Source organism: Orbicella franksi, chromosome 2, assembly GCF_964199315.1.
Source record: "Orbicella franksi chromosome 2, jaOrbFran1.1, whole genome shotgun sequence".
Classification (NCBI taxonomy): Eukaryota; Metazoa; Cnidaria; class Anthozoa; order Scleractinia; family Merulinidae; genus Orbicella; species Orbicella franksi.
Window position 1 is genome coordinate 19,686,304 of NC_138146.1, and position 285,582 is coordinate 19,971,885.

General features: G+C 38.7%; 21 protein-coding genes, 1 long non-coding RNA gene and 2 pseudogenes across 32 annotated transcripts in view; 14 read left to right on the forward strand and 10 right to left on the reverse strand.

The window, feature by feature from the left end:
• Window positions 1–5,131: 5,131 nt before the first annotated feature.
• LOC145478497 (cilia- and flagella-associated protein 46-like) lies at window positions 5,132–45,916 on the forward strand. Its single transcript, XM_081456539.1, has 65 exons — window positions 5,132–5,393; window positions 7,054–7,185; window positions 7,582–7,646; window positions 8,283–8,447; window positions 8,932–9,055; window positions 9,667–9,761; window positions 10,069–10,239; window positions 11,085–11,181; window positions 11,529–11,627; window positions 11,814–11,891; window positions 12,368–12,480; window positions 12,981–13,209; window positions 13,888–14,138; window positions 14,454–14,775; window positions 15,215–15,357; window positions 15,462–15,674; window positions 16,075–16,315; window positions 16,925–17,074; window positions 17,174–17,284; window positions 17,637–17,824; window positions 17,905–18,045; window positions 18,994–19,171; window positions 19,562–19,709; window positions 20,492–20,691; window positions 21,035–21,105; window positions 21,466–21,541; window positions 22,300–22,407; window positions 23,013–23,108; window positions 23,196–23,253; window positions 24,077–24,330; window positions 24,683–24,784; window positions 24,935–25,021; window positions 25,194–25,259; window positions 25,711–25,859; window positions 26,468–26,566; window positions 26,915–27,158; window positions 27,542–27,595; window positions 28,717–28,824; window positions 29,412–29,534; window positions 29,827–29,933; window positions 30,345–30,435; window positions 30,645–30,788; window positions 31,009–31,089; window positions 31,678–31,824; window positions 31,992–32,062; window positions 32,335–32,413; window positions 33,413–33,496; window positions 33,719–33,886; window positions 34,096–34,185; window positions 35,039–35,128; window positions 35,595–35,771; window positions 35,954–36,054; window positions 38,490–38,575; window positions 39,034–39,227; window positions 39,744–39,794; window positions 40,319–40,395; window positions 40,759–40,922; window positions 41,512–41,612; window positions 41,787–41,853; window positions 42,989–43,024; window positions 43,132–43,231; window positions 43,334–43,446; window positions 44,048–44,129; window positions 44,455–44,591; window positions 45,284–45,916. The coding sequence occupies exons 1-65, from the start codon at window positions 5,226–5,228 to the stop codon at window positions 45,571–45,573; spliced, it is 8,445 nt and encodes a 2,814-aa protein (XP_081312665.1). The 5' UTR covers window positions 5,132–5,225; the 3' UTR covers window positions 45,574–45,916.
• Window positions 45,917–45,991: 75 nt separating this feature from the next.
• On the reverse strand, window positions 45,992–49,825 carry LOC145478520 (uncharacterized). The gene is made up of 3 exons (XM_081456571.1): window positions 48,556–49,825; window positions 47,034–47,634; window positions 45,992–46,803 (listed from the first exon to the last, which is right to left on the reverse strand). Exons 1-3 carry the CDS (start codon window positions 48,804–48,806, stop codon window positions 46,573–46,575), a joined length of 1,083 nt encoding a protein of 360 aa, XP_081312697.1. The 5' UTR covers window positions 48,807–49,825; the 3' UTR covers window positions 45,992–46,572.
• A 908-nt stretch (window positions 49,826–50,733) lies between these two features.
• Window positions 50,734–54,767, reverse strand: LOC145478522 (uncharacterized). The gene is made up of 3 exons (XM_081456574.1): window positions 53,817–54,767; window positions 52,173–52,773; window positions 50,734–51,062 (listed from the first exon to the last, which is right to left on the reverse strand). The coding sequence occupies exons 1-3, from the start codon at window positions 53,996–53,998 to the stop codon at window positions 50,832–50,834; spliced, it is 1,014 nt and encodes a 337-aa protein (XP_081312700.1). The 5' UTR covers window positions 53,999–54,767; the 3' UTR covers window positions 50,734–50,831.
• A 73-nt stretch (window positions 54,768–54,840) lies between these two features.
• Window positions 54,841–61,370, reverse strand: LOC145478523 (uncharacterized). Of its 2 annotated transcripts, XM_081456576.1 has the most exons (4): window positions 61,152–61,370; window positions 59,895–60,084; window positions 57,662–58,262; window positions 54,841–56,009 (listed from the first exon to the last, which is right to left on the reverse strand). In XM_081456576.1, the coding sequence occupies exons 2-4, from the start codon at window positions 60,044–60,046 to the stop codon at window positions 55,779–55,781; spliced, it is 984 nt and encodes a 327-aa protein (XP_081312702.1). In that variant the 5' UTR covers window positions 60,047–60,084; window positions 61,152–61,370; the 3' UTR covers window positions 54,841–55,778. The 2 variants fall into 2 exon arrangements, with proteins under 2 accessions (XP_081312702.1, XP_081312701.1); XM_081456575.1 differs by lacking the exon at window positions 61,152–61,370 and having other exon boundaries at window positions 59,895–60,220.
• Window positions 61,371–69,410: 8,040 nt separating this feature from the next.
• LOC145468589 (uncharacterized) lies at window positions 69,411–71,007 on the forward strand. Its single transcript, XM_081452324.1, has one exon. It carries the CDS (start codon window positions 70,261–70,263, stop codon window positions 71,005–71,007), a length of 747 nt encoding a protein of 248 aa, XP_081308450.1. The 5' UTR covers window positions 69,411–70,260.
• Window positions 71,008–72,018: 1,011 nt separating this feature from the next.
• LOC145478517 (BRCA1-A complex subunit Abraxas 1-like) lies at window positions 72,019–82,696 on the forward strand. The gene is made up of 10 exons (XM_081456568.1): window positions 72,019–72,590; window positions 72,666–72,756; window positions 72,850–72,886; window positions 74,675–74,750; window positions 75,259–75,370; window positions 77,851–77,944; window positions 78,975–79,100; window positions 79,253–79,337; window positions 80,422–80,536; window positions 81,602–82,696. The coding sequence occupies exons 1-10, from the start codon at window positions 72,519–72,521 to the stop codon at window positions 82,036–82,038; spliced, it is 1,245 nt and encodes a 414-aa protein (XP_081312694.1). The 5' UTR covers window positions 72,019–72,518; the 3' UTR covers window positions 82,039–82,696.
• Window positions 82,697–84,681: 1,985 nt separating this feature from the next.
• On the reverse strand, window positions 84,682–86,588 carry LOC145478528 (uncharacterized). The gene is made up of 6 exons (XM_081456583.1): window positions 86,370–86,588; window positions 86,165–86,244; window positions 85,683–85,757; window positions 85,319–85,385; window positions 85,052–85,111; window positions 84,682–84,962 (listed from the first exon to the last, which is right to left on the reverse strand). Exons 1-6 carry the CDS (start codon window positions 86,515–86,517, stop codon window positions 84,904–84,906), a joined length of 489 nt encoding a protein of 162 aa, XP_081312709.1. The 5' UTR covers window positions 86,518–86,588; the 3' UTR covers window positions 84,682–84,903.
• A 46-nt stretch (window positions 86,589–86,634) lies between these two features.
• On the forward strand, window positions 86,635–91,399 carry LOC145478525 (ES1 protein homolog, mitochondrial-like). Of its 2 annotated transcripts, XM_081456579.1 has the most exons (8): window positions 86,635–86,781; window positions 87,507–87,559; window positions 87,875–87,988; window positions 88,732–88,851; window positions 89,283–89,375; window positions 90,123–90,156; window positions 90,284–90,404; window positions 90,740–91,399. In XM_081456579.1, the coding sequence occupies exons 1-8, from the start codon at window positions 86,644–86,646 to the stop codon at window positions 90,862–90,864; spliced, it is 798 nt and encodes a 265-aa protein (XP_081312705.1). In that variant the 5' UTR covers window positions 86,635–86,643; the 3' UTR covers window positions 90,865–91,399. The 2 variants fall into 2 exon arrangements, with proteins under 2 accessions (XP_081312705.1, XP_081312704.1); XM_081456578.1 differs by lacking the exon at window positions 90,740–91,399 and having other exon boundaries at window positions 90,284–90,705.
• Window positions 91,400–92,820: 1,421 nt separating this feature from the next.
• Window positions 92,821–170,313, forward strand: LOC145478514 (alpha-L-fucosidase-like). 2 transcript variants are annotated; one of them, XR_014048276.1, is made up of 11 exons: window positions 92,821–93,214; window positions 93,335–93,392; window positions 94,884–95,267; window positions 95,935–96,041; window positions 96,618–96,748; window positions 97,481–97,611; window positions 97,835–97,935; window positions 99,390–99,522; window positions 99,850–100,020; window positions 100,365–101,899; window positions 170,082–170,313. XR_014048276.1 is itself a non-coding variant. In XM_081456564.1 (10 exons), exons 3-10 carry the CDS (start codon window positions 94,930–94,932, stop codon window positions 100,606–100,608), a joined length of 1,356 nt encoding a protein of 451 aa, XP_081312690.1. In that variant the 5' UTR covers window positions 92,821–93,214; window positions 93,335–93,392; window positions 94,884–94,929; the 3' UTR covers window positions 100,609–103,321. The 2 variants fall into 2 exon arrangements, 1 of the variants encoding a protein (XP_081312690.1); XM_081456564.1 differs by lacking the exon at window positions 170,082–170,313 and having other exon boundaries at window positions 100,365–103,321.
• LOC145478515 (alpha-L-fucosidase-like) lies at window positions 103,889–111,256 on the forward strand. The gene is made up of 10 exons (XM_081456565.1): window positions 103,889–103,975; window positions 104,093–104,147; window positions 104,874–105,257; window positions 105,929–106,035; window positions 106,242–106,372; window positions 106,602–106,732; window positions 107,118–107,218; window positions 108,401–108,533; window positions 108,894–109,064; window positions 109,436–111,256. Exons 3-10 carry the CDS (start codon window positions 104,920–104,922, stop codon window positions 109,677–109,679), a joined length of 1,356 nt encoding a protein of 451 aa, XP_081312691.1. The 5' UTR covers window positions 103,889–103,975; window positions 104,093–104,147; window positions 104,874–104,919; the 3' UTR covers window positions 109,680–111,256.
• Window positions 132,680–148,580, reverse strand: LOC145478491 (uncharacterized). Of its 2 annotated transcripts, XR_014048272.1 has the most exons (4): window positions 148,414–148,580; window positions 148,245–148,304; window positions 139,421–139,467; window positions 132,680–138,221 (listed from the first exon to the last, which is right to left on the reverse strand). It is a non-coding gene; the product is annotated as an uncharacterized LOC145478491 (long non-coding RNA). The 2 variants fall into 2 exon arrangements; XR_014048273.1 differs by lacking the exon at window positions 139,421–139,467.
• On the forward strand, window positions 152,992–170,050 carry LOC145478511 (alpha-L-fucosidase-like). 2 transcript variants are annotated; one of them, XM_081456561.1, is made up of 10 exons: window positions 153,044–153,062; window positions 153,137–153,196; window positions 155,294–155,677; window positions 160,922–161,028; window positions 162,109–162,239; window positions 162,820–162,950; window positions 166,682–166,782; window positions 167,833–167,965; window positions 168,550–168,720; window positions 168,889–170,050. In XM_081456561.1, exons 3-10 carry the CDS (start codon window positions 155,340–155,342, stop codon window positions 169,130–169,132), a joined length of 1,356 nt encoding a protein of 451 aa, XP_081312687.1. In that variant the 5' UTR covers window positions 153,044–153,062; window positions 153,137–153,196; window positions 155,294–155,339; the 3' UTR covers window positions 169,133–170,050. The 2 variants fall into 2 exon arrangements, with proteins under 2 accessions (XP_081312686.1, XP_081312687.1); XM_081456560.1 differs by having other exon boundaries at window positions 152,992–153,196.
• Window positions 170,314–172,459: 2,146 nt separating the features above from the next.
• On the forward strand, window positions 172,460–186,997 carry LOC145478512 (alpha-L-fucosidase-like). 2 transcript variants are annotated; one of them, XM_081456563.1, is made up of 10 exons: window positions 172,460–173,185; window positions 173,263–173,362; window positions 174,902–175,285; window positions 175,847–175,953; window positions 181,260–181,390; window positions 182,314–182,444; window positions 182,636–182,736; window positions 183,458–183,590; window positions 183,915–184,085; window positions 184,348–186,997. In XM_081456563.1, the coding sequence occupies exons 3-10, from the start codon at window positions 174,948–174,950 to the stop codon at window positions 184,589–184,591; spliced, it is 1,356 nt and encodes a 451-aa protein (XP_081312689.1). In that variant the 5' UTR covers window positions 172,460–173,185; window positions 173,263–173,362; window positions 174,902–174,947; the 3' UTR covers window positions 184,592–186,997. The 2 variants fall into 2 exon arrangements, with proteins under 2 accessions (XP_081312689.1, XP_081312688.1); XM_081456562.1 differs by having other exon boundaries at window positions 172,460–173,362.
• Window positions 186,998–188,715: 1,718 nt separating this feature from the next.
• LOC145478510 (alpha-L-fucosidase-like) lies at window positions 188,716–207,177 on the forward strand (annotated as a pseudogene). Its single transcript, XR_014048275.1, has 10 exons — window positions 188,716–188,827; window positions 188,919–188,980; window positions 190,114–190,497; window positions 191,579–191,685; window positions 197,371–197,501; window positions 197,747–197,877; window positions 198,077–198,177; window positions 199,231–199,363; window positions 199,689–199,859; window positions 204,682–207,177. The product of XR_014048275.1 is annotated as an alpha-L-fucosidase-like (transcript).
• Window positions 207,178–207,206: 29 nt separating this feature from the next.
• LOC145478509 (putative ATP-dependent RNA helicase DDX56) lies at window positions 207,207–223,211 on the reverse strand. 2 transcript variants are annotated; one of them, XM_081456559.1, is made up of 26 exons: window positions 223,116–223,211; window positions 222,995–223,036; window positions 222,803–222,879; window positions 222,601–222,643; window positions 222,427–222,510; window positions 222,065–222,135; window positions 221,551–221,623; window positions 220,876–220,973; window positions 219,336–219,387; window positions 218,763–218,801; window positions 218,280–218,344; window positions 217,758–217,808; window positions 217,123–217,176; window positions 214,297–214,368; window positions 214,080–214,171; window positions 213,866–213,887; window positions 213,510–213,559; window positions 212,746–212,812; window positions 212,305–212,408; window positions 211,957–212,030; window positions 211,592–211,622; window positions 211,189–211,247; window positions 210,378–210,483; window positions 210,059–210,159; window positions 209,676–209,738; window positions 207,207–209,113 (listed from the first exon to the last, which is right to left on the reverse strand). In XM_081456559.1, exons 1-26 carry the CDS (start codon window positions 223,179–223,181, stop codon window positions 209,087–209,089), a joined length of 1,683 nt encoding a protein of 560 aa, XP_081312685.1. In that variant the 5' UTR covers window positions 223,182–223,211; the 3' UTR covers window positions 207,207–209,086. The 2 variants fall into 2 exon arrangements, with proteins under 2 accessions (XP_081312685.1, XP_081312684.1); XM_081456558.1 differs by having other exon boundaries at window positions 207,207–209,738.
• Window positions 223,212–223,743: 532 nt separating this feature from the next.
• LOC145478494 (uncharacterized) lies at window positions 223,744–230,555 on the forward strand. Of its 2 annotated transcripts, XM_081456532.1 has the most exons (5): window positions 223,744–223,822; window positions 223,961–224,791; window positions 227,584–227,831; window positions 228,486–228,611; window positions 229,056–230,555. In XM_081456532.1, the coding sequence occupies exons 2-5, from the start codon at window positions 224,170–224,172 to the stop codon at window positions 230,541–230,543; spliced, it is 2,484 nt and encodes an 827-aa protein (XP_081312658.1). In that variant the 5' UTR covers window positions 223,744–223,822; window positions 223,961–224,169; the 3' UTR covers window positions 230,544–230,555. The 2 variants fall into 2 exon arrangements, with proteins under 2 accessions (XP_081312658.1, XP_081312659.1); XM_081456533.1 differs by lacking the exon at window positions 223,744–223,822 and having other exon boundaries at window positions 223,849–224,791.
• Window positions 230,556–232,519: 1,964 nt separating this feature from the next.
• Window positions 232,520–238,195, reverse strand: LOC145478493 (uncharacterized). Its single transcript, XM_081456531.1, has 4 exons — window positions 236,936–238,195; window positions 235,970–236,217; window positions 235,213–235,338; window positions 232,520–234,652 (listed from the first exon to the last, which is right to left on the reverse strand). The coding sequence occupies exons 1-4, from the start codon at window positions 237,696–237,698 to the stop codon at window positions 232,523–232,525; spliced, it is 3,267 nt and encodes a 1,088-aa protein (XP_081312657.1). The 5' UTR covers window positions 237,699–238,195; the 3' UTR covers window positions 232,520–232,522.
• Window positions 238,196–242,004: 3,809 nt separating this feature from the next.
• Window positions 242,005–243,620, reverse strand: LOC145478495 (RING finger and CHY zinc finger domain-containing protein 1 pseudogene; annotated as a pseudogene).
• A 191-nt stretch (window positions 243,621–243,811) lies between these two features.
• Window positions 243,812–247,376, reverse strand: LOC145478521 (F-box only protein 22-like). The gene is made up of 2 exons (XM_081456572.1): window positions 246,702–247,376; window positions 243,812–245,545 (listed from the first exon to the last, which is right to left on the reverse strand). The coding sequence occupies exons 1-2, from the start codon at window positions 247,335–247,337 to the stop codon at window positions 245,102–245,104; spliced, it is 1,080 nt and encodes a 359-aa protein (XP_081312698.1). The 5' UTR covers window positions 247,338–247,376; the 3' UTR covers window positions 243,812–245,101.
• An 8-nt stretch (window positions 247,377–247,384) lies between these two features.
• Window positions 247,385–255,964, forward strand: LOC145478508 (RING finger protein 37-like). Its single transcript, XM_081456557.1, has 3 exons — window positions 247,385–248,762; window positions 249,196–249,348; window positions 250,088–255,964. Exons 1-3 carry the CDS (start codon window positions 247,436–247,438, stop codon window positions 250,348–250,350), a joined length of 1,743 nt encoding a protein of 580 aa, XP_081312683.1. The 5' UTR covers window positions 247,385–247,435; the 3' UTR covers window positions 250,351–255,964.
• A 5,049-nt stretch (window positions 255,965–261,013) lies between these two features.
• The window catches only part of LOC145478498 (uncharacterized), a 93,647-nt gene continuing 69,078 nt past the window's right edge, over window positions 261,014–285,582 (forward strand). The window contains exons 1-2 of one of the 2 annotated variants that reach the window (XM_081456540.1): window positions 261,014–263,522; window positions 264,096–270,800. In XM_081456540.1, the coding sequence (XP_081312666.1) occupies window positions 264,180–268,397 (4,218 nt within the window). In that variant the 5' untranslated portion in view covers window positions 261,014–263,522; window positions 264,096–264,179 and the 3' untranslated portion in view covers window positions 268,398–270,800. Of the gene's footprint in view, window positions 270,801–285,582 lie in introns of those variants that run through there. The other variant, XR_014048274.1, reaches the window with a different exon arrangement.
• LOC145478524 (uncharacterized) lies at window positions 274,535–279,672 on the forward strand. The gene is made up of 4 exons (XM_081456577.1): window positions 274,535–274,635; window positions 276,125–276,209; window positions 277,640–277,680; window positions 278,296–279,672. Exons 1-4 carry the CDS (start codon window positions 274,615–274,617, stop codon window positions 279,043–279,045), a joined length of 897 nt encoding a protein of 298 aa, XP_081312703.1. The 5' UTR covers window positions 274,535–274,614; the 3' UTR covers window positions 279,046–279,672.
• On the reverse strand, window positions 279,764–285,165 carry LOC145478516 (uncharacterized). The gene is made up of 2 exons (XM_081456567.1): window positions 285,060–285,165; window positions 279,764–282,517 (listed from the first exon to the last, which is right to left on the reverse strand). The coding sequence occupies exon 2, from the start codon at window positions 282,495–282,497 to the stop codon at window positions 281,190–281,192; it is 1,308 nt and encodes a 435-aa protein (XP_081312693.1). The 5' UTR covers window positions 282,498–282,517; window positions 285,060–285,165; the 3' UTR covers window positions 279,764–281,189.
• Window positions 285,251–285,582, forward strand: part of LOC145478499 (DNA-directed RNA polymerase II subunit RPB2) — an 18,453-nt gene continuing 18,121 nt past the window's right edge. Inside the window, exons 1-2 of the mRNA XM_081456541.1 lie at window positions 285,251–285,408; window positions 285,510–285,582. The exon at window positions 285,510–285,582 is cut by the window's right edge and continues 154 nt beyond it. Of these exons, the coding sequence (XP_081312667.1) occupies window positions 285,390–285,408; window positions 285,510–285,582 (92 nt within the window). The 5' untranslated portion in view covers window positions 285,251–285,389. The remainder of the gene's footprint in view (window positions 285,409–285,509) is intronic.

Here is a 285,582-nt window from a genome sequence, read left to right on the forward strand (position 1 = left end):
CCTTTACAAAATTGTTGATTACTCAGCTATAAATAATTCATTGCAATAACAAAAACAAAATGGTTCCTTTTAAAGTCAATGATACAGAGATGATTTTCTCTTAAATTTCAAATCCATAGCTCTAACATTCAAGCTATACTTGTGAATGATTTCCTTAATTACAGAGCATGTATGGGAATGCTATTACAAAGACTGTATTAGCCTGTTGCACATTATTACTAATTTTCTCAACTAATATCCAACCAAACCTAACAAACACTTGTAAGTCATACAAAAAAAATTCCACTAGATATCAAAGGAAAACTTCTTATATTTGAGCTGTACAAGATATTTAATTAATATTTAGTTTTAGTTACTTCAGATATTGTTTGTGTAATTATTTAGCATAGTAAATATGATATCTGGAGCCACTTCACAATTCATACCATCTGCCTATACAAAGTGGTGCAAACAGTTAGAAGTCAATCTGCTGACAACCCATGAATTTCTTCTCATCATCCAATCATGATGAAGGCCTAAGGTCATTAACATAATTTCCACATACAGTTTAATGCACAGTCAAATGGTTTGTTGAGTCATGTACCGTCATGTACCATTCATACAAATGGTGAAAATGAAATATGATTGAGTCTGAAAGATCAACTACAGGGTGCATATCCCCTTGTGACTAATTATTATTAGTATAAAATCTACAATCTGCTAGCATTCTATCACAAATGCCATTCTCTGATTGGCTATACTACTCACTATCTATTCTGTTGTAGAAAGTGAGTAGTGCAGCAGTGTGCAGTTGTCAACAAGGTGGCTACTTCTTTGCATTAAATGCAAAGTGTCCGTGAAGAGGATTTAGATAAAGTTCTGAACGACTAGGAGATTTATACTAAAACAATTAGATTATTCACTCAGGATACCTATGCATGATAGTTCACTTGGGCTGTGCCCTCGTCAACTATCACACGACAGAAATCTTGAGCTCATAATCTAATTGTTCAATAAGATAATTTGGTTTTTTCAACTGGGTTGATAAAACCAAATTATCTTGTTATACTGACGCAGCACCACAGTTTCTTTAGAAACTTACCCCCTCTATTTAATTGTTGAATAGATTGACTACCATATTCACCTGTGACTTGTATCATTGGTACAAATTAACAAACTGTTTCATCCCTCATTGTCCTGAAATGTAAAACCATATCATAAGTCCCAATAATGAGATGCAGTTTACAGACTGTCATGGGGTTGCTAACTGCATTGACGATTGTTTTATAACAAGCAAATGATAATGAATCGATATCATCAAAGCTATCTGTGACTGTATTGGAGAACCATTGCATGTCTCCCATTAATAGACCAGAAATGGACCCCGGTTTGGCAAAGAGTTACTTATTAATCATTTACTGGTCAATGATCAACGCGTTCAGTAATCATCTTGATTTATGTGCAACATGTAAATTCTCTTGCCATGAGAATGGGACAACAAATAATAAAAAAAAAGAAAGCGAGAAAACAAAGAAACTTCTGAGCCCATAACTGGATCAGGAGCCAATGACCTTTCTCATGGTGATAGGTTGCTCTAACCCCTAGGGGAGGGGACTGCCATAAAAAAGGTCAGGGATGCTCATTGGAAAATTTGAATTAAAGGGGACCAATATGGGTGTGGCTCTAGCTTTAATTGACCCCTAAAAGATACCACAGAGCTATTTATCATCTCTTCAAGGACAACCCTTAAAAGATACCTTGACCACTAAAAATAGTGGTGCTTCATCCTGAACATCCTGAACAGCAGTGAGGCCAGAAGCCTATGATTTACTTCCCTAAGTAAGACAATGAGCATCCCAGGCCTTTTTACATGGTAGTTACCCTTCTCACCTGGGCTCACAGGGAGACTCACGGCAAGCTGGGTCATACATGTATACTAGTTCCAAGGTTTCGTTTCAAACAAGGCAACAAAAAGGTAATGAACCAGGTCACAATCTACCACAAGACTGATTGAGAGAGTGTTTGAAATAATTATACTCAGGGTTTTCCCTTACGTGCAAATGCGCATCTGAGACGCACTTTCAACTCCCAAATCTGGCACATTCACTCCTTTGAATCGACTATTGCAGTGCCACCTTTTGTTTTTCTCGTTCTCAAGCTTGCTCTTGCTGTGAACTCCTCGCAGAGGCTCAAGAACTAATGCACGATTGTGAGGCATTGTGGCACACAATGCAAGATAGCGGATTCGGAATTACAGCCCGCGAAAAACAAGAGGCGTTTCTTTCCAGCTTGGAAGGAAGAATTCATGTGGTTGAAAGAAGAAAACGAAAAAATGTATTGTGATATCTGTAAGATGACAGGTAAGAAAAAAACCCTTTCACAACAACTGGCTGTAACAATTATTAGAAGTCGGCCCTGGAAAAGGCACCAAAATTCGAAAGATCACATTATGAGTATCAGTGACCTCAAGCTCTGAAAAAGCTCTCACGTGACAGTTGCAAATGCAAAGAAGAACATTGAGTATGAAACACAGGAAATCACGAGAAGACACGTTGTCCAGCTTAGAACGGTATATGTTATGATGAAGAACAACATTACTGCTGATAACTTTATTCCAATAATGGAACTTCAGGCTGCTATTGGATGTAGTGATGCTTCTGTTTTTTACAAGAAACCCGAAATTTTTTCAGAGATGGAATCTGTTTTGGCCAAATGTGTTGAAGATAACTTGATAAAAAAATTAAATGATTCTCGCACACCTTTTATTGGACTGATGCTTGATGAAACATGTGACGTCTCCATTGAAAAGAAATTAGGGAATACAGTACAGTACTGTATTTCCCAAACCACTACATACATGTACCAGTCTGTTATTGCCTCGGGAAGAAACTTCACTAAAAGGGGAAGGCCAAAAGATTAGATTGTTCTCCTGGAATTTAAAACTCTAACCGTGGGACCCCCACTTTTTTCTTCTGGACCCTCAACCTTAGGTTGAAGGGGTCCAAGGGACTCCCAAAGGAAAAATTGTAGGGAAAACCCTGTATACTGTACAGACAAATCACTGTAATCACAATTTACTTGGAGATACTGGTGGTTGCAAAACAGTCCTACAATTTTTTAACCTGACACTAGCAAAGAGTTTATTCAAACTATGCAGGGAAAAGGTCTGTCATTTAAAAAATGAAGGTTGTTAGATGCAAGAGGAGCTGGCTATTGGCTGCAACTGAGATCATCTTGCAATTTACTAACAATTATTAAGAATTATTCTTATGTTCCTCTTTGTCATAAATTTTATGTAAGCTCAAGTAGTGGCCTAGTTGTTAGAGAGTTAGAGTCCAGATTGAGTGATCTGGGCTTGGGTTCTGGCAGACCATGTCAGCTAAAGGCATTTGTTGTCAAGCGTCAATAGATTAATGTACCATCAATCAACCCATGATCAACATCTCGATTGACATTCCGATAGATACTTGGTCGACACTCGGTTGACATCTTGATTGACACTCAATCGACACCTGATCAACAATTGGTTGATGGTCAGTGATGACCGATTCACATGTGTCGGTCTTAAATTAGTCAACTCTTCACCAATTATCTACCGAGAAGTCAATAAGGCGTCGATCGACTGTACACAAAGGTTTCAATGAAGTGTCGATCAAGTATCGATTGAGGGTATCAATCAAGGGTATTGATCGCCACTTGACCACAGATGCCTTTAGTACACATGATCCACCCTGGCTAGGGTCATTGTGTTGTGTTATTGGGCAAGACACTTTACTCTCGCAGTGCCTCTCTCCATTCAGGTGAGCAAAGGGGTACTAGTGAATTTACGGCTGGGGAGGAACACTGTGAAAAACTGCCATCCCATCCAAGGGGAGAGTAAAAATACTTCTGGCCAATTCATGTTACAGAAACTAGACATCAGTGCCCACCTGATAGGCCACTAGGCTTGAAGGATCATGCAGTATCTTATGTGAAGCCTTGACAACATATCGACTGATGTATTGGTCAATATGTCGGTCATTACCCCATCAAAACTCGACTGATATTCAACTGATGCTCGACCGACTAGCAATCAGTGTCACAATCACTCCTCGGTTGATATAACAACCGACATATTGACAGACCAGACAGACAGTTGACCGATACACCACTGGTGGTTGACTGATAATTGACCGATAGTTGACCGATAGTTGACCGGTAGTTGACCAATAAGCTACCGATGATGTCAAAGTCAATATATCAGCAGACATCGGTGGACATTCCACCAGTTTATCTTTGGGCTGTTGATCGACTCTTGGTTGATAGCCGACGGATGTATCGGTTGAGTGTTGATCGAGTAATGACCGACATATCAACCGATACATCGGTTGACATGTCAATCCAGGCTCCCCATAAGATACACGATCTGGCTTGAACACAGACTTAACCTACATAAACAACCACCTGATCCATCCCAATGCAAATTTTAATACTTCAGTAACACCGATTTTCACCGGCTGGCATACACTGCTGATAAAGTTGGCGACTTTCGTAATTCATACCCAACACAATGAGGTAATGTCTTCAAAATGGCAATGAGTAACATATCTAATTTAGATGGCCTGAAGCAAAATGGAAACGTTCACCGCCCTTCAAGATCGATCGTAAATGAATGAAGCTCGATCAAAAGTCAACACCCCGGAAAAGGAAAATCGATTGCACAAAGCTGAAAGAGCCAAGAGGTCAACATCTTAACAGAAGTTGCAATAGGACAAAATCTATACCCTGACGGCTATAACTGCGGTGAAGTAAGTTTTAAAAGCCTCTTACCTTGATGTGGGAAGGAAGATCGCCATTGATGCACATCCCAACTTCTTCGATCCACATCGCAAGCATGAGATTCCCACCCTTGGGAATAATTCTGCACAATCATGTCTGGTTTCTCACTATTCAAAATAAAGCCTTGAAGTTTCAGATTCTGAATGCTGCAGGTGTTTCGTAGAGTCGAGACCCTTTCAACTCCACTCCTACACAAACCCCTACCTCCATAAATTGATGTTAGAAAAATTTCCTGGCACTCGTTTGGTTCCAAGCTTCCTCGTCCACTATACATCACGTGATGAAAATCAAAAGTCCCGCGCTTTTCGTTACCATAGTGACTGTGTTAAGAAAATCCAAGATGGTGGACGTGTTTAGTTGACATTTCAGAAAATTCGAAAGGATAGCGTCATATAGTTGTACATATAAAGAAAAACTCTAACACAAAGATGGACAGCAATATCCGGAAGCTTGTTCATGCAGCGGCTCAAGATAATGACCTGCCTTCGTTGTCTGAGGCTTACAAAAAGTTGAAGAAGGAAAGGCAATCTTCTGACGACAAACTTGACGCAGTTTCGTCGGACCTTTTTGTTTTGTGCGCCGAGGCAGCGTTAAAGGTATGTCTTTTGCTGTTTTTTATTTGACTCCTGTCTAAGCGATATGCGTTGTGTTTTACCAAAACTCCCATATAGAAGTCTTTAATTTGTATGATAATCGTTCACTGTGTACTGTAATATATGCATTGATTAAGCTTAATTAATCTTTTAAAAAATATTACTAAGGTATTAATTCACCAGTGTTTCATTTGGTGTGTCCCATTCCTGATGTATCACAAAATTTGAGCAATTCAAGATGTTGAATCAGATGGTACACACGTGTACTGTACACATGTATGAATGTACTTTTACTAGTACAATTCTGTGAAAAGGTGTATTCTATGGACACCCTATGCATGCAAAAGACCCGCCAAGGATTTCAAAATTCTGTGTCAATGGGCGAAGGTCTTTGAAAACTACATAATTTTATGCTGTACGTGTATTTCAAGTGAGGAAGATAGGAAGAATTGTGAAACCTGAAAATTAAATTTGAAATTAATTAAAGATATTAATGAGATTCTCATTGGGCATCTTAGTCAATATTCTCGAAGATCGTACATGTAGTCACAAATCTTGAGGATCTCTGATAAGGGTCCTAAAAATTCTTGCCAGGATCTTCAAAGATCTTGACCAAGATCAATCAGGATTGTCAAAGATTTTGTCCATGGATCTTGACAGGATCTTTGGAGGATCCTCACAAAGATCTTTGCAAGATCATTTATTTAAGGAGTTTTGCTATACATGTACAGTGGAACCCCGCCTTATGACCATCCCGTTAATACTACCACCTCGTTATTACGGCCACTTTATTCTGGCCCCAAAAAAGCTCAGTCAGTCATTTTCTTATTTAAAGAACCCCTTTAATACGACCACCCCGTTAATGCGACCAATTTTCCATGGCCCGAAGGTGGTCGTATTAATGGGGTTCCACTGTATCTTTCAAAGATATTTTGAGGAGCCTTGAAAGATCTAGTTTGGTAGGTGGTTAAGAACTTATAAGATCATCGAAGATCCTGTAATGTGTTTCACCAGGGCAGTGCCATCTCACTGTGTGCATTTCATTCTTCATGCATGCAGTGGCTTTATCTTTGGTGATGCATCTGCTTGATGAATCATAGGCAGAGGTCTGCTGACCATTTGAGTACCGTAACCCTTCATTTCCCCTGTGATGCTTTAAATACTTAAATGCAGGATTATGTGTTATAAAGGTATGATCTACAGTTGAGTGTCGATTGATACCATCGATCAACCCTCAATCAACACTTGATTGACATCTCAATGGACACTTGATCGACATCTCAGTTGATACTTGGCTGACATTTGGTCAACACTTAATCAACATCTTGATTGACACTTGATCGACAGTCGGTCGATGGTCAGCTGAGTGTCGACCGACTCAATGTATCGATCAACACTCAATGGCATGTGTGCAAAAATTAGTTGACTTCCGACTGGCTGTCGACTGAGATGTCAATCAAGTATTGATCAAGTATCAACCAATGTGTTGATTGAGTATTGATCAAGTATTGATCGAGGGCTGATCAAGGGGGTTGATTGAAGATATCGATTGATACTCGACGGTGGAAGCCTTTAGTACACATGATCCTAAATGCTTCATGAATATACACGTACAAATTGGATTGTTTCTGAAAATACAACATACTACTGTATTACTTTATAGCATGGTCAATTAGATGTCATGGATGAATGTATCAAGATGTTTTTCCTGAAGACTCCTCCTTCTAACCAGTTTCTATGTCGGGCTTACTTGTGTCAAGCTCAACTTAATGCTCCAACTTCCTCCAAGAATCCAGTAAGTCATGATTTTAAGTTAGAATGATAGTGATTGTAACCACAGTGGATTTCCATTAATTCAGACCAGAAGAGTTAATTGTTGGCAGTATTACCATTAGGCTAGCCCAACTGGCTAACCATTTGCTTGGGTTAAAATGAAGTGGCCATGGTAATTTGGTAATGATCAGTTGTAGCTAGATACATGTGCAAAATGACAAATTTCATAGGATTGGGAAACATGCTTTCAAAGGCAATGACAGTTGGAGCCTCAGACAGTGTTCAATGATGACTGTTGTATGCAGTTACTGTACATGACAAGAGTAGTGTACACTAGAAAATGTTGTAGCGAAGATTTCCACAATAACCAAAACCTGAAGTTTCTGAGATTTGACCATGACCATTCTTTTTCCTACAGGAACAGCTTGATAAAGCAGCAGAATATTTGTTGAAGGCAATTAATTTTGCTAAAAAGAATACTAGGTAAGGAATGGACTCATTTATTATTACAAGATTGCAACTAAGATCTTAAAAAACAAAAAGCACTCTTCCAGTATTATTTTGCTCAGTATTAATTAATTCATACCTCTTCCTCTCCTATGTTAAGTTAACTTTTTTACCCTAATTATTTTTGTCAATTAAACAAGGGCATCTAATTAGCTTGCTATGTTTTTGCCCTTTTCCATTTCTCCTCTTACTCGTCTACTTTATATTTATCTTTGTAATTTTAGAGTGGAATAAATAAATAAAATGAAAAAAAAAAAATGAAAAATGAAAAAACAAAGTTGGTACCACTCATAGTTAATAGTATAGGAGTATATGGGAGGTTTAAAAAGTTTCATGTATGCTCTATAACCACATGTAAAAAACTGACCAGTTCAATAAGTTGAAAACTTTTTAAGCCCTATTATTAAGCTATAATTAATCTGAACAACATGATACAATTCATGTATGGTGCATCTAAACTTAATTTTACAAAAAAACAAGAGCACTACAAAATGTTGAGATTGGTACAAAGTGCTTACAACTGAGTTTAAGAGGTAATCATGGCTAAATGGCTGTGTTGAAAACCAGGGAGGCCAACTTTTACCTGTTTGAATATGTTTAATTATTTTCCAGATACTACTTCCTGGTATACAATGCTTCAGTGCTCTACTGGCAGTTTTGTCGTCCATTCCTGAAGCCCAACTATCGTCAGTATTTGGCTAAAAGCTTGCATCAGGTGGTAAAAGCTCTGGATGATATTGATGACAAAGATTATGGCTGGAGAGCACAACTAATGATGTGAGACATTTTCTTTTATTTGTTTCCTTCTTCCTTCTTCCCTCCCAACTTTTTCTCTCCCTCTCTCCCTCTCTTCTTTATTTGGTAATTTATAACACTTATTACTAACAGTTGTTTCCTGTAATTGTTTGTTGTATGACCTAACTGTTCAATAGAGTTTCATGCATGAAATCATTTGCAGCAGAGATCTGTACAATGTTTATAAGAAGTAAATACACGCAGCTCCAGGAGTGTTGTATGTAGTAGTCCTGTGAGTGTGTCTGCTAGTGACTGATGTTGTTGCTGTTTGTTATGAACATGTTTTAAAAAGTCTTATACTTTAAGTAACTGTCAGTATTAGCAAGTTATGTGAGAATTTGCATTGTAAGGAGCAAGTACATGTAGTCATGTTGTATTGTAAGTAGTGTAAGTAGTCTTCATTGTGTGAAGTGTTTTTTGTGTGCATGGTGCAAATAACAAAAATGTGTCCGTATTTTCTTAATAGTGCACTTATTGAGTGTCATGTAGATGCAGGGCGCAAAGAAGATGCCACACAAATCAGTATTGCCACCTTGGCTTTCACCAAGAGTAATGTTCCCTCATTATATACAACTGTCCTTGGACTGCAGGTGAGGTCTGAAGCTCTTTTACGTCAAAAGTTCTGTTCATTTAGAAAATTTCAGTGCATATGCTGTACCATACTGTGCCTGAGAGGTCAGTTGGTTTCAATTGATTCTTTCTCTCAAATGTTTGCAATACATTGTACATTGGGCTTTAAATAAAGTGCAGATGGATCGCATATCCATGTCTGACTATAACTCAGATCGTTCCTACAGAGAGAGGGCTCTAGAAATGGCCTTTGATACACCAATCTGAATGTTCAAGGACCATCTCACACTAATGGCAATTTAACCAGTACCAGAAGATATGCTTCTGCCAGTACTGACAGCCTCTCCTCAAATACTAGATCATTAGTTTGCACATAAAATTAACAGATAACATAAACCACACAGTCATACTGTGCTCTTATACTTGTACACTTAGAATCTTGCCCATTATTGCCAACAGTTAGCCATGGTGACTAAACAAAGTTGATTAGTGAGAAGTTAACATTGATGATGATTATGAAGTTCAATTTTCAGAAATCAGCTCAGTCCACAAGTTCATAGAGCTATATGAGTAAGGGCATTGAAAGTAGGTGACTTGTTGTTTTTGGTTTAAATTCCATTTCCACTGGCAGGTTCGTCATCGACTGATTGATCTGTCCAAAGCGTCAAAAGAGGCCAGAGCTTCAAATGAGCTGTACATGTTCTACAAGATTCAGAGACTAAGAACGTGAGTTGTAGTGGTTCTTTTCAGGGAAACTAGACACTATGACATGTAGATTAAGAATTTTGTAAGTTTTGAACTACTGCCTATGTGATTATGTCACTTACAGGTTATGTAGAGAGGTTTTAAAATGTAGGCTAATAGTCTTAAATCAACTATTTTCATTCATTCACAATGATCTTTCTGCTTTCGTGTTGTCATTTTTGTTGGGGTAAATTCAAAACAATGTGACTAAAGAGGAAGTTTTGGTGAACTTAAGTTCAAACTTTTGGTACCACAACAAGTACTTATTAAAAGTGTTTTCTGTCAACAGCTTGATTGAAGCAGATGAAAAAGTTGACATAGAACAGGAGCTGAATAAAATCTACAAATCAATAGTAAAAGGTGTGGATGCCACAGACCGTGCCAGCACAGCCATGTCTACCAGCACCAGCACCAGCACCAGCAAGGCCAGCTCTCCTTATGTTGTTGGTAGCAATGACAGGTGAAATCAATACAGGATAAAACATGAGATTGTTAAAAACAATCAATTATAAAAAAATTGATTCCAAAGAAATCAAACTGACTTTGACGGTAGACACAATCACTGAAGTACAAAATGTATCATGTATGACATGTGCATAGTATAATCAGAATTCAGTTGATACAGTCAAACCTCTCCATAATGGTCACTTTTGGGATGGAGGAAGGTGGCCATTAAATGTGGGTATCAAAGTTTTGGTCAGGTCATAAATAGGGTAGGAATAATCACAGATTTTGGTCTTAAATAGGATAATGGTTTTGGGAAACAGGCCCCACACCCCCAGGGGGTACTCCCTTTTAAGGACTATGTAGGTATGTGTGGCCCCAAAGGGTATAGTTTTTGAGCCGTTTTGGTCATAAATAGGGTATTGATTTGGCCATTTTGGTCTTAAATATGGTATGGTTTTTGTACTCTAGTCTTGAATTGGGTATATTTTTTTGAAGAAGTTACTTTTTCATAGTTATTGATAAGACCATAGACAAAAGCCCTTCAAAAATTATGTCAGCTGCAACCCCAATTTTTGGTTTGGTCGTAAATAGCGTAGGGAAAATCAAAGATTTTGGTCATAAATAGAGTAAGGGTTTTGGGAAGTGGGCCGCACACCTGCACGAAGTTTTTCTGGGAGCACCCTGGGCCCACACCCCACCCAATTTTTCTGGGGATCCCTCTCCAGAAATTGAAGATACTGGTGTAAATGAGTTTAATTTCTATAAATAAGAAATTATATTTACTATTCATTAACAGGCCCAAACTTGGGGAAAGTTGTTATCTGCTCATTTTAATTTGTTTCACTGTTTATACTGCAGGATACCACTGCTCATTGAGTTGGCCAGACTTTGCTTGGAGCAAAGTAAACACGATTTGGCTGCTGACTGTCTTGAAAATGTCAAGGGAGGAGTTAAGGTAACTTTATTATATGGAAAGTGATTTCCAGGGGTCATTGTAGCAGATGCCTTGAATACTAAGATCAGCAAAGGGCCTTAAAATGAATACAAAAGGCTAGTGGTTAATAACTATTGCAGAAAAAAATGTATTATAAAGGATCACAAACAATAAAAGACGTCTATTTCTATACCAAAAATGATAAGATCACAGAATATTTGAATCTGTGTTTTTACTACCTAGTTTCTGACCACATTTTGTGATCTGTGTAGTTTTTGTAACTAGAGCACTACATTATTATTGGTTTTAGAAAAAAAGCCATTAATTGCACCCTTTTTCTCCATGCACTTCTTACAATTGTGTAACAGAATTCTGAGACATTGTTGGAAATTGAGTTCATGAAGTGTGAGTTGATGGTCCAGTCCCTTGGAGAAAAGAAAGAAAATTACAGCAAGTCTGTTGTAGAGGTAAGCACCTGATGTACTTACTACGTGTATTTTTCAGTATTATTTGCCAGTGAAAAGTTTTATTGTCATCATCTTGTGGTCAACGTATTGAGTCAAGTACATGTACCAGCAGGTTAAAAAATTTATTTAATGGTAGTGATCAATGCCAAGCATAATTTCATATCTCAATGTGTTTTTGTTCTTCAGAGACGCATCCAAGCAATTAGAAAACTTGAGCAGTACATAATGACAGCTGTTAGAATGGGAAATCCAAATGTTATCCAGGTTTGCTCTCTTTTCTTCAAAGTAATCTACAATCTACCTGTCCTTAATATTTAACAAAATTTGTTAGATTATGAGCTCAAGATTTCTATTGGGCAGCCTTCATCAATTCTCACACACAGATATTGAGAGCAAATAATCTAATTTTTTTAGTATAAAACTGCTAGTCATTCAAAGCTTTATCTAAATCCTCTTGGCAGACACTTCAAATAAGCAAAGAAGTGGCCACTGTTTTGTTAAAAACTGGACACTGCTAGGCTACTCACAGATGGGAGAGCAAGTATAGTAGCCAATGAGAGGGTGACATTGGTGATTGAATGCCAGCAGATTTATACCAACATTTGTTAGAATAATTGATTATCGAGCAAGTGTTTCCAGATGACCAAAAAACCTTTTTAGTATGACCACCAAGCAGCCAGATGATGTGACCTTATAAGCTTACCCATTTCCACTGTAAATAAGAAATTTTTGGTTTGCAGGCAGGATGTGTGACAATGTGGAATCTTGCTCTACCTCTGCTGCAGTCAAACTTAAGACACCATGTACGTAAACCACTGACTTTTGCTGCACAAGCCTTGGAGGACATTGACAGGTAAATCCAGTTGATTAAGCATTGTCTGGAGATACCTACACTTTTCTATTGCTGGATACAAAAGCTATTGCTGTCATTGTTCAAAACTGCATAGAGCTTAGCAGGCAAAATTTTCCAATTTTGATGTGGGAGGTTCAGTCTGTAGCCTAATGTGTAGTGTAAATTGTACTCCAGATTGAGTAGTCTGAGTTCAAGTACCAGGTAAGATATATGTAGTTGTGATTTATTCTTGGTCAAGACATTGAAGACACTCACATGGTACCTCCTAAGTCCTTCCACCTAGATTTATAGTGGGTAAAATGCAGCGGCAAATTGTTGCAAAGTCCCAAACCTAACCAAAATGTGGGGGGCTTCTTGTGATGGATGGACCATATCCCATTGAGGAAGGTAGCAATAACCCAGTTGTTTCAAGCTATGAAAGCTAGGGTTATTTATTTTTTTTATAAGCACTGCAGTAAGGGAAGTCACAGTCCTTAAACTCACTTCTTTTTCTTTCATAGCCTGTTAGTTTTGCTACGTTGCCAAATGCATGCAGAATTAGCCAAGTGTGAAGAGGCTGAGGATCAGCTGGAGTATGCTGTCACACATCTTAGAAAGGCACTTGAGATGGATGATTCAGGACAGTATGGTGACAGACTGCAGACAGCCCTTACTAGGCTTCAACTGAGGGCAACACTGTATAAGACTCCAGAAAGACCAGAGGATTTGGCTGCCATGATTATTGAACAGGTAACTTATTAAATAACTGGTCAGAGTGAGATTCAGACTAAGGTATCAGTAGGACTTACTCTTATGTGTTATTTGGCAAGATTTTACAATTGCTGAAGTTGGGTACTGTTTGGCTGCCTTGCCCCTTGCCTCTGTTTTAAATCCAAAATTGTGGATGTCCAGGAAAGTGTTGCAAGAAATTTGAAGTTTATTTAACAAATTGAAGTCGGTTTTTCGTGTGTCTGTCCTGTTATTGACAATGAATTTCATCATAACATTGTCAAAGTAGTTGTGGATCCTCTCGGTGATTTGTGATTAGATTCACAACTACTTTGACAATGTTATGACAAAATTCATGATCAATAACTGGACAGATGCATGAAAAACTGACATCAATTCGTTTTTTACAATAACAAGCTGTCAAATTGTCTGCTCTCGCTTGTTCATAGATAATATAAATTAATGTGTCTGTCTGCTTATTGATAATGAAAGTTAGCCAGTGAGCATGTGAGAATTTCTGCTGTTATCTTTAGATAAAAACATTCTTTCAGGTAGCTTGAGACTTCTAAGAATGTGCTCTGCGCTTCGCTACCTGATTTGTGTTGGCTTCCCTGGTTTTGTAACTGTATTATGTTGGTAAGAAAATAGAAGAATAATAATTATCAGTGTTAAGTGAATAAAATATTTTATATCTTTCAGGCAAGAGCCAGTGATGACTCCAGTACAGTTCGTATGAAGCGAGCTTCATTAGTGAAGGCAGGCGAGGCTCTGTCACCTGATGCCTTTATGCTTGTTCTTGATGGCGAAAGTAATACCAAGGATCCATCCACTGGTAAAGGTCCACCTACTGCGTTAGGAAGACTGGCTGGCAGGGCAAAGCAGTTTGAGAAAGGAGTCAGCAAGGCAGCTGGTCATTTGAAGAGGCTGGGAGATGAAAATGACCAGGAAAGGTTAGTGTAAGCGTTGTTAGGGTTATTGTAGCTTCACTGTCATTAAATTTTGTGATTATGATGCATTTGTTGAAATCAGTTAGGGATTCTTCGGTAGTAATTTTCATGAATGATATACTCTTCTTGTCCATTATGAAAAAAAAATGTTACTGCAGTTCTGTGTCTCAGTCAAGTGCTGTCAAACAAAGGGCTAGAAAAAGGTAAATTACAAGTCAGCAGAATTGACTTGATGAAACAAGATTGGTTTAGGCTAAAAGAATGACTAATTTAGCAGTTTAGGTTTCTAAGAAGTAACAGTTCCTTATGTTCCTTTAGAGTTCGCATTTGGGCAGATCTGGCCAAAACTGCTCGTAAACAACAGGTCTGGGATGTGGCACGAGTTGCTGCCAGGTTCTGCCTTCTTTATGATGATAATCGGTGGTCAAAGAAAAATCCTAGTAGCACGTCAGAAAAAAATGGTGATGGTAATGCAGAAAAAGATGAGCCAACAGGGATCAAGTCACCAGTTCCTGCTGAATCAGGCAGCAAGCTGGATGTAACAGGGATGAAACTGTTGTATCCTGAAGGGATGACACCATTTACTGTGGAAAAGGATTTGTTAAGGATACTGGCTGAAGTTCGCTTCATATTTGCTGAGGTATAACAAGCTTTTACAACAATCAATAAATTGGCTTCTGCCAGGTTTTTTTCAAAGAAAGTACATCATAGTCAACCAAAGAAACCTCACACTTGTTTTGTGTTTTTTAGAAATTTCATGATGAAATTATGCTGGTAATCAGTGCAGGTTTTTTTTTATGAAGCATTAAAAAAAAAATTTGCATTAAAAGAATTTTGTGTCTTGGTCAAAGTTTTTTGGCTTTTAATGCCCTTGATGATCATCTGTGCAACAGATTTATGTTGTGTCAGACATGTTGTGTTCGCACTTCGTGTGTCAAAACGTGATTTAGTCAACAGTCATTTACTTCAAATTTCAGTTATTACTGTACTCTCGAAGTACGTTTCTAAACAGATTCTTTGAATGGTGATGATACTGTGATTCTTCATTGTTGGTTATGGCCATGGTTTTCATTTAACAGACTTTGGTCCAGTTATTAAGGACAGAAGGGGTACAGCTGGGAGACAGACCTGTCCCACCTGAGGATACCATCAAATTGCGCCCCAAAAGATATGGTGATCAGCCTGTCAATTTTGACGATATGCCAGAGTGGGTCTCTTATTGGTAAGAGATATCTTGTAGGCTGTCGTATTTAGTTCTGTTACCATACAGGTTGTTGTAAACTTGTATCAAGATTGGTGACATAATTTTTCTTTCTGTTTTGCTAGTGACTGGATCTCATCACTGTCAAATGAAGTTATTCACAGCTTCCAGCGTGCAGCTGAATTTGGAGTGGAACTGAAAGAGCCATGGCTTGTGTGCAATGCTGCTGTGTATTTGTGGAACTATACCACCCACATGCTGTCACAAGGACGACACAAGGCAGTTATTCCCATTTTCTCTCCTGTGTTAGAGGCTATGAAGCTTACAGGTCACGCAGGGTAAGCTACTTGTGACTGCTAGGTGTTGATGATGGCTTGTGATATATTTTGTTACCTTATGATTGCACAGTTTGCATTAACTAACTCCCTCATTTGGTAAGCTCGTTAACCTAGAGCTGAATTTACTAGCTGCAATTGTCCTTGAGTGAATACTAAGATTAAGGATGTTGAAAAAACTAATTGCAAAAGTCTTTGGTGGCAGTAGAAAAATTGGTAACCAGTCCACATGGTGTTCTAAGCCTTAAAACTGTTTCTATTTGGAAACTTTGGGATCAAGTACACGTTTTGCATCGGTGTTGTAAATGGATACTTCTGTCAGTGTGGAGTTGTGATGAGTCCATGCCAAATCTTGGTATCTCATAATTCAACAGAATTTGTGTTTATCTTTCTTTCAAAACAGTGAAACAGTTCTATTGTGCCAGATGTGTAATGCCATTGCCCAAGGATACATGAAGCCATGGATTCCAGCTCTTCCCCCTCCTACTGCACCAGCCACACCCAGCAAGGACAGGGGTGAAAAGACTGAGAAAGCAAAGGGACGGCAGAGTGGGAAAGGAGCAAAGGGAGTTCCATCAAAAGGCTCGCTACAGACAGTTACTGTAGATCCTGAAGCTACACCAGATTTGAAGCAAGCTTTGGATGTAAGAGTGGTTCTCATGTGAAAGTATCATTTAAAGCTCCATAAGGCCTCTGTGTAATAGACGTGTTTTTGCTATCGGTGCATGGACAATTTACCTTGTGCCTCGGTTTCAAAACGAGTCCTTGTACAAAAATAGTTTTGATTTGCATAGAAATGAACCTGTAGAGATAACACTTGTCCATAAGAATGGTTTTGCACAAAGACTTGTTTTTACACAGAGGCAAAAGGGAACTCTGAAATGGCTTATTATCTCCACCTCAGAAGATTTTAATAAACTTTATTGGGAATGTGTATGTACAAATGTATCTAAAGTAGTAAAAAACAAAAAACAAAAACAAAAAGAAAGAAAAGAGATCATTTCCCAAAAGGGAAGGCGCAAAAGGGACAATTGAACCCATGCGAGGCGCTTCTGAGAATGATGTTTACAGCCAATTTCGAGTCTCTTCGAATATCGAGGGATTCTCAGTGTTTGAAGCAAAATGAGAGAGTGACAAGGAATCAGTGACACAATCAATAGAGGAGAAAAACAATTCTAGAATACTACGTTGAGGTCCAGTATCTAATAATCTTAATACCAAGTTTGGCTTTAAATAATCTTTTATTATTGCAGGTGATAGAATATGCACTAAACACAACAAATGGTCAAGAGCCAAAGAATCTAGTGCCAATAAGCACTCGCCACCCTCTAATCACCTCATGGGTGTTCTGTAAACAGCTGTTGAATCAGCAGATGCCAAAGAATCTTGGTCATGATGACGAGGTCAGCTGTCGTTATTGTCTACGGTGAACAGTGTCAATTTTGTATCTAATCAGTCAATCCAAGTTTTATTTTAAATGTTCTGTTGAATTTATGTTTCAGAATCTCCATAGTCAAGGTCCCATGTGCCGTGCTTTGTGTGCTGTTGAAATGCTATCACTGCAGAACAATGGCTTACCGGAGTTTGCTGGAACATGTCCCACACTTCCCGAGGTGAGTCTCTTTGAATATCACGGGATTCCCAGGGTTTGCAGCAACATGAGAGTTCAAATCTAGAATACTACGTCGAGGAGAAAAGGAGAGGATTGACCCTTTTTCTATGACAACAACAAATGGAGCATTGACAGCTTCGTCAGTAAGCAATTAAAAAGGCTATGAAAGGTAACACCGTAGTGCCATTTATCTCTTTTGTCAGACCTCTCCCCTCTATAGTGACTGGTATTTTGAAGACAACGAGCTAAAGCTTAGGCAAAGATGGGTTCTATTACATTTACTTAGTTGCAATGCGGTGACATACACACTGAAACATAATTGAATAACCTTTGTGTTTGTGGCCGTTTTACAGACTGTGAAGTTGGTAGATGGATGCCAATGGAGTGACAACTTGGTGGAGTTACAGATGTGGAGCAGACTGTCCGTGCTGGCTTTTAACGCCGAGAATCATTCACTAGTACTGCACTGTGGTCAGAGGGCTGTAGTCTTTGCTGAGAGTGATATGTGCCTGGCTAAACGACAACCTAAGAAGCCGGACAGGTAAGCTGAATCGATTTAACAGTACTAAAAGCGTGTTTTTCTTTGTAATAAATGTTCACGATTGTTCAATTGAATTTTAGCATTTTCAAGCACAAACTCGTGGTAGAACAAGAGATGCTTTATTACGCTAGTGTTGTTATGGGCCAAAGTCTGATGAAGAACATGCAGGGCAAGAATGAGATCAGGAGAGATGCACTTGTCTGTTTTGTCAATGCTTGCAGGTAACATGAACCGGTTGTCCTATCGTGTAAGTGCTTTCTGTACTGAGTTTTTATCCAGTAAACGCTTCATTATTTTGATAAAAACAGATACTTTAGTCAAGGAGAAGTGTATGGTGTGGCATCCAGTTACTTGCCACGCTAGAAACATTTTGATTGGTTTATTAGGGTACTATTAATGTCAGTAGCTCAACATTGGTTGGTTAGACAAAAATAAATAGCTGGTACTCTGAATTTTTTCAACTGTGACGACTCTGTGAAAATTTCACATACATGTATGAACCACTTGTTATTTGGCAAATAGATGTAAAATGTAAATGTGTTTACACCTGATCCCCTTCACGTGTTAAGACGGAATCCACCACTGTTTTAAATATCTTCTCAAAAAAAATCATTTCTAGCAACACCAAACGTCAAAAACGAATGTTGAACTTCATATGAAACACTTGAAAGTACTGGTGAAATGAAACTGATGATGAAATTTTGCCTGTGTTTGCACAGGTTCTCTGAACTTTGAAATTCATTTTCTCTCGTTCCCATGGGAAATTGTTTTCGGTGTTCTTTCAGGCAATTATTGATGTATTTACCTTTAAGAAAATGTAAAAATGACTGTAAAATACTTAAAATTATTCTGGCACCAGATTTTTATCCACTAAAACCTCACTTAGTCCCAGTGAAACCAAAATTCATATATTAATCTCTTCCTCAATAATACGGACACCTCCATACAAAAGAAACTTTGGTTTTTTCCGTTAGGTTTCCATACTGTCTTTCTAAAGGTGTATGAACCTTCTATAGTGGAGCTAACTAGCGTTCCATGTTCTGTTCAGTTGTTGATACCGTGACCTCACCGCCGCAATCCCTGAATGCCCTTGTCTAGACTCTCAGTACTAAACACTGAACAAGTTTGTTGTCCTTCTGATGCAAAATGTCTCTTTATCACGTTTTAAGATTCGGACAGAAAGCAGGGAATTATGACTTGGTGATCGCAGCTGCTCGTCATTACTGGAATGCTATCAAGCCATTTATTGTAGAGCCAATTGAGCGAGAGTTGCTCAGAGAACCAATGGAAGCTGTGTTGGAGTGTATTGCTGCAGTAGCGGATAATGAAGTAGACAAGGAAGATGAGGTAAGACACGTTATCAATAGGCCATATTCGTATTCCCGGAATTGAACTGGAACTAGCTTGCAATAGAGGCTCATGCGGGGGAATATCATTAAAAAGAGATGAGCGTCATTTGCATTTGAAAAGACTACCCACATTAGCCTCGGTTGCAAGCTAGTTCCAGTCCAACACCGACAATACGAATATGGTCTGTTGGGTGTTGGTTGGTCAAGATGAATCCTTTTGTCATAGTGTTGTCTTCTTTTATTGACTGCTCATTCTTGCTATGATGAACAGGGAGGCTGTCCCTGTCCCTGCTCCTGCTCCTATAACATGTAGTATGAATCTCTTGTGGCCGGCTCTCTTTAATAATTTAGGCATCAGTTAAGTATGTCATTTTGGTCATCCCTTTAGGATGACGACGAGGATACAGAATCATCTCCAGAGAAGAAAGTATCTAAGAAACCTGTAAGTAGCAAGAGTGATAAAGATAAGAAAGCCAAAGACAAAGCAGGGGACAAGAAGAAAGACAAAGAAAAAGAGAAGGAGAAAAGCAAACCAGGTATTTCGAGTCCAAGATAACTTTTAAGACTTTGCTTACAGTAGCAAACAACTTAAAATGCATTATTTTGAACCGGTGATGAATGACCGCCTATTCCTAAGGCCAAACGTTCTGCTCGAGGTGGAAAGGTAACATGAACTCCATCAAGTTAATCAACTTTATTTTCGTAGCCGGGCATTAACCGCAGAGTCTAAGTGTAAGTTCGTTCTTGAGGGCCTTGTTCAAGACAGTTCATGAATTCAATTCTGAACTAATAACACGAATTAGAGCGGTTTTCAGTTGAGTGTCGTAAAACAAAACCAAACCAATTACTTACCAATTACACTGCTCAGCCAACCTCAAACCGTAGTAAAACCGACACCAAAACCAAAGTAATTGCCTGATTACTTTCGACACTCAACTGAAAACCGCTCCGATGCATCTTTGGCTCCAGCTTGTTTGTCTCCAAATCAGTAAAAAATAATTCATGTAAACTTATTTTGCTTTTCAAGATTTGAGAGGGTTTGTGGTCAAATGAGTAGATCGTTAGACTCTGGAGTTGCAGTCCTGCTGGGACCATTGGTATTTCCTTGAGTAAGACACTTTACTCTCACGTTGCTTTTCTCCACCTTGGAGTATAATTGACTACCAGTAAATTGTTAGAGTAAACTGACAAATTGCTTGAGGAGATGAAACCTGCGATGGCGTAAGCATCCCCTTCAGGACGAACAGCAAAATCATGTTGCAATAACCTGGATCAAAGTACCCACGCTGATAGGTTATCTGGCTCCTCTGTTTTACAGGAGACAAAACTGGAGGTAAAGGAGGCAAGACCGAGAAGCAGGACTCAAAAGATAGTAAGGTGGGCGATGACAAAGGTAAAACAGGAAAGCCAGGGGCTGAACAAGAAGACAAACCTCCACCATTACCTAGTGCGTATGACGAGGATCTGATGCTACGTGCCGCCATGTATGGAGTGTTATTTCAGGCTTACGCTGATAAGGCAAGTTATTACCTTAACAAATGCAATGAACGTACGATACTTCTTAACGCAGTTGCTCCTTACTTGTAATTTGAGTAGTATGTGAGCACTACAATATTTTAGAAGGTGTTTTAAAGATGTCTACTTTGTATATATTGCTACAAGAATTAGGCTGCCTTGCCTAAAGAACATAAATTATTTTATACTTTGTATTTGATTCGGCTTTTGTGCCTTAACTGCCTTAAGGCGCATACAACGTTTGAGTGGGATACAGCTAATTGCATTTTATAGATGATGATGGTGATGAGGGGTTACACTTTTTACCATAAGTAAAGAAGTAAACACGGAATTGTTTACTTTTCAGGGTGAATGGGAGCAAGGATTACGTGCTATGGACCAGGCTGTCAAGGACATGCCGAGGACATATCACAGATTGTAAGTTTGTAGGCAAAACGTTGCTGGTCGCCTTTGTGAATACAAAACAGTTCGGTCAAAATACTGTCGCAAGTACTTTTCACCCTAAAAGTTTTTGAAAAACTCTGTTAGGGGAAAATGTACTTGCGACACGTCGGCCTTGATTTCAAACTAACTAGACTATGTGACTTATGTCGTACTTTATGGTCGATGATGAAACGATACCATTCCCCGCTCAAACATGCAATGTTTCAGATTGGATTAGAGAAGGGAACAGATTAAAAAGGTTTTTGGGGGCGAATCAGAATTGTCGGAACTGTGCTGGCTATCAATCTCAATGTCAGGTTATTGAGAAATTAACTTTTCTCTAATCTTCTTTAGGCTGATATTCAAACATCGTGTCATAACTAAAGCCAAGCTTGGACGAAATGTTGTATTTGATATGGGCAAGTTCAAGGTAAAAACTGTTTGTCTTAATTTCTTTGGTAGTTTACTTTAAATCAATGTTCTTAATCCTTAAACTAACAAATGGTATTGGCTCGCCTTGAGGCTTTACTAATATTTTAAATTCAAACTGCTAGTCAGCCCTTCTGAGGAAAACATAAGTTGAAGAGTAAAGTAAACATGGCAGTGATTTCTATAAATACAAGGGCTGAGACACTTAAACAGAGTTTCAGCCATACCTTTAGCGTACACTGTCGGTAGCACTGTTTGCACTGTTCCAGCACTGTTCTCGGTTCTTCTTTGAACGTTTAGCAGTGGTCTGGGTGGTGGACGGGGTAATTGGGAGAGGGGAGGTGTTTGTGTGAGAGAGTACGCTCATTCTAAATTTCACGTTCAAAGAGGGCGCGAAACTGGGGGAGGGCCCTCATAAGGATATACTTAAATGGGCCTTCCAAAATTAAGGCTATTGAGTAAAACTTTTGGACGGAGCATCTTTTTTAAAGGAGGTTGGGGGTTGGGCAATTTTCTGGGACATGACATTTTTTCTCACCTTAAGATTATGCATGCTTTTTTGGTGGGCAAAAGTTTGTCAATGTGTAAGAAATTTTTTTAAAGTCAAACTCAGGACCTGAATAGTAGAGAGCACTTGCTCTATTTTTTCCCCATCGCTACCCTTGTAAGATTGTTTTTTCAACAGTTTTTGCTGTGCAGGAATTTGTTTTTGGAAATTGCCCGCTTTAGTAATGATCGTGATGTTGCTGCTGCTTTCAGAATGAGAAAGAGGATGTTATCGCCGCCATGTGGCGTCATGTGGCACTCAATTCCAAAGCTGCAGAGGATCAGTTAGCTGCTTATCAGAATGCTATTGAAGCTCTTGAGGTATGTTTATGTTAAGCCAATACAGTAAAAAACCCGCGTGTAAGAACGTTTACTTTTTTAATGCTTGACAAAATAGGTTCTTTTTAAAATTTGGATGAAGTGGATATAATTGTTGATTACCACAAAAATAAATAAACCTGGGTGTGGTCCTTCAATATATGGTATTTATTCACAACTCTATTATGATAAGCCTAACACAATTGATTACATAATGCATATATTTGGTGTTGTCTCTATATTGTCGATACGGTATTTTCTTGTAATATAAATTGGCAATCTCAAAGCCACACTCTTTGGTTAAAATGTTTGTCACAATTTAACTGTAACCCTCATATAAGAACCTGCTTGTTGTTGCTTGGCTAAACAGGTTCTTATATTTTTGGGTATTAAATGGCAAATTTCTCCCAGCAGGTTCTTAAACCAGTAGGTTCTTACACGCAGTTTTTCACTATATTATAACCATGGCACGCTACGATTATACCATCTCTATTCAAAATGATCTGTTAAAAGACGGGTCTCTTAAGGCCTTGAATTCTTCCCCTTCCATATGTTTATGAGGTCCCAGTGTCAGGTAATAATTGCGTTGTGTTTTTCCCTTGTTATAGAATCCAGAGAGCGACTGGCAAAAGGTAGACTACCTCATGGAGTTTGGAGAATGGCTGTTTGTTAATGAGTATCCAGTGGCTGACGCGTTGGATCAGGTAGCCTCTCTTTACAAGCCACTGTTTCTTTGTATTTGCTGATATGTTGGTTACCTTCTTTGACAAATATTCAATTTTGTTTTCCAGTTTCTCTGGGCATCTGACATTCTGCTCAACAAGGACCCACACAAAGATGGCAAACAAGGTAGAGTTACAGCGTAAACTCACTCCATATGAAATGTTAACTGTCTTAAATTGTTCCGTATCTCGAACTGAGTGAAAAAGAGTTTCTCAATTAAATTACGCCGGTCACGTTTCTGCTGTTTTATCCGAGAGTTTTTTTACTCTATCGCCCTCTAACTGAGTCCTCGAGAACACTAGTTTCTTTACAATTTTATCTTTCCTACAGTTTTGTTTAGCAAAAGATCAGAATACGTAAGCATGACCAAGTTACGAAGTTTGTTGAATTCCAAGCTTCCTCTCTTGTTCTACAACTGGGCGAGATTTTCTGCCATTGAGATTACAACTAGGAGGGTTAATAATGTAGCGCGCTCTTAAATGAGAGTTTATGGCAAACTGTAGAATGTTCTCTGTAATTTCTAATACAGTAGAAACCCACATATAAGAACCCAGATTCGTCCAACTTGGCCTAAATAGGTTCTTATAGAAATGGTATAAAGTGGGATTTTAGGCTACTTAGGTTCTTTTAAAAATAGTTTCTTAATTTGATAGGGGCACTAGCGATCAGCACAGATAACTACTAATACAATTGCATTGTGTAATCCAGTATTGACAAAGACATGATATGGTTTTCATTTTAGTTCATTCTTTGAATCTTACTGACTGAAACCTAGACTAAATTTTTTTCTGAATTTTGATCTGTGCCTTCATTTTTGTTAAATAAGAACCGATTGAAAATTTTAGGCTAAATAGGTTCCTATGAAAAAGGGGTTTAAAATGAAAATTCTAGCCTAACAGGTTCTTATACGCGGGTTCTTACTGTACGCATTTTGCTGTGAACATTCCAGGTGACAACAATGACGCAAGAAGTGAAAGCGAGAGCGAGGTAGATGCATCTAAGTTTGTGCCAGAGGAACACCGCTCGGTAATAGGCCTACGTCCTTCAGATGTCAACGTTAACCTAGAGGACATCACCGACATCCGACAGCTGGAGACTCTGATGCGTGTTCATGTGATGCTGGCTCAGGTGGCTGGTCACTCGTCTCCACACTCCACGGACTATGTGCTGTTGGCGTATGCTTTCCTTTATAGGATATGGCAGGTGACAAATGCACTTGGCTAGTAGAATCTTCCGTTTATGAATGAAACGTAAATGTGCAAGGGAAATGATCTTTTTTTTTTTTAGTCCAGAAAACTTTGTCATCTTTAGTCCCGAAAAAGTGAAAAGTAAATTTCTAAACGCTAAGGAAGCGTGGCTTAATGTCTCAAAGGTGAGACATTTGAGTTCAAGAAAGTGGTGCATATTTTGTGGGGCAAGAGTTTTCATTACGTTTTGTTGAAACTCTTGCTTCTCCCACACTCCCTCTCTCAAATTTGTGTGCGAATCAATATGCATGATTATCTGCAATCGCACTGTTTACAGTGATTGGGTCATGTGGGTGTTTCTCATGTAGGTATCAATCTCCTCTGCTGAACGCATACAAAAGGAAGGAGGGAAGCCTGGGGAGAGGGCCCCATCGAAGAAAGGCAAAGAGAAAGGCAAGGAAGCTAAGGAGGTTAGTATTACCACTGTTAAAATGAACTTCTTCTTTCGAAGTGTAAATCCACGAACAATAAGAAGGAATTATGAATCTTGAGCCGCAAACGAGGCTCTACACAAACGTATGAAAGACACGAATGTTGACGCTCACTGTTTTTACTTTTAGTCTCAAACAAAAGTGGAAAAATCAAGTGGGAAGACGTTATTTCCAAGCACAATGGAAGGATGGGCCACTTTTGAACTTTCAGAGAAGGTAAAATTGCAACATTTAAATTGCTTGGATTGTCATTTTACTAATCAAAAAATTCTCAGAAAGTTGCATCCCTCTAGCGCCTGCCTTTATGAACTTCATCTGTATCAATAATCGTATTTACAGAATGTGAAATGTTTGTTGTTCGTCACATATTTCCTTATTTCACTCTCAGCTTCAGGAGTACTTCAAGTGTGACATCACCGGAACAATGATAAACAAAGCGACCTTCCAGAAGCCGGTCAGTATACTGGTGACAGAAATGTAGGTTATTGAGTAGACGTGTTCATGGACCGAGACGGAGTCGAGGTCCATGAAAAAAAAAGAGCGAGGCCAATATCCAGCCATCTTGACCAAACAAGCTGGGTCAAAAGAGGATTTATTATACGGAAAAAGAACACTTTTCTTGCGGGACACAGCGGGTAATCCCGATAGCCCCATCTTGCCTGTTCGGGTAGCCAATCACAGCACAGGACTCAGGTCATCTTGCCCGCTCGCGGAACTAACCATATAATAATTAGCTATGATGTTCAATAGGAAAATAAACTAAAACACGAAACACTACAGTTGCACGATGTAGCTCACGGATCAGCTGAAAGAAGTCGACGTTTCTTCCCCTTTTCATTTTTGTGTGTCTGCCATTTGTTGTTCTTAACAGTGTATCTCACAACAGATATTTTTGTGTTCATTAGATGCTGAGCTTGTACTACATCCAAGCCTTGTTTCGTGACCTGCGTGACCTGGGATATCATCAGCTGGCTCTTCCTGTTGTCGCCATGCAGCAGCTCATAGCAGACTTGATATTGGACAACAGTCAACTGAAGAAGCTTGTGCATCTCAGGCACGTACAACTCTCTTACCTAAGCACCCTTCGTTTGTCTTTTCTAACTCCACTACATGCTAATTAGTAATAGTAATTGGACCGAGTGGAGTTCAATTCAGGGAGTAATCGAGGAGTAATTTCTAAACTAGGCGAGCGCGTAGCGCGAGGCCGATTTGAAATTACAAACACGATTGCTCTTAGAATTGTACCACACGGGAACCAATTACTAATTGATTGGATCAATAACAAGAGATTAAAAGATATTAAAAAATGTCTTTTAAGATTTTCTTTCGAGCGAAAAGTCAGTGGTACTTTCCAGTAGTTGTAGAAACAGGTAAATTGTAGGGCACATTAAGAAGGAAGCTATTAAAGCGCAAGTAATGGACGCGCGAATGGCTTAGGTATCCAATCACAAAAAGTTGTAATTGGACACCCACGTTATCGCGCACCGATTAAGTGACAAATAGGCGCCCGGAAAACCAATCACGATTTAGAACTTTGTTATAAATTCGATTATTTCCATTATCGCTTTGATGGAATATTCACGTAACAGAAGTGTAGTTTGTTGTTATTGCTGGTCCAGGTCGGTTCTGTAATGTTCCTTTTCCATTATTTCTCCGGTATAGAGCAATGGAGTTATGTCAGGAGCTGAACTTACCCTCTGGGGTGGCCCATCATGAGAAGTGCGCTGGCCACATGTTACTGACAGAGCAAGAGCAAGCCAAGTAAGGAAACTGATATTAACTATATGGTTTGATTATGGTTGTTGTTTTTTTTAGATTAGTTTTCAATTGTAATATTGTAGTTATTGTGACATATCATGTGAAGAAGAATGGGAAAAACACGAGAATGAAAAAAAACAAAAAAGATTTCTTTTAGCCAGTCGTTGGCTGAGAGAGGGTCTTCGTTTTGATTGATTGGAGTGTTTTCCGCGAGTTGTTTCGATTAAATGAAATTATAATTTACTACAAACTTTTAAAAACATGATTATGGACAAATTCCATGGAGGACGGTGATTTCGTAATATTTTATAACCGTTTGTCTCCTTTGTATTTGTGTTCATTGCCAATTAGATCACGCGAGGAAATCGAGATGTGGAAAGAGAAACAGCGCCAAGTGAAAACCGAGGAAGAAAAAACTAAGAACAGCAAGAGTGTCGTGTTCGATACCAGGACCTCGAACCTGGTACTTAGGCCCCAGGCGCCTGGTGCTGGGGACATCGTGCAAGAGGAATCCTGGAACGAACACAAATGGGTGATAAGTGATGTGTGTTACCGGGAGTTATGGACTGAGCAGGCTGAAATACTTATCCGGCAGGTATAGTCAGCTGGTGTGCATGTGATCTACTATATTGAAAACTGGCTACTGTTTCTGGAATTGTTACACCCATGTATGTCAACGTGATTTGTGAAGCCTTTTCCTTTCTTAGTCACAGCATCATTTTGAGTTATTTTGGCCACGTACGAAATTGCCTTTAAATTGAAGGAAACCTGAAAAGAGTAGTTTACTAAGATCGAAAAACACCAAAGAGATAATGATAAAGCATAAAGGAGCAAGGATGGATAAGGATGGAGAAGATTGACACGGATTACAAACGACGGACTTGAAAAATTTAGGCTAAACTTTTCAAGATGGCAAACCGTGAGGTAGCTCCTTTGAAATTGACCTCATTGATTTGTGTTTAACGTTTCTCTTTCTAGGGTCAGTTTCTACCGGCTCGGCAGCTTCTGAGTGAAGCAAATCTATCAGCAAGGGTGAGTATAATACTTAAATCCTGAGTCTCAGTCGCGTATTTAGGCCTCGTGCAATCTTTACATCTGGAAAAGACTTGTAAGATAAAGTTGACCTCTGGAAAAATCTAACTTGTCTCAGCTGCATATCAAGTTCATAGTTGTTAAGTGAATATGTATCCGCCGGCTCCGTAAAAACGATTAGGAAAAAATTTAGAAAATAGCCCAAGGAAAATACGCGCAGATTGGCTTAAAATCGTGTTTGTATCAGTAACTCGATAGAGACCGAGCTGTTGACGTAATGATGGCGCGAGCAAAGTTGATGATCAAAGTAAAAAGGTTTTCTTTTTTTCGTCGCGGAATTTTCTAAAAAAAAAAAAAACAAAACACATTCTCCCTGTTTCTGTCAAGTTAGAGAAACACGAGTGGAAGTTTGGGAGAACTCGAAAAAGCTGTGGAAACGCTCGCCTGTCTGCTCGTGTTCCCACAGCATATCTCGTTCTCCCAAACTTCCACTCGTGTTTCTATTTAACAATAATTATTAGATTGTGAGCTCGAGATTTCTCAACTATCATTCTTAGAACTCGAGAGCGAATAATCTAATTGTTTTAGTATAAATCTACTAGTGGATCAAACCTTTATCTAAATCCTCTTCTCAGACACCTCGAAAACGCAAAGAAGCGGCTGTCATTTTGTTAACAAGTGCGCACTGCTACGCTACTCACTATCTAATAAACAATTAGATTATGAGCTCGAGATTTCTATCGCGTGAGAGTTGACGAGGGCGCAGCCCGGCCGAGTCAACTATCACGCATAGAAATCGAGAGCGAAGACTTTATCTAAATCCTCTTCTTAGACACTTCGAAAACGCCAAGAGGCGGCCGTCATTTTGTTAACATGGGTATACTTCTACGCTACTCACTGTCTATCATAGAACAGATAGTGAGTAGCGTAGCCAATCAGAGAACGGCATTCGTGATAGAACGCTGGTAGATTTATACTAAAATTCGATAGAAACAAGGTCATGTTTTTTATTTCTTAAATGTAGAAGTGCGATCTTTTCCTACAACAGTGTAAGAACCCTCCCAGTTGTTGCCTCCTTGTCCTTTTCCAGTTGCTGTTAACATGTTTCTCTTTATTTTCAGGCATTTGATGACAAACGAACTCTTTCCAATATTCTGCTCCAGTTAGCTGTGATGGCTTTGGCAGAGTCAAACTGGGGACAAGCTACGTCATTACTGCTTGAAGCTCAGGTATTGGGATATAATCAGAATATAGCCATAAATTGTCTGGTTGAAATCCAAATACGAGGCCGTTGAAGAATGGTGTAGTTTAAAAATAACAAGTACTTTACCATCTGGCCAACCATTGTGGTTCATGTCTCTGGCGTGACTGGATACTTTTCGCACAAGTAATTTTGTCTGGAAGTCGACTCGCCTACATGTTCAAAGAAACTACTAGGTTCACATGGCTAGGGAGAGGCTACCATTTTAACTACAGTCTTTATGATTAAACAATGATTCGAGAAACGGTTTGGTCAGTGTTAATTTATAGATTTTGGTAACATCTCATCGACTTCGGCGATTTGACTTATGGGCAAAGTAGCGCTGTGGAACGTTTTACGTTCTCCCAGTTCTAGTAGTTTTGCGATGAATGAAGACGATTGTTAACTGTGGTCTATACTGGGACTTTGAACGTATAATAGCTTGACGAAACCTGCTGTTTGTAAGAAAGAACAGCGATAGTGTGCTTCAACGATTTATTATGGAGAAATGATCCATCAGATTTAACTGTTTAGTGGCGTATTTTATTAAGTTACTCGTGCTTGACTTGTTCCTAGAATCTTCATGGAGATCAAAGATTCTGGTTAACAACCACCCTGCTGTTATGTGAAGCGTCTTTCGCAAAGATCGACAAGAATTCTACCATGCTGAACACGCCAGACCCCCTCGCCAAAGACAGGGTAAGTTCATGATTGTTTCAGCTTTACGATGATTAATCCTCCTCCTTTCTGGGGGTTATTTTCTCAGATAAAGTTCACTGAGAGATTTTTAGAGGGTGGCGTTCTTTGTATGCAGGGAAGCAATATTGTTGCATTATGTGGGTTCCTCGTGATTGAAAAAGGTTAAGAACTCAGTGCATACATCAAAAGGAATCAAACAATTTTCAAACGTATATTCGTTGGTGGTTTTGCTACTTACGCATTTCCCATTTAGGAACAAGGATGTGCCTGAAGAATTTTCTTAATTTTGTAGGCACGCAATATTCTGTTACGTGCAAAAAGGGTTTTCAAGGACCTGGCAGAGGAGAACCCCAATAAAGCTAACATGGCGGATTATATCGAGGCCGTCCTGGAAGCCCGGTAAGGATAAGCAATTCATGGGTTCTGTCATTTGGTATTTCAAAGAAACGGCAAGGATCTCTAAGGATCTCTGATGCCTAGTTCACATTAGCGACATAACGACATAAGAAGGACGTTATTTCGTGCTTAAAGTGTGAATATCTTGGCATAATGACATAGTAGCAACATAACAGCATAGACAAAACGACATAACGAAAAAAAATAATTTTTTCCTTATGTTAACATTACCAACTTAAGCGATTATGTCGTTATGTCGTGTGAACTAGGCCTGCCTAAATACAGTTCAAACCTGAGCTCGAGTATACTGTAATCCTCGTCATCTTTAACCGCGCTTACAGTTTCCTTTCAGCAAAATTATTGGGTTGACCACTGTCAAGCAAAGAATCTCGAACTCTACTTGGGTTTTTTCAGGTTGGGTACTCTGCTGTCGGGTCATGTGGTCAATGATCCTCATTTGAGAAAGCAGGAGCAAGCTCACAAGGACCTGATTATCGCCTGCAAGGCATGTATTATGAGTAGACAATTTGTATGTCGGTATCTGGAATGACTAATCATTACTATTTTGTAAATCACGACTCGAGCAAGAAAAAAGTTATTACAATATTTCCATAAGTGAGATTTTATTCCACTCACAAGTCAGTTTCTAGAAATGTATAAGTGCTTGATGATATGGTGGCAATTCTTGGACGGTCATTTTATTCTTGTTCACAGCACCTGTCCCGTGCGACAGCAAAGCTGAGTGAGTTGGGTCACAGACGAGAGGCAGTCAAGATCTTGTTGAAACTTGCTGCCATCAAGAGAACCTTTGCTGAAGACGGTATCACGCCCGAGGAGAGACAAGACAACCTTCTCGAGGTACCTCGCGTGCGCAGGCATGCAACAGACAAAGACACGCACGCACCCGCCTCTTACCTACCTATATGCAAGCACAGAAGTTTTAATACACCTGCATTGCTTTTGAATGTTAGTGCGAACGTTTCTACGCAGGCAAATGAATGCTTAGGAAGCGCACACCATGAGTGTTTGTCGCGTTTTTCTTATAAACTGATATTTAAACCACATTTTCTTTCTACAGGCGTTTGATATCCTGAAAGAAGCTGCGAGTTTATCTGATGCTGTACTGCATGATGTCCAGTCTGTTTCTACTCTCTCAGAGGTGTGTTGTTTGTTTTTATTGACTCCAAAACTCAAATTATCTCGATTTTTTGGGGGGAGTGTAACTTTCCTAAGGCTACACAAAATAAAAGTACCTTAAGACTAGAAATGCATTTGGTTAGGATAAACTAGAGGCGCAGGCGCAGTCCGTCGAATCGGGCAAGATATAATCTCCTACCCAGATCTCACTCTGTTTGACGCTGGGAGAGGTCTGGGTTCTTTTATTTGGCAAGATGGTAAGCAAGACACTTTACTCCGTAGTGCCCCTCTCCAGTCTACCAGCGAATTGTTGAGGAAACTGCCGGGACATGAGCTGCGATGTAGAATGCGATGTAGTTGCATCACATTCAAGGAGAGTAGCAAAACTCATAGCCACTTTATTCTACAAATTAAAGACCGGAGCTAAGCGCTAAGATTTGCGGGCCTCACGATACGTTTCTTGTTTTAAGTCTTTCTGGATAACATAAATAAAAATTGCACGTTTACTCTTCCACTCTAAGTTGATTTTTTTTCTTTTAGCTTCAGTTTCATGTCGTACTTATAGACGAATACTAAGCCCAGCTTGAGGAGATTTCTTATTTTCCTTTAGCTCCGTAACTTGAGTTTGCCTGTTCAACGGGAAGCAGTAGACGCCAAGCTTGTCATTTCTGATCTGATGGTGGACATGTTGAAACAGTTTTCTAACGAAGATCGAGGAAAGCGTGAATTAGAGACTCAGAAGGGAAGCATCCAGAAGGTACTGTCAGTGGCACTCCGAACGAAGGGGTCCGTTACTTTCGAATTAGCAGCTCAGTCTTCATCCTCAATTGTATTACGAGATTTAATTCAGCGTTATATTTCAAGATTTTCTGAAAAGCGCTCACGTCAAGGGAAGATAATGATAGTCGGCATTTCTTTTCCCAGTTGATAGATGATTATGTTGGTGTGGAACCTTCACCAACAGAGAAGCAGAGAAAATGGAGAGAAGTTACAAGGTACAGTCCATAGACTAAAGTGTCTTTTATTGTTTGTTTGTTTGTTTGTTTTTTCTGCTCTTTTCGCTGTTGAGTCTTTCAGACCCATAGCAGGCTTATTTGCAACTGCTTAATCTGCCAATGCAAATGCACCAATCACATTTTCGCTGACTCACTTCATTATGTACAATTCATATATGATTTCATTGAGATATACCCCTTGTCGTGTCTGGGTTTCTCCAGTGTTTCGTGCAATTCTCATTCCTTTACGTATTTTTTCGTTTATCTAAAAGAACTCTTCCCGAGGACACAATGATGCAACTGTCCATGGCGCATGGCCTGACGGGTAATGTGGGATACCTCAAAGCCAAGGTGAGACATTTATAGCATAAATTATAAGATACCACAGTTTCAGCCACCAGTGTTTGAATTGCGATGTCAAAGTAATTCCGCATCATTAATGCCCTGTAAATTAAAGATATCTGACGAAAGCTTATACAATGCGAATTAGAGGCATTTGTAGCTGTGTTGAGAAGCGTGTGGTCTGAGGAACCAAGAAAATCCTAGACTGCGACCATTCTTTCTTTTGCTCGAAAATCTGTGGGGAAGAACGCAGAGAGAAACGCAACACAAGTGAGCGGTCGTAAGTCACGCTTGCCGTCACGCTTGCACATTCATTTGTTTTGCGTCCTTCCCCACGGATTTTCGAGCAAAAGAGAGACTGCTTACAATCTAAGAAAATTCTGTCCACGAGATCTTTTTATCTTGTGAAAAGCAGGTCACCTTATACCAGAAAACGTAACAAAACTACACTGAACCAGATGTTGTTTTGTCGTGCAGTTTCTGCTTTCCCGTTCTCGAAAAAACTTTCGTCATGGGCTGCATAGGTTGAACTCACTGTACTCTGCTCAGGTTTTAATTGCCTTTTAGAGCGGTGTTTCCTTGAGTGACGAATACTAATTGGTTTTGCATTACTACGCTATACGATTGGCTAAAAAAATTCTGCCACTTTTTCACCCAGTCAGAAGTCAAACCATAACCAATCGTGACTCACTTGTACACGTTTTCCCGCGTTTTGCATCAGCCACACGTAATTCGAGTTTTGATTGGTTCATTGGATTTTCTGTGTCCGTTGTGATTGGCTAGAATGATTACTTTGGGTTCTGTTTCACGATTCTCAATAGCCCTTTTCACGGTTAATTTTTCTCATTTGCATTACAATGTAATCCAACGTGGATGCGAGGCAATTTCGGGCTAAAACTACAAAATAGCCCGAAATTGCCTCGCATACATGCTAGATTTTATTGTAATGCAAATGAGCAAAGGTAACCGTGAAAAGGGCTGTTGAAAACCTTTTTTATTGCTATGTAGACCCTTTATGTGCTTGGCCGCTGTCTGGGTGTACTTGCCGCGCATACCGCACCTGATTCAGATACTCAGTGGAAGGAAATAGAGGTGAGATGTTATAACTTTCCTTATAGAGTTTTTTTTTTTTTCGGCTAGGGTAGGGTATTCAGGTTATGTCCGGGGGAAGGGATAAATGTTTTCTGTACATATATCATTACGTAATCAATAATTGTGACGGGGGCTTAGTTTCAAAGGAAGAGATGAACCTTGTCGGGCGTTTTCTTGTCATACTTCTTACCTCATTTCAATTTTTTGTTTTCCTATCAACAGGTATCGAACGAAGAACCGGAAGAGGACAAACGGGCCCCGCCTGCCAACCCGCCCGTTGTAGAACTTGGTGCAGGAAACCAGGGCACTGCTGATGATCCTGAGGCCGAGATTCCCGCTAACCCATCCAGGGAATTCCTTAAATTCGCTAATCAAGCGCTTCAGTTAAATGTAAGCTTTAGTACAATTGTAATGTTTCGCTTTTTTATGAATTAAGTGTTCTATTTTTCCGCCGACAAAGCGCAGCAGTTTACATGGAAACTAATCGTGCTCACACTAAAAGCGTTTAAGCTAGCTAATTTAAGCCACGTACTTGAGTAACTCACCTTGGTATGATAGGCCTTTTTCTCGACTGAGTTAACATGTCCATTGCTTTCCAGGCTGAATTTTCAACTTCCAAGAGATATCTAAGCCAGGCAGTGGAATGTTTGACACAGTGCGTCCAGATAGGACTGAAACAGGGTTTCAAGGTCAGTATGTTCTGTTGTATGACCTCATTTAATCTAAAAGCTCTGTCCTTTCCTCCGAACAGTAATCACAAACACGACGTTTTGTTTGAAATTCGCACCTTTTTATTTCACTTGAGAGCGAAGCCTCTTTTACCCTTAATTCCTTAAGTTGTGTCATTCTTCGTTAGTTTGCCTGTTAAATTCAGTAAACTCAAGCTTGATCACCTGTCGCCTTTCCATGTCATTACATCAACAACAATAATAACAACAATAAACTACAATAATCTTTATTGTCTCGGAAAAGCATTTTACTTTAGAAGTTGATTAATAAGAAAGAAAGAGAGTAATTATTATAACAAAAGAGCCTAGAGGCTAAAAGAACCGTAAGGTTTTCGAATTAGCCCATATTAGCTATTTAAAGTTATTTTTATATCAAAAAGAGAGCACAAGGAAATAAAACCGCCCTCAGAAAATAATGCTTAATAGTGTTGTAATAAATGATAGCATTACTACATTGCGAAGAAACTGGGTGACGAGAATAAAGAATACCATAAACTAGGAGTATACGGTCTTGACATACCAGGGCTGTCATTAAGGTCCGTAACCCGTAACACTTGTTACGGCCGAGTATGCTTGATTTTCCCTTGATGCTGCGGGTCAAATTGCCTGTTGTTGACAGAATTCAACCACAAAGTAACAAGTTTGCTATGGGTGTGGTGAGCAAGGCTACAGGTGACTCAAAACTTAATGACAGCCCTGCATACCATCAAATTCTCAGAGCTAAATGAAAAATATATCGCAGTCGGTTAAGGGGATTATATTTTCTAGGTGTCATAACTACTTCCACTAAAAAGTGTTCTTTGTGTTTGTTCAGGATGTCGTTTGTGACGCGGCTCGCGAACTGGTGGAATCTATAGGTGCACACGATCCACTCACTTCTTCGCAGTACCTGGCGCTCTATCAGGTATCTAAACTTGTATATAGGGTGCGGTTTTGGGATCATGGGTTGCGTGCGGTTTTGGGATCGTGGAGGCTGGATACTTCAGCCGCAGTGAAAAATTCCTTTACTCGATATCACGTGTTCTTGAGAGCCGTTTCGTGTTACGTGGATAAATTAAAAGAAAAATGAATTGCCGTATTCTCGTCAGGATTCACCAGGTCGTTTTTACATGTAAACAGCCAAGTCAGTGACAGAGCGGTCTTCCTGCGACCAAATTTACATATCCCATTCAAGCTGAGGGACTGAGAAGCTGTATCAACTCGACAGGATTCTTTCACCTTTTCTTCGGGTTTCTTTGCAACTGTTTCGGTTGCTACGTTATCTTCGAACATTTATTTTTAATTCCTTGATCTTCAAATGACTAGTGCTTGTCCCTTCTGGGCTTGTCGTATATTAATTAACTAATCCTTTTACCTTTTCTCTCCTCTAGAGTTGTCATCTATCTCAAGTGCTGGAAGGCGTGTTACGGCGAGTCCATCAAGATCCTTCTGTTTCTCGCCAAGCTGCCTTGTTGCACCAGAGAAAACTTCTCACTGAGATGGAGTTCTTGAGTGATAATTCTTCCAGCATTTTGGCATCAAATTCCAGTCATCTTGCCGATTGCGAGGTAAAATCCAGTTTCTAGACATGGATGAAACTGGTGCACAAGTCCAGTTCTGGCCCTCTCGCGAGTGCCTAGCGTTGGGTGATAGAGAGAGGGCCAGAACTGAACTACTGGTACACAAGCTCTTTTACGCTAGTACGTCTTAAATGTCTTACCCTGTTTTTGGTGTTGTCTAACTTTTGTAGGCTTGGAGACGTCTAACGATAGCAAGGAATCATTTGGAACTGACAAGAGAGTTTTCAGCGACGAATACTCAGTTTGTTGTGCTTCAGCATTCTCCTGATAGGTAAGATGTAAAGTTTGTCCTTGGTGAATAATTTCCTCGAGGTTCTAACAGGCATGGGTACGTTAACAGTGCTATAGTTCAGAGAAAAATATGGGAAAATATAATTGACCTACTTTCACACGTACTATTCTCATGACATTTTCTCAGTTGCGGAGTACTAAATTAATCCACTATTGCCTTGCTTCCAGTGGCTTCCTACAATCCAGGACAAAAGAGTTGGGACACGAAGCAAGTTCTCCCCTTCCCCCACTTTCAATGTTGATAATCAGGTGATTTTTTCCCTTTTTGTTGGAGGAAACGCGATATTTTCTAACATTGATTAGGGGGGAAGGGTCATACGTGATACAGCTCAAGTGTCCCAACTATTTTTGGCCGGGATTGTCTGAAAGAGATATGCGAGGAATTTTCCAGTGAAGGTAACGCCAGCGATTGTCATGGCGTCACGATATTTTAGAATTCGATTTCAGCTCAATGACGTACCCTTTGTTTCTGGAAATTGGACAGAACTTTTCTACTTTAATCTAGATTAAGGCTCGGTGCAGATATTCGTGGAATATAACTTGTAACCGCCTGTAGCAAAACGAAATTTGCGACTTGCTTCAAGCAAAATGGCATTTAAGGGAAAGTTAGAACTCGTGTCCATTATTTAAGACATTTTCCAGGATTATCAATTCGCAAAGTAGCAGATCTTTGTGTTGTTTAACGGAATAGTGTTAAACAAATTGACGTAAACCCAATGAAATGCTCATCCGTGTACAGTGATCAGATATATAACCATTACACGCGACGCGACAACTTCCCGGTTCCATGTGTTTTATTAACGCTCGCGAATAACCACAACGGTTAACCATTTGGAAGTCAGCGTTTTGCAACCTAACCTTCCCTGTCCTTCCCAATTGGCAGAAGGTTCAAAAATTTCTCACTTCACATTATTTGAAATGCAGGATGGAAGCAATTTGGTGGTAAAATAGTCGAGTTTAACGCTTGAAATATCGTTAACCGTTTGCCGGAGACAAAAAGTTAACTACGTAACTACCTTTCTATTTCAATTGAACGGTTAACCATATAAACCTTCTCGCAAAGCTCTCTATTGCTAGTTCATAATCCCAGACAATGTTGAATGGTTTTTCGTAATTCCTGTAAAGCGAAAAAAGGTATAATTCGAATGACACGGAGCAGTTTGGAACCAAAATGTTTTACCAGAATGGTTAATCGTAAGGGTTAATCGCGGCGGTTAACCCGATGACACTTCTGAAGCCGAGAACACACCTCGCTTTATACGCATTCCAGTATTAGAGGGGAAAACAAAGAAAGACATGCATAATTTAACCGCGTTTAGGTAGCAGCAACGCTTTATTGCTGTCCACAGATAAACTCCGCGAAACTGGCGAGGACAAGGCGAAAATATCCACTTGCTCGGTACCTACTGTTTCAACCGAATTTGCATCATTTCTGTTTCGCGCGAATCAACCAGCCCTCTAAAGACGTAGACAAGGTCATATTTTTCAGTCCAGGAAATAGAAACACCCTTTTTAAACACAACATCTTGTGCAAAGTTGGATTGTACGGGCACGCAAGTGGGCCGTTTGCCCCTCGAGAGGCAACAGAAGGTCATGCCACGGACTCACCAATCGTCTACCGTAGAAGGTCATTTAGAAAGATGACTTTACGTTTCTTAGTGCCTACCCAGGTAAAACTTGCCATTGTACGCTCTTTTCTTTCTAGTAGCGCTCGTTAGCTGTACCCGCGAGACGGTAGAACTCCCCTATTCTCCAGCCTTTGTTAGAGCGAGTGTTGTAACATTCTTTAAATTCTTCTTTCAGACAATCCCGGACAAAAGAGTTGGGACACGGAGCAAGTTCTCCCCTCCCCCCACTTTCAATGTTGATAATCAGGTGATTTTTTCCCTTTTTGTTGGAAAAAACGCAATATTTTCTAACATTGATTAGGGGGGAAGGGGGATACGTGATACAGCTCAAGTGTCCCAACTACTTTTGGCCAGGTTTGTAGGTCAACAGCAACAACAAGCTTTATTTCCCCTTGGACTAACAGAAACATTTTACAAGGTTGTATATTAATACAGTTAGGGGCCTGGCTACCTGAAATAACTAGAGAGTTAAAAAGGGCAGGCAGGCAGGCAGCCAGCCAGCCAGGCCTACAGATGTATTAATGCAAATTTAGGTCGGTACACACACATACACACGCATGCAACACAGAACACATAGTTAAATTAAAACAGAGGTCAGCTAAATTATTACCAGTATGGCATTACTATTGCAAGGATTAGGGTGGATTCGTATGTTTCTTGGCAAATTCTCTCCTGAATCTAAGTGCAACGAAAACCAGCATCCAGCTAAGCTACACTTGACTATTGCGAAAGTTTACTTTATTTGGTAGTCTGCCAAAAGGCTGATTTAAATTCGTTGATTTTACAGACGATTTCTTTACGGGGCTGTGCTGGACAAGGGTCGTTCTCCTATACCAAGCGGAAAGGCAAACAAACAGTCGTCAACTGTACCAGGTACGTTCCCCTTGTTTCATTGGCTGCATGTTCGTGGACCCCCGTATACCTACATCCCCACATGGCCATCTTATAGGAGTATTCTCACTGCAGTTTGAGTTACTTTGGCCACGAACAAAATCACCTTTAAATTGAATGAAACTCGAAAATAGTAATTTACTAAGATACCAAAACTCCAAAGAGATAATAATAAACCATAAAGGAACAAGGATGGTTAAGGATGGAAAAGATTGACACGCATTGCAAACGACAACGTTGAAAAATTTAGGCTAAACTTTCCAAGATGCGCAAACCTTGAAGTAGCTCCCTTAATCTCAATTTACCCAAAACTCGACAGCAGCGCTAGCTGAAACTAATTCAATCTCATTTTGCTACAAATGTGTTAATGAATACTTTTTCCATATATGCGTCCGTCCATCTTTCTTTCTTACACTGGCAGTTCTTATTTGTTTTCTCAGTTCCTTCAAAGCCCATAATAACCCGTGCAGCTGTGAATGCAGAGGAACTGGAACAGCTCATTGAAGAGTTTTGTCTGTTCAAATCTGACACTGCATCTGAGCTCATGAGACGAAACTATGTGCGACACCAACAGGAGCAAAGGCGGAAGATGTTGGCTAAGCTAGAGGACAACAGTCTACAGGCTGATAGTCAGGTTAGATCTTTATAACAATCATCGATATTACTCAATGAGGCTTGTTTATTTACGGTGACATAGACATAGACAGGTTATTTAACTTGGTCGCACACTTAGCTCTGGTAACGGTGCGTCCAATGGACTTGATAAGCAGAATCTTCAGGGCGTACCAGCTAGTTTGCAGGTGCGCCAAGAAAACAAAATAACAAAGTAAAACTGTACATTTGGGAATGAATATTAAACTATACTAAGGTTAAGATTATATAACTACCATAAAATATCTAAAAAATGTATAAGAATATAAAAAATGCGTATTAATTGTGGAGATAAAACTATGCATAAGTAAGATATGAAAAGGAAAGAAAATGTTAATTAGCACTCATGGATTTACGCTAAACACATAGACAATTAAATAAAGTTCCTTATTAGTTATTGGGTACGGTTTCAAATTTTGCCAGCCTGCCTTTTCTTGTGTATTTGTACAAAAAATTATGTCCGAAATTAACTGATATCGTTTTATTGTTGCTATTGAAGGAGCTGTTGACTGTTGACTCCAGTCTTGCTGAAAAAGAATCCCAACTCGAGGTAGCCCTGAACTTTACACTTCTTAAAGATGAAAATCTGTATTCAGCTATGCCCAAAGTTCAGAGTAGATTTAGATTTTTAAACTACAGTGGAACCCCGCCCTTCAGACACCCACTTATAACGGACAGTTTTCTTTGTTCCGACATCTAAAAGCTCATATATTTTCTCTTAAATTAGCCCGCTTAATGCGGACACCCGGATAATGCGGACACTTCTGCATGTCCCTTTGGTGTCCGTATTAAAGGGACTCCACTATATGCGGAAAGTTTGTTTGTGTTGTACAAGTCAGTTGATCCTGTCTTCTTGGATTGAGTGAGCCCCTCGTGATATCGGTAATGATGTTTTCAGGTAACACAACATAACGTTTGCTGATGACGGCAAGTTCACCTCCAGAATGCTGGTACTATTTCTGATTGGACAATAAAAATCAAAAACGCTTTGGGTACTTTTGAAAGAATTTGTAAAGGTAATTGTTTCTTTGCCTGTCTTAACCTCGCCTGAAAGCCCTTTATTTCTCCCTTTAGTCCCACTTTAGGGATGTTGTAGCAGCGGTTGAAGCTTACTTGGATCCTATCTTGACTAAACTACACCCAGCCTTGAAGTAAGTAAAGCTCTTTACAAATTGGTCGTCAGGTTCTTTTATAACAACTTTTTATTTCATTTTTTATGTTTTATTTTCTGTGCTTTAATAGCACCGGCTAAGTGTTTCTGATTTGCTTTGAGTTGCGATTTGTTCATTATGTTCTTTGCGTTTGTCGCTGACCAAAGTATTTACAGCAGCTTTTTGCAACTGACTCAAGGAAACTGTCCTATTGTCAAGTCAAAATGTAGTAATACGGTGCTAAACCAAAGCCTAAATCTGCTGAAAGCTGTATTAAGTTAGAAAATTGATTTGATAATAAAGGCGTGTTTCAACAGTTTGTGTTGTACTACGAACTGTAACGAACATGTCTGCTACTCTCAGTCCAGAGGCAGTGTCAGAATCCGTAGTTCTGTTGGGTGACGAATGGCTTCTTCAGTTACCGCTGGAGGCGCTCAAGACCTTTGCTGTTCCTCAGATCACGAGCATATCACGTGACTTCTCATTACAGTTCCACTATCACCGCGTTCACCCGGTCGAGCGTTCAGGTAAGAGATATATACACGAGTATATACAAGTCTCGAGCCCTTTTTGAGATCAAGGGGATGTAATTTTTAGAAATGCTATATTGCAAGATTCTTGTACTCATTTATCTAACAATTTACATTTAAAGGAAACTCCTGCTTGTCTTGTGATTTTGTTTTTATCTGATTTATGTATGCCTTGTTTTGTTTCCCTTTGCTTTGTTGTCCTCTGCCTGTTTTTTTTGTTTTGTTTTTATATGATGTTTGCTTTGTTTTGCTTTCCACTGTTTTGTTTGTTTCAGTTTTTCTTGTTTGGTATTGCTCAGGTTTGGTCTCTTTTGCCAAACCATGAAGCACCTGCCAAGTGTTCAATGATGAGTGGAAACACTTCTTCAACCCCCCTTAATATTATCAACTTTCAGGATATTTAGTTTATAGCACCTTGTAGTGAAAGCCATCATCGGGTAAGGGGGAAGACTGGTTTATGGATTTTTATATGCTGTTAATCTTGTTAGGGCATAAACAAGAGCATTAATTCACTTTTGAACGAAGCAATCTCATCATCGAATGTTCACTTATGATTCGCTTACTAATGGACTCTTTATCTTTAAAGAAAGTACAATTAAGGTTGCTGGAAAAGCAGGAAAGAAACAAGACAAAGCCAAATCAGATAAACCATCCACAGCAAAATCAGGACAAAAGAGTGAAAAAAAGGTGAGAATTAAGTACAAAGTAAAAAGAGCAACAACCGGCACTGGGCATGTTAGTTTACTGGTTTGTTTTACTATTTAGCTCTTTTTGTGTGTTTACTTGATGGGTAATTTATTTGTTTGTTTGTGGGCATAGACTATTTGTTTATTTATTAGTTTTTTTGATGCATCACTTCAGGGTGGTAAAGAAATAGGAAGTGGAGTTCCCAAAGAAGGTCCTGTGGTGGACTTCAACGGAATAAGATGTATCCTTTGTTACGAACTGGTCGTCAGTTATTTTTACGTTAAGAATGTGACATGAGTAGCAGTATCACATATCAGCTTCTCCAAGATGAGCAATACCACCTCGACAAACCGACGAGACGTGTCAGAACCAATGCATACATGGAGCGGTTAATAAAAGATGAACATTAAGGCAACCTGATCCTTACGGCAATGGAATTGACTAAACAAGCTTTATCAAATAAAGGAGTACGATATACATAAACTTGTTCGAAATTGTAGTTTTGCAAAATAGACCCTCTAGGGGGCGAGGTGTGTCCACTTTTTGTTGTTACGTTCTCTAATAATTGTTTGTTATGCTTAGGTGACCAAGCATTTTTCAAATTGGACTGCACGTGAAGTAGTGTCATGCGGAATACGTAACAAGACCACGTGCTCGTCAAACAGTTCCTTTGCTTCTGACTGGTTGAAAAAAGACACGGTTTCCGTGATTGTTTACCAGAGCACTGCGCGATTTTTCATTTTTTGTTAACTAAAGGCGACCGCACACTAGCCGTTTTTTTGTCGGCCGATAGAAAGCCTTCACTTGTCGGCTAGTGTGCGGTGAATTCAGAAAAGTCTGCGACAAGATCGGGGCTTGTCGGGCGATATCTGACAGTCCTAGATCTCAAAACGTCTTGTCGGTCCTTGTCGGCTAGTGTGCGATGGACCAAGACAATTTGTCGGGGCTCGCGCGCGCCTCAACCAATTAGGAAATGTCATGAGAGTCACGCCAGTGGAATAGGCGCCATCTTGATTTTGGATGACTCGGCCCTAAGCCTCAACGCGATTAGTCGCGACAAAAAATCGGCTGGTGTGCGGCAAGTTGATGGCCCGACAAATTTTAACTTGATTTGACCCCGACAAAAAATCCGCAGTTCTACGACAAAAAATCGGCTAGTGTGCGGCAGCCTTAATTAGCGAGTTTAGACATACGCTACACAAAAGAAAAGCAACAAAATTACTATTAACATTCAAAAACCACTTACTGTGACAAATGACTTGCATGAAGGTTTAACGTTTGCAGTTAAAAGTTTGTCATAGCAATGTAACTAAGGAAGCCTGTGTGTCGTGTAACAGCACAATGAAAAACAAAAAAAACACTTGACCGCCGTTTAGACATTGTCGACCCTTATGCTGAATGTAGCGAGGAAGGTGAGTCAACTGATGATCTTAGTTTTACTACAATTCATTTGTTTCCTTAAATCCACTATCTGTTGATCTAATTTTAAATGAAGTTCCTGTCCTTTGTCTTATTTCAGGTGATGACAACCCTTATATGGTAATGAATGACGTCATCGCTAAGTACAAGAACTTTACGGCCAAGTGGAATGGAATTATGGGAAACGATCACCTTCCGAGGTTAGTTTAAAACCATTCAGTCATTCGTTTTGCCAGCTCTATTGTCAATTCTAGGATGCTAACGCCTTTTCCTGTTTTTTTTTTTTTTTTTTTTTTTTTAAGTGTCGGTGAATTTCAACATCTCATATCTGAAAGCAGTGGTTTTATCTTTTATGGCACTGAGAGATACCTGGGGTGCCTGCCACCTAATATGCTAGCACCTATGAATGTCACAGGTACACCATATGCTTGTCTAGATTGCATGCATCATTTTACTTTGAAGCTTTTAAAAGACAATTTTCTTTAAATTTGACGTGCATGAACTGGTTTTACAATCGTTGTTTTAACCAGTCAGGACAAAGATGATTTGTTCTTATCCAATGAACGCTCAGAACCGAGCTCGCGTGATATGATGCACACGACTATTCCCACGCTAGCCACCGGTAAAAGCCTGCTCTCAATTCTTCGTTGAAGTGTTCGGGTTTTTTTTATTATTATTATTATTATTTTTTATTTCAGTTAAGAGCCATTATTAAGAGCTAGTGCGTTGGACTCTGGATTGAGAAGCCCGGGTTTTGTGTTGTGTTGCGTTGCGTTGCGTTGCGTTGCGTTGCGTTACGTTGTGTCCTTGGGCAAGACTCTTAACCTTCACAGTGCATCTCTCCACTAAGAGTTTAAATGGGTACCGGCAAATTGTAAGAGGGACCTGACAGAATGCTAGGGCGTGACTAACAACGGAGTAGCCTCCCATCCAGTAGCAATACTTTTGCTGGTAGCTTCACGCTAAATGATATTGTCGTTTAGCTTGGTGACCCGTTTGCTTTATTGATGTTTCAGACTGCCATTTAGTTCTGTTGTTGGACTTGGTTCAGACAAGCCAGAGTTTCCTCCGTCAGGGAAAAGACGATGCCACAAAAGCGTAAGAGCTCAAACTTCTATTTTTGACTGAAATTGCTATGCTGTTTCAGTATGAATGTTCTCTGCGAAATACTGTAATCACAGTCAAATACACTCCTAGTGAAATTGCTAACAAAAATTTGAAAGGTGACGTTTAAAAGCAAGTATTATCAACTTCTCTTTACTTTGGCCGAGGAAGAAATGTAACGAACACCAAGATTGTCACTAAAATTAGTCACTCTAACACACGACTCTTTGGTATTAAATAAACAATGAAGAAGTGGTAAATAATTGAACATATTTAAACAAGGTATCCACAGAGTCACCATTCGTACATTTTCTAACAGTGTTGGTGAGTTATGGCTTGAGCGTCCTCTGGAGACCGCCATGCTGTTATCGTTAGTAGGTGTAGCAGGGGTGGTGTCTAATCAGTGGCACTGTCAGTTGTCTGAGAACAAACACAAGCTCAACACCTGCCTCACTGGTGAGTACTGAACTCCTTTTTAACTAACTGACTCCGATTTCTCGTCTTATCGACAACAACAAAAAGAACTTTTGTACTTATGATGAAAAATAAAATTTCTCAATTAAATGAACTTTGTTTAACGTGGGCAGTTAATAACAGTCGCCAGAATGACAAACCTTTGGTCCCCAAATTCTGATCTAATTGAAATATTGAAATGTTGGTTTGCGGAGAGGGGAAAACCGGAGAACCTGGGAAAAAAGCCCTTAGAGTAAGGGCAAGAACCAACAACAAACTTAACGCACACGCGACAACGCCCATCCAGAACTCAAACCCAGTTCAGAAGAGGTCAGGACGTGTTGTTGACTTTTAGCTGACTTGTCTTTGCTTCATACTTGCCATACTATACGAAAGGAAGAAAGGAATTTGATTTTATCACAGTAGAAAAGAGGGAATGATTGGTTGCCTTTTTTTCATGAATCTTCGTAGACGCACCCGAACAGTCTCCGATTCGTACTGTGCAACGAGAAAATGCGCGAAAATTGTTCGCCAACTTGTCCCTGTCGTCTCAGTGATTTTTTATTTTCGATAAAATTATTTTGCTCTCCGGACTGTGCAAGTCAAAACGTTTGCTGGAAACACTTGCACGTATGGAAATGGTTTCGTTTTTATTCTTATTTAACCTCTAACACTGTCGATGACCTTACTTTCAGGCCTGCTGGAAACGAGCAAAACAGTAGGACAAGCCGTCAGAGGTCTGGTACAGTTTCCTAAAACACCTGATGATGAACCGGAAACTGACGCCGCTTCAGAACGAGGCTCAAAATCTGGGCATCAAATCGAGGTAGAAGTGACTGGTGACGAGCAAACAGTCCCGGACCAGGAGGAAACTGGTGTAAAGGAAGAAGCGACCGAGCCTGCTTCATTCTCGAGACACTGGTTTAACACAGTGCTGTATGGTACACCAACGCTAATGTTGAATCCGCCGAAAGGCTCTAGCTAATAGTCCAGGATGGACATGTGACACTATATTAACATGGCAAACGGCTTCACGATGAAAGTGATCGTTGTCAGGTTCTTTGTGCGGTCGGAATTGTGTAACACAAACACCTTATCAGTGGACCGCACACCAATTAAATTCACAAAAGTACTTTTTGAAACGACATTGTACAAAAAATGCACTTGATGTTAAGAAGAAGCCTTTTCCTTTCTTGGACAAAAGTTTCCCAAACTGACCTCAAAAATGCAAGTATGTTGTTAACTCTTACTTGGGCGTTTGCCGAAAATGGAATATTTATCCATTGACAAAGGTTTTTATACAGTATAAACTTCATTTAACTATCTTGTTCTGTCCATATTGAGTAGCATTGACGTCATTTTGTTTTTGTGAGTGTTTCGACCAATCGCGAGCCACACGCTAGTCCAGAAGCATTTTTGCATTTATGCAACTTTGTTAACTAAGTGTTTTTACGTGTAACAAGCGGGTGGCGCTACTGAAAGATACGAACTTCCATCTGGACATGTCTTCCGTGCAAATGATTACGTCAAGTTTTTCAAGTTCCATGCTGAGAGAATTTTCAGCGGACCCAGCGGCAGCCTGTACATCCAAAACGTCCTCGTAACCCAAAGTTCGAGATTATCACAGTGTAACCACGTTTAAGCAAAATATTAACGAATGATAACCGTTTTATCGTTCCGTTTTGTGGTTGAGTTAAACTTCATTTATGCGTTACTAAGATGACGATGTAAGATTTGTGAACCTTTATTTAGTGGTTAAAAGGTCATACAATTTTTGTCACCATGGAAAGTTTTATCCACCAGGCAGTACTATGTAAGCTTTGAACAATCAATTTTCTAGATTAGAGAAACTTTATTGCCCACCAGTAAGGTTTACTTAGCAGATGTGAGAAAAGACTCTCACAGATTCAGGTAAACAATCTCCATCCTTGTTTTGTCAAAATCTTAGAAACGCTGACCTGGTCATGGTTCTTTCCAAAGATGTTTACAGCTTCAACTTTCGACAGAAACACTGACAAATTGAACAGCCCGGATCACACTCGTAACCCGCGGGACAGCAGTGCTTCCCGTCCCCACACGGGATGGCTTGCGGTATGAGACAACATCCCAGTCCCGTAGGAGAGAACCTGGCGTTACAGCACGTGCTGTTATATGGGCACACTGTCACCACATTGCCAGACGTGTTCTTGCAGGGAACTAGATTTTTGCTTGCTATCTACTGGACAAAATATAAAAATAACCAATTATGATAACTTGAAGGGATGGAAAGTTTCGTGCTCCAAATATTAGTTTGATCCTTTCGTTTAAAGAAACCTCGGCCCGAACGGCAGAGAATGGTATTGTATACCGCTCTCAGGGAAATTGATGTTGGCAGTGGCTAGTTTCACTTCAAAGAGCTCAATACTAGAAACGAGAAGGCTATAGCATAACTAAATAATTCCATACCAGTGAATCTTGTCTCGCCCAAGAGCGAAGATCCTCGTCAATTCCTTGTGCAAGATGCAAAATCAAATCCTTTACCCTCGCACTTAAGTACTTATTTCCTGATGAAGTGTAGTGCGGGCTCGGCTGCTTGTCAGCGATACTGCAGTTGAAATAAGGCGGACCTCCGCAGACCTTGATCACCCAGGTGTACAAGTCAGCGGTAGCTACAGTTGGATAATCCTCCATCACGCCACGTGCTATGTTGTTGTATTGTATGACGCGATCATTCAGCGTAGCATTCCAAGGCACCGGCGTTGTGAGAACGTACCCAACTTTAGCCCCAGTTGATAACAGTATTGATGTTATAGTTTTTAGATTTTTAGCATAATCAACTGGTGTGGTGTATTCCTCTGACCGCTTGCCGCTACATTCCACGTCGTGGAAACCAAAATTGAAAATAATAACATCATATCTTGTTGGTTCTAACATGGTGGTCTGCAGAAACAAGCGTAGGCATCGCAGACCGTATTTAGAGTCCAGGACTCCACCGTCCTCGTGATCCCAAGGAGCATGCTGGACTTGATAGCCACCACCTAACGTTTTGGCGACCCACGGAGTGTAACTAGAATACAACAGCATTTATTACCATTCACGAAACTTGATTTAATTATGTAGTCAGGGAACAACGCGGCGCTAAGAGAGTACTCTGAGATCTTCGCACGATTCTGTACTTCTGTGGAGTGGGTTCAGAGCCACCTCAACGAGTTTTTTTAAACTTTGCAAAAAGTTGCATCTTATCGTGCTTGTCACTAGTCGATAAAAAATGGGGGTCACCGAGCTCGTTTTTGAGTTAAAAGGGCTTAAAGCTAAAGCTAAGGGCGTTTTTAGCAGGTCATATTGTTGCTATGGTAACCGGTTATATAAAAAGCATGACCGCAACTTGTTAACCAATCATTGGACATTTCTGATGCCATTAGTGTAGCATCACTTGTTAAACAATGGTATTATTCATCCTTCAAAGTGTAGCTGTTCGAAAAATGCTGGAAACTTTCGCCAGCCTCCTTAATTGTTCAAGTTTCACATAGAATGGTAAAAGACTTGAGCAAACAAAATGAAGAAAGGAAAAAAATATTGGAACAGTTTTCGAAAGAGTTAAAAGTTGGGTTGGTATAGTCCATCAAAACTGCAATAAGCCTTAGTAAGCCGCCTTAAAATCTCGCTAAGATATGGGCTATGTTTCCACCTACTCGGCTTTTCGGGCAAAATAAAGAAATTTTCGAGATGAAAAAAAGGCACTTCCAATTCAAAGCGTACTCATGTCTTAGAGCAGGTAATAAGCTTAGTAAAGCTTACCCAATACTCACGGAATCACCAATAATAAGAGATACGAGATATTTTAAGGTCTTTTATCCCCAGGACTAAAAGTAACATCACGCAACGGAGATCTTGTTCATGTGGGCGACCGGAATAAGTCAATAATGGCACATCCCCATTCATTGTATAATTAACGGTTCCACGGAATAAGAATCTCAGTAAAACCTACCCAATACTAATGGAATCACCAATAACAAGACAGTTCGTCTTTCCAGTCGTTGCTTTCAATGGCGGGCCTGGTTTGCAGATTCGTTCAGCTGGCATGTCAGCATTGCTCATCACTGGACTGACAGGAACCATGACAATCACACTCACGATGAAGGCGGACGAGAAAAATCCGATAACCCTTATGCTAAAATGGTACCCAGCAGAAAAATTCAAGAGGGGGGGAAACTGCAAAACTCGTTCCTCTTTCTGCATTTTAGGTTGTTAACACATTTTCGATAATTTCTACCGGAAAAGGGATCCATTTGACCTGTCTTGAATATTTTATAGCTGTAAAGAAAATTTCAAAGCAGTCCAACAGATATCGAAACAAAGAGGTAGTAAGCTGCGGTGCAAGGTGGTTGTTTGTTTTTCTGTCAGATTTATTTGCGTAATAACTGCTTAGCATTCCGTCTTGATTCGCTTTTTTACGCTTCCCTTAATTAACCAGAAGGCTAGGGATAATCGACCAGTAGAAAACAAACCTTTGAAGAGCGTCAAGTTGAAAAAATTTAGATCACACCTCAGTTTGTCGTGCAATTCTGTCTATTTAATTATTCACATCCTTTGTTTTCTACACTAAAGAAAATTACGGCAAAGGGTGAGAGAAAAATAACTTAAACTAAATTGACGAGCAAGGGGCTAGGGAATTAGGGTTGATGATTTCATTGTCAAGCGAGTTACAAAAGTTAGGTTCTTGGAAAAAGACGGAAGATTTCTTAACGTTATCTTGGCAATAGGGTAGACTGAAGACCTTTTGGAAGAAATTTTTGTAAAACGTAAATGGAAAAGATGTGTGTTTTCAGTCGCCAATTTTCAGTTGGTAAATACAGCCATATTTGTTTTCCTAAATATCTATATTAAAACAAATAAACAAAACAAATTTGTCAAATTCGCCAACCGAACTTCAGCTAATGACAATGGATAATATTTTTCTACTGGTGATGAAATCATGCGTTAAGGCACCTACCAAGGTCATATACTATGGTAATTGAACTGAGTGGAGTGCAATTTGGTCTGAAATCATACGCGTGATTTCAAAATTGAACGAGCGCGCATTTAGTATGCAAAACTATGTCATGTGACAAAAACTCATACGAGGGTAACAAAGAAACAAGCAGTTCTGAAGTCAGAACGAAAACAGTGTTCTTCATGCATCAAAGTTCAATTATCGTCCCCTGAATCAATGATGGAAGACCTTCCTTTTCTTCTGTGAATGAGGCTGAGACTTCTAGTTGTCTTTGGAGAAGGAATTCAAAGGTGCAGCTAGTGTAATTCTGCGATGGATTACTTTTGAGTTATGAAACTCCCGCGAGTGCACAATGCCCAGTGGATAGTTTTTCTCTTTTAAATACCGTTCAATGGCACTCTGCATGATTTTAAGGGATTCCAGCTCGTAAGTAACTCCGTTTCTTTTTGTGACCTCGGCGTAGAACGTAATACTCAAGACCTTGTCAAGTTCTTTGCGGTGTCGTTTGTTTCAAGATATTTTCAAGATGGCGGGGTACCAGCTTCGGAAGACGTTCGTTCATTCACTGTTTTGTGGAGTGGGGCGTATTTTGACAACGTATGTTTATTCACAGCGACAGAGTTGAGCTCTTGTATTGCTTCGTTTGAAACTACCGGAAACCTGGAAACATCTACCTTCTTGAGATGGCCCTGAATTTGTTGTGTGGTTCTCGTTTGTTTGTGCTTAGTTGGACGGATCTTGAGCAGATGCTAAAGAAAAATCGGCAGAATATTCGTCAAAATGGACACTGAATGTTGGAAACTTCCTGTAAAGTAGGTCTTCAGCCTGAAGGAGCTCATAATCGTCATTCAGAAACTGTAATTAATTAAATTCGTCAAATGTTTTGAAAAACAACCGCAACAACAACAAAGTTTTAGCGATAATAGTTGCAAAATTCGCCACACAATGGCTTTTTGTCTTTCATTTCCTGAAATTTTATTGCTTACTTTAAACTAACCTTGAAATCTGATTGGTTATTTTGTTTTACTATCCTATTCTCATTGGCTGAGAAAAAGATGCGATTTAGAGCAAAAAATAGTGCGATTCGTGAATAAATCGCACTGCTGAAAGCCAATCAGATTGCAAGGATAACCAGTGATTTCAAAATGGATTTAATAAACAAAAGAAGTCTTAAAAAATCGAACTTTTTATTATTTCAATTATGGTAAAAATTATAATCACTTTGTCAAGTCATTCAGCTAAACAAACAACAGCCTTTTCCAATGCGTCTTTCATCGCGCCTTTTGACAGGAACACTCGTATCTTGAACAGGCCGGATCACACTTGTAACCTGCGGGACAGCAGTGCAACTCGTCCCCACACGGGACGGCGTTTGGTGTGAGACAACATCCTTGTCCTGGTACGGAATACCTTTCGTTACAGCACGTGCTGTTATATGGACATACTGTCACCACGTCACCAGACTTGTTCTTGCACTGAACTGGATTTTCTCTCTTTGACCACTGGAAGAAAGAGAAATTCCGGCGAAAAAGTTAGTGTCTCCCCTTGCGATTATGCGCCACACCGCTGTACAACAACAACAGCGAACGCTTCGAAGACGCTTTATAGTTACTCGACCAAATGACGCTGGCTGGGTAAGACTCTGAGAAAGACTTTAACCAGGTGTGCCCTTCGTTGAACACCTCAGACGGGGGGAGTGGGAAGAGGTAATAGTGGGGGGGGGGGGGTGGGGCGGTAAGGCCCAAGATCGGCTAAGACTTTTAAAAGCACAACAAACTGAACTTAGCTACAACTAATTGGAAAGAGTTGCCAAGGACAGGTAAAGGGTTTAAGTCAGTTAGTCACTCGACAACGATATGGAAAAAGAGTGGCATGGGCATTTTGATGCGTTTTGGATGTGATTTGGTTGTTGTTACTAACAAGTTGGAAAAACTAAGACTTGTTATGTTTTATTCAAAGAGTTTCTTACAGTAAGTCTACAGCACTGCCCTTCGCACAATAAGCGTGAATAAGTACCACCCTAGCTGGGATACGCGCGTATCGAAATCGTCGAAAAAATTAATCGCTGGGGTGCCTTCTTTAAATAATAAGGTAATTCGTAATTGCTGAAGCTACACGGGGCTATTTACAAGATTAATAAGAAGATAAGAGAACACTTTCGTGACAAACGAAGAATGTGGAATAAACTGAAGACGGGACTCGGAATTTTCGGATCTTGTCTCCTGTTTATGTAGCTGCTACATTATCTGGGAAGTGATAGACTGTTCACAGAGTCTCTATTTACGTCGGCGAAAGAAAAAACCGAGCGGAGCGAGTGCAAAGTTCGCAGGGGTGGAGGGTGGAGTTTGCGAGCGAAACGAGCATCTCCGTCCTACCCCCTACCCAGTCAAGTCTTCCGCTTTGCGTTGGCGTCCAGTTCTCTCGCGATTCTATCCGCTCGTTCAACGATGGAATAACAATACGAGAAAATAGAGGGCCGTGAACAGTCTAGGGAAGTGACGGCCCTGATACTAACGTAGTACTATAAACGAGAGGGGCTGCAGCGGTAATTTAACCTATCATATGAACATATGTTGTGGTATAAGCCATGAAGCACCCTAAAGAATACTCACAAATAATTCTTGTCTTTTCCAAAAGCGGGCACTCTCATCATGTTCTGGAGTAAGATCTATGATTAGATCTTTTACCCTCTCACTTAAGTACTCATATCCTGAATGCGTGTAATGCGGGCTCGGCTGCTTGCCAGCGATAATGCAGTTGAAATAAGGCGAAACTCCGCAGACTTCGATCACCCAGGTGTACAAGTCAGCGGTAACTACAGTTGGATATTCCTTCATCACGTCACGTGCTATGTTGTTGTACTGTATGACGCGATCATTAAGCGAGGCGTTATACGGCACCGGCGTTGTGAGAACGTACCCTACCTTAGCCCCAGTTGATAACAGTATTGATGTTATGGCTCTTAGATTTTTAGCATACTCAGCTGGTGTGATGTATTCCTCCGAGTGGTTGCCGCTATAGTTTATATCATGCATACCGAAATTGAAGATAATAACATCATATCTTGTTGGTTCTAACATGGCGGTCTGCAGAAACAAGCCCAGGCATTGTAGACCATACGCAGAGTCCTTTGCTCCTCCGTCTGTTCTGTCCCAAGGAGCATGCTGGACTTGATAGTCATCACCTAACATTCTGGCGACCCACGGAGTGTAACTGGAACATGAAGAGCAGAAAACAATTAGTATTCCGTCGCTTTCCTAAAGCATAGGAAACTATGCCTAAACATATAAATCGTATTTTGTAAGTGACCTCCATATTTTGTAAGTGAACGGGCCTTAGTGGATTATAAAAGCAAACTTTCCTCGTATGTTAGATGCATTTAGAGATAGTATGCTCAACGCAATTGAAAATTACTTTCTAAAAGCCTTGGTCCACAGTATATGGCAACCTGATTTAACCCTTTGTTTAGAGGCGCCCATTGTTTTCCCGAGAGTGAGAAAGTGGACACGCGACAGTAGCAACACGCTAAAAGAGGTGTAACCCGCCATGAGGTTTTCTATTTATTGCGGCGTTGAGAGCTACGGTGGCGGAAAGTAGGCCTGATCACAAGCTAGGAGAAATGTTCAATGTAACGTTAACTGCCCTGCGTGACCATCATTTACATCCACCCTCTCTGTCAATGATCCGCGGCAGTTCCCAAGATATTAAATTAGATGGAGAAATCTAAAATCATTTAAACTAGTAAAAAGTCCTATAAAAACTTCAGTGAAAAAAGTTCAAACATGCAAGGAAAATTTAACGAAAATATGACTACTACTGAATATTTTTCTCTCCTTACAAAAAACCTAGCGGTTGCACACTGTTACATGCAGCGATCTCTCTACTGGTTAGATTTTGCATATAGCACGTCTAACCTCGCTGAAGGCCCCAGACTGCGTTTAATACAGACCAGTCTACACCAACGGTATATTTTTTATTTTTTAAGTTTAGTATATTTTTAGCGCGACATGTTCGGCTGCATCGCAGGCGTGAGTCTCCAAGAAGTGAGAACGTGCAATAATCTAACCACAGCTGGGTATTCTGCAAAAATAAAGAAATTACGAGATATTTTAAGGTCTTTTATCCCCAGAACGAAAAATAACATCACGCAACGGAGATCTTGTTCATGTGGGCGACCGGAATAAGTCAATGATGGCACATCCCCATTCATTGTGTAATTAACGGTTCCACGGAATAAGAATCTCAGTGAAACCTACCCAATACTAATGGAATCACCAATAACAAGACAGTTCGTCTTTCCAGTCGCTGCTTTCAATGGCGGCCCTGGTTTGCAGATTCGTTCAGCTGGCATAACCGACCGATAGTCAGCCTTGCTCACCACTGGACTGGCAGGAACCATAAGAAACATATAGAACAACAAGGACAAGAAGAAAGTCATCTTGATATCTTGTAGTGAACCAGTTTCTAGCCTCTATCAGTTACGCTAGCGGACTTAGAGTCAGCCTGATCTTAAAGGAAAGTTGATATATCATTCTCAACAACACGCAACCCGTGATTGTCATGTGATTTCATTAACCCCCACATGACTCCGGTTTCATGTCCGTAGAATGATTTGCACGCAAGCTACCACTTTGCTTTATTTTTTATTAGAGTCGGCCTCAATTCACAACTGACAAGTCCTGTGGAAATACAGAGAGCTCCGATATCTTTTATGTCAATTCTATGAACAAATCAAAGCGGCAAGTTGACTTAAGAAGGGCTGGAAGAGTACGACTCTTTCGTGGATCCGTGGACATCTTTTTTGGATAATGACCCACTTTAGATAATATCCATACTAGGGTAGGCAACAAACTTCCCGAAGGGGGACTCCCAGAAAAATTGGGTGGGGGTGTAAATGCGGCCCGCTTTCCAAAACCCTTACCCCGGGCCCTTACCCTCGTTATGACCAAAATCCGCAATTTTCCCTATACCCTTGTTATGATCTGACACAGTTGCCGTAAACAAAATTAATGAAGGACTTTGTTTACGGTCTTATTGACATGATGAAAAAGTAACTTCTTCTAGAAAACATACCCAATTCAACTTCTACCATCGTTACGGAAACAACGCACACTGGAGACCAAAACACAAATAGACGAATATTGAAATTATAAAATTTACACTTTTCTGATGGTTACGTCTTACAAAACAAACCTTCGGCGATTGCCTCTTTGGCTCGATGTCTACAGTGAGCCGCTGTGTATCCTCTTTACACAGTGCGTTCTGGGTGATGTTCTGGGTAGTCTTTACTCGGTTCTGAGTAAGGTTATCATAGCACTCGCACGGCTGCTTTTTCTCAGTATCGCGATCAACGTGTTCACAGGGCTGCTTGGGTTACCCTGAGACTAAGGTTTACCATACTGAGTTCACACGCGCGCGCTGAGAACGAAAGTAATCTGCGAGCGCTCGAAGGAAAACGTCTGAGTATTTTTCGATTTTTTAGACGTCACCATGAGCACAAAAAGCAAAACTAACAGCGCTCCAAACTAAGAGACTTGTGCTTACCATAAGAGTCTTGGATTCTGATGTAAGGAATGATTTTGTCAGAAGTGAATAAACTAAGTTAATGCCAAAGGCGAAAATCGATTTGCTTAAATTCTGGTTCGCTTAGTTACTTGGTTCACTTGCTAGAAAACTTGGTTCCTCTTGCTGGCTCACTTTGCTCACTTGCTGGTTCACTAGGTTCATCTGCTGGTTCACTTGGTTGAGCAAATGAACCAAGTGAACCAGCAAATGAACCAAGAGAGCCAAGCAGGCAGGTGAGGCAAGCGAACCAGAACGAAGACTAAAGGCACCAGCAGCTGAATGACGTGAACTAACACTTAAATAAAGTTATTATTATAACTAGGAGAAGAAACATGAGAACAAGCACATGCATCAGGTAAACCATGCATACGAAGCAAAATAAACCAAGTGGACCAGTAAGTGAACCACGTGAGCAACGTGAGGCACGTGTTGAACTAGCTGTTGAACCAGGTCAACCAGCAGGTAAAACAAGTAACTAGGGAAGAGAACCACGTGACAACGGCGAACCAGTCGATGAACCAAGTGAACCGACAAACAAACTATAAGAACAAGCAAGTGAACATTTTTATTATTTCAGTTATGTTAAAAATTATGATCATTTTGACAAGTCAGGCAGCAAACTTGACAAACAACAGCCTTTTCCAATGCGTCGTTCATCGCGTCTCTTGACAGGAACACTCGTATCTTGAACAGGCCGGATCACACTTGTAACCTGCGGGACAGCAGTGCAACTCGTCCCCACACGGGACGGCGTTTGGTGTGAGACAACATCCTTGTCCTGTTACGGAATACCTTTCGTTACAGCACGTGCTGTTATATGGACACACTGTCACCACATCGCCAGACTTGTTCTTGCAGGGAACTGGATTTTCTCTCTTTGACCACTGGAAGAAAGAGAGATTCCGGCGAAAAAGTTAGGGTACGGTATTTACTAGAAAACGCGTCCCCCTTGCGATTATGCGCCGCACCGCTGTACAACAACGCAGCCCCTAATAAACCATTTCCGAGTTGCTCTTGGCTCTTTCTTAAAACTATTCTTGGTACACAAAATGATTTCATATGGAAAATGAAATTTTCTTGCTCGTTCATTGTCTTGCAAATCAAACTCATTTCCATATGAAAGGTTGTGCACCAGGACTCGTCTTGAAAAAGAGGTAAAAAGCAACTCGGAAACGGGTTATTAGGCAGCGCCCGCTTTGAAGACGCCTTAATTGTCACTCGACCAAATGGCGCTGGTTTGGTCATACTCTCAGAACGGCTTTTGCCAATGTGACCAAGTATGCCCTTCGTTGAACACCTCAGAGAAAAGGTAACCCAGTCAGGGCCAAGATCGATTGAGGCTGAAGCACACAAACTGGACTGGGCTACAACTAATTGGACAGAGTTGAAGGACAGTAAAGATGGAGTCACTCGACAGCGATATGAAAAAAGAGTGCCGTCGGCATTTTGGTGCGTTTTGGATGCATTTTTTTTTTTTTTTTTGTTCAACTAACAGTTTTGATGAAACTAAGACTTGTTATGCATTAGATCGGTTTTCGTTTCAGTGTAGAGACGTAGTTGATTTTGCACTTACTACGCCCGATAATTGGCTGAAAAAACTCGCGCTACTTTTGCATCCAATCACAAATAAAACCAAAACCAATCATGATACGTTTTCCTGCGCTTCACGTCAGGTAGGCGCAATAACTTCGAGTTTTGATTGGCTCACTGTATTGTCTGTGTCTTTTGTGATTGACTAGAGTGATTACTTTGGTTATGGTTTTACGACGCTTAATTGAAAACCGCTCTATTCGTATACTTTCCCATAATTAGTCTTAAAAAAGCGCAGCCCTTGAATAAGCACCGCATCGGAACTGTCGAAAAATTTAGTAATCGCTGAGGCTCTTTTTTCGAGTTAATAAGGTCCCGGGGGGGTACTTCCAGAAAAGTTGGGTGGGGGTGTGCGGTCCACTTCCCAAACCCCTTAACCTATTTATGACCTGACCAAAAATTCGATAGCCTATTTATGAGCGTTGCAGCTGGCACAGTTGCCCTAAACATAAGTTATGAAGGGCTTTTGTTGACGGTCTTATTGATAATGATGAAAAAGTAGCTTCTTCTAGGAAACATACCCAATTCAAGACTAGAGTGCTAAAACCATACCCTATTTATAACCAAAATGGCCAAAATCGATACCCTATTTATGACCAAAACGGCGGAAAAACCCTACCCTTTGGAGCCGCATATAACTATATAGCCTCTATAAGGTAGTGCCCCTCCCTCCCCGGGGAATAAGGTAATTCGCAATTGCTAAGCTACATAGTGCTATTAACAATTATTAATGAAAAGGTACGAGTATACTCGCGTCACAAACGAGAAATGTGAAATAAAACTGAAGACGGGACTCTGAATTTCCGGATCTGCTGCACAAGCTGGGAAGTGACTGCCCTGATGCTAACTTGGCACTATAAGCGAGAGGAGCTGCAGCGTTAATTTAACCTATTACACGAATACATGCTGTGGTTTTAGCCATGAAGCACCCTGAAAGAATACTCACAAATAATTCTTGTCTTTTCCAAAAGCGAGGACTCTCATCACGTTCTGGAGTAAGATCTTTGATTAGATCTTTTACCCTCTCACTTAAGTACTCATATCCTTGTGCAGTGTAGTGCGGGCTCGGCTGCTTGCCAGCGATAATGCAGTTGAAATAAGGCGGAACTCCGCAGACTTCGATCACCCAGGTGTACAAGTCAGCGGTAGCCACAGTTGGATTATCTTTCATCATACCACGTGTTATGTTGTTGTACTGTATGACGCGATCATTCAGCGTAGCATTCCAAGGCACCGGCGTTGTGAGAACGTACCCTACCTTAGCCCCAGTTGATAACAGTATTGATGTTATAGCTCTTAGATTTTTAGCATACTCAGCTGGTGTGATGTATTCCGCTGACCATTTGCCGCTATAGTTTATATCATGCATGCCGAAATTGAAGATAATAACATCATATCTTGTTGGTTCTAACATGGCGGTCTGCAGAAACAAGCCCAAGCATTGTAGACCATACTTAGAGTCCTTTGCTCCTCCGTCTCGTCTGTCCCAAGGAGCATGCTGGACTTGATAGTCATCACCTAACATTCTGGCGACCCACGGAGTGTAACTGGAACATGATCGAAGATCAGAGCACAATTAGTATTCAGTGGCTTTCCTAAACGTAAATCGTGTTTTGTAAGTGACTGAGCAGGCCTTAGTGGATTATAAAAGCAAACTTTCCTCGTATGTTAGATGCATTTAGAGATGGTATGTTCAGCACAATTGAAAATAACTGTTTTTTTATAAGAATAGTTGTTATAAGAATATCGAGGCTGAAATTTGCCAAATTTTAAGAAATTTTTAAGAATAAACCTTATAACGTTCTTAATGGATAAACATTTTTAGAAAAAATGACAGTAGGTAGTTTTGGTAGTTTTAGTAATTTTAATTATTGTATATTTTATATTTTAGATCTGTGATACTTGTATTTCTTATTTTAGATTTTAATACTTTTTATTTTATAGAGGACCTCCTTGAAAACCACGTATTTACGTGACTGGCGCTTCCTCTTTAAAGATTGTTTTTATTATTTATTATTATTATTATTAAACCTTAGGCTGAGATTTTGAAAAGAATACAATTTTGTGTGTTGAAAATTTGAAATACAAAACAATTACTTATGTCTTTAACTAAGCCGTATAAAATTCTTCTCTTACGTAAACGGCACAACTAGCCAAAAGTCAACCCGTTCGTTCGATGCTTACAATATTTCTGCAAGAAGGTATGTACGTCATATCAGGCTTTGATGCCTACAGGCCGGCTCCAAATTAATTTAAACACCATCCAGCCACCGAATACATTCAAAAACAGACATACGTTATAATCTATGAATATTCTCAAGAATATTTTCAGCCTAAAATCGGCAGAAAAATAAGAATATTCATCCTGGGCAGGGAAAACAATATTCTTATGAAAAAGAGTGTCGACATTATATGGTAACCTGATTTAACCCTGAAGTGAGAAAGTGGACACGCGGCAGTAGTAACCTGCTGAAAGAGGTGTAACCCGCACGCAATCAGGCTTTCTATTTTTTACGGCGCTGAGAGCGATGGTGGCGGAAAGTAGGCCTGATCACAAGTTAAGAGAAATGTTCAATGTAACTTAGACTGTCCTGCGTGACCATCATTTACATCCACCTTTTCAATCATCCGCAACATTTTATTTATTCAACTTCGCCTAACTAAAACACTTATCTACATGAAGGTTTTATTAGGCAGGGAGACCACTACAGCCCAGCCAATTACAGTGGATCCTTCGGTTTCCAGTTGCCTAGCAAATAAATTGGATTCAAGGAAGTCCAAACATGTACGGAAAATTTAACGAGAGTATGATGAATATTGAATGTTTTTCTCTTCTTATTTTGATAGAAAACCTAGCGGTGGCATGCAGCATTTTGTACGACGCGCGTGGTCATAATTCTGACCTCGCGAAAGGCCCTAGACTGCGTCACAGACAATCTACTTCGTCGGTATATTTATTATTATCTTTTAATATTATTTTTGACTACTTTTAGAGCGACATGTCTGCCAGCATCGCAGGACGACTCCGGCCCAGATCAAGGCTCGGTATTCTAGTAAAAAAAGGAAATTTTCAGGGCTAAAAACAACATTACGCAACAGGGATACGTGGGTTCATTTCTATGAAGACTATGAAGGCGACCTTAATGGTTCCACAAAATAAGAATCTCAGTATAACCTACCCATTGCTGATGGAATCACCAATAACAAGACAGTTCGTCTTTCCAATCGTTGCTTTCAATGGCGGCCCTGGTTTGCAGATTCGTTCAGCTGGCATAACCGACCGATAGTCAGCCTTGCTCATCACTGGACTGGCAGGAACCATAAGAAACATATAGAACAACAAGGACAAGAAGGAAGCCACCTTGAGATCTTGTAGAGAGCCAATTAATAGCCTCAGTTAGTTACGCTAACGGATTTAGAGAGCCTGATCTTGGAGGAAAGTTGATACAGTATATCATTCGTGATTGACATGACTTCGGTGTCATGTCCGTGACGTGAAGAGAACATTTGCACGCAAGCAATCTATTAGAGTGAATTCGTGTCACCCGCTTTTTATATGCTAATGAGAATCACTACATGGGAATGAGAAACACAATTACAAAAGCACGCACCAGACTGAAACCAATGGCGCTTTCCATGAAAAATTCTGGTTTGAATTTTCGGAAATTTCCGTTGACGAATGGAACAGCATTTAAAAACACAAGGACAACCTCGCGAGGTATGTCCAAATGTTCTCGGAATTTTCGGTTGAATAGTTCGCTTCGCGGAAATTCAAATATGGTTTGCTTTCCGGAAATTCAAATACGGTTCGCTTTGCGAAAATTCAATACTTTCCGGAGGTTTTGGAGACTTAAGAAAATTTCCCAGGAAATTTCAGTACTATTTTGTCCCCATTTCCAAATTTTCTGAATTTAAGGTTGAATGGAAAATTCCACGAGTGCTTTAAATTCCTAATTTGTGGAAATGAAAAAAGAGATTCCCTATATTTTTTAACTCAATTCTAAGAACAAACCAAAGCGACAAGTTGACTTAGGAAAAGCTTGATTTTTTTGTGGATCCCGGGATCCATGGACCCGCCGATAGGCAGCACACTTCTACGATCCTCAAGAAAACAACGCATAATGCATGGAGACCAAAACACAAAAAGCCAAATAATGAAATTATAGCATTTATAGTTGTCTGACAGTTAGGTTTCAGAAAGATGTAACAAACCGTCAACTATTGGCTCTATGAGGCTTTGTCGACAGTGAACTGCTATATATCCTGTTTACACAGTACGTTCTGGGTAAAGTTATCTTAGCACTAACACGCGGCTGCTTTTTCAATCGACGTGTTTACAGGGCCGCTTGGGTTACCCTGATACTAGGATGAACCATAGTGAGTTCTACGGATGCTAAAACACTGGTAAGAGGCAAAATTTGAACAAAATTTCTCACCAAATCAACGCCTGTAATCATCATTTCTGTTGAGAAACTAAACTGATTTCCCAGTATGTGTTATGTTTTTATCGTGATCATCCATGGCTTTCCAACATTCAGGGTCAGCCCACACGTATCTTGTTTTATTTAAAACTGGGTTATTGGATAATGCAATTCGAGAGTCTTCATTTGGGGCTGAACATACCTATATAGCCCATATAAGGGAGTACCCTCCCCCGTCCCCCCGAGAGCCATATAAAGCAACTCACTTGGAAAAGATATATCGGCGATGTCTTTTCTTTATGGAATATAAACAAAGAGGAAATAAACAAACCATAAAATTCACGGCTGGAATTGCAGATACAGAAATACATTTCCTGGATACATGCGTATACAAGGACGAAAGATTTAAGAAGGAACCTTTCCTTGACGTGCGAACGGACTTCAAACAGACAGAAACTTTCCAATACACACGCTTTACCTCCTGCCACCCTCCAGGCATCAGGAAAGGCTTTGTCAAAGGCGAAGCCCCCTTATAACTTCTGAGAACCAACTCTTCAAAAGCTACATTTGAAGAAAACATTACACAATTCAAAACGCAGTTTGTGCGACAGAGGGTACCCAGATGACCTCTGAGACAATATTCTCTCAGAAATTAAATTTAGCGAAAGAATGTGGGCTCTACAAATTAAACAAAAAATGCGCAAAATAATTTTGCCGTTTGTTACAGAATGTCACCCAGCTGTGCCTAATCTTAATCTAATCTTCGGGCCAGAAAATAAATTTAATTGTGTTATTATTGTTACAAATCAGAATTTTAATTCTGAAAAGTACTAGACGAGCAAAAATAATGTCGTTTCAAGGTTGGCCCACACTCATGATAATAAATCATAAGTCAAGATTTTCAATTTCTTTGCGACTAATTGATAGTACCCATGTCCTTCTTTCTCAACTCTTTTCTCTATCCCGTTCAGCGAGAAGCGAAGAAAGAAAAAAAGAGGGAGAGAAAAGTAACTTAAGTCCTCTCGCTTGTTTGATACTTCTTTGCTCCGCGTCAATTTTAAGAGAAAAGAAGAACTGCTCGCCGCTCCAGCCATCATAAGAAAACCTGACCCAGCTTCATCAAAAATTGCACCGAGGCCAACTGTAATGTGGCCTCTGCGATGTAGACAGGTTTCTGCAGTTTTGTTTCACATGTGGACATGAAACACAGACAAACCGCAAAGCGTTCAGTTTAGCAACAAGACCTTCCCCGCGTTAGAACTAGGGCTTGCCACAAGTTGCCCGAGATTTCCCGAAAAGTTGCCCGAAATTTCTCAAAGAGTTGCTCGAAAAATGCTCCAAAAAAGTCAAAAGTTGCTTTTTGTAACGAAAGTTGCACAAAAGTTGCTAAAAAAAGCAAAAACTTTTTTTTATTTCTCTCTTCTTTTATTTGGTCTGATGCAAAAATATGCAATCTGTACAACAAAAGTAACATTTCTAAGCATTTTTGTGCAATTTTGCATTGTAACCAGCGTCGCTAAATCAATTTGTTCACAATACGTATGAGTTAATACTACGCATCAATATCAAAATTTTTTTAATTTTTTTCTTAAAAGTTGTTAAAAAAATTTTAAAAAAATTAAAAAAATTGGAAAGAAAAAATTAAAAAATGTTAAAAAAAATATTAAAAAATTTAACAAAAATTAAAGAAATTCACAAATTGTCTACTGAAACATTGTAAAATATGCAAGCATGGCTAATTAAAGCACTAAAAGCTGCTCCGATATCTAGAAAACGAGAAATTGCTCAGAATGCAAAAACTTGCTCGAAACAAAAAAAGTTGCTCGAAATACGAAAAGTTGCCAAAAAGTTGCCGAGCAACTTGTGGCAAGGCCTAGTTAGAACAGAGGCAGCAAAGCAAAATAAATTAGCAAAAAACAAATAACAAAAACAAAAATACAAGACTGACGGGTACCTAATTATTCACAGAAAATTGCATTTTCTTCCGATCACCGGCTAATTTGACAGTGCTCTTTCAGCCAAATGACCCCTTAATGTTTGCCATGTAATCAATTAATTTTGATTACCCTGCGAAAGACAGTAAGGCATTTCTTGGTTAAACACACTGACTATTCCAGCATTGAACAGAAGATGCAAATGAGGGTATTCTTCTGGCAGTAAAAGAGAACAAACAATGAACCCTTACTGTCAATACACAACGCGATTCAATATTGTTTAACACACAAGGCTATTAAGTCCGGTTCTTTTCACAATGAAAGCGGTTTCGTTACTTTACATTAGCACGTGTATGACTAGCGCGCTAATGACCGTTTGCCACTCTTGGTTAAGATTTTGTCCCTTTCCAGTAAATAACTTCGCCGTTATTGGAACCGCATTTGATGTCTTAGAAATAGCTTTTGACCACTTTTGAAACGTTTTTCATCGACGGTGAACGTTATCACATATATGGACTTGAAAGCATCCAAAAAAGTGTTTTCTTTCTCTAAGTAAACTCATTGTGAAATCAGAATGAAAACCAAACTCAAGTGGCAGTTGGCTAACTTACAACTTTCACTTATCATAAAGTTTGTACTCGTTGTTTTCAAGTATTTCAGTTAATTTGGCTACGAATCGCTCAGGTTGGCTTATTTTAACAGGAGAAATAAGTTTGTTACAAGTTTACTTGAAAATGCTAGTCTCTTGAAAAGTCCTTGACCTCAATTTAGTACAATGAATGATAATTCGTCGCACGAGTTGATAACAATTAAAGTCTTCCTATTCCTCTCGACCGCAAAAACGGCTTTATTCTGGGTACGCTGCAAAAGCAATTTCTTGCTAATTCTTCAAGACGAGACAGCAATTACACAAGAAAACAACCTTTTTAATCTAATAACAACTTTTCTAATAAGCGCATTTCAGTCTGCTAAGCTGGGAAGCGTGGCGAACAAAACAACTGATCTCTTTCAACAATGAATAAAGGATTTAAGCCTATACTTCCGAAGCCCTGATAATCCTTGTCTTTCGTTGAACTGCGAACACGTCGCAGTATCCTAGGATTTTTTTCTGCTGGTAAAATAAATTGGAATAATGCACCGTTTCAAAGAGGTTGTCTCTGTCATTAAGCAGCTAGAGGTGGAAGGTTAGTATATTTTGTTTAGAGTGGAGCAAGTGCTAACTGACTGGATCGAGAGGCTAACAGACTTGGAATAATCAAAGCCTGTTTGCTGGGTTTCTCATTATAGACCTTTTCTCTGTAAATTCGACAACACATGGCTACGAGACGTCTTTCAAAACTGTTTCAATGAAGTTAAATTGTTGGGCAATTCTATTCATTCTAGCTCAAGCCGTTTCTTGACCAAGGTCACCAGGCGATCTTCAAAATTTAGCTTCAAAGAGATTCCTTTGAGGGTTTACATGTGGTTACATTTTTAGAAAGTCCTCAGTCTAGTATGAAATTGGTGAAATTGGTGTATATGCGAATCTGCCATCCCAAAAAGAACTTGGCGGTTGTGTGAAGCCGGAGGGTTGGGACTCTTCATCTGGCGGAGAGCGCTTGTTTCGCTCCCAAGTCACTGTAGCGCTTCGAGTCTTGCACTTAGTTACCGCGGAAAGTCAGCCCAAGTTTTGAACCACTGTTATAGAGCACGTTACGTCCGACCTGCGGCACTTGATTGTATCAATTAACTCGTAACTCAGTTGTTGTATTTGTAAATTTTCAACAGTTTTATCGCACGTTTGCTTTTTTTTCTTTCATCTCACACTGGTTTTTCATTAGTTAAAAATATCCTTGAGGACAAATTTTATCTTCATAGTCATCAACAAATTGACTCCAGAAGATCAGCTCATGACACAACACGATTTTTTCGCGCGCATCATCTTTGTTTTGTCCATGTTGTTGCGTAAGACTACTTTTCCCTCAGATTTCTCCATAACTAAATGTCGCACACAAAAAACCAAAATAACTGAAATTCTTTTTGAGGACACTTAAAATGTCACAGTGTTTATTACGTTATATATCAGAATACTATAGTAAAATCTTGTAATTCTGAAATGTTAGAACTGCGGGCGCGATGAACGACGATTGAAAAAAGGGTTAACCATTCCCATTTTTGAGTATTTTTTTTATGGGAGGTAAATTTCAAATCGAATAATCTTGTAGCTTGGGAAAACCGGCTCAAGAACATGCAGGCACATAGACTACTCTTTAGGTGTCGTCATTGAAATTCAGGTTTCTGCTGAATTATATGTAAGGTTAAAAGTTTTTGGTTCTTATCGTTTCTAAAAACGGCATTAGTCTTTAGAGGAATAGGGGGAAGTTTCAAGTATTTTCTTTTATATGTGTTCAACTGAGTGTGATAAAGGTCATATAACTTTTTGGACTGCGTCCTTGCCCGCGCGTCGCTCTTTACTCTTAGCCTTCTCGCTGCTCGCTTAATTACTTTGCACTCGCTCCGGACAGATTTGGAAGAAAGGCAGAGGCTCGTTTTAAAAATGGCAGCTTTTGAGAAGCAATCTTAGTTTGTCCCGGGCTTGAAGCTGAGTATGGCGGTATATTTATGTTTGTGTGTCGTTCTATCTGAGACGTGAGCGAGCTGGGTTTGATGTGAATTCTGAATGGGAGCCTTTCTTCAAGTTTTCCTGGTCAGTTACTTCCTGAGAAAAACATACATCAGTGCTGATAAATGAACTAACTGCAATGTTTCTTTCTTTCTTTCTTTCTTTTTTTTTTTGATTTTCAGGTGTCTAATTGAAGTGATGGGCATACTCTACGTGAAGACACTGAAAGGATACAAAGCATGACTACGAAAAAATAAGCAGTAGATGTTTACATGCTTATATCGACAACTATTTTCTCTTTTTTCACGTTTTGTTAAGTGTTTTAAATTTACCGGCTTGAATTTAACCAGCTTAATGCCTAAAAGTATGATCTGTAGATATTAAGGTACCTTGCTTACGACGCACCAAGGTACATGGATAGGTATTGCTTGGATTTGGATGTCTTATTTTATCTCTCTCAACGACTAAATTGAAATGAAAACCACAAACCTTTTAAACCGGGTCATTCATTAAGCACCAAACCAGTAACCGCCTTTTCTCCAACGAATAAGTTTATTTTGTAAAATCTGAGTTAAACAAGGTGCAGCTGGCAGCTCTTCTGGCCTTGCTGACAAACGCAAAAAATAACTTTTCTCCCGGCATTTACAGCTCCATTCTCCCTGCAATTAAAGCAGATCTAACTAGTTTTTGATGAAAGAAAATTTCACTCTACTTCCTATAATTTGAAGTCATCAAATGTTTCACTTGAACTGAGTGATTGCAGTAACATAACGCTTCAAACTCAGGTGGAAACAGAATACCAAACAAACAAACAAACCAAGCACTACATGTTGTTTGAAACGTATTATAACTTGCGGATGTTTACTGCAGATAAAGAAAAAGTATTTGAGGTTGGTGAAGGGACACAGCAAAGTAAAATCACTGACACACAAGCAACAAAAAAAAACATCAAATTTCGCTTATGCCTTGGCAGAGGCCTTCCATAACAATTGGAATTTCCTGCAAGACCCCGGCAAACATTGATTTTGTTTAATGGTAGATTTGATTTCTTCGTGTTGAAAGCACTTTAAAAGTTCAGCCCATGTGTTCATTTTACTGATTGAATTTGGGGCTTTTTTTCTGGAGGTTTGAGGGTAAAACGGACGTGGATAATTTGCTTCACAAAGACTGCCAGGACTTTCTCAATTTGTCCATTTGATTTTTAGACAGGTTTCATTTAGCCTATTCAAATATTAAAATAAGCATAGATATTAGAATTTAGCTATTTACGCTGTAGGAAACGTATACCGCTAACGGAAAAGCTTTGAAAATACATATAAAAAGCTTAAAACAGGACAACCTTATGTTGTAACCAAATGCCATCCACCATGTTTGCTCCGACTCGAGCAGGTGAAAAGGCGACAAATTCTATCAGGACTAACACGTTATCTCTGTTGTCTCGTTCAGACCAAGCTGACACAAATGATAAGTCTTGGCAAAAAAAATCACAAAGCCAATAATAGTTAAGAAAGGGCCAAATCATTGTTTATTTATTTATCGCGAGCCAGAATTCAGTTAAATCGTTGGCGCGTGCTATCTTGGACACGTGTTTGATCATCACGTTTAAACAATATGCTACGTAATTATCACCCGGTTGGCAAAAGTAGCGAGTTTGTTGTGATCACTTCTATCTCGATTTAACGGGCAAGTATCATAAGCTAATGTTCTCGCTACTTGTGGTCTATTGATTAAAAAGTACGGTACATTCTGTTAAAGAAGTTGTTGTTATCATGTTTTTCCTCTGCCACTTGTGTTTAGCAGTGGGACAATGTGTTCGTGTTGTCTTCTTTGTTTGAGTTATCATATCGTGTAAATCACGTCTGAAGTAGGGCAACTGTATGCTAGTCTTATAATTTCTTCAATTCTCAATTCAGAAATCGTACGATTCAACAGGAGATGTCAGGTTACTGAAATCTTTTTTTTTTTTGATGAGGTCAATAAAACTGGTATTCCACCAAGGGAATACCACGCCATGTCGCGTTATTTATCATGACGATTTGTAACAGTTTAATTAACCCCCTTTGAGTTGAAAAGCCTTGTTTTATGAGGGCACAAATCGAAATTTCAGGTCAAACGCATTGTTTCAAGTTGCACTTACTCCACAAAGAGTTGGAAACAAACTGCATGAAGATACGAAAGAAATTAGCATACAGGCTAGCCACTAAAGTGTTTTTTTTTTTCTGGCCGCATGTTAGTTTTCGTCTCACTGGGTATAATACAACAAAAGCTACCGATCGTGGGAGCCGGCCATGTTTCCGTTGAAATCATAAAAATTAGGGCGGCCTCGCTGCCTCTCAGAATGCTGGTCCTTAGATATTTTTATACCTCGCCAAGTGCTGGAACAAGGCGGGTTTAAGAAATGAGCGGTCATGCCCCACCATCAAACATCCAGTATTAGTTTTAAATGTCCATGGCAACACTTCCATTGAAACAAATCAATTGCAATTTGGTTCGAATTAAGAAGGGCCGGAATTTTGTACACTCACTAATTAGTCGGTTAAGGGCATTATCTGTTAATTTCCTTTTATATTATGCACCTCCGAAAGAGGATGTGTTAAATAGCTAAATGACTGTATAATGCCGCTACGGTGCTAGCTCGCTATATATTCCGGTGTAAAGGCTGTTTATTTCAGTCCACTATACCTTCCGCAAGCTCCGTTAAATCTTTTGAGCACGCAGAGTTCCTGGACAAAGTTTGCCCAAGTGTATTGGGGCAAGCGTTCTTCAAGAAGACAGTCAGCGCTGAGACGGTACCAAGATAAAACTGAAGTGAAACTAAGTTTTGGTAAGTGATTCGTTACGGCTGTAAAAGATGGCAGCATGTTGTAGGAGATTGTGTTTTTAGTTCGTTCAAACGGGCCCTAGACCATCTCAAAAGAATTCGGTCTAGCTGTGGCAGTCATGTTACTTTGCAGGTAAAGTAAATTCGCAGTATTTTTCGCTTGAGTTCTGTACAAATCTAGAAACTCGTGATGTTGAAGCTAGAGCGCAATATGTCAGATACATTCAAGTCTTTATCATCTGCTCCTTTGAAAAACCAGGAACAACTGAAAAATGAAGTGTAATGAAACATCAGTGAATATCTTTCGTAGGAAAACCAAATGGTAAAGAGTTTGACGGTTTTCGATGTTGCAATAAATGATTTTATCCCTAACTTTGAGACCAATTCATTTCTAAACAGAATTTTCAAAAATCTCCCAAGATGAGTTCCAAAAGTGAAGAACAAGCGATCACCGCCAAGAATTCCCAGTCGCTCATACAGGAACAGAATCTGGACTCAGAAAGAGGAACAGATCGTCAAACTGCTGTTGGTCCCGTGTTTTCGGTCAACGGAGGGTCAAATTCATCGTAAGTTATCTTTATATTTTTTTCCGATTCCTTTTGAGTTTAGGTAGCATTGAAAAAATGGACAAATCTCGGTCACCAATGCAATAAGGCAGTTTATCACGAAAACGGCAGGAAAAAATATCAGAGACTGAACTTATAATTAGTCTTTTTCACAACCAAAGAGCGAACGCCCATATCCTCCGACTCCGATCAGCTTCGATTTCAGTACGTAGCACGAAGCTAGCGACTAGAAATGTTGCGATCATAAATTTAACCGAGCTCTTATAGGTCCTGCATCACACTCCGCCAGAAGAGAGATTATTCAACACACAGTTTAAAAACAAATTATGAAATATTGAGTGAAGTAATGAGGAGAAGTAAATTGTAATTAGTTCTCAAATGTGATTAGCTTATCCACTCTTTCATCAAAAATGACCTATAACAATTTATTCAGCTTAGTAACTTAACGGCAACCTTCCACTACATAGTGATGGCAGTAGTCACTTTTATATATCGACGAGGTTTTCAAATTCGATCGAGGTAACAAGATTTGATAAGCTGCACTCTAGTTACAACTTTCAAGTACGCGAACCGAGAGTCCTTTTATTCTCTCCTGTGGGAACACAAAGTCATTAAGTGCCTGGACAATCTCTCGTGAAATAACAGACCGGCTTCAGTTGGTTTGAAGTAAATATTTCCTCTCGAAATTCTTGATTTAATCCCGCCAGCGAATGGAAAGGGAGTCAGAATCACATTTTGGCCAAACCTCGACTTGTCACACTGACGCAACAGTACCGAACACTTACGTAACATCGATTCATGTGTTCTTTTCTACGTCACACCATTTCGCACCCTGAAAGAAAGAGTTTTCAAGTGAAATTATTGTATCGCTTTATCACTTTCGTAGTCCTCAGATTATTCTTAAGTTAGTTAATTTACTTGAACTTCAGGACACTGATCTTGTCGACTTCAGCAGAAATCCTTTAAGAGAGGCCGTTAGTTGTACCATTCAATTTTTTTTCCCAGCTACAGGGGAGTTGGGAAAAAATAATAATAAAATGAAATACGTGCATTTCTAATTCTAATTTAATTTTTCAATTCTACCAAGACTATTGACAAGCAGTACGGAGAACTGCTATCTCGAGGTCGGACTACCGCTAAATTGTAAGGGTTAGAGACGTTGAATATAAGGCGTTTGTATATTTGTAATATCCTTGTCGTTATGTCCTTGTGTTTGTTCCTGATCAGGTTTCCACTGATGCATCATTCTACAATGGGGCGGTCTGCCTTTCATCCAGTCCATCACTTGCCCCCAGGCTTCCTCCACTTCAATCACGGCCAAGGCTTGTTCCCACCCAGACCCCTGTCGGCTCCGTATCTGCCTGGAGCTTCGCACACCGGCATGCCCGCGTTCGGACCAGCTCCAGTACTGTATGGTAACGGCCTTCCATATCTACGATCATTTCCTCCCTACATGCACAAGTTTTTAAACCCAGTTGCTATTGGGTCCCCCAGAGTACCTTCCAGGGAATACCTCCGTGATGATGGCCCTAAGAAATGCCCCGTGTGTGGAAAATCGTACGCGAGATTGTCTACCTTGAGGCTTCATCTGCGCACGCACAGTGGTGAAAAGCCTTACCAGTGTCTGGTCTGCCTGAAGTCCTTCTCACAGGCTGCTAATCTCACAGCGCACTTCCGCATCCACTCCGGTGAAAAACCATTCAAGTGTCACATCTGCAGCCGCCAATTTTCCCAGTCTTCGTCCGTCACCACGCATATGCGCACTCACAATGGTGAACGACCTTACCGATGTCGAGTTTGTACCAAGGCCTTCGCGGACAGCTCCACGCTCACCAAACACATGCGCACGCACACTGGTGAGAAACCATACCAGTGCGATATTTGTTATCAGCGGTTCTCGCAATCGGGAAATCTGAACCGCCACAAACGCATCCATATTGACGTGTAACAAGGAAGAAAACTTGCGAACAAAACAAGACGAGTGCTTTTAAGAAAATAATTAAAATTAAATTATAATTTTCAATGGTCACGTTCTCCGCGTGGCAAATTAATGAAGATTTACTATGATGCACAGTTTTATACTTTTTTTAAAACTATTATTATAATTTTTTTAGGGGAGTTTCCTGTACCTAGGGATAACCTCGAAACTCCTTCCTCAAATTTATATGTTTGGTATGAAGGTCAAATTGTTATAGTTTTCTTTATTTGTACATTCCTCAAATCGAGGCATATATATTATATTACGATTGTAAGAAAGATTATTAATCAAAATAAAGTCTCTGACGTGTACAAGTGCTGTAATTGAGAAATGAAATTGCCTGTTAACTCTGTGCAGCGATGTCTAGTCCTGTTTTTAATGTTACTTAAGAAAATATGAGGAAAAGTCGGTACTCCACGCCCCTCACGTTACTGTTATCTGCTAAATAGATTATCTTGAAAAACTTCTTCTTGTCAGAATAAGATAGGCAACTTACCTTATCTTGAATAAAAATATAACACAAACAGCGGTGAAAAACATTTTTGAAAACATGCATTTTATAGACTTGACGTCTCGTATGCTAGTCGATATACATTTTCAAAAGTATAACCATTAAAATGTTTTGAAAAGCTATTTATACTGTATCATTGGGGGTGTGGAACCTAGACAGAAAATATCTGCAGTAAAAAATTAAGACGTTTCAAACGGAAACTGTCTGTGAAGTGACACAATGAAAAAGCTTTCCTCAGTAATATAGTAAAAGCTTTTCACTGCTGACATTGACGTTCAATGCTGGCTGCAACTCCTGAATAAACAAGGTCTCCTTAACCTTATCTTATCAAAGCGATCTCCAATAACCAACTCCTTCTATCCTGCATGTACAGGAAACAAATTGACTAGTTTGCTGTATTTTTTCAGATTGCTTTTAAAAATAAGGTTACAATCTGACTCAATCGGGCTCAGTTAGAGGAGGATTGAAAGTTAACCAACGCCGACGTTTTTAATTGTGTTATTGCTGTTTCAAACTTTGTTTTTGCTCCAGATCTGAACTAGAAATTGTCAAAACAGGAGTCCAAGTTTGAACGTTATCGACAAAGCCAACTGACTGTTGATCATCAATCCAGTTCTAATGCATAATGAAATGAAAAGTTATCTTCACAAGGGAGAACGGTCCTGCTGCCTCCTGCTGTGAGTCTGGGTGTTCTGTGCTTGTGGGGAGAGAAATGGAAGGTCTGCACTTCTCACTTCCCGTACCCTTTATTAAAACCCAACCCCATGTTCATGGACCCCATCTCTTGCTACTTTTTCAATTGTAAAATATTAAGCGCAAACTGCAAATATTGCCCCAGTTTCTCCCTGTCCAGGCACCCTTCCGCCTCTTTTTGAGTCCGTAGAGTTCTTGGGCAGGCCTACCCGAGTTCCCGGCCCCATACTGAGCCCGCGACAAAAAATCGAATACAGCGGATTCATCAAAAATCAAGATGGAGGTTTGCTTATCCGGTTGTGTGTTCTCTTCGTTGATTTACGAACTAGAAAATAGCGAGGGAGACGTGGTAAGTGAATCACTTTTGAATATCTCAATGATTTAATGTGTTGATTTTGACTTATTTTGTACCCTGTTATTTTAGGAGGGGCTTTTATTAGGCCAGATCACAAGCCGTATTGTCAACACTATCACCGATTCGCAGTCAGAAAACTTGACACACGAGCGAGTAGCGAGTAAGTGTTTCGTTTGTTTGCGTTGTTTTCTCTTCTTTCACTTGACGGATCGTGTCCTCTGTTAATGATGAGTTGAATGTTCTTCGTTTACAGCAATTCAAGGTTTCGTTCCCTTTGGAAAAGTGCATAGGTAGGCGAAAGTATGGATACAGGAAGTGACTAATTGCATAAGCTTGCATAGTTTACATTAGTGTGATGTGGTGAAGAGGTCAGTTAAAATTGTTAGCTTTATTAATGATGCTCATCTAAAACCTGGAATGGAACCTAGTATAACAATAAGAAGTTTACCAAATGTTGAAAACTTACGGTTGTGGTACAAGTACCGGTATTCTGCTAAAAAAGATCAACACAAAGCTTGCATACGCACGGGTCTGGGTTTCAAAGAATGAATAACACTATCCATTCGATAAATCGTGCTCCAGTGGACGGTTTAGTTAATTTTGTTATCACTTATCAACTTGATAGCGACCTGTGCCAGGAATTTTAAGCATTGAATGGAAAAATTACACTCAGACGTGCATATAACAAATGTAATACATTCTAAAAGCAAATATAAATACTAATTGTTAAAAAATAAGAAAACAAATCCAAATATTGTTGAAAAAAAATAATAATAAAAAAAACAAACAAATCCAGATCTGTATGCCAATCCATAATCATTCCCTCCCTAAACAACCAAACATAAGTCTTTATAACTCAGAGAGATGGTATAACACCCATACATTTCAGTGCCCCCACGTGTTATTTTGATTGTTATTGTAAGTGAAATACAACAATAAATACAAAAAAAAATGCAAAATCTGGGAAGAGATCAAAATTATTAACTGTTCCTTCCCTTGCTGCAGGTCTTTTCTCATAGCAAGTTGAGTTTCTTACCCAAGAAAACAATGCAATAACTCTAGCTGAGCAGACAGCCATCAGTGTTTGCACATTCAATCATTCCTGTTTTTTAGAGACATCTGAGACTTGACCTGTTGCTCTACTAGCCAAAAATATGTTTCTAAGCATACTAGTTTGATTATTGAGTTGATGTGAAAATTCTAAACTTAGTCAACATCTATCACCAATCAAAGACAATACTCAGATCTTAGTAGAGCAATTTCATTGGAATTGAACTGTTTGTGTTGAATCTGTGACTGAAGTCTCTCAAGCAAGGAAAGAAGACCAAGAGCATCAGGAAATATCTGTTTGCTCAGGCTAAACCAACCCACCTCACGTAGCTGGACCTCACAAACTAGAGTCAAATGCACTAACCATTAGGCTACCATGCACAGTAATTTATTATATTTTATACATACAGTAAAACCCCACTCTACGGACACCCGCTTAATACAGACACCTGCTTCTAATGGACAGTTTTCTTTGTCCCGACAACTAAAAAGCTCATATATTTTCTCTTAAATTAGCCTGCTTAATACGGACACCCGGATAATGCGGACACTTTATCATGTCCCTTTGGTGTCCGTATTAACATGGTTCCACTGTATTAATAATTACATTATTAACAATTAATAATATTATTACATTATTAACAACTTATTAACCGAGAGTGAGGTCTTCACGGGAAAATCTCAGACGAAGACCGAATGTTCGAGGTGAATAAGTTTATTATTATATGGCTTTTTACTTTGGTTTTGCAGGTCCGTAATCGGCTCATGGGCATTAGGGGAGAATAATGCCGTACAATTGGCCAATCAGAGCACATGTTATATTGGCTACAAACACAAGCCATGTAATAAAATAGTTTAATAATTATGTTGATATACAGTGTATCAGCATATTATTAATTAAACCTGAGTTAAACAGTCTACTGTGTTGATCAGTCACCCATCTATTCTTCAAAGGTTTGACTATATCCAGAAAATGTACATGGAATTAGAGTAATTTAATACCTATCTGAATTTGATTTTCTAAACAGTTTCTACACTGGTGTCGGCGATATAGTTGAGGATACTGTTTCAGAGGAACTCAATAACGATAATGAAAAGACTGAAGTAAGTAATAATTATAATATTATGGATTTCTTAGTACTAGATTCTACTTGCACAAATATGCAACCTAATGCTTGGCCATAGCATAAGGCTACTTAGTAAATTGGTATTAAGTTTGTAAATGTTTGGGCTTACATTTCATATACCGGCAGTAGTACTATAATCAGATATCTTGCAGTGTGCTAGGTATGGTTTTAGCAGATTTTTGATGTTTGTAGCCTGGTGCAGTCGTAGTTACTTGTTCAGAGATGGTCCGTATATTTTCAAAGTTGCTAGCAATAAACACAACTAACATACATTCACCTTCTGTAATACTGCAGTCATCCTCCATTAGTAAACAACATTAACATGGCCTCCTGATTAATGCTGTCACATTTTGTTAAACAATCGATGGCAACATTTTTGAGAGTTTAAAGTGATTACATACCTTGTTGTATAGCTTGTGGAACTAACAGTGAAGTCATTTAGTGGACACTGATTTTATTTATCATTTGTATAATTGTATTTGCAGAAAGTCATTGGCTGGTTTAAGTTTCGTCGCAATACCCAAGGCTTGGTTTCAATGAGGGAAAGAATTATCCATCATAATCTTATTAAAAAGTTCAACTTCATCCCTACCAAAGGTGATTTTAAAATTAGCAACATGTCATCATTTTGGTTGTTTTCCTTTCCTTCTTTATTGGTATAATTTTAGTTTGTCTACACTTGTAATGCATGAAACCTTGCTTGATAAGTCATCTGGTAACAGCAAGTTTTTCTATGAATTCCCTGAAGAATTGAACTGTTACCTAAGACCTTCCCCTTCTCAACCCATGCTATGTCTGACTGCTTTAGCAGGGGTTTCATCAAGGGTGGAGCACCGGGCAAATTGACTGGGTGTGAAGTACGCTTTTGGTTGTGCTAACACCTCCTGCTAACATGTGCTGGTTCACAAGTTAGCTCTTCATGTAGCCACCAACAAGCACTTCTGAGTAGGAAAACTTCTTGCTGGTTACAGGAAGTTCCTTTCTTTAAAATCGGTTTGGTAACCCATGTCTTCTACATGGATGCAAATGAGAAAAGACTACATGGTATTCACCACTGAAGTAACCAAAGAAAACTAAAGTAGAAATAAGAAATCTATAGAAATCAAGTGATTTAGTTCTAAAACTATTTGAAATCACTGACTGCAAATCAACAAGATCTCTGCGTTATTTATTTATTTTCTCCTGAAAAGTGGCTGTCCCCAGGATGGACAGAGGGCCACCTGGCTAAAAGCCTGGTGTGAAGACAATTTTGCCTGCCTGGTTTGACCATGTAGAGGAAAGGTCTTCTTATAAAGAAGTTCAGTTCAAAAAATTGTGCCCACTTGTGAAAAACAGTTGCCCTCCTGCTGAAAATAATAAGTAATGAAACCCCTACTTTAGAATTCAATGCATTGTACCCTGATCACTGGAGAAAGGGAAAAAGGGAAAAGGATTCGCTTTCCCAATTCCAAACCCATGGGATGCTGGGACACTGACACCCTTACCCCATACTATAACCAATATCTTTTGGTAAACAAAGCAATTAAATTTATTTAATAACTTTTAATTTTTGTTTTGTTTGGTTTTATTTTACAACTACAAACCCTGCTTGGGTATAATTTAACATTTTTTGTTAAATTCTTGGTAGTTCTTTTCTTTATCTTTTTTGGGCAAAGTTAGGCCTGTTTGAAACGATGGTTTAGCTATATAGAAGGTATGCCATCATCTTGGCATACCTCTCAGTACTGTGTGAGAATATAATACTTACAGTGAAACCTGACTGTATTAAGCGGACACCCTTGGGACATTCACTAGTGTCCTCTTAATACAAGGTGTCCGCTCAAAACAGGTTCTAATATAATGTGCAATAATAGTTTATTATTAACCCTTTTGTAAGAGTGTAACACAGTGTAAGATCAAAGACAGCCCATAGCACAATGTCCAGTCAGTCAATGCATCAATCTGTAATCTACTTAGCTTTAAAAGGACATCACTGAACAACGTTAAAGGAGTCTGAGCTGAGCTTTTAGAAGTAAAAAGCCTTTAAAGTGTCCGCTTATTGCAGGTTTTATGCAACAAAATGGCCTAACATTTGTGACTGCATCCGCTTAACAGAGGTGTCCACTGAATACAGGTTTATTTTACAGTAAATGTGCAAAGAAAATTTTGGGACTCAAGCTGGTATGCACTTAAAGTGGTACTATGATGAAAATCGCATCTTTCCTATCTAAACCATTTTAAAACATAAACAAGTAGTCTGTATGAGAAGAAAAATGCTGTTTACTATTTTCAAATATCTCTTTTCGTTCCAGAGATATTCAAGTTTTTAAAATATGCAAATTAGCCAAATGATGACGTCATACACTCAACCAAATTTTCATGAAATATAATGAAGAAAGATATCTCAGCCAATTTGTATCAGAAATGTTTGATACTTTGCAGTAACATTCTTCTAAATGTGCTTCACAATACGAGCATGACAGTTTTGTTACCATGGCAACATACTGGGTTCCAGACCTCCCCAATATCAATGGCTTTTCTGGCCACCTTTGGTATTGCATTTTGACATTTGCTAATGGTGCCTCATATGCATGATCTAGCAGGCATGTGAATATGTTAGTTCGAGTTCATGGCCTTGTTTAATGTTTTTTGAGCTGAAAATCACTAAAATATTGAAATAAAGTGGGTGGGGACTGGAAAAGAGTGAGTTGCCATGAAAACAGAATTTGTTATGGCTGTAGGTGTGTTGCCTGTAGAACTATTACCTACCAGGTTTCATTGGTCTGTGCTGCAAATTGGCCAAGATAGCTCAATTTATATACTTGATATAATATTGGGTTAAGTATATAACGTCATCAGTTATCTCATTTACATATTTTACACATCTTTCAAACTTAAATATCTCGGGAACTAATGCAGATATTTGCAAACTGTAAACGGCGTTTTTATTCTTTCATGTCATTCTATATGATACACCAAAAAAATCAGGGGTCAAAATTTGATCATAGTACCACTTTAATAGAGGGTGCCTGCTTAATATGGTGTCTGCTTAATACAGATTTCGCTGTAATATCATATGATTTCTTTCTTTCTTCAAGAATTCATCATGGCAATCTTCACAGCACACATGTCCAGAGATATGGCTACTCACAAATTAGACTACAGCTTTTGCCGTTCTGTACACGATGGAGGGTATGTCTGTAGACGTTTTAAAATTAAAAATTAATTTCCATCCGTAGACTGAATCTTTAGTTGATCATTGTCAGTATTGTATTCACTTTCTGTCAGTGGATTATTAAGAATTGATTGGTTGTGACCTTATCATAACCTAGATTTGCTGTTGATATGATTATACTGATCTATTTAAACAGTCTATCATGAATAGTGTTTTCTTTTTGGCTAAGCTACTCACCATCTATTCTGTTGTAGATAGTGGGCAGCCTAGCAGTATGTGGCTGTTAACAAAATGGCTGCTGCTTCTTTGGATTTTTGAAGTGTCTGTGCAAAGGATTTAGATAAAGTTTTTACTGACTGGTAGATTGATACTTAGTGATTATTTGCTCCAGATTTCTATGTGTGATATGTGCCTCAGGCTGCACCTTTGTCAACTATCACAAGATAGAAATCAAGAACAAAAATTAAGATGGATTCTGCTCAAAGTTTGAGCAATAAGTGCAAAAATTACTTGCTAAAAATCTACTCACAGCACAGCAAGTTTTTGAATACTATTTAAAACATGTCACTTTAATTCATTTTTCTAGGTGACCACACAATTAAATCTCCAAGCATTCTCGAGAAATTTAATGTCAAATCTCGTAAGAATGCTTAATGCGTGTGTTGTTGTGTTTTCAACTAATGCGAAATGTCCGTTTTTATTGAAATATGGATAACTTCAAGTTCAGTTTTCTCTTGCGGGGTCAGCTTGAGAGCTAAAGTCTTGATAAGATCTTCTTACCTTAATTCAAAATATTACCATGCTATAAGGTTTTTTTGGTAACTTTGTTTTTGCCATTATTGCTTGAATGTTCAGCGGAAATCATGTTAATAATCTTATTGTTAATTGGGTAGTGAACAGTTTTCTGTTATTTCTGCTTGCAACTCTGTAATCTACTACATCTTTATTTATTTCACATGCTAACTTCCATAACTATGGCTTTTGAAAGCAGATTAACAAAGGGGGCACATGTAATGTTAAATAAATGTGTTCTTAAATTCATGTCAGGCATTTTGAGCCAGTTCAAGTGCAGATTCTAAACCTTGGAGATACATCACATTCCGAGTACAGACTCAATTGCCACTCTGCTCAGGCCACGTCTAGTCTGTTTCATGAAGTAATCGATTCTTACAGGTAATGACCAGTGATATGTGACTTAGAATATTGTGTTGTCTGGATAAATAGAACAATATTTAATATGTGAAAAAAATTCATCAGATTGAGGCGTTTTATGTTTAGTTGTAGTCTATTGATAATAATGACATGTAGTTCATGTTGGCTTGCAGGAATGACTTTGTTGACAACAAAGGATGTATACAACAAGCTTCTAACATGCATGGCATGTATATTACCATGATGAAAAAGCTACAGGTGTGTGTGGCTGATAAGCATCTACTTCTGAAAGTAAACTCTTAATCGCTAGCAGTAATCAAAGATTTAGCCTGTCAGCAGGCTCACATTTGGGGATTAGAGCACGAGTGGCGTGTGAGTGACAAAGCCACGCCCTTTCTTTGTGCCTCTTCACCAGACTCCTTCCCACCGGGCCGCTTCACTTTTGAATTCTCGCTTTGTTGCTCACATGTGTTCCCAAATGTGAGCCTGGTTGTAGGCTATCAAAGATTATGAGGGTGTGTTTGATGCCTGCACTTTAATTTGCACAGACCTTTTGTTCCATTGAAAAGTCCTGCAAAAGTTGCCACATTTGACCAGTTATGTGACCAGAATAGAAAAAACCCTAAAACTTGAAAGACATCTAAATCTGAAAGTTTAAGTCAGTGTCAACAGATTATGAACATCCACATGCTTAATGCTCTGTATGGGTGTTCTAAAACTCACATTATCATAAAAGCTATCAGGTAATAAACACCCTTATTAACAGACATTCTACAGTAGCTTTCCATTTTCCTAAGTGCGAACAGTAATTCCGTTGGTACGATTATAAAGAAGGTAAAGTTGTTTCTGATTCATGAGAAAAATCGGAACTCTTCTTCTCTTCTTCCAAGTTTTAAGGATTTAGAATTTTAATGTGAGGTTTGGGACTGGTACTAGTTATGTACACTAAATCCTAATTATTTTTTCAAAGCAAACATTCCCTTATATAAAATTCCCCATTTAGCACTGCAAAATGCTCCAAAATGGCTTTCCTCTTAATATCACCTTCAGCAATCCAGTAACAACTGCTCCTCATCTGTGGTTAAGAATGACCCCCTCCCTAATTTATACAGCACAAACTAAACACTACATAAATCACACTACACTAACTTATGTTGCTTAATTACAACATGATAACTAACAAAGGACAATCCAATTTAAATACATCATAAAGCAGACAGAATGATGATGATTCAGCCAAACAAAAACAAACTTAAAGTAGTGGATATTCTTCCCATAATTCGTCATTGTTTTAAAACTGATATGCATACTTACAGTAATTGAAATAATTTTGGTCTTTTAGGAACTGGTTGAAGTAGTAAAAAATAGTGAAACAACTGTATCATCGTTAACTGAGGAAGTTGAAAGCAGAAAAAGGCAACTGGAAGAATGTCGACAACAACAAGCCAGCAAAAATGGTGACTAACACAAATTGTTTTTATTAATGATAGGATGTGTAGTGATAATATTTGCAGGGTTTTCCAGTATTGGCTCAAATAATTATCATCGAAACATGATAAAACATGTCTCTTGATTCTGCTGTTCCTTTTGCTTGTGTTTTAACACTTTAAAAAAATAACCCTCAGAACAATACTGTACCACTGCAGTGTAAAAATGACACTGTCTATTGTGGGGTGTGAAGAAGCATAGAGTGGGTATTCTTGGCTCATACCAGGATTTTTTGTCACAGAGAATTGTGGGAAACAATTTCTCACGCCTTCTGATTACAGAACAGCTTCCTCTCTATTATACCCACCCAGGCTCAGGGACTCCCACATGAAAAGGTTGTGGATACTTGTCGGAAAATTTGAATTAGACCCCTAAAGGAGAACAATTGGAGCGTGGTTCAAGCTTTATTTCACCTCTAAAAGATACCACTTAAAACAGGATAGACTCGATTACCAGCTGCTGTTCAAGAAAGGAGTCTGGTCTAGTAGACCGGACTTGAAAGACCAGCGGAAATCAAGCCTAATAAAAGAACTAAAAATTGGATTGTTTGTTTTATTTTTGTTTTTTTCGTTGCACCCTAAAAGATACGTTGAAGGCTAAAATAGTGGCGTTTTGTCATCACCCTAAGTGAGACCAGAATCCTTGATTTAAATCCCTAAGCGAGACGACTAGCATCCCCGACCTTTTCATATGGGAGTTCCCCAGGGTAAACCCACTTCTGTACAGCAGTCAGGATGGTTCACCTCAACCTTGTGTTTATCCATACTGTCTCTTTACTTTCATTGTTCATTTTGGATTTGGGCAGGGAACTGGGCTGACTTTCAAATTTTAATCAATCAATAAACACCACCACATGAAAGATCATCTCGAACGTGGTCATTTGACCAAGTTTGACGCTTTTAGGGTGAACAGAGACCAAGTTGTGGACCTTGGACCTTATTTGAGTCATTCATTCATTCCGATTTTACCTTTGCTTTCAATGCAATAGTTGTGTAGATATTAATCTGGTACATAACTACCTTTTACTATTACAGTGCCATGTGAAGTGGACGAAAAGCGACCTCTACAACCAAATTCTGTATCAAATGAATCCAACCAGGAGACAGAAAATGATAATAAAACTGCGCAGGAAAAAGGATCAAAAATGCCTATCACGGATAACAAAAATACAGATGCAATGACATCCACTGAAAATAAATCAATGGAGACAAATGATCAAGCCATTCTACATGAAAATGATGCTCCAATGGAGGATAAGTCCTCTGTCAACTCTGAGAGTTTTCCTAGAACTTCAAGACGGAAACAGAAGACTCCTGCGAAAGTTTCACATTATCCAAGTCCAGAAAATGATGATGACATAACAGATGATGAAACACAACCATATTCCATAGATGACAATATTAGGGGACCAGACTATGAAGATAAATTTGCTAAGAAACTTGCTATGGAATCATCTTCTCCAGTTTTTTAGCACCGATCAAGACATTTTAAAAAAGGACTGTTTTTCAGATTACTAAGTTTCTCTAGTTCTGTTGTGGAATTGGGCTGGATTCTGTGAAGTTCATCTTGAAACTGAAAGGAATCAAACCCTAATAAATTATACATTTAAGTTTACCATGTTTAGGATTGGGCAACCTCTCAAAAACAAAAATTAGACACTTTGAGATGTTATCTTTGAGCTAGAAACATATGACAGTATATATTAACAAATTATGTAAATTTGAACACCATTTAATGTTGTTAGTACTCATCTGGTGTCATATTATGGATGTAGGATACAATACCTGCAAACGTTTTTCAGATGAAATTTAAAATCTACCTAATTGCAATTTGATGCAAGTGAATGAACCCCATAACAAAGAAGGGTCTGCTGGTTAACCCAAATTTGTGACTAGTAAGTTGTCACTGTGTGGTTATTGAGTAAAATGTCAGCTCAAAACAGCCAGACTGCAAAGGAACTTGTTGGACTTTGCTTGAAAGCATCCAACATAGCCATTATCAGACAGTGCTTCCTAAACTTGATGAACTTTCTAAGCAAAAGGGAAATATATTCATTTGTTTTTTTTTTATTAAACGATTCATTTCCAAATTGAAAGAAAGGCTATGTGTAATTGCTAGCCTCTCAATTGTCCAATCTACTTTGCAATCAAGGACAATTTTAAAGACTTGTACACAGAAGTTTTGTATGTGCCATTTTTCCTGTAAATACAGATTAGTGCAATGTCACTTATTTGCATGTTTTATACAATTTGTGATTGAAGTATTAAAACAAACCCATGTATTATATTATTAACATAACTATCTACTTGTTTTAGTTAAATTTGATTTCTTCTGAGCACATCTTTTCAGTAGTCATTGAAGTTGTTTTGGTGCACATTTTTTTCTCTAATTACTTTTGCATAATTTTGTTGCTTTGGCCACATGGGAATGAGTCATTTGGAGTGGAGATTTCTTTAACTCTCAATAAGCATGAGAATTATGAGAGAAAACGTGGTGATTGTCAAGGAAGATTTGAACAGGTTCAAATTTTATGAGTTGCTACAATCAGGGACAAAAGTGTTGCTCTAAGACATTTCTGCAAGTGGAACATTTCTGAACAGAAATCCACATTTCCCTTGATAGCGAAAACACCTTTTAAGTCAATAGCCACCCCCACCCCCTAATCAATGTTGAAACAGGCTTTGTCAATTTTTGTTCTCTCATGTGGTTACAACACTGGAAAGGGGAAAGGGGATGAAATATGAGGAGTGGAGATAGGATAAATTACACTCTAAGGGGGAAGGTTTGTTTTCTGGTAGTGTCTCGACTACTTTTGTCCTTGATTGTAGGTGTGTATGGGAGTTTTGGGGCAAAAAAAGAGTATTATAGTTTTGATTCTGGTTATTCTTACTTGTTTCTGTTTGGTATAGGCTTTACACATGGTTGGAAATGTTCCTTAGAGTGACCTCATTTCACTGTGCTTTCAAATAATATCACGTGAACTAAACAAAAGTTCACTTCAAAAGGTTCAGAATGTGACTTATGTGGATTGTGATTGGTAGATTTTTATCTGCACATTTTTTTAAAACTAGTTTCATTTCAGGGTCTCTTTTTTGTCGACATAACAAGTAGTTGAAAGCAGGGTAAAAAAAATAGTCTTAAGTTGGGTCATGAAATTAAGAGTGCATTTCATTGAAAAGTGCAGGGAAATGTCAGTACATTGTCTGCAAGGATGATGGCTGACACTTCAGACTAATCAGAACATTGCCAGACATCTAAAAATAGAGGATATTAATAATAAAACACTGATACAAGCCACTTTCCCAATAAAAGCCAAACCTACGTGGTTATAGTTTCGACTTCTGTTGGGAGAACTTGGTTAACCTTTCCATGTTGTTGCTTATTCGCATGGTTCTCATGTTTCTACTGACCTTTACATTTGCCACAATTTATTTCCTCTTGTTCCTTGCATATCGTGTGAAACATTCTCATGTGCCCAAGGATCTTAGCAAGAATTTTACCATCTTAAAAAAGTGCAAGAACAAGTTTGACTGTCTCCTTTATGAAACGTTTTTTATTAATGAACTGAGACTAAGTATCAATGTACAGTCAGACTCAATTAGCTTTTAATCAATTTTAATTATGTTATTCTTGCATGCATTTGATTGTTCTTAACACCCTTTTTTATATTTTCATACTTTACTTACTTTTACTTGTTTTATATTTATACTGACGCAAAATTTTCATCTTCACTTTTAAGCTTGATAATGACTGAAGTTCGGTCGAAACATCGCAGGCTTTTACCGTTAGTTTTTACTTCAAATTGTTTTAAAAACCCTTTACTTATAAGGATCCTTGCTTATCAACAAAACTAATCTTAGATGTCTGCAGGAAGTTTGTCGCATTTGATACTAGTAAGTAAAGTAATTGTATGCCTGCTCTCTGTAGTCTCCTATAGCTCAGTTGTGGAGCAGTTGACCAGGTCATTGGTTTGACTTGTTACAATGAATTCACCTTGTATTTGGGAGGTCAGGTTTGATGTGAAATGAGGCAATAGCTTGTTTTGTCGACTGCCAAGCATGAACCACGTCCAACACAAAAGAGATTGTTAAATGTCAATTTCTGTTCTTGACAACTAATTCAATCTCTCTTTGTGTACCCTTACGACAAGCATCCTTGTCTGATCTCTGTCAGTACTCTGTAGTTAGCCTGTCTCCCATCCCATTGTCAAAAGGGGTAACAAGAAACCTTAAAAAGAAAACTGTATTGCAAGGGATCAATGTTTGATTTTATTTACAAGTTAGAACAGTCAGATGCAAGCTTTTTAAAATTACTCAAAAGCCACTCAAAATTGCTGCTAGAATAGCTTTGGATCTTCATGAAAATCAAGGTACTTCATTGTCACGGGCATGAAACCTGAAAGAAACACACAAAAGAGAAGTAAACAGTTTTGATCTGAGTTTAGGTACTGGAAAAAAAATCAAGAGTGATCAATCAAGTAATACCCATAGCTCTTGCTCTTCTTATGGCTCTTGCTATTTCTTTTTGCTTTTTATCACATAAACCTGCCAAGAAAGAGGTTTGTCAGTACGTAAGCTATTCAATCCCACGTAGATGACGGTTTTCATGTGCTTAGTTGTTCTAAAGTCATCAACAAGCTTATTAGATTAATAACTCCAGTGCATCAGTTTGCAGTCAACAAAGTGATCTTTTGTTCAGGCAAGAGAAAACAAGAGGGAAAATATTATCATTGAGCTAAGATTACCACAGACCAGTCAAAGTACGTCCATATATTCTTCCGGTGTGTGGGGAGACAAACTGGGACAGCAAGCGAACATTCTGCAAGAAATTAATTAAATGGTTTACAGTCTGCAGAGACTCACTCTGTGATAGCTGATTACTGTTCATGATGAGAATTGATGAGAATTGCTGTTCTTCTAAGGAATTGGAATTAGATGTTCATGCTCCAATAGGAAGGATGCTAGTGATGTTTACTTGTTGTTATCACTATGCCAACCAGAGAACTGTTGGCTAGTGAAACAGAGAGTTCTTTTCCTGAAAAATATCTACATAACAAGAACTATGTTTGTAAACAGACATCTTCCTTCTCTATACACTGACCATGGGAAAACTTACTTTGTAGTCAATTTCCACATCACCTCTCATAGGGCATAGTATACAGCCAGTTGGCCGTTGTTCTTCGTCTAATCTCTGATGGAGGTAAACAAAAATAATAATAATAATAATAATAATAATAATAATAATAATAAAATACTAACTCAAAGTCGGGGAAGTTGATGATTTATTATTACCTGGCAACAAACAACCAAAAACATAATTCAAGTCAAGTAAGTAAAAACAGAAATAAGTTTTGTTGTGGTAATCTAGGATGTCCGTCTTGTGTTACATGTAGATAAAAACAGGCATCACGAAACATCATTTACTGGGAGAGGTTGCTGAGATCAACCAAGAAAGTTTTAAATTAATAGTTCTTTATCCCTTGGTCGTAATAATTTCAAACAAATGACATTTCAGATTTTCCTTCCCCATACATATATATAAACAAGTGAATCTGAACAAAACTAATATTTGGGTTATTTCAGGGTTATGATACATACGTCAAGTTTTGCTTTCAACTGGTCTAATTTAAAACGGCGAAGCTTTATCTTTCGCGCGGTGTTATGGTATCTTCCATCAACTGGAAAATAAGAAGACAAAGTTCCACACTATATAACTTGCAAATAACGTCACAACATCATTCTAAGGGCAGAGTTTTGCAGTGAGCGTCTATTAACGAAATTTACAAGGCATTTCTTATGTTACCTGGTGAGCTCAGGTGAATGCTATGACGACCGACTGTTGGAAATGAACTCACAGGCGCTAAAAAGGTACTTCTTGCGGTGGTTATTCCAAGAGAAAGCAATGAAATTCTACCTAAACCAAGAACATTCGAACTTCTCGCGGCCGCCATCTTACTTTTTTAATATAAACTGCTGAAGATTTGCGGGCTCGGTATTTCGTTCATCTTTAAACGAGAGTTTTCATTGGTTTATTACAAAGTAACCAATCAAGACTGCTGAACTATTGCAATTGCAGCATGGAAAGGAACGCCTGTGAGTTCTTGTTCAAGATGGCTGCTTTGGGCTCTGCAGTTCGTCTGCTGAGGAGACGTGGGATTTTCAAGACTTCTCGGGCCTTTAGTTTGGGTTCTACCTCTCATGCTTCAGTTGCTGTGGTTAGTATAATGGCCGATTAATAAAGAAATGTTTTTGCGCAAAATATTTTGGATATGTGAGGCTTTATATTAGTGTTTTGGTTTCTTTTTTAAACCACTTTGAATTTTGCTTCACTTTGTTTGATTTTAAAAGTAGCAGTCCGAAACAAAGGAAAAAGAAATGCAAACTGATCTCAAAGCGAAACCCAGAGCGAAATATAAATAACCACCGGTGCATTTGAAGGATCCTTCCCTCCTTGGGCATACGGGGGAAGGGTTGGGGTGTGTGTGTGGAAGGAGGGGGGGGGGGGGCGGGCGGGGGGAGGAGAGACTAGTCAGGAGTTTGACATCAGTGGTTGTTAACAAGGTGGGGATGGGTAATGTGATGTTGATATATCTGCACACATTGCAAGTAAGAAAAACCCTATTTGGAAATAAAATATTTATTTTTAGCAATAGAAAAGTTATGCTTTACTTGTTTCCTGCATTGTGATTATGCTGTGCATGTGAAGATAGCCACCAAACATGTTGAAACTCTTAAGGAACCCTGCATTCCGACCAGTCATTGGCCACTTTTCTGTTGTTGCAATCTAGAGCTAATCCATATTGCATGCTTTATTAAGGGTTTGGACACAAACCTTATTATGCTATCCTTGGTAACCAGTCAAAGTCCAGATATATTTTGGTAGAACATAAGCTTAAGAAATGTTACTCTTTCTTGATTATTAAAGTAAGTAACTTTTTAGGTATTATCTGGAAATGGAGTTTTTGATGGTGCAGAAGTTCATGAGGCTTCAGCGTAAGTATGTCTTTGGGTATTGGTCCATACATTTGAGAAAATATGTTATTTTCTCCCACAGCATAATTTGTGTGTCATTTCTAACTAGTTAATTCTCTGATGATTTGCAATTTGTCCAATTTGTCCTACATCTCTTTGGTTATCAAGTAAGCAATTTGAAAAGTCATGTTCTAAACAACATGAACGAAAGTATAAAAGAATCTACTTACAAGTATAATATCATAGCATAGGGCCATGTGAACATTTTTCCATGTTATTTCTTGTTTTGTATACCGACATGAATTACAAATCCAGCTGTTTGTGTTTTCACTAAAGGGTGTTGGTTCACTTAAGCCGTGCTGGAGCTGATGTTAGTATTTATGCACCAGATATTCCACAGATGCATGTCTTGAATCATGCTAAAGGAGAAGTTGCTGAGGGTGAGACACGGTAAGATGTGATATCAGTCAGTTATCAATGGATTGTTGACTAATAAAATAGTGCGATTGACCAAGATGATGTGTAATTGGCCAACTTCTTTTATTCTGTCATGATTCCTCTAGGTTCATAAGCATTGTTCAACAGGTGACAATAACAACAAAGACAACAGCTACAATAAGTATAGCAACAACAAACACAATGGCATACAGAAGATTGAACACTATGGACTATCATCTTGACCAAGTCTATTTGTTTGAAATTTTCTTAATGTGGCTTTTTAGATGAAAGGGGAAATAACAGAAGAAGGGGTGTTTTTTGCAAGGTTCCACCTCCCCAAGGGCAGCATCCTCACCCCACCTGGGTAACATAAATTACGTATCGTCCTTGTTTAATACAGCATTCTGCTCAGTAGTGTTAACACAAAACATCCTGACTCAGTATTGCCTTCAAAGCATCAGTTGGGGAGACCACATTTAGCTTCCAAGTCTACACCTTCCACGCTGCCAATACCTGGAATTGTTCTCAGTAGTCCTGTGTTCAACTCCTTGGCCACTGATCTTTGTAATAGTCTCCTACAAGTTCACATACTTTCATGTAAAAAATTTACTATTTAAAGTATTTGTTTCCTCAGTTTGAGTGGTATGCCTGGAAAGTAGCTTTGAGCTAAGTTGATAGATCTATTATATTGTACAAAAACTTACACTTAATAAGCTTTTTTTAACTGACTCAACATGTTTTTAATTAATTGTCAGGAATGTTTTAGCTGAGTCAGCCAGAATAGCTCGGGGAAAGATCTCTTCTCTTGCCAACCTTGATGCAGCTTCTCATGATGCTGCTGTTTTTCCAGGTGGATTTGGAGTTGCAAAGAATCTGTGAGTGTAATATGTCTACAGCTGTACCGTCTTGATTTGTTACCTGTCAGCCTTAGTGGAAAATTATATTTTTTTTCAATTTGCAACATTTCACTGATCAAAATGTATAAACCTGATGATCTTCTTGTTGCAAAAAAATTATTCAATGCAGTATTTATCTATAGAAAAAGGGCCCTTTTCAAGTGGAAGAACCTTATACCATATATTTGTAACATTTTTGGTGTTAAATATAAAACAACACTGTTTAGTCATCAGTCTCTCTCGCAACCGTTTTTTGGGATGCCACGTAATGTTCCCCACAAAGTTTCTTTGCGGGGAGCCTTGCATGACATCCCAAAAAACGGCTGTGAAGGAGACTATTCAGTCATTGGATGTCACCTGACTGTAGTTTCTGGATTTTCACATTTTTTTAAATTTCCATCTGTATGCAGGAGTTCATTTGCCATGGAGGGTGCAGACTGTAAAGTTAATGAAGATGTTGCAAAATCAATCAAGGATTTTCATGCTGCCAAGAAACCTATTGGGTGAGAACACTTCTGAAATACATGTGCCATAATTAATTTTGTTTCACATATCATACAGCACTGTTCTCTATAGAGCAACAGGGTGCATTGATACTCCAAGTGGATGGAATTTTTCGCTTTTTTTTTCACAAACAAAAAGCTCGATGTTATTGCCATTTTGATATGTTCTCCTTAATGTAGTGGGGAAGCTTGCGAGTCTCTGTGGCTCAAAGAGCTAAGTTGGTGGGAGCATAGCTCCCAGAGAGGTCACACATGCTAGAGAGGCTGATGCTGGGTAAAAAGTGGACAAAGTATAGTGTCCTGGTCCTCTTGGTAGGGGGTTATGCATCAGGCTAAAACAATATTATTGCATCAAAGAAAACAATATATGATGCCAGAACTAGTGAGTTTGACCAGCTTTTCGTAAATAAAAATTGCTGACGACTGTGTGCCACTTAGGCATAGATAGGATAAATGAGGATGAAAAGTTTGCTGGTGCCTTTTTATTCTCCAGAGGTCCTGGAAAATTTGAAAAAGTGCCAAAAGTGCCCAGCACAATTGAGATGGGCCTAGCAAAGTTGCTAACCTAACATCTAAGTTCGTCATTCCATTTAAGTACTTGTTTGAAAATTAAACTGAAAATTAAACTACCTTAAAGTTTGAAAAATATGAACCAGTTTGAAAAATTTAAACTGGTTCAAAAAAAATTAAAATGAAAATAAATTTAAACCGTAACATATATATTATTTTTTGTTTTGTCTTACACAGTCTTTGTTGCATTGCTCCAGTGCTGGCAGCCAAGGTCAGTAGGAATGTACATGTATTCCCTTGATTGCAATAATTTATACAAAAATTGTAGGATATGGAAATGCATACATAGATATTCTTATTAATTGCATTTAAATTTAATTTGTAACAATCAATTTCAGCTCATCCCAGGAGTCGAGATAACAGTAGGCCATGACAAGGATGATGGAGGCCGCTGGCCCTATGCTGGCACTGCAGGTGCTGTGGAACAAATGGGAGCTAAGCATGTCAACAAAGATGTCCACATATCCTTTGAAATATCTAACAACCCATTTTCTGCCGATCTTTATGAAACAATCGAAATGGAGCTGTTTACTTTTGCAGGACATTTTCCTATGAAAATTTTGTGGCTAGTGATGAAAATGCTATGATAGAGGTGGTGTTTTTCATTAGAATTCCTCTTGTATCCAGTCCGATCTCTTTGTACCTCTCTTGCCCTCTCTTTTGATTTCTATATTTATTTAGTGGAAAATTTTCAGGAAAATTTGATTAGGGATATATGTTTATTAAAAAGTGTGATACTTGTAAACTGTAGTGGATATTAATGTTGTGGACATTTGTTTTCTTTGACGGTTGAAACGAAATACATGTGGATGAACAGAACAAAGTTGTCACAACTCCTGCGTTTATGTGTGAGACCAAAGTCCATGAGATCCATGATGGCATCGGAAAGATGATAGAAAAGATAATGAAAATGACATAGAGAGCAATCTAAAGAACTACATCTCAGTTCTCTTGGCAGAATTGGTTCCTTCATGAAAATGTGCTGTTAGCAGGTGACATTTCCTTGAACTGTGAATGTTTACGCTGAAGCACTTGTCATTTAAGATACTGTAACATAAAGGTATTACTCATAGTTTCGACGGAAACTGTTGGACTGCAGTGGCAAGTAAGTGAAACACTTAGCTATTGCTCAACTTGAAGGTGATAAAGGTAAATTAACCACTATGGTAGTTTGGGAAGCTGACATTTTCATTAGACGCTCTTCTTCAAAAAATTGTTATCAAAATGGTGGCTTATTAGCCTCAAGTTAATCAATATCGAAGTATCTAAACAAAACAAGCCTTCTTGGCTGGCTGTTTTGTTGGCGTGCAATAGGGAACTATGCAGACCAATCTAAATCATAGGTAGATGTGTTGACTGCTGTAAAGAAGTTAGATAAAAGGAAAGCTGTAACTTGGTATGTAATAATAAAAAGTTCAGGTGTCCCCCTTTTATGGAAAAATATAAAAATCAAACTATTAAATGTGATGAAGAGGAACTACTTGCTGACACTACATTTTTCCAATCCCAAAAACAGGCTTTGTCCTAACCCTAAAAGGGTTTTGTGGATATCAAAACCCATTTTATGTCTAACCTCAAACCAGTTTTTGCTGATCTCTAAACCGGTTTTTCTCCAGCCCAAAACCAGTTTTTGAAAACCGGTTTATGCCAATTCCAAAGCCGGTTTTTTCTGATTTCAAAATGACTTCCTGCCAACCTCAAAACCGGTTTTTACCAATCCCAAAACTGGTTTTTCTCGATCTCAAAACTGGTTTTTCCCTACCTCAAAATGGCTTTCTGTCCAACCCCAAACCGGTTTTTGCAGACCTCAAGATCAGTTTTTTGTCGATCTCAAAACTGGTTTTTATTGATCCTAAAACTGATTTTTGCCGCTCCCAGTACCGGTTTTGTCTACGCTAATGATGTTTGAGCTCGCGTTGGCCTTTTACTTGAGTGTTAAAGTTAAGTAATGGAAACTTTAAGAGCATAGCAGTGAAGCGAGGCTGATTACCCCGGCGGGGGGGGGGGGGGGTACTTTGGGAATTTCTGGGTGGGGATGTGCCGCTGGGACCCTGGAACCCTTAGCCTATACCAGAGCTAGTTCAGCTGAATTTCGCTACCCTATACTAGAGTAAAATCCCCAAATCCCCCCATCTATCGACACTATTGAGGCTGATTTGCATAAATTTAAACTCGCCGATTTGATTTTTTTTATATTTTTGAGTGGCAATTCCTGGTTTCCTTAGTCTAGATAAAATCTTCAACCAACTACTCAGTTGTAGGAAAAATGATACCCTATTCTAGACCCAGACGCTCTGATTTATATACCCTATCCTAGAGTAAACTGCTTGAAAACCATACCCTTAACAGCGGCACATACCTATATAGCCCATATATGGCAGTGCCCCCCCCCCCCCCCGGGCTGATTACTATGTAGAAAGCTAAACAGGACAACGACACAGTAGAGTCCAAACTGAAAGCCAAGAATTGCAACCGTGGACAGCTGTTTTGACCTTGAGTTTCCTCAGCACGGTGTAGCAGCTACGTAGTAATCAGCCTTGCTTCATTGTTATGTTTCTATTTTACTAGTATTCTATTTTTGCTGATCAGATCTTTTACAGATCCTACGCAGACCTCTCCCCTCTTGGTATGATGTGGCTAAGTTTGGTATTTTTATGCACTGGGGACTGTACTCCGCACACACTTGCATCATTGTATTTAAGAGCATGATCCTATTAAGATATTTACATCTGCCTATCACCACATGACAGGATAACGTTTGGCACTTATTTTTGAGGGATGTAAGGTGATGTTAAAGTTATGCAAAAAAGGCAAATTTGGAGACCAAAAAATCATCATTTCGGTCCCTTACATGTCTCGTAATGTAGCCTGCGTGACGAGCCCAAGAACGTAATCGTCGTGGAGAAGGCCCTGGGACGAGGTTGCCGCCAAGAAACATTTCCAACCCTAGCCTTTCCACAAGGATGCATAGATGGCATTCTCACATGAAGTATATACCGTCTACAGACTCTATTTTTGAGTTCGTCGAAATCGCAAGCAAAATATTTAGATATTTATAACCGCGATGGTCATGAATGAGTTAAAACTCAACGGGGTGACGCTGGGGAAACACGGTCAAATTTTCCTTGCGTGAGGCCCCGCTGACACTTGGGACGGGCGGGAGGATAAGATCACGAGAAATCCACGAGAATCGATCACGAGAATATCATCCAAGCTAAGAACCTTGCGCTGCACTGCAGGCTAAGTTGACGGGCACAACAGCAAACGGGGTAGGTTTAGTTTATCTTTATCCTGCAATTTATTCTTAAATAAAAGCTTTCTTGAAGATCTCATTTAGCTAAATCATAGTTAGTACTATGGCTAAATATTGTCTTGTTTTGATCCGCAAGAATCACGGGGAAGTTGTGCAGTGTCATCCACGAAGAATAGACGTTACGTTTACTTGAGGTGAGCAGAATTGTAGTGTTAGCTATACGCTGTACATTCCTAGCCTTTTAGTCAAGTTCTTTATGTTGTTTCAGCTTACTCCTGAGAACGTTCGTGACAAAATCATCTGATCGACTGCTGTTGCACCAGGTTGCACGCATACCTTTGTTTGAGTCTGGTCTATTGATTTGTACGCAATAACTCGGTAAGAATAAACTAGTATCAATCAAGGAAATAGAACGAAAACAATGGAAAACATAAGCCAAAGTTACATACGAGTTACACACCCGGGGAAGATGGAGTCATCAGGTGTTGGGGGGTGGGTGGGGAGGATGGTACCCTTTGAATGTATGGTTGAGGTACTTTGGAGGGTATGGCAATGAATGAAAATCTCACGTACAGCAGACCATGTTCAGGGAGGCTTCATAATTTACATGTATGGGATGGGGGCCGTGTGCACTTGGAGGGGGGTCAGCCATTTTGTTGTGTAATAATTTTGGGGGTGGGCTGGTTACAAAAATAATTTTTGAAGCCTGAGACTTGGGAAGGGGGACCATAAAGAAACATCATCTCACATTGATTTAATAGACGAGAAACTGTGCTGATCTCCATCCACCTCTGGTGCTTGTAGGAATTTTTACTGGTGGATAATGAGTACTGCCAATCTCATTTTTGTCATAATTTACTGTTTTTGTTCCATGTAAAAGCTTTCACCTTCAGACTCACTTCTTGTTTAAAAAAGGATTTCCTGAGATAACTCTCAGAATCTCTGCTATCTGATGGATATTTTTGGGGGAAGAAGCTCTCATTTTTTTTTTTACAAGAAACATAAGAAATGCCTGAGTGCTTGTTATTGTTATCAAAGACACAATATTTATTGGTCATGCATGGAGTGTACTGTTCCTCCTACTGCTGAGATGGAATAGTCTAATATTGGCATAGTAGTAAGTCTGCATACAAGCTGAGTTATCCTGGTTTCTGTAGCATGAAGTGGTTAGGAATATTTGTATTTCCCCCCTTGATGGAATGCTAGTTTATCGCAGGGTTACCCCAGCATTACATTCGCCAGTACCCATATAAACCTAAGTGAAGAAAGGCAGTGTGACGATAAAGTGTCTTGCCCAAGAACACAACACAATGTTCTTGGCCAGGGCTCAAACCTGGATTGCTTGAGCCAGAATGGAGCACACTAACCACAAGGCTACTGCGCCTCTCTAACCAACTTACTTCCCCCTTGGGTGGGATGCTAGTCCATTGCAGGGTTACTCTCAGCATTAAATTTGCCGGTACCCATTTAAAGGTACACCTAAGTGGAGAGAGAGACACTGAGAGTTAAGTGTCTTGGCCAAGAACACAACACAATGTCTCCTTCGGGGCTCGAACCTGGACTAGTATTGCTCGATCCGGAGTCCAGTGTACTTATAACCATGAGGCCACCAAGCCACTCAGAGGATAATATGAAATTTTATTCATGATGTCATAATTTATTTTATTTTTGATTATGTTTTTCAGAATTACTAGGGGATAGCACTTCAGTCCAGGACTTTGTCAGCTGGAAATGAATAGTGTACAATTCATCTTTACCCTTGCCGTTGTTCCCCTGGTGTTGAGTCAGTATAAACCAACATGGGAATCACTGGACTCACGACCTCTCCCCTCTTGGTATGATGAGGCTAAGTTTGGTATTTTTATGCATTGGGGATTGTACTCAGTACCAAGCTTTGAAACCGAATGGTTTTGGTACCGCTGGAAGCATCAACAGAGAGTAGACTTTGTGGAATTCATGAAGGAAAACTATCCACCAGGCTTTGAGTATGCAGACTTTGCTCCAATGTTCAGGGCGGAGTTCTTTGACCCTGATGCATGGGCTGACCTTTTGACAAAGTCTGGTGCAAAGTGAGTTTTAAAAAGGATTTACACTATAACAGTAGTCAGCTCTGATGAAGTGAGTGAGCTCTTGTTTTGTCTCTTATACTGGTAGGGTTAATGAACTGGTCAGTGGTTGGTTTTATTTGATGTGGTGGTTTTGCCCCTTTAGAAAAGACTGAGCTCTCAGCACTCAAGCTTCATTTTCTACCCAAAAGTAGTTGTCTACATTGTAATGATTCATAAGGCTAGTGAAACTCAATAACCCCTAGAGCTGCCATGTGCAGTTTATGCTGGCTGGGACTCTGTTCCCTAGTAAGTTCAACCTTGCTGAATTGTCAAAGGGTAGAGTTCAAACAAAGATTGACCTCCCCCCTGCCCTCCAGAAAGTAGTTTAAACATAGGGCTAATCACCCCATGCATCCTGTAAAGAGCGGCTGATCACGTTAACCTCAAGACCCTATTTCCCAGTTAGGGAATTGGAATGCATGTCATGACGATGACAGAAATTTCCAATATTGAGACAGCAATATCTATAGATGTCTTTATGGCAGGAATTATGTTTTCTTTGGGAGGTAAATAATTGACTCACAAAACTTAAAATTTTGAAGTCCAGTGCTGATCTTTGTAAACAGACATTTCTCACAATTTCACTCTTTAACTTGAATTTTATTGAGACATTTGAATTATCTTTTAGATATTATGTCCTGACCAGTAAACATCATGAAGGATGGACAAATTGGAGATCAAATGTATCATGGAACTGGAACTCTGTTGACAATGGACCTCACAGGGATCTTGTGGGTAAGGACAGTTATTTAACATTTTACTGTGATTATTTACCAGTATGTAACATTTGTACTAGATAAGATTTATCTTCCCTAATACTTAAAACTCTGTTCATTAAATGGCATGATTGTCAAATACAGCATGTACAGTGCTATCTAATTAATGTTCACACCAGTCGTTATCTTACTAAATTTTGCCAGAATTTGCATGAAAGGGAAAATAGGTACCAATCCAAAGAATCCAAGGAGCCAGAATTGACTTATAATTATAATGTTAACTGGAGGTTATGTTGGTCAATGCTATAGACTGAGATATTGGCCGATACTCGGTTGATACATCAGCCAAGTATCGACCTTGTATTGACCAAGTGTTGACCAATACATGGCCAATATCGATGGAATTCTAGTCCATTGCAGGTTCCCCCGGGCTCCCGATATTGTTTGTCCTTATTAATAACAATTTGTTGGTACCTAGACACTGAAGGATAAACTGATTAATAAAAGAGTGGTTGTAATAACCCATCAAAGTATAACTGAGACGTCCATCCAAAAGTGGTGTTTTGCTGTAACCAATGTGTGCTGTAATTTTCAGGGGAGCTAGCAACTGCCATTAGAAGTAAAACCAACATCACTTTTGGATTGTATCATTCCCTCTTTGAATGGTTCCATCCTCTGTATTTGAAGGATCGTAAAAATCACTTTGAAACACAAGACTATGTCAAGGTACACCAAAAGTGTTAAGATATTGAATTATTATATATATATATGTGACTTAATTGTAATGACAGTCATGTAATTTTCCACACTTTTCTCTTTTCCATTCAAGTACAACATGAATTAATATTGAGCAGCAGAGGGTGAAGTTTGCAAGCACATTGTTGCTGACTTGTGCATGTAAAATCCCACTAAACTGGCATGACTCATAGACGAAAGCATTCAAGGCTTTAAAATCTAAATAAATTTATTAATTAATACCAAACTGAGATAGATTGATTACTGTGTCTTAATTAGCTACTGTTAAGACGTGATACTTGATTTGGACATCAGACTGGAGTATACTCTGCAGTTTGCAGTTTCTTGGATTATAATTTCAAACAACTGTGTTTAAAAATAATTATTGTTATCCAAAATGACACTTCAGCTGATATGGCAGTGGTGATACAGTATCGATACTGAGTCAGGGTATTTGTGGTTATCAAAGGAACATACCAAGCATTATATCAAAGTGGCCAGTTCCTGGGAAATGAATATTCACCTAATAGATCCTTGTTGATAATGTCACCCTTAAGATCATGTTTGGTTGTTCATTGAGCGCTAAGATTAACTGACCACCTGGTTAAAATAAGTGCCATTCATGGTTGCCTGCTCATGAATTATATATGATGAGTTTGAGAGTAAAGATACAGCGTTTCTCTCTTGTCATAGTTAAAAAATTTAATACATATTTCATGTTAGGAAGTTCTCATGCCAGAGCTGCATGACCTGATCAACACATACAAGCCTGATTACTTGTGGTCAGATGGTGCACATGGACCTGACACATACTTTGAAAGCAAGGAGTTCCTTGCATGGCTTTATAATGAAAGGTAAATGTAAGACTGGTGATAGGATAAAACTGAAATGCCAATGTTAAAATACCCTGAGCTACTTTAATTTTGAAGTTGATGACAGTGCACTAGCTTTTTCCCAGACAAGAGGAAATGTTTGTGCCACAGTAATTTGAAAGTGTTTCTGTTTTGTTTCAATGAATAACAGTACTAGTGATGTTCTGATTCCTCTCTCACTGATGTTTTCCTGCCTTCTGTTAAGCCCTGTTAAAGACACCATTGTGACAAATGATCGTTGGTGTAGCAGTGGATGTCGTTGTCATCATGGTGGAGTGTACACTTGCAAGGATCGTTACAATCCAGGTGAGTCATAGTGATGTGAGTTTTGGACATGCACCCAACAAGAGGTGATTGACGTTTTGTTGACTTTTTTGACCCATATTCTATAATACAGCTGCATGTATAGCTAGCATACTGTGTGGATATGGATAGCTTCTGAAAACACTCAGGTTTCTAGTTAATCTTGACACTTTAGTTAAACCATTTATCACTTAATCAAAAACAAACATTTCAATTTTTTTGTTGTGTTCATTCCCTCCATGCTTTCACCAAGTAAAATAAAAGGCAAATTTCTGTACATCTAACATCATTCAGCTCAGTTAGTTGAATGACAATAGGCCATTTCCAAATTACCTTTAGCCTCTTTCTCAAAGCGAGTCTTGGTGCCCATCCTTTCATATAAAAATGAGATTTCATTCACATGCGAATTAAACTCATTTTCATATGAATGGTTACCAGGCCTCACTTTGATAGAGAGGCTAAGGTCAACTCAGAAATATATAATTAAATGGGCTATTACATTTAATTGGGACCATTTGCTATAATTGTTACGATTAGAAATGTTGTCTTCAGTTTTATTGGAAGAACTGAGTGTGAGAGATTAGTGAGACTGATGTCACACTTGGGAAGTAAGCATGGGTGACCTTTCAAAATATTCTGAGGAAAGCCAAAGATTTTCCATGGTGTCTTCCTGACTAAAATTTAATGGTCTTAATTGTCATGCTACCACTGTGGGACATCAAGAGACAGCTCTAGACAGACTTGATACTTTTAATTATCCATTCCTACATGTAGGAAAGCCAAATATTTTCCATGGTGTCTTCCTGAGTTAATGGTTTTAATTTTCATGCTTCAGCTGTGGCTCATCAAGAGACAGCTATGGACAGACTTGATACTGTTAACTGTCCAATATATTATTATCACTTACATGTATCAATCTTAAATGTAGTTCGGTTAAGGTTATTTTGGTGGGAGATGTTGTAGCCTAATGATTAGTGTGTTAGTCTCTGGATTAAGTGGTCTGGGTTTCAGCTGTGGCCATGGTTGCAGCACTTTTTTGTGGGCAGGTGCTCTCAGTGCCTCTCTCTACCCAGCTGTATTGAACAATTATTCCACGAGCACACATTGGATATGAGCTGGTAAATAGCCAACGAGGCGTGTAGTACTGAGTTGGCTATAATCATCTCATATCCAACAAGCGTGAGTGGAATAATATTATTGTTTTATTAAAACAAAAGAAAAACAAAAATATAGAAAACTACACTGAAATAAAAATAAAAACGCCTCAAAAATTTGTGCGTATGCTTACCATATTGGTTTTGTAGAGCATGGTGTAATGGCTCATAACCCATGATGGCTAAGCCAATGAAAACTCAAATTGCATTATTGAATGACCCAGTTTTTAATAGAAAATAATATGTATACAGCCATGAACACGAGGAAGACCTAATTGCTTATCTGTTGTTGTTTTACCAAAGGCAAACTTCAGAGTCACAAATGGGAGAATGCAATGACAGTGGACAGGGGTTCATGGGGTTACAGACGTAATGTGGACATAAGCTCGTATTTGACCATCACTGAATTGTTAGATCAACTGGCTTCTACTGTAAGGTGATCTTCATCAGATTTCTCAATAACATTATTTATTAAGCCTAGGCGAGGTGAGAATGAAAACTGACAATAGAAAGCATGTCAATGGATATTAAAAGTAAAGAAAAACTTTCCCTCTGAAGTGCAATGTGGGTGTGATCATGGGTTAATTTGGCAAATAGCTGACAGTGAGAAAGCCAATCAGATTCCTAGATTCACAGCAGGCCATAATGGCTCCAAATAGCCAACTTTTGGTTTCTTTCCAGCTGGGATTTGTAACACATGATGCTTAATGTTGGTCAGGAGTTCTTAAAATGTTGCTCAATACTCTATTACTCTTTTTGTTAGTTGTGGTGGTAATATGTTGTTGAATGTTGGTCCGACGGCAGACGGCCGCATAATACCTGCATTTGAGGAGCGTCTGCTGGAGATGGGAGAGTGGCTGTCTGTGAATGGTGAAGCTATTTACAGCACCAAACCATGGAGAGTTCAGAATGACACTGATGAGAAAGTTGTCTGGTAGGTTGAAAGGAGTACAGTTCAGTTTATTTTGACAGCATAGGAGTTTAAATTCATTTTCAATATTTTTAAACCTTAATTCTCCTTTTTACTGAAATGTTTTGTTGTCCAAAGGGGCACTCACCCTTTAGAATAGTGTTTATGTTTCACATGGTTAAGGGGATCAAGTGAGGTCTTAATGCTCTACACTGACATTTATTCGCATTCCTCTTTGAATGGTAATTTTGTTGTTCCCTGTAATTTTCCCCTCATTCAATCTTTGTCACTCTCCGAATGACTCTTTTTAAAAAATTTACATTATGTATGATCCCAAGAGAATAACTGTGCTTCTCATTTATTTCTAGGTTCACGTCCAAAGCTGGTGCTGTGTATGCCATCATCCTTGAGTGGCCGGCTACAACTAACCTCACTCTTGTTAATCCAATGGCGACCAATCACACTACAGTTACCATGTTGGGTTATGAAGGAAAGTTTGACTGGCAACCAGCAGGTGACAAAGGTGGTATAATTGTCACTTTTCCTGCCATCCCTATAAACAAGCTTCCCTCCAAATGGGCCTGGGTTCTGAAGCTGGAGAACATTAAGTGAAATTATATCAACTGCTGTTAGATTGTAGCCTGGGGACTTTCATATTAACAGGATTGGATGCTCATCAGAAAATTTCAATAATTATTGAGGAAACCAGTCAAGATGACTAGCTCAAGATTTGACTCCTGGAATGATACCATTCTAAAACAGATTGACTAATATATAAGATCAAGCTATTTAAATGAAATGATGGTAACGATGTTGGCATTGAATGCTTTCATCTAGATGCACAAATATAAATAATTTCATACCAGATCATTGTAAACCGCCAACTCAGTTAATGACGGCATGCAACCCTGAAAGATGCAATGATGGGTAAAAGCGTTGTTTTTTTGTTTTGAACACCTTAAGTGATAACAAATGCAAATTTACAACTTGAAGGAGACATTTACAGAGAGGATGAGCATCTACACCCATTTCAGATGGAAGCCCCATACCCCTCCAGGGATTTTACATTGTTCCTGCAAGTTAGAGAGCTTTTAAGTGACAGTTGTGAAACTAAACCAAGGTAATCGCAACTAACCAATCACAGCAAACGCTCCAATGAACCAATCAAAAATTGATGAAAAGCTGTACAACTCATGCTTGCTAAGCGTGGAAAAACATGTATAAGCAAAGGTACGGTTGTCTTGAAGTTTGCTTACATGTTTGCTATGATCGGTTAGCACGTGATTCACGAGGTTTTTTTTAACCTGAAGTATATATAGAGCTTATAGTAATTTTAATTACTATAAGCATTTAATTTTGCATTAAAAAATGCAAAATTATAGCAGGATTACATGTAATTACTTTCAACAGTCAGTTAACAAACTTTTGAGACACCTGTCAGAAATTTATGGCAAATAGTAGAGGTTAGAATAATGTTTTTGTACTTGAATTAGATTTGATCTATTCATGGGCTTAAGTGCTATTACTACAAAGGGAATTGTACTGTGCGGTGAATGTTTATAAATATATATAAAATATATGGCGTTTTTAAATCAGCAAGTCGTGGTCTAAGTGATATGATATTTATCGAACAACAACAAAAACAACACACACACATTTTATTATCTTACATTCTGTATTCAGAATAAGAATGATTGAGCAGGCTAGCTCAGTGTTAAATAACTCTTTGTTAGTTCGAGGGAAGCTTTGTTTCACGGTGTTCCTTTGATGTTATCTGACAAGTTGTACAAAACGTAAATATCAAGCGGTCTCGATAAACAGGAAAATGAAGACAGAAGTTTCTCGCCCAGCAATATTTTTGTCTATAGAAAAGTGTTTTGTAAGAAAGTCATTTTGAATTTACGTGGCCTTGATTACAAAACCCCTTCTATACTGACGTCATAACTGGCTTATTGACCAGAACTGTATTTTAAATGCACTGGTACATACATGTACATCTTTATCCACAGTTATTGGCAGTATTTTTGTAACTTGGGGTTTATAACTGTAAACTAGCCTTATAGATAGACTACAATTTATTAACGTATTTGTTTTGTAACAGATTATGCTGAAAATAAATAAAGGTATATTCAGTAATGAATAGTACAGTGTTGAAATACTCTTTGCGTCTTTGTGTAGGACCAAAGGAGATAGTTTCCACCTTCGGTTGTCTCTTTCGAAAACTACAACACTAGCATATGTAAGAGAATGGAGTTAGTTCTATAGTAACTATTCTTGTGCTTTTATTTGCATCGATGCGTCATACATTTACAGTCGAACCTGTATATAACGGCCACCCTCGGGACCTGAGGAACTGGCCGCTTGATACAGGATCACTAAGAATACTCACTGGGCGTGGTCTAATGATATGATACTGTACTTCAGCACATTGCGGACATCTGGAAAGCGCTAACGGACCTTAACGATACTAAATGGCCGATTATCAGCTTAAAGTAGCTTTCTACATGCTATTTCTTTATAGTGATGATGGACTGCATTTTAACCACAGTAAAATACCGCAGAAAATGACGTAGTTTAGGCCCCTTAATACATGTAAAATAGCAAAGAAAGACAAACATAGGACTGCTACAGGGCGGCCGCGGCCGTCTAACAGAGATACAGGTAACATAGACAGCCTTTGTATGAGCGAAAAATCGAGACTTTGAAAACTGGCCGCTTAATACAGGGCCGTTTTTACAGGTTCGACTGTGCCTGTTAATCCAAATAGATTCCAAATGTTTCCATGCGTCTGTTCAGTAATTCATCACAGATGACGTGAAAACGTGGTAAGAACAGCAAAAGTGGCTCACGAGACAAGAGCCAAGTGTGTCACTGATGTTCTTACCAGATTTTTACGCCTTCTGTATGAATTACTGAACAGACGCACGGCAACAGTGAAGTATTGTAACTATGAACAAATCAGTTTGGCTTCTGAACACTGGCCAAGTAACACGACTAAATATTAATGTAGAATACTATTTTAGCTAAAAAAAATATGACATTTATGGGGCTGTTATCTTTATTGACCTTTATTGTCTGTACAGAAATTGCGCACGTAAAGGTGGTAGCTACAATAGCCTGACAATAGGCTCTGGCTTATATACCCTGGTCCCAGAGGTTTTTCTTGATTTTTCATCTTTTCGAGAAGCGGCGAACACGAGTCCCGAAGCGGCGAGAAAGAATATGATTTTTTTCATTTCTTTCTCGCCGCTTCGCCACTCGTGTTTTCACCGCTTCGCGGCTCTCTCGCAGCTCTGTCATGCGGAGAAAAATCAAGAGGAGAGAAAAATCATGCGGAGAAAAAATCAAGAAAAACCTCTGCGACCAGGGTAGCTTTGGCTTGGTTTAATATTTATTTCTGACTTTTATGTTTCTCTTTCATCACTATCACTATCGTCATCAAAACCAGTTTTTTCTTATACCAAAACCGTCCTTTTTTCTCAACTCAAAACCGATTTTTCTAAGCCCAATATTGTTCGTTCAAATCATGCACACACGTTTTCCTTTGTTGACATATATCTGTTGAGGTGGATATTTTTGGGAAGGGACTCCCCGAAAGGAAACCAGCCTCGAATCAGTGACAATCCCAGTCCAAGACATCCTCGGAGACCCAGGGGCAGTTGGTTGGGTCGGGACGAAGTAAGCCCGACAAAAGTGAAGTTGCTCTTCAATTTTTGCTGGGCCAGTACTCAGTGGTCTCGCATTTACTCTTTGTCCCGCCCCAACAAACTGCCCTATGAGCCGCCCCGCCCCCTGGACCCGTGAGATCTCCTAGGGATCTGGGATCAAATTTCTTTACGATAAAGCCCCGCTGACATTGCGAGACAGGCGGCTCACAAGACAAGTTTCTCTTGTTGCTGGATTGTCGCCGCAGAGTTGCGCAGGGTCGTCCGCAGTCACTCGATTCCATACGGTAACGGGGAACTGCAAACTGCAGACTGTAGATGTAGTCTACTTTTACCCTGCAAGTTTGCCTTATACAAGAGCTTGTTTCAAGATATCACTTTTAAAGTTAATATCTTATCTTTTGTGTGATTTTCTCCTTTTGATCCGCAAGAACCACGGGAGGTTATCCAGTTTAATCCGCAAAAAAGACAGACGTTTTACTTGAGGTGAGCAGAATTATAATGTTTATGCTGTACTTTCTTTTTATTCAAGTTCCTTATATTGCTAGCGGCTTTTTCGCCATTCAGAAATGCCTGCAGTTTACTTTTTACATTAAAATGTACTAGGTAGTTGTTGTTTATGTCACTCGGCTTCCGCTTGTGATAATCACATGATCGACTGTTGTGTTGCACGCAAAACTTGTTTGAGTCTAGTCCATCGATTTTTAACCATATTAACCCTAACCCTGACTGAGAATAAATTAGCATCAAACTAACAGCACTCAGCCGAATAAATAGATCAAAACCAGTGAAAAACTTTCGTGTGGGTTACATAAGAGGGTAGCAAGGCTAGGGGTGGGGGACGGGAGGGGGTGATCCCGTTTAACAAAAGTCGCGAATCACAGTTACCCTTTTAACTGCTCAGAGCAGTGATTTTTTTTAAAAATTCCCATTTCTTTTAGTTGCTTCTTATGCATCACACACTTAAGCTTTGCCCTCATCATGTGTCACACACAAATCCTTTGCTGCCCCTCCCTCATCCATATAAATATCACCTGGGACCGGTGGTGTCAGGAGATACTCTTTGACTGTGTGGCTGGGGGTTCTGCTGGGATATTTGAAATCTCACCTACACCTGACTATATTCTACTGCATTTTGCTTCCCTGTCAACCTAATCCAGCCTGGAAATAATTAGCATTTAATTGCTGTTTTTGTTTTCTTTATTTTTTTAGAATTACTAGAAGATAGCTCTTCAGTCTGGGACTTTGTCAGCAGGAAATGAATAGTGTACAATTCATCTTTATCTTTGCCCTTGTCCCTGTGGTGTCGAGTCAATATAAACCAACATGGGAATCACTGGACTCACGACCTCTCCCCTCTTGGTATGATGAGGCTAAGTTTGGTATTTTTATGCATTGGGGGGTGTACTCAGTTCCCAGTTATGGAACAGAATGGTTTTGGTACCGTTGGAAGCATGACCAGACACCCGACTTTGTGGAATTCATGAAGGAAAACTATCCACCAAACTTTGAGTATCAAGACTTTGCTCCAATGTTCAGGGCGGAGTTCTTTGATCCTGATGCATGGGCTGACCTTTTGACAAAGTCTGGTGCAAGGTGAGTTCTTGTAAAGGAGTTATATTGTAACACTAGTCAGCTTTGATGAGTGACTGAGCTCTGAATTGCAGTTTTTTTTTCATGTCTGTTATGCTGGTACATGTAGGCTTGAGTGGTTAGTGGTTGCCTTTTGTCTTCCCTTTTATTCTCATGTGGTGATTTAGTCTGCATGCTTGCTCCTTTAGAAAAGACTTGGCTCATAACAGTCTCAAGCTTCATTTTGTACTCAATAATAGTTGTCTGCCCAGTGATTTCTTTCGCGATGAGGTTTGCATGTGTAGTTCAATGGTCCCTATAGCTATATACGTGTAGTATATACAGTGTATGTAGGCAGGGACTCTGGTCTCTGGTTAAGGCTCAACCTTGTCGAATTGTCAAAGGGTAGAGATTGACCTCCCCTGGCTCCTGTAGGGGGCTAATCCCCCTATCGTGTAAAGTATAGCATAATCACAGAACCTCAAGACCCTATTTCCCAGTTTGGGAAATGGAGCAGATGATGATGACAGAAATGTTGAGCATTGCAGCAATGTTTTCTTTGGGAGGTAAATAGTTGACTCACAGAACTTAAATTATTGTAGTCCAGTGCTAATCTTATTAACAAACATTTTTCTTCTCACTATTTCAATGTTTAACTTGGATTTTATTGCTCAGACATTTGAATTATCTTTTAGATATTATGTCCTGACCAGTAAACATCATGAAGGATGGACAAATTGGAGATCAAATGTATCATGGAACTGGAACTCTGTTGACAATGGACCTCACAGGGATCTTGTGGGTAGGGACAGTTATTTAATATTTTTGTAGTGATTTGTATTTGTATCAATTTGCATAAAAGGTAAAATTGGTCCCAATCCAGTGAATTCAAGGAGACAGAATTGACTTGTAGTAGTACACTGTACCTGGCACATCATTCTTGCTTGTCCAACACTCCACGCAAATGTGAAGTGTCCTGCTGTAACCAGTCTGTTCTTTAATTTCCAGGGGAGCTAGCAACTGCCATTAGAAGTAAAACCAACATCACTTTTGGATTGTATCATTCCCTCTTTGAATGGTTCCATCCTCTCTATTTGAAGGATCGTGCCAATAACTTTGAGACAAAGGAGTATGTTAAGGTATGCCATCCAAAAGTGTTAAGATATTGATATCGAGTAACTTGATTGTGCAGGACGACAAGGCATTTAGTTTTCCACACTTTTCTGTTTTTCATTCAAGTACCACTTGAATTAACATTTAGTAGGGAAGGATGAAGTTTGCAAGGATATTCTTGCTGACCCTTAAAAATCCCACTTAACTGATTCATACAACTGTCAGTATTTAAAGAATTTAAATATTTCATGTCAGGAAGTTCTTATGCCAGAGCTGTATGACCTGATCAACACATATAAACCTGAATACTTGTGGTCCGATGGTTGCAAAGGACCTGACACGTACTGGGGAAGCAGGGAATTTCTTGCATGGCTTTATAATGAAAGGTAAATATGACACTTGGTGATACACGTAGGTCAACATAACTTTGTTTTGGGCTTTTCTTTGATTTTTAATAATTACTCTATAAATCAATATAGTTGGGGATAATGTTACCTAGTTATACGCATGCAGTGTAGGCCTACAATTTTTGTTAAATTGCGCTACAATCATCTCTTCACAATAATTTCTTAAAAATAGCATACATTAAAACTGAAATGCCGATTGAAAGTTAACATGTACCCTGAACTGCTTTTATTAATTTTGTTCAAAGTCGATGAAAGTACACTTTTCCAGGCAAGAAGAAACTTTCAGTGTTTCTGTATTGTTTCAACGAATAACAGTAATGTTCTGATTCCTCTCTCACTGATTTTTTTTTTGTCACATGTTAAGCCCTGTTAAAGACACTATTGTGACAAATGATCGTTGGTGTGACAATGGATGCCGCTGCCATCATGGTGGTGTACTCACTTGCGGTGATCGTTACAATCCAGGTGAGTCATAGTGATGTGAGTTTTGACTTTTTGACCTAATGTATATTCTTTAATAAGGCTCTATGTATAGCCAAACAATAGTTATTCCATGAGTGCACAGTGGATATGAGATTATAGATAACCAACAAGGCACATAGTGTCGAGTTGGCTATAATGATCTCATATCCAACAAGCGCAAGTGGAATAATATTCTTTTATTTAAAACGCCCCCAAAGTATAGAAAACTAAACTAAAAAATTTAAACACCCAAAAAAATCATGGGTATGCATGGCATATTTGTAGAGCATTGTATAATAGCTCATTACCCATTATGGCTAAGCCAAACTCTCAAATTGTATCATCCAATGATCCAGTTTTTAATAACCTGTATTACACTCTGTGGATATGTATAGTTTCTGGATAGTTTCTGGAAACACACAATTTAGAGTTTCTAATAATTAGAAATTAATTAATTAATTAGTTATTAATCTTGAGGCTAAATTAGCCAATGAACCTAATCTTTAGTTAAACCATTTGTAACTTAATCGGAAACAAACATTTCAATTTTTTTGTTGGGTTCATCCCACCTATGCTTTCACCTAGTAAATTAAAAGGCAAATTTCTGACATAGACTAATCACCATTCAAATCAGTTGAGTTAGCAAATGATGATTACATTATATTGGGGTCATTTGCTATACTGTTCAGTTTCATTGGAAGAACTGGGTGTGAGAGATTAGTGAGATTGACATCACACTTGGGAAGTAAGCATGGATGACCTTTCAGATTATTCGTAAGAGAGCCAAATATTTTTCGTGGAGCCTTCCTGAAGAAATGGTGTTCATTTTCCCGCTTTAGCTGTGGCTCATCAAGAGACAGCTCTGGGCAGACCCAATACTTAAACTGTTAACTGTCCAATACATTATTATCACTTCAATCTCAGTAGGTTAGTTCAGTGGGAATGTATAGTGGCCTAAAGGTTCTGGCCAGGGTCACTACATTGTGTTTGTGGGCAGTTGCTCTCAGTGCCTCTTTCCACCCAGGTGTATAAATAGATACAGCCAGTAATAGACTAGTCTCCTCCACAGCCATTTTTTGGGATGTCATGCAACACTCTGCGTGACATCCCAAAAAATGGCTGCAGAGGAGACTAGTAATAGACATTCTTGTAACATAATGCTACTAACACGTCATTTTTCCACAGGTAAACTTCAGAATCACAAATGGGAGAATGCACTAACAGTGGATAAGGGTTCCTGGGGCTACAGACGTAACATAGACATTAACTCATATTTGACCATCAATAAACTGTTATATCAACTGGCTTCTACTGTAAGGTGAGGATCCTTACTGGATTTCTTAGAACGAAAACTGACAATAGAAAGCATGAATGGTTATTTATTGTTCTTGTGGTTGATACTTTAAAGGATAACAGTTAAAAACCGATAATAATTTTAGGTATATTTAGCCAAAGTTAAGAAACGTTTTCCCTTTGGAAGGCAACATGAATGGGACCATGGTCTATCAGCAAATAACCAATGCCAAGAGAGCCAATCAAATTCTTGGATTCACATAAGCCATGATGGCATATAGATAGAATGACAACTTTTTGGTTTCTCTCCAGCTGGGTTTTGTAACACATGTACATAATTTCATTTGGAGTTCTTCAAATGTTTTTATTACTTTCCTTTTGTTAGCTGTGGTGGTAACATGTTGTTGAATGTTGGCCCGACAGCAGACGGCCGCATCATGCCTGCATTTGAGGAGCGTCTGCTGCAGATGGGAGAGTGGCTGTCTGTGAATGGTGAAGCTATTTACAGCACCAAACCTTGGAGAGCTCAAAAGGACACTGATAAGAAAATTGTCTGGTAGGTTGTATGGAGTAAACTTCAGTTTTTGACAGTTTGTTTTGACAGCGCAGGATTTTAAATCCAGGACATTAAGGTAAAACTTTTCTTTATTTTTGAACTTTAATTCTCTTTTTTATTAAAACGTTTCATTGTTCCAAAGGGAATTCACCCTTTAGTATTGTGTTCATGTTGCATGTGGTTGGGGGACTAAGGTCTATTCTGTACACTGATATTTACATTGTATGAATTCACCTTCCTCTTTCACTGGGAATTTTGTTGTCCCCTGCAGTTTTCCCTTTTTCAGTCTTTGTTACTCTGTGAATGACCTTTTTTATAATGTTATATAGGATCCCAAGAGAATAACTAGAGCTGCTCTCATTTATTTCTAGGTACACATCCAAAGCTGATGCTGTGTATGCCATTGTCCTTGAGTGGCCAGCTACAATGAACCTCACTCTTGTAACTCCAGTGGCAACTGAACACACTACAGTTACCATGCTGGGTTATGAAAGAGAGTTTGACTGGAAACCAGCAGGTGTCAAAGGTGGTATAATTGTCACTTTTCCTGCTATCCCTGTAAACAAGCTTCCTTCCAAATGGGCCTGGGTTCTGAAGCTGGAGAACATTAAGTGAAATTATATCAACTGCTGTTAGATTGTAGCCTGGAGACTTTCATATTAAAGGGATTGCATGCTCATCAGAAAATTTCAATAATACAACTATTAAGGAGACCAGGCAATGGATGTAGCTCAAATTTTCAGATTTACTAAATAGACAAGATCAAGCTAATTAAATCAAACGGTGGTAACGATGTTGTCATTGAGTGCTTCCATGTGACCATGTATTAATAATATATAGATTTAGCTAAGCCTAAAAGTGGAGATCATGGGCAGGGTTGTTTGAAGCCTGATTAAGCTACATGTAACCCAGTATAAACGAGAGTTTTGATTTGAGTTTTTTTTTATTTCTTTGTTGAGGTTTTCTGTTTAGATTGCTTGCCTTTCTGAGTTTCAATAATCTCAGAGTACACAAAACATACTAAAAAACATTTCTATTCAAGAGAAATTTATACTTTGGTTAACTTTTAATCCTGGGTTAATGTTAACTTTCTTTGAACAACCTGGCTCGAGCTCGCGATCCGTTAGAAAACCAACACTTCGGCAGTGATCAACTTCAAACAACCATGTGACCCACAGTGAGCTCTAAACTTGAGCCCACGATATGGTCACGTGATATTGGTCAGCGGATCCCTTGATTTTACAGGTGTCAATTGACTATAGCATGTATGTCCAATATTAAAGATATCACAACTGACCAATCACAGCAAATACTCCAATGATCCAATAAGAACTTGAAGAAAAGCTGCCAAACTCTTGCTTGCCAAGCGAGGAGAAACATGTAAGCAAAGGTACAGTTGTCTTTAAGTTTGCTTACAGTGACTGGTTGAAACACTAAATGTTTGCTATGATTGGTTAGAGCGTGATTCGTGAGTTTTTTAAGCGTAATATTTAGAGCTTATAGCAAATGCAAAATCATAGCAAGTTTAATTACTTTCGACAGTCGGTGAACAAACTTGAGAGAAACCTGTTAGGAATTTATTGCAAATCGTAGGGGTTAGGATTGTACTGTGGGTTGAATATTAATAAATATATTGCGTTTTAAGAACAGCAAGTCGTTGTCTAAGTGATATATTCATTTATGATATTCACATCCTGTAGTCAGAATAAGAATAACTGAGTAGGTTTAATTAGCCCAGTGTTTGAAATTAGTCTTTGCTAGTTCGAGGGAATGCTTTCCTTTAATGTGTTCCTTTGATGTTCATTGACAAGTTCGACAAAACGTAAATAACATACGCTCTCGATAAACAGCAAAAATGGGAGAGAAAATTTTCTTTCACTGTCCGACAAAATTTGTATCTATGGAAAAGTGTTTTGTAAAGAAGTCATTTTGAATACAAGTAGGTGGTGATCTGGACCTGATTACAAAAGCCCTTCTATACTCATGTCATAGCCCACTTACTGACCATAGCGATATATTGAATGTACTGGGTGGTGCAGCTACAATTTTTGTCTCTGGTTTTATTAACAGTATTTTGTATCTTGGGGTTTATAACTGTTAACTAGGCTTTTAGCGAGACTGCACTTTTGTATTTTTTTTGTAAGTAGAACTAGGTCTAGTTGTTTATAAATAAAGGTATACTCAGTGGCGAATGGTGTTGAAGTACTCTTTGCGTAGGACGGTGGTAGAACGTTTTCACGTTAAGGTGTCTCTTTTGAAAACTAATTACACCCCACCAGGAACTATGTACTCCTCTCTGAAGGCTCGTTTACGCGTACAACATAAGCAAATATAAGAAAATGGAACTACAGTCGAACCTCTCCACAATGGCCACCTTGGGGCAGAGGAGAATGGCCGTTGTAGAAAGATGGCCGTTAAGGCCTGTCCAAACGGGAAACGTTTGGCGACCAAACACCATCAAACATTGTTTGGTGACCAAACATTTTACCGTTTGGCCACCTTGTTTGGTGCTGTTTGATCGTGTTTGATCGTATTTGGAAAAATTGAGGGCCATCAAACATTCGATCAAACAGCTTAAAATATTTCTATTGTTCTCGTGTTTGATGGGCGATGTTTCGTTCGTTTGGACAGCCGTACAATCTCGTTCCCAGAGTCTTCGTTCCCCTTGACCAGCGGTCGGGAAACGAGCGCTCTGGCAGCAACCATCTTGAAATAACCGAATGCTGGTGATTCTGCCTATCCGGTTTCACTGCGCAGTCTGCATCTACGGCGCATGCCTGAAATGGTTGCTCCCAGAGCTCTCGTTTTCCGACCGCTGGTCAAGGGGAACGAAAACTCTGGGAACGAGATTGACAGCCGTATCAAACATGTTTGGCGCGCGCATGCGTCCCACGCTTGCTCAGCGCCTTGTATCCATAGTTTGATCTGTGTTTGATCAAACATGTTTTTACCGTTTGGCCACTCACTTCAATATCAGTATGTTTGGTCACCAAACAATGTTTGATGATGTTTGGTCGCCAAACATTTACCCTTTGGACAGGGCTTTATGGGGCGGTAGGGGTGTAACATGATACCTGGTTTTTCGGGAGTGCAACATTTCTTTCGTTAAAAAATGCTTAGTTTAGCTTATACCGTACGTAACACAAAATATATCACTAAAACAGAAACTAAACAGAAACAGAGACCAACGAACCGCGGTACAGATCAAGTTTGGTGACCTTTTACAATAAAAAAACATTGCAGATACCAGTCGTCAGTCACTGGTTAAATGGCCGTTGTCGAGAGGTTATTTTGGCAGTTGGGACGCGTTTTAGTGGCCATTGCTGTTGTCGAGAGGTGGCCGTTTTTGACAGGTTAAAATAGGAGTTAATGTATGTACTGTCCGCGGGGACCCAAAAAGTGGCCGTGGTAGAGACTCAGAGGTGGCCGTTAGTGGAGGTTCAACTGTAGTTCTGTTCTCTTGTGCTTTTACTTGCATCGTTGCGTCATGGGTTCGTTCAGTTCCTGAACTTTCCCTTTCCTCGCGCGCTATATACTAGTTATGTAACGCTTTCGAGTGGTACAAAAATACAAGTGACAAGTGGGATATTAACCTCTTACTAACCGAGTGCGAGGGCCGTACTGGGGAATATTGGCCCAAGGTCGTGGCAGTACGGACCGAGCGCAGAGAGGTCAGTACAAAAACGACCGAAGGCCAATATTCCCCAGAACGGCTCGAGCTAGCTAGGTTAGTAAGTAGTTTATTATATGGCACTCGGGCCATGCTTGTTTTGAATTAGCCGGCTTTCGAAAACAAAAAATACACAGCTTATGACCGTTTCCATGGAAACTATCCGTATGGCGAAATCCCGACCAAGAAAGAACCAATCAAAACGTTCCGATTTACCTCAAGACTACCTTGCCATATGATAATCCATGGTATACAACTCGAAACCGTTGCATATAAACTATTTCATAGAAAATACAGTGCTCAACACAATCAATGGTGCATACGCCCGGCACATGATGGGAATGTACAAAGATTTTTCTCGATTCTGATTGGCTGTATTTTCTATGGCATGATAACAAATAAATGTACTGTAAACTGCTAGTGATTTGAACTTGAACATGTAAGTGAGTAAAAATAACTATTTCTTTACCTTGAATTGCAAGCTCGCGCGCTGTAGATAGCGGCTAACGATTACTGTTTTGGCTCTCTCATTTTTAAAAGGAGCATAATAAAAAAACCTTTTCTTTAAATTAAAGTTGAAATCTCGACTAGCTCAATGAGACATTCATACAACAGGCCAATGTAACAGTGCGTCATGAAGTAGAATCAATTTACGGTCAGTCTACCCAGCTAACCACTGACAACACGGTCTAGACATGAAGAGAAACGAATTTCATCTCTGTCCATGCGATATCTTTCAACGAATTTCTGTCCTATTTACTAAAAAAACATTTCCATGTTGTTTGCTCCTGGCCCAGAAAGTAGCTTCGATTCGGAAGGGCCGGCGTTCAACGCTCGAAGGAGGACTCCAATTTTTGTTTTGGCATTTAAGTACACTACTGAAGAGTATCCTTTTCCATACAATTTTCTTTTTTTCCCTTCGAACTAAGTTAGCCGGTTAAAAACTATTTTTAAAAAAGAGACATCCTAAGCCTGGTTGATCGTAAAATACCCATCTAGCCATGCCTTTATTTGCTTTAAGCCCTCTTTCTTAGCTCCTAGCATATAGGTCAAGACCTTAAAAAGTAGGCATCTCATTTGGAACTTCAATTTTTTTCGTTTGGAAAAGATGTAATGTATTTCAAAATACTCTATAAACTGATGCAAAACTATTTAAAAAGCTTAAGGGTTTAGTGCGAATGATTTTGTACTCAGCCCAGAAATAAACCTTATAAGCTATTGAAGCTTTTCTCGGTCAACTTATGGCCTGAAGTGTTAAATAAAGGCCAACTACTATTGTTAGAAGAAAGACAATGCTTAGAGAGGCTGCAAATTACATAGAGGTTAGTCTCCATTAGGTCTGCCATTTCTTTTATAGCACATTTTGCAAAGATAGATTAGGCTGTCAATACAAGTACATTTCATGTGCATATAGGTACCGTTAAATTTGCCAACCACGTCATGGATTCCCCCTGTAGCCCAGTGGTTACATTTCCGAGCTTCGGTTCGGAAGGGCCGGCGTTCAGCGCCTGCAGGGGGACCCTTTTGTTTCTTTTCGTATTTGGGTTGGACTGAATAGTGTTCCTTTTCGTCCAATGTTCTGTTTTTTTCCCTTTGAACTAAGTTAGCGTTAAAAATTATTTTAAAAGAAAGACATCCTGAACCTGGCTAATCGTAAAATAGCCATCTAGCCATACCTTTATTTGCTTTAAGCCCTCTTTCTTAGCTCCTAGCCAATAGGTGAAGACCTTAAAAAGTAGGCATCTCATTTGGAACTTCAAGTTTTTTCGGTTTGGAAAAGATGTAATGGATTTCAAAATACTCTATAAACTGATGCAAAGCTATTTAAAAAGCTTAAGGGTTTAGTGCGAATGATTTTGTACTCAGCCCAGAAATAAACCTTATAAGCTATTGAAGCTTTTCTCGGTCAACTTATGGCCTGAAGTGTTAAAAAAAGGCCAACTACTATTGTTAGAAGAAAGACAATGGTTAGAGAGGCTGCAAATTACATAGAGGTTAGTCTCCATTAGATCTGTCATTTCTTTTATAGCACATTTTGCAAAGATAGATTAGGCTGTCAATACAAGTACATTTCATGTGCATATAGGTACCGTTAAATTTGCCAACCACGTCATGGATTCCCCCTGTAGCCCAGTGGTTACATTTCCGAGCTTCGGTTCGGAAGGGCCGGCGTTCAGCGCCTGCAGGGGGACCCTTTTGTTTCTTTTCGTATTTGGGTTGGACTGAATAGTGTTTTTTTTTCGTCCAATGTTCTGTTTTTTTTCCCTTTGAACTAAGTTAGGGTTAAAAATTATTTTAAAAGAAAGACATCCTGAACCTGGCTAATCGTAAAATACCCATCTAGCCATGCCTTTATTTGCTTTAAGCCCTCTCTCTTAGCTCCTAGCCAATAGGTGAAGACCTTAAAAAGTAGGCATCTCATTTGGAACTTCAAGTTTTTTCGGTTTAGAAAAGATGTCATGGATTTCAAAATACTCTATAAACTGATGCAAAACTATTTCAAAAGCTTAAGGGTTTAGTGCGAATGATTTTGTACTCAGCCCAGAAATAAACCTTATAAGCTATTGAAGCTTTTCTCGGTCAACTTATGGCCTGAAGTGTTCAAAAAAGGCCAACTACTATTGTTAGAAGAAAGATAATGCTTAGAGAGGCTGCAAATTACATAGAGGTTAGTCTCCATTAAATCTGTCATTTCTTTTATAGCACATTTTGCAAAGATAGATTAGGCTGTCAATACAAGTACATTTCATGTGCATATAGGTACCGTTAAATTTGCCAACCACGTCATGGATTCCCCCTGTAGCCCAGTGGTTACATTTCCGAGCTTCGGTTCGGAAGGGCCGACGTTCAGCGCCTGCAGGGAAACCCTTTTGTTTCTTTTCGTATTTGGGTTGGACTGAATAGTGTTTTTTTTTCGTCCAATGTTCTGTTTTTTTCCCTTTGAACTCAGTTAGGGTTAAAAAATATTTTAAAAGAAAGACATCCTGAACCTGGCTAATCGCGTTGGGGCCAAACCACCTCACAAATGTTTCGTCAGTTCTTGGGTATTTCACATTACTTCGCATTACTTAAAAAGTATTGACTCTGTCTACACCAAACTTGGCAGATGAGCAGGAGACCTATTGCGAATTATATTTACGTCAAAAATGTCAGTAAATGTCAAAGTTGTGACGTCACAGTAATGACGTCATGTTTTTTTGCCACTTTTGAAGTTTTTAATATGCATTGTTTTTACAGTGTGTTCGAAAGAGCACATCAAGGGGAGTTGAAACCTGAAAAAATTTTGTCCATATCACAAAAATTAAATGAAATATGGCAGTTTTAAATATGAAAAATAACTCTGCAAAATATGGGGTCCCCCCCTTGAGAAAAATCCTCAAATTAGAGCCGTAATTTTGTTCCAGTAAATGCAGCTATGTTGCCAATGTGATGTGCCAGATGACTAACGCAAAGATAAAGAAGAAAATCGGAATAAAAAATTATCCCTCTAGTGTTATTGCGTTAAAATTAGTTTTGTTACGTCATAACCTGTGACGTCATCCGTTTTTTTAATATTAATACCATCCTAACAAAGCCGAAAATCAAATTTCTAAAACCATACGATTTTTGACAACGTCAAACTTTCTATTTTTCTAGTTTATTAGCCTTCCTAGAGTAAAACTGAAAAAAATAAACCAGAGAGACTGAATTAAGAAGGACAGTATGCTTAAGCAAATTCCGGGGGGACGACAAAAAAATATTTAATTTACCATATCTCAAAAAAATAATCATCATAGCAAAAAACGGTTTTCAGCATTTTACTCCTCAAGTCAAGACCTTTCCAATGAAATAATCTTTACATTTGATTTTACAAAAAATTGTAGCACGTTTTGGTGACGTCATCAATTATGACGTGATAATCCGACATTTTGTCACAACTTCCAAATTAAAATAAACTGGAGAACAAAGAAAGTTCATCTGCCAAACTTGGTTCAGAAATATATAAACCAAGCAAATATTGCCTTCATGAAACATTTGGGGGGTGGTTTGGCCCCTACGTGAATCGTAAAATACCCATCTAGCCATGCCTTTATTTGCTTTACGCCCTCTCTCCTAGCTCCTAGCCAATAGGTGAAGACCTTAAAAAGTAGGCATCTCATTTGGAACTTCAAGTTTTTTCGGTTTGGAAAAGATGTAATGGATTTCAAAATACTCTATAAACTGATGCAAAGCTATTTAAAAAGCTTAAGGGTTTAGTGCGAATGATTTTGTACTCAGCCCAGAAATAAACCTTAGAAGCTATTGAAGCTTTCCTCGGTCAAATTATGGCTTGAGGTGTTAAATAAAGGCCAACTACTATTGTTAGAAGAAAGATAATGCTTAGAGAGGCTGCAAATTACATAGAGGTTAGTCTCCATTAAATCTGTCATTTCTTTTATAGCACATTTTGCAAAGATAGATTAGGCTGTCAATACAAGTACATTTCATGTGCATATAGGTACCGTTAAATTTGCCAACCACGTCATGGATTCCCCCTGTAGCCCAGTGGTTACATTTCCGAGCTTCGGTTCGGAAGGGCCGGCGTTCAGCGCCTGCAGGGGGACCCTTTTGTTTCTTTTCGTATTTGGGTTGGACTGAATAGTGTTTTTTTTTCGTCCAATGTTCTGTTTTTTTCCCTTTGAACTAAGTTAGCGTTAAAAATTATTTTAAAAGAAAGACATCCTGAACCTGGCTAATCGTAAAATACCCATCTAGCCATGCCTTTATTTGCCTTAAGCCCTCTTTCTTAGCTCCTAGCCAATAGGATAAGACCCTAAAAAGTAGGCATCTCCTTTGGAACTTCAATTTTTTTCGGTTTGGAAAAGATGTAACAATGGATTTCACAATACTCTGTAAACTGATGCAAAGCTCTTTAAAAAGCTTAAGGGTTTAGTTTGAATACTTTTGGGCTCAGCCCAGAAATAAACCTTATAAGCTATTGAAGCTTTCGTCGGTCAACTTATGGCCTGAAGTGTTAAATAAAGGCCAACTACTATTGTTAGAAGAAAGACAATGGTTAGAGAGGCTGCAAATTACATAGAGGTTAGTCTCCATTAGATCTGTCATTTCTTTTATAGCACATTTTGGAGAGATAGAGTAAGCTGTCAATAAAAGTACATTTCATGTGCATATAGGTACCATTAAATTTGGCAACCACGTCAAATTTATACGAATGTCTTAAGTTTGGGAAAACGGAAAGACCTAACCCTAAGAAAAATAATGATCTTCGTTATCTATTTCTTGACTTTATCCACTAGTATTGTATGTTGTTGTATTTATTTTTTTATTGCGTGACATTGAAAACGATCAGTATTGTATTTTTCCCGTGATAGATACGATGTAGATTTCTTCGCAATAACGGCTGCGAAAGAGACTACGCGATAGATTAATCAATTTTGAAAACATGAAACATTTATGAATTCACCAAAACCTAACAGGCCAGATCCGCGCGTGGGTTAAGTTGTTTGCATCAATTCTGTGACAATTTCAGAAACAGATCGCCCCATTCAAATTAAAGTTTACTGAACTTGAGTCGCAATACATGTAGGAGACTTTAGCCATTTATCAATCTCTTAAGAATTACGAAATCGTGAAAAATGCTCCGAATTATTCATACTGAAACTTAGAAAATTTGTGGATCTAGTGAATCTAGATTTCTTGACACCTCCATTCTTCGAACCTCAGCTCAGCGAACCGATTTATTATTAGTCTTTTCCTTCCTCTAATAATCGCTACTGGCTGGACGTCAAAAGCTGTCGTTTTAACACAAACCATTTATTGGTAGTGTGACACATTAACCATGCAGAGGTAATCATAAACTTTTGGTATTTTGATATAGCGCCCCTATATGTCAGACGCCCCTATTTGTCAGGTAGCGTTACCAACCTTAGGAGTTTCACTGCGGAGTCTGCATCTATGGCGCATGCCTGAAATGGTTGCTCCTGGAGCTCTCGGGTAGTTACGTCATGTATGGGGACATATATTGTACCGAAATATATGTTTCATATCTTAGATTGGCCGCGCGCGTATTAAAAATTCAAAATGGCCGCCACAACACACAAAAAAACGCGCGAGAAAGGTAGGTTTTATCTTTTATTCATGTTCTAAACGGATGTGAGAGCTCCCTGTGGGACGGTGGAGACAAGCTTTGACGAATTCTAAGGAAAAGATTGCGGATTCCTGGCGGATTGGTTAAAAGCAAAGGTCTACACAAGCTTTGTTCCGTATTTAAAGGTATTAAGAACCATTTGATATTATCCTTGACTACATGTATATTAACAATAACTCAATGCAGTATCGACGTCGCCTGATACGATTTATAGAGGTCGTTGCTCGGACCGACCCGTTGTATTTATGAATATTTTATGATTATTTTAATACATTTGCGACGATTGATATGTAGGTGTATAAATAATGGAACGAATGTATGGAATGTATTTAAGGACGGTGCTCACTAAATACAAAGGTTTTTGCGCCAGGTTAGGACTACGTGGAAAAAATAGATCGTTGCAAGGGCTATTAAATTCCACCAGGAAAAATTGGGGTAGCCATGCATTTTTTCGAGAAAAACTAACCTTGAATCTCAACTAAAATGCTGACATCAGCATTTTTCTGAAAAAAAAAGGAAAGGATGTTTTTTCACAGATTTCCTTAGAATTCGCCTTTACATAGAGAAAAGCAAACACATTTATAAAGATCTTAAAACTGCATGGTAAATGGCAACATAAAAGCCATTTTTAGTATGTTTTTAGTTACAAAATCGTTGCAACAGTGCTTTTAGCATCTATTACAGCCTTGCCCTGCTTCAGCTAAAATACAGCCTAAATACCTTTTTCTCACAACCAGAAACTAATCACGTGTTGAATAGGCTTGCCGTTTCCGTTTCACAACATAAAATGTAGGGGTAACCATGCGTTTTTTAAAGTTATTGATTTTTTTTGAAAACTTTTACAGTGCCAGTTATATTTTTTCCTGTCACCTCCCCCGTAAGTAAAACATTTGCATATCTCGCAGTTGTTTTGCATGCGCACTATGCCATCTGCAGATGTTTGCAGTTGGATTTCAGTAAAATTTTGGGCTGATAGCAGCTAGTTTTTTAGCTGGAAGATGTTAACAGTTAGTGATTAGCGATATGCTGCTATTCTGGTGTTCCTGATTTAAGTACAGGTTCATTAAACTTGATTTGGTCACAGTAGGAAAATTTTGCTTTCATTTTAGTTGTGTGCTTGGTAACATTGTTGATTGCGTCAATGTTAACACTAGCAAGTGTGTGGTGCTTAAACCATGCCTTGCGTGATGCGCAGAATGTGTGCACACTAACAAAAGTAGGCACCGTCCTTAAGTGTTGTTGCATGAAACTTTGTAAAACCTATGCATTCAGTTTATAAAAATAGGTCCGCAGTGCATACATGTGTGGCTTACAAGTTATACTTGTAATTAGGATAAAATTGAATTATCATGAAAAAAAATGAAAGACACTACTAAGATTTTCAACTCAAAAGGTTAGTGATCGATAGTAGAAGGTGAAAATATGACGTATTTTAGAGAATAGGGTGCTATTACAGAGAATCACAAAGTGTGCTTGTGTGTGGCTTCCAATTATTTAGTTTCATCGTACTAGTAGTTATGATAGCTACAACCCTGTATACCACAGATACATGTCTCTCAGTACAATGTATCTGAATATAATGCAGCATAAAAAGTAAAATTGGCACCAATCCAAGATTTCAAGGAGCCAGAATTGACTTGATTACTAGTGCTTACCTCTGGTTTCCAATGCATGAAGTGACTGAGAGTGATACTGCTACCCTACCCCTTGATGGGATGCTAGTCTGCTGCAAGTCCCCCTCCCCACAGAATTTTTTGTCCTCATAACAATTTGTTATTACCCAAATCCTGAAGAATAAACTGGTAAAGAATAGCAATAAAAACCCATCAAAGTATAAACTACAAAAAAATAAAGGAAACTGCTGTTTCTAGCCACCTTAAGTAAGCAGTACTTAGCTGGCATGGTTATTCTTGCTTGTCTGACACTCCACCCAAATGTGAAGTGTCCTACTGTAACCAGTGTGTTCTGTAATTTTCAAGGGAGCTGACAACTGCCATTAGAAGTAAAACCAACATCACTTTTGGATTTTATCATTCCCTCTTTGAATGGTTCCATCCACTCTATGAGAAGGATCTTGCCAATAACTGTACGACATGGGATTATGTCAAGGTATGCAAAAGTGTATATATTGAAATTATATGTTACCTAATCATGCACAAAGCTATGTTCCCATGAGATAACAACGCAATTCTCTTACTGTTGCTTCGTTAGCGCAAGCGAATATTAAAGGCGCTGAACTGGCCGGATGCGAGTTTGTTTTGTTGTGACACCAGTTCGATACGAGGTCGGTCCATTTTTTCTTTCTGGTTTATTTCTCTACTTCTTTCAAAAATAAAAACATCTATTTAAAAAAAACCGTGCTGTCGAAGCTGCTAAAAGTAACCGTTTAAGTTTGCGCCGCGTCAAAATCCACCTTGGAAGGATTTGCTCCAAAAGATGCCACTCAGAAAACTGACTTCATCGTTTAGCAAAACAAAGGTTTGCAAAATGTACGGTCAGTATAAATATGTACGGTGGACTGCAGACTACAGACTTAGGTATGAAACGCAGACTAAGCATTATGGACTGGGTGTAAAACACGGACTCAGATATAAAATGCAGACTGTGGACTAAATGCGGCTTACCGACTGCAGTCCATGTTTTACATAATATATGTATAAACGAGAACAAACCCTCTCCTGTGAAAGTGCTTTGTGATCAATTCATTTGTTTTCGCCCCTACTGGAGGGAGGCCAATTTCACATCTACCTAACAGCTCAGGCACAAAATGCTGTTCACAGAATGTTTGCTTTTTATTGTACCAAATCTACCGAACCTCAAACGCACTCTTTAATCTACAATTACTACTAGTTTTCATTGTAGCAGAAATGCCTGGTCAGTGTCTGACCAGGCTAAGCTTTCACCTGTTAAAACCTCAAATTTACCAGACAACTGCCGTATGACCGACTGTTATTTGCAAACTTGACAGTAACATGTTTTTGATAAGCATTAATTTTGTTTTAATCATTGCCAAAGGTACATTACTTTAAAAAATTTTGGACATTTAATTTTGGGATGCTTTGCTAGAACATAGCTTAGAACATTAGCATAGCTTTTATGGAATTGATCTGCATTACAAGTATGTTCTCATAAAAGAAACACAAATTTTCCTTTCAGGTGATAAAAAGAACAAGCAAATCGTAATTCAAGTTCGTACTTCATCATGCATGTGATGGTGCAGTCCAAGAAGAAAGTATGTACTTTATACTGTACTTTAAATTAATTTTGGATGCTTAAAATTTCTAGGCTCCATTTCCAGCTGTTTTGGGGGTCCGGTTGTTTATCCTCCTCCCAACGAACGGCTGGAGCACTGGTCCGTAGTGCTTGTCTGTGACGTCACATCCGCTTTTTATGCAAATTATCATGTGGGCACCATGCGGGCAGCGTGGGAAAAAAAATGGCAGAGTTTGTTACTCCACAAAAAATTAAACCTGTCAGCAAAGATGTGTTCTATGTGGAAATGTTTTGGATAATTCAAGGAAAAGTGTAAAACTAAAAGAGGAACTTGTTTCAAAGCTACAAGAAACGGTAGCTAGCAAGAATCTCGACTTTGCAACGATTGTCACAAATCACTGGGTAAACAAGTATTTGAGTTAGTCAACATCATTGATCCTGAGCCTGAAGAGCACAATGCAAGAGAACTATCCACTGAAACCAGGAATCACGAGCCAGTGTTATGTCCTCAGCCTGCCTCTGTTGCGAGACCTCTGTAGCTAACTAGAGCTTTTCCTTATCGCTATACCATGCAGCCAGGTTCTACCACTCTCGGTAGCATGACTGAATGTCACTAATTCTGTAGAATTTCCAAAGCGAAGAAGCTCCCGTGTGTAGAGTTGACGTAAGAACTCTTTTTTCTTGGCAAAAAAGATACCAAAGTTTAAGGCTGCCAGTTCCTATCCCGACTTCAGTGATCCGACCACAAAGTGAACGAAATTGCTTGTCCTATTCAGGTAGACACATGACGGTAATAAAACTCGTATCCTAGCTCATGGTTTAGTTCTAGCCCTATGTTTTTGAAATTATCGAAAATTGCTATTACAAATAATCAACATTCAAAATCAAGTTGATTTACAAGTAAAGTGAAGCCTTGGAGCCGAGTGGCTCATAGCTGCTGGAGCTTATCCCGGTTTCTGTAGTATGAAGCAGCTAGGAGTATTTCTACTCCCCCTGGACAGGATGCTAGTCCATTGCAGGTCACTCCCCTGCAATTTGTTAGGTTTCCCCAACAATTTGCCGGTACCCATTTATATTCCTGGGTGGAGAGAGGCACTGTGAGAGTTAAGTGTCTTGCCCAAGAACACAACACAGTGTCCTAGGCCAGGGCTCGAACCCGGACCACTCGCTCCAGGAATGAGCGCAGTAACCTTACCACGAGGCCACCGCATCTCCAGCGATTTACAAGTAGACATCACCCAAAATAACTTTTTTTCTGGCAAAATTGAATACAATTGAGAGACATGCATTTCCTTGGTGGTCCACATCTGTAAATAATGCAGTGTTTCAGCGAAAACTATAAACATGCACAGTAAAGCAGCCAGACATGCATGTAAAACTTATTTGTCGGTTGCTTTGGGTGTGTTTACTAGAGCTGATGGTTCAGTGGATAATAACTGGTGAAACTTACAGAGATTTCAGATTTGGTGATTAAAAGTAACCCCTCCCGCTTCCTTGTATGACAGATGAGGACTTGATTTAAGGAAACTAGACAAAAGTACATGTATCACCATTACACTTACATTTCAAAAGTTATGAGGCTTGCAAGGTTTCTCCAAATCCCTTAAATCTGCATCAAAATGCAAACGTAAACCCTCCCTATGGCATTGTTGTGTGTACATTCCTAACTGTCACAACAATACTTGAAATTGGAATAGAGTATTACTACAGTGCACAGGTCAGGTGTGTTTCTTCCTCCCCTGCCATTTTTATGGTGGTATGCTTTAATGTTTCTTGAAGGACCATAATGGATTATGACTTTAACCCCTTGATTATAAACTGCCATTTCATATGTGATTGTCGCTATTGAAATTCTTATGTTGCCATCTGATTTGGCTATTAATCACTAAGAATGTTCTCCTCATTTTGTTTATCAATTCTGGCTGGAATGACGCATCTCCATTATAGACTCTTTGGATCTCCCTATATCATTCAAGACAACTTGTTTCATCTGACATTGAATAATAAATATATAATCAGAGTTAGGGAAAAGGGCCAAGGTGAGGTTTGCATCACCACTGGCATCTTGAACAGAATATACAATGTTCTTTTGATTGGGAATCTGATAAAGAATGACAAACTCTTCCACAGAGCTCTCAAGTTGATTTGTTTGCAAAGAGTGAGATCTTTGATGGTGTAGCTGTTGTTTGTGATGCCGCATGCGTCACCCCGTTAGGGGGGTCTATTCCCCCCCCCCCCCCACAGGAAATTTTCAAAAATGGAAGTAGCTAAGACATGTTTTCCTTCATTCTGAACAGAAATGTGATGCTTTAAAAGCAACTGTTTGGATCCCAGAATTTTCTTGTTATTGGACCAATATACTCTTTCTTAACATTCTGACTTACATGTATCTACAAGTCAAATTAACATGTTATAATGCTTGTTCAAGTGAGTACAAACCGAAAAAGGATTAAATTATATCATAAAAAATAGTTTATTATGAAGGAACTTCACTAAAGCAGCAAGAAATCTTAAATGCGTGAAAAATAATAGTTTCAGCGTGAGAGTGTAAGATTGAATTTGTTTGTGTGAGTCTCATGCTCAATGCGTGAGACTTGAGAGTTCTGCTTCCATCTCCAAGGCTTAAATCATGTTGTCTTTGGTTTTCTTAGTTACTTTTGTGGTGAACTCAACAAATAAAAGGGGACCCCTTAAACAAGAGAACATATTTAACTTATTCTTGAAAAATATTTGCGGAATGCTTGCTCTCTTTTGTTGGCTGAAACGCCCCAGTACAAACTTAATCAGCTGTCAAGTTTTTGATGAAAAGAATTATTCTTGAAGGGCCATTTTTAAAATGATATCTGTAGTTAATAGAAATTACCTAAAGCTATAAAGAATGCTGAAGGGACTGACTGGTCACATGAAAAAAAAAAAAAAAAAAAAGAATTGTCACATGTAGCTTAACAAACCGTGTTGAACTAAATTGATACTGTATAATACCATAATAGTATAATAGTATATTTTTCCTTTTAACAAATTCAAAATGGCATCCTGCTGTGTTTCCCTAAATTTGTCTATATGAAAGTGTTCTAAGACACACTTTGTAGCAGAAGAAACTCATCAGCACTGACATCCACCATGTTGGATCGACGAGTGACAAAACTGACCAATAATAATAATAATAATAATAATAATAATAATAATAATAATACTTTATTCAAATACAGAGTACAAAGAGTATTTGAAAAGGAGGACCATGAGGTTATCCCTATTTAGGTCCCCTAACTAAAATTACAATCTAAAATTTAAAATTTTAAAATATCTATTACGTAAATAATTAACAATTTAAAATTTAAAAATTTGAAATATCTGCTAAGTAAATAATTGAGAGGGAAGCCTGGTTGATTCGAGCAGGCTTGACTGTGATTGGTCCAAAAATATACTGGGTAGACCAGTGATCCAGCCGTAGTGTGGGGCCAGGAACGTGGGCTCACAAAACGGCTGGAAATTGAGCCTATAAAATTTCAGACACTTACAAATTTCAGACGGTTATATTTTTAGACATTTTTTTGTCCGAATTTAACATTGTCCAAAATTTTTTGCAAGTAATGTATATGCAAACTATTTAAATTTTATTTTTTTAGATGTCCCCCAGTTCAGAGAATTTTAAGTGGCTCATTTCAAGCTTATTTATTCCTAGGTCAATAGTATTCCTTGGAATGATTCAGAATTTGTTACCTCTGGCTTCAGAGTTAATGTTTGGTTCAGAATCACATATCCCAACAACGAACATCATTGCCTGGCTCAAGGCTAATGTTCTGCTGAAAAAACACTGATTGATTGCTCAAGAAATTAATTTGTTTTGGTGGGGTAGAAATGTTTGGGTAATCCTTTACGAGGTTGTGAAATTCTTAAGACTCTGAAGCAAAATTTTAAGAGAAAAGAATTATTTGCACATTGTTTTTATGCAAGTTCAGCAAACGTCATGTACAAAGTACTCACTAGTTACATATTGGATTTGCAGGCAAGTTGTTAGAGAAATAGATCACAGGATCAAGGACAGTGCACCCAAGAAAGAGGACCCAGGACAGAGGACCAAGGACTTGGAACAGAGAATCAAGGAGCAAGGATAGGACTGAGGACTGAGGACCGACAACTGGGCATCAAGGACAGTGGATGAAAGCAAGCCTTGAATGGCAAACTTTCATAAGTTAAATTTATACTGATATATTAAGGTATATGAAATATTACCAGCAGCAGAGATGGTGCAGTGCACCTTGCCCCGAGGGTTTTTCTCCGGGTACTCCGGTTTCCCTCACTCCTGAAAAACCAATATTTTGAAATTCCAATTTAACAAAATTGGTAACACATTACTGTGAACCAACTGAGATGAAAAATTCTTTCATTACTGAAGGTAAACATTTGTAATACCAATTTATTACCCTCTGTTCATTTCCTAGTGACATGTGCGCATGTGGTTTCACAGTCTCCTTTGCAACTGTTATTTTAGTTAATGAGCAAATTGGGAAGAAACTTTATCTATTTTCTGTCTTTTTCAAAGATCTCTTTTTTAATCATAGGTAAAGGGAAATTCCCGAGTCAATCAATCAATCAACCAACCAACCAACCAATCAATCAGTCAATAATCAATCAATCAATCAATCAATCAATCAAACAATCAATCAATCAATCAGTCAGTCAATCAATCATTTAATCAATCAAAAAATCACTCAAAAACTCAATTAATAGTCAAGATAAAAAGCCCAGGATATGCAGCTAACTGAAATGGCAATTACCAACCTTTAAATTTATCTAGTTGCAATTTGGAGATCTTTAACATTGTATTCCAATACCACTTTGATGCACATGTAACTAGTACCGATGTAAACAGAGTATTGAACTGACCAGTGTGTTGTGTGGGTGTCGTTCATTTGCAAATAAGTGGCTTGCTTGTCACATTTTCCATACAATTCATTATATCAGAGCCGGGAATTATGCCAATAGCAATCATTACTAAAAATTAACTGAAATGCAATTATGGTGAAATCTGTTTTTGTGAATTAAAAGTTTGGTAATTCTTGTTGTATTTTCATGCGTACAGACATAAAACAAAAAAGTGCCGACCTTTTGTTCAAAATTGTCATAAAAAGTAAATTTTTGCAATTATTTGAATTCAGAAATGGACAATGAAATTTCAAAAACCCATGCAGAAAATAAATCAAAATATATTTCAATTAGAAATAATTTATGAAGTGCACTTTATCCAAGAAAAGAAACCTAAACTGAACACTCAATCTGACTCAATGAAAGCAAAACTATTTAGTTCCTAATTAACACATTCTACAGTTCCACATTATAGAGTTTTTAATCACATGCAACAAGACTTTCACATGCATTCCTAGTATATAAAGAACTTATAAGAATATGACTTTAAGTTTTACAAATTCGAAAATGATGAACGAATCATCGAAACATCATCCAAAATTATTATTGCTGATTTTTATTCTTAATTGTTTGTCCAAAGCCTCCATTACTAGAAAATACAGTCAAAAGTTATTTACCATTTTATTTCTTTTTTACACGTGTACAGACATTTTGAGTGCTCATTAAAAATTTGCATGTTGAAATTCTAGGATTCTCTTAAATGCAAAGCTAAAAATATTCCTATAGAGTTCTAGCAACAATTTATTTCAGTTCCTAAAAAGAAATTGAAGTTACACTTTTTTGATATTTGTACAGGCAAGTCAGACAGCAGGGTATAATCATCACAGTAAATTTGATTTACAGAAGCCACTTATTTGCTCATGAAAACCTAGTTTCTCCTTCTCACAAGATTCCTATTGAGCAGCTTTATGATGAAATCTGTTCACTTCCATTGGTTTTCCGCAGAAATCTTAAATCGAGTTTGGAGTTGAAAAACAATATCTTTTGACAACATCAACATAAGAAACCTTTTAAGGTTCTCTTTGTTTTTAAGTCTGATTTTGAAAAAATATATATTCATGTATGTTGTACTTAATATACTGTTGCCAGAATGCTAAGCTATTTGCTTTTCTTGAGAAAATTTTTGCCTGAATTTACTTTCAAAAATAAAATACATTTTTGTAATCCAAATAAATTTGTTTTGGGAAAGTAGCTGCTCAATAGGAAACTTGTATTCAAGAAAAAAAAAAAAAAAAAAAAAAAAAAAAATATATATATATATATATATATATATATATATATATATATATATATATATATATATATATATATATATATATTGTAGTTTCAACGTGCATCATGCCCTAAAATCATTGGCTAACTCAGTTCTCACTGATCACAATTATTTTCTCTGAGTGAGCAGCATTTTCATTTTTGTCACCGATTTTTTTTGTTCAGATCAATAGCATGATGGTGCTTGAAACTACAGTATTGTTTTTTATCACCTTTGAACAAAGGAAGCTTCCTAAAACTACCCTTTTGTGATAATCCAAGTAAATTCGATTGGCTGATCAAGAAATTATTAATTGAATGCAATACCAATCTGCTGCTTTTCACAAATTTATTCAATTTACTAAGTTTTACAGAAAATTGTTATTTATTACTCGTTCAGTAGTACAAAAAATTCTGAGCCACGTTTTTCCAAAATAATGGCTTTAAAGTATAGTCGATTGTAGGATTAAGAAATTATGAAATCAATGCAATAAAAACCTGTAGGATTTCACAAATTTATATAACTAACACGCATTTATTGTCATACAAAATTGTTATTTCTTACTCGATCAGTTTTTAAAAAACGATTTTTTTTTCTAAAATAATTTCCTTGCCTCCTTTGTTTAAAGGTGCCACAGCAAGCTCAATAGCACAGAAGTAAACAATTAACTCAGCTTAGAAAACACTACAAATGTTGGTGTCATAAGGTCTTCACATTAGCATTGACACTAACATGTTAAAGAGAGGCCAAACGTGGGGATAGTCAGAAGAACAGGGGTGTAGAACAGACCCTTCAGATCTAGTGGGCGTTATTAGTCAGCTATAATATTGGTATCATAGTACGTGTATAATAGAGAGAAAATTAACCCTTATGGTTGTTTTCGTTAGGATTTCGATGCAGTAGTTTTCAGTAGTTCAAAACCACCTAGGGAATTGGGCTTTTTAATCCTACTTTTCTCCAAAAAGTGTTAACTAAGGCAGATTAAGTATGTCTATTATTACTACTTGAGCATCTATTCAATAGCAGAACTAGTTAGTTAGAGTATAAGTTTTTTTACTGTGCTAATGAGCTTGTTAGTTTTGTTCTTTGTGGATGTGATATTTTCCACTGAACTTACTATATTTTAGATTATTTTCAGGAACTGAGATGGCCCATACACCCGCGCTCAACACAAATGGTCAGATTTAAATCTAGCCGATCCATGTCCCTGCAGGATTGTGGAAACTCTTGCTCTGAGGACGGTGTTTTGGACGTTCCTCTGCAATATTCCAACTGAGAAATCCTGGTGAGTTTATCTGCTCCGCTCATTTTTGATGGAGGCACTTAGACACTTTGATGGTGTGGTCGTTTGCTCTCAAGTGGAGAAGGCATCATGGGGGAAGGTGAGGGTTTGCTTTTCATGTCGTTTTGGCTTTACTTGACTACGTCAGAAAACCACACCTTTATTCCAATTGGCTTGAAGGATGTTTGTTTTCAATCAGTGTTTCTAGAGTTTTTCTGTTGTTGAGGCCATAAAACAGTAGTGCTTTAGTGCACGTCACGAGTAGTACATTTCCAGGATGTTGGGGTTAGTTTTGAACAATGAAGGTCACTGATCTGGCTTGACTGGAATTTCACAAGCGACACTAGATTGAGCTGATAGTCATCTGGGATTCTTCTGGAAGAGCTGATTCTCGTTTAGGGCTTTTCTTAATTAAAAATAATAATTTCCTTTTCGTTTAAATTCTGAAGATAAAAACAAATTAGGTATCGAATAAAAATAAGTAAGTCACAATTTATTAACACTATCAGTCCGCAGTTCAAAGAAAAATTAAGAACATTAACCGCTTAAAATATCAATTAAAATTATCTGGAATTACAACTTTGGCTCTTTTTTTTTTTCCAATTAACTCCAGGAATTAGTTAACCTAAAAGAACTCAAAAGCAGTCTACTGCGCTGGCGTTACTTGAGTCTTCCCGGAGTGTTGCGTAACGATGCGAATGACGCCAATGAAGGAGGCTTCTTTTTGAGAAATTTAAATCTTAGCTACTAAACAAATAGTTACATTTTCCGTGATCAAAGTTCAAAGCGTAGGCCAATTGTTCATTTTGAGCTTGCAAAGCATTTAAATAACCTCGTAAAGGTTTTTTGTAACCAAACATATCCATTGTTCGATATGAATTTTGTACGTCTAGGGTTTATCTTGCCTTCTTTAACTTACTTAATATTGAAGTTGGTATTTAATCTTTTTTTCACTAAACTTTGGCCAATTGCTCATTTTGATTTCCAAAACCTGAGATTTACCGCGGAAACTTTATTTTTTGACTAAGTACATAACTGTAAGCTAATTGTCAATATTGCATTCCAAAACTATAAATTCAACTTCTAAAACCAAGCATATATTTCGTTTTTTTTTTTTAATTTCGTAGGCCAATAGACCTGTCCCGCATTCCGACAAACAATAGCGCCAAGTCGAGGTCAGGGTGGACAAAAATACAGTAAATGTATGAAAATGTCCACCCCAACCTCGCTCTGGTGCTATTGTTCGCACTGAAGTTGAATGCGGGAAAGGTCTATTGTTCATCCTTACGTCTTAAACAAACTAAACCTAGGAAACGTTTCTCGTCGTTTTTGTCTTATACTTGCTCAACTTCGTTATTATCCTCGGGGATGCAGCGGCAGTTAATCGTGACGGGACGAAATAAACCGAGCGGTAAAACCTTTCGTCAGGTCGATTTTGCCGCTCGGTTTACGTCGACTCTTCCGACTAACTGCCCTAAGTTTCCGAGGATCCTTCGTTGTTTAATGTTATTCAAAGCCAAGATTAACAATAACAAAAGCGCAAATAAATTTCAAAATTCCACCGTGTTTGCCTTCTTTAAGACGCTTTTAACTGTGAATATTTAGTAAGATTTTTTATGAATATTTAAACTACGATTCTCTCGAAAAATATTTGGATTTTTTTGTACAAATTAGACTCGGTCGATTTTAAATAACTAAAAGTAAATATCATTAGCGAAATTCTAGGTGATGTGAACGGACGAAAATCGCCCATTTGCTTTCGCATTAGTATTTATTTACTTTAGCAAAATACGCTTAAACCTGAAAACAAATTACTAATCTTTCATCGCTTTAACTTTGATCTTATTTAAACATAAGCGAAAATTCCTAAACTTGTATCAGCTCGGACGGTAGAGTTTCAAGTGACGTGTTCTTTTGGTGAAGTTTGTGGGAGGTCAGTCGGCAGGAGGTTTGGTCGGCAAGTCAGATGAATGATTTTTTGCGTTGGATTCTTTTCTTGGCATCCATGGAAATTACTAAACATGACTTGTACTTTAGCGCTCCTGTTTTCCTTGTCCCTCCAACGGAAATTTCTAGATACAGTGCTTGGAACACGTATCCTAAATTTTACTATTTTGGCATTAATCTTTTCGCGCATTACTTACGGATCTGAAAGCTAATAGAAATTCCAATTCAACTGGTGTGGTATTATGACGTAGTTGAGTGAAACCGAGGAGGCATGGGGAGCAAACTCTCACCTCCCTCATTCTGCCATCTCCACTTGAGAGCAAACGGCCATATCATTAAAGTGGTCAAGTGTCGACATCAAAGATGGCGGCGCAGATAAACAAACCAGGATTTTAAAGTTGGAATATTAATGAAGAACAGAAGAAACACTTCCACTCAGGACAGAGTGAAAACAACCCGACAAGCAGGGACAAGATCGGCTAAATTTTTTATTTTTGTTTTTTTTAACACAATAAAAACGCAAAAAAAGAGACAAAGAGACTGTGTGTTGTCGTTTTTACCACCAGTCCATCATAACTAACCAGGTAAACACTTGTGTCCATGACTAAGTCCTGATATACAGTGTAATCTGTCACGCAACTTGTCCCGCAATCTTCTCGAAAACGGCGTGACAAGTTAATGAAACATCTAGCCGTGTAACACAACGCGTAAAGGACAAAACGTTTGCAAAACAAGTCACTTCAACGGTTACAGAAAGTAGAACTAAGTTCCAACATTCTCTAACCGCTGTAACAACTGTTTGGCGTAAATTCTGTTCGTTACACGGTATGATAAACGACCCAATGTTTCATACAACGCACTTGTCACGCCGCCATCGAAAACATTACGAGATAAGTTGCGTAAGAGATTACACTGAATAAGAGGACCACAAACCAAGTTCTACTTTAAAGAAAACCACTACTTAAAAAAATGTCTGCCATAAAACTCTCATATTTGCGAGTTGCAAACTGTACTTAGTTGCCTGGCCCAGAGGTCGAATAAATTGGCCCTTCCCTATTCACACTTTGCGTAGAACGTTTTTAGGCAAGCGTGACCTAAGTCTTTGCATGTCACGCTATAATTTGGCTACAGAAATCTAGACAATTCACAGGCATAAAAATGCGTAATATCATTAACTCCAACTCCAAGCCATTTTCCAAACTGAGCAACTTAGTACATTTTGTCCCTCACAAATACAGCAATGAAATGAGGTATTAAACACAAAGACGCACTATAAACAGGATTACAAAAACAACGACTGGATAATTTAATGCAACTTCAAATTGTGATAGTAAATTTCCAATTTTGCAATATTTCAAGACAATTAATTTTGTAAAATATGAATTAAAGATTAAAATAGTATCCAACTTTGGAGACGGCTACATCCTCAAGGAAATTAAATGCATGTTTTTAACTTTTTTTGTAATTGTAGATTTTCAAATAATTTTAAGAAGTTTTAAGTATTTCAAGAAAATATTTTTTATGGGAATTACAAATTAAATTGTACCAAGTTTAGTGACGGCTAAATCCTCAAGAAAATTAAGCGCCTTTTTAAAATTTTTCTCTGTAAGTGTAAATTCATAATAAAGAATTTCGCAATATTTCAAGAGAATCTGTAAATATGACTTCGAGATTATATTGTATCGAAATGTAGAGACAGCTATATCCTCAAGTAGTGCGTCTTTGAGGTTCTGAGAGCTTTATTACATACATTGCATTTCAGCAGTGATTTCCTTGTACCCTCATATCACTAACTTTACAATGGCCCATATTGTTTTGCAAGAGACTTCACTTAAAACACAACCCAAATGGGGTGTAATTATTTTCACGGATTTTCCGCGAGTTCTAGACCATAAAACAACCAAGACTTCATAGCCTAATTCAAAGGGATTAATAAATAGAACAGGTGATTGAAATTTATTTTGTACGTATCACTTCAGCAAAAGTTCAAACAAAGTTACAGTTTAGTTTCAAAAACGAATAAAATATCTGAATCACACAGTGAAATCCCAGTTTTGATTTCTAAATTCATCAATAACGCATTGTAATAAATCTGCATAGTCAAAGTAATTGGAGTTTGGCAGATATGAAAATTAAATCTTTTTGAAGACTCCATACTTTTCTGAACTCCATAAAAAAACAACGATAAAACCACTGAATCACCATTTTCATTTTCTACTGATCAATAATTCGTTTTGATAAAGCCTCACTGACAGTGATTGGAATTCAGTAGAAATCGAAACTAAATCTCTGTGATTGAATGGATACACAATTGACATTTCGGAACTTGAAAACACTCGTCCCCCTGCCCTGTAGAACTTTCGAATACCAAAGTACAGTTACTATTTTTTTTGTACTTCATCGACAATTCATTTTAACACTTGCACATTGCACTTAACTGTGATTAACCGATTGAACAAAGCAAAATATTTCAAACTTTTTCATTGCCATCCGTCATATTTTCCAAGTATTTTGCAGATTTGGATAACTTGCAAAATGTATTGTTTTCAAACTCATGCTGAAGGGATAAGTGTTAATAAATAAACTGAATGGTGAAGTCATATTTGTAACAATGGGCCACTGTACAGTAACTACAAATACCACAGACATGCATAACCAAACAGAGGTAAAAAAAAAACTAACACACATCGCAAACAATAACATGCATTCTAAATAAATTAGTTGAAAGTGGATAACACCTCGGAGAAGAATGTAAATAATACTGTGAATAAACATAAACAAAGAATTCTTCAAAAAAGATTACAGGCAAGCCATAGAATTTGTAAAACAGCTTTTCAGAGAGTAATAATATTACTCAATAATTTTATTCTAGTTGTCAACTGTAACAACCACTGCTAACCCAACATGTTTTGAAAAGGAGTCTTCAATTTAGTAGTTACCCAACTATCTAATTACCAAATTATATTCACTGTCTTAGCAATATTAATTTATCAAGACACTGTGGCCACAACAGGAGAGTTTTTGTTCAGCATGTCAATAAAAATTCATTGGAATACAAAATGAAGTCTCTTGTTGTTTCTTGTTTTGAAATGGTTGAAGGAGATGGTCACTCCAAAAAATGTAAATAAACGTATATTTTTTGTCAATGCTAATAAAAAACCCGCATTAAGTTTAGCCACTCACGGCAGTTTCAGCCTCTAAAGTGCAGGTTTTCCTTATGAAATTCGTCTCCAAGGAAGCCCAAAATTTGACATCATTGCCGCCATTTTGAACAGTACTCAGCAGCCAGGCTGCATTTCCGTTGCATCATTCCGTCCAAGAGATTCTGTCCAAATGGCTTCCGACAACCCTTTTAACTACCACTCTGGGTTATGGCTGCTCTTGAGCCATATTATTTGGAGCCAAACATGTTCCAGGCTTTGAAATGATAGCATTGAAGATAGTGAAGTGGGTAATCGCTTGGAAAAATACATTTTGACGCAAGTCAGTTGCAGGTTTTTCTCCTTCCCGCCAATTTCAAGTCGGACAGAATGACGTCACATAAACAACCTGGCTGCCAAGTACAGTTTCAAAATGATGGCCTCTGAAGTCACTTCTTTCAAGACAAATTTCTTCAAGATAGCAGGTACTTCAGAGGCTGAAACTTTGGTGAATGGAAAAACCTTTTGGAGTGACCTTTTTTAAGTTGAAAAAAATCCCTTGACTTCTGATGCTGAGTTTCATTTTTTACTAGCTAGAAAGGATTTTACTAGCTAGAAAGGAAATTTTGGAAAAAAATTTTCTTTCAAATTGAACTGCAGAAATATTTGAAAATATACATGCACATGTAGAACAAGTATGAATGAAATGATAAGTCATCTACATTCAGAAGTGTTCTCATTCTCCTGAAAAATTACTGTATTTCCTCAGCTGGCCCCTTCCCTCTGTAAAGAGTCCAACCTGCCCATTTAGTTTTACTTGTTGTTCAGTACCCCTATCAGGGATAAAAGCAGAATTATACCCTCCATCCTCCCCTTCCCCCCCAAAAAATATTCTTTCCATCTGTGTGAAAGATTTATTGATCAATCCATGGAATTCCTTCTTCACAACCTGCCTTAAGGTTTATCTGCAACACTTCTGTTCAACTATAAGAAATTGAAGTTTTGAAGTTTTTTTTTCTGAAGGCAAGACAACATCCAATGTACATACCCCCAGGTGTACTTTGTTACATGTACCTATGAACTGGCAAGATTGCCATGTTGTAGTATGCTTCTTCCCTCCCCCTAATTACTCCTATGTCATTCTATTTTTGATTCTAATGATCTAAATGGCAGGGTGTTGTCTAGAATGTGACACCAATCAGGGGTACACGTACGCGTATATACCACATTATCACAGACCAATCTCTTCCACTGATCCTCAGGCCCATCTGTATAAGGACACCAACCCAACCCCTGGTCCAGTACAATTTTTCAACAATGATGAAAAATTACCGTTTGCTTGAATTTTTTGGAAGGGCAAAAGGAAGGGGTGGTGAATGGTCCTTCAAAAACTCTGGGTCTTGCAAAATTTTAGTTGAATTTCATGGGTCTCACAGTCTTGTTTTTTTAGCGGTTATGTGCGTCTTGCAGTCTCGATTTTTATATGAAGCTCTCTCTCTCGGAGTCTCAACTTTTTGCAAGGTTAAGGGTTTTGAAGTTCCAATGCGTTTGTTTGTTTTAATAAATGACATCTTTTTGTCACTTGATATTGAATTTCAATAAAGCAACTTTCAAATTTCCAAGAAAAAGTTAATCCTAACTTCTGCCAAATTGTCTGAATTCCACAAAAAGCTACAAAACTTACCGCAATGTCATTTTGGCGCCAAAAAACAGTTATTTTGTGCTAGGATATCCTAGCATAGTGTGTTATAGTCGAATTTCCAGTTTCAGCATGTTCACAAAGGCTGGCTAAAAGGCTAAAAGGGGAATCAAGAAGCCACACACAACCCACGATAGCTCATGATGAAACCCACGAAGTCGAAGAACTTATCTGTTGTCCCCCGTGGAACTGTGTAAAGGCACAAGTATTTACATTCTCGCTCATTCTTATAGCTCTCATCTAAATCTGGGGCTCGAATTTCTGAGTCCCTCGCGCTCGCACTCAAAACACTTTGAAGTCTCGGTCTCACAATCTAAAAAGTCAATATGTCTCGGGCTTGCAAAGAAAAGCGCTTGTCTCGCTGTCTCGCAAAGTCTTGCATTTACCATTCACCACCCCTAAAGGAAGGGGAGGGGGTGTTTAATGATGAATTTTAGTCAGAATTTCCTTTCAACTCCTTCTATCCAGTATCCCTTATGATTAGCCCCAATCTCTTTCTTTTTCCTCTTTTTATCCAAATGATGGGTGATCATATTACAGTGTAGCAGTGAAACAGCAGCTCAGCTCTCTTTTAACCATAAATTTCTAAGCCCTTCCAGTCAAAAAGGACAGAATTTACTGGTGGTGTCAATGATAAATTTATACAGATCATCTCATTGTTTTGTACAATGCCTGAACTTTAAATTGGAAGTATTGATTATACCGAGTCTCCATTCTAATAAGGAAGTCTTTCCAAATCTCCTTTTCAACCTACAAATTGCAGTTTTGATATTTGATATTACTATTAAGCCTTTCTTCCAAAGAGCTTCCCCTTCTTACATACATGTATGGGTAAAAATCAGAAGTCCAACAGGGGTTTCAAGGAGGAAATACAGTAAAAATATAAAATATAACCAAATGAAATGTTATCCACTTTAGAACTAATTTACTTACTGAGCCAATGAAAGCATTCTAAATTATTTACATATCTGTGGTATTTCAAAATTAAAAGCAGAACTTGGTTTACATCAAGGAATGCAATGATCAACTCAAAACTAATCCTTAACCTGGGGAACCCTGGGAAATAATAGTGAATCACGACAAGGGTGGAGAGTGGGGGGGGGGGGGGGGATTGAGGAATACATTACCGTATGTCCCATTCTGAGGTGCCCAAAGGAACAACAGTACTGTCAAGTCGCTAACCACAAAGAAAAAAATTGGACCAGTATCATTAAGTAGTTTGTCTAGTGTGAAAGCACTGATGCTTTGAGAACCTGTCCAGCAATTATGAAAAGGTAGTAATCAGTGACTGATCAGCTATGGTCTGATTCAACTGGTTTACTTTTGATGAGGTGTTGAGGTTGGTTGAAGAACATCATGTGAGCTCTGCTGAGGTCAAGAAATACCGTAGAGACTACTTACTGTAGGGGCGAGTAGTTGTTGGTATGAGTTGAGTAGTCTGTTCTTAGTTAGTTTGGTGGTCACTTATATAAAATGTGTTACACTATAAGTTTTCATTTGAATGGAGTTAGTCAGTAGTTTGGTCTAGTTATTTTTTTTTCAAAGGTACAGTACAAAAGGGAACCTTCCCATTTTCTCCATTTATTCGCTTTCCCTGATTTTGAAAAACGAAAATTTCCCTGATTATTTTGGATCCTATAATAATAGTGCATTATTTAATTAAAAAAGGAAAAAAAGTGGTGCATTTTAATTCTTTTTTCTGCTATAGAATTTGATGACTTGGGTACCCTTAAGGGATGCCCTTCAGGGATTCCCCTAAAGAAACCAGGTTAAGTTTTGATTTGATCATTGCATAAGAATGTAAGTGTTTACCTGGTCCTGGATTACAAAAAAAATCATTATTCTAGAATAAGCTTGTGGATAATATCCTCCTGTCTTGTCCTCAGGTATTTTGTCTTCAGCTGTTCAAAAGAAGAAATAGAAAAATTTAGATACTGTACAAATGTTTAAGGTGTAGTGGCATAACACCAGGTGAAATAGTCCCCAGATTAAGAAGCCTTTCCAAAGTCCTTGAGTTATGATCTTGAACACAGCACTTTTCTCAAACAGTAACTTACTTCATCAAGGATTATAAATGGATACCAGCAACCTACAGTGGAACCCCGTTAATACGGTCACCAACGGGCCATGAAAATTTGGCTGTATTAACGGGTTGACCATATTAATGGGATAGGGTCAAATTTCATGACTGGTCTAAATTGAGTGATGTCTTAACAGAAGTAACAGATATTAATATCATAATTGCACTTCTGAACCACTGGTCTTTTATAAACATCCAGAATGCAGATAGAATTTTAAAAAAATTGAAAAATTGAAACTTCAAGCAGTTCATACAATATTTAGATTGGAAAGATGAACATAACCCTCACCCAGACAATCACACTATACAAACTACTGATACTCCTAGGTTTAAACCATTTACTATATAACTGGCCAATTGGCCATTTAAGGTGGCTGAACACAGTTTTCACATGCGCTTTTGCTGATGCAATTCAGCATGTACACAAGGATTGCAAAAACAAACATGTTGTCAATAGTGCAATTATTTTATTTACTCAACACCCGCACTATCTGTGCTATTTTTTCTATATTTGAATGCAGTGTATCGATGGCTTTATTCTTTCATTACAAAGATATATTAGAAAAGGTAATGATGCAAAGAACCCAGCAATTCTCAGCTTTTTCTTTGTTACCGAAAGAACCCAGTTAAGTGCAGCGCATGTGCAGTTGCTCGAAAAATTGAGACCGATTGCTTTTGTAGAAACTTGCCAAGTTCTAACGATCCAGTCATTAGAATTTCAAGAAATTTGGCAAGAAAATAGTTCAGAAACCATGTGAATGATCTATCACAAAAAATCTGAATTTTCACAAAGGGAATTTTTAATAATACAGAACATGCAGTGAAAATGATTTACAGCGAATTATGAAAATTGTCTACGTCAAAATTTTATTAGAACAGGTTGACAGAAGGGATTTAATGTCAGTTTGTAGTGGGCAAATGATGAAAAAAATCTAACGACTGGACATTTTTTAAATAAACAAAAACCATTTTTTAAGCCTTGTTTTTAACCAGCCCCGTTACCATGGCAACAGCACACACCTTAGCCAAAATGTGAGAATAAACCCTTCTGTGGTTAACCTTGACGCCTGCAAAAAACGGGCGCCAAAGCATAAATAGTTTAAAAGTAATGGTGAATTAGGCATAGGCACTTGAAAATTGTGTTTGGCTACCTTAAGCAGGGTAAGATTGTAAAGGATTACACAAGTTGGGATTTCAAAATGTGGCAGATGGCCGTATCAAAGGGCTGGCTGCATTTACAGGGTTTTTCTATGAATAAAATGTATGGGCCTTTCGCCAGGACACAAAAATGTGGCATAATAACAAGGTGACCATAAGGTGGGGTTCCACTGTACTAGACTAACATGATGAAATGGTGATAACCACGGGATTAAGAATAATTTAAGTTCATGCAAGATTTATTCAACATGTACATTATACATGTAGTCACTATAACCTATACAAAATGATTAACTTAAGGTAATGAGCCCCCTATGAAAGTAGCAAATAAATTTCATGGCTGTTAACAAATGCTGAAAGTAGCTTGACATTCCAAAAGTAAAGCCCTGGCCAAACAGACCTGCAAGTAGAGGCAAGCTCAAAACTTGGGTCTACTTGTGACTTTGTTTGGCCAGGCCTTGGGTGCACTTGTGTTGATCTGCAATGACTTGCGCTCACTTTGGTCAAGATCAAATTTGCATGCAAGTTGATGCAAGTTTTCACAGTTGGGCCACCCATTATAGTCAGCTACATGTATAACATGTGATCACTGATGGAAAATAAATATACAGTGACAGTTAATAAATACAATATGACAGATCATTAATTATTCAAAGTGAGGTGCTAGCACTTTAATCCAAGTGAATGAATGTACTTTGTTGTTATCAAGTGTTACATTAACATTTACATCAGGAGGGCAAATGGTTTTGACAGGCAGGCAAAATTCTTTCAACTGAACTTCTTCAGAAAACCTTTTCTATAGATGGTCAAACCAGGCTGGCAAAATCATCCTCACAGCTGGTCAATTTGCCTGCTGCCCACCACCTAATGAAACACCTGATTTATTATTAAGGGACAGTGTCATAATCTGTGCATATGTGAAATTGTGAATATTGATTACAGAATTCTGTGTTCAATACACCATTTGAAAGCTCAATGAATGCAGATTCTTAAGATAATGAAGATACATGCAATGCGTGCAGATTCCAGAAAATGTCCATGCCCTTCCATCTTCACCTAAACCCCATTCTTGGCTTGGAAATTCCACCATATTTAGGAATTCACTAATCATTCAACTGCCCCCTTCCCTACAATTTTTTTTACTTTTTCTTTACAACTGATTTGAAAGGCCCTCTCTAACTTCATGACACCTAAATATTATGCCCAAATTCACCCTAAGACTCTCTCCTTTTCTGACCTGAAACTTAGTTATGTGACCCATAGCCTGCAGAACAGGCAGATTAGCAGGGCAGAGAGCAAAATACGGTACACAAGCGAAAAGCAAGAGGCGAAAAAAATCCATCTGTAGTCACACCATTTTTTTTTTTGAATGTTCCTTAGTTTTTTTTTTTCACTATTGCATACAATACTAACATTACTTACACTACTAAGACTTCTTACAATACTAACATTACCTACAATACTCATATCACTTACGCCGCTACTGACATTACTTACAATACGACCGTTACTTACACTACGATTACTACTAACACTACGATTACACACAACAACTACTACAGATGCTCTGCCTACACAACTGATAATACAAATCTTGCTCTACATAGTACTCTAATTGCACAATTACTTTTTGTGTTAACAAGATACTTTATATGAAATTACAATACAGGTATTTGAATTATCATGAATGTACATATAAATTTACATAATTTACATGCAGCACTTACTCCTTTACAAAAGAAATTGGATTGTTATTCAAAACTAGGTTCCATTTTACCTGAAAATGTTTTAAGCTTAAGATGCTTTGAGAGGCTATAAGCTTTTCAATTTCATATTTTCTCTTGACCACATCTTCAAAAGGCAAAAAGAGAGGGATTTGTTTATTTTTGCGACAATTCCATAAATAAATTTTACCTAAAATGATAAAGTAGTTGAGCAGGTTAGATCTCTGACCTAATATTCCTAATATAATGTTAATATATTCCAGTTTTATTTGCTCCCTGGTTACTGTCAACCAAAAGTTTTCAAATTTAGTCCAAAATTCTGTTGAGAAGGAGCATCGATAAAAGAAATGTTCTAATGTTTCTCGAGAGGTTTGACAAAACGTACAAAGATCACTTTGAATCCTTCCGCTTTTTGCTAATCAGGTATTTAAAAACAAAATGTCATTTAAAATTTTGAACTGAAAACATTGTACAAATGTTTCAAGAGCAACTGATTTTGCCAGTACAAACGCTTTTCGAGTCTCTTCTTCACTTAGGTTAAAATCTGACATTAGTTAAGAGAACCCTCTTGAATGTTTGGCTTTTTCTTGAATGAGAAAAGCATAAAAGTTTCTACTCTTGCTTGAGAGAGGATCAAAATCTTTGTTACCACATTTTAACTCAAGTGTATTTAAAACGTTTCCATTGACGATGAGATTCCTTAAATGCTTTGGCACAGAGCAGCGAACAGCAGACCACGTCAAGTAATTTGAGCCTATTAGTCCCTTGTCCTTTGTTATGTTAAAGGATTCAACATTGTTCCGAGAATACATTAAGTCGCTGATAAAAATTACCCCAGCATTCATATAGTTATGATAACAGATCGGTTTGCCATCTATCTTTATATTACAATTATTCCAAATTATAGAGTCAAAAGCTTTAGAATCCGTTGAAAAATTTGAGCGAAATTCAGACCACCACTGCAGCATTTCTAAATAAAAAATCAAATTAATATGATAGTCATTAATATTATAGTTGCAGTGAAAAAAGAAAAAGCCTCCATAAGGTTTGAGCAAATGTCTAAGATAGCTTTTCCATTGTTTATGCTCTACCGCCCCCTTGAAATGATTGGCATGAAAGAATGAGAATTTACTGGCACGAAAAAATGTCTCAAATAGCCAATTTACAAGTGTACATGTATACATGACGCAAAACAGTCAACAGATGTCAACATCTAAATTTAGTTAAATTTAAATCATGTGGTGCCAGAACGAACAAAGGAGGTATAAACCTAAACATCGAGCTCAGGAGACGAAAAGCACATTGAAACAGATTCAGGATGCAAGAAAGACAACTTTGACAACACAGAATGGATCTCTAAGATTCTCAAAGTAACACAAGAGCAGTCTCCGGCGATGCCAGACAAAGCTAAATATGGTCCGTGGTAACAAGCCATATAACTTAACACAGTTTTAATCTAACAACTGGGCCCGGCATCACAATATAGAATGCAAGTAATCAACATGATCACCCACTTGTCCCTCCAAAGAGAATAATTAAAAGAGCTACAACATACATTTCTGCAATAGAAATGGAGCAAGACAAACCATACTTTATAACTCGGCACATGGCAAATTACAGAGGTGTCAAACTCTACAAAGTGATACATAACAGCTGAAACCATGTAGAGCTCTGATCTCTAACAGTCCAATGGCTCTACTGAACTTTTTAAAAAGTCCTCCTGATAAAAAAAGTACCCTTCAGAAACAAATCAGGAGCAAAAGGGGAATTCCTAAGAAACACTAAAAAGCAAGCCCAACCAACCTGCTCCAAACTTATTTACCAATTCTGACAGGGGTTACATATCGGCCATGAGAGACTGATCCAAGTTTTCACTCACAATGCGTTCAAGACTGACTGCTGGACACACACAAAAAAAAATTCTTTCACATATTTATACACGTTTTCCTGATTGCAGTTGCCTCTTGTTCACACACCGCGGTTAGTTTCCACTTGTTCCACTACTCATCACCATTTTGAATTTGTCAAACAAACTTGAAAAATTCAGCCTAAACTTTTTAAGTTGTAAACCAAACTTACCACATGCACAATAACACTGTCCCCTTAAGTTTCATGGGAATCTTTCAAATCTACATATCCTTTAACATTGTTCAAAGAGGAGGGATTTACTTAGAAAAAAGTCAAATAGTTTAAGCTTGCTGTGATTTTAACTTACATGTATCATTGTTTTAATGTACTAATTACTAAATATCTGCTTAATGTAAACATTTTAGGGCTCAAAATAGCGATTCTCTGGTCACCAATGAGATCCAAAATTGAGTGTTTGCAACCAGATATTAAGAGCAGCTTGCTGTAACAATCACCTATACCTTAACCTATGCAGGATAGAAAAAAATGATTTTCTCAAACTTTGTCAGGAAGAAGGTTTTCAGTAACTTGTTTCAAAACTGTAACTTTGAGGTTGTTTAATATTATTTTCTTGTTGAGACAGCCTTACATGTACATATTTTGCCCTGCAAAAAGCAAAACACAACAATAAAATTACACTTTTTACAAGTGCTAGCAAGCCAAAATAATAAGTGTGGCTGGAAAAGCTAAGCCATAGTACTAAAATATTATCTTTTAGCAGTTCAGCACTATCAGATTTGCATGTAATTTAAACCTAAATTTTCATCCAATTTTAAAAATTATATGCTTCGACAATGTTGTGTCATGTCAAAATTTAGTTCAATTTCATGGCCCAATTTCATAGTACATGGTTTACATGTACCTGTCAAAATAATTTTCCTGCTTAAAAGTATCCCTTAATCTAAGTTTTTATTGCAAATCTAGCTTGAGCAAAACAAAGAATGAAATTATAAAACACAAAACTTGAGAGCATCTTGAAGACTAGACACTTCTTATAAGCTAATTGCTTGACAAAATTAATACATATCAGGTTGCAAACGAACATTTTAAGCAAATGTTAATTTTGGATAAGAAATCATACATTTGGCGGTTGGCGGCTACAGACAATACATACAACAAAATATCAGGTAATAATCAGCATCAAGAAAAATATGAGAGAAAACTAGTAGAATACATATGGTAGTTGGCGAAACTTCTCACACATGTCCAATATACACAAACAGATACCAATCGTCAAAACACCCTCACCAATTGTACCATTGGTAAATGATCACTATTCGTCAAAGTAGCCTTGTCGATTGGTGCCATTGGTACCATTGGTACAAATCGATTCCAATGGAAAAAGTAGTTAGTCGATTGGTATACCATTTGTAAACTGCATATATTAACAACCGAGGGCCGCGCGTAAACTACTTGTCGATTGGTACCATTGGTACCAATGGCACCAATGGAAAAGTAGACAGCCGATCGGTATGCCATTTGTATTTGCATAAAGCGTGCGATCCCAAAAGCGCTAAATGAATGTAATCTGTATATTCTTCGTTCTTAAAGTGTGCAAGCCCAAACACACGCTAAATACAATGTATATTCTTCGTTCTTAAAGTGTGCGAGCCCAAACACATGCTAAATAGAAAGACCTACATACAATATGTATATTCTTCATTCTTAAAGTGTGTGAGCCCAAACACACGCTAAATAAAATGTATATTCTTCGTTCTTAAAGCGTGCGAGCCCAAACACACTCTAAATACAATCGCCCTACATACAATATGTATATTCTTCGTATTTAAAGCGTGTGAGCCCAAACACAAGCTAAATACAATTTATATTCTTCATTCTTAAAGCGTGCGAGCCCAAGCACACTAAATACAATGTGTATATTCTTCGTTCTTTAAGAGTGCGAGCCAAGCACACACTAAATACAATGTATATTCTTCATTATTAAAGCGAGCCGAAACACACACTTAAAACAATGTATATTATTCGTCCTTGAAGCGTTCGAGCTCAAACACACACTAAATACAATGTATAATCTTCGTACTTAAAGTGGGCCCAAACACACCCTAAATACAAGATATATTATACGTTCCTGATTTGTGACTATGAGTAGTCCCTCTTTCGCTTAGTCCATCGTGCTTGACTGGAAAGAAAACTGCAAGAAAGAAATGGCCCCGCGAAATTCTGGAGGCGAGGATTTCACACGGCCATTTCTTTCTTATATTGTATGTAGGGCATTGTATTTAGTGTATGTTTGGGCTCGCACACTTTAAGAACAAAGAATATACATACCGTATTTATTTAGCACTTTTCGGCTCCCACACTTTATGCAAACACAAATGGCATAAGAACAAAGAATATAAATTGTATTTAGCGTGTGTTTGGGCTTGCTTTAACAACGAAGAATATACATTGTATTTAGTGTGTGTTTGGGCTCGCAGGCTTTAAGAACGAAGAATATAAATTGTCTTTAGCATGTGTTTGAGCTCGCATGCTTTAAGAACGAAGAATATACATATTGTATGTAGGGCATTGTATTTAGCCTGTGTTTGGGCTTGCACGCTTTAAGAACGAAGAATATACATTGTATTTAGCGTGTGTTTGGGCTTGCACACCTTAAGAACGAAGAATATAAATAATTGTACTTAGCGTGTATTTGGGCTCGCATGCTTTAAGAACAAAGAATATACATATTGTATGTAGGGCATTGTATTTAGCGTGTGTTTGGGCTCGCACGCTTTAAGAGCGAAGAATATATAAAAAAATATTCTACGTCTTCATAATGAGATACATTTCACCAATGGAACACCTATCGAATAAGTGCAATTCCATTGGTACCAATGGACGAGTAGAATGCACCCCTGCTCAGCCTGAAGCCATCGGAAATATTCTAAGTCTTTATAATAAGATGCATTTCCCCAATGGAACACCAACTGAATAAGTGTAGTTCCATTGGCACATATCGTACCATTGGTACCAATGGACAAGTAGAATGCATCCCTACTCATCCTGAAGCCATCCGAAATAATCTAAGTCTCTACAATGACATGCGCTTCACCAGTGGAATACCAATCGAATAAGTGCAATTCCATTGGTACCAATCGTACAATTGATACCAATGAACGAATAGAATGGACCCCTACTCAGCCAGAAACAATTGGAAATATTCTACGTCTTTAAAATGAGATGCCTTTCACCAATGAAACACCAATCGAATAAGTGCAATTCCATTGGCACCAATCGTACCATTGGTACCAATGGACGAGTAGAATGGACCCCTACTCAGCCAGAAACAATTGGAAATATTCTACGTCTTTAAAATGAGATGCATTTCACCAATGAAACACCAATCACATAAGTGCAATTCCATTGGCACCAATCATATCACTGGTACCAATGGACGAGTAGAATGCATCCCTACTCATCCTGAAGCCATCTGAAATAATCTAAGTCTTTATAATGACATGCACTTTACCAATGGAATACCAATCGAATAAGTGCAATTCCATTGGCACCAATCGTACCATTGGTACAAATGGACGAGTAGAATGCACCCCTATTCAGCCTGGTCGGAAATATTCTAAGTCTTTATAATAAGATGCATTTCACCAATAGAACACCAATCGAATAAGTGTAATTCCATTGGCACCAATCGTACCATTGGTACCAATGGACGAGTAGAATGGACCCCTACTCAGCCTGAAGCCATTGGAAATATTCCAAGTCTTTATAATGACATGCGCTTCGCCAATGGAATACCAATGGATTGAGTGCTATATTGGTACCAATCATACCATTGGTACCAATGGACGAGTAGAATGCACCCCTACTCAGCCAGAAACAATTGGAAATATTCTACAACTTTATAATGAGATGCATTTCACCAATGGAACACCAATCGATTAAATACATTTCCATTGGTACCAATTGTACCATCAGTACCAATGGACGAGTAGAATGGGCCCCTACTCAACCTGAAGCCATCGGAAATATTCTAAGTCTTTATAAATCCCCATGTGGAGACATTTCACCAATGGATTACCAATGGACTGAGTGCCATTCCATTGGCCTCCGTTTGCGTGTATTGGACAACCCTCAAATTTCTTACTTTAATTTAACCTATCTTGATAAAAAAATTGGCTGAAATGGTAACATTGGCTGCAAGCTTTAAGTTGCATGTACAAAACATTCTTAAAAGTTGCCAGGTCTGAATACAATTTATAAATACAATTTATATTCTTTGTTCTTAAAACGTGCGAGCCCAAGCACACACTAAATACAATGTGTATATTCTTCGTTCTTTAAGCGTGCGAGCCAAGCACACACCAAATACAATGTATATTCTTCGTTATTATAGCAAGACGAAGCTAGGGTATTGATTTAAGCGTCAGTACATATAAATAAATAGGGTATCAAATTTTTGGTCAGGGCATTAACAGGGTAGGAAAAATTGTCACAAAAAAAAATCGATTTTGCTCTTAAATAGGGTAAGGGCTTTTGGAAGTGCCCCCACCCAATTTTCTGGGAGTACCCCCTCCCCTGTGGGCATAGGGAGGGGATGTGGCGGTTTCATATTGACTGATACAAATATGTACATCACAAGTAAAAGAATTTCAAACAAATTAATTTCCAAAACATATAGCAGTTTACACATAAGCTTAACTGCCATGTGTGGTCTCATTCCAGATAAATTACTTTAAGAAATCTTGTTATGATTAAACAAAGACAAATAATTAATCTGAGATAAAATTATTCACCTTCTAAGGCAGATATATATAGCCATTCTATTTATTTGATCTTGTCTGCTGTGCGTGTGTGTGTGTGTGTGGGGGGGGGGGGGGTCAACATTCGCGAGAATACTGAAGATACCGCCGGTGGGGGGGGGGGGCAACACTCACGAAAATACACATATGGCGGGGGGACATACATGATGTTTCATGCAGAACGAAGCTAACTTAGCAGCAAGCTGGAACCCGATCAAAAGGGAAAAAAATACATATTACTACAGTTAACAATGTAAATAAATCAATCGTATTTTGTTTGTCCAAAAAGTTTACCTGCAATCCGAGTTCAATTGCTGGCCAACAAAGCTCTCCAGCTCCAAGCGAGGTTCCTCCCTGAATATACAGCAGGTACACTGATAAGGAGAACGTCCTCCATATGAACAAAGCATGAAAGCACTACAAGGAAAGGTACTAAATACACAGTGAATAAGAACAAACTGACCTTTTCAGTCTGCCTTTTCCAGCCTCGTTCACCTTTCGCGGTTCAACAACATGGACAAACTGTTCTTGCAAAGAATGCTGGGAGCGTTCACTCATCTCGCGCGTTACCCGCGCCGCGCGAGTTGGTATCCTGACAATATTCGCGCGCAATCCATATTTTGCCCGGGTGTGTGTAGGGCTTGCCACAAGTTGCTCGGCATCTTTTTGGGAACTTTTCGTATTTCGAGCAACTTGTTTTGTTTCGAGCAAGTTTTTGTATTCTGAGCAATTTTTAGTTTTCTAGATATCGGAGCAGCTTTTAGTGCTTTAAGGCGGGAGTACACATGAATTTAAGTGAAATTTTAGGAAGTTTAAAGAGGGATTAAAAGGATAAAAAGGGGTTTGGAACACCACCAGACAGTTGATTGCCCCCAAAAGGGCACCCCGGGTTGGTGGGCAACTTTTTGGTGTACGTCTACCAATTTCTAACTTCAAATTCTATTTTTAAAACAACATCAAATCTTCAAAATTTCCTATTTCCATAAATTTTACTAATCCTTTGAGAAAAACTATTTATCCCCAAATACACCCAAAAATCACCAAAAAATTTACAAAACAGCCCAAAACGTAGCTATGTGAAATGAGCAGAGAGATTTTTCACTGCTTGAAACGTGAACGAGATATTTGCATTCAAACCATAATACCCAGTAAAAATATGGCCTTCATGTTAACCCCCGCCTTAATTGGCCATGCTTTCATATTTTACAATCTTTCAGTAGACAATTTGTGAATTTCTTTAATTTTTTAAAAATTTGTTTGAATTTTTTTTAAAAAGATTTAAAAAAAAAATTTAAAACAATTTTGATATTGATGCGTAGTATTTACTCATACGTATTGTGAACAAATTTATTTATAAGCGACGCTCGTCACAACGCAAAATTGCACAAAAATGCTTAGAAAAACAGTCTTACTATCTTCCCAAAGCAAGAACAAATTATGGGAAATTTAATATTCGATTTCAGGGTCCTAAGATATGGAACGCTATTGATTATGATATAAAGCACTTGCCAATTTCATCATTCAAAGTTAAACTGAAACAGAGCTCTCCAGAGCTTCTCCAAAGCTACTAGTCAATTCTCTTTTTTTGTTTCACATTAAGATAATATCACTGCTTTTGCAACGCCTTACCATTATTTATCTGATATTCTTCATTGTTCAGTTCAAATATATTTTTTTTATTTAAGGTAATAGATCACGCGTGTGATTTAATTTCAGCTTCTTTTCTTCTTTACTTTCTGGTATATATTATATCTTGTATGTGTGACCGTGTGTACGTGTGTGTCTCCGGCCAAAATTTGACTAACCAATTTGTAAACTGGCAACCCGGCATTTTTAACCTAGTGGTTATTTCGGGTTGCCAGAACCCTAATACTTAGCAATATTTTATACATTTCTGTATTAATTAATGAAAAAAGGGTAATAAAGAGGATGTTGTGTTAGAAATGTTACTATTGTTGTACAGATTGCATATTTTTGCATCGGACCGAATAAAAGAAGAGAGAAACAAAAAAAAGAGGTTTTGCTTTTTTTTAGCAACTTTTGACCAACTTAAGTTACAAAAAGCAACCTTTGACTTTTTTTGAAGCAAATTTTGAGCAACTTTAATTTTTGATAAATTTTGGGCAACTTTTGGGAAATCTCGAGCAACTTGTGGCAAGCGCTATGTGTGTGTGGAGGGGAGGGGGATTGGGTGGGGGTGTGCGGCCCGCTTTCCAAAACCCTTACTTTACTTATGACCAAAATCTGCGATTTTCCCTACCCTATTTATGACCTGACCAAAATTTCGAACCCTACTTATGACCTGACCTTATATCAAAACACTGTGTCAGACCTGCCTTGTCAACTCCCGATAACTCGAACCATCAAGGGAAATTAAAAAAGGTTCGAGTTATCAGGAGTTTGAGTTATCGGGATTTGAGAGCAAATGACCGGAAATAAGGGAAAAACGGTGAAATGTTTTCTATTTATGCAGTGTACATTTTAATCAAATTTAATTAACTGCACAGTCAAGGAAGCCAAGAGATTTATTGACATTTTGGAAAAGGAGTTAACAAGCAACACTTTGTGAAAACGAGCGGAACCTGAACTGAACTGACACGTGTTGTGTAATCTAAAAGAAAGAAAAAAGTTCACACGGTACACTGTTTGTTTTGACTTGTCACGTATTGACAGACATGGTTCGAGTTATCGAGGGTAAAATTATATAGCAAATGGCCTAAAGGGAAAGGAAAATTGCTTTGAGTTAGCGGGAGGTTCGAGTTATCGAGAGTTCGAAGTTACCGAGGGTAAAATTACAGTAAATGTATGACGGAAATCCAGGGGAAATCGATTACGGTTCAAGTTAGCGACCACGTAAAAAGTAAAATCTTAATTTAAGATTTTTCGCGTTACCTCACCACCAGAACAATAGCCGATAACTTAAGTCAGTTCAGATGAATGTTAATTGCCGTAATCAGAATTTATGAAGGGCTTTTGTTGGTTTTCTTTTCGATAGTGCTGAAAAAGTGGCTTCTTCTTAAAAACTGAACATACCCATATCAAGACTAGAGTACAAAAACCATCCTCTATTTATGATTAAAATGGCCAAAATTGGTACCCTATTTGTGACCAAAACGGCTGAAAAACCATACCCTCTGGGGCCACATATAGCTATATAGCTCATATATACTGGAGTACCTTGCGTCAGTAGATGATGTTCACATAAAACATTTTTATCGCCGACAATCGCCGGCTTGCCTGCGAAGTTGAACTCAGCTCAATTGCGCAGGCAAGCCGGCGGTCAATGCCTGGGACAGATTATGATTCGATGATAAATGTTCACATATGCCGCATTGGTGTCCAAGCCGCGCCCAGGTAGGCTTAAGGGAGAACCCCTCCCCCGGGATATTTTGATTCACTTTCATTCATGCCTTCACGGATTGATATTTTAGTTGAAGTCTGCTGTGACCGGACCGAACCTCCCTCTTCGTACCTTCTGGCAGGAAATTTATGGGTAGTTAGGTAGTCGGCCATTAAGCATTTTTACAAATAATAATAACTTGAGTTTGTTAGCACGCGAGGGCAAAACGCGCGAGAATTCCTTTCATGGCTAACCCTGAATTGAAGAAAGCTACAAGAACGAAGAATTCTATCGCACTGCTAAAACTCTGCAACCTAGTTGTAATGGTCCTTTTTATATGGGAGTACCCCCCGGACCTCCACACCACGCTGAAGAAATTTGAAAACGGCGTCTTCACTCAGAAAATGCTTCAAATGTTTTCCTTCCACGCTACGCCAGGGGATTCGAAAACTCAACAATAACAGATCATTAACCCGGATATTGCGAAAGCAATCTGTAGGGTAGCTGTGGTGCAGATTATGCAAATGATATGTAAGGACCTGTAAGGTCAGTTAGACTGCCGGAACATGACTATTGTGAGAACGATTGTTAAAAACTAGAGAACCCAGCAAAACAAACAACAAAACTAAGTACGAAGAAAGATATGTGTGGGTTAAGCTTGACTGTTGGACGGCCATGACACTGACTAAAAATAACAGCTATGTATTATGAACTGAACTTTTCAGCTCTACTGACATTACTTTACAACATTTACACTATAAATACTATACTATTTACACAAAATACTATTTTAAAAATGTGAAACAGGGCCGTTATCTTTATTTTCTATGCAGAAATTGCGTGAAGGTAGTACACTGTAGCTATAATAGGTGACCCATAGGTGGTTTGATTTCATGTAAATATCTATTTGTGTAAACTTAGATTTATGTTTCTCTATTTTTGTTTTATTTGTCAGAATAGCTAGAAACGTACCCCAGTAGAGTCGGTAGAACCCTTCACCTTTTCTTGGAGTTGTAGTGTTATGCGATAATCATGTAGAGGTACGAGCCAAGAGGAGTTCATTTGCTATAGCTATGGATTGGTGCAGACTGTGAATGAAGTTAATTAAGATGAACGAAATCAGTCAACTTTTCCAAAACCAATTTCTTTTGCCCCCAAACCAGTTTTTCAAACCGCCGGCCCAAAACCGTTTTTCTTTTTTCTTTCTTTCTTTCTTTTTTTTTTCCTTCATCTTTAAACCGTTTTTTGCGATCGCAAAAGCGTTTTTCTCCAAATCTGAAACCGGTTTGTCCGTCCCCAAAAACATTATTCTTCGATCCCAATACACTTCTTCCTCTCATCTCAAGAGTGGTTTTTCCGAGCCTATGGATTGTTCGATCAAATCATGCATGCAAAGCGTTTTAGCTAGATCTTCTTGGGAAGGAACTTCCTGGGAAGGAAACCAGTATTCAATCAGTGAAAACCTTATTGTCCCAGTGTATCCATTGGGAGACCCAGGGGCGGCTAGTTGGGGCGGGACTAAACGATTATCAAGGTAAGCTTACCTTGAGCATCTCTTAGGCGGGACGAACAAAACTCGGGAAAGAAAACCCGGCAAAATTAAAGCCAAAAACTGTCGACCCTGGGGAAGAGGTTGGATCAGGAGTTAGGATCAAATTTCGTTTTACCCAAGCCCCGCTGACTAAGAGAGACAGGTGGCTCATAGGGTACTCGTTGATTCCGCTAGCTGGGCAACTGGAGCTGACGGAGTAGGTCTATTCTACTTTTACCCTGTAAGAGCTTGCTTTGAGATCTCATTTTTGAAGTTGATATCTTGTCTTCTGAGTGATTTTTTCGTTTTGATCAGCAAGAACCACGGGGAAGTTTTGCAGTTTGATCCGCGAGAAACAGACTGTAAACACTTGAGGTGAGCAGATAAGCTTACTTGAACTTAATTACGCTGTACTTTCCTTTCTATTCAATTTGTCATTGTCGTTAGCGACAATTTGATGTTTCTCAGTGGAATAGATCTTCGCCTGTCAGGAATGCCTGCAGTGTATTTTAATGTACTTGTTCTGACTTCTTAGTTGTTGTTGTTTATGTCACTCGGCTTCCGCTTGTGATAATCACATGATCGATAGATTGTTGCACGCAAAACTGTTTGAGGTTTACACATACCCTAACTGAGAATAAATTAGTTTCTGTTAACTTCTCCGGTTGGCAATATTTAATTTCATGAACGCACACGCTAATAATGGTGGATGTCGTGCTGAATTTACAAGTTTTAATTATTTAAATTTCCGAAAGTACCAGAAACCTCTCTGCATATATGATGGTTTAGGGGCAATACAAACTATTTAACAAACACTCTACATTACGACTATACCTGAAAGGTGACAGATTGAATAAGATTACATAATCTGATTATGTAATAGTATCAAGCTATTATAAATAGAAGAAAAGCAGTGAAAAACATCGTAATCCAAAGTTTTGTGTGGGTTACATAAGAGGGTAGCAAGGGATGGCGATGATGATGGGGGAGGGGAGGGGGTGGTCCCGTTTCACGCACGAATTTAACTTAGTTTACGGGTCTCATATTCTTTTAATTCTTGGTTTTCATGTGACGTAGTCATATTCCAAAATTAGAAATTGTCTTTCCTTCTGAGGTTTTAGTTTCATCAGGTAAAAGACCCTATAGGAACGTGATGTTTGACAATGTTTTAGCTCGACAGAGCTCTTCTTTTCGTAACAGGGCACTCTAAGCTTTTGTGTTGTGTGTGACATGAAAATGGCGGCCCGAAAAGACTGTCTTGTAGTCAAAAGATGAGTTATCACTAAATGGTGCTTGCACTAGAAGAAGCATTTATTTCAATTTGTTGGAGCTGTAGAGTGAAAATTTTTGTTTCAATAGCAAAACTCAACGACAGATGTTTTTGTTATTTTATGGTTGCCATGTTTGTGCCCCTCTGAAGGGCACAAACATGGCGTCTCCATACAAAGCTCTATAAATTTGGGTGACACACTTCTGCGAATAACGGGCAAATGCAAAACAGCAGAAACCTGATTCTTGGCGAGGTTGTTTTTATAGCAATCACCTATCATATCCCAGATTCTTGAATTTATTTATTGAATGGTTACAATTTTTAGTTTTGATCACGACTGGTGAAAACGTAGAATCGCTCCAAGCAATGATTTTTTCCCGTATATTCCCATATGTCTTTAAGTGGCTTCTCATGTGTCACGCACTAAGTTTTGCCCTTGTCATTTGTCACACACAAACCCTTTGCCACCCTGACATAAATACAGTATCACCTGGGAGAGGTGGTGTCAGGTGGTACTCTTTGATTGTATATGGTTGGGGATTCTGCTGGGACTCTGAAAATCTGAGCCCCTACACCAGACTATGGTCAGCTGCATTTTCCATCCCTGTTGTAACCTAAACATCAAAAATTCCCTTGTAAATCTCTCTTATTCTAGGCTGGAAACCTGGATATCAACACTAGTAACTCTCGATCTCTTGTAATATATTTACTGTTCACAGCTAATAATCACTCCCTGTGTCTTGAATATGTATCATTTACTGATTACCTGTACAAACGCAAGAGAAAGGGTTTACCCTTCATAAGATTGCGAAGGAAATTTTGTGTAGCACGCCAAACAATACAAACGTAAGGTAAAATTGACAGAATAAATACTGGTGATGTGATGTCTGGCAGGGTGGGTTGGTCAAAACTATATTTTTTAAAGAAATCTATTATATTAGTGTTGGTAAATTATCTGAAATTTAGTTTGAAAATATTTTGTGCAGCACAATTGCAAGTTAAAACTTTATTTTGACAAAATTCCGGGGTTACATTTATTCATGGCTAGGTCAGCTTCCCATGCCGTTCATTATCTGTCATTTGGTCACCAAAGTTGAGCAAACATACTTGTAAAGTACACAAGTGAATGCAGTGCTTTGATCTTTGGTTACTGCAATTTGTCAGCAGTTAATAGTTGTTTTTGTTTTCCCTATTTTTTTCAGAATCACTAGAAGATAGCACTTCAGTCCAGGACTTTGTCAACTGGAAATGAATAGTGTACAATTCATCTTTACCCTTGCCCTTGTTCCCCTGGTTTTGAGTCAGTATAAACCAACATGGGAATCACTGGACTCACGACCTCTCCCCTCTTGGTATGATGAGGCTAAGTTTGGTATTTTTATGCATTGGGGATTGTACTCAGTACCAAGTTTTGAAACAGAATGGTTTTGGTACCGCTGGAAGCACGACCAGAAGCCAAACTTTGTGGAATTCATGAAGGAAAACTATCCACCAGACTTTGAGTATGAAGACTTTGCTCCAATGTTCAGGGCGGAGTTCTTTGACCCTGAGGCATGGGCTGACCTTTTGACAAAGTCTGGAGCAAGGTGAGTGTAATAATCTTGTTCTAACAGCACGATGGATTCGGATAAACACAGCTCCAGTAAACAACATCCAAGTTTTTATTCCAACATGGCTACCGAGTCCCGGTACAATGCGCATGTCTGTACTCTGTACTAATACGAAATACCGCTGATCATTACAACTTTCCCCTTACAAAAAGAAAAAAAAAGAAGTAAATAAAAACAGAAAAGTGCACGTTGATACCAAAATGAGTAACACTGTGTAATATCAAAAGGACAAAAACTTCATGCACAGTTCATGTTTCCTCTAATTTCAACTTGTAAGAAATGTAGTGGCTTCACAGTTTCTGTAAAGGTCCCTAATGTTTCATTAAGTTTCAAAAAGAAACGTGTTCATTGTCATATAACATAATCCTTGAAACGTAGAGGCCTTCTCACAGCCCTTCCACTTGCTGTCTTGTGAGGCTCTGAGATTTCATCCTCCAATGAGTGAATTTCCTCTTGCTCTTGAGATGTTGTGGTGGGCTCTTCAAAAAATGGGACTGCTTGATCAGCTGTTTCCTTGGAAGGTGAACTTCCATTTGTTCTCACGGTTGGAGACTCGTGATGAGGTGAGATGTCTGTTGCTGATGGATCGCTTTCCGGTGATTTCATTAATACTCTTCGATTTCTGTGGTATTCTTTTCCTTCATCAGTTTGAATCCTATAAGATCTTGGTGTTCCTGCATGTTCTGTTACAATGCCTGGTTTCCAATGGCTTCCCATTTGTACTCTGATCCGGTCACTTTTCTCTAACGTGGGGAGGTGTTTGGCATGCTGATCAAAATAGTGTTTTTGTTTTTCTTGTTTGAGCCTTAGTTTCTCCTTAACTTTGTGTGGATCAAGGACTTTAGGCTGCAATTGTGCGTCGGTAGTGGGAATGATTGACCTTAGTCGTCGGCTCATGAGCAGTTGCGCAGGTGAACCAACATCATCAATTGGTGTGTTCCTGTATTCAAGTAGTCCCAGATAAGGATCGCGGCGATCTTGCTTTGCTTTGGTTAGTATGTTTTTCACTGTTTGAACTTCTTTCTCAACAAGACCATTTGCCTGGGGGTACAGTGGACTGACAGTAGTGTGTTTGAATTCCCACTGTTTAGCAAACAGTGAAAAGTCCTTAGAGGTGTACTGGGGACCATTGTCGCTGATTACTTCAGATGGTATTCCATGTCTGGCAAACATGGATTTGGTGTAGGTGATGACTGTGGTACTTTTGGTGTTTGGTAGTTTGGCTACTTCAAAATATCTTGAGTGATAGTCAACAATGATCAGGTATTCAGATTTGTCCCATGTGAACAAGTCTGTGGCAACTATTTCCCAGGGCTTGCTTGGTATGCGAGAAGGGATCATTGGTTCTTTCGTGTTTTGCCGTTGATGCTGTAAGCAAATGGTGCATCTTGATATCATGTCGCTGATTTGAGAATTCATTCCTGGCCAGTACAGTACATCTCTTGCTCATCGTTTGGATTTTTCGATCCCCATGTGGCCTTGATGTATCCTTTGCAGCATTTCTTTTCTCATAGAGGACGGGACTATTATTCTGTTATTCTTGAGAAGAACACCCTTGACTTCAGAAAGCTCATCTCTTACATTCCAGTAGATTTGAATATTTGCTGGTGTTTGAGACTTTGTTTCTGGCCATCCCGACTTGATCGTTTCTTTCAGTTCTTTCAGTGATGGGTCATCCGCTGTGGCTTCTTTGATTTCTTCTAGTTTGGGCTTTGAGACTGGTAGGTTAGAAGTTAGCAAGTGGACATGTAGTGCAATTTCTTCTTCCATGCTGCCATATGCTGTTTCAGGAAGTGGTGCTCTGGAGAGCATGTCAGGAAGCACTAACTCCTTTCCTGGCTTGTATTCCAACGTGTAATCATATTTCTGCATTCTGAGTAGGATTCTTTGTAGTCTTGGTGGCGCTCATGCCAGTGCTTTTTTAACAATGGTCTCAAGTGGCTTGTGATCTGACTCAATAGTAACTTTCTTTCCATAGGTGTATTGGTTGAAACGTTCTAAGCTGAATTGAACAGCCAAGAGTTCCTTCTCTATTTGAGCATATCTTGATTCTGCATCAGTGAGGGATCTTGAAGCATAGGCAACAGGATGTCGGTCTTGTAGTAGCATCCCTCCTAGGCCGGTTGGGGAGGCATCACAGCTGATAGTAACTGGCTTCTGTACATCAAAGAATCTCAGGACTGGCCCTCCATCTTTGGTTAGGATGCTTTTGATTTCTTGAAGTGCTTTATCTTGTTCATGTGACCACTGAAATTCAACGTCCTTTCGTAGTAGAACTCTGAAAGGTTCAGTGACGGTTGCCAGATTTGGGATGAACTTGCCCAGATAATTGACTGTTCCAAGGAGTCTTTCTACTCCCTTCTTATCAGTTGGTGCAGGCATGTCATTGATGGCGCGTACCTTTTCATCATCAGGTTTGATTCCTTCTTGTGTGAGTTTGTGACCAATGTAGGTGACTTCTTTGACTTTGAAGACACACTTTTCTTTGTTTAGTGTTAGGTTAATCTTCTCACATCGTTCAAGGACTGCTTGTAGACAATGGTCATGTTTTACTTCTGTTTCTGCATGCACTATGATGTCATCGATGTCGGTTTCAACTCCTTCCAAATCACCAAAATGTTGACTCATCCGCTTTTGGAAGACTTCTTGGGCAGACATGATTCCGAATGGAGTGACCTGATAGCAGTACCGCCCAAACGGTGTATTGAAGGTAGTTAGAAGTTGACTTTCTTCATCAAGAGGTATCTGCCAGTATCCTCGGTTTGCGTCTAGCTTGGTGAACCATTTTGCATTTGCCATGCGTGTAGTGATGTCTTCAATGGTGGGTAGCTGAAAATGTTCCCGCTTTATTGCTTTATTGAGGTGCCTTGGATCTAAACAGATCCACAGACTACCATTAGGCTTTTCAACAATGGCCATAGAGTTGACCCAGTCTGTGGGTTCTTCTACCTTGCGAACAACTCCTCGCTTTTCCATGTCATCTAATTCTTCTTTCACTCTGTCACGAAGGGCTGCTGGGATGGTTCTTGGCGGGTTTATGACAGGTGTCACAGTAGGGTCTACTTCAATGTGGTAAGGTTTCTCCATACGTCCCAACCCAGTGAATACCTGTGCATATTTCTGCAGTACTTCTTCTCTCAGTTCTTCAGACGACTTCGTAACTTCCTCACCTTGGTCTGGTTCCGTTTGCTTTTCTTCTGTCTTAGCCATCATAACTACTTTGATTAAACCCAGATCTTGAGCTGAAGTGAGTCCCAATAATCCTGGTTGATTTGTTTCCACTATATGGAAAGTCAGCTCATGTTCTACATCTGTCTTGGATTTCACTGGCAGTTTAGCAGTGCCAAGTACTGTTAGCTTGTCTTCGGAGTAACTGACTAGATTATGGTTGCAGGTATTTATCTGTGGATTGCTTCCTACTATCTTCTTTAGATCTTTGAGTGGCATGATGTTGACTTGAGAGCCGGTGTCTATCTTGAGTCTTGTGATATGTCCTTTCACTGGCAACATCACAAAGCACTCCTCATTCTGGATCTGAACTTCTTTAGTGACAGCTCCTACAAATAGGGTTGAGTCAAGATCATGTTCTTCTCCTTGTTGCTCTACCCCCAGTCGATGGACTTTTTTTCGTGATCTGCACACACTCAGGAAGTGATTTCGTTTCTGACAATTGTTACATGTTTTGCCATATGCAGGACACTCCCTTGAGCCATGTCTGGTTCCACAGTTCCAGCAATTGAACGTCTTGCTCGGAGGTCTTTTTTCTTCATTATCTGAGGATGTTTTCTTGCAGGTTGACTTGTTCTTCTCCTTTCCAATTCCATGCACTGATGAGTCGCTGTCCAGTTCTTTCATTTGCATTTCCGTTGCTTCTGCAGATCGTACCACATCTAATGCTTTCTCTAGAGTAAGGTCTGGCACCCTGAGTAATCGTTCCCTTGTTTTTGTGTTGTTTACACCAAGTACAATTCGGTCCTTGATGAGAGAGTTCTTCAATGTTCCAAATTCACATGTTTCACAAAGCTTTCTTAATATCGTTACGTACTGATCGATACTTTCGCTGCTTTCTTGGGCTCTTGAGAAGAATTTGTATCTTTCGTAGCTTACATTTTTCTTCGGTTCACAATGTTCCTCAAATTTCAACAGTACCTTTTCGATTTTCTTGTCATCACCTTCTTCATCCCAGGTTAGTGTGTTGAAGACATCAATAGCATCGTTGCCGATGACAGTCAGAAGTGTTGCTACTCTGGTTGAACTGTCCTTCGAGCTTATTCCGGTTGCAATTTCGTAATTTGTGTATTTCTGTTTGAACTTCTTCCAGTTGGCCGAGATGTTTCCCCCACTTTAGTCGAGAGGTTCTGGAGGTGGAAGGCCCAACTGCATAGCCATTTCAGGTGTATTTTCTTTGTCTTCAACTGGTAATTGCTGTTTTTCTTCGGTGATTTCTTCTCCCTCGGGTGCAATAGGATTCAACTGATCCTGTGACATGAGCTACGATCGCCGATGTTGACTGCACTGAAATACGGTCTGTATTTTATCCAAAAATTCGCTGGATTGGTGGCTGAATTTCTGTTTCATACTTTACTTCTGACACCATGTAATAATCTTGTTCTAAGAGCACGATGGATTCGGATAAACACAGCTCCAGTAAACAACATCCAAGTTTTTATTCCAACATGGCTACCGAGTCCCGGTACAATGCGCATGTCTGTACTCTGTACTAATATGAAATACTGCTGATCATTACAGTGAGTTTGGCCAATTGTCTATTTATTAAGTTTTTAAAAAGGATTACAAGTTTTCAATCTGTCAGGGTACAAATGTTCAGTAGTCAACTTTTATTAGTGAGTGAGCTCTGAATTGTTTTTTTGAGTTGGTTATGCTCACCTGGTAGCCTAGTTGTTGTCAGTAGTTGCCCTTTATCTTTCTTTTCTATTTCATTATTCTAGTGGTTCTTGCAGTTCTTTGGTTCTTGTGGAACCTTGTGGTTCTCTCGTGATGATGACGTAGAAATTTCCAGTATGATGCAGCATTGTGTTTGTCTTGATTCTACAAAGGTTACAATAATAAATCCATGGACTTAAGAGACTTAATATAATTATATATTATTTATTATTTATTGTGGGACTGTGCCAGTCCAGTGCTAATCTTATCATGCAAAACTAGCATTTCTCACAATTTCACTGTTAAACTTATTCAGACAGTTGAATTATCTTTTAGATATTATGTCCTGACCAGTAAACATCATGAAGGATGGACAAATTGGAGATCAAATGTATCATGGAACTGGAACTCTGTTGACAACGGACCTCACAGGGATCTAGTGGGTAAGGGCAGTTATGTATTAATTACACTGATGAGAAATATTTATGTACGCTTACAGGTAATCTATAGTGTCAAAACTACTTTGTTTGCCAATTAACTCTTGATTGATTTCACACTGCTAATAAACTCAATAACGGTTTTAATCGGCAGTATACCCAGTGTTGTCACTGAGCCCCAGCTGCCAGTGAAATTTGCCAACTGAGAAGAGGTGATTCCCGGCTGGATTTTGTTGGGCGATCACTCGTTAAAGGACAATGAACGGTTTTTAGGTTACGCACATACTGGCAATCATTTGATATCTGAGCCATATCAACCTGTCTAAATGAAAAATTTGGAATCAATTCCTGACTACCTTGAGTATTGGTGCCACTATAATGAGTAAAGTAATTGAAATTATAAAATTTTGTTTTGATTACTTATTTAGCATGTTCTCTTTCCATGTACTGCGTCCACCATCTTGTAAACACAAAGCGTGGTAGCCCTGCATTCAAGGTGTTGCAAAAGATTGGGGATGAAAATTTTGTTCCAGGTCTCCGGCAAAAAAAAAAAAATTGTGACTGTCTCAATGAAAATCTTAGCCAGGAGACTGTTTTCTTAGCTACAAACCCGCTTACCACAGATACATTGTACAAAAATCTCCCTTGCCATGTGGTCTCTCAGTACAATGTATCTGAATATAGTGCAGCATAAAAAGTAAAATTGGCACCAATCCAAGATTTCAAGGTGCCAGAATTGACTTGATTACTATTGCTTACCTCTGGTTTCTGATGTATGAAGTGACTGAGAGTGATACTGCTACCCTACCCCTTGATGGGATGCTAGTCCACTGCAAGTCCCCCTCCCCACAGAATTGTTTGTCCTCATAACATTTTGTTGGTACCCAAACCCTGAAGGATAAACTGGTGAAGAATGGTAATAAAAACGTATCAAAGTATAAACTACAAGAGAATAAAGGAAACTGTTGTTACTAGCCACCTTAAGTAAGTAGTACTCAGCTGGCATGGTCATTATTCTTGCTTGTCCTGACACTCCACTTGAGTGTGAAGTGTCCTGCTGTAACTAGTCTGTGCTGTAATTTTCAGGGGAGCTAGCAACTGCCATTAGAAGTAAAACCAACATCACTTTTGGATTGTATCATTCCCTCTTTGAATGGTTCCATCCTCTCTATGAGAAGGATCTTGCCGATAACTTTACGACACGGGATTATGTCGAGGTATGCCAAAGGTGTAGATATTGAAATTATATATTACCTAATCATGCACAAAGCTATGTTCCCATTTTCCACACTATTTTTACTTCCATTCATATACCAGATATCCCTTAGCAGGGGAGTTAAGATGCAGTATTTATTTATCTATTTATCACTGCAATATATATTTTTGGCTTCGTGATTTGAACGTCAACACTTGACATAATACTTTTATAACTCATAATTTTCCATAATTTTCCAAATAAACCCATCATAACACTTGTCGGTGGGACTAAAATCACTGCATCAGAAAAACAATCAACACCGCAACACCGCAAAGCGCCATGTCCCCCTCTGTGTATACAATATTTATCTATTATTACAGTTAATTAGCTTTTATTAAATTTTTCATGTCAGGAAGTTCTAATGCCAGAGCTGTATGACCTGATCAACATACACATGTATAAGCCTGATTACCTGTGGTCAGATGGTCCTAGGGACCCGACATATTGGGGAAGCAGAAAGTTTCTTGCATGGCTTTATAATGACACTCGGTGATAGGTCAACATAACCTAGTTTGTACTTTGTTTGTATTTCATGTCAGGAAATTCTCATGCCAGAGCTGTATGATCTGATCAACACGTATAAGCCTGATTACTTGTGGTCAGATGGTGCACATGGACCCGACACATACTGGAAAAGTCAGGAATTTCTTGCATGGCTTTATAATGAAAGGTATATGCAAGACTGACTCAGCATATCAGTTACTTTTAAATATTATGTACAGACTTTGAGGATCATGCATACTTAAGGCATCTGTCAGCCAAGTATCAGTTGATACTATACTGATAAGTGTCAGTCGAATCGTGTCGACCAATGCTCTGTCAATATGTCAACTGAGAGTTGGCCTAGTGTCTGTCAAGTTGATGTGTTATTCAAGTTGGTAGACAGTTGGTTGACACTATAGGTCAACACTTGGTCGGCAGGTCGGTTGACACTCGAGGAAGAGACCATGACTGTTACATTGCTATCAACAGTTGGCCATGTTTTGGTTGGCTGTCAGTCAGTTGTTTTGCTGAAATGGCAGCCGTATCCTGGCCCCTTCCCTTTACCCACAGGGGATGCAAAAGAAGAGTCACTATTGCCTATGCTCATATGTGGATAAAGCGAGGAGACAGCTCAAACAGCCGTTATTTTGAATACACATCTAATGCAATTATAGGTCTGAACAAACACTGAGTAGGGAAAAACGGACTCACACGAACTGTGGCAGTTATTATATCCGAGGTGTCCAACTTATGGACAGAGGCTGCTAATCCAAAAGTAACAAGGGTCTTTCTTTTGGCCTTAGCCTGTTTGCAGTATGTAAAAGCGATGACGAGAACAAAAACATAAGCTGCAAAAAACAGTATGAAAAAAATAATGTTGCCGGTATGAAAGGTCAAAAATGGACAATGGCCAATGAAAGTCCCTTTCAAAGGGCTAGAGGAAATTATTTAATATTTGAGTAGATAAGATAGAACTCAGTAACAAGAGCCAACCAAATGATCGTAGTCTCGGCCTGGTGTCGGTAAAGTATTGGCCAAGTGTTGTCCAGGTGTCGGTAAAGTATCAGCTAAGTGATGAACGAGTATTGTCTGACATGTGTGTTGGTCAAGAGCCAACCGATTTCGGTGGACATATATCCGCCAATACTCAGTTGATATGTCGACTAACACTTGGTCAACATATCAACCAATAGAATCGACTTTGATACCCGGCCGACAGATGCCTTAGGTACACATGATCTGACTTTGATTTGGTATTTAATGATTAATGATAAGCAATAATTATTGAGCCTACGAACACAACACAAGTAGTGTGTGCACTTAAATCGCTTAAAACAAATAAGGCAACGGGCAATGATGTTATCCTGGCTAAAGTACTGAAACTGGGAGCAAAGGAACTAGCCACACCCCTTATTAAGTTATATAACTCCTGCATCTCCAGTGGAAAGTGGCCAAGTGAATGGAAAAGGGGAGAGTGGATAGCCGTCTTAAGAAAGACGATCCACTCCACAAAGAGAACTACAGACCGGTTACTGTCCTTTTTGCTGTGGACAAAGTCTTCGAGCAGCTGAGTAGCAAACAAATCACTTCGCAATTCGACAGTCGCCTATCAGATTGCATTACCGCCTACCGCAAATCTCATAGCTGCGAGACAACCCTTGTCTCACTGGTGCAACAATGGAAAATTGCGAGGGACGGCCACCAGTGTGTAGCTATATTATCTACGGATATGTCAAAAGCATTTGATTCACTTTACCCACGACTCATGCTTAATAAGTTAAGAGCCTATTGTTTTGAGGAAAACACCGTCAATCTTCTACGCTCATATTTCTCCAACCGACGTAATAACACAAGTTCTTGGCAAGTGGTAAACAGAGGATGCCCACAAGGATCTGCATTAGGACCACTTCTTTGGAACATCTTCCAGAACAACCTGACCTACGAAATTAATATGAACCTTTCTATGTACGCAGATGACTATCAGATTTACGAAGCAGGAAAGGATCTCGCAAACATAAAGTCATCACCTAGCAAGAATGCAGAAAAAGCATCTAAATGGTATGAAGACAACATGCTCAAGTTTAACTATAGTAAATACAAAACCATGGCAATGCAGAACAAAAGAGGGATAACAAATCCGACTATGAGTATTCAAGGCAACGTAATTGAGTCGACAGAGAAGCTAAACCTTTTAGAAGTGACGATAGATAGTAAGCTGAACTTCAGCCATCATATCAACAACGTGTGTAAAAAAGCAAGCCAAAGGATCAGAGTCCTTATGAGACTGAAAAACCTGATACCAAGAGAAGCAAAGCTGCAACTATAATATATAGATTTAGGCCAGCCTAAAAGCGTAGCTCCTGGGCCGGGTTGTTCAAAGCCCAATTGAGCTAACCCAGAAAAAGGTAGAATTTTGATTTTTAGTTTTGTAACTTTGCGGTGAGGTTTCTGTATATTGTTTGGCCTTCTGTTTTAATTTTAATAATCACCATATACATAAAAGAACACAGCAAAAAACATTTGTATAGAAGAAAAAGTTATAATTTGATTAACTTTTAATCCTGGGTTAGCGTAAACTGGCTTCAGAGCAATCCTGCCCTGTTTCCGACAAGCTAACCCAATATGAGCCCGTGATCCAATTGATAACCAGCGCTTGGTCAGCGGTCAACTTCAAGAAAACACGTGACCTCGAGGAGCTGTAAACCTGAGCCCGCGATATGGTCACGTGATACTGGTCAGTGGATACCTTGTTTTGACAGGTGTCAATTGATCATAACATGCATGTCAAATATCAAGGAAGTACACGGTAAACCAAGGCTGCATGACTCTGTCAACCTATTATTTGGAGTATGGCCGTCATGTTGGGCAACTCCGCCGTCGTCGTTGTCGTCATCGTCGTGTGTACGTGCCCACGAGCAATATCGCTAGCCATGATAACCATGAGAAAATCAACTCATGGGTTTCCTTTTCTTTCCTATATGAGTATGGGAGCTGGAGCTCCACTATAAAGCTGCAATCTTACCACACCTTACTTATTGTCACCTCACCTGGCACTTCTGCAAGGCTAGCGACAAGAGAAAGCTTGAGCGCATATAAGAAAGAGGACTAAGGGCAGTATTTAAGGATAAACATTCTAGCTACGAGAAACTACTGGCAAAAGCAGACATACCATCGTTGTACAACAGACGATTACAGGATATTGCTATCTTTATGTATAATTGATTAAGCATAAATTACTACCACAGAGACTTTGGAATCTTTTCCAATTAGACAGTAGCTCATATTACTTAAGGAAACAAGAATTTGTTCTACCACGATTCTCTTCGGTGACATATGGAAAACACTCACTTTGTTACCAGGGGCCCAAACTGTGGAATGATCTCACTCCTAGGATAAGAAATCAACCCTCTTTGAAGCAATTTAAAAGTGTCATACGTAATGAGGATCTTACTGCTAACTGCTAATGTTAGTGACTGTTGAGGCTGCAACCTATGCCGAGAATGACTGTTTGTTCACATAAGTTTTACAATTAAAATATATAATTTTAATATTTTAATAGGGTCTAAGATATATAATTTTAATATATTCATAGTCTTTTTAGCTAAGTTAACGGTTGTAATTAGGTTTCTATATACTGTATAAGTGCCCACAAATATTTTGTAATTCAGAGTTGAGCAAATGATTTTAATTAGGTTACTAGTTAGGTCCATGATTAGTAGAGGGGACTTCTCCCCTCGGCTACTGCCTTTTGACACAATAATACAGTTGTTATTATTATTGTTGTTGTTGTTGTTATTATTATTATTATTGTTATTATTATTATTATTATTATTATTATTATGTACTTGGTGTCTGCATGCATCGTATTGTTTAAATGAATAAAAGTGATGTTCTGATTCCTTCACTCTCCCTGTTAAGCCCTGTTAAAGACACTATTGTTACAAATGATCGTTGGTGTAGCAATGGATGTCCTTGCCATCATGGTGGAGTGTTCACTTGCCATGATCGTTATAATCCAGGTGAGTCATAGTTATGTGAGTTTTGCACATGCACCCCACAAGAGGTAATGTTTTGTCCAGGGGGTGACTCTTATATGAAAAGGACTACCATCTGAAAAATTTGTATTAAACCACTAAAGGAGACCAATCTGGGCATGACTCAGGCTTTATTCAACCCCTAAAACCTGGCTTGACTAATTAAAAATGACAAAGACAGCGTTTTTAAATTTTTTTCCCAAGTGCACCCCAAAAAGTAGGGAGGCACGGTGACCTCATGGTCAGTGCGCTCATCTCTGCATCGAGCGGTCCGGGTTCGAGCCCTAGCCAGGGACATTGTGTTGTGTTCTTGGGCAAGACACTTTACTCTCACAGTGCCTCTCTCCATCCAGGTGTATGAATGGGTACTGGCGAATTTAATGCTGGGGGTATGTACTGTAACCCTGTGATGGACTAGCATCCCATCCAGTGGGGGGGGGGGGGGGGGTAGAAATACTCCTAGTCACTTAATGCTACAGAAACTGGGATAAGCTTTGGCCTTGTGGGCCACTTGGTTCGTATGCAGACTTTACCTACCTATCCTGAAAAGTATGACTTCTAATAAAAGTTGATAGCTAGTAAGAATAGTCACTGTCAGTGGAATTTTGTCCTGAACGCCCTAAGTGAGACCAAATTCCTTCATTTACAGCCCTATGAGACAATGAACATATCCTTGACCTTGTCACATGGGAGTCCCTTTTGTTTGCTATTTTAAACTTATCTATAACAAGGTTGTTTGTATTGCATTGACCATACTCTGTGGATATGCATATATTAAGTTCCTTGAAACACACACAAATGAGAGTTCCTAGTTAAACTTCACTTCCGTGAAGTTAGTAATGACGATCACAAATTGCATTATTACAGCCATATGTTATCAATGTTACGATTGCGGGAATGACATTTGGGACTGTGGACTTCGCCAAGTTGTTTTATTGTTTTAGTACGATAATCCAACTTTTGCAGTAACTAGTTAGTATTATTGTAACATGAGAGAGACCTTACTTGCTACTACCAACTGTTGTTTTATTAAAGGTAAACTCCAGAATCACAAATGGGAGAATGCATTGACAGTGGATAAAGGTTCCTGGGGCTACAGACGTAATGTCGACATTCACTTATATTTGAACATCAGTCAACTGATCTATCAACTGGCTTCTACGGTAAGGTGAGAATTGTTACTGGCCTGTGCCAGATGAGAATGAGAATTGACAAGATGTTCCATAGAAAATGTGGATGGGTATTTGTTGTGTCTGTGAAAGCCTATAATTTCAAGTATATTTAGTCAAAAGTCGAAAAGTTTTCCCTTTGGATGGAAATTTGAAGACCATCATGATCTATTAGCAGATAGTCTACAATGGGAGAACCAAATCAGATTCCTGGATTCACCACAGACCACAATGCAATGTGAATAGCCAATACAATAGGGGTACTTACCATTTGCATGGGAAAACCGGAAATTCCAGTTGGAAAATCAAATGGTTCGTGCCATTCCGTTAGGGAAGCTTCAGAAAATATGGGCTGTGATTTGAGGTGATGCTATTTTTCTGCTCTTTTAATTCTCTTTAACTGATGTGAATATACTTTACAGCGATTCCTTCTCCTGCAACGTCGCATTTAATTGTTTAATGTTTATGCCTGAAATTTCCAACCGGATGGTTTTTGTAAATGGTAAGCACCCTAGCTCTCCATCTGGGATTTGTAACACTGCTCAATGTTGGAGGTTTTAAAATGTTGCTTTCTTTTGGTCAGCTGTGGTGGTAACATGTTGTTGAATGTTGGCCCGACGGCAGATGGCCGTATCATACCTGCATTTGAGGAGCGTCTGTTGCAGATGGGAGAGTGGCTGTCTGTGAATGGTGAAGCCATTTACAGCTCCAAACCGTGGAGAGCTCAGAATGACACCATTAACAAAGATGTCTGGTAGGTTGAATTGAGTAAAATGTTTTCTCATCTAAAAGGGACTTCAGCCTTTGAATGTTCCCCGTAGTTTTTCCAGTTATTCAATCTTTGTCCCTCTCTTTATAACTTTTTTGTTCTATGTTATATAAAAGCCAATGACCATAACTCTGCTTCTTCTTTTATTTCTAGGTACACATCCAAAGCTGATGCTGTGTATGCCATCGTCCTTGAGTGGCCGGCTACAACTAACCTCATTCTTGGAGCTCCAGTGGCAACCGAACACACTTCAGTTACCATGTTGGGTTATCAAGGAAAGTTTGCCTGGAAACCAGCAGGTGACAAAGGTGGTATAATTGTCACTTTTCCTGCCATCCCTGTAAACAAGCTTCCTTCCAAATGGGCCTGGGTTTTGAAGCTGGAGAACATTGAGTGAATTGACATCAACTGCTGTTAGATTTTAGCCTGGGGACTTCCATGTTAAAGGAATGGGAATGCTCATCGAAAAATTTTAGAAATATCCGTTTTAAGGAGGAAAATGTGGGTGTAGTTTAAGCTTTAACCTCTAGGTAGCTATCCTAAACAGCCTGACTAATAAGAGTGACGGTAAGCAAATGGCATCGAATGTTTTCATCTATGAAGTAATGGAAAAAAATTTCATTCAAGATAGATCTAAACCACCATCTGGTAAGTTTGCTTGTTACACTCCTTATTTTTTTATACGAATATTGTTTTTCCGTGTGAATATTCTTAGATTATAGGCTATGATATTTGCTTGTCATCTATCCTATCATGACTCGGATGACGTTAAAGTAATGTTGGAGCCAGACTCACAGCAGGCAACAAAGCCTGATATTGCACACCTAACTTCTTGTAGAAATATTATTAGCATCTTATATATGGCTAGTACTGGTTTTATTTTTCTTTGGCTAGTTTTGCTGCTTAGAGAAAGGGAGAATTTTAGACGGTTTAGTTAAAAACATACAATTGTATTTACAAACATTTCAACACACAAAATTACATTCTCTTCAAAATCTCAGCTATGGGTTTATTCTTAGAACATTATCACAATTTCAGAAATATCAGCCTTAATATTCTTAGAAAAAAAGAGTGTAGTGGGTATGATCGTATGGAAAGTAGTAGATTGTACTATTACTATAAAAAGAATTGGAGTACGGGCTGAATATTAATAATGGCGTTTTTAAAACAGTCAGCAGTCAGAATTAGCATAGTTGAGCAGGTTGGCTCAATGTTGCTGCGTAATTTTGTTTATTTAATGAATTGCGTTGACGTTATTTGACAAGTTCTACAGTAGTAAATAGCAAGCAAAAATAACAGCTAAATTACGAGAGAAGTGTTTTGTAAGGAAGTCAGTTCGAATTTAGGTAGACAGTAGTCTGGACTTGATTACAAAACCCCTTCTATTTAAGACTGATGTCTCCTAGTTACTCACTGCTGAACACGACAATTTTTGTATTTGTTTTACTTAACAATGTATTTGTATCTTGCAATTTACAATTAAACTATAGCCTTATAGATAGACTGTAATTTCATGTTTTTCTTTTTTTGTAACTAAGACCAATTCTGGTTGTGAAGAATAATAAAGGTTTTCAGTAACGAATAGTGTTGATGCACTCTTTGCGTAAGACAAAGGGAGTTAGATTTCCCCTCAGTTCGGTTGTCACTTTCAGAAAAAACAGTTAGACGTGCGCCGCATCGTAAACAATACACTTCTTTGGTAAAGCAAGGCTGGTCTACATGTACAAGGCAGGCTGAAGCGCATATACGAGAATGGAGATTGTTCCATACACTTTAAACGTGACAATGCCATGAATTGCACATTTGCGACGTTTCGTTTGAAACTTGAAAAGTTCAGGGAGAATTTTTCAAAATTCAAAGTGGCGTCGATTAGTGGAGCCACTCGTGGTTAGCCTGCGTCGCACACAGTCTATATTGGGGATTTTGCGACTTGTCCGTCTGCATTGCAGGCTAGGTTAAATGTGCTCTGTAAAATAAATTTTAAGCCCATATAGAAATGCAATCTTGCACAAACGCAACTTGTGACACTGTCCCTTTAACCATTCAACCGGGGATGCTCAAGCGACCTCGTTCCCAGGGCCTCGCTTCTTCTCGCCTCTGACTCTCGCCACAAGGTGCTTATGTTTGCATCCCGCCAGTTTACTCGTAGGTTTCTTGAGCTTATCCTTATGTTTGTGTTGGGAGTGTAAACCATGCTTTTGACGAAGTTCTGTTATAACAAGCAAACATTCTTCAGCCCGGCCAAAGTGAAACTAAAAATGTACGGTATAGTCTGTCCACAGACTTTTATTTTTTTGCTACGAGTTATTTTTCTTCGAGCGCGCGAGCGCAAAGTCTATTTTGATCTGTTTTTACCCACACCCTTACGTTTTAGCGCGTGTTTCCCACGTGCCGGATAGGATTGATATTTCTCTAAGTTTGCGATCTTGACGAACTCAAGACAAAATGGAGGGTCTGTGGACACACTGTCTAGGGAACAGAAGCCGTATATAACATAATCAATACCAGTGAAGAAGCAAAAACTTAAAATCTACCTGGATATAACAAATAAATTCCATCATGCTATAACAAGAATAATAATAATAATAATAATAATAATAATGATGTTTATTAGTGGCTTATAAAAAAACTACAACTGTAAAAATTCTTAGGACAATACATATGTCAGGGAAATACTAACTTACAAACGAATTACAAATTACACTCATTCTTTACAACCCTTATAAATTTGTCCATTGTCATTTGTCGAAAAAATTTAAATAAGAATAGTAAAAAATACTCTACACATTTAAATGGCAAAAACTCTACTTTAAAAATACACTGTAGCTATATGCAGGTCCACTTCTTGGCTCAGTGTTCGTGGCTTCGGCTAGAGTTCCCCAGAAATAGCATTCTCAACTGCCTTAATGAATATTTGCATGTCCTTTTTTGATATCTAAATCAATGTTTGACAGTTCTAAGTGGACTCTCCTAGGAGCTTGTGAGCCTCTTAAACAAAGTAATGCTGATCTCAGCAGTGCAAAAGATACTCTTGCCCTGATCCATGACATGGTAGTCACATAACAATAATAATAATAATAATAATAATAACAACAACAACAACAACAACAACAAAAACAACATCGACAATATCAACAACAACAAGTTTATTAACATGTCTAGGTAAAATAGCCGAGGGTGAAACCCTCTACTAACTGGGGACACCTAAAAGTTAAGATTAGGAACTATTTACAACGTTTAAACATTAAAATAAGCAGGGGTCTATATACAACATTTGAATGAGCTAAGACTAACCTAATTACTAACGTAAGTATTTACATCCATAACACTTAAAAATCATAAAATTTAATTATTACATAGAGTTCGACAGCTTTGCCAGCTGTCAGCCAGTAGCGATGTTAGCTCAGATTTACGTATGTGGTTTTTGAAAGTATGAGTAGAGGAAAGATTTACTAGTCCTTACTAGAGCTAATCAAAGGACTACTGTGGAGCAACTCGTTAATGCGACAGGAGTTCCCTTATTCATTGGTCCCCTTCATAGGTTCAGGTACATGGAGGTGATCTGTACAGGCCCACAAATTAAATGATTCCCGGACCGCAAATGATCTCCAAATTTGTACCACAAATAATCCCAGGACTGGAACTGATACCACCGCAAAAAGTTAGGAATGGCGTGGACTCCATGAAAAGTCTATGGATGGATATATATATTTTCAATTATCCTAGGTGAAGAAAAGAGCACCTCAGGCATAAAAGCAGCGACATAAAACGTTAGACAGACTGCGCAAAATACCAAATTGATATGTGTTGACTGTATAAATTTTTCGTTTAGGAAACAAGCCAATTGACCATGAGAAAACTAAACCGCAAACAGCAGCGGTAATTAGTTGTGGTTTTGAGGTTTTCTCGTGTGTCCTGAACTTTATTCTGAATGGTCTAGTACACATTATTAACCCTTTAAGAATTGAAGTGTTCATGGTTTTCTGAGTTTCACGGTTATAAAAAAAGATCGATTATAAAATTTTTGATCCACTGTTCAAATTCCTGAGTCCATACATTTCCTCGTTTTATTTTGAGGCAACCATTTCCGGTCCTGCGATCATTTGCGGTCCGGGGATCATTTGCGGACTGGGATCATTTGCAGACCTGTACAGATCTGTGTAGATCATAGAGGTTTTGAATTGTTAAATTGACGGTGAAAATAAGCCAAAGAGTGCGTGAGAATTTCTGCATTTATGGTAAAATTTCTTTTCATACCTGTGATAACCCACTGTCATTTTAAGGTACATTATAAGTACCATATATGAGTTACCTGTCTATTTTCACCGAAGTCCCGCTGACTGAGAGGCACAGGTGGCTCACGGGGCAAACTCGGCTGTCACGCTCTCTCGGCACTCCGCAGTCACTCACGCAGCTACGTACGAACTACCGTTGCAGAACATCTAATGGAGTAGGTTTAGTCTACTTTTATCCTGTACGAGATTTTTAAGATCTCGGTTTTAAAGATAATATCTTATCTTTTGAAAGATTTTTTTTGTTTTGATCAGGAAGAATCACAGGAAAGTTTGCTGTTTGATCCGCGAAAAACAGACGTTCTGAGCTTCATATAAGCTTAAGGTTACTAAAGGTGAGCAGAATTATAATTACGCTTTGCTTTCCTTTTATTCTAGTTCTTTGTGTTGTTGATGTTTCTTAATTGAACAGATTTTCGCCTGTCAAAAGTGCCTGCAGTTTACTTAAAATTAATGTACTAGCTAGTTGTTTTTATGTCACTCGGCTTCCGCTTGTGATAATCACGTGATCGACTGATGCACGCAAAACTTGGTTGAGTCAAGTCCATCGATTTTACTCATATTTGCTAACTGGGAATAAATTGGTATCAAGCTATCAGCAATCAACCGAATAAATAGAACAAAACCAGCGAAAAACATCGTAAGCCAAAGTTTCGTGTGAGTTACATAATTGGGTGGCAAGCGATTGGGGGAGGGGAGGGGGTGATCCTGGTTCCCCCACAAATTTAACAAAATTAACGCGTCACACATTCTTTTAAATGCTTTGAGTAAGGACTTTTTTTGTAAAATTTATTCAGATATGTTTTTCCTTTGCTTCCCATGCATCACACACTAAGTTTTGCCCTCATCATGTACTCTATCACATGCAAACTGGCTTACCCTCTGCGACCTTCACATAAATATCACCCTCAAGGGGAGAAGTGCTGAAATGAAATGATTTGGCGAGTGAACAAAACTTCTACCTGTGCTGGGGCAGTGGTGGTAGTAGCCTGCGAACACAGACGTATTTCCAGCTGTCGCTTGTCTCTGCCAAAAATAATGTCTGCGAACCCGAGCCAGGAAACGGTTTCTGTGATGTAATGACTTTTGTTTCTCTTTGGCCCATCAGATTCCATGGTAGAATGAAACTTGAGTGCTCCTCGCAGCGAATACCTCACGCAGTAGTTCTGGGGCTACATGAGCTAAACTGTGATTGGCTTAAAATTCCTACATCACAGAAATTGTTTCCTGGCTCGGGTTTGCAGACGTTATTTTTGGTGGAGACAAGCAACAGCAGTAAATACATCTGCGTTCACAGGCTATGGTGGTGGTAGCAACATTTCACATTTCTGTAACCAGTTAAATCCAGTGAATAGGTTAGCCCTTTCAACTTCACCAGAGCCCCATACCCCTGACAGACCACATCACTATGCTGGGGTTTGGTTTGTCTAATCAGGGTAGACGGAACATAGGAAGTCGTTTCTTTTCACTATTGGAATATTGCTACCTGCGTGAAGTTTAGCCAGCAGGTCGATGCTGTTGCCCAGGGTGTGGCCATCATCGTGTCTTGGTGACTACTAGGAGCCATACAGGGTGTATATGTTAGTTCGGGGGCATTATGTGGATCAGTAAAGCTCAGCCATCTACAGTTGCATGGCAGATTAGATTAACACTTGATAATTCATGCTTCAAGCGAATCCTGTATTGCATCCAAATTTTGTCCAGATATGTCGTACATGAATTAGAACAAATTTTTGGATATTAGAATCATCTTCTCCATACCTGGAAGTGGAACAGAATATTAGTATTCATGCTCATTATTAATTTAAGGAGGCTTTATCTGGAAATAATTGTAGCATGTAATTTCTTTTTTTGTTTTCTTTCTTTTTTTTCAGAATTACTAGAAGATAACACTCAGGTCCAGGACTTTGTCAACTGGAAATGAATAGTGTACTATTCATCTTTACTGTTGCTCTTATTCCCCTGGTGTTGAGTCAGTATAAACCAACATGGGAATCACTGGACTCACGTCCCCTCCCCTCTTGGTATGATGAGGCTAAGTTTGGTATTTTTATGCATTGGGGATTGTACTCAGTACCAAGTTTTGAGACAGAATGGTTTTGGTACCGCTGGAAGCATGATCAGAAGCCAAACTTTGTGGAATTCATGAAGGAAAACTATCCACCAGACTTTGAGTATGAAGACTTTGCTCCAATGTTCAGGGCGGAGTTCTTTGACCCTGAGGCATGGGCTGACCTTTTGACAAGGTCTGGAGCAAGGTGAGTTTGGCCAATCATCTCTTTATTAAGTTGTTATAAAGGATTACAAGTTTTTGCTCTGTCAGGGTACGACAGTAGTCAACTTTTATTAGTAAGTGAGCTCTGAATTGTTTTTTTTTTTGTCCCTTATATATGCTGGTAGCCTACTTGTCAGTAGTTGGCCTTTATCTTTCTTTATATTTTCATGTTGTGAGATAGACCCCATGCTTGCTCCTTTAGAGAAGACTATGAGCCTATAGCTGTCTCAAGCTTTATGTTCTACCAAATAATAGTTGTGTACATAGAAATGTCTTTGTGACGAGGCTTGTGTGGCTCCAGAGTATCTGGTAGGTCAAAGGGCCTATTTCCCAGCTGGGGTACTCTACTTCCAGCATTGACACTTCAATGTGTTGGTCTTAATTCCGACCAATGTTATATTTAGAGGTTAATAATTGACTCAAAAAACTTAACATATTGTAGCATTGTGTCATGATCAGCCCAGAGCTAATCTCATAAACAGACATTTGTCACAATTTCACTGTTTAACTTGAATTTTATTCAGACATTGGAATTATCTTTTAGATATTATGTCCTGACCAGTAAACATCATGAAGGATGGACAAATTGGAGATCAAATGTATCATGGAACTGGAACTCTGTTGACAATGGACCTCACAGGGATCTTGTGGGTAAGGACAGTTATGTATATATTAATTACGCTGAAATATTTATGTATTCCTGTAATCTATAAAGTTGGAACTGCTTTTTCTGGCTATAATAACCCTTGATTGATTTCACACTCCTAATAAACTCGATGGTTTGGATTATTGGCAGTATACTGCAGATACATGTACAAAAATCATGCTTGCCATGTGCTCTCTCAATACCATGCATCTGATTATGTTATGGCATAAAAGGTGAAATTGGCACCAATCCAAGATTTCAAGGAGCCAGAATTGACTTATGATCACTAGTTAGTGCTTAACTCCGGTTTCTGATGCATGAAGTGACTGAGAGTAACTGCGACCTAACCTCTCAATTGGATGCTAGTACTGGGCATGGCAAATTCCCCCCCCCCCCCCCCCCCGCTTAGAGTTTTTCTTTATAACAATATGTTGGGACCCAACCCTGTGTTCAAATAAACCAACCGAGCCACAACTATCCAGGACTTTTTAATCTAAACTGAACACACTACTTGTGTACATCGTCATGTAGGATCAAAAACCTAGTCGAACAACAACAACATGGCGGGAACTTAAAGCATGCATTAAAGAGAATCAACCAATCAGCTTCTATTGTAACACATACATTATCATAAATATTTCAACACTCCCACTTGATAATATGCTGTTACAATAACAAAATAAAAATAAAAAACTTGATGCTAGATAATCACATTCACAAGTCACGCATGCCTAACAAGTTTCTGAGTTTTTCAAAGGTACATTTCGGGAGTCCCTTCGTCATGATGTCCGCAGTCATGTCCTCCGAAGGACAATAAATCACTCTGATCTCATTAGAAAGAACTCTTTCACGAACAAAGTGATGACAAATGTCAATGTGCTTTGTTCTGTTATGGAATTTGGCATTCTTTGCCAGTTCAATGGCACCCTGATTGTCTTCATAGATGGTAGTTGGGGCATCCATCTGTCTCCCAAGATCTTTCATTAGACAGCGTAGCCATACAGCTTCTTGTGTAGCTGAACTTAAAGCAACATATTCAGCTTCAGTTGAGGACTTGGCAACTGTCTGTTGTTTCCTGCTTGACCAGCTGACAGTTCCACTTCCTATCTGAAACACATAGCCTGATGCTGACCTGCGAGTGTCAACATCTCCTGCCCAATCTGCATCACTGTAACCAAATAATTCTGGTTTCTCTTCTTGAGCAGTAAATTTTAGACCATACTTCAAAGTTCCTTTGAGGTATCTTAGAACACGTTTCACGCCCATCCAGTGATCCTTACTTGGCTTTGACATATACTGGGATAGGACACTAACTGCAGCAGCAATATCTGGTCTTGTCGCTGTTGATATGTAAGTCAGACATCCAATTGCTTGTTGGTAGGTCTGAACATCAAAAGGCTCATCACTTGGTGATAACTGCTGAAACTTTCTACCAGGCTCAAGTGGAGTAGAAACAGGTTTGCAGTTTTCCATTCCAAATTTCTTGAGGACTTTGTCCAGGTAGTTGGGTTGACTTACTGTCAATGTTCTGGACTCTCTGTCACGGTTGATTGACATACCAAGGAGATAGTGGATCTCACCAAGATCAGTCATCTCAAACCTTTCACACAGTGCAGCTTTCTCCGCTTTCAGCAATGCAGGGTTATTTGAGATTGGAATGATGTCATCAACATACACACCCATGATCACAAAACTGATGTGACCATAAGCCTCTTTCACTGATTTCACATAAATGCATCCATCAGCATTGCTCTTGCGATAGCCAACAGATTTCATATACTCATCAAGAGTAGTGTTCCAACAACGAGCTGACTGTTTAAGTCCATAAATGCTCTTTTTCAGCTTGCAAACATGGTTTGGTCTGTCAGGATCAACAAATCCTTCTGGTTGAGACATGTAAATGTCACAGTCCAATGAGCCATTCAGAAAGGCAGTTTTTACATCCATTTGATGTATTTCCAAATCATGTGCATTAGCTAACGCAAGCAACGATCTCACTGAAGTGTATCTGGCCACTGGTGAGAACACTTCGTCATAGTCGACGCCTTTCACTTGAGAATATCCTTGTGCAACAAGTCTAGCTTTGAAACGGTCTACACCACCATCTTCGTCACGCTTGACTTTCAGGATCCAGCGTTTCTTTCCTTCAGGTGGAGGTACTAGATCCCATGTATCATTCTTTAATAAAGAAGAGTACTCTGATTCCATAGCTTCTCTCCATTGGACACACTGTTCACCATTCAATGCTTCTTGAACTGTCTTCGGCTCATCAATCTCTGAATCAACTAGTAGGCAATCTTCATCACAGAATTTGCTTGGCATTCTTCGCTCTCTTACTGGTGGGAGGTTTCGAACTTCTTCCATGAAAACATCTTCATATGTTCTTCGCACTGGTGCTTCTTCATTTGGTACTCCCACTGGTTTAACTATCTGTGGAACTGCAGGCTCAACATTTTCTGGAACTGCAGGCTCAACATTTTCTGGAACTGCAGGTTCTTCAGGTACGGAATGCTGGGTAACTCTTTCACTTTCTTGGTCTGCGTCCGGGAATATGCTTCTCATGTCTGCTTGGACTGCATCCTTCGGTTTGATCTCATCAAAATGATCAAAGTTCTGTTCAAAGAATTGAACATCTCGGCTCACAACAAACTTCTTCTTCTCTAAATCATAAAGTTTGTACCCTTTGACACCAGGAGGATATCCAACGAAAATTGATTTACGAGCTTTAGCATCTAGCTTCCTCCGCTGACCATCTGGAACATGCACGTAACTCACACAGCCAAAGACTCTCAGATGAGAAATGTCTGGTCTCCTACCAAACAAACGCTCAAATGGGGTTTCATTCTTCAATGCTGTTGTGGGGCTTCGGTTGTGAAGGTAAACTGCTGTACTGCAGGCTTCAGCCCAGAAGTCCAATGGTAACTTAGCTTGGTAGAGCATCGATCTTGCTCTCTCCATAATTGTGCGATTCATACGCTCAGCAACTCCATTTTGCTGCGGACAGTATGGAACAGTGAACTCGCGTGAAATTCCTTTCTTAACACAGAATTTCGCAAAATTGTTCGAGGTGTACTCTCCTCCATTGTCACTTCTCAGGACCTTAACATCATCCTCTGCCAAAATGTTCAGTTTCATAATCTGCTGACCAGTATGTTTCTCAACGGAATTGACATATTCCTTGAACTTTGAAAGTACTTCACTCTTGGATTTGATGAAGTAAGCAGTCGTGTACCGTGAATAATCATCTGTGAATGTTAGCATGTATCTACTGCCACCCTTTGATTCCACTTGCATTGGGCCACATACATCACTGTGTACAATCTCATATGGTCTGGTTGCCCTGTGTTGGCTCTGTTTAGGAAAGGGCTTCTTCTGCATTTTGCCAAGTACACATGCTTCACATTCTTTCTGGGGCTGGGTTTCTATCTCACATTTCAGGCCATCAACCATTTCTTTCTTCACTAACTGATTCACATAGGTGTAGTTTAGATGACCCAATCTACAGTGCCAAACTTCAAGTGATTGTGCACTGTCAGTTTTTGAAACTTGAGCGTACTCGATGGTATTGACTGTGTACAGCTTGTCAGACAATAAATGACCAATGACAAATTCCTTACTGTCTTTCAATATCAAACATTTGTCCTTATCAAAGCGAATTTCTGCTCCCATCAATGCCATTGCGGGTATTGAAAGTAGGTTCTTGGTCAATTTTGGTACAAACAACACTTTGTGCAAGTCTAGAACAACATCATGAGAACTGTTTACTGTTGGAAGTCTTACCTTCCCTTCACCGAGAGCATGAATCATTGTGCTGTCTCCAAGATAAATATTCTTTGGTTGTTGGTACTCAACAAAGTTCTCCAAAATGCTTCTGTCGTTTGTCATATGCTTTGTCGCTGCCGAGTCAATGAACCATTCATCTGACCGATTCATCGTACTTGAAATCAGTGCAACTCCTTCGAGTTCGGCCATATTTGAACTTTCTCTTCTGCTTTCATACTGTTTGTTATTGTACGGACAGTTCTTCACAATATGTCCATCCTGGTTACATTTAAAGCATGTGATTCCTTTGTGTTTTTCTCGTTCATCGCGGTGAGGCTGAGAACCTTTAACGGGATTGGAAATCGGAAAACGTGCACCACGACCGCCACTGGCACCACGGCTTCCACCACGTGCTTGATGTCTTCCTCGGTTGAAATTTCTTCCTCTATTGACAAAAAACGCATTGTCGGCCGCTTTTTTGTTCTCATTCTTTTCCGCCCTCTTCATATATTCTTCGATCAGTAATCCTTTGACGTTCTCCCAGTCGAGATCATCCGCATTTCTTGCGTTTAAACTCGTCAGGAAATTATCGTACGACTCGGGTAAACTTCCTAACACCACGGTGGCGAATTTCTTCGAAGAGATTTCCTCATTCATTTCGCGCAACTGCTCAGCGAGGGAAGTCATGTGGGTTAAATGTTGCATCAAATCTGCATCTTCTTTCATGCTAGCCGCGTAAAATTTACGATTTATACGGACAATCTGTGTGACCGATACAAACTTGAACTGCTTCTGCAATATTTTCCATGCTTCGAGTGGGTTAGTCACCGAAGAAATGTGAACTTGCAGACCTTTTTCCACGTTTAATGCAATCAGAGAATAGGCTTTGTCGGATCGTAACCGAAAGGCATTCTTCACAGCTGCTGTTGCAGTTTCTGCTGGGGGAGTTTCTTGACCTTCTTGTGTAAATCCCCATAGACCACGCTCCATTAAAACGAGCTTTATGTTGTACTTCCATGATTGGTAATTCTTCCCGTTCAGCTTTTCAATCTTTATAGTTTCCGACATCGATGTCATGTTCTACGGCAAAACAGCATTAAATAACAACAACTCCACATCCTGGGCCCATAACCTGTTAAAATAAACCAACCGAGCCACAACTATCCAGGACTTTTTAATCTAAACTGAACACACTACTTGTGTACATCGTCATGTAGGATCAAAAACCTAGTCGAACAACAACAACATGGCGGGAACTTAAAGCATGCATTAAAGAGAATCAACCAATCAGCTTCTATTGTAACACATACATTATCATAAATATTTCAACACCCTGAAGAATAAACTGGTAAATGAATAAACTGGTAAATGAATAAACTGGTTAATGGTAGTAATTACCCATTAAAGTGTAATTACAAGAAAATAAAGGAAACTGTTATTAGCCACCTTAAGAAAGCATTAGTTGACTGGCATTATCATTCTTGCTTGTCTAACACTCCACCCAAATGTGAAGTTTTGTGCTGTAACCAGTCTGTTCTTTAATTTTCAGGGGAGCTAGCGACTGCCATTAGAAGTAAAACCAACATCACTTTTGGATTGTATCATTCCCTCTTTGAATGGTTCCATCCACTCTACTTGAAGGATCGTGCCAATAACTTTGAGACACAGGATTACGTCAAGGTATGCCAAAAGTCATGAGAAGTGTAGATATTGAAATTATGTTAACCTAATTCCATTTAAATGGGGAGATCAGCCTGGTCTAATACAGTAAAAACCTGCATAAAAGAACAAGACAGTGGATTAAGAACACTCAGGCTGAAATTTGGTCAAAAAAAATACCATATACATAAGAACACATTCAGCCTAAAAGATGAAAATTGTTCTTATATAAAAACATTTACTGCTAGTTAGATCAATATATGTACTATCCATTAATTAATTAAAATGTTGTGCTTGCACATGGATTTCATCTGTTGGTAGTCTATGCAGTATTTAATATTTGGAAAAATTTTCAGAACACCTTAAGACATTTTCAGGCTGATTTTGGAGAAAAAAACCAATATATAAGAACAAAATCAGCCTGAACCCCCAAAACATGTGTTCTTTTATGGGGTTTTTTACTGTAACACAGATGAAACAATTGCAATTGCAGCTAGTACAAACCAGTTTCATTAAACAAATTAAATTTTTCTTGTTTGCAATATAATAAAAATCTTATTAATCGAGCTTAGTTGGTCTGTATGGGAGAATCTTGACCTCGGTCATGTGTGCAGACCTCACTGAGTTTGGTCTGTACTTACAGTCTTGGTCAAGATTCTCCCATACAGACCTTCTGCTCAGTTATTAAGAGGTAAGTATTATTTTTATTCAGATTTTTTCAGTTGGTGAGATATCTCACGATTTTTATCGACTAAGCTAAGATGTATGACCTGATCAACCTATGTAAGCCTGATTACCTGTGGTCAGATGGTTCTAGGGGACCTGACACATACTGGCAAAGCAGGGAATTTCTTACATGGCTTTATTAATAATGAAAGGTAAATATGACACTTGGTGATAGGTCATCATAACTTAGTTTGTACTTTGTTTGTATTTCATGTCAGGAAATTCTCATGCCAGAGCTGCATGATCTGATCAACACATATAAGCCTGACTACTTGTGGTCAGATGGTTCATATGGACCTGACACATACTGGCAAAGTCAGGAATTTCTTGCATGGCTTTATAATGAAAGGTATATGCAAGACTTGGTGACGGTTCATCATAACTTTTATACAGTATGTACAGACTTCAAGTTGGTATTTCATGATATGCTAGAGGGTACTATAATTATGTACTTGGTATCTGCATGCATGGTATTTTTTCAATGAATAACAATGACGTTCTGATTCCTATCTCACTGATGTTTTTCTGTCTTCTGTTAAGCCCTGTTAAAGACACTATTGTGACAAACGATCGTTGGTGTACCAATGGATGTCTTTGCCATCATGGTGGAGTGTTCACTTGCCATGATCGTTACAACCCAGGTGAGTCATAGTTATGTGAGTTTTCGACATGCACGGTCCCACTAAAGGTAACATTTTGCCCAGGGGGTGACTCCCATATGAAAAGGACTACCACCTGAAAAATTTGAATTAAACCACTAAATTAAAGGAGATGGGGTATTTTTGAATTTTGTCTTCGAGTGCACCCTGAGAAATTCTTTGATGGCTAGTAAGAATATTCACTGTCAGTGGCATTTTGTTGTGAACTTCCTAAGTGAGACCAAATTCCTTCATTTACAGCCCTATGAGAAAATGAACATATCCTCGACCTTTTCAGATGGGAGTTCCTTGAAACACACACAAATGAGAGTTCCTAGTTAAACTTGAGGCTAATAAAGCTGTTGCCAATGAATCAACCTGAAAAATAATGGTTCAATTTTTTTCTGTGTTCATTCCGTCTATGCTTTCACCTTGAGGGAAAGACAAATTTTTTAAAAACATTTATCACCATGTTTGTTATAAATTTGGCCAATATTTAAATTGAGTAGAGGTAGCAATGACAATCACAAAATCACATTGTAGCCAAATGCTGTCAGTGTTTTGATTGTGGGAATTGCACCTTTAATTTGGGGCTGTGGACTTTGCCAAGTTATAAGTTATTTTGTTGCTTTATTACTGTAATCCAACTTTTGTTGTACATAACTAGTTATATTATTGTAACACAAGAGAGACCTTATTTACTACAACTGTTGTTTTACCAAAGGCAAACTTCAGAATCACAAATGGGAGAATGCATTGACAGTGGATACGGGTTCCTGGGGCTACAGACGTAATGTGGGCATTCACTTATATTTGAACATCAGTCAACTGATCTATCAACTGGCTTCTACCGTAAGGTGAGGATTGTCGCTAGATTTCTTACTTATCAAGTCTGTTCCAGATGAGAATGAGAATTGACAAGATGTTCCATAGAAAACGTGAATGGGTATTTGTTGTGTCTGTGAAATTTCAGGTATATTTAGCCAGAAGTAGAAAAGTTTTCCCTTTGGATGGACATTTGAAAGCCATCATGGTCTATCAGCAGATAATCTACAGTCAGAGAACCAATCAGATTTACAAGAGGCCACAATGCAATGTGAATAACCAATTAGCTCTCCATCTGGGATTTGTAACACTGCTCAATATTAGAGTTTTTTGAAATGTTGCTTTCTTTTGATCAGCTGTGGTGGTAACATGTTGTTGAATGTTGGCCCGACGGCAGATGGCCGCATCATACCTGCATTTGAGGAGCGTCTGCTGCAGATGGGAGAGTGGCTGTCTGTGAATGGTGAAGCCATTTACAGCACTAAACCTTGGAGAGTTCAGAATGACACCATTAACAAAGATGTCTGGTAGGTTGAATGGGGTAAAATGTTTCCTCATCTAAAAGGGACGAGTTTCAGCCTTTGAATTGTGTTTTATCTTGCAATGGTTTATGGGACTAAGGTCTATGCTGAATGCTGATGTTTATTCATGTTTGTCTTTTAATGATAAGTTTGTTGTTCTCTGCAGTTTTTCCACTTATTCAATCTTTGTCCCTCAAAATCTGTATAACGTTTTTTCTATGTTATGTAAAAGCCAATGACCATAACTCTACTTCTCTTTTATTTCTAGGTACACATCCAAAGCTGATGCTGTGTATGCCATCGTCCTTGAGTGGCCAGCTACAACTAACCTCATTCTTGGAGCTCCAGTGGCAACCAAACACGCTACAGTCACCATGTTGGGTTATCAAGGAAAGTTTGCCTGGAAACCAGCAGGTGACAAAGGTGGCATAATTGTCACTTTTCCTGCCATCCCTGTAAACAAGCTTCCTTCCAAATGGGCCTGGGTTTTGAAGCTGGAGAACATTGAGTGAAATTACATCAACTGCTATTAGATTGTATCCTGGGGACTTCCATGTTAAAGGAATGGGAATGCTTGTTGAAAAATTTCAAAATTATCCGTTTTAAGGAGGAAAATGTGGGTGTAGTTTAAGCTTTAGCCTCTAGGTAGCTATCCTAAACAGCCTGACTAATAAGAGTGATGGTGATCAAATGACATCAAATGCTTTCATCTATGATGTAATAGAAAAACATTTCATTCAAGATTGATCTAAACCACCATCTCAGTATGACAGTGTGCCACTATACTGGGTTGACATACATTTATCAGCGTTTTGTCCTGACGGACAAATTCTGTAATTTACATCTTGAAGGCATTAACAGAAACAATGAGCATCCCCATCCCTTCTAGATGTGAGCTCTTATCCCTCTTGGAATCTTAGATTGTTCCCTGCAAGTTATAAAGTCTTAACTTTAGAAATCAAGGTGTTCATATCTGACCAATCACAGTTAACACTGCAGTGAACCATTGAGTACTTGAAGAAAGCGGTACAACCCATGCTTGCCGAGCACAGGTAAATGTGTGCAAGCAAAGGTATGGTTGTCTTAAAGTTTGCTCATGATTGGTTGAAAAAACTACATGATTGCTCTGATTGGTTAGAATGTGTTTCGTGAGTTTTCTTAAAAGTTTATTATAGAGCTCTTGGCAAATACAAAATCAAAGCAGGCACAAATACCTATCAGGAATTTACATCAAATAGGCCCTTTGCGGCTAAGCCATCATGTGACCTATTTTTCATAAAATTATGGGCTATAACTTAACGAATGCCAGAAATGGAAAAAGCATGTCGAAAATATCAAAATGGCCAAGTTTGAGACCCCCATCATTAAAGAATGAGATTTTATGATGGTCTGAATTTTTAAAAGAATAAGAAGATTTGTTTGGGAAAAGTTGTTGGAGAGCAAGACCTTGCTCTCCAGCAACATTTTCCATACAAATCCTCTAAATTTTCCGAAAACTCAAAGTCGTATAAACTTACTCTTTCATTCCAGGGGCCTCAAACTAGGCCATTTTGGTATTTTCAATGCGGTCTTTCCATTTCTGGCATTCTTTAAGTTATAGCCCATAATATAAAAATTTCTAGGAAAAATTTGGTCACGTGACCCCAGCTGCAAAGGGCCTATTGGAGAGCCTAAAACAGGTATTTTCAATTGGCACCGGTAATTGCCCAAACATTAGATTTAACCTGACTAAGGGCTTAAATGTTAAAAGAGCAATACGTTTGATTTGTAGCATTAAACCTTATAAACATGCACAAAAACTGGATAGTTTAACAAGATTTAAGTATTGTTTGTGCATGAGATGTTTTAACTGAAAGTTGTTATATAGGAGCCTTTATAAGTAAGGCTTGTAATTTTGATTGTCTTGGTTTAATGGTAAGTTTGTTTGTTACACTCTTTCTTTTTCATAAGAATGTTGTTTTACAGTGTGAATATTCTTAGATTACAGCCTGTGACAGTTCCTTGTCATCTATCGTATCATGACTCAGATGACGTTAAGGTAATGTTGGAGCCAGACTGCAGGCAACAAAGCCTGATATTGTACACCTAACTTCTTGCAGAAATATCATTAGCATCTTATATACGGCTAGTGCTGGTTTTGTTGTTCTTTGGCTAGTTTGGCTGCTTAGAGAAAGGGAGAATTTTATACGGTTTAGTTAAAAACATACAATTGTATTTACAAATTTTCAACACAAAATTACATTCTCATCAAAATCTCAGCTATGGGTTTATTCTTGGAATATTATTACAATTTCGGAAATATCAGCCTTAATATTCTTATAAAATTTATTCTTATAAAAAAAGAGTGTAGTTGGTATGATCCTATAGACAAGTAGTAGATTGCACAATTACTATAAAGAGAATTAGAGTCTGGGCTGAATATTAATAATGGCGTTTTTAAAACAGTCAGCAGTCAGAATTAGCATAGTTGAGCAAGCTGGCTCAGTGTTTAAAATAACTGTCGGTGCAAAAAAAATCCTACCTCGTAATTTTGTTTATTTCATGAATTGCGTTGATGTGATTTGACAAGTTTTGCAGCAGTATGTGGCAAGCGCTCTTGACTAACAGCAAAAATACGAGAGAACATTTCTTTCACTGTCCAGCAATATTTTTATCGAAAGAAGAGTTTTTTTTTTGTAAGGAAGTCATTTCGAATTTAAGTAGACAGTAGTCTGGACTTGATTACAAAACCCCTTCTATTTAAGACTGACGTCTCCTAGTTACTCACTACTGGTCACGACAATTTTTTATTTGTTTTAGTTAACAGTATTTGTATCTTGGAATTTATGACTAAACTGTAGCCTTTTGTAATGTTTTTCTTTTTTTGTAACTAAGACCAATTCTAGATGTCAAGAATAATAAAGGTTTTCAGTAACGAATAGTGTTGAAGCACTCTTTGCGTTAGACAAAGGGAGCTAGATTTCCCCTTCGGTTGTAGCTTTCGGAAAAACAATTAGACGTGCGCCGCGTCGTAAACAATACACTTTTTTGATAAAGTAAGGCTGGTGTACTTGTACAACGGAGATTGTGTCATACACTTTTAAAGGGGACAGTGTCACGAATTGCGCATGTGCGACATTGCGTTTGAAGCGTGAAAATTTCAGGCGAAATTTTTCAAGCTTGAATTCGGCAAAGGCTAGGTTAACTGTGCCCTGTAAAAAGGAATTTTAAGCTCGTAGAGAAAATGCAATCTTGCACATATGTAGCTCGTAACACTGTCCCTTTAAACGGGGACGATCAAGCGATCCCCTGCTTCTTCTCGCCTCTCTCTAACGGAAAGCACAGTGCACATACTTATGCTTGCATCGCCTCGGTTTACACGTAGGTTTCTTGAGCTTATGTTTGTGTTATAAATGTAAACCATCAGTTTTGACGAAGGTGCGGTTTAACAAACAAACATTCTTCAGCCCGGCCAAAGTGAAAGTAAAAATGTACGGAATAGTCAGTCCACAAACGTTTTTTTTTTTTGGGTACGAGTTATTTTTCTTCGAGCGCGCGATCGCTAGCGCAAAATCTATTTTGATCTATTTTGACCCACACCCTTGCGTTTTAGCGCGTGTTTCCCACTTGCCGGATAGGATTAATATTTCGCTTATCTCGACGAACTCAAGACAAAATGGAGGGTCTGTGGACAGGCTGTGTACGGAACAGAAGCCGTATATAACAAAATTAATACCAGTGAAGAAGCAAAAACTCAAAATCTACCTGGATATAACAAATAAATGCCATCATGTGATAACAAGAATAACAACAACAACAACAACAACAACTTAATTAACGTGTCTAGGCAAAATAGCCGAGGGTGAAACCCTCTACTAATTGGGGACACCTAAAAGTTAAGATTAGGAAATCTTAACGGGAGTTCCCGGTGATCTGTACAGGCCCGCAAATGATCCCCGAACCGCAAATGCTCCCCAAATTGTACCGCAAATGATCCCAGGACCGGAATTGTTTCCACCGGAAAAAGTTAGAAATGGCGTGGACTCCATGAAAAGTCTATGGATGGGATAGATATATTTTTATTCATCCTAGGCAGGATGGGCTCCTGTCCTAGGTGAAGAAAAGATAAGTACCTCAGTCATAAAAGCAGCAATAAAAAACGTTAAACAACCTGTGCAAAATACCAAATTGATATGTGTTAACTGTATAAAATTTTCGTTCGGGAAACGAACTAGTTAACCATGAGAAAACTAAACCGCTAACAGCAGTGGTAATTAGTAGTGGTTTTGAGGTTTTCTCGCGTGTCCTGAACTTTATTGTGATTGGTTTAGTACACAATTAACCTTTCGGAATCAAAGTGTTTACGCATTTCTGAGTTTCACAGTTATTAAAAAAAAATCAATTATATAAATTTTTAATCCACTGTCCAAATTCCTGGGTCGATACATTTCCCTCTTTTATTGCAAGGCGACCATTTCCGGTCCGGGATCATTTCACTGGGGATCATTTCCGGTCCTGGGATTATTTGCGGTCCGGGGATCATTTGCGAGTCTGTACAGGTTACGAATTGTTTGACAATGAAAATAATCCAACGAGTGCGCGAGAATTTCTGCAGTTATCGTCTGTCACCTTAAAGTACATTATGAGTACCATATATGAAGTACCTCCTTTTGAACAAATTCCCGCTGACTGAGAGAGACCGGTGGCTTACGGGGCAAATTCGAGAGAGTCTTCCGGCAGCGCGCTTGCAAAACAGCTAGCGGAGTAGGGTTAGTCCACTTGAAAGAGCTCGCTTTTAAGATCTTATTTTTAAAGTTAATATCTTATCTTTTGTGTGATTTTTTCGTTGTGATCCGCAAGAATCACGGAGAAGTTTTGCAGCTGATCCGCGAAAAACGGACGTTCAAGCTTACTGGCTCGAGGTGAGCTGAATTTTTATTACGCTGTAATTTCCTTTTATTGAAGTTATTTTTGTTGTTACGTCAGAGGCAATACGATGTTTCTTAACTGAACAGATTTTCGTCTGTCAGAAGTGCCTGCAGTTTACTGTTCTTACTAGCTTGTTGTTGCTCTGAGTTACTCAGCTTCCGCTTGTGATAATCACATGATCGACTGTTGTACGGAAAACTTGTTTTGAGTCTAGTCCATCGATTTTACTCATATTTGCTAACTGAGAATAAATTAATATAAAGCTAACGCACTCAACCGAATAAATAGAACAAAACCAGTGAAAAACATTATAAGCGAAAGTTTCGTGCGAGTTACATAATTGGGTAGCAAGGGATGGGGGAGGGGAGGGTGTGATCCCGTTTCACGCACAAATTTAACTGAATTCACGGGTTTCATATTCTTTTAAATGCTCCTAGCAATGATTTTTTCCGTTAATTCCCATACCTATGTCTTTCAGTGGCTTCTCATACTTCACAGACTTTTGCCCTCATCATTTGTGGCATGCAAACCGTACCCATTGCCACCCTCACATAAATATCACCTGGGAGAGGTGGTTTGAGACGGGCAGGGGGTACTCTTTGACTATATGATTAGGAGAACTGCTGTGACTTTAAAAATCTCACCTATGCCAGACTATGTTCAGCTGCATTTACAACCTAACAGATTTTTGGAGATTGTAATCATTTTCTCTATACCTCAAAGTGGAATGGAAATACAGTCAAACCTCCAGTTGCGACCACCTTAAGTCTCCAGGTGTTGTAACCATATCACATTCCTTAGTAGCACAAGAGACAGAAATTTCTCAATGAGAAGTACAGGGTTTTTTCTCGAAATTGACTTCTCACATGAATAAAACATTTAAAACACGGAGTAAGTCACTCCGACCAGTTTTCATATGCTAATGAGGCAACATTTTGACCCAATATAGCCTAAGCTCTTGCAAGCGACCACCCCCTGTAAGCGACCACCAAGGCTTGACATTTTGGGTGGTTCCTTACAGGAGGTGCAACTGTATAGAAGTTTGCATGGTCCTTCAGGGGGCTTTGCCTGGAAATAATTTTTTGTAACATTTAACCACTGTTTTTGTTTTCTTTATTTTTTTCAGAAGTACTAGAAGATAACAATTCAGTCCAGGACTTTGTCAAATGGAAATGAATAGTGTACAATTTATCTTTACCCTTGCCCTTATTCCCCTGGTGTTGAGTCAATATAAACCAACGTGGGAATCACTGGACTCACGACCTCTCCCCTCTTGGTATGATGAGGCTAAGTTTGGTATTTTTATGCACTGGGGGGTGTACTCAGTACCAAGTTATGGAACAGAATGGTTTTGGTACCGCTGGAAGCATGACCAGACACCCGACTTTGTGGAATTCATGAAGGAAAACTATCCACCAAACTTTGAGTATCAAGACTTTGCTCCAATGTTCAGGGCGGAGTTCTTTGATCCTGATGCATGGGCTGACCTTTTGACAAAGTCTGGAGCAAAGTGAGTTTAGCCAATCATCTATTTATTACATTTTTTTAACAGGATTAAAAGTTTTTGATCTGTCAGGGTACAACAGCAGTCAACCTTTATTAGTAGGTGAGCTCTGAATGAAGTAATCCTTCCCCCAAAAAAACATCATGGTGGTTGTCCTGTATGGATGCGAAACCTGGAGAATGAAAAAAAAAGGCAAAATTGAGGAGGACCGAAAAAAACATGGAGATGAACTGTAGAAAGAGAGCGTACCAAGGTGCATTTAATTAACATCATGGGCTACAGAACAAAGGATAGGTGGAGGTAACTTATTTCTGGCCCAATCTCCCACCTGGGGGCAAGGAACTGAAGAGAGCTTTTATTGTCTCTTATGCTGGTAACCTACTTGTCAGTGGTTTTCCTTTATCTTTCTTTTTATTTTCATGTTATGAGCCCACAGTAGTCTCAAGCTTCATTTTCTACCCAGTATTAGTATAAATCTACTAGCGTTCTATCACAAATGCTGTTCTCTGATTTGCTATGCTACTCACTATCTATTCTGTGATAGATAGTGAGTGGCATAGCATTGTGCCCTTGTTAACAAAATGATGGCCGCTTCTGGATGTTTCCAAAGTGTCTGTAGAGGGGATTTAGATAACGTTTTGAATGACTAGTAGATTTATACTAAAACAATTAGATTATTTGCTCTCGATTTCTATGTGTCTACCACGTAATAGAAATCTTGAGCTCATAATCTAATTGTTTAAAAGAAACAAGTGCACATGGAGATCCCTTTGTGATGAGGCTTGTGTGGCTCAATAGCCCCAGCTCTATGCCGGCCGTTATGCGAGTCCCTTGGCAAGTCAAAGGGCCTATTTCCCAGCTGGGGTTTTTAAATTGGTGATGATGACTTAAAAATTTTCAGCAATGACACAGCAATGTGTTAACTTTGTCTTAATTGCAATGGTATTTTTAGAGGTTAATAAATGACTCATAAAACTTAATACGTTGTGGCAGTTGTGTCAGTCGAGAGCTAATCTTATAAAAAGACATTTCTCACAATTTCATTTTTTAACTTGGATTTTATTGAGACTTTTGAATTATCTTTTAGATATTATGTCCTGACCAGTAAACATCACGAAGGATGGACAAACTGGAGATCAAATGTATCATGGAACTGGAACTCTGTTGACAATGGACCTCACAGGGATCTTGTGGGTAAGGACACTTATTTAATATTTTTCTCAGAAATATTTTTGTATGCTTGTAATTTGTAATGTAGGTTAAAGAACTGCTTTTTGTTTAAGTTTATGGCATCCATAAACTGACGTTAATGCGACCTGAGAGACAATATCTCAAAGGCAGCCACACTCATTCTGCATTGTAACACTTTATTTCAGAGACATGTAACTATGAACCTCTTGTCACGCTCATAGGTAAATCCCAGTAACATGAGTAACGTGCCACCAATTCCTGATCTCAAAGTCCATCAGGGATTCCCAGTCGAATACAATCACCCCCTTTAGATATCACAACAAACCTTTGATTTCCTAAGTAAGGCCACTGTTATCTACATCTGTAAAGATGGAGTATCAATGGTTCCAGTCATGTCTCTCACGTGTCCACCTCATGCCCCTGACCTCTAGTCAAGCACACGCTCCTCGTTGTATTCAGTCTTCTTGTTTGTGCCGATCGTTCGCCACTAATTTTTCTTTTTCCCTCCCCCCCCCCCCCACCCACCATGACTGGATCCCTTGTTCTACACATTTTAACCCCTGATACTATGCTTTAGGACTATCTGTAAGCGAATAAACAAAATCATTTAGATCCATAGAAATGTTTACCATGAATAAGGCTAATACTTTGTCTTTCCCAACACACACACACGAAAAAAAGGGGGGGGGGCAACCTTTGACTCTACAATTCAGAATGTTGTGGATAGATACTGAACATTACTATTCCGTTACTTTTAGAAAAACATATATCTGTATATACACCCATTAGCTGCACTTTACCCCACAGTAAGGCTCTAGCCCACTGGAGAAAGGTCCGGAGAAATTACCTATTCCAAGGTGGCTACCCCCGGTACCACCTGATCTGTACTCCCCCCAGGAGGGGCTCCCCCTCCTGGTTCCCTCAGTCTCCCAGGACTGTGGGATATGGGCCTCACCCCTGGAGGCGGGTCTGGAACTTTTATTCCAGGGTGGCTACCCCCGGTACCACCTGATCTGTACTCCCCCAGATGGGCCCCCTTCCTGGGCCCCTACTCCCCAGTCATCCTTCCCTGCCACCCAAATTTTACCCACAGCCAGTGTGTTATTTCCTAAATGTAGTATTGTTGGTGGCAGCTCAGACCAGGCCTCAAAAGAGGATCATTAACTGACTATTAATTTCCGATTTCACACTGCTAATATACTGAACAGTCTTAATTGGCCATATACACTGCTGATATAGGTACACAAATCTTGCTTGCCTTTTGCTGTCTCAATACAATGTAGGAGTATCCCATAATGTTTTGAAAAACAGCTCCCAGTTTCTGCCGAATGTGGGCTTGGGATGCCAGACTAATATTACAACTTCCGCTGTTTACAACAAGTCTAACCAAATAAAAGCAATAAGGCTTAACATAGCATAACATTATTGTCAGTAATAAATAAATAAATAAATAAATAAATAAATAAATAAATAAATAGTAATCTTTTCAAGAAGGTTATCACCTTCCGTAAAACTTAAAAAACTAAAACTAAAACTTTTCAAATGGTGTGCCTGTCAAGTACCACGCAGTGATAATATTCATAACAGTCATTAAATTTTCCCATGGAATCAAAGGTTAAATTGGTCCCAGTCTAAGACTTTAATGAGCCAGAATTGTCTTATGATCATTTACTAGTGCTTAATTACTATGGCGTCAAATCGTGGACAAAATTTTCATCTCGTCGTCTCGTCACTTCAACTTGTCGTCTCGTCACTTCAACTTGTCGTCTCGTCGTGTCAACTTGTCGTCTCGTCGTGTCAACTTGTCGTCACGTCACTTCAACTTGTCGTCTTGTCGTGTCAACTTGTCATCTCGTCGTGTCAACTCGCCGTATCGTCGTCTCAACTCGTCTTCTCGTCACGTCAACTTGTCGTCTCGTCGTGTCGTGTTTTCAACTTGTCGTCTCGTCGTGTCAACTTGTCATCTCGTCGTGTCAGCTCGCTGTATCGTCGTCTCAACTTATGGAACGCCAGAACTGTCTTATGATACTTTTTTTTATTATATTGGGTGGTTATGTCATTATATTGAGTAGTTATGTTATTATATTCGGTGATTAACTCATTATACTCGGTGCGTATTCCATTATACTCGGTGCTTATGTCTTTATATGCGGTGCTGTCTTCATTATATTCGGTGCTTATTCCATTATATTCGGTGCTTCCCTCGTTATATTCGGTGCTTTCTTCGTTATATCCGGTGCTTTTTTCATTATATTCGGTGCTGTCTTTATTATATTCGGTGCTTTCTTCGTTATATTCGGTTCTAACTTTGTTTGGTGTTTTCTTCATTATTACGGGTACTAACACTATTATATGCGGTGCTCTCTTCCTTATATTCGGTGCTCTCTTCCTTATATTCGGTGCAAAGGCCATTATATTCGGTACTTCCTTGTTCGCTGCTTACTTCATTATATTCGGTGCTTACTTCATTATATTCGGTGCTTACTTCATTATATTCGGTGCTTACTTCATTATATTCGGTGCTTTCTTCGATATGATTGTCACCAGTCTTCGCAAGGGGTCGTACAATTTGGAGGTAGTCTAGGGAAAGCCGGGAAAAACGGGTGTCACGAAAACTCAGACCCCGAAACCTCAGACCCCGAAAACTCAGACCCCTCGAAATTTAAAACTCAATTGTTATCATCTGAATTGCTCTATGGCCACAATGGGGCGAGATGTTTATCTTCTCCGGTTTATGTTGGCGCGTCGATCGAACGGTGAAACACAAATATTTAACTTCTCAGGTTTATCGCTGTCGCGTCGGTCAAACAGTGAAGAACTAACAAGGTTTAGAACAGCAGCCGACACTGCTTTTCAAAACAAACCTTTTTTTTGCAATCGTATGTAGCAAAAAAATGTGTTGTTCTCTGAAACATACTCGTTTGATCGCAATCTGCTTTTTGACTTTATGTGCGTTACGTGACTGTCGGCACGTAAAAAGTCAACACGTAAAAAGCACGTGAAGGTCGAACCGATTGAACCGTCTGTCTGGTCTCGAAATGTGAGTGAACGAAAATTGAAATGAAGAATACAAAAGCAAAAACCGACACAACGTAGAATGATTTTTTGAAGGTGTACTATATTTCGGCTGGCCAAACCAGCCTTCTTCAGGTACAATGGAAAATTTTACATTGGTGCGTGTTTTTATGTAGCCGATATTTACGTAATACCGGACTACGCAAAAGTAATTGATCGTGTAAATTGAAGATAAGCATACGGTAAAATAAAATAACATGATAAAAGAACATAATAAAAGAAAACAAATGGAAACAATTAATATGTTTCTTCGCGGATGTTCAGACCATTAGGATCAATTGTTCTGCCTTTTTGAATTAAAAAAGCTTCCCTGGCCGTACGGATAGAGTCTCGGTTAGAAACGATTTTTTCGATGGGGATTAATTGCATGTCGTTAGCAGTGTGGTTAGGAGAGGACAGGAAATGTTCGGCGGCTGTAGTAGGTTTAGATTTGTTGTTAGGGTTATCTATGGTACGGCGGTGTTCATTAAATCGGTCTTTTAATCGTCGTTTCGTCTCTCCTTTGTATTGTAAATTACAGCGGTTGCATTGAATCATGTAGATGAGGTTTTTAGTGTCACAGGTCAGGTTGGATTTTATGGCGCGCGTTTCCCCGGTAGAAAAGAAGGTATATGTAGTAAGTCCGTGAGAAATGTAGGGACAAGTAGCACAGTTTTTGCCACAACGGAAAGAACCAGAAGTTGTGTCGGTTTTTGCTTTTGTATTCTTCATTTTATATGTAAAGCCGATTAGATCACTATTGATCCAACGTATACCAGCAGGATCATCGTTCCGGTTGCTTGCTTAAACATTTTATAGAAAATTGAAAACTGGCGCGAAGGCCCCGCCACGAGGCAGATTTAATAATTAACTAATCCAAGCGGTATCAAAAAAAAAAAGGAATAGAAGTGTTTGGTTTGAAACTTACTGTTTCCTGTAAGAAATATTCACTATTCCCGTTATAAGTTGGAACGCAAACATGGCTATCTCTATGTACTCTTTTTTTCTTTTCTTTTTTTTTCTAAATTTTGTTAATTTCTGCGGGTTACGTGCCGACAGTCACGCAACGCACATAAAGTCAAAAAGCAGATTGCGATCAAACGAGTATGTTTCAGAGAACAACACATTTGTTTGCTGCATACGATTGCATAAAAAAGGTCTGTTTTGAAAAACAGTGTCGGCTGCTATTCTAAACCTTGTTAGTTCTTCACTGTTTGACCGACGCGACAGCGATAAACCTGAGAAGTTAAATATTTGTGTTTCACCGTTCGATCGACGCGACAACATAAACCGGAGAAGATAAACATCTCGCCCCATTGTGGCCATAGAGCAATTCAGGTGATAACAATTGAGTTTTTAATTTCGAGGGGTCTGAGGTTTCGGGGTCTGAGTTTTCGTGACACCCGTTTTTCCCGGCTCTCCTTAGACTACCTCCAAATTGTACGACCCCTTGCGAAGACTGGTGACAATCATATCGAAGAAAGCACCGAATATAATGAAGTAAGCACCGAATATAATGAAGTAAGCACCGAATATAATGAAGTAAGCACCGAATATAATGAAGTAAGCAGCGAACAAGGAAGTACCGAATATAATGGCCTTTGCACCGAATATAAGGAAGAGAGCACCGAATATAAGGAAGAGAGCACCGAATATAATAGTGTTAGTACCCGTAATAATGAAGAAAACACCAAACAAAGTTAGAACCGAATATAACGAAAGCACCGAATATAATAAAGACAGCACCGAATATAATGAAAAAAGCACCGAATATAACGAAGAAAGCACCGAATATAACGAGGGAACCACCGAATATAATGGAATAAGCACCGAATATAATGAAGACAGCACCGCATATAAAGACATAAGCACCGAGTATAATGGAATACGCACCGAGTATAATGAGTTAATCACCAAATATAATAACATAACTACTCAATATAATGACATAACCACCCAATATAATAAAAAAAAGTATCATAAGACAGTTCTGGCGTTCCATAAGTTGAGACGACGATACAGCGAGCTGACACGACGAGATGACAAGTTGACACGACGAGACGACAAGTTGAAAACACGACACGACGAGACGACAAGTTGACGTGACGAGAAGACGAGTTGACACGACGATACGGCGAGTTGACACGACGAGATGACAAGTTGACACGACGAGACGACAAGTTGAAGCGACGTGACGACAAGTTGACACGACGAGACGACAAGTTGACACGACGAGACGACAAGTTGAAGTGACGAGACGACGAGATGAAAATTTTGTCCACGATTTGACACCATAAATTACCTCTAGTTTCTGATGTATGAAGTGACTGAGAGTATTTCTGCTGTACCCTACCCCTTGATGGGATGCTAGTCCATTACAAGTCCCCCTCCCCACAGAATTGTTCGTCCTGGCTCATAACAATTTGTTAGTACCCAAGTGGTAAAGGATAAACTGGTAAAGAATGGTTGTAAAAACCCATCAAAGTAAAAACTACAAGAAAATGATTGAGGAAACTGTTGTTAGCTGCCTTAAGTAAGCAGTACTTAGCTGGTATGGTTATTGTTCTTGCTTGTCTGACAGTGCACCCAAATGTGAAGTGTCTTGCTGTAACCAGTCTGTGCTGTAATTTTCAGGGGAGCTAGCAACTGCCATTAGAAGTAAAACCAACATCACTTTTGGATTGTATCATTCCCTCTTTGAATGGTTCAATCCACTCTATTTGAAGGATCGCGCCAATAACTTTACGACACGTGATTATGTCAAGGTATGGAAAAGTGTAGACATTGGAATTATATATTAAGTAAAGCTAATTCCACTCAAATACCAGGTATTACTTAGGGTATGATAATTTCAGTTCAGTTATAGGCTCATTCTTTTTGATGTATTAAATCCCACTAAACTGACTCAAAGTAGGGAATTTCTTGCATGGCTTTATAATGACAGGTAAATATGACACTTTGTGATAGGTCAACATAACTTAGTTTGTAATTTGTTTGTATTTCATGTCAGGAAATTCTCATGCCAGAGCTGTTTGATCTGATCAACACATATAAGCCTGATTACTTGTGGTCAGATGGGCCAAGTGGACCTGACACATACTGACAAAGTCAGGAATTTCTTGCATGGCTTTATAATAAAAGGTATAAGCAAGACTTGCTCACGGGTCAGCGTAACTGTTATATTATTAAGTAATATAGACTTTGATTTTGGTATTTAAAGATATGCCAGAGGGTAATATTATGTACTTGGTGTCTGCATGTATCATATTGTGTCAATGAATAACAGTGATGTTCTCATTCCTCTCTCACTGAATGGGATGTTTTTCTGTCTTCCGTTAAGTCCTGTTAAAGACACTGTCGTTACTAATGATCGTTGGTGTGACAATGGATGTTTATGCCATCATGGTGGAGTGTACACTTGTTATGATCGTTACAATCCAGGTGAGTCATAGTGAGTTTTGGACATGCAACCCACAAGACAGAAGAATATTCACAGCCCTCTGTTTTCTTGTATTTGTATCTGATCTTTGAATATGCAGATAGAATCATGAGAGAATGGGACGCCAGCGCAAAACAGGAGACTTGATGGGGTAGCGGTGGGGGCCAAGCTATTCTTCATTTGGCTCCCTTTGCTCTCCTCCCAGCCCCACCTGTGTACTTTGCACTTGCTTCGCTGCTTTTTCTTTTAAGTATGTTAAAAAAATAGAGAGGCTGTGAACAGTCAGACTACACAGTAGGTACAGTTTTGCGTGGGGTGACTCCCATATGAAAAGGACTACCATCTGAAAAAATTGAATTAAACCCCTTAAGAAGACTAATCTGGGAGTGATTCTAGCTTTATGACAATGCTATTTAATTTTGTCTTCGAATGCACCCTGAAAAATACTTTGATGGCTAAAACACTCTAAGTGAGACCAAATTCCTTGATTTACACCCTTAAGTGAGATAACGAGCATTCATATCCTTACCATATGGGAGTCTCTAAGTTAGTTTGCTATTTTAAACTTATCTATAACAAGGTTGTGTGTATATCTGCACGTATTATACTATGTGGATATGAATAGTTCCTTGAAACATACACAAATGAGAGTTCCTAGTTAAGCTTGAGGCTAATAAATTGAAGCTCTTATCAATGAATTGACCTGAATTTTTGTTTCTTATTGTGTTCATTCTGTCTAGATGCTTTCACCAAGTAAAAGATAAATTTCTTAAAAGCATTTATCACCACCACGTTTGTTATAAATTTGGCCAATATTTCAATTCAGTGGCATTAGCAATGATGATCGCAAATTGCATTGCAGCCATATGCCCTCAGTGTTATGATAGCGGGAATAGCATCTTTAATTTGGGGCTGTGGACTTTGCCAAGTTATTTTATTGTTTTATTAATAACGATAATCCAACTTTTGCATTATCTAGTTAATTAAATAAATATTATTGTAACATGAGAGAGACTTTATTTGCTACTATAAAGAACTGTTGTTTTACCAAAAAGGCAAACTTCAGAATCACAAATGGGAGAATGCACTAACAGTTGATGAGGGTTCCTGGGGCTACAGACGTAATGTGGACATTAACTCATATTTGAACATCAGTCAACTGATCTATCAACTGGCTTCTACCGTAAGGTGAGGATTATCGCTGAGTTTCTTAATTATTATCAAGCCTGTGCCAGATGAGAACGAGAATTGACAAGATGTTCCTTATAGAACATATATTTTGATGTGTCTGTAGACACTTTATAGCCAAAAGTAGAAACGTTTTCCCTTTGGATGGACATTTGAAGGCCATCATGATCTATCAGCAGATAGTCTACAGTCAGAGAACCAATCAGATTCCTGGATTCACAATAGACCACAATGCAATGTGAATATAGCCAATTAGCTCTCCAGCTGGGATTTGTAACACATTTTCAATATTGGAGCTTTTTAAATGTTGCTTTCTTTTTATCAGCTGTGGTGGTAACATGTTGTTGAATGTTGGCCCGACGGCAGATGGCCGCATCATACCTGCATTTGAGGAGCGTCTGCTGCAGATGGGAGAGTGGCTGTCTGTGAATGGTGAAGCTATTTACAGCACCAAACCGTGGAAAGCTCAGAATGACACCATTAACAAAGATGTCTGGTAGGTTGAATTGAGTAAAATTTCTTTTTTGACAATTTATTGAGTTATTTTTTTGTAAAAAAAATACCTCTTAGTCGGCGCGTCGGGTATGTTATGGACGGGTCAATGGGTGAGTGAGCGAGTGAGTGAGTGAGTGAGTGAGTGAGTGAGTGAGAGATGTATGTATGTCACACCAATCAGATTGGATCTACTATGAACAGCCAATCAAATTTCTTGTTGTAAAGGTAAATGGTGCGTGAGAAACACAAGGTATGTATAAACACAAGGACTTTGGTAATTGAAAAATAAAGAGTGACGTGTATGTTGCCGGTTTGTGATTTTTAGTCCGGTTTGGAAGGGAGTGTGACAGTTACATAGGTACATTGGGTTGTTTTAGAGTGCATAATTTTCAGTGTAATGGTGGCTAGTTATGAACGAGATGAGTCTTGAGTTTTGAAGCAGTTCATGAGTAGTAGGCAAATGGCACGAGATATTTTTATTTTTAATTACAAAGGGTAACTTGATACTTTTGTTTTTCACAAGGAGTTAATTCAATTAGAGGTCACGAATCGTCGGTTCTAGTTCTTAGGACATGTTTTAGAGGAGACGAGACTATTTAGATTTGAAGCAGTTCTAACGTTTACAATAGTAAGTGCAGGTAACGATTGTTTTGTTCTTATTGCATGCAAATATAACGAGATATTTTTATTTTTTAGTTACAATGGGTAATTTGACACTCTTGTTTTTCACAAGGTAGTAAATTCAATTAGAGCTGACGAATCGTCACCACTTTTTCGCACGAGATGTTTACTATTTTTAGTTGCAAATGGTAACTCGACACTTTTGTTTTTCATATGGGAGTAAATTCAATTAGAGCTTACAAGTTATCGGCTATTGTTCCCAGGATATTAAACAACGAAGAAGCTTTCATTTCTAGAGTGTTTTTACGTCTCTGCAGTAGCAGTTTAATAGTTTTATTTGATGAGCATTTTATGATATTCTTTCCAGTCCGATATTTTTAAAGGTAAAAAGTATGAAAACTGTTCAAATGTTCTTTGAAGACTGTGTGGCACCAAGTTAAAGTGCAATTTATTTAAATCAGACTTTCAACGTGTCAGAGAAGTTTTTTTCTCTTTCTGTCATTTTTCGGTGAAGTAGTGTTGTTGAGTTGTGTTGTGTAAAAAGAGTAAACTTACGACTCGTATAAAATGCGAAAAGTTTTCTTGAGTATTTTTGAGCAGAAATTCCTCTTGGGGGCTGGAAGGGCTCCCGAGGGGGTACTCCTAGAAAAATTAGTTGGGGGTGTGCGGCCCGCTTCCCAAAAACCCTTACCCTGTTTATGACCAAAATCTGCGATATTCCTTACCCTATTTATGACCTGACCAAAAATTCGAAACCCTATTTACGACCTGACCCTCAAATCAAAACCCTGTTTCAGACCTGCGTTATAATTAGGTCCCTAGTTCAAACCAATGTTAAATTACCGTAAACATATAAATTTGTGAAGGGCTTTTGTTGATTTTCTTTTCGATAATGATGAAAAAGTGGCTTCTTCTTAAAGCATACCCATATCAAGGCTAGAGTGCAAAAACCGTACCCTATTTATGACCAAAATGGCCAAAATCAGCTAAAATCGATACCCTATTTATGACCAAAACGGCTGAAAAACCATACCCTTCGGGGCCGCACAGACCTATATAGCCCATATAAGGGAGTCCCCCCCCCCCCACGGGGGAAGGGCTACTTGATCGGTAAGTGAGGGAGTTATGCATGTGCGCGTGTCAGACCAATCACAGTGTAGGTTGTATCAAAGAACGAATAAAATTGCCTGTTAGAAAATAAGATGGTATCTACATTAATCTGGAGACGTGTCAGATTACTGTAGTTTGTTCAGTCAAACATTTTAGGGCTTACTATTTAGTCATCTTACCATTACCGATGTAACATCTTATGTACATCATAAACTCCCAGTTTCTTTCTTGCTGTACATCGCAACCAAAAACACTTGTCAAGTCAACCAAATCATTACTGTAAACAGTTCCATGAATGCTCCTATCTCCGAGACTTATAGTTCACAAAAAAATAACTCTTGCACGCCTTGCGTGCCTATGTTTTTCAATTGATACCATTGATAGGATTTTAACATAGTAAATGGTTTGAACCCAGGAGTATCAGTAGTTCATATAGTGTGATCGTACGGGTGAGGGTAGTTCTGAAAAGAACTGTTGTTGGTGATTGACGTTTCAACAACCTGAGCGGAAGTCATCTTCAGGGTCAAGTGAATAGTGTTTGTCAGTTGATGATGTTATAAGTCTGGCCCATGGAACATGATTGGTCAGTTTAGCCATGATGGTATTGGCTGAAAGACTCGTGTTAAGTTTGTCATCAGTCATTGGTCGGTGTCGATCCGTCTATTGTTAGTCAAATTGGTTGGTTTTTGGTCCGTCTATTGTTAGTCAAATTAAGTCGGTCTGTTAGAAGTCCGTTTGTCGGTTTTGTTTCCGTCACGGATAAGTCATTTGTAAGGTGCCGGTAGTTGTTGACATCTGTTGAGAGGCGTTTGTTCTAGGTTAGTGTACCAGCTTTCCAGAGTCAGTCGTTGAAAATAGTTTGTACTGTAGGTTAAGCACTGAGCAGAGTCCCAGCCAATGTTGTGGTTTGTGAGTTGATGATGTACAGCAATGTGATTGTCGGCATTGCCATTTCTGGTGGCTCGTTTGTGTTCAGTCCGTCTCATGTCAAGGTTTCTGCCAGTCACACCAATGTAGGAAGCCTGGCAGTCGGAGCATTTGACCTTATAAACTGCTCCCTTACAATCTCCAATGGGTCACCTCCCTCTGGCACCTGCTGCACTGATCTCTGTGCTGAAAAAAAAAGACAAGCAAAACTTACCTGAACAAAGGATCGTCCAGGAACCAAGAGGCCAGAGGGAGAGGCAAACCAAATGCAAAAGTGGCAAAGCTACAAAGGGGCAAATCTAAGTGGCATTAATGACTCAAATGTCTCCACAAGCCGATCGCCTGCTGGCTGACTGCTGTTCTCCCAGTTACAGTAACTAGGATATTGATAATCTCATTTAGAACTTTCATATCAGTCTGTATCTTTGAACCTTACTTAATGTTTTTGTGACCAAAATGTTTCTTCATCCAACCAGTGAGACAATCTCAGATAGTGCAGAGCGCAATTGATAGCTCAGGTACAGTAGTCTCATAAGTACTCACCCCTGCTCGGTTCACTTCCGGTTTGTGACTACATTGGTGGTCTGCTACGGCTTTTCCCCTTTGCAGTGTGTATGTTTCAAGATTGTATTTTCATTCAAGGTCCAAAAATTACGCACAAATTAATTACTACTGGTGTTTTACGTTGATTTTCGTTCATTTTAAATTCAATAATACGCTGAAGCAGCAAACGTGACAATTTAGCTCTTCAAGCCAACTTTGTAACTTGATACTTTTGTTTTCCTCGCAAAGGCATGTAATATGAAACCCTTGTTTTCTCCAAAACATACGGAAGATGTCCTTGTTTTTTGGAGATAAATGAAAGAAAGTTAAGTATCTGATGTAGTGATGAAGAAACGGAACAGAAACGATGTTGTTTTACTAAAAATGCAAATTTTTACCGATGAACAAGAACTAATTTAATCGTCAGATAGTCACGAAATACCACTTTCTTTTTCTGTTGCCACCTTTAACACACAACGACATTGATGGCTGAGAAGCATTTCAACGAAAAGTATTGAAGATAAACAGCACTACTTGGCCGATATGAATGAGTCTCCTCAAAGACTGATTAGGTGCCATGGTGTCTGCAGCAATATTTGAGCATTTTCCTGGTTTCTTTTGTTACAAATTTACAATTTGCGGAGTATTAAAGCCACTAACTTGGGAACTTTTCGGTCTCTCTTACAGACACAATTAAGGCAAGAAATAAACAAGCCGCTAGGGAGAAGCAATACATTTGAACGCTGACAAACACACTCTTGTAGATTGAAAACAGCAGATGATATTTGTTGAACCGACCTGTGTGTAATTCTAAAAGCTACGCAGCCACAGTAACGCTTCACTTTTGCAATAAAAAGAGACAATTGGCGCTATCCGAAAAATAGCTGCCGTCCCAGGTCACATGACATGATATATAAAATACTGCGTGGAAAGATAGTGTATAACATCAACGATACTAGAACGCATGCGTCTTACATGTTGAGCTCTACCAAAAGGAAAACCACTCAACATTTGTGCGTGATTCCGTATGCAATGTATCCTTCACCTAATATAGAAGCCATGAACGCTAACTAATCTACGCATGCGTTTAGGGCAAATTAGTTTTGTTCTAAGGAGAAATGGTACCACAAGGAGAGCAAGGGGTTACCTGAAACAAATATATAGCTTTGCGATGTTCAAAGCTAAGTGACGGCGATGGAATGTGTTTTACATAGAGTACACATGTACCTTTCCCACCCTACCCCCACTGCTTCGTTGCCTCTAGACTAATTAATTAATTGAAATTAATTAATTAAACAATTGAAATTAATTAATTGAAATTAATTAATTAAACAATCATTAAAGTTTACACCTTAGCGCCATAGGGCCATAGTGCCATAGTTCCTTAGCGGCAGGCAGCTCCCATAACCATCCCAATAGTGCACTCTGCACTAAAAAGGGAATTCAGCCTTTGAAGTGTGTTATATCTTGTAATGGTTTATGGGACTTAGGTCTATGCTGAATGCTAATTTTATGGTTCCCTGTACTTTTTCCACTTATTCAATCTTTGTCCCTTTCTGTATAATTTTTTTTCTTTGTTATAAAGAAACCAATGACCATAACTGCTTCTCTTTTATTGCTAGGTACACGTCCAAAGCTGATGCTGTGTATGCCATTGTTCTTGAGTGGCCAGCTACAACTAACCTCACTCTTGGAGCACCAATGGCATCTGAACACACCACAGTTACCATGCTGGGTTATGAAGGAAAGTTTGCCTGGGATCCAATTAGTGATAAAGGTGGCATAATTGTCACTTTTCCTGCCATCCCTATAAACAAGCTTCCTTCTGAATGGGCCTGGGTTTTAAAGCTGGAGAACATTGAGTGATTTTATATCAAGTGCTGTTAGATTGTAGCCTGGAGACTTCCATGTTGAAGGAATGGGGATGCTCAGTAATATCAAAAGTTTCATACCAGATTGATATTTAGAGACCACCATCTCAGTATGACGGTGTGCAACTATTAAAAGGTATATGAGCTTTTTGTCTTGAACACCTTGAAAATGATAACAAATTACGTAATTTACATCTTTGATGCATTTGCAGAAACAGTGAGCATTCCCACTCCTTCTAGATTGAGCCCTTACCCCTCTAGCAATCTTATATTACTGCTGCAAGTTAGAAAGCTTTTTAGTGACTGTCCTTAAACTAAATAGAGGTAATCATAACTGACCAATCACAATTGAAGCACAGGAAAATGTGTGCAAGCAAAGGTATGGTAATTTAAAGTTTGCTCGTGATTGGTTGAAAACACTTCATGTGTGTTCTGATCGTTTAGAATGTGTCTCATGAGTTTCCTTAAAAATGTATTACTGAGTTCGTAGCAAAGGCAAAATCAAAGCAAGCACAATTACCTATCAGGAATTTATGACAAATAGGAGAGCTTAAAACGAATACTTTCAATAGGTTTGCACTTGGATTAGATTTAATCTGACCAAGGAATAATGTTAAAAGAGGAATACATTTGTTTCTATTTTACGAGGGCCACCCTAATCAACTTAGCGCTAGTTTTTTTGGTGTTACCCTCTTTAGGCATTGTTGTTAAATATGCACAAAAACTGGCTAGTTAAACATGATTTAAAAATTGTTTTGTGCATGAGATCTTTTAACTGAAGTTGTTATATAGAAGCCTCTGTAAGTAAGGCTTAGTTGGTATGATCCAGTAGAAAGTAGTAGAATGTACAATAATTTACTATAAAAAAAAAGTATTAGTGTGTGGAGTGAATGTTTAAAATGGCATTTGTAAAATTGTCAGCAGTCAAAAATAAGAACATGGATAACTCTGTTGCTGCAAAAACCCTTCGTCCTTTAAATTTGTTAGTTTCATGAATTGCCCCTAGGGGGAGGGGACTCCCATATAAAAGGAACGGGGTGCTCGTCATTTTCTTCACTGTCGAGCAATGTTTTTAACTTTACAAAATTGTTCTGTAAGGAAGTGATTTCGAGTTTAAGTAGACAGTGGTCTGGACTTGATTTCAAAACCCTTCTACACTGACGTCATCTGTGCACTAACAGACCACGAGTGTATTTTAAATGTATATGAACCGCTTTAGTGGTATTTTTTTATTTGTTTTAGTTAACAGTATTTTGTATCATGGAATTTATAACTTAACTATAGCCTTACAGATAGTCCGCAATTTTATAATAAGACCAATACTATTTGTGAAGAATAATAAAAGGTAATCGGTAACGAATAGTGTTGAAACACTCTTTGTGTAAGATAAAGGCAGATAGATTTCCCCTTTCGTTTGTCACTTTCGAAAAACTAATTAAAACTGCGCCAAATTGTAAACAATACATTTCTTTTTAAGAAAGGTTGGAAGCAAAACTGACGAAAGTTAATATGAGTAGTGATGATATTCTCCCATTGTTTTATCGAAGTTGAATTCAACTAAATTGTTTTAAATCCATCTCAATCTTTCCCACTGTTAACCAGCCTTGTTTCCGTTTTGGTTAATCATTAATTAACTCTTTCATGTTTTATAACTTTGACAAACTTTTCGTTTTGGGTTTCCTTCAATTTCAAGGTAAATTATGCTGACTTAACCTGATTTGGTACGTGAAAACATCTTTTAAAACAACCGCGCAACACGAACATTGTAGGCCATGAATGAGGCAGAAAACGTCACAAGAAATATTATTGCAAGCAGTCAGAAACGAGTAAAACAGTTTTGGCTTGCAAAATAAAACGTCGTTATCTCTACTTTCAGATTATAGGTAGTAAGGTCTATTTCCACTGAATTTTTTGCGAGTTGCTCCATTGCCAGTGAAACCGTTCATAAACTGCCAAAACAGTAAAGACAAATTGCACTCATCGCGGCTCATTATTGTATGGGAAAGAGGGACCTAGGGCGTGGTGTAGTTTGTTGATAAACAATACAAATCCTTCGATATTTGTGGTACAAATCTTGTGGTACAGCAATCAATATCCCCCGATTGATGACTTGTTTTTTAATTCCCTTCCTCGATCTGCTTGACAAGGACAAGTCGATCATTCGGAATTAAAGGGACGCAAAAATACCTATTGCAATAAAAATTAATAAATTGCAATATTTAGAGAGGAAGCCACATCATCTTCTATCCTGGTCGAATTTAAATTTGGAAATGTTGGTTTTTGTGTACGGAGGAAAACCGGAGAACCCGGAGAAAAACCCTCGAAGCAAGGAGAGAACCGACAACAAATTCAACCCACATAACCACTGTGCCATCCCTGCTCCCCTAGTAACTTAACTGACCTCGTGCCCAAGATTAGATAAATGATCATAACCTGTTCTAGCTTGTTCTGTGGAGAAATCATGAAGCAACCAAACTATCTTGTAGCAATAGTAAGTAGTCACGGACCCATTGATAACAATTAATGTGCGCGGAGCAATAAATACTCATAGAGAATTTCCCAACAAGGTTCTCCTTTGCCGTGCAATCACATATATATTCGATTTAACACTGCACTCAAAATTTCTAGGCTCACAAAGAACGCTTATAGTATAAACAATCCCTGAACGATATAAAGGAGTCCAGTTACCTTATGAAGAAGCAAGCCATCCGCATGATAAGTTCAACTGCTCGAGGGTTACTTGTGGCGACACTGAGTGTTTGACCGGTCATTCCTTTGAGTAACTTTCCCTTTGTTAAACTACCTTTCACAGACAAAACGTCCAGCTTTTCCGCTTCCCGTAAACCATAACTTGCTCAAATATTCCCAAGTTGCCATTGCTTTCTCATAACATCAGCATCGATTCATTCGGCAAAACGTTGCTTGACGAAGGAAAGTTTCACACGTGCAGTTATTTTTGAATACATTAGTTTACAACTTATTTCAAGCGCATTATAATTGGTCAAATGCAAAATTTGGCCACAATCAGCAGCAAATCACAGTGCCGACCAATCATTCATTTCCGATAGGTCTCAGTTGGTTAGGACTAGTTCAAATCTTGCCAGGGAAAACGACATTTGATATGAGCACAAAGAAATGTAGAAAGGATATTAGGAAAAGAAACGGCGAAAAAAATTGGAGCAAATTTGGAAAAAGAAAACAAACAAACAAACAAACAAACAAACAAACAACGAAATTTGGACAACTTCCAACACTTGAAAATAAGACGATTGTCTCAGATTATTTTTAAATCTATTTACTCCAGATAACATAATTTTAAACTGCCTTTTGTGCATTCATATATTTGGCAATCAAGTAGTTACAAGGGAATTTTCCGCGTTAAAGGAGAAATGTCAGTACTGAAATCATCTGGACAATGCTGTTAACTTCGTCTCAGATTATTTTTAGACGATTGTTACAAATCACATAATTTATTCCACGAAACAACATAATTTATTCCAAATTGAAGACAGGTGTTGAACATAAAAGTAGAACCGATGAAGACGGTAGGGCGATAAAACATGTCTTTCAAACCTCTATTCTGGTTCATTCTTGTTAATCTGCACCTCTTTTGTTCTTTGGGGTAGCGCCATTGTTTGTGTTGTTTACCTGCTGTTTCCTTTGGCCAATTATAAAGAACCGTGTGAAGGGCGCAGGTCGCCCCTGATATAATATCTACAGGTCACGAGGTACCGTCTCGAGTTAACGAACTTGAATCAGGTTATTTAGATCTGCCGGTTCAGTGGCAGTAGTCAGTCCTGAGAGAACTTGAAGAAAAGCGATACGCTGTAGTTCAACGAGAAACCTGCCTACAAAAAGAAAAAGGAACAACCTTGCAGAAGCAGGCTGATCTTTAAGATGCTGCTGTTCTTTACAACATTTCTGCAGTAGTCAGCAAGAGTCATGTTACATTTACTGCATGAACTCTTTTTCTTTCAGTCAATGGACCTCGGTCAGGTCAAAACTTTCACAATTATGTGACGTCATCGATAGCGACCAATCACGTCCATTGCTTGTGTAAAGTCTGGGACGAGTCGAAGAACTCAGTCGTGATAATCTACCCAGGCTTCTTCACAGTCGAGCCACGCAAGGCAGAGAAAGGTATAGCCATGGTTGTTCAACCTTTCTTACCTTTCCCGTGTCCCTGAAAGGAAAACATCTTGTTGAGATGAAGCTTTTTCTCAGCAATAACTGGATGGTATTGTAGTTTAGCAGCTGGCCCCAGATGTTCCAAAGGTCGGATAACGCTATCCACCGGATAAAGCGCTATCTATCGGATAAGTGTTAACAAGACAAACCATGCTATCTGCTGGAAAGTTATCAGTTTATCCGGCAGATAGCGTTATTCACCTTTCGAACAACCCGGGCCTGGACTTCAGACCACACGGAACTAGAACACTCATCACAGATCGGTTTGGATACAACAGCAAGTCCTGTTATGCTCTACTGTGACGTATGACACAGAGGATTATGGGTGACAAGCTGATACCATAACATATCTGCTGGGTCAGTTATGACCTGGCCACCAGGCTCTGTGATCACTGAGGTGATGTTCATACTCTACCGTGTACTGGCGCTTGAGTTTACTTGCTGGAGGTGAGGTCTAGGCGTTAAAAAAATCATTCTCTCCACTGTGCTCAAAATACAGCTTGCGAGTTATAAACCGAACATGCTGCGTAAGACAGCGTAGACAAGGACATCCATACCTTACTCCCCTTCTGATGATGTTTTTGATATTTAAAACACTTCAATGGATCCATCTTACGCTTCTAAAAGAAAAAAACAACAACAAAAACAAAAGAGTTAAACTTGAAAGACAGGAAGCGACAAAGAATTCTGCCTAAAATACTGAGGTATACTTTGAGAAGGCACCTTCTGTAAATCGTAGTGAAAAGTGGTCCATAAGGAATCAGTAAGGATAATTTACAGGTGTCCTTTATAAGACGTTTGACTTTGGATGATGCCAAGCTGCAAAATATTCAATGACCGGGAAGGTTGACTCCATTGCTGTTGCTTAATTACATAATTCTTTTAAGGTGGGACTATTACAATATAATACACGTACGAGGAACTTCCAGTTCAAACTGACCTTGCCGCCATGTGTACTGTGAGCGTTCTTTTGTGATGACATGTGAGGACGTCTTCTCTTCCGAGAAGATTTCGCCATGGAAGGTCGAAGAGTAGGAGGAACTAAAATACAACAACATAAATTACAAAACATCGTGTGGTGGCTTGTTAGTTATGTGGAAATTGAAATAGGGCAGGTGAAAAAATAATTCGTTGAAAAATTCTGTCATCGAGTATTGACTGAGCCCGCGGTATCTGCCAAGATTTTGCTAAGCAACATGACAAAGGCTGAGAGCGTCATGACATAAAATGACTGGGAAAAAAAAACAACAACAACTTACCGAGATATTCAGGGACGTTTTTTAAATGAGGTTGGATTCTTGTGGGATGAAGATCTTTGTCATGTCTGAGAACTTGCAAGTCTCTTGGATTATCTTCAAAATATGCCTGGTTAAATAGACACACTTCACATCAAAATGTAATTTTGAAAAGACCAAAACTTAATTTAAAGATGTATATGGAAATTTATGTCGTCCTTGCAACTACCCACGGGAGATCACTAGACAAGTCTCCGAGCGAGGGAAAAGTCCAAAGATTTCTCATGCTAAAACTGTTGTGGCAGACCTCCCCACTTCCTGATCATGTCCAATTGGGAAAGAACAGCGAACTCCAGGTAAAAGTTTGTAGTGGAATGAGATGAATCAGATAGCTACACTCAGAGAGAGCCTATTCTCATCCACGTTCTCATCCACCAGTTGATTGGTTGTCGAAGGTAATCTGACATCTGTTATTGGTTTTAAACACTCATGCAACCTGGTTTAAACCAATAGAACAATAAGGATTTTTTCAGCCAATCGAATCGACTTACAACCTAGGGCGAAATAACACCCATATGCAGTCACTGCCATTTTAATGGAAAACACAAATAATGATGCTGAACACAGCGCTTCTGTTGTAATTGCTCTTTTATTATTGTTGGTTTACCCGGAATTGGACCATGGTTTAACTTTCCCTTCCTCTCTTTTCCGTTCTGTTTCGCCTTTTTCACCGGAGGAGTAGCAATATTTCTATCCATGTCCCACAAGAATGGGAGTAAAATAGGTGTTCACATGACGCTGTTCTTGCCTGCCAACAAACGACAGAGATACGTACCTTTAATTTCTCAGAATTTAATATTTCTGATTTGATTTCTTTAAGTCGTGCTTCCTTAACTGAGGGAGACAAACATAGATAGTAATTAGGAATTTTCATAACCAGCATCAAAAAGTCTTGGAACTAAGTAGAAGAGTAACATAGTAAATGGTTTGAACCCAGGAGTATCAGAAATTCAGTCACCAACAACAGTTCGTTTGAGAACTACCCTCACCCGGATGATAACACTGTGCGAACTAAGTAGAAGAGTGATTGCTGGCTCTTCTGATCAAATGATATGGACTCAATCTTTCGACCCAAGGAAACTGTGTTGACTTAACACAAAATCTCATAACTTGAACACAACGATGATCGAAAGGTATATTCAGCATTCTATAGTAAAAAGTATTTAGCTTAAACTAACCTGCTGATTTTGTTACAGCTCTAAGTGCGTCCTAATAAAAAAGGCACAGTTACAAAGAATTTTAAAAAAAATTGAAACAACATCATAACTTGAGTAATAACAACAGATTACACACTCTTGAAACCAACTTGTTTAGAAAGATCAAACACGGTCCCATTTTGACAACGCTATTGAGTGTTAATACGGCAACATTTTTGTATTCTCGATAGTGAAGCAAGCTACACGCAGCCAATGAAATATAGTTTAGACTGCCAGGTTCATGTAGTAAAGATCTTGGAGAGATTCATTTGTATGTCGACACCAGGGTCCAAAGAGATCATAACAAGTCGAAAGGAAATAATTTTATCACATCAAATTATATTTACCTGTGTTCGATATCTGAATCCTTCAATCTCCTCCATTCTAAATTGATACGGCTTAAAGATCTCTTTTTTCTCTCCTTGATCAAAAGCAAAAATTACTAGTCAGTAAGAGTTTTATCCTAATAGCTTCATTTAACATTATTTTTGTTAATATCATGTTATTTTTTTCTTCCCTCGCCATTTATTATGTAGATATTTTAGCCATTAAATTGTAACAAGTAAATAATTAGTCAGTCTTTTTCTAAATCCACTAAATCTGGAATTGTTCAGGTTTTTAACACAGAACAATGTCTGGACGAAGAAAAGATCTCTAACTTCACAGAACTTATTAAAGATGTTTCATGAATGTACCTGTGATCTCTTTAGTCAATTCCTCTTCAGCTTTTTTAAGTAGTTTGTAATCATTTGCAGTCACAAACGACAAGGCAGTACCCACATTATCACCTCGAGCTGTCCTGTGCAGTGGAAAAGGAAAAAAAACAACTTACCATGAATAACTTATAAAGTTCAACCCCTATTAAAATGGCCACCTTTGGGGAAATGGATAGTTAAATAGACTTAAAAATAACAGAGAACCCTCATTGGGACTTTGATTACTGGCCGCCTAATAGGGGTGGCCATTTAACAGGTGGCTGCTTAACAGGGGTCGGACCGTAAGTAAATAAGGAAGTAGCACATAACATAGGTAGTAGGTGCAGAAAAAAATCAAGAGAAGGGGAATACAGGTGCATTCTAAACAAATCCAGTTACAACACAACTACATGTACACAATTAACATGATTAAAGCTGTACCTTCCTACTCTGTGAATATACGCATCAACACCAGCAGGGAAGTCAAAATTGATAACATTTTCAACTCCTGAAAAAGTACAACAAACAGAAAGTTAATTCACATGTTTGCACTAAACAACTGGATATTGATGCTCATGGTCACGAAGAGAAAAATATTTACATGCAAATGTGTTACAGAAGTATCCATGAATGATTCTTTAAAGTTTGAGTCTTAGAATAAACCGGGAAAAGTCCATTGTTAAGTATTTTGGACATAATAAGAATTACTAATTGATGACAACATTTGTGACTTTGCTTCAGCCATCACATGTATTGTTGATGCATCCAGCCTAAAAAGAGTTCAGGTTTTTGCTGATGCCAACACCTAAGACACTGAGACGTGAAGTGATTCCAACTAACGGCATGTTTGGTATGATCTTGAAAAACTGTTTTTCTCAGTATTTGTGGTTTGTTTCATCAGCCAGATTTGCATATTTCCCCCTTTCCCCCTTGTGGAGAGAGCATGGTTTGATCGACCTATCGCAACAATAATATACACTGTACTAAACAGTGAGTGATCTCAAACAAAAAAGCAATCAGCAATCCACAACCTTCCTTTTGCATTTTTTAGCCCAACCAAAAGTCGTGTGCATTCACCTCCATTCACTAAGCCAATTATCTCCCTTACTTCCAGTTCATGTACTGTTTTGTCTACATTCACATGCGATCATTTCAAGGTCATTGGAAAATTGTTCCATCTTTTGAAATACTTTCTAGAGACAAACCTTGAAAATCTACTCCTCTTGAGACCCCATACTCTTTGTCTTTCTTTCTCCTGTAGAAAAGGAAATGTTATTAATGCAAAATATTGCAAAATACTGATTCCTTTTGCTTTCCTCCATTGTACATGTACAAATTTAGTGTGCATAATTAAGTAGTGATGACCAATTACACATGTAGGTTTTCTCCACTAACTCTTCCTCTACGCAAGTAGTGAAGTACACAATATTTACTCACGGACAAACATTAAAAATACACTGGCAGCAGTGCCAAATATATGGAGTATCTGTTAAACAAGTAAATATATCAGTTTGGTAACAATTTTATGCGGTACTGATAATATCAGGATTATTGTACTCACTTTTTCTTTTTCTTTACATTTGCTGTTAATGTCAAAGTCAAGGACAACAAACCTTAACACTCAGATAATGTGTTCATTATTATGGCTGAAAACACCTATGAAGAACAGAAATGAAACCATAACAAGGACATGGTAAAGCACTTAATATATAATCTTTCATATATTCACTTCCAGAGGTCATAATTGGAGCAGCTCAAACATTTGTAAAGGATACTAGATGACGACGTCACAGCGTCAAACACACGTTCATCAGATGCTATGATGTAGTCATAAATGTCTCTGTTGAATTCTTCTACTATATGTAATCTGAAAATGACAAAAAACATCACTGAATTACAACTTGAACAGCACCCCACGCAGTATGCAACTAACAGAGATGAACAAAATAACTAAAAGCTATGAAACAACAAGCAGAAAAACTTGCAGGTTACCTTGAGTTGTGAGGTAATTCAGAATTCAACACACAGGCTTTGATTGAAAACTGCTCAAGAAAGAGTTTCAGCCTGCAAAACAGACAGGACAGATGTTACCATTTGGCATGTAGTCTTGTTAATAATAATTTTTTATGATAATACAATTAATTTTACAGGTAATTGCATGACCATCAAGTGCACAATATTTGAGAACTTTAGGGCATTGTCTGCAGTCATTAAGATCAATCAACATCATCTGCACAAACAATAGGTCATATGTATTAAACACTCTAGATTACACGCTGCACATGCCATTCCTTTGAAAGCTTTGGCATATTCACTTTATTTTCATGTGGGCATTTTTGATCATTGCTGCTTTGGGAATTCATTAATAAGAAACAATTTACTGTTTAGATTGCACAAGTTCCAGGGCATAGAAGTTACATACTGCATCAGCACAAGGGGTCCAGTCTAGCTTGCCAGAGCATACCCCAGTTTCTGCAGTATTACATGTAAGTGACTAAGAGTCAGTATTTCTACTCCGCCTTGGATAATATACTGGTTCATTGCAAGGTTACCATTTAATTTGCCAGTACCCATCTATACACCAAGGTGGAGAGGTAGTGTGAGTGTAGTGTCTTGCCTGAGAACACAACACAGTGATCTCAGTTAAGGCTCGAACCAGACATACATCTGTAATCCATGGGACAGTGCATTAAACATTACGCCACCATACCTCTAACTTACTACAGCATACACTGACGAATGTGAATGAAGACTGTTCATACAATTCTTGTTTTTGTATAATAACTTTGTAGAAAGCTTCTAAGTCGTGCAGTTGACTAGATCTTGGAAGGTACATGTAATATTTAAGAGGCTGTCTCTGTGAAAACTGACCATGGATTTTACTTCAAAAATTTGATTTTTCTCGTAAGCTGGGATTTCAAAGCCCTTACCTAGTCAATCACTAAAATGAGTTTTATTTGAATAAACATTCTAATTGGATTTTTCTAGGATTAATTGAAGTTCGGTCTGCTTGACAAAAGTTGCATGCCTGCTGAAACTGGAAAAATAGCACATGATGCTGGCACTCTTAAAAAAATTAATATTCGCTCAAAAGTCCCAATTCTTTTTTGCAACCATAGATATATCATAGCAGTTTGTTTAGCTATGTTGCAATTATAATTCAATGTTGTTCCTTCAACGGTTAAAAGAAGATTTTCAAACCACTGAACTACATGAATAGAAAGTATAAATGGCCCTTAAATTAAGACAATAATAAAACTTGTCTGCCCACTAGGTTTTCAAAACTAATGACCATTTAAAGTTCAGGAAATTTTGAAAATATTCCATTGAGTAACTAACATACTCACCTTTGTAAAGTGCTCCGATACATTTACGTAAATCTCTTACCTGGCTTCAAGATTAAAGTTTTGGTCCTTTGTTGCGACCCTTGAAACCTAGTTAGCATTAAAACCGCCAGCTTTTCCCTCCAGCTGTAGGTTTGTATATAAGGTACATTTATACGTTCCTCATCTGTGTCGAGCATGACGGTCACATACTTCGATTTTCTTTGTATTACTGACCATTGTTTTCCTTAAAGCCCGTTCAGTCATGTAGAGTCCTCTTGGAAGGTTTGTAGAAGCACCCTTTTGCACAACTCTCAGCATACATACATGTATGAACAGTAAACAGTGATCCGGGGATCCAAGGAAGGATTGATAAAGTTCCCAATCTTCCCGTGAGTATCACAGGAATCCAATGATGTGATATTCACAGGAAGATTGGGAACTAAAACACCTGTTGTAAACACAAAATGGCCGTGACATTTATCAATCCATCCTCGGATCCCCGGATCACTGTTTACTGTTCATACATGTATGTGTGCCTAGAGTTGTCCAAAAGAGTGTTTCTACAAACCTTTCAAGAAGTCTCTACATGATTGAACTGGCTTCGAGGAAAACAATGGTCAGTAATACAAAGAAAATCGAAGTATGTGACCGTCACGCTCGACACAGATGAGGAACCTATAAATGTACCTTATATACAAACCTACAGCTGGAAGGAAAAGCTGGCAGTTTTAATGCTAACTAGGTTTCAAGGACCGCAGCAAAGGACCAAAACTTTAATCTTGAAGCTAGGTAAGAGATTTACGTAAATTTATCAGAGCACTTTACAAAGGTGAGTATGTTAGTTACTTAATGGAATATTTTCAAAATTTCGTGAACTTTAAGGGGTCGTTAGTTTTGAAAACCTAGTGGGCAGACAAATTTTATTATTGTTTTAAATTAAGGGCCATTTATACTTTCTATTTATGTAGTTCAGCAGTTTCAGACAGGTGCCACATTTTTAAAAGGTGCCTTCAAAGTAGAGCTATTTTTGCGTTTGGTTCAAAACTTGATTTAACGGGTAGAAAATCTTCTTTTAACCGTTGAAGGAACAACATTGAATTATAACTGCAACACGGCTAAGCAAACTGCTATGATAATTATATCTATGGTTGCAAAAAAGAATTGGGACTTTTAAGCAAGTATTAATTTTTTTAGAGCGCCGGCAATATGGGCTATTTTTCCAGTTTTGGCTGGCAGGCATGCAATTTGTGTCAAGTGGACCGAACTTCAATTAATCCTAGAAAAATTCATTTAGAATGTTTAGTCAAATAAAACTCATTTTAGTGATTGACTAGGTAAGGGCTTCAAAATCCCAGTTTATGAGAAAAATCGAATTTTCGAAGTAAAATCAGTGGTCTGTTTTTACAGAGACAGCCTCTTAATACAATACCAGTCATACAGTAAACCTGTAACACAGTACTGCAATTATAACTGAGAATGATTAGCTATTTACCTGTAACACCTGTCAATTCCATTGACAAACAGAATAGTTTTCCCTTGAACAAGTCTGTGATACAAACACAACAACCAATCCATTTAAATCAGTCCTGCTTTTGTCACACTGTAAGTTCTAGTTTGAGAGTAGCAATAACAGTAACAACAACAACAATAATCTTTATTGACCCACATTAACCATAGTAAATACAGGGGAATGGTTATGAAGTCCCGCAAATATCAAAGGAGCAAACACAGATGACAAGATTTATGTTGGAAGGTCCACGACCATGCACAATCATTTGTTGTGCTCTCATACACTATGCATAAATCACGTAACCAAAACGTTTCTATTGGTTGATTCCTCGGTCAGAAGTAAACAACTATTGTGTTTTGTGCACTGTCAAGGCCAAACAAGAGAACGAAAACATACAACAAAGAACTTTCTTGGGTTTCTTAAACCATTCCCCTCTATTAACTATGCACTAACATACATTTGGAACTTACAGGGGAAATATCATGCACATTACAAGTTGATTTAAAAACAAAATAATAAGGAGAGGAATTATTAAATGGAGCCTAGAGGCTAAGGGAGCCACAAAGTTTTTGAGTAGCCATTGTCTAGTGACAAGACAAAGCCATTCTTGATCTTACCTTAACTTGAGAAGAGTGTATATCAAGAGGAACTTTTCATCCATTTCACATCTAGAAAACAAATATGATAAAGGAAGGAAAACACTCCACAGGTTATACAGCCAACTTGAAGAGTAATGGTAGTCTTCTCTAAGCCCACAATAACAGTTCACAGTTCATTGCTAACTCTGGTATTCATAGGATTACGATGCTAGGAGTGTTCTCTCCTCACACCCAGTTCTATTATGTCAGTTTGCCCTTCTAACAGTTTCCAATTATTATTCTCCTCTGTGGAGAGAAGCATGTGCAAGGTTTCTTTCATGATTATTACTGTTTTCTTTTTTGTGTGTGTTTGACCCTTCTGGGTCACAGTAAGCTGCATATATTTCCCCTTCCACTCCCCTTTCTTATTGAGATTTGCAATAAACTGCAATTTTGATTCCTTTTTACAGGGTGCTTGAGGCCATTCTCTATCAAATAAAACTCAAAGTACTGTACATGTAAAGTACATGTAAAGTGTAACATTTTCTTCTTCAAACATACTTTATAAAATACTGTGTGAGTTTGTCATCAGATGGAAGCTGTGACTCTTGCAGTTTGAGGATAACCTGTAAAACACATTGAAAAACTAAATTTTAAAAACCAGCAACCAAGCAATGAATGAATGTACAGATACACAAAAATGTTAGAAAAAAAATCGCCAAAAAAAAATTGATTTATTGAACTTAAAACAATAATTTTATAACTAGTACCCGCAGGGTTTCATTCTGGATGAGTTTGAAGGAATCCCATTTTTTTGTTCTCTCCAGGCCTAGTTGATATTGAGGTGAAACTGCTTTTAAGTTTCTTTAATGTGCAAAGCCAGCATGATTGTACAAGTCTTACTTGTTAAGAACCTGGTAGTGGTCTGGTAGGGATTCAAGCTAACTGCAACTCTTTGCTCTTCCAAAATTACAATGTAGCTAATAAATAACTGTGTTAATCTGCTGTGGTTACATACAATATGATGTAGTTTGAAATACTTACTGGATTGTGGAGGACAAGTTTCTTTAAAGCTGTAACATCCTGCAAAAAAAATGTTGAAAATAAATCATGACAGAATTACACAGAAATACATGACTGTACAGTCAGCCTTTAATCCATAAGTTTACTTTGTCTGTTCTGAAAATTTCACAGTATATCAAGGCCACATCGACTGGGGTGTTGGTATCATAATCATCCTTTCCAGCAGCCAGCAAACATCACAATCTCCAGCAACTTAGATTTTTTACCTCAAGTTGATAAAATAATGATCCCAGGGTAATAAAAAAAAATTATTGGGTTTCTCAAAATGCTTAGTGATTTCTCTGCCTGAATTCTATTCTCCTAAACCAACTTGACTGGAAAAAGAAAAACCTGATACAACTCATTATAGACTTAAATGATTTTACTTTGTTGTCCTTGAGCTGTAGAAAATATGAAACATTGGAAAGCTTTTCTTGTTTATACATGCTAAACCATCTGCTTGAAAATTCTCTTCTCCCAGGCTACACTTTTGTATTGCAAAGTGCCTTCCTAATTCAAATGACAATTTCTACACACCCATCTAATAATACACACCTCACTTAAAGTTGCAGACATCAGGAATGACTGATAAATCTTTGGAAGATGGCTGCAATGAGAGTTTACATTAACAACTAACTTGTAGAAGGTGCACGGACCTAATTATCATTAGTACAAATCTGCTAGAGTTTTATCAGGAATGCCATTCTCTGATTGGCTATGCTGTTTACTACATGCATCTATTCTTTTGTACATGGTGAGTAGCCTAGCAGTGTGAAGAGGATTTAGATAAATTTAGATTCAGATACTAGTAGTAAGAATTATAAGTTTTTAAAAAAAATTAGATTATTTGTTCTTAATGTCTATGCATGATAGTTGACTCAGGCTGTGCCCTCATCAACTATCATGCAAATATAGAAATCTCAAGGCCATAATCTAATTGTTGAACAGAAGAATATATATATCTTATTAGATGTTTTGTTGTGTAGTATCGCTGTTTATTTTTACGAGTTGCGCCATATTTTGACGAGCCCAAAGGGCGAGTTCGGGCTCATCAAAATACAAACAATGAGTAAAAATACTAAGATTTATTATCCCACTGCTGTAGTCAATAAATTTATCAGTGAAAGAAGGAGAGTGTGACAGTTTTGTGTGCACGTGCCAACCTGTCCGGCAAACAGGTTTTCTACTGTACAATATTACTGTATATTTGTACTGTTATTTGGACGGTACTCACTGCAGTTGGATAATAATATGTTCTAGTCTTTTCTAACAATGACAATCACCGTGTCTCAGTGCACCTTCTATTTAACAATTAGGTTTCTATCACATGATAGTTGATGAGACCTGAGCCAGCCTGAGTCAACTATCATGTATCACATATATTGTTATATAAATCTACCAGTGATTCAAAACTCTATCTAAATCCCCTTCACAGACACCTCGAAAATGCAAAGAAGTGGCTGCCTTTTTGTTAACAACCAAGTGAGTAGTGTAGCCAATAAGAGAACAGCAATCGTGATTGAATGCTAGAAGATTTATACTAATGATCACTATAAGGCAACTACCTCACTGCACATAACCAATTAGATAGAGAGTTACCAATAGTCACTTACTTGATCACCTCAAAAATGTACAGAAACACAGAAAATGTTACCTTTCTGTGCACATGTATGTCAGGATAGAATGATTGAGAACCTGAGCATAAACATTTTCACCACATTATTTTGCAAAGTAACTGAGATGGTCATGTTGTGGTTTATTATTTTTGGTTTTGGGTCTAAAATTTCTCAAGTCAGATAGATGTTTATTTTCCTTTGCCTTGCATTAACTATCATAATCAAGTATAACAGGGAAATAAAAATCAACCTGTTTGAAACATTTCAGACAAAAAACAAATATATAGTCAATGTTAATGGTGGAGTAGCTGTGGTCAGTTACACTGCAATGGTAGGTGATTGAAGAATTTCTTAGTGCAGTGAATGTGTCTTCCAGTATCAGACAGCCTTAATCAGCTGTTAACGTTTTGGTCAATTTGAAAATTCTCATTTTATCTTTTATACTAAAAAATGTTTCATATGTTACAATGTACATTTACCTTAGAAGAGTCTTTAGATCATGTTCATAGCCATATGAGAAGACGAGGTCAGCTTCATCAATGACCAGTATCTGCAGACTGGCTTTAAGATCAAGATTCTGGAATAACAATGATTGTTATTGATGCATGTAATAGTCACTCACTCGAGTATAGAATTACATATAGCTTACATGGATCTCACATTAACTCTTTTTGTCTGTTTCTTGGTCACAAGGTGAATTAATTCAATTGTTCAGATATCCAATATAATTTAATACAATTTGATAATGCACTCCAAAGAGAGGAGAGGCGAGATAAGGTGAGGCAAAGAGAAGTGAGAGAAGGAAATACTGGTATCTTCATTGCTGTAGCTACATTTGTGTTGGGTGTGTTTAAAACACGAAATGGTGAGATGACAAAATGGCACTAAGGGTAAGAGTGAATGTGGTATAAGGGTGTCTGTAAGGGTTAACCCTACAATCATTGAGAGCTAACCACTGTCTAGTCAGTGATATTTAGGCTAACCTGAACAATATTTCAGGGCTAACTGGAGCAGTATTTAGGCTGAGCATAGTGCCATTTTGAGTTACATGTATCTGGTTGATCCATGCTCTAAGTTCAATTGAGTGTAGATCTCACTGATGTACACTGTACTTAATGCAATGTAATATTGTTGAATTAACTATGAACACTTACTTTGGCTTGCACATGACCAAGTAATGCACTTGGTGTTCCAATCACTATGTCAGGACACTCCATCAACAGTGACCTTGAAAGAAATTACAATATTAGACTGGCTCTTTAGCTGAAAACAATGTACATACTTGAACCATACTTTCAGAAATCTGTAAAAACTTTATTAAGTATGCAACAGATCACTGCCAACTTCATCCACAAAAGGATGTGTTGGAAAATTATTGCTAACATATAAAGCTTGTTAACTTGCCATTATAATATTACATTACAGTGTGATTTAGCACATGGTTCAAAAACCTGTAAATACATTGGGCTTGGCCCAGGACATCTGTCTTTCATATTGAATCTTGATAAATGAGTTTAACACTTACAATAATTCAACTACTGAAAAATAATCTATACATGCATTTGTACACCACTTAAAAACTTTGAAAATGAGTTGATGTACATATTGTATTTGAAGACTGACCAGAGGCTCATTTGAAAACAACACTAGTTTTACTTTGATACTCACTTTGTACTAGCAAGATTTCCCTGTGCAACATCGGCAACTCTGACTTCCCGAGAGCAGTAAGAGGATAATTCCTATGATTAAACAAAAACCAAAATTACTTACAAGAACTACATGTACACAGTAATCTTAGACAATTTGGCCATGAACAAACTCTTTACCCAGTAATTTGAAAGTTAAGCACATACAGGATAATCCGCAGACACAATATCGCTGGAGACGTCTGCTAAGGGAAGGTTGGGGAGAGGCCAGCTAGAGAGGTTCTCAAGAAGATTGAGCACATAGAGAGTTGAATGTTACCTAATGTCATGTACCTGTATATAGGTACTGCACATACTGCAAGAGAATGACATTTAAAGTTTTACCTTGATGTTTCTGTGTGCTTGCTTTGCTAGTTCTTTGGTGGGTACTAACACAAGAGCTCTAACACCAGTGCTGGAAGAATTTGTCTGTAAGATTGATTGATATGTATTAATATGTTAAATTGTAGCAAGGGATCCTGTGTGTCAGAGTCTTATTTTTAAATGAACATACCATACCTGTTTATCTTGTAGGATTCTCTGTATCAGTGGTATTGCATACCTAAATGTATAGAAATAAACAAACCTTACATAGTTGAAATTAAAAAATTAACTAAGATCTACTACAACACATATGTATAGCCTAAAAATAAACAAGGTATACGCCAAAAGTGTAACTGATTATAATCTTAGCTAAAACCTCAGCCCTCAGACAACTTACGCTGCAGTTTTGCCAGATCCAGTCTTGGCTCTTGCTAAGATGTCTTTCCCTTCGAGAGCTAAAGGGATTGCTTTTTCCTGTTTAACAGTAAGAATAAATAAAGTAAGAACTTTCTATCGAAACAGAATGTCATTGACACACAAAAGAAACAAATTAGCAGATTAAAACTCAGTGAAACTTCATTGAGCTAACCTGGATTGGAGAAGGTTGTGACCAGTTCAACTTGGCAATAGCCTAATAGAGAAAACATTAGTAGGCGTGAAGATTAAAATGAACGATTCTGGCCTATTTTGATCCCTAAATTATAATTTACCTTGACCAATCGACCGTCTAAACCCATTTCGTGAAAAGAGCAACTTTCATTAATTTCGTCCGCCATGTTGATATTTTGCACGTGAAACGAAATGCGCGCGCATATTCTTCCAGAAAATTATCTTCGCTATTCGCCGGCTCAACTCTCTCATTTTCACCTGTCGCAAAAGAAGGTCTATTCAAATTGGTTTTCCAAAACCGCATCGCAATTTTTAAGTCATACTTATAATTACGAATGACTTACACGTTTAAAAATCTAAAGACAGAAACAGAAATAATAAATAGTGTATTGATTAATATAGCCTTAAAAAATATCCTTCTTCCCGAAACATTTCAAAAAATTCACAGTTATGATGTGAAATACTTATACTACTTAAGATGTTAACTGTTTGAGAGACGAAAGTGCGACTTCCTTTTTACAACATCCTTTTAATATTAGTGTTTGTGAACAGTAGGTGGCACTTATTAAACCAATCGAATGGAGGAGTTCACTTCTGTGAGATAAACAAACACCGACCTCCGTGCGCATGGTTGAATTATCCCCCAAAAGATTACACTTCATTTAAAATATCGCACCAAAGACAAATTTCCATTCCGCGCGTGCTGAATGGCAGACAGCGAGTTTCAGAGCGGCGGGCATTTCTTAGGAGTGTGTAGCTAAAACGCGGAAAAACACCGGATTATAAATGTGTTATCACTGTATCACAAGTAAGTCATAGCTACTGTTCTGTGATCGCAAACAGCACTTTCAGTTCTCGTGTTTTTATCAGTATACTTAAGTATTCTGGGTGGGCTAGCATCTGGCGTGTTAGTATTAATTTCTATTTGTATTTTTGGCGTCACTAGTGGAGAGGATAAACACTGGCTCTGACAAGTAACATAGCACAGCACTGGTGGCAAATTTACTCAGCAACTGTGAAGAAAGTCATGTTTCAATTTAATATAAAAACACCAACACTGATGAACAGACGCAGCCGGCGAGGAAGAGAATTGACAAAGATCATTAACATAGACGCTGTATGCTGAAATTGACTTCAAGCGATAACTGAGAGAAAATGACGGCCAATGGAAAGATAAATAAGAACAGAGTGATTCCAGTTCAGCTAACGACGGAAGAAGACGGCGTTATTGAGGAAAACAAGGGTGCGCAAGTGTTAGCTTCTACGTCGGTGAATTCTGAGGAGAAGGAAAGCCCCAGCATACAGAAAAAAATACGCATAGTTTCTCCGCTAAAAGCCGTAGGGCAGGCGAAGGTGAACGTGTCAAAATGGAAGAAGTATGCTAGGAGAAGGGCCGATATTTTAGCGTGGCGCGATTATCAGAAAGCGCGGATCGATTTCCCGACCATCCGTGAAAGCATGAGACAGAACCATCACCGCATGAATGCGGCGCAACTGAGCGACTTAGAAGAACTAGTGGAGATAACTTCAGTGCAGGAAAAACACAGAAAAGATAGCGGAGTCAGTACGGTAAGTTCGCCCAGCAGAGCTTTGTTGTATTATTTTGCTAAGCTGGCTGCATCAACCCGCGAAGAGGAAGTGATTGACTTGGAGTTCGTGGAGACGCTTATTGAGAATGGCGCTTGCGTTAACACGGCGGATCGCCACGGACAGACACTCATGCACGAGGCAGCCAGGCAGTGGGATACGTCGGTTGCTAAGCTGTTACTTGAACGAGGTAAGGGAGAAGTGTCTCGAACTAGTACGTGAAATTCAGTTCATTCCACTAAACCTGACGCTAGAAGATAAACGTATTCATGTATTTACTATTACCTAGAGTAGCGGCCAGTTAAAACTGTATACAAACATTCGCAAATGCAGATTCACAAATTGTATTATAAGAATAATTGGTTTTGCAAATATCATAAGATTTCAGAGATAACCAGTGGTTTTAAATAAAGTGAAACGCTAAAGATGTTGAATACCTAAGGTGATGGGGTTTGTTCTTCTTCAAATGCTATAACATTACGAATTTACCGACTGATGGTGATTTTCCAAAGTAGGACTTCAACAAGAAAATGAAAGAATCTAGCCTATCAGAACGCAGCATGTCACTAATACAAGGGACATTGCATTTTTGGGTCATCTTGCAAAAAACGGCCATGTTATAGTTAGGTGTGAGGATTTTTTTTCTGTCAAATGTATAGATACCATACTAGCCGGTGGACTCACACATAATAATGATAATAGTAATAAATAAGGAAAACAACAATTTCAGAGCTTTGAAAGCTAGTCACGATTTTCAATTCTTGTCGTCATTTCAATTATTTATTTCACGTAGAAAGGAATTAAGGAAATGATAACCTAAAAAATAGAAGGATATGAAAAAGTGTTACCACCAACTGTTTTTAATAAGCAGGGAACAGCAAGCAATTTAAAAAAAAAATTGTGTTGTGGAATTTAGAATGATCTGAGTCTACCGAGGTTTTACACGATACTTGTGTAAAAGAAGTTCAGCGAAATTCAAAATTTCTTGTTATTTTTAAACACAGCATCAGCTACCGTTTTTAAAACACCCACAGCAAAGATCGAACCCAGTCAATGGAAGTTACGGACTCCGTACATTGGAAGCTTATCAAGCCAATGCTCAGTGGGGCAGATGTTCTGAGACAAACTATATACGACTCGCGTACAATAAGCCGGCCTTTAATGATACTTACTCTTGCTCTATTTTAGCTGAGATTCGCTTGGCATAAAAGTCAACATTGCGCTTGCCTCAGGGCGCCATTTTAACTGAACAAAAATTCAGGTTTTTTTATTTTAGTGGTGCAAGAGGTTTGTAGTTTGATCAAAATATGTTATCGGATGCGTTCTTAAGTAAATATTTACTGCTGTGTTTCTATCACTTTTCTGATGTCTTAATTTTTTCACCTAATTTTTCATTTTCCCTTAAATTTTAATCATAAACTAGCCTAAATGAATCATTTAAAGGTAGCCATCAAAATGAAAACGTATAAAAGTCTTGAAAAACAAATTTAGTAATTTCACCATGAGATGAAAACAAAATTTGCCTGAGATGACAGATGTCCTCGTTCTCACAAAAAGTTTCCTGGAGCAGTAAACAACTCCGAGACAAAACATTACACAGGACTTGCTCTTCCGGAGAAATATTAGCATTACGTAACAAACAACAGCATGTTTCATAAAATTCATGACGATCAGGGCTTGGAATGCATGTAAGCTAATACGCTCCTTTTCGTTTGGTTTTCTAATTCATCTTGTCAAATGAGGTGTGGCAGTTAGCGACTCAAGGATTTACGTCAACTTGATAAAACTGAAGTTACTGAGAAAATATTTTCGGAGAGGACCTCTTGTATATTACACGAAATGGTTCTAAGGTTAATCATTTTGTAGCTTTTACTGCTAATCGTTGAAAAGATAACTTCTCCCTCCCTCCCTCAGATTCTCTCTGAGTCGGTTCAAGTTATTTGTCCTAGAACCCACTTCTCCGATGCAGAAAGACCAACAATCATATTTAATACAACCACACCGTACACGCACGCAATAAGTGTTGCACAGAAGGCTTTTAGCCTTAAGGTTTGCGCTGAAGTGACTGTAGTGGGTGGACTGGTGAAAAAAGCGGAACCAGTTGCGATCCGTTTGCTTCGTTTGATCCGTCTTTTCCCCGTACCGTCCGTAGTACAGAGTCTGTTGTTAAGTTCTTTATCAACCGCTAAGTAAATACTTAAAGCATTACATTATTTTACGTGCGAGGAATATAATTCAAAAACCGCATGGTAACTATGCTTGTTTTGCCTCGTAAATTCGTGAATGACTCAAAAATATAAAGAACTTATATTCGGAAATATTCAGAAATATGTGTTAGGAAATATATGCAGCTAAAACCAAAGTTCGTTTATAAATCATTAGAGCCCATGTAGAATCTGAGCAGTGTTTATCTGATCGCCAGATTATCCATAACGCGAACTCGCAACAAACAACGGATGACCGAATGATCATTGTAATTTTTACCTGAGAATTAAATTGGATCAGATCAACTAGTTTCGCCCGCGTAGAGAATTTTGGGGAAATAAGATATCATTGTTTACTCTTCAGCTGTACTAGGATTTATAGCACGAGCAGACCGGCGATACTGCTGCTCTATTTGGATTGGATGCTATGAATCGCATGTGTATACCTCGCAGCACTTCAGTCATTTTTCTCCCATTGGATTTTCGAGTATCCAGCTGTACACTTGGCTAGAGAAACCCTGTCTCTGCCGCTTGCCACGCTATAACCTGCAATCATGCAAGCTTTATACTGTCTAAGCTCGATTTCCGCCGCTTTCTCGAGTCCGGTCTTCGTTCCTCCCCGAGAAGAGAGTGTGGGGGAGGAGCATGGGCTCCTTTCCCGAACAGCGGCTGGTAATCGAGCCTATGTACTGTCCTACATGGACACAAAGGAGAAAGGAGAGCTTGATCATACTGAAGGACTTCCGTTAGGTATTTAATGCTAATTTTTCTTCGACAGGGGCTTCTGTTAATCAGCCTGACAAATATGGTCGCACCCCGCTGCACGTGGCGGCCGCAGTGGACTATCCAGAGATGGTGCAGTTCCTGGTGCAGAGAGGGGCAGACCTGCACGCCAAGACAGGTAAAGAGTTGCAAACACCTGTACACTTCGCTGCACGAAACGATGCAACGTCCTCGTTGAAAATGCTGATGAAATGTGGTGCTGACATTACAGACAAGGATTTCAAACAGAGAACGCCTCTACAGGTCTGTATTTAAAAACTAACTCAGATGCAGAAAGCGATAATCTGATCACTTTTCACAAACATATGACAGGGATGAACACATAGTCGAAGCTCATTACAAATTTCGTTCTATAAGTACCTTACTCCCTAATCCGATGGGTCACAGTCCAGTTGCCTCGATACTCAGTAGATTTTGAATGTAGCGCCAGTCCGAATGCAGCTGGAACTTGACTAGATGGGAGGAGCCAAGACCAAGATTCGGAGGTTTGGTACTTCTGTATGTCCATATGTTCATGAATTAACTATTGAGAATAGGGTATTAGAAAAACCTTACTTAAAATACTTAAAATACTTTAAAATACCTTAAACATGGTGCAAAAAGAAGAGAACAGTGGAATGCATATAGACTTGATTTCCCATTCACTTTAAGTTTGACATGGGCAATCTGGTGCAGGCAAGGTCATGAAAACAGTTGAAGAGGAAAGAAATTCAAACTTATACCCTAATATGCGTGAAGAAAATAAAGTCTTTATAATCTAATAATGAACTAACAAGAAGGAAAAAAATTCGGCTAGGTGGCATGGCTTTCAAGAGCACCTTTGTGGAACCAGTCTTTATAGCGATGCCAACTCATTAACCACGCATCATAGATAAATCGTTCAACTTATCTCTACAGGTTGCTGCGGAATTGGATCGTTCTGAGACTGCGGGGTTTCTGATTGATCGTTCAGCGGAAGCTGGTGTGGCTGACGACAGTGGAATGACAGCTCTTGTTATGATGATCAGCAAGATGCCAAGTGTAGTAAGTGGAGTTTATCTGTCAAGGGGTCATTGCCTTGTGTTCTTGGTTTGTAAATGAGCTGTTAAGACAACCCGAAAAAATGATGTGGGACATAAAATGACTGACACTAAGCTGTACACTTAGCTGTTCGGGAAAAGAGCCCGCGCTCCCCTTGGGGAGGAACGTAGACCGCACTCGAGAGACTTATATTTATACCTTACCTCCATTGACAGTCAAAGCGCCTAACTATACGGACACAGAAACTGGGATGAACCTGTTTTTCATAATAGTTTTGTCCTCCACGGCAACAGCTCAAGTGTCCTTAGTAATATGTTGTTCAGTTCATCATACTAGTTTTGTATCAGAGTCTAAAAATACAGAGCCGGAGTTTATGTCTTTATGTCATTTTCAAATCGCTTATGCATAACTCGATATTAAGATTCTTGTTTTGTTTCTTCATTACAGGCCAAAGAAGCACTAAACCAGTTTTACTCCACTGACCGAGCAAACAGAAAACAATACTTCCACTTAAACTACCTTGAGCCCCCAGTGCCGACCTGCATGAGCAGCGGATGCGCCAAGACAGCACTGGAGGTCATTGTACAACTCAAGCAGTTCGATTTAATTATGCATCCAGTGATACAGAGACTCATCGCTGTCAAATGGAATTATTTTGGGAGGCGAGGAGCCTGGATCCAAGTCTTAACAAACCTGTTTTTCGTGATAGTCTGGACTGTGCTGGGAATCACTTTACCAAATAACGCAGAAGAACTTTTTGATCCAATCGAGAAGAAATGGTGGAGACTGGTGCTGAGCATCATAGCGGTTTTGATGACGCTTAATGCTATCAGACAGGAAGTCATGGAATACTTCTCATCCAAAAGAGAACACAGGCTTTGGTTAAAATGGCGGGAAGAACAACTGAGGAGCGATCTAGAGTTCTGTCATCCGAGATGGCCTGGGGAGAGGTTGTACCTGATGCAGGAAATTGACTTGTTACAGCATCAAGAGCCTTCTTATCTGAAAGACGCCTGGAACTTTGTCGACTGGCTGGCTTATTTCATGATTCTTGCGTCCATAGCAACGAAGTTGATAGCCTATTTCCATGGCGACCCACTGGCAATGATCACACATGTGAATGTTCTATCTGCAACACTAGTGGTGCTCTGGATTCGTCTCATGAAGTATGCGCGCGCATTTACCGCCCTGGGTCCCTTTGTAGTCATGCTCGGTCATGTGATCTACGATGTGCTCAAGTTCGGATTTCTGTTCTTTACATTTTACATTCCGTACGCGGCGTCATTTTGGATGGTGTTTAGTAGACATGAGGTCGAAGGTTACTCCTCCATTACTGACCTACTCTTCAGCATGTTTAGGATGACTGTTGTGGACGAGTATAATTATGATGGGCTCTCAAAAGCAAAGCCCATCATGGCTAAAGTACTTTGTGGTACGTACATTGCTTTCTCAGGTGTGATTTGCCTGAATCTGTTCATCGCTTTGATGTCTGACACCTTTCAAAGGGTTTACGACAATGTCAAGGCTAATGCCGTCATGCAGCAAGCCAGCACCATCCTGACTTTGGAGAAAAATCTGTCCGCTTCGAAACGGCGCGCGTTCACGAATTACATCTACACAAGGTGCAGCCCAGAGGAACTCTACTACGATGATGATTCGTCGGAGGGGGAGGAGAGAGATCTGCAAAGAATGACGCATCAAATAAAAGAGCAAGTTGATCACATTTCTGCGCACATAAGTGAACAAGAGAACGAGAGGAAAAGGAAAGGAAATGCTTCAACTAACGATATACACAAACTGCGTGAAGATTTGAAGAAATTGGAACAACAACAAAGAGCCTTAACAGCGCAGTTTCACAATCAGATAGGGGAAGTCAAAGACATGTTGGGTGATGTTATTCATACTCTAGGCAAACGAAAAAAGAAGAAACATTGAAAAACACTTTTTATCGCCATGGAACTACGAGACAATTGTTACTCATTGCATGGGAAATCCCAATGGTGCTCTTAATAAGCTTGAAGGCTCAAAGCTGACCAGTCTCAAGAGATGGATTATTTTCAGACCGGGCTGTTGGAACAGTTAATTAAGACTTCATTTGTGCTCTGAATTCAACTCGAACATTTTCCATAGCAACATAGCGTGGCTCTCATGAGTCAATGATAAAGCGTCCAGGAAACGAAAGGTCATGCCTTTCAGTCCATTAAGAAGATCTCAGAATCGTTCTTCCGAGCAGCTTCTGTCATTGACTACCATTGGTGTTATCATATTGCGATTTTAAACGCCCTATCATAAAAAAACAATGGACTACGAGAAAGGAGCCTTGAGGTAGTGTATGGAAAAGTACTTTCTCCCGCCTCGCTCGTGCCATGACTTCGTGAGCCGGAAGCAGTCTTTCCTCGCGAGTATTGCTAACAATTTTGCTCACGGAGTTTTATTTCCGTTTTTATTTCTTGGAAAATAGTCGCTGAATTAGTCATCGAAGTGGCAAATAAGCGTACGATATATTCGTGAAAGTATAGAGACAATCGACTGGTTTAAGAAATATTTATTATGCATTGCAACATGATAGTCAACGTCAACGATTGCGATCATTTACAAAAAATAATCCTTGAAATGGTTCCTTAGATTTTAGCAATTATTTAATGCTTTAGCTGTAAACAGAGATAAAAACTCTGAAATAAGACCATCAAATTGTTTCGTATCAAGTGTTAGTCAGGCCTGCTTCGCGCTGGCGAACACATGATTGTTTTGAATTGGTTTTGACTATATTGCATTTTGATTGCATAAGAATATGCCTCATACGAACCTCTATATTTGATGGCAGATTCCTTCAGAGGGTCTTTCTCGTCGCCAGCTTAATAAAACGGATCTTTACTTATAGTCATGCTGTTACCCACCAGTTATATTGAAATAAAATAATCTGATTATTTTATTATTGTGATACATCAGTTCTTGCAATACTCGTATCGCGAATTTTAATGTTGGTTGCTGGTACATTTAGTACAAAAAAATCAACTTGATCTTCGAAAACTAAGACCGGTGGATTTCTTGATCATAAGCTTGGAATGTGATTAATGAAACATGAAGTTGGATATAAAGTACTTTCTCGCTCTTCGCATTTGTGGGATGTAACGATTTTAATTTATCTCCGATACTCCCTCAGAAAAGAAACGTGACCGCTTTGCATAAGTCAAACGGTACGAGACGCTTTTAAACGCTTTTAGATTTCAAGGTGTACTTCGTCTTGATTCAGCTAACTATTGCTTTGATCCAGGCGTGCGGGCATTAAACCGACCTGCGGGAAATTCTTAAGCGAGATAAACACTTTGTATAGATGTACCTTAAAGACTACTTAGCTGATTAATTCAATTGTAAAAAGGCGGAAAATGTTGATGTTAGTCAAATCTGAACGTAATTGGATGGGTCACTTGCATGATCAGCCGAGAAAGCCGTGATCGATCGATCGATTGATCGAGTTCCATCAACGATTATAAATTACAGGTGACGGGGTTGCTCGTCGTACCTTTTAGATGTTAAAAAGCGTTTTGTGTTTTTTTTTTTCTCTCTTAGTGTTCAGCCTCAAAAGGTCCACAGCGGAAGCTTTCGCGGTACCTTTTAGGGTATCCATTTGAACTGAAAAAAAATGACATGAAATATTTGACAATCAACTTTACGAGTACAAGGTATTCGAAGCAATGGTCTTTATCGCTATTAAAAATTATGACAGCGTCAGTTTATGTGTTGTTTTAGATTTGTTACCTCTTAGGGGTAAAAATATCTTCAAGCCACGCCCACGAAACAGGATCTTGGTACCCCTTAGGGTATTTTTTTTTTAAATTTGCGACGAACAATCCCGTCCTTTTTTTTATGGGAGTCCACCCTGGGTCTATATTATACAACTCACTATAGACAAATTAGTCATCTTTGTCTTTTTCTGATTCATCATCTCCTGTATTGTTTGCATAACTTTCCTTTAGTCTGTTGATATACTCTTCTCGAGCCCTTTGACCAGACATGGTGATTGTTCTTTTGCGCTGCCTCTCAATTGTCGAATCTCCGTCGATACTTTCAAAGTCAGAGATGCTTTCTTCAGCACCAGTTCGTTTATCAGTGGATTTCGCTGCAGCTTTCAACACTTCTCTGTTGGCCTCAACAATTAGAAACCCACCTAGGCCGCTCGATTTAGATTTGGGTCCCGAACTTGATTTTCTTTCTTTTTTCTCCTCTTTTTTCTCTTCTTCTTCCTTCCTTTTGTCTTCTTCTTCCTTCCTTCTGTCTTCTTCTACACTAACTATAAACGCTTCCAGCTCTTCGATTCGACCCGTTACGTGCTGTTCATACTGATCGTATTTTGAGTTAACTTCTTTGAATTCGATTTGTAACTCATCAAATCTTGCTCCGAAATTGCTCTCCAAGGCGCTGCTTCTCAATTTAGCCTCCGCCTCGAGATTTTCAAGACCTAAATCAATGCCTGTCGCAAGACTGCCAACCTTTTCCTCCAGGCTAGTCTTAAAATTGGTCACTTCTGTGTTTACATCAGTTATCGCTGTCATCTGATGTTTCCCATGCTGGACCAACTTTGCAATTTCTTCATAGATGATGGCATTAAGACTTCCAATCTCTTCCAGGCGAACGTGAAAACGATCAAAGGATTTTTGCATATCAGTCTGAGAACGTTTCAAAAGATCGATATCTTCCAGCACTGTGTCAAACTCACTTTTCTGCACCTTTCCGAACTTCTTGCCACCGAGACGGTCGCTGACAATGTTGTGGACCAAAGAAATCTTTTCTTCCTGCTTCCTGTTCTGCTCTTCTTCATCGGATATGATGACCAGGTAGTCGTTTCCCTCCGGACTGCATCTGGTGCGGATGTGTTCCCTGTAGCGCGCCACCTTCTTGTCGGAGGCATCCGATTCTAAGTCTTGCAGAAGGCGCGCACGTTGCATGGCAGCCGTGGCACGTGCGTTGTCATAGACACGTTGGAACGTGTTTGACAGAAGCGCAATGTACAAGTTCATCAGAACAATTGCCGCGAGTATGAGAAAGGTTCCACACAGTACGCGTGACATAACCGGATACGCTTGCTCCAGGTCATCGAAGTTGTAGTTGTCCACCAGTGGGAAGCGAACGACTGTATAAACCAAGTGCCCTACGTTGTTGTAGCCTCTGACGCCAGGTTCACCAGAACGGTCGCTAAACAACATCCAGAATGCAGCGGCATAAGGGACGTAAAACATTGCTATGACAAAGCCCCATCTCAGCGTGTCCCCCACGATGTTATCGAGGATGACGACAAATGGACCTTGGCTAGGAAACGGTCTAGCAAACTTGAGAAGGCGGACCCAGACTACTATGATAGTGCAAGCAAAGATCCGCACGAAGATACCATTGTACACATCGCTCTGCACGACGACATTGATGATGTGGAGTATAATCACGATTATGAGCATTAGATATGCTACCCAGTCTAAATAATTCCACTTATCTTGAAAGTACGTCTTTTTATAATCTTTGATCTGACGAACCTGTCCCTTAACAAAAGTTCTTTCTTGAGTCCATCGTGGATGACAGAATTCCAAATCGCGCTTCATCTCCTTCTTCCTCCAACTTACGAACTTGCCGTTTTCTCGTCGGGACTGGTAAAATTCTTTGATCTCCTTCCTGATTTCGTTGAACGTCAAGAACACCACAGCAGCCTCTAAGGGTATTCTCCAGCCGTTCTTGTCGAGTGGATAATAATAACTTTTCACGTTTGAAGGATGCGTGACGCCTAGCACGGTGTAAGCAAGAGCAAGTAACACGTTCAGAAAAATCCCCAGCCACGCTCTCATTCCGAAGAATCTCCATTTCACTTCGATCAGGCGCTGGAATATCGGATGCATGATAAGCTCGTAGCAGTTCATTTCTACAACTGCTTGCAAAGGTGACGTAAAAATTGCGTGACGTTTGGTATCTGCATCACACTGTTCCAGGAAATTCAGATAATATCTCTGCTTGCGATGTGATCTGTCTGTGATATGGAACTGGTCCAGTGCTCGAAGTGCCTAAATTAAAATGGAACAAATTGTGTATTTATCAGTGAACGCGTGCGCAGTACAGTTCCAAGTTGTCGTCCCTTTGGCTGTAAATGATCAGCACAAGAGACTATGTTCCGTGCCATGAAAAAATGAGAGAAAAAGGACTGCAACTCTTAATTTGAGCGAAGTATAAAAACACGAAAGCGCACAAAGTAAAATAACTTAGTACCTGTAATTAAAGTTGTTTTTGTTGTTATGATGATTAACTGATGTCAGGAGCCCACGACCCAAAGCCTCAAGAGTATGATATCTTTGAAGGCTCCGGGTCATGGGCTTCTGTTGAAAGCAGACGATTTCGTGAACATGCGCAGAGTGCTTACTCTCGTTTGTCAGCCAATCAGCATTTAGCTGAAACGACTGGAAGTCCGTGAACCGGAAACTTTCAATTCTGCAAAGACCGTAAGTCAAAACAAGTTTGATAACAAGCAAACTGCCACCCACTCACTAGTTGTTATTTAGTTAGCTTTAGTTTCATAATGGTACATAGTTGAGTCCAATTTCCGTTTGCTTACTTAATTCTCACTCACCACACTAGGCATTTTTGTTACCATCAGCGTAAGCGCTGTCAATCCGCTGTCATCTCTTGTCCCAGCAGAAGCGCCTGCTTCCAGCAAAATCCTGGCGCACTCGGCGCTGTTACTTTCAGCTGCGATCTGTAAAGAAACCGAAAGGTTATTGTGGTACGTTTGCTGCTTTACCTGACGCTTTTTCAACTTCCCTCTGTAAATGAGGTAGCCAACGCACTCAAATTTTCCAACACAAGTGTCTTTTTTATTGTTATGCTTTCTGTGGTTCCCACGTACATCGCTGAAATGCTTATCGAATTAGCAAATAACGCATCTTTTAGACACAAAGTCAAGAAAGATTTTATGATAAGTAATAAGTGTTATCAACTTAGGTAAAGGTTGGCGAACCTGACAATTTTTGAATATTATAGCGGAACGCCATTAACTAATCGTTTTTAATCATCCACCGTCACCCTGCTCCCATTAAAATCACTCCTGTTGCTACGCAAACTACACTGTTCCTGTGTAATTATCAGTTATATTCGCCCACTGGCGCCCATTTCGGAACATGAGCTCAGGGGCGTTGTTGGCCAATTTGGACGGAAACTAGCGAATGAAATTTGTCATAATTAATTTTTTGTCGCCGTTTCATATATCCTTTGACGAGCTCTTTATTTGTTTCCTCCGTCTCACATCGCTCGTCACGTTTCTTTCATTCATGGAAACTTATTCAGTTGACCATCTCAAAAAAACTGAAAAAATCCACCCTTTAACTTACTTGTAGCGGTGTACGCTGCTTGTAGTCTCGAACCTCAAGCACTGCTCCATAGGCAAGGAGAATCTTAACGCACTGCGATGCTTCATTTTTCGCAGCGAAGTGTAGTGGTGTCTGTATCTCTCCCTTGGTCGTCAAGTCAAAGTTTGCGTCATTATCAATAAGGAACCTGACCATCTCTGGGTAATCAGCAGAGGCAGCCACGTGTAACGGTGTTCGACCATAATTATCTGCTTTGTTGATGTCTGCACCTAGACGACCAAAGAGTCAAAACAACTTAAGCTCTCTTAACTCTGCGGGAAAACAAATCTCCTTTTTTAAAATAATTACAAAACAATCGGTGTCACATAAAAAGAGTACTGCTTTTAGCCTTATTTCACTTAGTTAAATTTAATTTTAACTTTAATTTCAAAATATTTAGTTCGACATAAGGCTCTCTAGGAAGGGAGCAAAGTCTTCGTTTTCCATCTGGAGTTCTGTGAAATGAACGGCAACTTGTGAGCTGAATTATGGCAGGTCAAAAACCCGATTTTTTAATGAGATTTTTTTGTACTCATCTTCTGAAAAGGTTACGCTATCGTCGAGGGGGTGAAAAGTTACAGGTCTTGAACATTACTTGGCTGATTATGATTTGTTTGATAATGAGAATTCCCGGGGTAATAAAGATGTCTGTTGGTCAACTGATGCCATGAAGTCATCAAATTATCCTGACTAGTACTATGTGAATGTTCTGGAACCAGTACGGAAACCTAAGAAGATTTCAGTAGCAAAAGGTCTGGATAGTAGCAGACATGTTGACATTTTGAGAAACAACACCACGTTTTTTAAAAACGTGTCTTAATAGAATCTTCTGCCATCTTCAGTTTAAGATGACAGAAGATTCCGTTGAAACATGTTTTTGAAAAACGTTGTGTTGTTTCTCAAAATGCCAGTAGGAAATGAAAAGGGCAGGTTGACTGAATGGCTTACCTTGATTGACGAAAAACTGTGCAACATCTGTCCCCCAAGTTCTGGAAACTTCATGGAGCAACGTTTGACCAAACCGATCACTCGTGTTCACAGAAGCCCCTGCATGTAACAAGGATTTAATATGCTCCAGGTCCAACGAATCGTCGACATCAGGAGAGCTAGACAGCTTGGCGAAGTACACCAGTAAGGCCTGGTTAGGGTCCTCGGGCTTTTTGATCCCATCTGGTCGGTTTAAGTCGTTTAACTTGCTTAGATGCCCACTGCCTTCTTCTCCGTTTTCGCTTGGTTCTTTTGCTCCGCCTTCTCCTTCGTTCTCTTCACTCACTTCACAAGCAAGTTCCAAAATAGCCTCATAAGGTACTGAATTCTCCTTTCTAGTCATCGCATTAGCGTCTCTTGCGGATGCATTGATCTCTTGAAGCATTTTCTCACAGTTAGCTAGATTGCTATTTCGTCTTTTCATCCAGGCATTTGGTGAGTGGGGTCGACTTCGGCTTTCATTTTCACTTTGCGGTGATAAAGTATTTCGATCTTGGCACAAGGAGGCGTTAGGTGGTGTGAATTGATGGAGAAACTCAACAGTAGAAAATTGTGAAGGCAAGCCGCTCGCCAAGCCATTTGGAACAGTTAGGGGTTCTTGTAAATTGTTTCCCTCCCCTTCTTGCTTGTCTTCTAGTGTGTCTTCGTCCTCTATAGGAGCAACTCTTTTTCCGCGACTAACCATTTTTGCCACCTGTTTATGCTGGAACGTGTTTCCACTCATAAGCTGATACTCGCTGTTAAAAACACAGCACTGAAGTCATGACGTGATGTTTTCACTTGAGAGAAGACCGATAAAAGGAATCAATGCTTACCAGGCGGAACATGCATTAAGTTAGTTCTTGCTAAGTCATAACTATAAACAACACTTGTTCGATCTTATTCTACGTAATAGCGTTAATGACGAAGGCATACAAAGAACATCCTGTTCATCTTGAACAGTTAACATGGTTACTGACTCACAGGGCTTTGTTCAACCTTGCTCAATATCACAATGATGCCAGTGCAGTTAATGAACTCACGTGACTTACTCAGATGCTAACTGACATTGCAAATATATATCTGTATATTTTAATTATGATTAATTAGTCAACGTGAACTCAATTTTGAAAATTTTCCTTGACGTAGAAAAACATGGGATACCGTCTAGCACCCAGGTCGTACATCCTTAAGGGTGAAATGCTTATGTCATTATGTCGAAGTTAGAGTTGTCGTTAGATTAAGCACTTTACAAGAAGCTCAGTTATTCACGACAACAACAGCAAAGCCAATACTCAACGACTTAGTCAAGCATAGATGCTTTGAATCGCCAATTTGCAGCTGTTCTATTTGTTAACAGCGTTAATCGAAACACAAAGAGCTGCAAAGCGTTACCTGATTAAAACAGAAAGATTAGCAAGTGTACCCCACATCTTAAAATATCAACCACTTCCTGAACAGAAGTGGAATTGGACGTTTTTCGTTAAACGCTGATCAAGTGGAGTTCATTCGTAACCATTTGTCAAAGTTTCACCTGACATTTGAAATTAAACTTACGGTTTGTATAGTTGAAACGATATTTGACACAGTAGTTCTATATCGAGTCTACTTTGGAAACACCGCGCTGTGGTGTCATTGACGTCACGTATTTTTCTTTTTCAAAATCGATACTTAAATACAGTGACCTGTTTCAGATCGTGAAAAGGAAATGTTTTTTAGTAGAATCAATGGAGCATTTAATTAATCTGTTTCCGCCCCGGCCGTACGTCAATCGACATTTATAGAGCGCTAACAACGATTTATCCGACTCGTGTTGTTTAGCACTGTTTTGCATTGCACTCTGAAGTGTTTTCTATCACTAAGGAAAAAACTGTGTGTCAAGAAAGCGTGTAATTTAGCAGAGTAAACGATAATGCTACCTATAAGGTGCCCCTTCAAAGTACAAAAACTGGGTGTGACGGTCCTAACGTAGCCATTTTGTGAGAATGGTAACACATTACGAGCTGAGTGCGATGTACCCCCAGAGAGCAGACATATCCCCATGCGTTCCTCTTTTTCCACTTGTGGTATTAATCCAATTGCTTCATGGTCTTACACCTGTCGACTTGCACCTTCACGACTGTACAAAGCCATTGGTGTAAATGAAAAAAACAAAACAAAACAGAACAAAAAAAACAAGGAATTGACAACTCAATATCCACTGATATTGCTGAACTACCCGCTCCACAAGTTTTGAAGCTATACATAACAAGGACTAACAAGGATTTTTGTCCTATATGTTGATTTTACCATTTGTATTGCACTGTCTAGTTTTCTATATCACTCAGATCACTAAGGAAAAAAAACCGATGCTGCCAATAAAACGCGTTCATGGAGAAAATACTGAACACTGTATTTTCGGACTGAAAGAAAAAAAACAACAACAAACAAGCAAAGGGATGATTTTTAAATCTAAATAATTTAGTTTTGACTCTAAATTCGAACGACCGACCGATTTTAAAGATTTTAACTTTAACGCCCTGTCGGCTTCGACAACCCGCCACAGACATAGTGACTTTATATACAATTAGTTTTTAGTTAGTTTATTGTAATCATATGGTAGATTAACTTAGTAATAGTTCTAGTTAGCAATTAATTAAATAATTAATTTTATTGTAAATCTAGGAATTGTAATCTAAACATTTTAATCGTAATTTTAAATTTTTAGCAAAGTTAAATTTAAATACACGACCCCACAAGCTTTTAGCTTTAATTATTATCGTGTTTAAATAAACTTTATCTATCTATCTATCTATCTATCTATCTATCTATCTATCTATCTATCTATCTATCTATCTATCTATCTATCTATCTATCTATCTATCTACCGTTTAATAGAAGTAATGTTTGTAAATTTATGATCCTTGTTTGCATCATTACGGCTCGTTAACGCTTTGTCAACTTTTCACCATACGTCTTGCGTCACAGATCCTTTGCAGGAGGGCTCATTTATCACGAAGGGCTCATTTATCATTATTATTTCTTCGCTGTTTACTAACAGTCCGAGACATAAAGTGTCTCTATTGTAACGTCATCAAATTGCATAGCGGCTTGAGGCCGGTTGCGTAAAGTTGTGCAGGGACCTGGGGTGAGTTGCAAGTTTTAACCAAACACCATATGAAAAAACCACGTTGAGATTGATCATTTGAACTGAACAAATAATACTTGATTTTTGGTTAACATCTCTTCTGGTAATGCTTGATGTTCCACCATGATATTGTTCATTAACTTCATTACAATGGTTTACAAAAGGATGCAGTGTTCTTAAGTAGGTGTGTGAAATCGGTACCTTTTTTCAATAAAAGGAACACGAAAGGGGTCTCTCTCTCAACCCAAGAGGCGAATGGGTACAGCACTCGCAAATTGTTTGAGCAACCTGGCAAGGGTGAGGAACTAGCATTACGTTCACTGGAGAGTAATAAAACTGAATAGAATGAATAGTATGCTGTTGGATTCTGGATGATGTTGTCCTGGTTTGAGCCATGGCCAGGGTCAACCTCTCTCAACAGGTGTATAAATGGATATCAGGAAATTTAAAAATGCTACAGGGCTAAAATATGATAGTTGCTTAATGTATGTTACTGAAACTGGACAGGAGTGTTGGGTTGGAGGGCCACAGTGCTAGAAAGTAGCCCTGACCATTACCATTGTCATAGCGAGTAAAATCAAGCTTACTTGTTACATGCTTATTTCACTGTGGAAAGGAAACAACTGCCATGCTGTGGTTTAAATATATTTTGGCTTTTAAATTTTTCAGATCAGCTTGGTTTTTATCAGTCCCTTTGTTTCAGATTATGATTGGTGTCAGATTATTAAGGCTGGTGTGACTGTTACCAACAGAATAACTTTCATAACTTAAGCATAATATTCCACTCCCAGAGGTTTGTTTAAAAGCTTTGCAATAAAAATCATTTTTTATTAAAAGAACCACCCTCAGGTGGCAGATAATAAAACTCATTGCCCATGGATGTTATCTGAGACCCGAGGGATGGAGGTGGAACTCCCATATAAAAAGGACGGGGGTTGCTTGTCGGAAATTTTGAAAAGAACCCCCAAGAGGTACCAAGGTCCTGTTTTGTGGGTGTGGCTGTGATTTTTTCACCTCTATGAGGTACCGATTCTAAAACATCACATTACCTCCTGTTAATTTTTTTCCGGCTCATTACCCTAAAAGGGACTGCAGAAGCTCCCGCTCTGGACCTTTTGAGGCTGACCACCCTAAGAGGTACCAAAACCGCTTCTCAAACCCCGAAAGGTGCGACGAGCACCCTGTCATTATATATCGGAGTCCCCCATCCGGGATCTGAGAGTTGGTTCTCTTGCAAGACAATATTGAAAGAGAAAAGTATTGTTAATGATCAGCTGTAATGATGGGAAACCATAATTAACACCCAGGATACCATTACATACAAACAATTTAGACAAAAAATATATTAGAAATACCTTTGAGCCAACTCTCTGGTGTTATCTGGAGTTTCATGGATACAAAATGGATCTCCCATATGGTTCGCATAAGCTCAAAACACCTTTGATTTCATCAAAACTACTCTGCTACACAGTGTTTCAACTCTCTCCTTTGCATTTGGAAATCAGATAAGCACTCATGTTTCATTATGTACAATCAGGTGAAAGTTCTGGGCCTTCAAATGTAATACTCACATTGAAATCTCTGCATTTCTAGTGTCAATCTGTACAACCAGCACAAGCAAACTGAGTTGAGAAACAACCAGTTACCAGTGAGGGGAAGGTATGTGGTTTATTTTTCAGTCAGACAAATTCACAAATATTTAAAGAAAAGGCCACAGGTGATCAGCCTTAGGAAGGAGATATACTAGAAAGTTCCTAAAAAATGCCTTACCTCACTTTCACATGGCATAATTATTTTTTGTCGTTTATTACGTCACTATGCAGACTCGAGGCCATTTTAGTGTTACTTCTTGAATCAAAACCCATAAAGAGATAACGGGCTTGAATTTGTCACAGTAGGTAAACAGACAACAATGGAAGTAAGCTAACGCATTTTACTAATTTGTTTTCAATATTTCTGCTTCCCTAGGGTAATAAATAATATCGCCATACAACCTCTCCCAGTCCACCCTTATAACTTTACAGTTGCTACCATAGTTTTTAGAGGGAAATGGTTATGAAGCCCAGCAAACATCACGCAAACAAAGATGCCCAAGATCTATGTTGGAAGGTCCATGACTGTGCACAGTCTTTTGTTTTGCCCTCACACACTATGCATGAATTACTTAACCAAAACGTTCCTATTGGTTAGTTCCTCAGTATGGAGTAAACAACTATTGTGTTTGTGCACGGTCAAGGCCAAAACTGAGCAAACAAAAAAATACAACAAAGAAATTTGTTGGGTTTCATAACCATTCCCCTCTATTACTATGTTGCTGCTAATTTATAGGTGATTTGCATGATAGCATCATTAAACTGCAACTACCAGAATTCTTCACTTTTTCTTTTTCTTATGCTTATTTATATTGTTATTTAAATCCCACTGGGGCTTCAAATTTAAATAATAAAGAAAAAACCACAGAAATTCTGGTAGTAGTAGTGAAATGATGATAACGTGCCAATCTATTTACACAAGATGATCACCTCACAGCTAGAGCTTTGCCCACCTGTCAAAAGCCTATTACGAGGAGACAGTTCAACTACTGTCATTTACCTGACTTAGTGAATCACAGTTAGTATTAAGTATAATCAGAGCAAGCTATCCAAGTGCTGACAGAAATGAACGGAAAGTTCAGTAAAAACTTGAACAAAGATGCACTTTTTTGTTGCAAAATTGTAACGTGTCCATAGTAATCAAAAGTAGCCACCAATTTCAACCCATGGATGTCAAGCACAGTGGGCAGTGTCGCAGTTGCGACCTCAGACACGCTTGGAAACACGTGTGATGCAGTAAATGACCACATCTCAAAACCTGACAAGGAACACGCGAGGCGTGCAAGTCTTCCATGCATATGGGACAGTTCGATCTGGAGCTCTGTTCGATACACTTGTGGGAACTCTTGATATTGTTCGGATAGCACATGTCGCACATTGAACAATGGAAGTAGTTATCTTTCCCACCGACGCGGCAAACCCCGCAGAGGTCGCAGTGGAACTGGCCTTTGTCCCGATCGTCGTACAAACGGCAAGTGGAACAGAAGTAAAAGCCAAATTTGATGCCACATTCCGTACAATGTGACACGACATCTTGCAGTTTACCGCACTGATTGCACTTGATTTGTTGAACATTCTTCCTTTCTAACTCATGGTTTTTCTCTGCTTCATCGTGGCAAAAGCGACAGGAGTAGATCTTGTTACAACACGGAGCCAGAAAAGAACATTTCCTCACATAATGCTCGCAGCCCGCCATGTTTTAGCTTTGTTGATTTACATTGCGTGTATTTTGATGGGATCTAGGTCCCCTCGTCTTTTTCACGCCGTGATCCACCGCACGAGATGTTGCTTAGTGTACATATTATGGGTTATTGACCAAGTGTGAGGTCAAGATGGCTGGATATTGGCCAAGTTCTTTTTTGGCGAGTTTAGGTCAGTTCATGGACTAAGACGGAGTCGAGGTCCATCTTGACCGAGCAAGCTTGGTCAATACAGGATTTATTATATGGCTTTCGGGAAAATTTTTACGGTGTATGTAACCAGGTCCCAAATGATCTAAGGATCTGTTTAACAAATTGACGTCAGTTTTTCATGCGCATGTCTTGTTATTGACAATGAATTTCGTCAGAACATTGTCAAAGTAGCAGACTACTTTACGATAACAAATTGTCCTCTCTCGCTCGTTGACGTATCTCTTAAATGATACATTTGTGTCTGTCTGCATATTGACGATGAAAATTAGCCGATGAGCGCACAAGGATTTCTGCAGTTATCGTAAAATTTTTCTTACCCCACAATGGTCATTCATATTGGTCATCCCTTTCTCCTTTAAAATCAAAACAAATGAACAATTTCGAAATTTTTGAGAGCGTTTGTTCTACTTCAGTTATTCGCCTCTTTCTAGGTCACTCTACTTCTGTAGTATAATTTTGTGTGCAGGAGGAAAGCCGTCTTTCAAGTTACTTTTAGATGTGACACCTGTAAAAGGCTCTGTATACATTGTCAAAATTTCGTTGCTTTGCCGAGTGTCTCTCAGAAGATGTTTCAGAATATTTGGACACTATTTCACCACCGAGTTCATGGTTCTGCAATTGTTGGGACGAACACACTTTTGCTGTTTGGTGACGTTCAAGGCTTAGGCGATAGATATTTTTGCCAAGTGCAAGAAACTTTGCGGCATCAAAGAAACCCTTGAATTTAATCTAACAAGTTACCAAACACTATACTATATTCCCATCTCCTCATACGATAAGGTCCCAATTTTTCCAAACTATTAAGCCATTGGTGAAATAGCTTCCACACTATGAAGGTTATGCTGAATCTGGCCTGGAGGAGGAATAACCTCTCCTCTCACAATGCCCTTCTCCACCCAGGTGTATAAATGGGTACTGGCAAGTTGAATGTTTAGGGATAACGACAGACTAGCATCCCATCCAGGGGAGAGTATAAATACTCCCAGTCGATTCATGCAATTCGTCGATTCATGCTACAGAAACCAGGGTAAGCGCTGGCCTGATGGGCCACTGAACTCGTATACAGACTCACCTTGTGGAAATTCGAATTCTGTAGACCTTTTCCTCTTTCTCTCCGGCCTTATATATTTGCTTTCTGTTGCCCTCTCCACCCGCTGCGCGGTTACAACACAAAACAGAATAATGAGGAAAAAAACAATCGAGGTACTGGCAATGGACAATGACAAGAGACAATAATCTATTGTCTCTTGAAAATAAAAGGTGGGTAAAGCGAAGTTTTATACTGATCTTGCAACTTTTAATTAACAGATATTTTCCTTTCCAAATGAAAAGGCAAAATGCGCGTTCGTGTCCGACACAACTTGAAATGCTGTGTCGGAAGTGCAATCCCTGTTTCTTCTCTCCCTGATAAGGCCCACTTTTTTCACGCTTGTACTAGATAAACCAAAAAGGAAAGAAGATCTGAAAGAATGTACAATTTAGTGTTGTCATTGTTTTGAGTTACAGGAGTTGTCATCTACTTCAGTGGCACTAGTGAAGTTAAACAGAGCACAGTTGCGTCAAGGTGTAAAAAATCCCGACCACCCGGCTTTAAGCCTCTGGTCTTCAACTTTTCTCTGTCACATCCAAACGTGGCTGTCCCGAAAAATCCTACAACAGGTGTCCTAGGAAAAGCTTCACTTAATGACAAGCATTGGGCATTTTCATATCCATAAGTCATTCTTCCCCTTGAAAAACACGAAAACATCAAACTAAAGCTGTTCTCTTTTGGTACATCAGAGTTGTCAAGTCTCTTAATGGCATCATGGAGATTCTCCAAAGACTCTACTAACATGCCACCTGTAATGACTGCAGACGTGGACTGCAAATTCCCAGCCAGCACAAGACCAATGATCTCACGAGTAGTGACTTCTGTGTTGTAGAACAAATAACTGTCACTGTAACCACCTACAATAACCACCTGAAATGTCAAATAGAAAACAATTTGAAAGGTAACTGAAAGAAAAGGGTTAGTTCAGTAATTAAATTAAGTTAATACATCACATCTGTTCTGGGATGACATGCAAAACATGGCACAAGGCTCCTCTAACTGGAGAGGTGCATCTAATGGTACAATTTATTGAGGACTGACAATGATGTTTCAATCCCCATTTTTTTTTGTGCAGGAAATTTCACATCTTGATTTCCTTAAGGTTTTAATACGCTCTCTACTGGGATTTAATCATTAGAAACGTAATTTATTTGTCTTTCTCACCTTGTTGTTTTAAAAACTAAATCCCACTAAGTGCATAGTCATTGTTCAGTCCAACACTGGACCAGAGGTGGTATGTTCCAGTGACTTAATTACACCAAAATGTTTCAATCGACAATTACAAAATCCTTTTCTCCATACAGGAAAGTTGAAAACACTGATCCTTGCTCCACGGACTACCCACTAACCCCCATCTCCCCTCACGGACTAGTCTAAACAATCAGCGAGATTTACTTTTATGGGAGAAAGACATACGAGAAGCCTAAATGCTCCACCAACACGATCATAAATTTACGAAAAACAGCCACCATTTTCTTTTCACTGGCTTCCTTGACCCAGTCTTTTTTCATTTTCATCCCATTCATCAACCACCAGTCCAAATGCTTATTATAGCCTGTGTCAGCCAATCGATGTATACATAAAAAATAATATGGCTAGAGACAGAGTCCAGCTTTAAAGTCACCTTAAACTTGTCTCTGTGGTAGATCAAGGCGTACTGGGGACAAGGCAAGTTGTAATAAAGAGTAGGAAAGGAAACCTGTGAAAAGGAATTTGCTGCTGTTTTTCACAAAATTATGATCATGTAAAGGTAAGTTTGGTGGATTATTTGGGGTAGTTTGTGGGGTTAGTCCATAGGGTGGTCTGCGGAGTAGTCCATAGGGTAGTCTGTGGAGTGGGGATCAGTGGGTATTCCGAAGAGTGGGATTAGTGTTTTCAACTCTCTCCAAACATGGGAGATATTACATTCAAGACATTCAATATGCCTGGATAGCTCCAAGGAGCTGGGGAGTTGGGTGTCATTGCAAGAAACCCCTGGTACATTATCCCTACCACTGAAACAGACTTTTAATCTAATGTATCTTACATCATCGCCGTAATTTGACCTTAAAGCCAAGGTCAAATTGGTCAGTTTTCCAAGTGACAGGGGATGAGCTAACACTATCACCAGTTTCACAGGGAGAGTCATACTAGGAAGAAACGATTTAATACCACTAATATTCTTGTACTTGTTGCGGAGGGGTATATAAAAATCACGGATTTCAAGTCCACCACAGCGCGGAAACATCATAAGTGACAATCCCGACGAGTTTTCCATTTCTTGCGGTTGGCCCGAGTTCGTTTGGTCTGAACCAATCACCCCGAGACCTGTACAGCCAATCAGCGGACAGTTCACTGGGACACAGTTTCGCACTGATCGCAGAAAATTCTTGATAAATGATGTACTGGATGAAGGAAGTGATCCTGAAAATAGTAGTAAAGCTCTTGGTTCAATGTTTTGTTGCCTTATGAAGTCAAGTACGTCCCTCGAACATTCAGAGAAGTTTGAGTCTCTTGGAGATAAATAAACGGCGCATTTCCTTCTTGATCTTCGAATCCTCTCCACTGTGTCATGCCAGAGATGACAGACTTGTGCTGCTATTGCTATGCATCTTCCTGGGAGAAAACGGAGAATAATTTCCACAATTTCGGCGATTTCACCGAGATTCTCCTTTGCCGCCATCTTGGCACAGATGATGGCGCGGTTACGCAGCAAGGCTTGGCTGCATACACCAAGATTGACAAAAACTGGAAAACATTTCAAGGTACTTCAATGCAAGGATGCTCGTAAATTTTCTTCATCCTTTCTTTAAATCAAGAGTGGATTGTGACGTTGTAAGTTCAGATGGATACTCCGTTGGTAACCTTGTAAGTATAGATTTCAGGGAAAGTTCGCGAGGTTTTTTGGCCGCCCATTTTATTAAGCCTCCGGCACTGTTGCTGATCCAATTGCCATTTCCTATTCACGTGGAATCCATGATCATCAAACCCAAAGTGGGATCTCAGATTTCATCAGGCATAGCCATTCTGGTGGCGGGAATAGCAGCCAAACGTGATCCTTCTAGAAAAGGAGACACCTCCAACAATAAATCAACACAGCTCTCGAAAAAGAAAAGAACTAAAAAAGAACTCCTTTCAGATTCAAACAAAGTTGGAATTTGTCAACAAGGTTCTGCAGTTTGTTGCCAGAATCGTTTGGAGAAAGAAACATCCATCCACTTCCCTAACCACAGTTATGAACTTGACATTACACCAGGCTCAGCAAAAGGTGAACATTCACAGTTTTTCTCTCAGGTTGCTTGGCTGAATGACAGAGAAGGAAAAACTATCCACATTCAAAACAAACTATTTCAACAGAGGAGCCCTGTTCAAGGGTTTAATCCTGGAGGAAGATCAGACTTTCACGAAGGGGAATTCCAACGACCTTATTTGCTACAAAAGGTTACTCATGTGGCACTGAAGATTGTGAGACTAAGTGGTTCCAGTGTGCCAGCTATTGGGAAAGTTGAAATTTGGGGACAACCATCTGCTGCCTGCAAACCAGGAGTTTTAGAGTATGCTTTAGGCATTCAAGAAAAAATCCAGGCAGGTGCTGTAGTCAAGACCACTGCCATCAGAAATAGAACCACTGAGAATTCTAAAAATCACACTCTGTTAAGTTATAGCAGTAGTTCCCTAGCAGAAGACTTCATTGATCCAATCACATGTGAACTCATGACTGTACCTGTGTTATTACCATCTGGTCACAATATAGACACAACCACACTAGAAAAGCATATTACAGCAGAGAGATCATGGGGACGATTGCCTTCTGATCCATTTACTGGGAAGGTATTCTCAGACACAAGTAAGCCAGTGCCAAACAGTGCACTTAAAGTTAGGATTGATAAGTTTCTGTTAACATCAGTTGCCAGTACTTCAAGTTGTGGAAGAACAGTTGGAAGAGAGAGCAGCTTATCTGGAGCAAGTAATCTGAACGATGGCCTGCTACTGAAAACAAACAGCAATGCACCCTCAGGAGAATCAAACAAGAGTGTTCATTGTGACAGCAAAGAGTTCAGTGAACAGAGTGATTCAAATTCAAGAGTAGATGTATCAGATCAAACAGGTGAGTAAAGGTAAACTCTGCATCAGACCAAGTGTCCCTCTCCACCCGGGTGTATTAATGCATACCTGCAAAAGAATTACATCCCATCCAGCATGGAGTGTAATCCTGTCTGCTTCATGTTACCGAAACCAAGATCAGCTTTGGAGTTATGGGACCCTTTGGCCTGATGCAGACTTGTTTTGGTTCCAAAACAAACAGCCCCTTCTAGTTTAATTAACTTACACTGGTACTGGCCCAATTTTTTTGGGGTTCTGGCTTTTAATAGGCCCTGTCTGTTTCATTCTGTTTTATAACAAGATAACTTGTCAAACCATTTTTGGTGGTTTGTTTTCATGTTTATATATTACTGATGAGGAAACAGTGCATGAGACTATCCTGGAAAATTTGCAGCCAAACGTGCAAGAAAATTCTCATTGTTATTGACAATTCTTAGGGATAGAGCTTGGCCATGAGGAAGCAGTTTCTAGAAGTCTTGAGTCAGCTGTACATCAGACACTCAGAGGGCTTCACATGTTCACAAGAAATATGACAGGCTATAAAGAAATGCCAACTGTTATGCAAGCCTCCATTACACAGGCAAACACAGGTACATATAGATCCTGGCAGATCTGTACAATATAAATAGTTTGCATACAGTAACCTGGCATTTTGTAGTGAGGCTCCTGGCCTAATGATCAGGGTATTGCACTTCTGTTTGACTGGTGGCTGGTGTTGTGTTCTTCAACAAAGCACTCTCATGGTGTCTTTCTCCACCCACGAGTACAAACGAGTATCAGGGAATTGTTGGGAAAAATTATAGCTTACTGGCATCCATTCATGGTAGTAATTACTCCAAGTTTTGGAAACCAGAGTGCTTGCCTTGTAAGCCAGTTAGGCTTGAAGAGAGAATTACAATTTTTTCTAATCTGGTAAGGTTAAGTACAGTACACACCAGGAGAGAAGGAACCATATCTTTTTCTACCTTATAATGGTCCAAGAATCCCCATTACGTCGTGATTGTTTGAAGCAAATTATGTGTTAACTTCTGTTTTGGCTAGCCAATTGGCAGGGAGCATTGACACAACCCCCATGGTACCCTTGCCCCCCTCCCCCATCCTTCCTCTCTTGAAAGCCATCCCTGCACATATTAGGTATTCATATAACATTAATGCAAATGGTCAAGTTTTGTACATTTTAAAAGATATTTTATTATTTTCTAACAGATTCAAGCTCAAGAAGGAGAAAAATATTGCTTTACCATCACCCTTTCTTGGTATTGACCTAGTCGGTGGGGCCACTTTGTGGGATATAAGACTATTAATGTCTGGTGCGCTTCAATCCAATAGGTATACAAGGACGAGTAAAGAGAGCAGCGCCACAAGCTTCAGAAACTTTGAGAAACCAAATCAAAAAGAAGAAATCAACAGTTTTGTGTGTGACGTGTGATAGGGATCTCTCCACGGGGTCTATATTTCATTTGCCATGTCAACACGTGATGTGTCGGTCATGTCTGATGAGTGCTACTCAAGAGAAGAACAGTGGCAGTACATGCAAGCTGTGTAAAACAAAGTTTAGGAAAATGGATGTTACTCGAGTTCATAATATGTGATGTAGCTCGAGGAGTAGCTGCACAATGCCCAACCACTTCGAAGTTGTACTCCTCCCAAAACGGGTATACGCATCTACGTGGTTACGCGGTGACGTGGCAAGCGGCTACGTGGCTACACAGCTACGCGTCTATTTGTCTACGTGGCTACGCGGCTGTGCGGCTAAGCGGATATGCGGCTAAGCGGATATGTGGCTATGCGTCTACGTGACTTCGCGGCTACGCGTCTACAAGGCTACGCACCAATAAGGCTAATTGGCTACATAGTTACGTGTTTATTGGCTACGCGTCTATTGGGTAAGCGTCTACGTGGCTGCGCGGCTACGCGTCTGCGCTAATCTAACAGCATGTTCGTCATAGAGGTATGTGCATAGCCGAGTAGCCACTGTTTTTTTTCACTTCTTTGTTGAAGTGTCTCTGCGTAGCCTATCGTTTTTACAGAGGTATCTTCGTAGCCGCTCCTGCGTTGTCACTATTTCAATAAGTGTTTTCGAGTGGCTGCTTATTCTGCAATGAAGAGTACCTCGAAAAGACCGTACACAGATGCTAAATTAAGATTCTTCACAAAGTAAACACATTTATCCTTTCCGACCCCTTGCGAATGTTGCAAACGAAGCGAAGGTGGACACGTGATAAGTATTCCAGCACTCATGTCTGAGATTGCAGATCAATAAATCCCAACAATATAATAGCCTGCTTTAGCAGAACAGTACTTAGCATTTAAAGAAATCCATTTTAGTAGAAACGGCGACTAGCGATGGCCAAGACGGAAGTTAATTACATTGCGCGGCAACCTAAAGGGTCAGAGACATGCACGCGCACTACTCAGTCTACCCCTCACAGTACGAGAAGTCCATTAGGTTGACTTGTCTTCTTTCATTTTATTTGAAACGGTATTCTAGTTTTAATTAACTTCACTTTGTCCAAATTGCTTTACTTTAGTGATGTTGCGTTATTAAAAAGAGACGCTTCAGCGTAAGGGAATTCCCAAAAAAGAACTCGCTCATTGAAACGGCTCATCGCGCGAGGTGTAGTGTGCGATCTCCATTTCTTTCGCGCCGGCTAACCGATCAACATTTCCTGGGACATTTGAACGCACATCATGTTGCGTGAACCATCTAAACGATCCTTCCTTTGCAAAATGTTAGATGAAAATTTCAAGTTAGGGGCGGCTAAACCGTAATGAGACATGCTCACTTGTCAAGTTGTCAAATGAACATGTTTGGTTAGTGCAGGCTGTGCAGTGCATTTCCCATGTCTCTAATGGGAGACGATCAGTTGCGTAAACTGTTAAAATGCGGTAATAAACTTCAAAGCCTCCGAAAAATATCGGGAATACTCCGACTGTCTCTATTGTTTTATTAAAACCCGATAAGGTTCATAAAGCTCTTTCAAAGAAGATTACGAATTAGCCAGATTAACACCGCATGGTTGGATTAGGAGTTCCCTTCATTGCTAAAAAGACAAGTGTATTATTTTGTGGGTCAGTCCCCCGGGGGGCAGGATACTCCCAGAAAAAATTTGGTGGGGGTGTGAGGCCCGCTTCCCAAAACTCTTACCCAATTTATGACGAAAATCTGCCATTTTCCCTACCTTATTTATGACCAGAACAAAGATTCGATACCTTATTTATGACCGTTGTGGCTGACGCAGTTGCCCTAAACATAATTTTTGAAGGGGTTTTGTTTGTGATCTTATCGATAACGATGAAAAAGTAGCTTCTTCTAAACAACATACCCAATTCAAGACTGGAGTACAAAAATCATACCCTATTTTTAAAAGACCAAACTGGCCAAATCGATACCCTATTTATGACCAAAACGGCTGAAACGGCTGAAAAACCATACCCTTTGGGGCCACACATACCTATATAGCCCATATAACGGAGTACCCCCCCCCCCCAGGGGTCAGTCGTGGCGTACCTCGACATGGGTAAAGACACATGCGGCCTTTCAGTGTTTGTTACGCTGAGTCTTGATCATCAGTTCTTATGGGGAATGATACTTGATGCTTCCGCCTTGACTCAGTTTCATGATTAATGAGCAGGTGTAAGTGGTTGGTATACGTTATTGAAAAATGAAATGGACGCGAGAGGATTTTCTTTCGCTTGTGTTTAATCACTTTCAGGTCCGATTAATCCCAAGACTACCCTCGACAAGTCTCTCACGCTGCAAAACTACAGGGAAAGAAATGGGAATCCGCCAGCCTCCCTGGACGGGATGACCCCACTAAGTATTCCCGTGATGATAAAACTGGTAAACACTCGAAACACATGTGCTACTTCGTAACATGATGGAGTAACATTGCTTAGCCAGTAGTTTCCGAAGAGGTTAGGCCAAGCCATTTTTAGGTAGCGTCACAATAAATATTGTCGGGAAGATTGTGCAGTAACTGACAATCGAGACATATTCACTGCCTTATGAATAATTGAAGATAATCTTGTATTAATAAGCCTTTTGTTTTTCCGGGGACCTGTTGACCTCAGTAGTGGCAAAATATTAGGTAATAGTGTGAGATTCGGATGGAACGACAACAAACGTCTAATGAGAGTTGATGGAAGAGAGTTTAACAAATTTTGTCTTTAATTGAGATCATCAGATTTACCCACAAGCAGCCCCCCTTTTGCTTAGATCGCCTTAGGTTGAGCGAGACTGAAAAGTTTTAAGCACAAGACATCAATGCCAGTTTGTTTTCCTCGGTATAGTTTAGAGAAGATATCCCATTATCAAGTAAACTAAAACAGATTAATCTGTTTAAGTGAACGAGGACAGGGAGCAACAAATCTCTGTCCAAAAATAGCTCAGTAGCCTTTCATCGCACCCCAAAATCACATTTTTCACTACAAGACAGCCATTATGTCCCCCAGGTGTCATTCAAGTAAAGGAAACTCCGGCTCGAGTTGCTTATCAGAGTGTAATCCGTATATTCGAGGCGATAATAGACCTTCAGAAGACCTCAGAAGAGATATGCAAGGGTTGCCTCTTTTTTTTACCACCAAACCAGATTGACAAGTGATTCTCTCTTTGGCAAGAGAGAGTCACTCACTGTTAGAGCTCACGAGAGCCGACGAGAGCGATGAGCGTTGATACTCAAACTTCTTCCCCCCTCCCCCCCAAAAAAGAAACAAGTAACAACATGTCTCTATCTTGATGAAAATCAAGACCGACATCATGATTACCAGAAGCTACCTTTGTCGCACCAAATTCTCTCTAAGAGAGGTTTAGAAATGTTTAGAGCAATGAGCAGAAAACCGTTTTCAATTAGACAGCAAATGCATTGATTCTACAAGTGAGATTTGGAAACGGTGACTGTTTCAACCGTTCCCACCAAGGGTCATAGAGCGAGATTCAGGCTACATCCTACAATTAAGAGAAGTTCATTGGTTAAACCTAACAACAAGGCGTGGAAGTCTGTTAAAGCACCTTCACGATTTATCGTTTAAATAATCAGTCCTACAAGTTAATTATGATGTTTTCGGAGGCATTTCTCACGACAACTCAGCCGACAGCCGGACAAGAATTCCAAATCTGCAGCTAGTTAGCGTTTTTTGCGGTCATTGATAAATAGCTTTCCCTCCTTAACCGCAGCTCTTCCGCTTCAAGGTGCACGTATTCAAACGCCCCACATAATTACTCTGTAAATAATTCTCAATTGGTATTGAAGCAACCGAATTACAGTGCTCTGATTGAGTAATGACTGATAACTGTTTCATGCCCCGGCCATCGTTTCATTCGCCAAAATATAAGGGTAAAGACATGACCCCTTTATGTTTTGACGTTTTGTTATCTAATTGGGAATTATATCCCCGAATATCAGATGGCGAATGAGATAAGCAGAGTCGGGTGAACAACTCATCTTTACGTCCTCATTTCCTAAGTCGTCAACTCTCAGTGCTATAACACTCAGGTATTGCAAGTGATACGTGTGGTATCTACTGAGTACCAAGTATATAACTTTGACGCCAGCTAAGCTTCACTCAGACGCTTCATACGCCTGATGTTGGGATAAGATACGGATAAAGTGCATTTGGGTAAAGGGATATCTTCATTTTCTGCTAAAATCGATTGAAGGTGAGATAACTCATTGAATGGTTGGTTTTATTCGTTGCAATAATATGCTTAGTAGCTTATCATGGCGTCATATGCCTTATCTTTCTTGTGAGTTGGCCCCATGACTATTTCCATGTGGACGTAGCGTATTGAAGTCATAAATCTCACTGTCTGCCTTATTGTACCATGATAGTCATAATCAATTAACTTAAATCTCCTCGTGTACACTAAATAGACCTTTCCCCTGGACCTTTCTTGTCTGGGCGGTTTGTTTTCCCACTTCAGACCACGAAATATTCTCTGAAGAAAATTTCTTTCATCCGTCTAAAAATTATTCATTCATGATATACACGCGACTATTCGAAAATTTGAACTCCAAGAATTCTCAAGAGTATCATCACATAGTCTGAATGGAGAAACAAACCACCCAAGCTAAAAAGGTCTATTCATTCAGAGGGCATCCTTTGCACTGAAATTAGTTGAACAACAACATATAAACTTTCCTCGCATTCGGTGCAGATATCTCCATGACATTCCTCACCCCCTATTACAGCTGACTTATTTCAGAAATGCATGTTCATGTTTCTTTGCGTTGTCGCAGACTATCGTAAGTACTGAAAAGTGGTCGACTTGATGACTTGTTTATCAAGAACTCCAGAAGAGTTCACTTTGTCACTGTCACAAGTAACTGTATTATTATGAAGAACACGCTTGATTGACGCTAACTACTAGCAGACGTTTCGTTGATCAGTATAGTCCAGGTCAAATCCAACTTTTTATATTCTTGCTCCATGTAATAATCACCTGAATCGAGAGTTGCTTACATTAAATCCTTCTAGGAATACGCAACCGATTTTTTTGTAGACTCTGGGGTGAACAGTTTTGAATCAAACTGAATTGCCTCGACAAAAAAAAAATCGCGGGCTCAGCCGATTCTCGGGACGGGATTCATGAAAAGACCCGTTTCATGACAAGATCCTTCCTTGGCTTTAGCGGTTGAACAAGGACTTAAAATCGAACTCGGCGAAAGAAAAGGACAAAATAATATAGAACAAACTGTCTAGTTTATGGCAATGGTTGTACTCTGAGGTTGCGATGGTCGACAATGAATAATGTCCCCATCAGCAGCACTGGCCATGTGCATGGGATAAACACATATAAGTACTCAATCCCATTGCTTACTTTTTTGTTTATAATTCGCGAAAACTACGTCATCGGAAACATCTGCTTGGTGCCCAAGAAAAAAAAAATCCAATTTCTTTGTCACTTGTCATTTGACCGCCACTCACAACAAATAGGGCACTTGACCGCTGAAGCAAAATAATTTGCAAGGAAAGGCCCTCAAATGGGTAAATTAAGTAGATAAGGAACCAGGGAAACTGTTATCTCATTACGAAATACAGCTATACAAGCCATGTTTGTCACGCTGCGAGAGGAAAGTCATTACACGAGCTAACAAAGCTTACAAAGTCCACGCGCGAATACTCGCGATTTCCGTCGAGAAGGGGAGGGGCGCTTGACTTAAAATTAAAAATGAGTGAAAGAACAAAGGGGACAGGGGAGGGCTATGTCATATGTCAGGGGAGGGCTATGTCATAGTCATATTTATGCAATATCTTGATGTGTCTAATGTTGTACCAATAATAGCGTCGATGCTCGAAATCAGGGTCATTTGTAATCTGTATAATCTTGGCTTTTTTTTAATGACCGCTTTTCTCGTTATGGAACTAAGTGAAAGAGATACTAACTGCTTTCGGTTTACTGCTCCTTCTCTCCTTGGGGTAATGTTTATAAGTTTCAGAACCATGATCTCAAGCTTTCCATCTCTTTTAGTAACGTAATTCATCTCAGGTTGGAGTGAACGAATAGTCTCTCTATATGACTCAGTGATGACTGAACATCAGCTCTATAATATACACTACCAGTATTAACAACACTCTTCTTTATTAATTACGTTTTCGTTTAACGGTGGAAGAAACGTGTAGCATTGTCACCGGTTCTCTTACTTCTTCAGTGGAAATTCGTTAGCAATGGATGATCAGTCCAAGATTAGAAAGTCACATCAATTGTCAGGATAGGATAATTTCTCTTAACAAATCCTGGAGATTAGCAAATGCAGTGTCCCAGTAGCACTTGGAACTTGAACCCTGTAGAAAGTGAACAAAAGTTTGCAGTTTCTTTTGTATTAGCTTGCATCTTTGTCCCTTATAACTGCGCTTAGTGCGTTTCTCAGGCGGCTACAGTGGTGTTTCCAAGTGGCGGAAAGCATTTACAACACAATAGAACAAATTTTCTTAAAAGAAAAGTCCCTGGGTTTGTCTTCTCAGCCGCATTAACTGAGGCGCGAGTGAAATAGACAGACAAGGCCCTGGGGAAGTGTTTGGAAAATTTACACAATACGCCGTGATGACGTCACATGAAGGCGTAAAACAGGTTGCAGCTGGGCGTCACATAAGGCGTGATTACACGTGTAAGGGTGTGGTCAAGGTGCGATGAATAGCAAATCAAGTGTATTATGTGGCTAGGTAGAGTCTCAGCATTTTGATAGTCACGTGAGCTGAACACACCTAACAAGCAATCATAACCTTTAAATAGAAAGAAAGTTGGAATTATTATCATTGCACTGCTTGATACTAAGCAAAGTTGATTGGTATTATCTAAACTGAACAAAACCGGCGGGGAGCAGTTTGGCGATTGGATTTGCGAATCAGTTAGGTAAGACATGTATATCACATTTATCGTTAACACTAGAGTGGATGATGACTTAAATATCATTACTTACTGTCGGCTAAAGATACTACATATCAACAATAACAACTCTGGCGGTTAATACGTGGGAGTAACGAATAAGGAATTTACTTAATACGCAACTTGTCTACAAATGGGGCTTTCAAACAGGGAAACTGGAAAAGTGAGCTGTCAACCCAGGTACTGAAAAAAACTTAAACCACATTTATGCAAACTTTTTAAACAAATCTCTGCCGGTATAATCTTTTGATAATGTTCCGAATATAACAATGAAATTTTTGTGGTTGTACAAAAACAATGACCACGCGAAAATGGCTTCAACTACAATGCTGTCACTTGATTTAGCTTTATTTTCTTGCTCTAGATTTCTTTTTTAAATTTATTTAAGTCATGTGACCTGCTGTGGTTATGTCGCTTTCCAATGCACTTGAAAATGAAACTGCCAATGGAGCATTTTGGCTTCACAAACTTTATGCTCTCCCTATTAATGCCGACCATTTAAGAAAACAAGTTGGCTTGTCAAACGCCTGCGGATGTGCCTTCGAACACTTTTCCCAAACGCCGCTTCCTGTGCGAATTAAAGTGCTTTCAGAAGCTATCGAAGTGAGTTGAAAAATATTTGAAGTGAATGGGTACGTTTGAAGGAGGGAATATGCACATAAACCAATATTTCGTAAACTAAATAAAACCTTTCGTGAGCAGGACATCTCTTCTACCGTGACGTAAACAAAGTCATTCACACGTTTTTTACTGGTTTAATTATCCTTGTTGTCCAATTTGTAATTTGGAAATGATGACTTTGGACTTCCTTTATGTAAATTTTAGTTTTCCGACGTAAGGATTAAGTGGGCATTGTAAAACACATGGGCGTGTTGACCACAAATAATTTCTGACCCCATTGGGTCATCTCTCCATTGATGGAATAAAATACAAAAAGTCTCCCCATTGATGTAAGAAGAATCTTTGTTGGTAAACATAACTCTAAAAGAGCCGTTTATGAAGAAAAACTCGTCATTTAGAGCCTGAAAGTGAAACTGTTAGTCGGAAACAGCAATCCTCTGCTACCCAGAATGTAGACATGTCTATGTATTTGATACTCTCAGCGCCCGAGGTGAGTCGTTTGGGATAGATTTCGCCATCCCTCAACCCGTTGAAATTATTTTCACAATGCACAATTATCAATTGAATTAGCTTCACTCCTGGCTTCACTAAATCAATGAACCAAAATTTAACAGAATTTCTCAGCTCAGTTTATACTAGCAGGTGCAGAAATGTTATCTGGAGTGTTTCGCACATCTAGCTCCCAGTCACAGAGTATAGAGGGATCCCGTCAGTAATATTCTACTGACGCACAGTCTTGACAATTTAATTAAATCTAGACGAAAACAAGTTATCTCTGGCCACGGTTGTTTGTAATCAGATCGTCAGAGACGTAGTTCAACACACCCACAATGCTATCTTCATGACGATCAAGGCGGATCCCTTCAGTATGTTATGATACTGCTGATACACAGAGCGCTACTAAATTTCCCGCGCATTTTTGCTTCCTTTAGCTCATGAACGTAAACCTTTTTACCTATCATCACCATGTTTTCCAAATGATTATTATGTAGACGTAGCTTCTTGTCTACTGCGTCTTTCAATGTGACCCGACCACCGAATTATTTCTTAATTAATTAACTGGAAGCAATTCAATATATTCCATTACTAAACACAAAATATCTCTGTCACCTCTTCAGTCGCACAGGGTCGATAGACGGTTTAAACTTAATTATCATTAGAAATCCAAATGGCCTTTTGCCTCACGTGACGTAAAGAGGACTAAGCAAATAAGGAACTCTTAGACCTCAAATTTCCCACACGACTAATCCGTTTTGGGTCACGTGCTGCGCTCATTAATTTCAGTGATATTCACGATCACAGGATTATATTAGGCAGACAAGTAATTCAATATTTTATCGACAGCTAAAGTTTTCACCGCTATTTTTATTAGCTGTGTTGGATCAAAGTCTTACGTGATAATATCGAAAGGAAGTATGGGTACAACAAGATCGATGAGATATAGACACGTGGTTTCGTACGTTTTCGTTGTCTTCAGAAGTGTGAAAAGAAGGTACTTTTAGCCTCACTTGAGAAAAAAACGAATATTCCAAGTGAATATCGTTATAACCTACACCAAGATTCGGTCTTAGCGTATAAGATTGAAGCTCTTATCCCACAAAATTTGGTTACATGCTATGGAAACGTGGTTGCAAGATAACGTGGTAACATAATATAATTACAAGGTTAACATGATAAAATGGTAACTTGGAAACACGGTGTGGCAAAATGGTAACAAGGTAACATAATGGCACAGTAACATGATAACATGTCAACATGGTGACAGGATCACAAGGTGACATGATAACATGGCAGGAATGGTAGCTGGCAGCACGGTGACAAGGTAACATGGTAATACGGTAAGACAATAACACAATAACATGGTAACGTGGCAACATAATACCATGGTAACATAATAACAAGGTAACATAATAATATGTTAGCATGGTAGCATGGTAACATGGTGACATGATAACATGACAGCATGGTGACATGGCAGCATGCTAACATGGTAAAACCATAACATGGTAGTATGGTAACATAGTAGGAAAATAGCATAATAACACGGCAATATGATAACATGGCAGCCATGGTAGCATGGTGACATGGTAACACGATAACATAGTAACATCGTAACTCAATTACATGGCAACATGATAACGTGGTAACATGATATAATAGTAACATAATAACATGGTAATATGGTAACATGGTATAACATGGTAACATGATGACATGGTAAACCGATAACAAGGTAGAATGGTACCATGATAACATAGTAACGTAGTAGGACCGTAATAGCACGGTAACATAGTAACATAGTCACATGGTAACACGCCAACATGGTAACATTGGAACATGGAACAGTCAAACAAGACGTAACGGGGAAACTTGAAGGCCGGAAGATTTCAGTGCAAAATACATGGACTGTTCACGCTCTGGGTGCAGAGTGATTTTTTTGTTTCGATAGACCGTACCCTAATCCACTGTTGTCCATCTTCCACGAAAGAAGACGTTAGGAGATGGACTCTGGGAGGCTACCTCATGCAAACATCAAGAGATACAAGTAAATAACCAGGCACTTACAATACAAACAAATCTGACACAATTAGTGCACGCGCGCTACGTAACAGAGGTACCCTAAGGGTGAAGCTTCACACAATAGAAAAGTGTACAACGCTGAAAAAGTGCTTAGCGGCTTAAAACGTTCGCACGTTGTTTTGTTCACTGTTGGGCTAAGCCAATTTCAAGTCGGCAGCTTGTTTCACTAGGTTCTAATTTACATCGTCTAATGCGTATTGATTTCAGATCCCTACCGAAGTGAGGCAAAACGTGTAAGGCGCAAGGCGGGGTCTTTTTAACGCCCCGTGACTACCGCTTTATTGTGTAACTGAGTCAGAAAAGAGGAGTACTCATATAACAGTAACATATGCATTCCGCTGTGGGAGGAAGTGGGTGAGAACTGCAATATATGGTATTTTGGTTGGCTGGAAGACTTTACAAAAGCATGCAGAAACGCGTTGTTAATTTGGAACGTGACAAAATAAACAATAATTTGGCTTCAAATTGTGTAAGATTCTTACGATCCAAAGCTCCATCAAAAACTTCTGATCATAATCCTTCTTTCCTTCATGTATATCACTCCCCAATCGAGAAGAAATTGCGGCAAAGGTTTACTCGAGAACTAATTTTACTGTACGGTTTCTTTTGTACTTTAGCGAACTTGTGTTCACACAGGAAAACGAGCGTTTGCTGCATGAACCGATGAAAGTTACGTACTGCCCGGCTTTTAATCACGCTAACGTGAGCCGCTTCTGTAATTAACAGATCACGAAAATATCAATTTACACTAGCGGGTAGGTAAACGAGCCAAGGAGTATATCTACTCCCCCACCCTGGATGGTAAGCTAGTCCATCGCAAGGTTACCCTCCAACATTAAATTCGCCGGTACCCATCTATACAGCTGAGTGAAGAGAGGCACTGTGAGAGTAAAGTGTCTTCCTCAAGAGCACAACACAATGTCCTCGGCCAGGACTCGAACCCGGGCCGCTCAATCCGGAGTCGAACGCACTAACCACGTGGCCACCGCGCCTCCCACACTAGTAGATAGTTTATTGAAAAATCTTCCTGTATTAAAGTGCGAAAAATCAGACAAGCAAAAAAACTACCAAAAACAAGTACCCAGAGCTGCAGGAAATAAAATATAAAAGCCAAAAATAGAAAAGGGGGCCTTGCCAAAACGCAAAGGCAGGAACTCTTTGAGTTCGGTGATTGGTCAAAAGGATTTTCTACACTACAGGTACTGAGATGTTAAACTACAACATCTCATAAAGGCAGTAGACTAAATATATTTTAATAAATAATTTGCCGGCAGAATGAGCTTCTTAGGATCCTGGAAAAACACGCACAGTTTCTAGATCACTTGCCATCGGCTTATGCTGTGGTTCACCCAGCGCGTGATTATGACACCGATAAACCAAATGTTTTGTCTACTTCATAAGAAACGTAATTCGAGTATAACTCCGTTAAATGTTTCTTAAGCTGCAAACCCTTATCAACAGACTCCTAAATGGTACACATAAAGTCCCACAAGTGGTCTTCAAAAACTCAGTCATTCTGTCGCGGTACGGAAATTGCGTTTTTTTTTGGAGTGCGGAAACACGACTCCAAGCCACAGTGTCTCCGTAACTTCCCGGTGATAAGATTAAATGTCTAGGTGGGTTAAAAGGGTTAAAGAGACAAAAGAAGAGCTTATCACATCGTGGTGGGCAAAGCAATGTTGCAAAACCACAAGTCGAGGACGAGAAGAATCATTTGTTCCAGATAGGTTCAAGACCAAGAGGAGAGTTACAATGCTGTCAAGTCCGTATAATTAAACTAGTGACTTGCAAGTACGGTACAAGCTAAAGAAAAGTGCTCTGGAAGAGAATCTTCAAACTGAGGTGTAATCGCGTGTCGGGTATAGTTCCATCGACCAGTATCAAGCAGAAGAGATCCTATTAGGTAATTCATTCTTCGACTTCTTGCGGTAATAGGATAGATAAAAAAATAAAACACGGAAGAAATTGGCCGTTTCAGGGTAAAAACCAATGCCAAATCGGAACACGTAACTCACAAAACGCTGCCTGTCATAGAAACCTCATCAGTGGGCGTGTTCGGCGAGAAAGGCATCGGCGCCATTACATGCGTGACATTATAGAAATACTGGACACATTGACTGAATGAACTATTGTTGTTGTAATGGTTAACAAGACGTTTCTAATAGTTTAGAGCCATAATTTTGCGTGCAAACTTTGCACACACTGGTCACGCGATAAATCGAGAGTAAACGTGGTATTTCCGTGAAGGATCCAAGGGTAGTGGGTGGTCCCCAAACCGTCCTTCTGGTTATCAAAACACGAAGGACGTTTTTTTTTCCTTTTTCTTCGATGGAACTCTGTGGTTCTGGTTAACGCAAGTTTATGCTAGCACGCTAATTTCTTAATTGTCATCCAATACTATGGCAATGTAAATTTTTACTTACGAAAGTCAAGTGTCCAAAAACTAATTAGCTCCTATTCGGGTCTGACCACAATCAAGCTCGTAAGATTGCTCAACTTGACAGGCCTCAAGCACTGGGTGCATGTAGTAATAATAATCGTTAGCATTTAAAAAGATTGATTATGAAGCTCACGGATGTGATGTTAAGGAAAACAGGCCGGGAACTTACTTAAAGCGGGTATTGGTATTAGTGTTAATTTGAAGTATACCTCCATCGGAGCAGGATAAGGGCATGTAGTTCATTTACCTTCTTGACATTCAAAAAAGAAGTCCAGGTCCTTCTCAGTTCAGAGAACAAGAGTGCGAGTTTCTATTTAGACTGGATGTATACAAAACTCGTTTTGAAGTTCTTTGTGCTTCCATGTTTTGACAATTTACTTTCCAGATTAAATCTTAGATAATAAACCTCTTTTGTTAGTGAGCAATTAGCTGAGCTATTGTGTCCTGCAGGTCAGTTTGTGTCGACTGCCACTACAATAGCTTCTTTGAAGAGCCTTTCGTTCAACCGTGAAGCTTAGACTGCTAAAAACTTCTATAAGCCATACGTAGTCGGACGCAACTGACATCCTTCTTACCCTTGGGACAAGGAATTTATGGCGTACGCCGTCTAAACGGGGCTCACGTTCCAATCCGTTTAAAGGAATCCTACATAACATATCTCCACCGCACTCGAGGTCAAATGCACGCGTAAAGTAAGCAGTCTTCATACATCTCGTTTGAATGTTGGTTTTTCGAAGGTAAGTTGTAATATCACGAGGCTCCAATCGGTACGCAATTTCAATATCGTTATCGACAAACAACGAAACTTCTTATACTCAGTATGACAAGCGTTAACCATCGTCGTTCTCTGCCTGACAGTACTGCTTGCATAATCGGTGAAAATGTCTGTGAACAGAAATATTCTGCTTGCTCTGCGGACAAAAGCGCAGCAAAGATGCAGATACCGTATCCACAGAGAATTATTAAACAAAGCTTTGCACGTAGCTATACATCGCCACTGGAGCGTGATTTCATTTTGTCCTTGGGTAAACGGATTTGACACTAAACTTCATTAATGCAAGTCATCTGTAAACAACCTTGTAATTTCCAAATTCATACGAAGTTAATGGTTGCTAGATATGGTTTATTTGCGACCAGAGCGATGGCTCCGAGCCAAATACTACAAAGTGTCTAATTATCAAAATTTGCCCTGGGGTTACTGTTGAACTTTGCAAGGGTAGTTTGTTTAGATTCAGTTGTATTCGCGGAAACGCCAGACAACACGTGCTTGTACCAGTGAAGATTAACACGTGCCTAACTCTGTTTTTCAGCTTTCACGGTCAGCAGTTTCATCTTCAACAAGTTTCAATCAGCGGATAATAAAACAACTGAATGTAATCGCCGCACAAGATACAATGTTTTCCAGCGTTGTTTGGAGTTTGCTGTTTCTGTCGAGCACGTCATGGGTCGTTATGTCTCAAGGTGAAGGCCAAGAAATGAACACATGCCCAACAGAATGCCAGTGCACCACGATGAACAAAGTGTACATGTACTGTGGCTTCGCAGGAGGACTCAAACATTTGATGATATTTCCGTCCTTCATTCCCATTAAAGCGGAAATTCTGTCACTTCGAATGAATTTGCTTACGGAGATACCGGAGAGTGCCTTGAGGAATTTAACGTGTTTGACGACCTTGAATCTTAGATCCAACAAATTGCGTGATTTGCCAGCGACAGTGTTTCGTGACCTGACGAGCCTCAAATCTTTCAACGCGGGTTTCAACAAGCTGTCATCGCTACCAGGGCGCCTATTTCAGGGGTTAAATGCCCTCCAGGAGCTTTATCTTGATAATAACGCAATTGAGCGAATCCCAGAGGAATTGTTTCAAGATCTGCCGTCCTTGAAGCGATTACATCTCCACCACAACAAACTCAAGACATTTTCCGGAAATGCTTTTCGAGGAACGTTTTCATTGCAAGGTCTATCACTGGCAAACAACCAATTGACAGCTATTCACGAAGGAACATTTGCTAATTTGACCTCGCTCAGAAGACTAACACTCACAGACAACAGGATCATGACCTTATCGGAGAACTCGCTTAGAGAACTTGGTGCTCTAACGATCCTCCGACTAGAAAGCAATAATATATCATCAATTCCAGAACGGGCTTTCGCTGGATTAAAAACAGGAATAGTCGCTCATCTTAGACGTAATCCCTTTTACTGTGACTGCAAATTGCGGTGGTTAAAAGGCTGGCTTAAGTCCAAGACAAAATATATTCATTCCATCGCTTCTCGTACAACATGTTTCCAACCAGATCATCTGAAAGGGAAACCCATTCTTTACGTAGCCGATGAGCAGTTTACCTGCGTGGACGGTCAGTGGACCGAGTGGAGCCCATGGAATGCTTGCAGCAGGACCTGTGGACGCGGCACGCAAGTCTCGACAAGGCGCTGTACAAATCCCCCACCAGGGAGAGGTGGGGAGAAATGCGAGGGAAACCACATCAAGACAAAGAGCTGCAATGGCCCACACTGTGGAGCGAGCTGGACGGCTTGGTCAGAATGGAGTGAATGCAGCAAGACTTGCTCTTCAGGAATTGAAGTGAGGACTCGGTCTTGCCAACATTCTCTCACTGGGTTGAGCAGTGATAGTTGTATAGGGTCTCCCCAAGAAAGACGTATTTGTACCAGAGAACCATGCAGTATTGATGGCGTATGGAGTTCATGGTCCAAATGGTCATCTTGCAGTGTAACATGTTCTTGGGGGACAAGATTAAGGACAAGAATTTGTGACAATCCACCACCTAGATATGGTGGAAAACCTTGCTTTGGAAGAGGCATTACAACAGAAATATGTTATTTAGGTTCCTGTCCAGTTCATGGTGGTTGGTCTACCTGGTCTTCCTGGTCAAGCTGTAGTGCATCATGTTCAGCTGGTACAACAACAAGATATAGAAACTGTAGTAAACCTGTTCCTCGGTATGGTGGGGATTTGTGTGATGGAGATTCAATCCAGCGGGAACATTGCCAGTCAGGGTCATGTCCTATCCATGGAGGATGGGCATCTTGGTCAATTTGGTCCATGTGCTCTGTGACATGTTCTAGAGGATCTCAACTAAGGCTCCGAATTTGCAATAACCCATTACCTCAACATGGAGGTCAAAACTGTCCAGGAAATTTTTCTGATCTTAGACACTGTGACCTTGGTCCATGCCCTATTCATGGAAACTGGACAGCCTGGTCTCAATGGAGTGACTGTAGCAAGACATGTGCAAATGGGACAAGATCTCGCAACAGAACTTGCAGCAACCCTGTTCCACAGTTTGGTGGCAGAAATTACCCAGGAGAAGTGACTGAAATTAAATCATGCATCAAAGCACCTTGTCCCATTCCGGGCAAATGGGCCACCTGGTCACAATGGTCAAAATGTAGCAAAAGTTGCTCTAGTGGTAGAAAGTCTCGAAGACGAACTTGCGATAATCCTTCCCCAAGCAATGGGGGTCCACCCTGCACTGGAAGGGCCACTGAAACTGAGATGTGCCAGTTAATACCGTGCCCTATCGATGGGGGGTGGGGAGAGTGGTCTAACTGGACAGATTGCAGCAAGACTTGTTCTGAAGGAATACAATCTCGATACCGGAATTGTAACAATCCACCTTCACAACATGGAGGAAAACAATGCTCTGGAAATTCTAACCAGAGTAAACATTGTAGCCAGCAACCTTGTTTTATACATGGAGAATGGACAAAGTGGTCAAACTGGACAGACTGCAGTAAAACATGTGATGTTGGACAGCAGAAAAGGACAAGATTGTGCCTCAATTCAAATCTTAAATCTGTTGCACAGGCAAGTGACATTCTTTCCTGTGCTGGAAATGAGACTGACATGCGGGTCTGCTTCCAAGGACCTTGTTCTAATCAAGGCAAATGGACTGAATGGTCAAGCTGGTCTCAATGTTCTGTCAGCTGTGGACTTGGAAAGCAGGAAAGGTTCAAGAACTGCAGTAGAAATGGAGACTTAAGTACAGAATTTTGCCTGGGTCCACTGATGCAGGTAAAAAGTTGTTATCAAAACTGTACAGTGAGTGGTGGATGGAGTGAATGGTCTAATTGGACTGCATGTTCTTCATCATGTGGTAATGGAGTCCAGGCAAAATTTAGGCTTTGTACCAACCCCAAACCTCAAGCTGGTGGTGACAGCTGCTCTGGCAAAAATGTCATGTTTAAAAGTTGTGTTATTGCCAAGTGCAGAGATGAAAGCCATCAAAATTATTCCTTCTGGACTCCATGGACAAGCTGGTCTCATTGTTCTGCAACTTGTGCTAGAGGATACCAGACCCGTTCACGGTACTGCAGAAGACGACTGAGCCCATTTCATCTCGGAAACTGTACAGGCATTAAGGGACCAATTCAAGTGGAGAGTAACATCTGTGAGGTGCAGCCTTGTGCAGAATGGAGTAGTTGGTCAACATGGCAAACTTGCAGCCAGACATGTGGTAGTGGCATACAGAGGAGAGTAAGAAAATGCAAAGGCTCGATAATTGATATGGATTGTCAAGGAGAAAATTCACAAGCTGTCAGTTGCAACACAGAACCTTGTCCTACAATCCACCCAATAACTTATCCCCCTCGAATTACTCTAAGACCACCAGATCCATGTCCTGATCCTGAAAAACCACAAAATGGCTATTACAAGAAAATTGAACAGTACGGTTCTTACTATGTTACCCATTATTGCAGAAGACATTATTATGTTCATGGACCAAGACTGCGGCACTGTGAAAGTGATGGCACATGGTCTGATGAAGTGCCTTACTGCCTCCCTATATGCGGAGAGTCTAGTTCAAGTTTTGACAATGTACAATATCAGCGGTTAAGAATATTTGGTGGTGGTACATCTCTTCCTGGTCTGTGGCCATGGCAAGTGGCATTGACAGTTAATGACCTTTTTCACTGTGGTGGGTCCCTTATTGCAGAAAGTTGGGTGGTGACAGCTGCTCATTGTGTTTACAACAGACACACAAGGAAGCTTTTCTCTCATATTAGAGTCAATCTTGGAGTTCATGACGTTAAATCTGGACTAAGAGAACCTTATGTTCAAAGTATTGACAGTATTGAGATAGTGCCTCACCCAAACTTTGACTGGAACACTTTTGACTCAGACTTAGCATTGATAAAACTTAAATGGAAGGCCAACATAACTGACCATGTACGCCCAGTGTGTTTGCCAAGCAAACAGCAGAGACGTAAAGTAACTACTGGTGCTATGGGAGTTATGTTAGGGTGGGGACTCACTGAGGGAGAAAAGCCAAAAACAGAATTACAACAAGTTTATATGCCAGTTGTGGGACACTCAAACTGCCAAAAAGCTTACAAGAAAGAGACTTGGCCTGTAACATCAAACATGCTCTGTGCAGGATATGCTAGTAATATTAAGGACTCCTGTAAGCGGGATAGTGGGGGAGGGTTTCTATTCCATGATTCAAAGGGCAAAAGGAAGAAGTGGTTTCTTGGAGGGATTATTAGTTGGGGAAATCCTCAATGTGGGACACCTGGAAAATACAGTGTGTTTACTCATATAAATAGTAGATTTTCAAGGTGGATAAAAAATCATGTACATTACAGCTGAAATGACTTCTAATTTATGAAATCAAATGGATGTGTTACTATCATATGTGAACACAAAAAGCATGTTTGAAGCATTTCAATAGACATTGACATGTTAATTGTACCACAACCCATTAGGTTTTATATAAAACCACACTTGTGGAAGAGTGACCATTTACAGGTTTGCAACTTAATCATCTAACATCAAGCTGGATTCCCTTGTGACAAACTAAGTTACATTTAATCATAATTCTACTGTTCACACTATCCTGAGAGATTCTCAAACTACTATAAGCCTTTTTTAAAAGACACAACATTGAACCATTGACCCTTTGCATAAATGGCACCTACATTTGAATAACAATACTTTGTACATACTAAGCCTTGTGTTTATGTTTCCAGACAAAATATTTTTCACATGAATGTGATGCCTAGGAGGTACAAGTATTGTCATTCAAATATAGGCATCGTTAATGCAAAGGGTCTATCCCATATTTTATTTTTAATTTATTTTTAGGCTTTCATATTATTTATATTTGAGACATTTTTACACTGCAAACAGACAACACTAGAGGAGATACATTTTTAAAAACCTTAAAATGAAATTAAAATCTTTAATTTATGAAATAATTAACTTGTAGAACGTGAATCACTTTTGGACACAACCTAAGATTGCAGTTCCCAAATAAAGGGTACCAACGATCTTCCTTTTGGCACTTACTAATGCCGCTCAAGTTACTGAAATTTATATATGTAAACCTAAGATATTTGTCAAATTAATAGTAGTCAATGGTGATTTTCAGTTCATTGGAAACATATATGGAGTGGCTCAAGTTTGTCAATTATATTAACTACTTATTAACCAACTGTGAGGTCTTAATGAGAAAATCTCAGACTGAGACCTTGCTGTATTGACCAAGTGATAACAAGGTCAATACAACAAAGCCAAGGTTTGAGATTTTCTCATAAAGACCGAACGTGTGAGGTTAATAAGTTGTTTATTATATGACTTTTTGCTTTGTTTTAGCAGGCCCATAATCGGCCCATGAGAATTATGGGAGAATGCCCTAGAATTAGCCAATCAGAGTGTGTGTTATATCAGTACAAACACAAGCCATGTAATATAAACTAATACAGTGGAACCTTGATTTAACGAACCTCTATTTAACGAAGTCCTCGATATAACAAACAATATTCTATGTCCCAGCCAAAGTTACAGTAAAATGTATGGAATAGAACCTCGATATAACGAACCTCGATATAAACAATTCTTCGATATAACGAACATAATCTGGAAGTCCAAATGTAAAATCTACCTTGATATAACGAATTACAATGTCAACATGCGACAGAAGATAAACGCTGAACAGATCAACAGTCAACAAATCCTTGTAATCCTTATGGTAAAGAGACAGCAACCTTTCAGTCAATGGCTTATTATGTGTCATAGACATTGGCACTGTAGTATTTTGACATCAATTAACTTCTGCTCTATCTTCTTTGAAATCCAGAAATGTTGGGTAGTGCAACATCAACACTAAAGCCCGTTTCCTTGTTTACGTCGACAATTTTCTGTATAACCTCTATGTTGCAACATTTTTAAATCACTACTCTGAAAGTGTCGTTCTTTTGTACACAAAAGCTGCACGTCTCCTCAAAAGTGAAAATAATTGATATTGAAAAGGCACCATGCTTAATGAATTGCATCTCAAAACGTGGCACTTCTGGGTGACGAAAATTGCATTGAATTGCGTGACAGAAGTCATCTGTGTTACAAATCAATCATTTACTATTATGACCTCGATATAACGAACATTTTGGTCGTTTCCCCTCAAATTCGTTATATTGAGGTTTTCGATATAACGAACCCTTGATTTAACAAACAAATTTGGCTGGTCCCCAGTGACTTCATTAAATCAAGGTTGCACTGTATTGTTGTACACATAACTCAGCTAGGTTGTTTATAACTTATATATAACTTGCATTCAAGTACTTTCAAGTATGAAATAAATACAATAAGCTTTCATTCATAGTTCCCAGGAAATTATGAGACAGTGTGAACAATAAATTACTGTCATCTATTTTTAATTTAAACATACATATGTAAATACTTCTATTTTCAATAAGCTAAATAAGATTATGTTGTACCGTATATAAAGATGTTTAATGCAACATATGATAGCTACTATCATTATTTTTCTGTATAATATTATTCAATGTGCCAATAATATTCAGATTCATTCATTATTAATAATACTGTCACAGAGATGTATTCATGGGTTTATTAATTCAATCTTGCAATCATATACTGGTACACTTTGAAGAGAATTGTCTTCATTTTGTAAGAAGCTGTATTCTTTGGTGACCTGACTTTCACTGGTACTGAAGGGTTTGTTTATTTAAGTGAGATATAAGTTTGATCAAAGGAAGTCTAGATTCTTGGAACATCTTGGATATTCTTGGAATATCTATGTGACATACATGACCCTCTGTATTACAAAGTTCTATGGAGAACCTACACCCGTTTTCAGTGTTATGTGCGTAGGCAACATCTTTCAACCATCTTTTGACATGCTATTTAAACAGCTGAAAGATTGTTTAACTCTGAAACTGAAAATTTTTCCGGTCATTAGCCAGTGCTTTCAATAACATTTGAAGTAGATGTCTGCCAGTATAAAAGTAGGCAGCTCAGGATATATAACCTTTGCTAGGGGGGTCTGGAGGCATGTTTCCCCAGAAAATTTTGAAATTTAAACTCTCGGAAATAAGATTTCCAGCTTTCTGGGCATCAAAGTTAGTAAAGTCGATGATGAATATATGCTGGAACCGATCTTTTTCACTCGCTGCCTGTAAATGATTTATCTCTGTTTGGGTTATCGAAGTACATCAGCTTCCTTCACAAAGTTCTGCAAGTGTAAAAACTGTGAACAGGCTTGTCGAATGAATTTCCAAATGATGAACAAATCAAGTCTTTCATTTCTTCGATTGATAGCCCTTTGTGTGGCTCACGACTTTCCAACAATTGCGAAGATGGCTAGGCCTTATCTGTGACTTCAGACCGTATAGTTTTAGAATCAATTGGGTTGACTGGGGAAATTTCATCATTGGAATGAAGCGTTTCGTTTTGTACAATTTTTATTCATCCGTAAGAAAAGAACACGACAGGTTTATGAAAGAAAAATTCTGAAGTCAAATAAATTTATTCAAATACCTGTTTTGCTTTCAAAAGAATGTAAACGAATCAGTCTGTCCAGACCGTGTATGGGTGTGCACTTTGCTGCCATCTTTTCTTGATCGACCACATGGTAATAGTTTAAAAGCAAGGTTAAGTTTTATTATGATACTGCTGAAAATGGCTGAATGTTTTGCAATTAGCAATCGTATTCGATGGATGTGTACGCTTTTATATACACGAACAGTCAAGGCCAAAGTAAGAAATATTTTTATTTTCAGTTTATTTGAACTGAGAAATAGGTCGGCAGTAAATATTATAAGAGTTACATTTTTGAAGTTTTTGTCAACAAACACAGCCAAGCAGCCGGTGACTCGATGACTCACAGCCGCCGGAGATCTGGTGGTAGCCAGCTTCTAATGAAAGCGTTGTTAGCGGAAGTAATGACAAATAAATGATAATTACTGACCTAAAAAGACAAATGACTGATAAATCAAATGTTTTTAGTGTAGTTGATTGGCTCTCCATAGTGACTTACAGTAGAATTGGGCCGTTACCGTTTTTTACAATCAAAAGATGTTTAACATTCAAAACAGTCAAATATTTATCTCTCACAAAATGACTTCTTGATACTCCTAACCTTAGTTTGATGTCAAATAAATCCATCTTTCATGACGAAAAGTTGAGTTTGACTGTAAAGAAGTCCACTGTGTTTAGATTTTTGACATAGGCCAGGTTACACAGCATGTCAAAAGATGGCATGTCGAAAGATGCCGCCTATGCACGTAACACTGAAAGTGGGCGTAAGGGTCTTGTAAGATTTGTGATAAGAAAGCCTGGAATATCCACTGTCTTTACAATTACAAATAAAAAATCTTCAAAAAATTAGCTTTGATAAATGAAATGAACTTCGAGCCTGACCTTTTTAACTTATATTAATAATTATTTAGTTTTTCTCTGTATCTATGTTCTTGTGTGTTACCTTCATTTATATACATTGACTTTTTTACCTTCATATTTCCATACCAACCAACCTGGTAGGTTACCAGCTACATATGGTCTTGTATTTCTATATTATACATTTTGTTCCTACACTTTTTTGTAAAATGAGGGTAAACAAATGGTGTGTTGTGCTACCCTTCGCCTCTGTATTCTATTTGTCAAGTTAAATCCGAATTCTACTGACAGTCCCATACATGTGGGAGCATTGTACTTTACATGGTACTAGTTGATTGAAATTGAACATCACCAGATAATTACTTTCCTTTTACTCAACAGATGTACATGTATGTAACCAGGGATCCATATTCGTAGTCATGTGGTTGTCCATGACGACTATAAAATTGTAGGGACAGCTAAAATCAATATGAAAACTTGTCCAGTGTGGACAAGTTTAGTTTGACTCTACCATTTCTTAAGTCTTCTTGTGAGTTCCCTACATTCTGACCATTTGTCATCCATTTGGAGCTTTAGGAAAACAGAGAAAGAAAACATGGTGCAATCACATCAATTGTTTTGATCAGGACAAGCTCTATAGTAATGGAAAAACAAGCCAAATATTAGGAAGAGCGAAAGTGTTCCTTTCAGCCTTCATGGCAGTCAGAGACCTTGCTTTTCATTTGTACCTGGATTTTTGGTGTCCACTGACAGCCACAACTAGACATGATGCACTGGAAGACTGGTCACGTGAAAATAATAAAAAAGTAAACTTTCCATTTACATGCTGTTCTGTTACCATTCTTCCCTATTGAATGGGCAAGTAAAATTTTGCCAGGGCAAGTATGTCACCTGGCATACTTGCCCAGCTGACAACTTGGAGAAATATTAACCTCTTGAGATAAAGCAATGGAAGATAAAAACTGCTGTTCCAAATACTTTGGGCATTTTTTTTGTGGGGGGAGGCAAGGGGTGAGGGAGGGCTCAGGGATGGGAAATTGAAGGGGTCAATATTGTGGCATGAATGTCTGCTGAATCAGGTCATAATATTTTTGAAAGTAATGCTCTTCAAAAAGGAGTTGGGAAAAAGCTCAGATTTTATAATAGAGTTTATTAAGCTTCAATTAACGTCATTCCCCAGTATTGCACTGTGCATCCCTACTGTGCATAATTTCACACGTGATTAGTGCGTGCGCATTAAAAAATGGCAGCTTTTCCTTTACAGCTGGACCTTGCCATAGAGGAAAATTGTCATTTCCTTGAAAACGAGTATGGTGACCTATCATTTTTTTCTGTTGTTTTGAATTGAGTAATAAATTTCTCTACGTAAAATAAATATGGACCAGTTCTCAGTGCAGAACAAGAAACAATCGTCTGAAACGTGAATTTAGCAAGCAATCGTGACTATAATCACGGTGCTATTATAAGGATTTATTGGGTACTAACAAGCTGCTGTTGCTCCTAAACGAACATGGGGATCCCCCATTTTTATTTGAAAATTTAAGTTCCTATAATATAAACAATCAATAGGCAAAGTTTGACAAAAATCTCAGTGCAGGTTCTATTTCAGTGGAATGACCTTAAGGATATTTTGGACATAAAAACATTATGTGTTTGCTGTAGTCATCTTAAAATAAGGCTTAAGTTATTTGTTATAATTTTTTGTTATTTGTATTAACGTTAATTTTGTAATGTATGGCCGATACATGTTTATAAACATTGTCTTTTAGTATTATTATTATTTTCAAGTAACAAAAGCAATGTTTATAAACAAATGAACTTGTACAAAGAAGTCTTTGTTTCAATGCGATACACACTGTGCTGTCGTCCAGGAACGTCAACGGTATGACTCCCGAAATATTATACAATAAGAACTTTCACTTACCACACAATTTCCTCCTAATAAAGTCTGTTTTGTTTCTCTCTTTGGCTCCTAGTCAGGCTACGCCAGCGATGACAAAGAAAGACTGAACAGAAGTACTTTCCATGCTGCACATGCGCTGTTTGTTCGTTTATTTGTTCCCAGTCTCACTGAGACGTGGCAAACGTACAGTCATTTGAAAAGCAAGACTCAGTTACAACTTTATATTTCCTTGATCCTGCTTGACCGTTAGTGCTTTCAACACTACTCATGGATTGTCCTCTTAACTGGGTAAGTGTAGCAGTATTCCAAAAGTTGAATATGTTCTTCACGATGATTTACAGCGTAATGTAGCTGTTGGTAGTAAACTGTAACGTGAGAATCAAATTTATATATGAAGGCTTAAAATTTTCGAACAACATTGCTTATTATATAAAAAAAAGTCTTACAGAATAAAGTAGTGAGTCCCAAACAGTGTGTTTTTTTTAAAGTTGCAATCTGAAGCTTATTATAAATACATGAACATCAAGTCAGGACAAAAAAAAAAAAGAAAAAAACTACTTTCAGAAATAATAATATAGGCTTACTTACAAAAATTTCAGCTGGTTGATTGGCTGACAGCATGTCAGTTAATCTCTAACAGTGCAGAAAGTTGAAATTGAGTGTAAAAAGTTAAATTGCATGTAATTGCATATATTTATGACCTAGTAATCAAGTGATTTTTCTTGTGCAATATTTTGGATTAGAAAATAACCCAAAGAAAATATGCGTGCTGATTGGTTTAAAATCATGTTTTTATGAAACAATTAGATTGTGAGCTTGAGATTTCTATTTCTTAATGGTTGATGAGGGCACAGCACAAGTCAACTATCACGCATAGGAATTGAGAACAAATAATCTAATTGTTTTAGTATAAATCTGCTAGTCCTTCAAAACTTTATCGAAATCCTCTTCACAGACACTTTGGAAATGCCAAGAAGCGGCCGTTATTTTGTTAGCAAGGGCACACTGCTATGCTGCTCACTATCTATCACAGAATAGACAGTGGGTAACATAGCCAATCAGAGAATGGCATTCGTGGTAGAACGCTAGTAGATTTATACTAAAACTCGATAGAAACACAGAACTAGCATGAGTTGTTGATGTAATGATGGCATGAGCAAAGAGAAGTTACATTTTAATGATCAAAGTAAACAGGTTGTTTTTCTTTTTTTTGTCGCAGTATTTTCTAAAAGATAAGAGAAAACACGTTCTCCATGGTTCTATTGAGTTTTGTTGTTTTATAAAAGCACTTGTGAAAGTTTGGGACAACTCGAAAAAGCTGTCGAAACATTTGCCTAACGGCTTCTGTTCCCACAGTATTTCTCGTTCTCCCAAACTCTCACTCATGTTTCTATTAAACAATTAGATTATGAGCTTGAGATTTCTATCGCATGATAGTCAACAAGGGTGCAGGCCGGGTCAACTATCATGCATAGAAATCGAGAGCAAGAAATCTAATTGTTTTAGCATAAATCTACTAGTCGTTCAAAACTTTATCTAAATCCTCTTCACAGCCACTTTGAAAATGCCAAGAAGCGGTTTTCATTTTGTTAACGAGGGCACACTGCCATTCTACTCACTTTCACAGAATAGATAGTGAGTAGTGTAGCCAATCAGAGAACCGGATTCGTGAGAGAACGCTAGTAGATTTATACTAAAACTTGATAGGCACATGGTATGTGTTTTCCATTCCTTAAATGTTGTATAATATACAAATCACACTTCTATAATACTTTAGGCTCATCAGCAGGACAGGAGGGCTGAGGCTTTGGTCAACCACAGGAAATTTGAAGATGCAATAATTTGTCACCAAAAAGCATCAGGTGAGTGTTGAAGAATGTTTTATTGTTATTTGCATTAATTAGTTTTATTTGCATAAAATATTTCATAGAGAGGTAATGTTGGATCAAATTGCCAAGTCAAGTTAGTATGCTAAGATAAGAACAGGATGTTGAGGCTCTGTGGTGAGCTATCAATAACTATTAACATAAATGTGTACTGTGACACACTCTAGTGACAGTTGGCAATTGAAAAGTAACTTATCAAAGACCAAATCAGAGCCCTGCTAATGACAAGCCCCCTTTTTTTATTGCTAAACACATAATTACTTACATTGCCTTGCTCTACTTACAACACGACACAATACTTAACCTACTTACAATACACTACATTATTGCTATTATTGTTATTATTGTTATTATTATTATGATGATGATTTCTAATGCTTTAACTGTCTTACAAATGTCACTTACAATTAGGGGTGTAACTATTCATATTCCTTGCGATTTGATTCAATTTCGATTATTGCCTTTCAATTTCGATTATTTCGATTTGATTATGCAAAATATTAAAATGTTTTTTAATTCTTACAACATAATACATGATGTAAACAACCTACAACCCTTGACCCACATGGTTTGCCTTATTTGGAAATTCTCAAGAGGTGTTAGAAGGGCAACATTCTTACCATGTAACACAAATTGGCACATGAACTCCAAACGTCTTTACTCGTCAATCAAAAACGCACATTTTAAAGAGTTCTGGATTCTGATTTCACAATATAATAACTCACTGAGGGCACTCTGAGAAAGGTATGCAAAAAATTGAGCCAAAATTGCAACATGGAATCAAAGAATCATGAATCAAACCAAACGGTCATAATTGCGATTAATCAAGAATTCAATTAATCGTTACACCACTACTTACAATACATCAACTAAAAAACAAACCTATTTACAATACTTGGCATTACCTTACTTACTTACAATACGCAATAATTACTTACTATGACTTACACATTACGTTACTTAAGGAGTTACAATACAATATAATTACTTAAATATAATTATTAAAGAAAGAAAAACAACAACAACAACAAACATACAAACAAACAAAAAACTCGCAACAAATTGCAAAGGGAAATGCCTTAAAATAATGGTGAGCAGGAATTTCCACTTCTGTTGAGATTCCCTTTCACCATTCAACGTGGCAGCAATATATTTTTCTATCTTGATTTTATCCTGCACTAATGAGATGAAGCAAGCCCTTTTTTGTAGTACCAATGGGTTCATCAGTCATATTACCTTGCTGTGACTGCTCCCTTGTGTATAATGAATGACCTTAGCCATATGATTATACTGGACATGGAAGCATTGACTAAATAATCGGCATAATTCATTAGACTTATCTGGATTTTCTTGCTGCTCTTAGTGACTATGAAGCTAATAGTTTCTTTTAACCTAAATATCTTCAGAGTTTCTCCAGGAGGCAATGAAGATGACCCAGGTCAAACAGGTATGATTTAAAATTTGTTCTAATATTAATATTGTGGGCAACCAAAAGGAGCCCACAATCCTAATCTCAAGGTTACTGATACACATGCACAGCATGTTAATGGTAAACATCAAGAAAATTCCTTTTGGTCATCCACTAGGAATTAATAGGGAGCTTAAGCAAGCCATTATAGCAATGCCAATGAGAACTTTGCCAAACAAAAGGTTTAATGAGAAGAACAATGGCTGTATTTATGCCTTATAAAGTACATTTCGTAGCTGTCCTCTGCAAAACAATAACTTGAAATGACCAAGTTCTGTGTATTTTGGAGAATGTGAACCACACTGGCTAATTTTTCGTATTTCCTTTTGGAATTTAACTCTGTCATTACATATTTAGCCTGGGCAGGTTTTTAGACCAATGTGCATACTGAACAGATCTAAACAGTTGCAACATTTGGAGGTAAAACTTAAAATTAATTCATTTTTTCTAGGCGTCATTTTCGGTGTCTCTGTGGTCATTGTTTAAGCTCCCTAATGGAATGTACAAAGCATTAACCATTAGGCCACTGCACCTCCCTCAAGGGAAATATGTCTTAATTCTAAAAGTTTTTAATTTATTCCTGTCTCCTACTAGGCTCTGGTTTCCTTGCAGTTACAGGTAAACAATCATGGTCGGCAGCAAAGAATCTTGAAAGAAAAATGGAAGAGATGTGAAATTGAACAACAAAAGAGAATGCAGGAACAGGCAAGGGTAATTCAAGAAAGACCAAATCATGAAATGGCCAAAAGCGACAGAGGTGTACCAGCAAAAGTGGAAATGAAAAACAGTACAGAATTGGTTGATGTTAAAAAAGAAACAGAATGTTTGCAATCTAGTAGTTTAGTGATATCAGCAGAGAACTTCTCGGTGTCATCCACAAGCTCTTCCTCTGACTGTGCTGGTTCTAAAGATGAGAAATCAGCAGTAAAAGATCTTGAAGGACAAGTCAGTGACTTGCAAATGCAAGTTCTATCTCTTAGTCAGGAATTAGAGGACTGCAACAGGGAGAACTCAAGGTTGAAGAAAGCGCTAGACAATGTTCGTGAGTTTGTGAAGTTTCAATTCGGTTATGAAATTGAAGATGAAATGCTTGATTTTAATCTTGTCAAGAGCCAGCGTGGAACTCAATTAGAGCTGTTTCCTAGCAATGCTCACCTAATTCAAGAGAGTAAAGATAGGGATGTTTATAATGAAGATTTAAAAGGAGAACATCAGGCAGTTATGTGTAAAGAAATCGGTGCCAAGACCACTGAGAGTGAGTTTGATAAAGACATACCTCTTCCTGCTTTAGAAACACCTCAATTTACTTATGAAGATGAACATAATGAAGAAGCAACCAGTTGACAGGCTCTGCCTAGTGATTCCGTGTGTAGTGTTTGGTAACGATCACTTTTAAGAGTTCAACGATATTAGTTAGTTGTTGTCAGGTAGATTGTAGCTTGTCAATGAAACTACCTTTCTTCACTGCCATTCAACACTAGCTGACTTCGCAGTAGACATCTCCCCACAACTTTAGACATAGTTCAGAGGCTGAGTGAAGTTGGTAACATTGAAATCCATGGCAACTGAACTCATGAATGTAAAATAAATGGAAGTTACTGGTCAGTGTGTTGTTACTTGTTCCTAAAATGTTGACCTTCTTTGGGTGGACCGTCAAAGATAGTAGAAGTTTGTCATTTGGGACTTTTGAGGGGTGGGGGATTTCAAAGGCCTCAACTTTTAAAGGAAAGAATGACGATAAAATGGAATTTCCAGAGGGGTGGTGGTGGGGGTTCATACTAGGTTACACAGTCGCTCATTTTTCTTAGTGCCAGTCGAGTGGGCATGTATTTGAGCATGTGTGTGCAAAAATCATCTTGAACCAGGAGAAATTATGTGAGTCAGAAAGGTCATTTTATGTGCACTCATGTGCCATCTCACTTGACTAACACTGAGAAGAGTATGGAGCTACTTGAAGTCTAAACCCTCTATGGATATTTTCTGGTCGGGATCAACACAGTCATACTTTATGACTGTTCCACAGACTGCAGTCAGAATCGGGAATAACATAGTCGCATGTTTTTACTCAACTTTTATTTCAGAAAATAACTAAGATTTAAGTTTTATGTCAGGATTTGTACAGAGTTTGCATATGCAAAGTTCAGTAGTTTTAGCAACCAGTAGCCATTTCTTTCAAGATTTTGACATGCCATGTGAAAGGATAGTTTGGACAAAGAATTACATGAAGTAAAGAAACAGGTTCAATCTCTTTCATTATGATTCATACCTTACTGTAACTGTACATCATGAACAGTGACAAGATAGCTGAATAAATCACAGACTAGTATGACATTAATTTACTGTAATTACAGTTTGTGTTAGCATCAAATAATTCTTACCAGTCTCCAAGCATTTCTTACTAGCACTAAAGGTTTGGACGTGAATAACAGGATTTTCAAAAATCTGTGCAATTTATACCACTTGCTGGCATCTTACATTACTTTAGTCTACAAAATGAATGCTGGAGTAAAGATAGACTGTTTCTATACAATTCATTGAGTGAATGCCTCAACATCTTGTTTTGACATGTTTTGGTATGATTTGTACATTACTATTATTAGATTAACAAGCACAAGTTATATTTAGCTACGAGTTGGTACTTTACATCAAGTGTTAACCTTAAATTACTGGACATCATTCTTTACTGTAAGATTACTACAAAGTAGGAGGGTTTTAATAATCTGTTTCAATTTGTAATAATTATTAAAGTATCAGGTATGCTTCATTTTCTATATTAACAGCATAGGCAATTTCTACTCAGTTGTAAACATATAATACGTACAGTGTTATTATGTGTTGTATAATTTCAAGTATGAAACTGGTGTACATTACATACATGTACTATCATGTTTTTGATCAATTTTTAAGACATTTGATTTGACAACTTGACAACAAACTCAAGATTTTCTTATTCTTGCAATCAATCAATGAACAACCATATGAAAAAATTATTATGGATCATTTGCAATTAATCAATGAAGAACAAAGATTAATCAATCACTTGGAATACATTTTATTGTTGATAATTTTCCTTCTAAATGAACCTGCATTCCCTGACAGCCTAGGGTCTGTAACGATACATGAACAATATAGTTATGTGCATGATACATCTGTCCAAAGTTGTGATGTGAACAGAATATATAGCACCTGTAGATAGTAAACAGAGTTTCACAAAATATATGTTAGTTCACACAACAATGTCTTATTAAAATATCACAGTCTCTTTTATATTTGATGGATTGTCCATGCCTGTTCAGTGTTGCGTATGTGGTTGAAACCAATCAACTTTACCTACACCGCACTGATGATAGCATACACTATCAGCTACTACATTTGCAGGCTATTGGCTTTACATGTAGACTCCTTCTACTCTCACTCAGTTTTTAATGCAAGCTTTAGTATGTTCAAACTGGCCCTCCATCAGTTGAAAGGCAATGAGTTTCACATCTTCACAATGGACTTGACAAAAGGTCTTCTCTGTGCTCATACTTGGGACTGTAAGCCAGTGACTTCCTGAAGTAAAGAGGTACCACTTGTCCTCTATCCTTCTCATGTTCCAAACGGGGTACTTCAGTCTTTTTCCTCAAATCTAGATCATCCACACTGAATGTAAATACAACATCATCCTCACCCCTGCCACTGAATTGTCTTTCAATCTTTTGGTCTGGATTCCCTGTCTTGACAAAACCATTCATCTGTTTGTCCCTAAGCACTTGCCTTTCATCTTTAACTGACCGACTTGTGAGTGGCTCCTGGACAATATCCGGAAAATCAATGTAGTCATTGCTTCCTCTTTTGGAGGCGGTCTTGGCCAAATTTTGTGACTGACCTCTACTTCCCTGATAGGTTGAAGCATCATGCCTGAGGATTGTTCTTTCATGCTGCACTGATTCAGGGGAATTCATTACCTTGGAGGGTTCGTGTAGTCTTGACACTTCCATCCGCGGTAAAGGCCTTTTCATATATCCATTTGGTTGCCGCAAATGATCATCTTTCCTCACAACAACCATGCCTTCTTGTTTAAGGGGAGGACGAGATCTTATAGCACGCTGATGATACTCTTTTGGTCTAATAGTAGGGTAAACAAGGTTGAGATACAGCTTTTGATCAACTCGAAGTTGTCGATTGTCTGGCCTGACACCAATTCCGTAGACCACTGGAGGGTTTATGAGTCCCATGTAAACACTCTGTTTTGTTTTCATCTGCTTGTGATTGTTAGATAATCCATACAGATCACTATCTCCAGACTGCCTCATTTGTCTGTTCTTCTTACCAGCTAGGAGCTCTGGATTACTCAACAAAAACTCTCGGACGTCTCGCATGGTACGGACAGGTCCCAGCCTTGAACCATAGACACTTGAAGCACTCTGAGAAACCAAAGCTCTGGAGCTTGGATCTCGAACACTGTATGAGGAATGCGAACCATTCCCAGCTCTGGAACTACGTTCCACACTACCAGCATGGTAACTGCGTCTATTACCAGGATAGCTGGACTCAATGTTGCTGTTGTAACTACGTCTGTCTGCTTGGTTTCTAGAGTCTCGCTGTTTTGTATGTGGCATATCTAAAGTAAAGGCTCTTGCATCTTGATGAGCTAATGGGCTTGAAGGTCGAAAGCTTGACACACTGGCTGTATCGTCTTCAAGTTCATCACCAACTTCAATGGATGAATGTTTGCTGGACCTCTGGCGGTGTGGTAAATCACCATTTGTGCGGTACTTTCTCGAAGAATTTGCTATGCTTGCAGAAATGCCCATAATTCACTAGTAGTTGTTTCCTGCGGTAGAAAAGAGCCCAGAAAAATTAAATGTTAAAATAATATCATCGCCGTGACAAACCTTGCAGCAGTAGTTTTGAAACATCTATATGTCTAAAGTTTTCAAAAATGGGAAATACTTTGTGGGCCAGGATTCTTCAAATCCCTCCTCTTTCCACTTCTCATTAAAACAACAAAATTCGGTAAAAGGATGAAAAAAATTCATTCACAAAACCAATTCTCGACAAAAAGTAAAATGCATTACTTAGTTTAGAAAACTTAAAACCTTGTGCTCAGGTAAAGAAAAAAGCGCTGTAACCACTCACAACAAGTCATGAATAACATAATAAAGAAAATATGTAAAGAAAAGGGGGTAATTTGAGAAATTGGTAGCCAATTTTTAACTTAAATTAACTTTATAGCATCCAATGTTAAGCAATAATTTTATTTAAAATGCAGCACTGATACCAAAAAAAACCCAAAAAAACAAGGGAGTAAAGAGCTGCAAAACTCTGCAGCAATGACCACAAAAATATCCTTGCTTGATGCCATCTCTTGCATCAAGTCAATGTAAAATTTTGATTTCAGATTTCTCCGGGTGGAGGGTAGTAAAGGAGAGATTACGATTCTGTTTCACTCTGGGATTTTAACAACATTCACATGTCACATAGACTTTTAGCTTCTTTAAACCATACTTTTTAAAATAAATTCATGCATCCTGTCAAATACCAATTTTTGCCCTCTTCACGTGTCATATATAAACCCTTTGCCACCCTCTGGATGGTAAAAATTCTTTCAATCTAGTCAAGGCAAGACACAATTTCCCAAACGGTCTACAAATACATCATTGTAAAACAAATGCAAAAGATATTCTATTGTATTAGTCCCACAAACAACAGAGAACCTACACCATTAAAGATCATCGACTATTGTTATTTTGGCCTCTCCATTGTAAATGTTAGACCCCTTGCCTGCCTTGTCATTCTTGTATATCATGAAACAAGTCAAACTGTTTTTGCTACATGATTCAGCAGAATTTCTGATCACTACTAATACAGACTTCTTGAAAATGTTGACACGACGCTCTTCCCGTAAAAAATCTGCTTTGGCTTTAGTATATTAGTGGTAAACATGTCTACCTATGTAAGTGCCACTTGTGCAAATGCTTCCAAAATAATATACTAAATATTTTATTTACAAAAAGTTGGAAATCTTAAAATCATGTGAAAATCAAAATAATAGCGGTTATAAACGGTAAGTAAGTAAACAATCTTGTCGATCGTTGACAAATAATGTTCATTATGTGTACAACACCTCTATTACTAAGCAGCTTTGACTCATCGTCATTTGAAGAACATTGGCCTGTTTTGAATGCATTGACTACTGACTGGTACATTGATGCACACTCATTTTTTTTCTTTTTTTCGTTCTCTGTATGTGTGTGTGTGAATGAAATCGTGTCCTGTTTTATATTCTGTAACTTTATTGCAATATTCTTTTCCCGCTTGGCCCAGCCACTTAGCTCGATTAGCCTTAGCTATTTCTAAGTGGCTGTGCCCTGTTTTTCATTGTTATTTTTTCACATTGCATGTATTTATTTTTATTGTAAAATTTTTCTGGGCACGAAATAAAGATTGTTGTTGTTGTTGAACATCAGCGTAATATGAGTAAATACGGCTCTTGGGAATTTCTTCTTAAATTAGTTTACTTTCTATATAATATCCTTCAGAACATAATTGCAAACCATTGAAAGAATCCCAGTAAATCAGCGCTCTAGAAACTACCCTGACAGCCTAATTTGTTTACATTTACCAACCATTATTTTCTGAACACACGGTGAACGGGAAGGGCTCTTAACTTAGCATCTCGATAGTTTAGTTTCGTACAAGGTGAAACCTTGTGTGTGTAATGTGCGTACTTTTACACTAAAATAAAGCCACACATGTAATATGCATGCAATATCAAATTCTCGATCAATTGTTGTTTTCTGCTTTTAAGTGAAAGGAATGTTAATTGCGGAATCGAAAGAACCAAAAGATTCTAATTGAAGATCAGATATCGCGCTAAATCTATAAATCTTGTTAAAAATTGTACCTCATCATTTAGATCTAGATCAGGTTGTACCCGAATACAACAAAACGTTTAAACTAATTCGTAAACTTAAGATTTCACTGAACGAGAGAAATGAAGGTCAATCCATAACCGGAAATTACCTTTCTAGAAAGTCTAATAGAAATGGCGTGCGAAGCTTCCTCGATGAACTCACTTTAAACCTCGAAAACGACGTGTCAAATTTCATGTCGATTTCCTTGGCGCATTTGCCGGTAACTCATCGATCAGTCGCCATGAATTAATAATCAGCGAGGTACTGGCGAATCTTTTCGACTTTGTGAACCCCTGGTTTTGAAAGATAAAGCGTGCTCTCTTGTAGGTCGGTGGTTACCATCGAAACCCAGAGTTCACTAGGTTGGAGGACTTCATCAAAGTGTTAACTTTTGAGTTTACCGTAACATTGCGTAACAACACCAAACAAATGCACGAGAAAACGAAAGTAGTTGGTTACCTTTGAATACAATGTTATGGTTCCATAGTAAGCTTTTCATGAAGTGCTCAAGCTTGTCGTGTAAGAACAATCCCGCCTTCTGTTGTGCTGACTTCTGGCGTCTTTTTCGTTAAGTCCATTCTTCATCCCATAATGCATTGCACCTTCGCATTGTCTTTCTTGAAATCCCAGGTTCCCCTCGGACGCTTCGCGCAACGTCTGTAATGGCGGAAGCGAGCGGTGATGTAGTGGTAGCGGAAGAAATCCATGTGAATCGGTAACATTTCACCGTCATCTTCCAAAGTCAAGACCTCACCAAGTTCATAAGTAACTAACGATTATCTGGCAGCCATGTATGACCCAGATGACGGTAAGAAATAAGCTGTTGATTCAGTTACTTTATTGGTTGCTTTTTATCTACAAATTTCGATCAAAACATCGAGTTGCCTTTTTATCCATTCATACCTCTAGAAGGTGGATATGGAGAGGAAGAGGGTGAGGAAATTACTCGGGATCTATGGCAGGAAGCCTGTTGGATTGTCAT

Bases quoted from the DNA above. Each gene is read 5' to 3' on its own strand.
- LOC145478497 (XM_081456539.1), top strand. From the start codon at position 5,226: ATGGACAGCAATATCCGGAAGCTTGTTCATGCAGCGGCTCAAGATAAT. The intron at 14,139-14,453 runs GTTAGTGTAAGC...ATGTTCCTTTAG, and splicing joins GATGAAAATGACCAGGAAAG to AGTTCGCATTTGGGCAGATC. The intron at 19,710-20,491 runs GTATTTCGAGTC...TCTGTTTTACAG, and splicing joins GAAGGAGAAAAGCAAACCAG to GAGACAAAACTGGAGGTAAA.
- LOC145478520 (XM_081456571.1), bottom strand. From the start codon at position 48,806: ATGCAGAAAGAGGAACGAGTTTTGCAGTTTCCCCCCCTCTTGAATTTT. The intron at 47,635-48,555 runs GTAGGTTTTACT...GTTGTATTCTAG, and splicing joins GGTGATTCCATTAGTATTGG to TTACACTCCGTGGGTCGCCA. The intron at 46,804-47,033 runs GTATGGAATTAT...TTTGTCCAGTAG, and splicing joins GGGCGAGACAAGATTCACTG to ATAGCAAGCAAAAATCTAGT.
- LOC145478522 (XM_081456574.1), bottom strand. From the start codon at position 53,998: ATGACTTTCTTCTTGTCCTTGTTGTTCTATATGTTTCTTATGGTTCCT. The intron at 52,774-53,816 runs GTAGGTTTCACT...TTCATGTTCCAG, and splicing joins GGTGATTCCATTAGTATTGG to TTACACTCCGTGGGTCGCCA. The intron at 51,063-52,172 runs GTGAGTATTCTT...TCTTTCTTCCAG, and splicing joins GGAAAAGACAAGAATTATTT to TGGTCAAAGAGAGAAAATCC.
- LOC145478523 (XM_081456576.1), bottom strand. From the start codon at position 60,046: ATGTTTCTTATGGTTCCTGCCAGTCCAGTGATGAGCAAGGCTGACTAT. The intron at 58,263-59,894 runs GTAGGTTATACT...ATCATGTTCCAG, and splicing joins GGTGATTCCATCAGCAATGG to TTACACTCCGTGGGTCGCCA. The intron at 56,010-57,661 runs GTGAGTATTCTT...TCTTTCTTCCAG, and splicing joins GGAAAAGACAAGAATTATTT to TGGTCAAAGAGAGAAAATCC.
- LOC145468589 (XM_081452324.1), top strand. From the start codon at position 70,261: ATGTCCTTGTGTTTGTTCCTGATCAGGTTTCCACTGATGCATCATTCT.
- LOC145478517 (XM_081456568.1), top strand. From the start codon at position 72,519: ATGGAGGTTTGCTTATCCGGTTGTGTGTTCTCTTCGTTGATTTACGAA. The intron at 72,591-72,665 runs GTAAGTGAATCA...CTGTTATTTTAG, and splicing joins AAAATAGCGAGGGAGACGTG to GAGGGGCTTTTATTAGGCCA. The intron at 74,751-75,258 runs GTAAGTAATAAT...TTGTATTTGCAG, and splicing joins ACGATAATGAAAAGACTGAA to AAAGTCATTGGCTGGTTTAA.
- LOC145478528 (XM_081456583.1), bottom strand. From the start codon at position 86,517: ATGGCGGCCGCGAGAAGTTCGAATGTTCTTGGTTTAGGTAGAATTTCA. The intron at 85,758-86,164 runs GTATGTATCATA...TACCTCCATCAG, and splicing joins AGTTGAAAGCAAAACTTGAC to AGATTAGACGAAGAACAACG. The intron at 84,963-85,051 runs GTATTACTTGAT...TGTTTCTTTCAG, and splicing joins AAGAAGAGCAAGAGCTATGG to GTTTCATGCCCGTGACAATG.
- LOC145478525 (XM_081456578.1), top strand. From the start codon at position 86,644: ATGGAAAGGAACGCCTGTGAGTTCTTGTTCAAGATGGCTGCTTTGGGC. The intron at 86,782-87,506 runs GTTAGTATAATG...GTAACTTTTTAG, and splicing joins CTCATGCTTCAGTTGCTGTG to GTATTATCTGGAAATGGAGT. The intron at 87,560-87,874 runs GTAAGTATGTCT...TTTTCACTAAAG, and splicing joins GAAGTTCATGAGGCTTCAGC to GGTGTTGGTTCACTTAAGCC.
- LOC145478514 (XM_081456564.1), top strand. From the start codon at position 94,930: ATGAATAGTGTACAATTCATCTTTACCCTTGCCGTTGTTCCCCTGGTG. The intron at 95,268-95,934 runs GTGAGTTTTAAA...ATTATCTTTTAG, and splicing joins TTGACAAAGTCTGGTGCAAA to ATATTATGTCCTGACCAGTA. The intron at 100,021-100,364 runs GTAGGTTGAAAG...ATTTATTTCTAG, and splicing joins ACTGATGAGAAAGTTGTCTG to GTTCACGTCCAAAGCTGGTG.
- LOC145478515 (XM_081456565.1), top strand. From the start codon at position 104,920: ATGAATAGTGTACAATTCATCTTTATCTTTGCCCTTGTCCCTGTGGTG. The intron at 105,258-105,928 runs GTGAGTTCTTGT...ATTATCTTTTAG, and splicing joins TTGACAAAGTCTGGTGCAAG to ATATTATGTCCTGACCAGTA. The intron at 106,733-107,117 runs GTAAATATGACA...TCACATGTTAAG, and splicing joins GCATGGCTTTATAATGAAAG to CCCTGTTAAAGACACTATTG.
- LOC145478511 (XM_081456560.1), top strand. From the start codon at position 155,340: ATGAATAGTGTACAATTCATCTTTACCCTTGCCCTTGTTCCCCTGGTT. The intron at 155,678-160,921 runs GTGAGTGTAATA...ATTATCTTTTAG, and splicing joins TTGACAAAGTCTGGAGCAAG to ATATTATGTCCTGACCAGTA. The intron at 167,966-168,549 runs GTGAGAATTGTT...TCTTTTGGTCAG, and splicing joins CAACTGGCTTCTACGGTAAG to CTGTGGTGGTAACATGTTGT.
- LOC145478512 (XM_081456562.1), top strand. From the start codon at position 174,948: ATGAATAGTGTACTATTCATCTTTACTGTTGCTCTTATTCCCCTGGTG. The intron at 175,954-181,259 runs GTAAGGACAGTT...TTTAATTTTCAG, and splicing joins ACCTCACAGGGATCTTGTGG to GGGAGCTAGCGACTGCCATT. The intron at 183,591-183,914 runs GTGAGGATTGTC...TCTTTTGATCAG, and splicing joins CAACTGGCTTCTACCGTAAG to CTGTGGTGGTAACATGTTGT.
- LOC145478509 (XM_081456558.1), bottom strand. From the start codon at position 223,181: ATGGCGGACGAAATTAATGAAAGTTGCTCTTTTCACGAAATGGGTTTA. The intron at 222,511-222,600 runs GTATGGTATGTT...TCAATCTTACAG, and splicing joins GAATCCTACAAGATAAACAG to ACAAATTCTTCCAGCACTGG. The intron at 211,248-211,591 runs GTTAGTTTAAGC...TGTCTCCCTCAG, and splicing joins AGCTGTAACAAAATCAGCAG to TTAAGGAAGCACGACTTAAA.
- LOC145478494 (XM_081456532.1), top strand. From the start codon at position 224,170: ATGACGGCCAATGGAAAGATAAATAAGAACAGAGTGATTCCAGTTCAG. The intron at 224,792-227,583 runs GTAAGGGAGAAG...TTTCTTCGACAG, and splicing joins TAAGCTGTTACTTGAACGAG to GGGCTTCTGTTAATCAGCCT. The intron at 228,612-229,055 runs GTAAGTGGAGTT...TCTTCATTACAG, and splicing joins TCAGCAAGATGCCAAGTGTA to GCCAAAGAAGCACTAAACCA.
- LOC145478493 (XM_081456531.1), bottom strand. From the start codon at position 237,698: ATGAGTGGAAACACGTTCCAGCATAAACAGGTGGCAAAAATGGTTAGT. The intron at 236,218-236,935 runs GTAAGCCATTCA...TTGGTCGTCTAG, and splicing joins ACAGTTTTTCGTCAATCAAG to GTGCAGACATCAACAAAGCA. The intron at 235,339-235,969 runs GTAAGTTAAAGG...GTTTCTTTACAG, and splicing joins AGCAGCGTACACCGCTACAA to ATCGCAGCTGAAAGTAACAG.
- LOC145478521 (XM_081456572.1), bottom strand. From the start codon at position 247,337: ATGGCGGCAAAGGAGAATCTCGGTGAAATCGCCGAAATTGTGGAAATT. The intron at 245,546-246,701 runs GTAAGATACATT...TTGACATTTCAG, and splicing joins GGTCAAATTACGGCGATGAT to GTGGTTATTGTAGGTGGTTA.
- LOC145478508 (XM_081456557.1), top strand. From the start codon at position 247,436: ATGCTCGTAAATTTTCTTCATCCTTTCTTTAAATCAAGAGTGGATTGT. The intron at 248,763-249,195 runs GTGAGTAAAGGT...GACAATTCTTAG, and splicing joins AGATGTATCAGATCAAACAG to GGATAGAGCTTGGCCATGAG. The intron at 249,349-250,087 runs GTACATATAGAT...TCAATCCAATAG, and splicing joins CATTACACAGGCAAACACAG to GTATACAAGGACGAGTAAAG.
- LOC145478524 (XM_081456577.1), top strand. From the start codon at position 274,615: ATGGATTGTCCTCTTAACTGG. The intron at 276,210-277,639 runs GTGAGTGTTGAA...AAATATCTTCAG, and splicing joins TTGTCACCAAAAAGCATCAG to AGTTTCTCCAGGAGGCAATG. The intron at 277,681-278,295 runs GTATGATTTAAA...GTCTCCTACTAG, and splicing joins AGATGACCCAGGTCAAACAG to GCTCTGGTTTCCTTGCAGTT.
- LOC145478516 (XM_081456567.1), bottom strand. From the start codon at position 282,497: ATGGGCATTTCTGCAAGCATAGCAAATTCTTCGAGAAAGTACCGCACA.